This window comes from Myodes glareolus, chromosome 21 (genome assembly GCF_982192425.1).
Source record: "Myodes glareolus chromosome 21, mMyoGla1.1, whole genome shotgun sequence".
NCBI classification, from domain to species: domain Eukaryota; kingdom Metazoa; phylum Chordata; class Mammalia; order Rodentia; family Cricetidae; genus Myodes; species Myodes glareolus.
The window spans coordinates 20,356,462-20,572,474 of NC_142046.1; the positions used below are offsets into that span (position 1 = coordinate 20,356,462).

The 216,013-nt window shown below is 52.6% G+C and overlaps 18 protein-coding genes, 2 long non-coding RNA genes and 2 pseudogenes across 37 annotated transcripts; 14 read left to right on the top strand and 8 right to left on the bottom strand.

Moving 5' to 3' along the window:
* Nucleotides 1-361: 361 nt before the first annotated feature.
* LOC148118691 (uncharacterized) lies at nt 362-5,632 on the bottom strand. Its single transcript, XR_015735849.1, has 2 exons — nt 5,499-5,632; nt 362-4,141 (listed from the first exon to the last, which is right to left on the bottom strand). It is a non-coding gene; the product is annotated as an uncharacterized LOC148118691 (long non-coding RNA).
* On the top strand, nt 2,616-6,227 carry LOC125395004 (ficolin-1-like). Of its 2 annotated transcripts, none has more exons than XM_087899879.1 (10): nt 2,616-2,750; nt 3,042-3,155; nt 3,263-3,316; nt 3,621-3,656; nt 3,941-3,976; nt 4,609-4,644; nt 4,785-4,945; nt 5,338-5,467; nt 5,553-5,687; nt 5,815-6,227. In XM_087899879.1, the coding sequence occupies exons 1-10, from the start codon at nt 2,663-2,665 to the stop codon at nt 6,063-6,065; spliced, it is 1,041 nt and encodes a 346-aa protein (XP_087756005.1). In that variant the 5' UTR covers nt 2,616-2,662; the 3' UTR covers nt 6,066-6,227. The 2 variants fall into 2 exon arrangements, with proteins under 2 accessions (XP_087756005.1, XP_087756006.1); XM_087899880.1 differs by having other exon boundaries at nt 4,785-4,912.
* A 3,743-nt stretch (nt 6,228-9,970) lies between these two features.
* Tmem141 (transmembrane protein 141) lies at nt 9,971-12,271 on the top strand. Its single transcript, XM_048426210.3, has 5 exons — nt 9,971-10,126; nt 10,383-10,449; nt 10,637-10,720; nt 10,950-11,057; nt 11,783-12,271. The coding sequence occupies exons 1-5, from the start codon at nt 10,073-10,075 to the stop codon at nt 11,794-11,796; spliced, it is 327 nt and encodes a 108-aa protein (XP_048282167.1). The 5' UTR covers nt 9,971-10,072; the 3' UTR covers nt 11,797-12,271.
* Nucleotides 12,272-15,282: 3,011 nt separating this feature from the next.
* On the top strand, nt 15,283-24,226 carry Ccdc183 (coiled-coil domain containing 183). Of its 2 annotated transcripts, none has more exons than XM_048426314.3 (14): nt 15,283-15,436; nt 15,885-16,006; nt 16,408-16,485; nt 16,693-16,860; nt 17,568-17,672; nt 19,259-19,381; nt 20,952-21,077; nt 21,179-21,233; nt 21,682-21,782; nt 22,651-22,811; nt 23,027-23,195; nt 23,278-23,388; nt 23,462-23,558; nt 24,045-24,226. In XM_048426314.3, exons 1-14 carry the CDS (start codon nt 15,367-15,369, stop codon nt 24,161-24,163), a joined length of 1,605 nt encoding a protein of 534 aa, XP_048282271.2. In that variant the 5' UTR covers nt 15,283-15,366; the 3' UTR covers nt 24,164-24,226. The 2 variants fall into 2 exon arrangements, with proteins under 2 accessions (XP_048282271.2, XP_048282272.2); XM_048426315.3 differs by having other exon boundaries at nt 23,462-23,473.
* Nucleotides 24,227-24,360: 134 nt separating this feature from the next.
* On the top strand, nt 24,361-50,446 carry Rabl6 (RAB, member RAS oncogene family like 6). 4 transcript variants are annotated; one of them, XM_087899882.1, is made up of 15 exons: nt 24,361-24,745; nt 30,139-30,273; nt 31,275-31,322; nt 35,733-35,785; nt 37,354-37,445; nt 40,419-40,559; nt 40,954-41,059; nt 44,881-44,984; nt 45,929-46,257; nt 46,524-46,677; nt 47,498-47,707; nt 47,797-48,064; nt 48,546-48,717; nt 49,303-49,361; nt 49,480-50,446. In XM_087899882.1, the coding sequence occupies exons 1-15, from the start codon at nt 24,616-24,618 to the stop codon at nt 49,675-49,677; spliced, it is 2,199 nt and encodes a 732-aa protein (XP_087756008.1). In that variant the 5' UTR covers nt 24,361-24,615; the 3' UTR covers nt 49,678-50,446. The 4 variants fall into 4 exon arrangements, with proteins under 4 accessions (XP_087756008.1, XP_087756009.1, XP_085537380.1 ...); XM_087899883.1 differs by having other exon boundaries at nt 24,606-24,745; nt 30,144-30,273; XM_085681254.2 differs by lacking the exon at nt 24,361-24,745 and adding an exon at nt 29,137-30,047.
* A 497-nt stretch (nt 50,447-50,943) lies between these two features.
* Ajm1 (apical junction component 1 homolog) lies at nt 50,944-58,110 on the top strand. The gene is made up of 3 exons (XM_048425648.3): nt 50,944-51,872; nt 53,322-53,435; nt 53,521-58,110. The coding sequence occupies exon 3, from the start codon at nt 53,579-53,581 to the stop codon at nt 56,501-56,503; it is 2,925 nt and encodes a 974-aa protein (XP_048281605.1). The 5' UTR covers nt 50,944-51,872; nt 53,322-53,435; nt 53,521-53,578; the 3' UTR covers nt 56,504-58,110.
* Nucleotides 58,111-58,558: 448 nt separating this feature from the next.
* Nucleotides 58,559-60,009, top strand: Phpt1 (phosphohistidine phosphatase 1). Its single transcript, XM_048425649.3, has 3 exons — nt 58,559-58,775; nt 59,158-59,282; nt 59,750-60,009. The coding sequence occupies exons 1-3, from the start codon at nt 58,619-58,621 to the stop codon at nt 59,840-59,842; spliced, it is 375 nt and encodes a 124-aa protein (XP_048281606.1). The 5' UTR covers nt 58,559-58,618; the 3' UTR covers nt 59,843-60,009.
* A 2,718-nt stretch (nt 60,010-62,727) lies between these two features.
* On the top strand, nt 62,728-69,743 carry Mamdc4 (MAM domain containing 4). Its single transcript, XM_048425644.3, has 28 exons — nt 62,728-62,857; nt 62,929-63,102; nt 63,200-63,325; nt 63,501-63,631; nt 63,716-63,800; nt 63,891-64,016; nt 64,244-64,381; nt 64,468-64,556; nt 64,658-64,831; nt 65,061-65,180; nt 65,266-65,395; nt 65,496-65,621; nt 65,712-65,843; nt 65,929-66,053; nt 66,132-66,243; nt 66,350-66,466; nt 66,553-66,687; nt 66,792-66,928; nt 67,000-67,219; nt 67,296-67,433; nt 67,515-67,633; nt 67,717-67,807; nt 67,924-68,070; nt 68,176-68,310; nt 68,412-68,539; nt 68,619-68,727; nt 69,174-69,349; nt 69,512-69,743. The coding sequence occupies exons 1-28, from the start codon at nt 62,728-62,730 to the stop codon at nt 69,611-69,613; spliced, it is 3,672 nt and encodes a 1,223-aa protein (XP_048281601.3). The 3' UTR covers nt 69,614-69,743.
* A 1,006-nt stretch (nt 69,744-70,749) lies between these two features.
* Edf1 (endothelial differentiation related factor 1) lies at nt 70,750-75,178 on the bottom strand. The gene is made up of 5 exons (XM_087899884.1): nt 74,951-75,178; nt 72,517-72,568; nt 72,075-72,235; nt 71,710-71,803; nt 70,750-70,981 (listed from the first exon to the last, which is right to left on the bottom strand). The coding sequence occupies exons 1-5, from the start codon at nt 75,161-75,163 to the stop codon at nt 70,920-70,922; spliced, it is 582 nt and encodes a 193-aa protein (XP_087756010.1). The 5' UTR covers nt 75,164-75,178; the 3' UTR covers nt 70,750-70,919.
* An 8,966-nt stretch (nt 75,179-84,144) lies between these two features.
* LOC125394997 (charged multivesicular body protein 1a pseudogene) lies at nt 84,145-87,889 on the top strand (annotated as a pseudogene). The gene is made up of 2 exons (XR_015735850.1): nt 84,145-84,280; nt 85,366-87,889. The product of XR_015735850.1 is annotated as a charged multivesicular body protein 1a pseudogene (transcript).
* Nucleotides 87,890-89,412: 1,523 nt separating this feature from the next.
* Traf2 (TNF receptor associated factor 2) lies at nt 89,413-116,056 on the top strand. 4 transcript variants are annotated; one of them, XM_048426278.3, is made up of 11 exons: nt 89,413-89,488; nt 95,804-96,022; nt 97,544-97,622; nt 97,925-98,023; nt 103,667-103,828; nt 106,051-106,125; nt 107,916-107,990; nt 110,326-110,607; nt 110,995-111,172; nt 114,525-114,673; nt 115,306-116,056. In XM_048426278.3, the coding sequence occupies exons 2-11, from the start codon at nt 95,835-95,837 to the stop codon at nt 115,522-115,524; spliced, it is 1,506 nt and encodes a 501-aa protein (XP_048282235.1). In that variant the 5' UTR covers nt 89,413-89,488; nt 95,804-95,834; the 3' UTR covers nt 115,525-116,056. The 4 variants fall into 4 exon arrangements, with proteins under 4 accessions (XP_048282235.1, XP_048282232.1, XP_048282234.1 ...); XM_048426275.3 differs by having other exon boundaries at nt 89,474-89,517; XM_048426277.3 differs by lacking the exon at nt 89,413-89,488 and adding an exon at nt 89,509-89,543.
* Nucleotides 116,057-119,808: 3,752 nt separating this feature from the next.
* On the bottom strand, nt 119,809-121,249 carry LOC148118692 (eukaryotic peptide chain release factor GTP-binding subunit ERF3A pseudogene; annotated as a pseudogene).
* Nucleotides 121,250-126,348: 5,099 nt separating this feature from the next.
* On the bottom strand, nt 126,349-130,922 carry Fbxw5 (F-box and WD repeat domain containing 5). 4 transcript variants are annotated; one of them, XM_048425806.3, is made up of 9 exons: nt 130,783-130,922; nt 129,554-129,769; nt 129,240-129,397; nt 128,758-128,932; nt 128,526-128,674; nt 127,915-128,344; nt 127,452-127,599; nt 127,156-127,368; nt 126,349-127,075 (listed from the first exon to the last, which is right to left on the bottom strand). In XM_048425806.3, the coding sequence occupies exons 2-9, from the start codon at nt 129,744-129,746 to the stop codon at nt 126,832-126,834; spliced, it is 1,710 nt and encodes a 569-aa protein (XP_048281763.2). In that variant the 5' UTR covers nt 129,747-129,769; nt 130,783-130,922; the 3' UTR covers nt 126,349-126,831. The 4 variants fall into 4 exon arrangements, with proteins under 4 accessions (XP_048281763.2, XP_048281765.2, XP_048281762.2 ...); XM_048425808.3 differs by lacking the exon at nt 130,783-130,922 and adding an exon at nt 130,643-130,777; XM_048425805.3 differs by lacking the exon at nt 130,783-130,922 and adding an exon at nt 130,092-130,614.
* Nucleotides 130,923-131,323: 401 nt separating this feature from the next.
* On the top strand, nt 131,324-133,318 carry C8g (complement C8 gamma chain). 2 transcript variants are annotated; one of them, XM_048425811.3, is made up of 7 exons: nt 131,324-131,551; nt 131,657-131,793; nt 131,980-132,050; nt 132,144-132,245; nt 132,494-132,595; nt 133,020-133,058; nt 133,153-133,318. In XM_048425811.3, exons 1-7 carry the CDS (start codon nt 131,414-131,416, stop codon nt 133,164-133,166), a joined length of 603 nt encoding a protein of 200 aa, XP_048281768.1. In that variant the 5' UTR covers nt 131,324-131,413; the 3' UTR covers nt 133,167-133,318. The 2 variants fall into 2 exon arrangements, with proteins under 2 accessions (XP_048281768.1, XP_085537375.1); XM_085681249.2 differs by having other exon boundaries at nt 131,328-131,551; nt 133,136-133,318.
* A 51-nt stretch (nt 133,319-133,369) lies between these two features.
* Nucleotides 133,370-140,589, top strand: Lcn12 (lipocalin 12). The gene is made up of 5 exons (XM_087899885.1): nt 133,370-137,728; nt 138,098-138,234; nt 138,935-139,011; nt 139,080-139,196; nt 139,318-140,589. Exons 1-5 carry the CDS (start codon nt 137,615-137,617, stop codon nt 139,443-139,445), a joined length of 573 nt encoding a protein of 190 aa, XP_087756011.1. The 5' UTR covers nt 133,370-137,614; the 3' UTR covers nt 139,446-140,589.
* Nucleotides 140,590-151,460: 10,871 nt separating this feature from the next.
* On the top strand, nt 151,461-154,128 carry LOC146890466 (uncharacterized). Its single transcript, XM_085681247.2, has 3 exons — nt 151,461-151,859; nt 152,608-152,674; nt 153,982-154,128. The coding sequence occupies exons 1-3, from the start codon at nt 151,587-151,589 to the stop codon at nt 154,008-154,010; spliced, it is 369 nt and encodes a 122-aa protein (XP_085537373.1). The 5' UTR covers nt 151,461-151,586; the 3' UTR covers nt 154,011-154,128.
* Nucleotides 154,129-154,282: 154 nt separating this feature from the next.
* Nucleotides 154,283-154,730, bottom strand: LOC148118693 (uncharacterized). The gene is made up of 2 exons (XR_015735887.1): nt 154,658-154,730; nt 154,283-154,519 (listed from the first exon to the last, which is right to left on the bottom strand). It is a non-coding gene; the product is annotated as an uncharacterized LOC148118693 (long non-coding RNA).
* A 5,021-nt stretch (nt 154,731-159,751) lies between these two features.
* Ptgds (prostaglandin D2 synthase) lies at nt 159,752-163,229 on the top strand. The gene is made up of 7 exons (XM_048426235.3): nt 159,752-159,962; nt 160,699-160,838; nt 160,946-161,022; nt 161,705-161,821; nt 162,009-162,110; nt 162,596-162,656; nt 163,110-163,229. Exons 1-6 carry the CDS (start codon nt 159,843-159,845, stop codon nt 162,613-162,615), a joined length of 576 nt encoding a protein of 191 aa, XP_048282192.1. The 5' UTR covers nt 159,752-159,842; the 3' UTR covers nt 162,616-162,656; nt 163,110-163,229.
* A 6,850-nt stretch (nt 163,230-170,079) lies between these two features.
* On the top strand, nt 170,080-171,680 carry Paxx (PAXX non-homologous end joining factor). 4 transcript variants are annotated; one of them, XM_048426072.3, is made up of 7 exons: nt 170,080-170,373; nt 170,446-170,506; nt 170,669-170,718; nt 170,810-171,000; nt 171,100-171,156; nt 171,311-171,395; nt 171,471-171,680. In XM_048426072.3, exons 1-7 carry the CDS (start codon nt 170,249-170,251, stop codon nt 171,487-171,489), a joined length of 588 nt encoding a protein of 195 aa, XP_048282029.3. In that variant the 5' UTR covers nt 170,080-170,248; the 3' UTR covers nt 171,490-171,680. The 4 variants fall into 4 exon arrangements, with proteins under 4 accessions (XP_048282029.3, XP_087756013.1, XP_048282027.3 ...); XM_087899887.1 differs by having other exon boundaries at nt 170,086-170,373; nt 171,100-171,155; nt 171,307-171,395; XM_048426070.3 differs by having other exon boundaries at nt 170,089-170,373; nt 171,467-171,680.
* Nucleotides 171,681-171,988: 308 nt separating this feature from the next.
* Nucleotides 171,989-174,404, bottom strand: Clic3 (CLIC family member 3). The gene is made up of 6 exons (XM_048426067.3): nt 174,280-174,404; nt 173,423-173,532; nt 173,219-173,344; nt 172,982-173,088; nt 172,726-172,901; nt 171,989-172,646 (listed from the first exon to the last, which is right to left on the bottom strand). The coding sequence occupies exons 1-6, from the start codon at nt 174,313-174,315 to the stop codon at nt 172,488-172,490; spliced, it is 714 nt and encodes a 237-aa protein (XP_048282024.2). The 5' UTR covers nt 174,316-174,404; the 3' UTR covers nt 171,989-172,487.
* A 7,951-nt stretch (nt 174,405-182,355) lies between these two features.
* Abca2 (ATP binding cassette subfamily A member 2) lies at nt 182,356-202,516 on the bottom strand. Of its 2 annotated transcripts, none has more exons than XM_085681245.2 (48): nt 202,363-202,516; nt 199,001-199,094; nt 197,880-197,991; nt 197,631-197,794; nt 197,272-197,399; nt 197,020-197,130; nt 196,488-196,706; nt 195,776-196,143; nt 195,364-195,523; nt 194,535-194,663; nt 194,269-194,436; nt 194,094-194,190; nt 193,596-193,769; nt 193,416-193,518; nt 193,221-193,335; nt 192,932-193,122; nt 192,647-192,797; nt 192,366-192,570; nt 192,065-192,229; nt 191,782-191,962; nt 191,477-191,689; nt 190,968-191,164; nt 190,694-190,876; nt 190,291-190,475; nt 189,715-189,835; nt 189,276-189,455; nt 188,933-189,139; nt 188,590-188,692; nt 188,188-188,507; nt 187,900-188,113; nt 187,707-187,812; nt 187,503-187,614; nt 187,349-187,409; nt 187,092-187,266; nt 186,896-187,011; nt 186,669-186,816; nt 186,475-186,598; nt 186,203-186,335; nt 186,001-186,118; nt 185,725-185,903; nt 185,305-185,446; nt 184,563-184,697; nt 184,299-184,402; nt 184,133-184,225; nt 183,950-184,052; nt 183,733-183,870; nt 183,455-183,655; nt 182,356-183,093 (listed from the first exon to the last, which is right to left on the bottom strand). In XM_085681245.2, the coding sequence occupies exons 1-48, from the start codon at nt 202,426-202,428 to the stop codon at nt 183,058-183,060; spliced, it is 7,248 nt and encodes a 2,415-aa protein (XP_085537371.2). In that variant the 5' UTR covers nt 202,429-202,516; the 3' UTR covers nt 182,356-183,057. The 2 variants fall into 2 exon arrangements, with proteins under 2 accessions (XP_085537371.2, XP_085537370.2); XM_085681244.2 differs by having other exon boundaries at nt 189,219-189,455.
* A 2,619-nt stretch (nt 202,517-205,135) lies between these two features.
* Fut7 (fucosyltransferase 7) lies at nt 205,136-208,307 on the bottom strand. The gene is made up of 3 exons (XM_085681243.2): nt 208,104-208,307; nt 206,800-206,886; nt 205,136-206,676 (listed from the first exon to the last, which is right to left on the bottom strand). Exons 2-3 carry the CDS (start codon nt 206,810-206,812, stop codon nt 205,661-205,663), a joined length of 1,029 nt encoding a protein of 342 aa, XP_085537369.1. The 5' UTR covers nt 206,813-206,886; nt 208,104-208,307; the 3' UTR covers nt 205,136-205,660.
* Between the last annotated feature and the right edge of the window lie 7,706 nt (nt 208,308-216,013).

The window sequence follows — 216,013 nt, forward strand, 5'->3', positions numbered from 1 at the left end:
CTCTCTCTCTCTCTCTCTCTCTCTCTCTCTCCTCTTCCACCACTCCTATCCCCAGAGGCAGCCGGTCTCTTCCCTTCCCTTCCCCCTTCTTTCAATAAACTCTCCACTTAAGTTTCGTCTGCATGGCATTATTTGTCTCCCTCCAGGGTCCCTCTCTCGCAGAAACATTACAACAACCATCAATAACTCCAGTTCTAAGGGATCTAACATCCTCTTCTGGACACCAGACATGCAGTGGTATACAGATACAACATGCAGGCAAAACATCCATATGCATAAAATAACTTTTAAACAGAAATAAAATCTAAAAAAAAAATTGATTGAGGTGTGAAGTTGGCTAAAAAGAGGTAACTCTGGGAAATGTTTTCCATGTTAACTTTTATTTTTAAAATATCCAGGGGCTGGACTGTGCCAAACCAGAGCCTCAGCTTGCTGGAGGTGGGGACCCAGGGGAAGCTACTGCTATGCTACAAAGTTTCCAGTTCTGATGATGCTCAGGGGTCAAGCTGGAGACAGGAAAGAACACATTTAGCAAGAATTGGCGCCAGGGAGGACAGAGAAGAGGGAAGTCAGTGGCCTGAAAGAAGGGTGGGAAGGAATGAGACAGAGCATAGCTGGCCTAATCTGTCCTGCAGGCAGGGAGACCCAGGAAGCTGCACACGGACCACTCAGGGAAAGAAGAAAGGGCTCCCTAGGCAAAAAGGAGCCTCGGAGCCTCCACCTTTCTCTGTAATACAAAATAGCTTCTGTGCTTTGATGTATCTTCTAACTCATCCACATGGGTATGTCTTGCTCTTGAGAAAACAACTTCTTTTATAAAGTAACGGTGTTTGAAAGGAACTTGAAGTTGGTGCAAGGCACCCCAAGATCAAGTTCTTAGCACAAAAGAGATTTATTTGCCCCAGAGGGACAAAGGACAGGAAATAAGAGACAAAGACCAGAGATAGAGGACCTGGGAGAAGGGGGAAAAGGCAAGGGAGAGGGGGAAAGGGGTGTTTGCCCCAGAGGAACAAAGCACTGCTTCTGGATAGAGGAGACAGAAGTGGCCCATATGCAAATGGCTGTTTATAAAGTGAAATGGGGAATCCAGCATTAGAATGAGCTGGCTTGATTGGGTATGTTAGTTAATGGAGCCAAAAGGGGGCTTTTGATTACGGACTTTAATACTTTGACAGCTGGACCTTGGTGGTCAGTCTCAGGAAAAGGCATATTAGGCCATATTAGGGACCAGACCTTGGCGGCTAGCTTTAGGAATATAATCTAACAGTTTAGCAAGACAGAGGAAACAAAGGAAGGGCAAGGCCTCTCCGAGCCATGTTTGTCATGCTGGGGCCTACCAGAGCTCTTCAGTGTTGGACATGGGAACTCTGCCCAGGACTCTGAGTTAGTCCACAGATGATGGGCAGGGAAAATGCACGGACAAGCGGTGAGTCCAGGGCCAGCAGTTTTTGTTGCTTTCTTTAGTGGATACAGAAGCAAGATACAGACAGGCAGAGGCATCTGGACACTGGACATCACACAGCTAGAGAGGTATGTGAAAGACCATGAGAGGCCAAGACTCAGCCTGACTGGTTCTAACCGGGTGACAAACAAATGGCTGTGGAGACCAGTGCTCTCACTAACCTTCAGGCTCCTCCCTAGGTAGTAATAGCAAACAGATTCCTCTGGTGGCTGGGACACAGAGACAGAGACAGAAACAGAGGAGCCCCGAGTCGCCAGATGTTAACACAGGGCTTCCTAGAGACCTCTGGACATGCATCTGCACAGAGACCAAGAGAAGAAAGGCCAACTGGAGGTCAGAACAACCAGAGCAGCCCCAGAGAGTACTCTGCACCAGAGCTGTCTCCTTCAGTCCCCAGCTCCTGGCCACTCCAGCCACCCAGGTCCCTGTGGGCACCCTGCTCACTGGCTGCAACGACTCTGGTTTGCTATACCCAGCCCTAGCCAGGCCAATGCCAGACTTGGCAGTAGATCGGCATTAAGGTGCACAGGGCAGTCAGAATTAGGGTTCTGCTGGCCTGGAGGGGCCAAGCCCAGCTCCCTCCAGGCCCAGTTGCCAGCTAGTGCCTCACACCCTGTCTCAGCAAGTCTACTTCTGTCTGCTGTGCACATGAATGGGAGGCTGAGGAGCGCTCTGTGCAGCGTGCGGCTCTTAGGGGGCTCAGCAGCAGCCACACCATCAAGTTGCCTCTCGAGCTTCCAAGGAGCCTGTTGTCCGACCTTGTCTTTCAGAGCTAGTTTTTTTCAGGAATCTTCTCACCAATTGTCTCCAAGTTTGTTAAGGACTATTGTCTTCACTAATGATGAAAAACAGAAGAGGGAGGTGGAGAAGGACGAGAAGGAGGCAGTGGCGGTGTCCTCACACCCACAAATCCCCAGTGCTGGCCAGGCAAATGTGCTGAGCACAGCACCATCTGCATGTGATTCCTGGAAAGCTGAGTTTATGAGTAACACACTCATGCGCTACAGGGTACCCCTGGGTGTGGAGCTGGTCATCTGGCGACACACAGGAAGTGTGCCTGCCTTTAAGTTGGGCTCCCTGTCAGGAAAAAAGCTGAGCTCCGAGAAACCCAGGCAGGGAAGGCCTTCACCTCGTCCGTCATTCACTGGTGTCTCAGCTCTGGAGTCAGGGAGCCAAGGAGCGCCTACTGGACCCAGAGAAATGGGGTGGCCTACCCTGTGGACTCTCTGGACACTACTCTGTCTTGGCCCTTCCCGAGCCCTGGGCCAGGGGGAAGGTGCCTGTCCAGGTGAGAGGCGTCTGCTCTGCCATGTGGGGACACCCATACTTGTATATGCCTGCATGTGTGGCAGCAGGAAATGGGATGTATTAGAAGGGCATCTTGGGAACACATCCAGGGGCAGGCTGTCACTCAGCCTCCTGGGGGGTACGGTGGGTACAGAAAGCGGTGACTCTTCAATGCTGCACTAAAGCGACCCTCACAGAAATCCGCCTGCCTCTGCCTCCCGAGTGCTGGGATTAAAGGCGTGCACCATCACCGCTCGGCCGCGACCCTTCTTTTATCTTTTATTCTGTGCAGAGGTCAGCATTGTAGGTCTGGGGGCCCAGGACAAGATGGCTATCATCCGAGGTTGCCCTGGTTTTCCTGGCCCACCGGGGCCCAAAGGGGATCGTGGCAGCCCTGCTGAGAAAGGTAGGTAGAGACCTGGAGAGGGAGAGTCCCCTATCATCTCCGCCCTGGCCAATCCTTCTCCAGTCCCACCTAGAGCATGGGATCCAGCTTAGTCCTTGTGTTTCCAGGAGAGAGAGGCTTCCAAGGCAGTCCAGGGAAGATGGGGCCCGCTGGCAGCAAAGGTAAGAAGGAACTCTCCTGTGGGTCGATATGCCCAAGATCCCGACAGGACTTGGGAACAGTATCAGTAGCATCTTGGCCCCACACCCCCCTCCTCCCCTATGCCCTACCCAGCTGCAGGATGTCTATCCTCTTCCTAACAAGCTGGGTATTCAAGTCTCCCACCTACAAGCTCTGCTCACATGGACACCTAGATGTACACACACACACACACACACACACACACACACACACACACACTACAATGAAGAGGAGCCTCTTCCCTTGTGGAGGCCAACACTGTAAGAACGCCCCTTCTGTCTACAGGAGAGCCAGGATCCACAGGGGCCCCGGGAGTCAAAGGTAAGCCTGCTAACCAAAGTTTCTCAGGAAGGGACCAAGAAGGGCAGTTCTACATGAAGTAATCTGGGGTTAGGGTCTTGTTGGTTTAAGGGAGGCCTTGAAGAGGGGAGGATGCTCCAGTGGCAGCATTCCAGGACTCCCCAAAGTCTCCCTGGCTCATTCTGCATACTGGAATGTTGGGCCTCACAGGCCCGAGGAGGGGCTGGATGCTGGGGGCGGTGCAGGACAGAGGATCTGGCAGGATTCCAGCTCTGGGACCAGGCTGCTATGCTGTATTCCTCCAGGGCAGAAAGGCGACACCGGAGCGGCACTATTGCTGGGTGAGTACATCCTGAAGTCTCTTAAAATTTCCAGCATTGGGGGCTGGAGAGATGGCTCAGTGGTTAAGAGCATTGCCTGCTCTTCCAAAGGTCCTGAGTTCAATTCCCGGCAACCACATGGTGGCTCACAACCATCTGTAATGAGGTCTGTTGCCCTCTTCTGGCCTGCAGACATAGACACAGACAGAATATTGCACACATAATAAATAAATAAATAAAAATTTCCAGCATTGTTACCCTGTGGTTGTGAGTAAAGGAGAGCAAGCCCTGGCCGGGGACCAAGGAATCCTGAAGGATACCAAAGGAGCAGCGGAAAGGCATGGAGGCCCAAGGACACAGGAGGAAGGACTCAGCACCCAACATCAGGGGTTGATGCAGCCTGAAGCATCACTAGGCACAGCCAGCCTCCCAGCCAGCCCTCCGCCCTACCCCAACTCTAGACATAATCACAGAGGGCAGCCAAACACATAAAGAAGCCTGTGGCCAGCAGAGGCCAGTCAGGAAAGGTGTGCGGGGCTCTTCAGCAAGAGGGGTCCAGCACCAGTTATGCCAAGTAGAATATGGGCACTGGGGGATATGTCTGTGCTGGAAAGGGACCAAGGAAGAGAATGACATTCATGTCTCCTGCCCAGGTGAGAAGGGGCTAGGAGACGCCCTGTGCCAGAGAGGTAAGTGACCTCCCAGCGGGCCCCTCCCACCTCCTGCCAGCAAGAATACAGTGCAGGAACCCACATTACTGGATCCTTTTGCTTGACCCCGGAGCACACCCCAGGTACAGGTCAATGCTGCCTGCTTCCCCATGGTACAGGGCCCCGGAGCTGCAAAGACATGCTGGCACGGGGGACCTTCCTGACTGGCTGGTACACCATCTATCTTCCTGACTGCCGGCCACTGACCGTGCTCTGTGACATGGATGTGGATGGTGGGGGCTGGACTGTGAGTAAGAAGGCTCAAGGTGGAGCATACGAGGTTAGCACACAGCAGCCACGCTCAGGAGAGCCAAAGGCAGAAGCCAGAGATGGCAAAGTAACCACAAAAATAAAAAATAAAAAAAAAGTAGTGCATTACAAAGGAGACCCCAAGCACTGATGGACCAGAATCTAGAATTCTGTGGAGTGAGTTAAATGGGCAATAGGACCCCAGGCATGACAGATGCATCAAAACATCTGACAACCCCGCCTTTTGCACTGGGCCACTGGAGTCCGCCAATCACATTTTTGTTCACCTGTACCACCTGCTTTCTGAAAACTTGTCCTCATCCGCTTCCTGAAGAGGGCACAGGAAAAGGGGTGGCCCAGATGTATCCCTCGTCCCTACTCCTCAGAGCCCCACACCCACAGGCTACCCCGCCCACCCCACAGGTTTTTCAACGACGAGTGGACGGCTCCGTCGACTTCTTCCGAGACTGGGACTCCTACAAAAGAGGCTTCGGCAACCTGGGCACGGAGTTCTGGTTGGGCAATGACTACTTGCACCTGCTCACAGCCAATGGTGAGGAAGCAGCCCCTCAGCCCGCACTTGCCTTCCCAGGCTCTGCCTTGGCTCAGTCTTCTTCTTCCTTCTGCCCACGTCATAGGGAGCCAAGACCTCCGGGTCGACTTCCGAGATTTCCAAGGTCAAACTTCCTATGCCAAGTATAGCTCCTTCCGGGTGTCTGGAGAACAGGAGAAATACAAGCTGACACTAGGGCAGTTTCTTGGGGGCACTGCAGGTAAATCACGCAGAAAACTTGAGGCTGTTGTGATGGGGGGCATGGAAGGGGACCTGTAAGCTGCCCCTGCCCATCTGGGATGGGCTCTGCCTTGACCCTGAGGGCGAATGGGTGTGAATCTTTCCAGGAGACTCCCTGACAAGCCACAGCAGCATGCCATTCACAACCCATGACCAGGATAACGATGATGCAAGCAGCCTGAATTGTGCAACTTTGTACCATGGGGCCTGGTGGTACAATAACTGCCACAACTCCAACCTCAATGGCCGTTACTTGCACGGCTCCCACGCGAGCTACGCGGATGGCATCAACTGGATGACAGGCCAAGGCTACTACTACTCCTACAAGGTCGCTGAGATGAAGATCCGGGCATCCTAAGGCACTCCTGCTTCCGGCCCTATAGCTATGTCCAGGCCAGGTGTGGACCCTGAAGCAAGGGATCATGAGAAGATGGTGTCTGTTGTGTGCTCTCTACACTCCCCTCTGGACAGTGTCCAGCATGTGACCAGTGAGCACAAATAAAAGTCAAAGAAGCCGAAATGACAGCTTGAAGTCTGGGAGGGTCTGCAGTGGTTAAGAGGAGCGGGCAAGGGAGACCCCCAAACGTCCATGGCCACCTTGAGACTGAGACCCAGAGAGTCACCGAGACGACAGCACTGGGGAGGTGGTCAGCGCAGCCTTCCGAGACCCACTTTCAGAAACGAACCCGTTAATGAGTGGACAGGGCAAAGGGAGCCAACTCTGACACTGCTGCAGCACTAAGCTGAGAGGTGCAGCAAGGGTCTCATGGGGCTTGGGAGTCCTTTCCACAGTCTCTGTCACCATAGCAACTCCATGGCCACTCTAGTTACAGGGGACATAGATCAAAGTGACCAATGCTGAGTATAGCCCCAAAACAAGAATGCCATGCCAGTGTGGCTTGGATGCCGAGACGGGGTGGGGGGGGGGGATACAGGACTGAGACACGGAGGCTTCGATGCAGGAGGAAGAACAGCCTTTATTTTCCCCAAACTTAAGCCTTTTATATCTTTAGGCAGCCCTAGCCACGCTGAGCAGCCAGAACCTGAGGTCAAGGTCAGGGCATCGCGTAGGAAGAAACTTCTGCAAAACACCACACACCAGAAAGAACACAAACATCCTTGTCAAATACAGGGTACAAAGAAGTTCAACTGTCCATCAGGGGGAGTGAGGGCGGCCAAGACATCTGGGTGCAGCCAGATCACAACACAAAAAGGCAGATAGACGGGGGATGGTGACCTCAGGACTTCTGGGAAGACAGCTGGGTGAACAGAGCCCTGATGGTGGGCACAAGGAAGCTTTAGATGTCTGAGACTCAGCCAGAAGGAGCCCAGAGGCCACTGGGCAGACGTTTATGCTAAGAGCAAACTGAGGCCCAAAGGACTGAGTAGTGCTGAGAGCCATCCCTGGTTCATTCTCAAGAGGCAAGTCAGATTGAGGCAAGTCTGAATCTTCTCTCGGAAGATTCAGAGGGTGTGGCCTACAGTGCAGCCCCATAGCAATGGAGCAAGAGGTTACAGTTCTATGACCAGGACCAGGTCTGCCCCAGGAGTACAAAGCCAGGACCCACCATGGGGAAAAATGCTACATGTAGCCGATCAGGTTAGGAACTCCCTGACCATTGATGATCACATACTGGCCTTGCCAAGGCTTCAGGATCTTGAAGCTCATTCAGCAGAGAAAAGTGGGGAGCAAGTACAGGAGGCAGGGGTAGAAGCTTAAGTGAGACCTACTGGCCTGTGCCCTAGAAAGAAGAGCACCAAAACATTCAAGCTGTAGAGAAGGGGCAGGATGGGTGCCAGTATCAGGGGGATGCAAACGGTACTTTCATCCAAACAGACACACAAAGTCATAACAACAACCTAAAGTGACTGTGTTGGGGCAGATCTGGGGACACCAGGGATAGCCATCGTTACCATGATAGGGAAGCTGCATCTTGTCCCTCAGCCGGGAATACAAACCCAATCATTGTCCTCCAAAGAGGAGCAGGAGCAAGGGACAGGTGCGGAACCTGATGGGAGGAGGGAGGCGACAGAGGTCTGAGTGAGAGGCTGGGGGTGGGGATGTGAAGACAGAGGGAACCCCACTCAGGGGCCTACTTCTGGATATGCAAGGGCCCCCAGGAGTGCTGAAGGGAAGAGGTTCTCCAGTCTTCATTCTCCTTCATTGTTAGGTACTAGCTAACGCCAGTTGGTGGGACTTGGGGTGCATTTTTATTCTTAGGAGCATCTGCATTTCTCCAGACTCCATACAAAATATTACTTTAATTAGTAACCAATAATCAATTTTTTTAAAAAAACTTTCCATTTTATGTATATGCATGTTTTGCCTGTATATATGTCTGTGTAACACATGTGTGCCTGGTACCTATGGAAGCCATGAGGACACTGAATTCCCATGAACTGAAATCACAGATGGTTGAGAGCTGCCATGGAAGTGCTGGGAATGGAATCCAGGTTCTCTGCAGGAACAGCCAGTGCGCTTGACTGCTGAGTCTTCTCTCTAGCACCCGATTATCAATCTTTTGCTGGACGGTGGTGGCACACACCTTTAATCCCAGCATTTGGGAGGCAGAGGCAGGGAGATCTCGTTTGAGACCAGTCTGATCTACAAGAGCAAGTTCCAGAACAGCCAGGGCTACACAGAGACCCTTGTCTTGGGGGGAAAAAAGCAAAAACAAAAACCAGAAGAGGAGGAGAAAGAGATGAGGAGAAAGAAAGGGGGGGTTGCTGAAGAGATGGCTCAGTAGCTAAGAGCATTTACTACTCTTATAGAGGACTGGAATTCAATTCCCAGCACCCATCTCAGACCTCTCCTAGATGCTTGTAACTTGGATTCAGGGGATCCAATGCTCTCTTCTGACCTATGCAGGCACCTACATACATGCACATACACACAGAGAGACATATTACCTACATACATGCATGCACATCCACACAGAGACATATCACCTACATACGTGCACGCACACCCACACACAGACACACAGAGCTGAGTCTTTAAAGTGCATGCCATGCAACCACAAAGACGTGAATCCAGCCCCCCTCCCCTCCTGTCTCCCTGAAACAGACCCACAAGTTTAGCCCAGGCTGACCTCGAACTCACAATCATCCTGCCTTCACCTCCTCCACGCTAGGATGACTTGGGTACACACCACAGCCAGATCCTCAACACACTTTTCACCCAGGCATAAACACCTGGCAAATCCCAACCCCACCCAAACCTGCTGTCCACAGTCTCTGAGCCCAACCCATACTGATGCACGATTAATAAAAACTCAGAGGAACTGAGGTTCAATCTGAAGATCTGGAAAGCAAATTAGCTGGCCACTGGCTCTTACCTTAACCTCAGTCCAAAATGGCCATCCTGCCTCCAGAAATTTCAGAATGAGACTGTGTCTGAGAGCTGTCTCTCTCATTGTATAATCCGCTCTATTTCTGGGATTAAAGGCATGCACCGCCTGGCTTCTATGGCAAACTAGTGTGGCTACTGGGATTAAAGGTGTGTGCTACCACTGCCTGGTCTGTAAGGCTGGCCAGCGGGGCTGTTTTACTCTCTGATCTTCAGCAGGCTTTATTTATTAAAATACAAATGAAATGCCACTACACCATACCGCTGAGTCCTGCCACAGAGAATCAGGCTCTGCCACCGACTGGGCTTCTAATCCGGGGTGAGGGATCTGCGGGGACACTCCACGGTAAGTCACACAACCCGCTGCCTCCCCTGAAATGTACTTACTGCCCCTCTCTGTCCTGAGCTCTGCCCCTAGTCCTTGGTTGGCAAGGTCAGTGTTCCCAAAGTTCTTTCTCCCGTCCCTTCCGACCGCCCTCTACTGCTGGCTCTACTTTCCAGGAGGCTCAGCCCACCAGCTCCTCTCTGGGAGCCTCCTGGATGTCCTGACCTCTCCTTGTCCAGCCAGTACCTTCTGACCTGTGGGCAACCAGCCTAGGTCTATGGACACCTCCGTAGGACTCCAGACCCTGACACAGAACAGGCGCCAAAAATGGGCTCAACTGGATTTCTGGAATTCCAAAAGTCTCTACTCCATTGTTACTTTAACCCTTAATTGTAGCCTTAAAGCAAAGCCTCGGCTCATGTAATTAAAACTACCACTGAGCTCTTGAAGGAGTGACAAAAACCAGGACTGCTTTCAGGGTCACAAAACCCCAAGCTCAACTCCAAGACCAGTACCAGCCCAGGCGCGACCTAGTCCCTCCCCGTTCCGCCCACGTAAACTCATTTGGTTCCTCCCCTTAGACCGGGAATTCGGGGACCTAACCTTCTCTGCTACGTTCTGCGCAGGCCCGAGTCTTAGGCTCCACCCCGCCCCCAGTCTGACTGTCCTCTCTGGCGGAACCTGACCAACCATGGTGAATTTGGGCCTGTCCCGAGTGGATGACGCAGTGGCCGCCAAGCACCCGGTGAGAAGGCTGGCCTGGGGTGCCGGATCTAGTTCTCAGAAGCTGACCTGAAGCCGACTACAGGCAGGGGGAGCTTCTTCATGGAGTGGCGGAGCGGGGACCCTCCTGCCTTAGGGATAGAGACGCTGAAGGAGTTTAGGGGAGGGTGGCGTATCTCCGGTCCCCAGTGTCCCTCTCCAAACCAGGTCATGCCCAAAGAAGGAGCAGGAGGGGAGGAAAGGGAACTGAGCCATAAACACCACCACCTCCATCCCAGGGACTCGAGGAATATGCCGCGTGCCAGTCGACCGCCTTCATGAAGGGCGTTTTCACCTTTGTCACAGGTAGGCTGGTTCCAGGGATCTTGGAACACAAAGAGAAACACACCTTAAAGGGAAAAAAACTGTAACCTACTGTCCCGCCCTGTCTGTCCAGAAGGTGGCGCCACGTCATCTTGCTTGCACTGCAGGTGAGGTAGGCACTAAGACCATCACCTTGCAGGCTGACCAATGGTTCCTTGGCTCTTGGCAGGCACTGGTGTGACTTTCGGCCTGCAGCTGTTCATTAAGCGGAAGTTTGCATACCCTGTGCAGTGGAGCTTGCTGGTGTCTGCTAGTGAGTACTCCATAGTGGGTACCATCCTAGGCCCTGAAATGCATCCATTGCCAGGGACTCTTCAATGTTAGTGTGTTTCCGATTAAGACCCAACTGTGATCCAGCTCCAGTTTTGGCTGGAGCCCTACCCACCCTGTCTGCCCAGAAGTAGCTTGTGCCAGGTTCCCTTGTAAAAAGTGCAGGGGCTAAGGTCCCCCAACTCACCACCCTCCTGCTTCCCGCTCTCCAGTTGTAGGATCTGTGGCCAGCTACAAAGTGACCAGAACGGAGTCTCAGAAATGCAGAGATCTCTGGCTCTTCCTGGAGACAGGTCAACTCCCCAAAGACATGAATACAGGTGAGAGGGTCCCAAAGGGGCAGCAAGACGTTCCCGGAAGACAAGCACACGGGACTCAAGAGATAGACTGGTCCCCTTCCTTCCAGCCAATCTTGCTTCCCCCTTAAGGGGCTGAGGCTAGAAGAAAGAACAACAAAGACCGAGCAGTGCCTTCCCTGGAGGAGGAGCCAGGAAACTAGGGTGACCCTGAGACAGGGAAGGGCCTTGTAAGGTGTGGGACAGGGCACAGCAGTTATACCAACAACTCAGAAGAGTATCTATGACTGAGACTCTGAATCTGATACCAAGTTGGTGGGCCTCAGGCCTGCCTGTCCTTGTTACAGAACTCGGGTGGTTTTTTGTTTTTGCTCTTCTAAGAAAGGGTTCATAGCCCAGGCTGGCTTTGAATTCCTGCTTCCACCTCCTAGGCTTGAGATTATAAGTCTGTTTAGCCACGTCTGACAGGAGCTCTGTTTTTGTCATGCTAGAACAGGATCAGGACCCCTCAAAAATCAGACATAGGCCGGGCGGTGGTGGCGCACGCTTTTAATCCCAGCACTTGGGAGGCAGAGGCAGGTGGATCTCTGTGAGTTCGAGGCCAGCCTGGTCTACAGAGTGAGTTCCAGGACAGCTAGGACTGTTACGGACTGTTACACAGAGAAACCCTGTCTCAAAAAATCAAAAATGAAACAAAAACAGAAAAACCCACAGACGTGAATCCAGCTGTCTCCCTTTGCTTCCTACAGATCATCACAACTAGAAGAGCCCTGACTGCTTAGGGTGTGGAGGATCTGAAGAGGGGAATCCTGGAACACAGATTGCAACACTGACTCCAGGCTGGTCCTTCCTACCTCACCAAACACACACACATACACACGCCCTTGAGTATCACCTGTCCCCCCACACGTGTGTTTAGGCAGGCCGGCCTGACACGCTGTGTTGACCATTGCTGTCCCAAATCTAGGACTCACCCACGAGTTCAGCTCAGAAAAGGGCTTGGAAGACAAGGGGTGGGGGTGGGGTGGGGATGTATCCTCCAGAGCAGCAAGAAGTCAGGGTCTCAGGGTTGTATCCTGTTGCTCACAGCTGTGGGGGCAGCAGCCTGCAAGTAGCGAGAGAGACTTCTCTATTTTCTCTGGTGCTTTGGGGTCCCTCTTCTGACGTCTATGCCCTGAGTCCAAGGAGAATTGCGGGGGGGTTGTAACTAATAAATGGTTTGTCCTTTTCCTACCTGAGCTCTGAAGCAATTAAACGAGTTGGTGAGGTTGTTCTGTGGGTAGAGTGCCTGCTGCTAAGCCTGCTGACTGAGTTTAATCCCCAAGAACCACGTGGTGGGAAGAGTAACAACTGCCACGTGCTGCCCTCTAATCTCTACTGTGGTGTGTGGGTTCCCGTTCCACATGCATGGCACACACAAAAGAAATACAGGTGTAATATTAAAAAGAAAGCCTGGGCAGTGGTGGCGCACGCCTTTAATCCCAGAACTGGGGAGGCAGACGCAGGCAGATCTCTGAGTTTGAGGCTAGCCTGATCTACAGAGTGAGTTCTAGGATAGCCAGGGCTACACAGAGAAACCCTGTCTCAAGAAAAAACAAACAGGCAGATTTCTGTGAGTTCGAGGCCAGCCTGGTTTACAGAGCGAGTTCCAGGACAGCTAAAGCTACAGAGAAACCCTGTCTCCAGAAAACAGAAACAAACAGAATGTAGGGGGCAAGAAGATGTGATTATGCCCCTTTGTGGCTGTACGGCTGATCTTGGAGGATCCAAGAACTGGATGTTCCTTCCAGCCATCTGGGCCTCGTAGTTATCCTCCTGGAAATCTGCCAGAGGAGCAGAACAGAGGTAGGAGTAGTCAGAGCCCAGGCAGGGGCATGAGTCGTGCCCACCTGCTTGGCATCAGCAAAGCCCCTTCTCCAAGAAGGAACAAGCAGCAGAGCTCCCAAGGAAATGTCTGGGGGAGGAAGGAGACCACCCACACCAACCAGCCCCGTTTAAAAAACAAAACAAAACAAAAAAACACAGAGATTGTCCCAACCTTGATATCCCAGGAGCACAAAGACTTGGCCTTGGCCAGCTCCTCCACCTCTACTGAGCTTGTCAATTGGACGTCTGTGGGAACAAATCAGTGGGCAGAGTGGCAGCAGGCCTCACATAGTTGAAGCTTGAGCCAAGTTAGTTTTCTTATAGAAACCGAGGTACATGGTCTATCAATGTCTGTGCTGTTGCCAACAGCATACCACAGACTTGGGCAGATTATAATTAAAAAAAAAAAAAAGTTTTGTTTTGTTGTTTTGTTTTGTTTTTCCAGACCGGGTTTCTCTGTGTAACGGTCCTAGCTGTCCTGGAACTCATTTTGTAGACCAGGCTGGCCTCAAACTCACAAAGATCTGCCAGCCTCTGCCTGCCCGACTAAAAAAACAAAAACAAAAACTTGTTTTAACCCATTGTTCTGGAGGCCAAAGGTCCAACAACCATCTAGTGGTGGCTGTCATTGTGGCAGAGTCCAGAAGCATCACAGGTCATCACACAGTCAGAAACAGCGCAAACGTGTCGCTTCCTATTCCTATAAAGCCATCAAGGTTTGACCATGGTGGCTCTACCCTGGTAACTTAAATTCTAACAATCTCTCAAAAGCCCTACCTGAAGGAAACAGTGGGAGTGGGGGTATAAACTCCAGCATGAGCGTTAGCTTCGGAGGACGAGCCGTCGTCAGCCCCCGGCAGTGTTTTAAGAGCTCTTCTGGGGGTCAGGGGCCCGGGCGTCCTTCAGTCTCTTTCCTGTTGTAATGGCTCCCACTTCTCAGTCTAGCTCATTGTGCTGGGTGGCTCCGCCAGCTCCAGATACTGCGTCATCATCCCATTTAACAGAAGGATCAAAGGAGGGGGGAGAGGACAGTTGTTCTGCCATGTCTGTATACACACCCCTGGCCAGAACTAAGTCACATGGTACATCAACCGGAAGGAAACCCAGGAAGGCAGCCTTACTCTGGACAGCCATTTATTTGCTCCACTAAAATTCAGGAGTTCTGTATCTGAGGGAAAAGAAGGAGCCAATCCTAGGGACTATTATTTGACTCTGCCTCAGCTGGACACCAAGCTGGGCCACCAAAAACTAGGGAGGTAAAGTGTGCGGCCATGGCCATATCAGGTCCTTCCAGTCCTCTTGAGGATGAGGCGTAGACCAGAAGGGAGGCAAGGGGTGACCGCAGAGTTTAGACTGGAAAATGGCTGGAAGGTACAGGATCCATGTGAGAGGACATGGGGAGATAACACTGATGTGTCCTGTGTTAGACACATGTTCTGACCCCATAGCCCCCAAAATCCATACACTGAAGTCCTAACCCACAGGACCCCTGAAGGCAGCCATTGGAGGTGAGCCCTTTAATGAAGTGATTAGGGCCAACTGATGCCGTGGGGGACCAATCCAGTCTCTCTGGCATCCTTATACGAGGAGATTAGGACGCAGACTGGCACAGAAGGCAACCACATGAGATCACAGGCGCAGAAAGCGTCTACAGCCGAGGGGAGACACAGCAGAAGCAGCAGCCCTGCAACACCGTGACCCGGCCTTATATTCCCAGACTGAAGGACAAACACCTGAAGAAGAGGAAGCTCTCCACTGGTACTGAGATATGCAGCCCCATGCAGACCAGGTTGCAGAAAGTGTCTGTCTCACAGCCCCCACGGTGTGCTGGGCTGCCGCTGACTGCTAGCACACTGCTCTAAGGGAAGGGGTATGGTGTCGATGTGTGGACTTGTCCCTGCCAATAATTGGGGACCCAAGGTCCAGGGGGCTGAGGGAAGCAGGAGTCAAGCAGGGTGGCACCAGACAGGGCCAGCACAGGTCTGGAAAAGTTGGAAGAGATGGAACAGTGCTGGGCAGAAGCTGGGGTGGGGCGCTAGGTCACCCAGTGCCTGGGTTTTGAACTAGGAGTATGGGTTGGAGAGAGAGGTCTTGACATTGCGGGTAGATGTAGGAGGTAAAGTCAAGCCGCTCTGTGGCCCCGAGAGCAGGGGAGAGAACAAGACGGTGGGGTGCTGGGTGAGGTGTTGTACTAACACAGATTGCTCACAACCAAGAGGTCTCTGGTGTCCGTCCAATGGAACCCCTGAAGCGGCAGCCTCAGGACTCATTTCCCTTAGGGCAAAGCACCCAGAGGTGACCTTGAGGATGAAATTCTGAGAATGGAATTTCAGGATTCCCTGGGCATTGAGAACCTTAGTTCCATCACAATGACCTGAAATTCCAAGGACAATCTCAACTTAGGCTCAGTTTTGAGCAGGGAGGCTGAGAGGCACACGGGACCCTTGGAGGCCCTTTAGGGCCCACCATGAGGATTCACAATGAAGCAGCTGTAGAAGCGCAAATACAGGAGCTAAGGACCATCACTCGGCTCCAGGGTGAGCCACAATGGGGACTGCCACTCGGGCCTGCTGTTAGGCAGCTTGTCATCCTACTACCCACCCAGGCCCCCTCGGGCAAAAGTTCCAGAAGGGCCTGCCTTGTGAGGGGAACTTCGAGGAGATTTGTGCATTTACCACAATATTGTTCCAAAGTTGGAGGGACGGAGGAGGGATCGGCCTGACTCTAGGCACAGGAGCTGTGAAAGGGACAAGGGTTTCCCCATCCCTGGTCTTTGCCTCACCCTCTTTACTGCCCAGCCTCCATCCCTGGAGAGCCTTGTAGATTTCCATTTGAGCAGGGAAGCCTGTGTCTTCCAGGGAAGGGGAAAGAAAGGGTCCTAGAGGCAATGCCGCATTCCACTAGCCTCTCTGGATGCTTTGCTGAAATTCTCAGCCAGTCCTTTAGCCTACCGTCTGGTAATCTTGTTCCCTCCATCACCTACAGAACAATGTCGGGCACTCCAGATCCAGGGTGTGAAGGAGAAGACGACACAGAACAAGGCTACACTAGGCCTCCTGCGCAGCAACCTCCGTCGAGGGGCCCAGGAGTGGGCTTTGGCTAAGAAGGTGCAAAAGCCCCACCCCCTTCGCAGTATGGGGATAAGAGGTGGCGGTTCACTTAACACGTGCACACGCCCTACCCCTTTCTCTGGCCCAGAAGGCCTGCAGGGATGGGTACTTTTGTGACTGGTTCCCCCAATACCCACCAGGAGTGCTTAGTACCTGCAGGTACTCCATAGTACCCCGGGACTCCTGGGGCTCTCTGACCTCCTTTCCGGACCCCATCACACAGGAGCAGGGATGGCCCTGGAGGGGTCCTGTGCGCTCTGCTCAGGGGTCCCAGGACCAACGGTCTCCTTGCTGGATTAGCGGCAAGTAAGAGGCGCTGGGGGATATATCTGAGTACATCAGTGCCCAGGGGAATGCAAAAGGGCCAGGCTCCCGGCTCAGCCACCGCCGCTCCACAGTATGATCAGTGGACCATCTCCAAGGCCTGCGGGAAGGACGTGTCTATGAGGCTGGCACACCGCCGTAGTTCTATGGAGGTAACGAGGCAGAAAGGATCCCTTGCCCCTTTCAGTCCCAGTCCCCGAGGCCCGCCTACAGTAAATGTAATGAGGTCGGCGGGAAGGCGTAGCGCATTCCCACCTCCTGCTCCCCGTGGGGCAGCCGCGTGTCCCTGACTCGCAGCCTTCTTGGGTCCCCGCGGCGCTCCCTCTCGCACCCACGCGCGGGCGCCCTCCCTGACCCAGGTGGCTCGGGAGAAGCTGCGCAAGTACGTCTTCGACCGTGTGAATGCACACAACGTACTGATCCATCTGGCTCGGCGACGAGGACAGAAGCTGGAGAGCTTGCAGCTGGAACTGGCGAGTCTGCGGAACCAGCCTGATGCCACTAAAGACGAGCTAAAGCTGCTGCAGGTGCCAGGGGACCGGGCGGGGGCAGCGGAGAGCATCCGACTTTGCCCTGGAGCTTTCAAGGAGAGGCGAGACTCAGCGAGCTTTATTCCGAAAGGGTGGTTCTATGCCAGAGGTTGTGGAGATGTCCATAAAGGGGACGAAGTCCCGCCTTCAGACGGGGCCTCTGTATCAGGGCTGGATCGCTAATTAGGCAGGGTTCTACGGGAAGGGCGGCTCCTTTGGTGAGGGTCTTTGTAAAAGAGAGAGAGGAAAAAAACTTTTAACAGGTGAGATTGGCCTCCAACAGAAGGGTGGGACTACATCAGAAGGGTGGGATCTGAGGATGGGCAGGACCTTTTGGTTAGTTTGCGCCCTTACATGGCTGTGTACAAACAGGAAAATTTACTAACAAGGAGCAGGAAACCGATGCCTTGAGGTAATGTTTTATCACACAGCTGTAAACATGAAGTGGGAATCAAAGCCATTTTATACATGGTGACTGGGTGGATAAGATGTACAATAATAACTTCACCTGCAGGACCCTGGCGCCAGGGGCAGAACTAAGGGAGCCCCGACACCCTTGTGTGAAAGCCCAGCCCCCCACTCCCATCCCCCAGCCGGTGCCCTCCTGATCAGGGTTCTGCCCCTTCACACCTGATCTGGGGTTGTGGGGAGGTGGGTCTTGTCACCAAGCCTTTTTAGTGATCCAGCTCCACCACTGCCATCAGATTATCCGCCAGCTGGAGAACAATATTGAAAAGACCACGCTCAAGATCACCACCAGCCGGAACATCCACATGCTGTACTCAGACCTGCTGGACTACCTTAAGAGGGTGAGCCCCGCCCCCAGGGAGCCCCGCCTCCAAGCTCTTCCAGGCAGCCTGCAAAGAGGCTCGGAAAAAGTGTGGGAGCTTTCTTTAGAGAACTTCGTTTCTGTTGTTCCACACAAACATATTGTGGGGTGCGCCTATTATTTGGGCTTAAGCCTGGGCATGGTGCCACAGGTCTGTGATCTCAGAACTCAAGAAGCTAAAACGGGAAGATTACATATTCCGGGACAGTCTGGGCTACACAGCGAGTCCCTGTCTCAAAAACAGATGCAAATCATCACACACATACACACACACATCACACCACAAAAACCACAGAATTCTTTCACATACTAACTTTAGTTAGTATGTTTAGTTTGGGTCTTTGAGGGTCAGAGATGAATGATACTCCCTTCCCAGGGAGTCCCTTAACATGACTCAGTACAGATTCCTTTTCCACCTCCAAAAATATGCTGAACGCACATCTCCCTCTTTGGATCTGGCTACCCTGCTTTCTGTATTGGAAGCCAGGAGGAAGCAGATTCTGGCCTGTACATCCCAGGGAACCATGACCGTGAATCTCACTGAGCACACCCCCACAATGGCTCCCATAGAGCAGAGCATCTGCAGTGGAAATCGGGGAGAAAGGGCTTCGGAGCAGCAGGGTATGGAAAGCAGCATGGTGGACAGGCCTGAAAAGGTGGCCAGGAGGAATCCCTAATGCTTTAGCCCTTAGAAAGGGAGGTAAATGAGTGGCGTGGCTCGCTGGAGAAAGGGTTGGAATGTGGGCAAATGCTGAAGCTTTTCCCTGCTGGGGTCAAGTCCCTGAGCCAAGATCTCAGCATCATGCTCTGGTCTGTCCCTCTTACCTGACCCTAGTGCCAAAGGCTCAACTGGAGGCCCTGCCCCCCTTTCCTTCCTGTGTCCAGCCCTCCCCCACACTCCTTTACCTGGGTATTCTTTGTAGGACTTTCGCTCCAAAACAAACACACCTGAAACAAATCCCAATATCCACATTTTCTCTAAAATCAGCAAAGATTCGGCATGTACAGGTTTTACAGCAAAATATCAAAAGCTAAGCTTCCTTGGCCATCGATGCACCTAGCCTTGTGCTAAATATGCTACCTTACTTCTCCATCCACTTTAACAGAAGAAACCTTTCGAAAAAGTCAGGATCACCCTAGAAAGGCTAGATGTGATCCCAAGATCACATGGCTAGCTGGTCAGAAGTGAACTTCACTTTGAGCGCATCTTTCAAGTCCCCATGTTCCACTTCAGACCAGAGATGCCCCCAAGCAAACCCTCCTGGGTTTCAGGGTACCTTTGCTGGGGTACAGCATTGAGTTATCACGTCCTCTTGTTCTGGGTAGTGAGCGTCCATAGGCCACCAATGACGTTCCACACTAGAACACTTCTTTCTCCTGATTGCTCTGTGCCTTGTCCAGAGGCTAGGTCACAGACAGAACCCCTATCCTGTCTCCAGGGCTCACACAGTCTGGTAATGAAGGATGGAAGGGAATCAGAAGGCTCAGGAAAGCCAGCAATAGAGTATGATGGCACCAAATGGATCCATGGCTTCATGACTACACTTCCTTTGCCCATCCTGATAGGTGCTGGCGGGCTACCCCATGGAGCTAAACAAGCTTCAGAACCTGGTAACCAACTACTGCTCGGAGCTGTCAGATATGACAGTCATGTCCCAAGATGCCATGATGATTACTGATGAGGTCAAGGTGAGTCCAAGGTTTGGGGAACCATCAGTAGCTGCTCACCTGATCCTGTCTTGTTTGGGACCTATCTGGACATCCTATGTCTACACTACCCATCATCACTGGAGAAATCCATTGTTAGCCCTACCAACTGTCTGCTTACCCATGGGACAGAGAAAGCCAGTTTGGGCACAGAGGCTATACTTGAGGTGGCCAGGAAAGTGGGCATTATTCACCTTGTCACTACCAAGATTCTTGTCTCATGGCTGGAGAGATGGCTTAGCGGCTAAGAACACTGGCTGCTCTTCCAGAGAGGTCCTGAGTTCAATTCTCAGCAACCATATGGTGGCTCACAACCATCTGTAATGAGATCTGGTGCCCTCTTCTGGCTCGCAGGCAGACATGCAGACATAAACTATACATAATAAATAAATCTTTTTAAAAAAAAAAAAAAAAAAGTACTGTTTCTAGGGAGACAGGACTAGGGAAGCCAGCAGCCCCCATCTTCCTGAAGTGGGCAGTTCTTCTAGTAGTTACATCTAGGTCAGTATAGCAGACAGAGGCAAAGGATTTAAGAAGTCTCCAGGGCGGCTTTCCAAGGAAGTATGCTTGAATGGGCTCTGAAGGACCAGCAAAGTCCAGGGGTAATCAGAGCTCAAAAGGAGAAAGGACAGAAAAGCCAAGGCTGTTGCCACATATTAGTGCACAGAAATCTACGTAACTTCCCTGCGGGAATCACTGGAGGCTATAGGGTCTTTAGGCTTACAGCCTCAGAGAAGATAAAAGGACACATGATCAGATTGTGTTTTATGCTGAGTGTGGTGCCACAGGCCTTTGATCCCAATACTTGGGAGGCAGAGTCGGGTCCATCTGTGAGTTTGAGGATAGCCTGGTCTACCAAATGAGTCCCAGGATAGCTAGAGGCTACACAAAGAAACCCTGTCTTGGAAAACAAACAAACAAAAAGGCATCACAGATTGTATTTTATAATGGCACACATTAACTGCAGGTGCCAGAAGGTGCTAGAGCAGAGCTACTGGCTGTGTGGCCAGGCCAGCAGTAGAGTGGGGGTGGCCAGAAGCAGACAGGGCATGGGAATCTCTAAGGGGTGACCACAGTGAACTTTGGTGATAGGAGCGGTGTGAGAGCAGAAGGGAGGGAGGGAGCGGGGGTGGCAGTTTTCAGCCTCAAAAGCAGAATGGAAGAGAGACTAGGGTTGAGAATTAAGGGGATGAATTACTTTTAGATATGTTAAATCCAGTTTAATGGGTTCCAAGTGGAACAGGCCAGGAAGCAACTAAAGAAAGGTAAGGGCCTAGGAGAAATGGGAGAGAGAGAGAGAGAGAGAGAGAGAGAGAGAGAGAGAGAGCAAGCATCTGGGCTAGAGGGAAAAGTCAGTAGGCATGTGTTCACCATGAGTGTCTGCACTACAGAGGCAAAGGGGCACCCAAGAGGACAGTGGGAGCCAGTAAGAAGAATGGCCAGCTTTCTTCCATAGTCCAATAATATGAAGACTAAAATCTGGCCACTGGCTTTAAAGCCCTGGGGGGACCCTTGGTGAGACAGTATCCCCACTGACTCTCTATGTCCCCAGAGGAACATGAGACAAGGGGAGGCGACCTTCATCGAGGAGCGAAGGGCACGGGAAAACCGGCTGAACCAGCAAAAGAAGCTTATTGACAAGATCCACACCAAGGAGACCAGCGAGAAGTACCGCCGTGTACATCTTGAGCCACACCCCCGTGGCGCCCACCACTCCTTGGGGGAAGAGCCGGGAGGACCCTTCATGTCTCGTTCTCACCTGGTTCTTTCTCCCATCAGGGCCGAAGGGACTTGGATTTCCCCTCCAATCTGATGAGTATGGATACCATGAAGGGTGAGCTTCAGCTCCTTGCCTTGTCCAGCCAAGGTCTCCAGTAGCCAGCAATGACTGGGACTGCCCAGCCATGTCATCATGAGACCAATGGTCACTAGGGTGAGGAAGACAGACAGCCCCTGCCTCTCCCTGACTGTCCCTGAAGAATCTGAGAGCCTGTGGCACAAGGTGGGCTGCAGAGATGCCATCTCTAGCAACTAGAACTCAGGTGCCCAGTGACATCAGAACTGCTTCCCAAAGCCACATGATGCCATGTTGCTTCTGGTCCTTGTCTGTCCTTGAGTTTCCCAAGGTACTCTGAAGGGTGAGGCTGAGGAGGGCAGGTACAGGTACAGGTCACACGAGGGCGTCTAACATCCTGGGTGTCTTCTCCGAAGCCAGAGTGTCTAAAGCCACCAGGTAGCCATTCCTGCATGCTGACTAGGTCCTCCTCTTCTGCTCTGCCCAGTGAGGAAAAGAGAAACTTCCATGGCAGATATGGAATACCAGACAGAAGTGACCACTTTGGTAGAGAGGGTCAAATCCGCTGTACAGTGCTCCCACCTCTGGGTAAGTCTCCCTGACCCCTGAAGGGTGACTAAGCTAGGCCAGGGCCTGGGGTGCTCTGCAGAAAGTTCACAAAGCCTAACCTCCTCTTGGAGGCCCCCAAGCGCGATGCTCCCAAGCCTGAACAAGTCTGGGCTTTTCTGAGGCATATGGATGGCATGTCCTCACCATATTCTAGGCACGCGACAGAAATGGAAGAGAAATGAATGAAATGTGTGCCCTGGCAATGCTGAAGCAGGCACGGGCAGCCCGTATATGGCGGTTCTGTTGAACTTGTCCATATTGGGTTTCATGGTCTAAGTTGATGAAGACGACTAACCAGGTCTCTTCCTCAAAAGTGCACCAGATTTTATTACAGGCGTTGTGAGTCACCATGTGGTTGCTGGGAATTGAACTCAGGGCCTTTGGAAGAGCAGGCAGTGCTCTTAGCCTCTGAGTCATCTCTCCAGCCCCATGTATGGGACAGAGTCTGCTAGAATTTGAAAGTTCAAATGCGAAGAATATGAACCCCTTCCCAACTTGACAGCCACAGTGAACTGGCCTCCTTTTGTCATAGACCTACCTGAGTTACCATTGTCAGGCCTTGAGGTCCCAGCCACAGCATCTTGACTGAAGGCGATACATGGTCTCTTCATGATAGATGGAGTTACCCTCTGCCTATCATGAGAGCTATGTATAAGGGCATGTACATGTTACCCTTCTACCCAGCCCATCATAAACCTTAACACCCAAAAGTATTCAGTGTCATAACTGAGCCCCAAGTACCACAAAGCTGCACTATCCGTTGGGAGGGGCCCAGGAGAAACCAGGGCTATGAGGCCCTACTCCCTTTCAGACCCACACCCATTTCTCCCTGCCCTGGACTGGTTAGGACATAGCGGGCCGCTTCCTGGCTCAGAAGAATACAGAGGAGAACCTGGAGCTGCAGATGGAGGATTGTGAGGAGCGGCGGATGCAGTTGGAAGCCCTGATGAAGAAGCTGGAACTGGAAGAGGCACTGCTCAAATTCCACCAGACACCCAGCTCTGTTGGGTACGTTCCAGGGCTGCTGGGTGGCCCCACAGGTACAAGTTAGTAGCTGCACATACCTACAACCAATAAACCTGGGCATCCGCAGACAAGCTAAGGACCCACCTGCTTGAAGATGAATTTATGAGCCCCTGAAGTTGACACACCTGGCTCAGGACCCCTGTGGGCCCTGAGTACTGTCTGTCCCACCCTTACTGCTATGCCTATCTCTTCCCCAGCTTTAATTTGATTGAAAAAAAGATGAAGAACATGCTAGAAGAGGAAGAAGCAAGGCTCCAGCTGGCCCACAACAACATGACCAAGAGCCAGCAGCTGCTGCTGGCCATCCAGACAGGTATTGACAACCTCTACATCCGGCTCATCGGTATCATCTTGCCAGCCACCCAGGTACCAGCCCTAGCGGGGAGCTGTTTGCATAGGGTCCTCATGTGGGGATACTAGAAAAACAAGCTGCCCCTCTGGCCTACAGAAAGAAGTAACAATATCTGATACCCTTGATGTGTATGGCAAGCTGGAGTATTGTGAGGGGAAGCTCATATACCTGGCTGAACGCGTGCAAATGCTGACCAGAAATGAAGAGGTAGCCCTGGGCCATGGAAGGGTACCCACAAAGCCCATGTCCTATCCGAGCTGATAAGGGTGCTGCCCTGCAGGTCGACACAAAGGTGAGGGATGCCCTGGAATCATCAACTCTAAAGGAGAAACATAATACCAGGATTACCTTTGAGGACCAAGAGGAGGACATGATAGGTGAGGCCCTAGATGGGGGAAGAGGAATCATAGCCCAAACTAGATAGGGCCTGACTCAAGGCAAGAGATGGCACACCTCGGTCTGACTGGAACATACTGGCAGACTGCGTGCTAAAGGATTTAATTGAGGTGACAGAGGTTAACCTTTATGATATTTTTTTTTCTTTTCTGAGACTAAGGGGCATATCATGGAATGGGTCATAAGGGAGCCCAGATCAGACTATTAGTGGGATTCCTGTCGCAAAGACAGGATAGGGTGAATGGCGAAGGACGGTTAGTATGGGTAATCGTGGCAAATCCTGGTTCCTTGGCACCTAGCCTTGGGTGACTTAGGGCAGGGGTCAGATCAGAGTCTTCAGGCATTGGTCCATCTCTGAGATGAGCTGCAGACACAGAAGGCCTATGGCAGCAAAAGCAAACGGGTAAAGAGGGGTGAGGAGGGTCTCTGGAAAGAGGAGATCAGTCACTCCTTTTTTGCCTGTGCAGAAACCTTCCAGTTTGCCGACGTGGACCATAGCTATGTCCCTTCGCGGGCCGAGATAAAGAAACAGGGCCAGCGGTTGATCGAGGGGAAGCTCAAGGCGTCCAAAAAGAAGAAAAAGTAGCCCTGTCCGGGCTTTAGTACACAAATAAACATTTTTCCATAACTACTCTAGAGAAATTAGAAACTGCCCCGTACTTTCAGGGCGGGGAAGCGGGGCTTGGACGGGGAGAAAAGGGGAGGGGCTGCTCGAAAGGGGCGGGATCTAGGGCGCTCACTGCGCAAGCGGTGTCTACGTGTCCCTCTTGGTGCTCCGTAGCCGCGCCGGCGCCAAGATGGCGGCACTGACGGGTGCTTGGCCGCCGCGCCGAGGGCCGCGGGAGCCGGAGCAGACCCACAGAGGCTGAGGCCTCAGAGCCTCGCTCGGGGCCGCTCCCAACGCGCGCCTGCTCCGGCCTCGGGGGAAGCCTGGGCCGGCCGGACATGGTGCGAGGCGCGCTGCGCTGCTGCTGCTGCTGCTACCACTGCTGCCGTTGAGCTCGCGGGCCGCGCCCGGCTTGCACGTCCAGCAGGAAGATGTTCTCGGCGTTGAAGAAGCTGGTGGGATCGGAGCAGGCCCCGGGCCGGGACAAAAACATCCCCGCTGGGCTGCAGTCCATGAACCAGGCGCTGCAGAGGCGCTTCGCTAAGGGGGTTCAGTACAACAGTGAGTGCGGGCCGCGCCGTCGGGCAGGCCGGGGCGGCTGGCGGTGCCTGGGGCCGAGAGGGTCTGCGAGAACCCGAGGATCGGGGTGGACGGGGTCCCGGGGTTCTGCACAGGGGTCACTCCTGGAGGGCCGTCACCTGACAGGAGATCTCCAGAGAAGAGCTGTGCAGCGACACTGGCGGAGCAGCGGTGGAGGACCCCGATTGGCGCGGGGACCCTGCCGAAAGAGACCATTACATAACGCGAGGGTGCGTGCGCGGGGCTGGCTAGTGGCAGCGTGTCGCCTGCCTCCCACGCGGACCCCCGCTCGTGCTCACACAAGAGGCTCCTGATCGGTCAGCTCTGGCCTTGAGCCGTGGGATTTTTTTTTGTTGTTCACTGCGAAGCTAATTGGCAAACAATATCCACCACGCCACACATTCTCGCCCCCTTTTTTTAAAAACAAGGCTTTCATCAGGAAATATATTTTTAAAAGTTCAAAAGGCACTACCTGTATCCCTGGCCCCACAGGAAGAAAGGCCAGCCTTGGTTATAAATAATGTATGCAGGTAGAAGCAGACCGTCCTCTCGACCTCTTTAGAGTTTTCCATTTGCAGGCTCTTTTTTATGCAGTCCCCTGGTCTGATATCGTTTACTTCTCAACTATTTGTATACTGCCTGGTTTTTGACGGACAGCCCCAAACACACAAACCGTTCACTTTAAGGAATATCTTACAGGGTCAGTGATATTTGAGTGATAATGTAACATTATGAAATGTATTAGGATTTCGAACACGTTTAGAAGCAAGCACTTGATAGGTGTTAACTTGAAAGTTTGTAGTTCTCTTGAATGCACAGAAGAAAATATCAAGTCGAAATATTCAGAGATCTGTGTTCTTTGGAATCTACATTTGGATTCCTTATTTATTAGACCTGAACTGGAAGTTTCTCACTTTCTAAACCTGCTCCCTACTGGACCAGCCCCCTGGTGGTCCTGATAGGAGGGACCTAAAGGAGCTGGTCTTCCATAGTTTCCGAAGTATCTTACGTAGAGAAACGAACCAGCCGTATAATAAATACAGATTCACAATTCATGTCAGAGGCACAGTTAACTTGACGCTTACCAGGCTTTGAATTGTCTGTTACAGAATGCTGTCCTCCAAGGGCACAGCAATCTTTTTTTCTTTTAAATGTGTCAGAATAATAAATAACTCGATCTGGGTGTAGTGGCACACGCCTTTAATCCCATCACTTGGGAAGCAGGGACAGGTGCATTTCTGTAAATGTAAAGATGGCCTTCCTGGTGTACCTATCAAGTTCCAGGACAGCATGGACTACGCAGTAAGACCTTGTCACAAAAAAAGCAATAGAAAAAGGAACAACTCCAAGAAACCCACAGACCACCACATCATTGTGAGTTGTCTGAATTTTAAAGCAAAAAGAGGAAACTGCAACCAGAGTAAAGAGACCATATTTTAAGAAACAACACTGAACTGATGACCCACCTGGGAGTCCATGCACTTAAGCCAGAATGCTGCTCAGCTCACGCTCAGTGCAATTGACAACTTGCTGAGCAAAAATCCTTGCAAAAGTAAATACTAAAGGGTATTCTTTAGATAAATGGAACTTAAGCTGAAAAGATAGCATGAGATTTAAAAAACAACAACAACAAAGGAATGGGTCCATAAGTCGTGAGGCCTAAATAAGCAGTGATTGTATTAGTCACCAGTAGTAATGGTTTTTATGGGCAACTGTGGGTTTGGTTTTTTGTTTTGTTTTGTTTACAATACTCAAATAGCTGGAGTCAGCGCCTAATGCAGAATGGAGTTGATCAAACTTAGTGCATTCACATTTGGTGGGAAAAGGGTCCGAGACAGGATATTACTCTGTAGCTTTGGCTGTCCTGGAACTCACTTTGTAGACCAGGCTGGTCTTGAACTTGTGGAGACCCACCTACCTTTGCCTCCCAAATGCTAATATTAAAGGGATGCACTACTCCAGCTGGCGTGGCATTCAGAAAGTTGTTATCTTTAAACTGTATTACAGTGTTAGTGGCAAAACACAGGTTACAACTCTTCCAACTATATGCCAGGCAAAATGAGGAAAAGCTTTGCCAACTTAACGAAAGGCAAAGATGGCTAATAGGAAACCACAATAATAACTAAAAGAAAATACTATTTTAAAATATATTTACTGGGGTGACATGCACGCCTTGGTGCACATGTGGCAGTCAGAGGACAGCTTGCAGAAGTGATTCTCTCCTGTCACCACTGTTGAGTCCTGGGGATCACACTAGAGTTGTCAGGCTTGGTGGCGAGTGCCTCTGCCTGCTAGCCATCCCACTAGTCTTTCTTCCCCCTCCCCCCTCTTCTGTTGTCAGAGAGTGAACCTAGGTTCCTGCTAAGCTAGTACACTACTATTGCACTACATCCCCGGCTCCTAAAAAATTACTGAGTAACTCCACTTCCATTCGCATTCACAGTGCAATGAAGACATTTGGGGGGAAATCCCCTCTAATTGGGCCATATGGTCTTTGAAAAATACATTTAGATTATAAGAGTAAAGATTTGGAATAAGAAGTTGGAAAAGGCTATTGGGTACCTCTGATTATAGGAAGACTACCCAACTATGGCCTGGTCAGCTGTGGCTGCAGTAATGTCATGTAATGCACACTTTGAGGTGAAGAGAATGGGTTGCAGGAAGGACGGTGAGGGTCTGTATTCTATGTTTTTGTTTTGAAATAGAGCCTTACTATTCTGCTCACACTGTTGAACTTGAACGCTCAACTGGTCTTCCTATATCAGTATTCTGAGTAGCTGAGACTACAGGCATATACTTCTACACCCAACTCTTGGCTTCTTTTTGAAGCTTTTTAAAAGCGGTTCTTTTTCTTTTGCTATACATGGGACAATCAGCTTATAACCAGTAAAGGTTTAACACTCAGGCTGCAGAGGCAGGCAGAACTCTGCCTGGTCTACTGTAGCTCTGCCAAGAGGGGAGGGGCATGTAGAGATTTCTCACGGCCAGTTGCTTTGAACCTGTGGCAGCACATCACTGTAGGAATTCATGGTGAAGCAAGCCCCCTCAGCTTGTGGCAATGAATATGTGCCGTAGGGAGAGAACCCAAGTCCCACTATTGCCTTCAAGGGCATTGCTTCACATCCCACATCTCTTTTTAATTTTTTTTTTAAACCTGTATGATATGTGGTTTGCATGTATGTATGTCTGGGCACCACATACCACTTTTAATGCCTACAGAAGCCTGAAAAAGGACATCAGATCCCCTAGAACTGGAATTACAGGAATTGAAGCTGGGTCTTCTGGAAGAGGCTTTTATCATCTCTCCAGCCCCAGGTCTCATCATTTAACACATTGGCTGAAGTTGGGGGGAATTTGAGATCCAGATGGCAACAGTTTCCAGATAGTTTATGAGTCTGTGAAGAAATGACTTGGAAATCAGAAAGTACTCCCAGTGGGTATGGTGCAGGCCTTTGATCCCAGCACTTGAAAGGCAGAGGCAGGTCTGGTCTACATAGCTAATTCCAGACCAACCAAGACTACTAGAGAGACTGTCTCAAGAGAAAGAGGTGTGGGTCTGGACAGAGCTTGGTGGTTAAGACTGTTTTCCCAGAGAACCCAGGTTCAATACCACATGGCAGCTCATAATTGTTTATAACTCCAGTTCTACGGGATCCAACACCTTCTTCTCCTTAGGATCCTGCACACACTTGAGGCACATGAACTTGCACAACCACACATACATACTCATCAAAGTAAAAGATTTTGTTTTTAAAGCAAAATACATAAAGAATCTTTATCTAGGGCTGGAAAGATGCCCAGTGGTTAAGAGTGCTTGTTGCTTTTCAGTTGGACCCAAGAGAGACTTTATTGGAGCTTACAGTGGCAGCAGGCAGGTGAGCGTGGCTCTGAGAGCTTATATTGTATCCACAAGCAGCAGGCAGACTGGACCTCCCACAGGCTTTTGAAACCTTAAAGGCCAACCCCATTGACATGCCTCCTAATCCCCTAATCAGTCCACCAACTGTTGGACGGCTCAGATATGTGCGCCTGTGGGGGCCATTCTCATTCAAATCACCACAAAGTGTGAGGTTTGTGAGGGTAACCAAGTGGGGTCAGGCACGTCCCCAGGAGTCCAGCTGAGCTATGGGGCCAAGGTGGCCTTGGTTTCTGTAGAACGGTTTGGAAATGGGAAGGGACTTGACTCTGCAGGCAGACCAGACAGCCTAGGAAAATGAAGCGGGTTGGCAGAGGAACCCACAGCTTCCCCTTGCCCTGCCTCTTAAGCTTCCACATCTTTTTCTTTCCTTTTTTTTTTTTTGAGACAGAGTTTCTCTGTCCTGGAACTCCCTCTGTACGCCAGCCTGGCCTTGAACGCAGAGATCCACCTGCCTCTGCCTCTTAAGTGCTGGGATTAAAGACGTGCACCACCGCCCTTCACTTCCATGTCTTTCTAGACTCTTTCCTGGCCTGCTGCTGGAAGTCTCACGGATACTCTGGAACTCCTGCCCTTAAAGGTGTTTTTGGTGGCATTATCAGCCCTCTCCATGTCCCATGGGCTGCCCAGGAAGCGCCAGCCTAACACCTGTACCTCCCCTTCCCATCTCAGCATTGAGTCATTCATGACTCTTGTCCCCACCCACCTAAGGTGTCAGTCTTCCCAGACAAATGTCAAGCCTGTCCCACTCTCCTTTGTTTCTGTTTCTCCAGGCTTTGTTGACAGTTTGGGTTCCAAATTGCTCTTCATTACCTTTTCAAAAGACCCAGTGGTGAGCCTCTAAAAAGTATAGGACTTAAGGACAGCACCTTATCCCATTCACACCATCGCCCGATTTGTGGAGTCCATGCCTATCCCTGCCCAAAGCCAGAAGACCTTTCTGAATTCAGGCCTGGCACACAGTGGGATGAGTGAAGTAGGACACAGAAGTAGACAAAACTACATTGGAAACATCAGTACTATGAGAAAAGCAAGTCAATGGAAAACCAAGTGCCAGGTTACTGCCACGGCCCTGCTCTTCATTGGTCAGGTCAAGTCTCTGGACAGCCCAGCCCTGATCTAAGGGTCCCTAGGAGTTTCTCAGAGTATATGACTTTAGGAGAAAGTCAGGCCTGGAGAGGTCTTCTGGTGCTATCTCCTGCCATCAGCCCTGGCTTTGTTCTTGGTGCTACTTTGCCCACTGCCAGGCACCCTTGTACTTCGGGAGAATCTGTCCTGACAAGTCAGAACTGACCTATTAGGACGCTGCCTACATCCTCACCTATTCTTCCCCTGCATGCCAGTCACCTGAGAAAATACGAATTCAAGGTGAGATGGAACAGATTTGATACTTTAAAAGTTTTTAAGTATGACTGATTAATCTTCCTTTCTCTTTTCTCTTTGCCCATCCTTGCCCCAGTGAAGATTGTGATCCGGGGTGACAGAAACACTGGCAAGACTGCTCTGTGGCATCGACTGCAGGGCAAGAAATTTGTAGAAGAGTACATCCCCACACAGGAAATCCAAGTCACCAGCATCCACTGGAACTACAAAAGTGAGCTCGGCATCCCTTTTCTCCCTGTACAATAGAGCATCCTACCTTACACCCTGGCTCCTGGAAGTGAAAATAATACCCATGTGGGAGGCCCCACTAATTAAAATTGCATGTGAATCACTCCATCGTCGTTTTGAATCTGTGAAGTTCCTCCTTGCTCATGTCTCAGGCCCAGGATATTCACGGATGCAAGTAAAAAAGCAAGGGTAAACCTTCAAAGACTAGAATTCCCTGAACACCTACCTCTAGAAGCAGATCCACCCATGCAGCACATCAGCAGCACACATACGGCTTTGCTCTGTAGGGGTTCATGCTATAAGCCCTGGCAAGTGCTCATCCCTAGAGAACAGCGTGACAGTTTTATCCATGCTTTCCCCTTCTGGGTCCTGGAATCTCCATTATCCTTTCTGCTCCCTTAGCCCCTAGGTTAGGCTTCCCAGAATGGAGAATTGCTGCTGAGAAGGGTTGAGGCAATAAAAGGAACTTGGAAAGCAGTTTCTGTTCTCATGAGGCAACTCAGGACTAGCAGTATCAGAGAAAGCCTTAGGAGACTGTAGAACAAATGGCCAGGTAGGTGGAGCGCTATGGTGCAGGTGGCAGGGCTGCGTCCAGCCTGGGCCTGCTCTGATGGCCCAGCATCGGCACTCTAGCCTCTAGCACTGACATGCATTCTTACATTCTGCTCAACCCTCACTGAATATTGACCAGTCAGATGAAGAAGTGAGGTTGGGGGAGAAGTGACTTGGACAGCTGCATTGTATTTTCATCTGTCTAGGGTGTGAGCATCCACTCAGGTACCTGGAGTGACCCGGGATACACAGGCTACTGAGTGCAATGGCTTTTTCTGTGGGCCAGGACCTGGAGGAACAGCCTTGCACACTCTGCAGTGTGTATTGCAGAGGCCTCAGGAAGCTAGTGGTACCAGAATGTCCCTGACCCCATTTGGGAACCCAGAGGGGCTGTGATGCTAGGCACTAATCTGACAGTTTTCCTTGTTTCAGCCACTGACGATGTAGTGAAAGTTGAAGTCTGGGATGTAGTTGACAAAGGTAAGGTACATTTTCTCCTTAATGTTTGGATAGACTCTAAAAGGTCCCCTCCCTCTCCACATAGGCACCTCATTTGTGTGTCCTCAGGCCCATTACCTCTGGACTGGTTATTCCCTTGGGTCCATGTCCTACGTAGCCCTGTAATACAGAGCACTGTATATGTTCAGAGACATGTCACAGGCACCAGCTATATCTACTCAAGAGTATGGGAGATTTGAATTTGCTACCAAGTATCACTGTCTTAAGTTTCAGCAGAGTCCCTGTCTGACTTCTTCCCTATGTGATCTAGGTTTGGGTCCTGGTCACCTTCCCCGTGTCTGGTAGGCACGGTGGACGTGCAGCAGTGGGCCTGTCGCATGCACTCTGCTGTTTTGAGCATCGTTTAGTCACTCAACAGCTGACCATTGGGAGAATGGGTGTGTTTAAAACTCTGACCTATAGACGCGATTCCCAAACACCTATGTGTTTCCCTTTGTGACCCCTAGTCCCACTGGTCCCTAGAGCCTTAGTAGTTTGGCAGCCATGCTCTGAGAGACAGAAGGTGCTCTGGAAACTCACAGGATACCACCTGTCAGATATTCTTTTATTATGTGATGGCTTAATGCCAGCCATGTTGTTTGACCATGATTAATGATCCCTCTAATGAGAACTTGTTTTCACGCCCACAAGTCTCTTGTCTGACTCTGGTCCAGTTTATACAACCTATTCTACTTCTGGCACTGGAGCAGCCCTAATTATTGAGATGAACAGTGTAAGTGCAGTGCACCAGAACAGTAGAAGTGTGCAAGGCTGCACCTTGAATCAGGAAGGCCGCAAGAGGCAGGCACAGAGTCAGGTGGAGTGAGAGCACGTCTTGGGCCAGCACCTTGGTTTGGTCCAAGACGTCATTCAAACAGATCTCCCACAAGGAATGTGTTGGTTTATTTGTTTGTTTTTCCCACGACGAGTTTTAAATTCGACTTCGAGAGAAGACAAGCTGAAGTTGCCTATTGTTACTTCAGTCTATCTTTGTCATCCATGTGATGGAGGTTAGGGACCTGTACATATAGCATTTCTTACAGAACGGGTCACCAAGTCCAAGTACCTAGGTAGACCCAGCCACGTGGAGACCTATTCTCTTCTAAACCTGCAGAGGGCATCAACAGAATGGCCTCAGAGTGCCTTCATGACAGCATCTGATCTCATTCTTATCTTCTGTTAGGTCCTAAGTTCCTCTGTGATCCTAGAGTGAGAGCTCATCATCTTCCCTGGTGCTGACTCTCTGTGTGTGTGTGCGTGTGTGCGTGCGTGTGTGCGTGCGTGCGTGCGTGCGTGCACATGCAGGTGGTTCTGAGCACTGTGACACCTTAGCCTCTGACCAAACAGGCACAGCATCACCTGTTTAGCTTCTAACATAACAGACATGAACTCTGACTTCTCACAACCCCTGACTTTGTAGGCACCGCCTTTGACCTGACCCTTGGCCTCATCAGCATGGCTGTACTGCATGTCCTTCAGTTCCAGGACTTTCTAGAAAGATGTGTCTCCAGGGCTCTGGTTTCTGGCCCAGGGTGTGCTTTCTCCTCCCTCCTCAGCGTTCCTTTTGAGTATGAGTTTGGGTCAAGTTTTGAAGAACAGTTGAAGCCACTTTTTTTTCTGTGGTTCCAGCAGTAACACGGCCTAGTTGGACCCCATTCATTGAACCTCTGTTGATCTTGGTATGTCTGTACACTTCTGCATGCTTGTGTGTGCATCTTTGGAGCATTGATGGGTAACCTGCTATCTGAAGTCCATCACTGAGTACATTGTGAGAGCAAGGGTCACATCCACGTGAAGCCATCAGATAGCTTAAGTCAGCTGTCTTCCACAAACCATGAACCCATCAAGTCATGGGATATTTGCTACTGCGCCACAGGGGGGCCACCACTTTGGAAACAAAGTGCCTTCATTGACTCTTGCCTCAGCTCTTGTCTCCATGTTTGTACCTGCTGCGGTGGGATGCACTGTCCTAGAGAGAAAGTTCTAGAGAGAGGGGTCAGGACTGGGGGCTAGACATCAGATGGGACCATAATCCAGCAGCCTCAGCCCCTCTGTCAGGACCCTTCAAAGTGGCATGCTATGCCTTCAGCTGGCCCAAGAGCCCATGAAGCAGAGGTTGACACCTCCACTGCCCAGGAGCCATGGAACACTTTTTTTTCTGTGTGGTTCAAACATCCTCTATCCTCCCACTCTGAGGTATCTACTCAGATCCTTGCTCTGATAAAATCAGACTGGATCCCAGCGGGGAGAGGTCCTCACTCAGGGAGTTCCTGTGTGCTTATGGCTGGTGTCACCCATTTACCATAGGGGCAGGAAGAAAGGCCCTTCTGTTCCCTACCCCCATACCACAGTCTGAGTAGGGTCAACAGTCTGCGTAGTTTCTACAGTAGTGGAGGACCTTCAGATGTGACAGACAGACATTAAAGCAGCTAAGAGCTCAAGGGCAGTGGGTAAGTTCTCCAGAAGACAGGGCAAGCTCAGCAGTGCTCACAGTACTTGTTCAGAAGCTTTAAAAGGAAAGGTTGATGTAAAGTAGCTCAGCAAGTTTTGGTTACTCTGGCCTCCCAGGCCTACCAGCTCCTGTCCAAGAGTGGTTCCTACAAACACTTTATTTTTTATTTCATTTTATTTTATTTTATTTTGAACTTTGGACTTTTTGGTTTTTCGAGACAGGGTTTCTCTGTAGCTTTGGAGCCTGTCCTGGAACTAGCTCTTGTAGACCAGGCTGGCCTCAAACTCACAGAGATCCGCCTGCCTCTGCCTCCCGAGTGCTGGGATTAAAGGCATAGACATGAGCAACCACTACCCAGCTGGACTTATTCTTTTATTGATATTTATTGAGCTCTACATTTTTCACCGCTCCCCTCAATGCCTTTCCCTTCCCCCTTTCAGCCCTCCCCCAAGGTCCCCATGCTTCCAATTTACTCAGGAGATCTTATCTTTTTCTGCTTTCTACTTCTCATGTAGATTAGATCTATGTAAGTCTCTCTTAGTGTCCTCATTGTTGTCTAAATTCTCTGGGATTGTGGTTTGTAGACTGGCTTTCTTTGCTTTATGTTTAAAAACCACATATGAGTGAGTACATGTGATAATTGTCTTTCTGTGTCTGGGTCACCTCACTCAAAATAATGTTCTCTAGCTCCATCTATTTGCCTGCAAAATTCAAGCTGTCGTTATTTTTTTCTGCTCTGTAGTACTCCATTGTGTAAATGTACCACATTTTTTTTATCCATTCTTCAATCGAGGGGCATTTAGGTTGTTCCAGGTTCTGGCTATGACAAACAAAGCTGCTATGAACACAGTTGAGCACATGTCCTTGTTTCACGATTGAGCATCCTTTGGATATATACCCAAAAGTAGTATTACTGGGTCTTGAGGAAGGTTATTTCCTAATTTTCTGAGAAATTGTCACACTGACATCCAAAGGGGCTTGTACCAGCTTGCATTCCCACCAGCAATGTGGAAGTGTTCCCTTTTCCCCACAACCTCTCCAGCATAAGTTGTCATGAGTGTTTTTGATTTCCTACAAACACTTTATAGCATCTTGTGGGAAGTTGCTGGTTGCATTAGGCTCCTGACCTAAGTCTGGCACACCCTGTCTGGCCCACCTGCCATTCAGCCCATGAGGATCAGGCTGAACCATCTACTGCACCTGAGAGGGAGAGAGGCTGACTCCCTGGAAGGCTGACCTGAGTGTAACAGGTGTTCACATAGGACTTGGAGACTGATATGGAGGTTTATGTTTTAAGCAAATGAACATGAGTTTGTTGTTGGGGAATATTTGTTTGCTGTAGAATTCCCAAGGTTGTGGGCAGCCCAGTTGGACATTTAGATGTGAAAAGAGGGAGGGACAGTGATGGGTCTTGTTGTCTATAGAGTTCAGTGTCAGATTCCAGGAGGGCCCGTGGCTGTCTGTCACATCAAACATTTTGATAGCCATGACAGAGTTCGACTGTGCTGCGCTGGCCTTCCTCTCTTCTCCCAGTGTGGCAGTGCCATAGTGACACAGGAGGACTGCTGAGGGAATTCCAGATGCTCTCTCTCAGCTTTGCCACACTGTCTCCTATGCCTCATGGGAACTGGGCTGTCATGAGGGACCCTTTCCTTAAGGCAGATCTGAACTGGGCAGCTTACTTTCTGGCCTGTTTGTCAGCTGCTGAGCCCTGCACTTCTATCCACTACTGACCTAGCTGTTTCCCACTCCCGAGGCTGAGTGAGGGGCATCTGAGTCTGCTGGGAGGTTCCCTTAGGTTCAGAGGCTGAGTGGAGCACAACCTCACATGGCCCTGTAGCAGGTAGGATGGGTCCCCATCCTACTCCCCCACTTAGACAAATCCTGGGCCCAGCAATTCCATTCCTAATTTTTGGTTCATTTGTTTATTTTTTAATAAGGAAAATGTAAAAAGCGAGGTGATGGCCTGAAGACGGAGAATGACCCCCAGGAGGTGAGCCACATTGTCAGGTGGGTCTGTGTCAGTGTCCTGAGCAGGGTGTCTCTGGTCACTCAGGGTGGTCTCCAACCCTTTAGACTGGGCCTCCTGCCTATCCTGAGATCCTGAACATTCCAGTTCTGCTATAGATGCAGTAGTCAGTGCTGTCCTTAGCTACTTCTGATGCCCTGTGCTGTGCTGCCAGTGTTAGATTGTAGGGTCACTGCTTACTTAGGCTGCGTGCCCTGCTTCACTCCAGACATCGCGGGGAACTGAATGGTGGCCATACTTTACATCTCTGCCACAGTGACTTTGTCCTTAAAAGTTCTGCATATCTTGGATGTGACCCTGGCACCACAGGTGGGGCCAGATGATGTGTGTTTGCTCCCTGGAAGCTATGGCACAGTACACGTTTGTGTGGTCCTTGAACACACTTCCTGCCAGTTGTCTTAAAGAACCCTGTCCTGTCTTCTCTCTCAGTGAATAGAAGGCCTCCTTCCTCTTGAAGGCTAGAAGCTTAAGTGATACATAACACCCTCCCTGGCCTTTTCCATGTAATATATATTCTGGAACTCTTCTTAATTGATTTTTTTTTACCATTTGCATAGTATTTTGTTTTAGTTTTTTGTTTTTGTACATTTGTTGACAGTTTTATACACATAGCTAATACAGTCTGTTTCCTTTCTACTCTACTCTCTTAACTCCCTCCTACCCATCATCCACTCCTCCTTCCCACAAATCCCTTTCCGTCATTTTGTTTTTGTTGTAACTCAATGATTTTCAACCAAGGCCCTGCCTGACCAGGTTTGGAATTATTCACCTGCACTTGGTGCACTCACAGTTGGGTGCACAGCTGAAGATAATACCTGCCCTCCCCAGCATCCATTAGTAGCCAGTAGTTTAGCAGATAGAGCCCCGTGAGAACTAACTTCCTCTAACCTGTGATTGGCTGTTGACAGCTGTGGTCTTGTGCAGGCCACTGCAGCTGCTGATAGCATCTTGCAGTCCTCTCAGTCTTCAAGCTTAGTCCTTTCTGCTCCCATTATTTCATGATGCTCCCTGAATCTGCTTTAGGGTTGTGCATTCAGTTGTCATTTATTCCCAGTACCTTGAGCAGCCAAAAAGAAAAGATTTTTCTGATTAAGGATAAGAGTAGCATTTATCTCTGATATACACATGTTTAGAATGCAGTTTGGCTCCATGCCAGTTTAGCTACAAAACATCTGTGAACCCACCCACCCCCCACCCAGGGCTTACGACTTCCCAGCTATGGGATTTGACTAGGTTTACAGCACCATTGTCTTGTTTTTGTTTTTCCTCTCGAAGCCATCTCAAGGGGCAACTGGCAACTCCAGCACTTGTTTTAGGAGTCCTAGGGCAGGCCTCCCCTGTAGAAATGGAACTTGCTGCCCCATTTCCTACAGCTAACTTGCACACACCCACAAAGTGTTTCCTCATTTTCCAAAACAGAATGATTTTTTTAGGTCAGAAAAGGACCTTTGCATTTTGGGGGTGTCTCAAGGTCCATGGCTGTGGGAATTGGCCAGGGGCACAGTCTTACCCTTTCTTCCTCCTATTTCTAGGCGGAGTCTGAAATGGCTCTGGATGCTGAGTTCCTGGACGTGTACAAGAACTGTAATGGGGTAGTCATGATGTTTGACATCACTAAGCAGTGGTAAGAGGGGCAGGTTAGCTGGCAGTGACTGCATGCCTTCACATAATACTATGTGATTCCTCTGTTGGTGTGGAACTTCCTACTGTGCCAGCTGTGGGCAGAACCCTTAATCTAGGGGACTGAGGCATCTAAACCACAAGATAGGTATATATTCATATCTCTGCAGAGGGTGGGGCAGGGGCAGACTGCTGGCCAACAGTGGTAGAGATTAGGTGCCACCTTCTACAACCCTGCTGTCCTGAAGATACCGTATAAGATTTGTAAGAATCAAGTGACTTGTTGGGAGTGGGGGGCTTCCCAGAAACAGGTTCATACGCGCGCGTGCACACACACACACACACAGAGTCTCTCAGTGACTCACCGAGAAGACATGACAACAAAGGACAAAGAGCAAAATGAGCAGTGGGTCCAGAGGTGCAGGTCCATGAGAAATGTGATTGGGAGACTGTATTACATATCATCTGGAGACTGGGAGCCTTCCTGTCACCAACAACAGGAAAACACCCAAGAGACTCCCCAGTGCCCAAAAGGCTTGCTTGCTCTGTATACACTGAAAAACAATCTGTTAAAAAACACTGTAGTATGCTGGGCGGTGGTGATGCATGTCCTTAATCCCAGCACTTAGGAGGCAGAGGCAGGTGGATCTCAGTGAGTATGAGGCCAGCCTGGTCTACAAAGCAAGTTCCAGGACAGCTACGACTGTCGTACAGAGAAACACTGCCTCAGAAAAAACAAAAAACAGAAAAACAAAACAAAAAAACCTGTAGTAGGCTGAGCAGTGGTGGTTCACACCTTTAATCCCAGCACTTCAGAGGCAGGCAGATCTCTGTGAGTTCAAGGCCAGCTTGGTCTACAAAGCAAATTTCAGGACAATTTCCAAAGCTACATAGACCCTGTCTCAAAACAAAACAAAACAAACAAACAAAAACAAAACCCACTGTAGTAGCCAGACATGATGGCTACATACCTACCTATAACCCCAGCACTTGGGAAGCTGAGGCAGGCAGATCTTGTGAGTTCAAAGCCAGTATGGTCTGGAGAGTTCTAGGGCAGCCAGGGCTGTATAATGTGTGACCTTGCTTTAAAAGCAGTCAAAAAAAAAAAGACCTGCATTAGGAGAAGGAAAGAGACCCCAACAACCAGCAACAGCCTATTTTAGAAGTAGCCTTGCCTTTTACTCTGCTTCTACAGTTCTATTATTAGTATTATGTGTATAATCTGTGTTCGGATTGGAAAAGACAGAAAGGCATTCTGTTCCATTTTTCTAAGGCTATTGTTGCTGACAGCTGGAGCAGACCAGCAAGATTTCCTGGTACCACACATGTACAATGGGACCTTATCTGCTTAGGTTTTGCATTTCTGTTAAAGACAAGTCACACGCTCATAGACCAGCCTCCAGCATGTGCCTTGCAGTGAAGTTAGCACTGTGTGTTCCACTGATTCTGATTTGAGATCCCTGGTAGCCACAGTCTACACTAACATCTTTCCTATAGCCTTCGCTTAGATCCAACCCTCCCAACCTTTGGGGACCTGTATGCTTGCCTGACAGCCTAGCCACAGGCAGTGCCCCTAAGAGCAATGAGGACCCAACAGCTTGAGTGGATAGGAGGCTAGGCCTGCTCAGGAAGGTTGTACAGATGCTTATTTGGGAGCCATGAGGCTTTGTAGGCCCTTGTGCTCATAAAGCAAGCATCATTTGTCAGACCACAAGGATCACAGTCATTTCATTTCTCGGTTTCTGAGATCCCTGGACACCCGCGTGTTAGGTTCAGCTAGTGCCTGGGAGACAATAGACACTAAGAGCCTGGGCACTGAATGTGAAGGATGAAAACACCAAGTTCACACAGCTGCCATTATAGGCCAGAGAGTGTCTTATAGGTTAGGAGATATGGGAGACACCTCAAGAGATACACCAGTGTCAGGAGAGACTGCCATAGTTACAGGCATGTTACATTTTCATTGCTTTCTCTTGGCAGGGAAGCTGGGTCATACTCATTTTACTGGTTGTGGGAGGTGTTTGTCAGTGGATCTCTGTAGCTTAGGCTAACTTAACTATGTAGCCAGACTGGCCACAAACTCATAATCATCTTATCTCAGCTTTCTGAGAACCAGGGTTTTTAGTATATGTCATTTCTGGTTTGGTGTTTTGGGGGAATAACTGTGGGGAGCAGAGGGCGGATAGTGGAGATTGAACCCAGGTCTCTGCACGTGCTAAGAAGTCCTCAGCACTGAACTACATCCTCAGCCCTTGTTGTCTTTACAAGTCATTTGGAGACATTGGGCTGACTTGTAAAGTTGAGCTCCCACATTAAGTCAATCTGGGAGAGACCAGCAGGTTTGGTAGGGGTTATGGTTCACTGCAGAATAAGTAAGGCCCTGGAAATAGACACTTTGTTAAGGATACTTCAGTGATGGTATCTCTGAGGCAAGAGCCAATAAGCAGGGAGACGTAGATGAACCCAGCCTCAGTGTGCAGCAGAACTGAGGGACAGGTTACCCCAGGATACGTTCTGTTCAGAATGATGCTACAAACAGGTGAGGCTCCAAGCAGTTCTTTTTTGCTTGTTTTTTTAATTTGGGGATGGAAGTTGTGTAATAGAGATCCCAGAGGACAGACATCAGTGCTCTCATTCTACCATGTGGCCCCAAAGATCAAACTCAGGTCAACAAGCCCAGTGAGAAACACTTCCATCTACTGAGCCACCCCATCAGCCCTTGAAGCAGTTTCATGGAGACATAGACAGGTGGCACTCCAATTAAAAGCAGAAGAATGGAGCACCTTGATTTGAATGCAGGGGAACTGTGGTGTTGGGGGAGTCAGCGGCCAGGGATGCATGCTGAGGTTATAGTACTGTTCATCTCTGAACCCTGCCTGATGTTTTAAGTGTTCTGGGGAGTTAGACCAAGAAGGCAATACACACAGCATTCTGAGGGTCACATAGCTAAGACAAAACACTCCCTCCCTTTTTGAAGGACCTTCAATTATGTTCTCCGGGAGCTTCCCAAAGTGCCAACCCATGTGCCGGTGTGCGTGTTGGGCAACTACCGTGACATGGGCGAGCATCGAGTCATTCTGCCAGACGATGTGCGTGACTTCATTGACCACCTGGACAGGTGGGTGCTACCAGCTTTGCTCCTGTAAGGAGGTCCTGTGTTGTACTCTGATAGTGTTGGGGAAAGCTTGTAGACACTTGGGTAGCAAAGGCAGTGTCTCATCCTGTGTCGGAGATAAAATGTCACCATCCTGGCCCAGGAAAGGGATTATGGCCAGAGGGTAAGGCATTCCAGGTCTTTGGTAATGCTTTAGAAGTTGTGAGTACTGTGGGGCCTACGTGGCCCCTGTCTAGTTCTCCCAAGCACCCCAGAGGAGTCAGCTGCAGAGTGTCCTTAGGAACCTGCTGCCAGAAAGAAGCTAGGTAGACAGGACAGCTTAGAGTCAGGTGTGGCCCTTGATATAGGAGTCAAGCCACACTGCCCACTAAGTTCCTTTATCTTTCTTTGAAAACAGACCTCCAGGTTCCTCCTATTTCCGCTATGCTGAGTCTTCCATGAAGAACAGCTTTGGCCTAAAGTACCTGCATAAGTTCTTCAACATCCCATTTTTGCAGTTACAGGTAAGTGCTTACTGGTAGGGCAGACAAGTGGGTAGCCAACACTTTTGTGACTCTGCACAAAGATTGGCCTTCTTCCTAAGCCTGACAACACTGTAAGGCACCTTCTTCTTGGAAGCTGGCTATCAACATGTATCCAGTGGGCTGGAGATCACACACACAGCACTCAAAGCAGCAGGCCAAAAGTGGGGTAGCATGTCTTGCTCCTAAGAGCATCCGGAAGTTTCAGTCCAACATGTAGAGCCCTTATGCCTCTCTGGGTCACTGACTAAAGTGCAGACCCCTTTACCAGATGAACATAAAGCTGTGGAGGATGCAGTTACACAGAGCTGTCTGTCGTCAAGAGGCAGGTTTCGAGACATGCACCTGTGACTCTACATCCAAATGCGGGGCTGGCTGTACTCTGAACCATAGCCCTCTGGCCATCTCATGAAGAACAGAAAACTTGCGCCCATGTCTGAAGCATCTAGCATTCCTGATGCAGATGAGGCAAGTAGGGTGGCCTACCAGGGTAAAGAGCTGCACCTACTCTACTTTTCATTAAGTGCTCCTCTTGGAATCTTTTAGATAAATACAAGTGGCATTGGCTGAACATGGTGGCACATACCTGTAATTCCAGCATTCAGAAGACTGAGTCAGGAAGACTACTTCAGGTTTAAGGCTACATAGTGAGGCTCAGTAAGTGGGAAACCTCATCTCAAAATAATTAGAGTGCTAGGTATGGTAGTACACACCTGTAATCCCAGTTCTTGGGAAATAAAAGTAGGAGGATCAGAGGTTCAAGGTCATCCCTAGCTATATTAACAAGTTCAAAACCAGCCTGGGCTACATGAGACCCTTTCTCAAACACAAAAAAAAAACAAGCCAGACAAGGGTGGTGCACACCTTTGATTACAGCACTCGGGAGGTAGGGGCAGGAGGATCTCTGAGTTTGAGGCCAGCCTGGTCTACAGTTGAAGTTGCAGCACAGCCAGGTAAGCTGTGGTCATTTTCTCTGGTCCCGAGATATGTTGTAGCTTCTCAGACCTAGGAGAGCAGCAGAGGAGGCAGAAAGCAGAACAAGGCTCTGGATTCTAAGCATAAGGACAGAGGACCAGTATTTTTTGGAACCAAGAGCTGAAATAGCTTGGTGTGGGTTCTCTGGTGAACAAGAAGGCCAAACAGGCTTGGCCACCTCTCTGGACCTGGAGACCTATAATGAGTATCGGGACCCTTCATACTTTATCTAGGACACCAAAGTCAGGAAAGTAAAGCCTTCCTTTTCTCCATCTCTATGTCCTTTTGAGAAAAAATGAGATTCCTGCAGGTGGGGTTATGATGAGGAGCTGTGGGTTAGGAAGAAGGATCATAAGGAGCCTCTCTTAAAGGCCTTTCTCCTGAAGATCCTGTTGTAGACAGAACACACACATCTACTCACCCCAGATGGGGATCCTAACAGACCAAAGTATGGATACCTCCAAAGTCCAGCTTGGCGAACCAATGATTTTTATTGGGGTTACTTACGAGAGCAAAAACGACACAAAGACAGTTGTATCACCAAAGCCCACCCCAGTACAGGGCAACAGCTCATACAAGCTGGGAACCTGTAGGATTCTGCACAGCCTGCAGACAGCTCAGAAAGTCAGAGAGGTCTTTCCAAGTGACTGGTTAAAACTTCTTTGTAGCTGGTTTGGTCTGAGTCTTTGTAACCTTTCTCTTCTGAGAGTCATCTTTTCATCTCAGCTTCCTTCTAGGGGGCTTCTCAGCTTTTATTGCTTACTCAGGCAGGTAGGACCTAGTGAATCTGGTCAGTTTCAGGGACTTCCTAAAGCAATTTTAAGTTGTTTATCTTTCTATTTAAAGCGCCTGCAAGGGGCTGGAGAGATGGCTCAGAGGTTAAGAGCACTGACTGCTCTTCCTGAGGTCCTGAGTTCAATTTTCAGAAACCACATGGTGGCTCACAACCATCTATAATGAGATCTGGTGCCCTCTTCAGGTCTGCAAACATACATACAGACAGAGCACTGTATACATAAAAAATAAATAAATCTAAAAAAAATAAAAAGCGCCTGCAATATGGAATGCTTCAATCTTGGAGGAAACTGTTATGAAACAACTCACACTGCTCTCCCTTCCAAAGGAGACAGAGATGCCAGGATAGTCACTGGTACTAGAAGCCTGTGCTGAGATCCAGACCGACATAGCTTTCTTTCCTCTGTGGTTATTTGCATGGAGTCTGATGGCCACTATCTGCTGGCAGGGTGGTGGGTACAAGATGGATGGATTGAACCATCTTGGAGGAGCTGGCTGCTCTTCTAGAAGATGGCAGTTAAATTCCCAACAGCCACATGGTGCTTACAACTGTCTGCAACTCCATTCTGATGGGATCCAAAATGCCTTTCTGGCTCTAATGGTACCAGACATGTACATGGCATGCAGACTAAAGATCTATATACATTAAATAATAATTTTTAAAACATGACTTTTTGGGTTTGGGATGTAACTCAGTTATTAGATTACTTTCCTACTAAGTACAACACTCTGGGTTCAGTCCTTAGTGCTATAAAGCCAGGTGTTCACATGCCTGTAATCGCAGCAGTGGGGAGGCGGAGACAAAGAGGAAAATAAATTCAACACCATCCTTAGTCATATAGCAAGTTCAAGGCTAGACCCAGATACAAGAGGCAACCATATGGCTGGAGAGATGATTCAATGGTTAATAAAACCCAAGTTCAGTTCCCAAAATCCTCACTGGGTACCCCACAGCTGTCATAATACTAGCTTCAAGGGATCCAGTGTAGTCTACTAGCTCTGGGCACTCAAACGTGGCTATCATTCAGACACACACATATGAACATAAAAGTAACAAAAACAAGTCTTAAAGAGCAACTTCAGGCCAGGTGGTGGTGGGACACACCTTTAATCCCAGCACTCAGGAGGCAAAGGCAAGCGGATCTCTGGGTTTGAGGTCACCTTGGTCTACAAAGTCAGTCTCAGGGCAGCCAGGGATACACAGAGAAGCTCTGTCTCTGTTTAAACAAACTATAATTCCAGAATTATTTAAATCACTAGTTATTGGTCAAAATGCAGTGTGAAGTCTAAATAGACCTATATAATGTATTTGATGTGGCTGTTTTTGTTGGTATATCACATGTTTAGTTTTAAATAGGGCCCTCATCTGTCTGTGATATGCCTTGCCCTGAGTGCTGAGCCACGTCATTCTCATGTATTTCTTTTCAGGATATAAACAGCCCCCAGGTCTCTTGGTCTGTAGTTATTCCTACTTTTTCTATTTGTTTTGTTTCCACTGTGCTGAAAAACCCTCCTGGTATAAGCCAGGGGCATGCCCTGTGCCAGGGTAATGTTTCTTATGATAGCGGTATCTGACCAGCAGGGCCTTTTCCAGCTAAAAACACAGTCCTGTTTGATCTGTCCCCTCACACAGCTTGAAAGCTGCTGTATTTTAGGATTAAACCTAAATGCAAGAAGACATGACATCTGGACTCAGAGGCTTGGTCATCAGGCTAGAAGTGTGTGGTTTGCCCAGTCTGTACCGGGTGGAGTTTATTATTCAGAGTTGCTCCTGGGACTCTCCACATGTCTTAAGCACCTGCTGCCATGGTTTTGTGGCCTGAGAGGCTATTGTAGCCAGTAGAGTTATTAGTGACAACCAAAGGTATGACGTGGAAACAGAAGGCTGCTCTTTCTGATGTGGCTCCACATGACTGGCCTGTATCTTCCAAGCCACAGAAGCTGACTTTGCAGCCAGCCAGATGTCATGCGTCACAGGAGGAGGCTGTACCGTGGGGAAGAGGCATACTCAGCTATGTCCACTTCCTCTACAGAGGGAGACACTGCTGAGGCAGCTGGAGACAAACCAACTAGACATTGATGCCACCCTGGAGGAGCTGTCAGTGCAGCAGGAAACTGAGGACCAGAACTACAGCATGTACGTGAGCCAGCATCTACAGAGATGCAGGCCCTGACCACACTAAGTGGGAAGGGTGGGTACTACACTGTATTCCCAGTGGGCCTAGTGTCCACAGAGAGGAGCCAGGTGCCAAGCTTTGGCCTGTACCTGTGAGGCAGTGGAGAAAGCACCATATACATGGGTGATAGATCAGTCAACCTGAACATTTATTCTTCAGCTATGACCTTAGTACTCAGTGTGGAGCAATATGGGGAATAGCTGAGTAGCATGGCTCGGTAGCTCATCTCAGCCTCTTAGGACAGATACTCCATGCTTTTCCTGTTCATCTATTGAGGTTTTTAATAAAGTAGTTAGTCAGATCAACACTTGTTTAGAAAAAGTACATTAATACTGTGAATTGATCTATCCTACTCTGGGGAACTCTTTGAATTTCTTTACAGCCCCTTGAGTTCTTGTACAAAGTATGGGCAGATATTGATGAGGGTGGGCTTTGCTGACTCTGGCACTCTGTACTCCCAAATACTTGTAGCCAGTGGAACCTACAGAGCTTAGACATCGAATATGGTTCCTATGTGTGGGATCAGCACAAACCTGTGATTAGTGCAACTACACATGTATGATTAGTAGCTCTACCCCACTGGCCATAACCAGCCACACCTCCCTCTTGGTCACTGGTTGAGTACTGTTGACAGCCACTGACCTACCCAAATTCTATAAGAATAGTTGGTCCTGGGAAGATTGGTCATGTATCTCTGCTGTGAGACTCAGTTCCCAGGATGGTACTAGTATAAAGGGACAGAGTAAGCAAGGCCATTAGGCTGGATACCAAAGACTGTGGGGCAGCTGATTAGTAGACAGGCCCTGTCCTCTGCTTAGTATAAATTCAAAAGGGACACTGATGACCTTGGAGAAAAAATCCAAGAGGAAGCCAGCTCTTCACTATATCCTTTTGCCCCTCCTAGCTTCCTTGAAATGATGGAGGCTCGAAGTCGAGGCCATGCATCCCCTCTGGCGGCCAATGGGCAGAGCCCATCCTCAGGCTCCCAGTCGCCAGTTGTGCCTCCAAGTGCTGTATCCACAGGGAGCTCCAGCCCCAGCACTCCCCAACCTGCCCCCCAGCTGTCCCTCAGTGTCTCCTCCACCTGTCCCCAAGCACCATCTCCTGTACCCCCTTTGGAGGCCACGCCCTCCTCTGTACACCCTTCAGCTCCAGCTCCAGCCCAGCGTCGCAGTATCATCTCTCGGCTGTTTGGGACCTCACCAGCTGCTGACGTGACCCCTTCACCTCCAGGTAGGCCTGGGAGCAGCCCTCCAAGTGTATTTTGGGCTATCTTCTGGCATCTTGAGCCTCATATCCCTCAAGAGACTAGAATGTGGTCCCTGTGCCCCTGACAAGCTTTTCCCTCTTGGGCCAGCCACTACTTGGCCAGGTTCTAAAGTAACCTCTGGCCTTGAACCAGGGTGCATGAACTGTCAAGTCCCAGCCCTATAGGCTCAGTTTTGGTTCCTAACATGGGGGCAGGGACCACATGAGGAAGAAACATCATTTCTCCACAGAGCCAGCTCCAGCTCTAGAGGTCCCAGCAAGAGTCCAGAATGTTGAGGATTTTGTTCCTGAAGATGGCCTTGACCGAAGCTTCCTGGAAGATACAACCCTACCTAAAGACAAGAATAAAATTGGAGCCAAAGGCCCACAGCAGGACAGTGACAGGTAAGGACAGATTGGCAGAGCTGAGCACAGGGTCCACCTCAAGGGCAAGCTTCCCCATCCCATTCACACCTGAATCTCCCAAGACACCACTGGGATTGTGAGCACAACCTTTCATGTGCTTGCTGGATTGGCAGTGAGCGTTGAAAACAAAAACTGAGGGAAGGAAGGGCTCAGGCCATGTGTCGAAGGCCTACTTAGACTAATCACTACCACCGTGGGTGGGGCAGTTTATGCCTACAGTGAACTAGAGAACACTGAGCTAGAATCTTCCTAGGACAGCAGGAACCTTCGCAGATGGTCTAACAAAGACGGAGCACTCTGAATACATGCTAGCCCAGTCTGTGTAAGGAATAGTGAAGGCCGCCTGGATCTCTCCATATGGAACCAGACAAACAGGCCTTGGCCAGGTTTGACTTTCTACAGCTAGCCTTTCCCACAACCCTGTCTTTTCTTAACAACAACCTAAAATCTGTCTACAACTGAGCTCTGAGATCATTCCCTCTAGTAAATCAAATGTTGAATGACTGTTAGCGTCTCCAGCATCACCGTGTACAATGGGGCCAAGGGTTTCCCTTCCAGAAACAGATTCGAGGCTTCTAACTGGGCTCTTCTCCTACTGATTACCCCATTGGCTAGCAACAAGGCAGTGTTGCCCTTACTCTTACTCCTACCTAGACTCAGCAGCCCCTGTGATAGCCCAGAAGGTCTTGCCACTAGAATATGGTACTACAGACAGGGCAGCTCTAAGGCAATGGGTGAGGAAATCAACAACAGCACATACCCCCATCCCCCTCAGAACTTGACTTCCTCCTCTTTGCAGTGACGATGGGGAAGCCATCGGAGGGAACCCAATGGTGGCAGGTTTCCAGGATGACGTGGACATAGAAGATCAGCCGCATAGCAAATCCATGCTGTCCTCAGACCCCGTCCCCAGTAAGAATATCAGTCTTTCCAGTGAGGAGGAAGCTGAAGGACCGGCAGGCCACCCTGGAGTGACTCCTCAGCAATGCTCAGAGCCTGAGACAAAATGGTATGGGATGGGGTCCCCAGGGTATGGCTAGCTGAGGCAGTGGCAACCTAGAGTGGCCTCAGAACTCAGACATTTCTTCTTATGTGAAGGTCCTCCACCAAGGCCTCACATTCACGAAAGAAGGGAGCTCCCACACGAGCCATACCCTCATGGTCAGATGGTCTAACCACTGGCTCAGGGCCTGACCACAGCAGTACCAAGCCACCCACTGATGGCACTCACAGACCCCAGGAAGGGAAAGACAAGCAAGTGTCGTCAGAAAGTGATCCTGAGGGTCCCATTGCTGCCCAGATGCTGTCCTTCGTCATGGATGACCCTGACTTTGAAAGTGATGAATCAGACACACAGAGGAGAGTGGTAAGTACAGGCTGCTGGCTGAGAAGCTGAGAATCCCCATTCTTACAGAGATAGAGGACAGTCAAGAAGGTCTGTTTCAGCCGGGCAGTGGTGGCACACACCTTTAGTCCCAGCACTCAGGGAGGCAGAGGCAGGCAGATCTCTGAGTTCAAAGCCAGCCTGGTCTATAGAGATACACAGAGGAAAAACTGTCTCGAAAGAAAAAGGGTTGTTTCTCAGAGCAAGGTCTGAAGAGAGGAGAGTGCTCCTGGCTCCAGTGCCCCAGAGACACTTTCCTGCTGGAGAAAGTAGACAGGAGTCTTTGGGAGGGGTCCATTGTGCATATGAAGGCCCTACTGATCTTTCTAAGTCTGGGTCAGGTTAACCCCTTCCATTCTACCCAACCCCAGCCCCTGGATTCCCAAAGGGACTTGCTACCTTGCTTCCAAAGGTCCATGGCAGTAGTCAGAAACAATAGGCCTACCAGCTACTCTCTTTACAGGGGGGATTCCCAGTAAGAGAAGACCTCTCTGATGTGACCGATGAGGACACTGGCTCTGTCCAACCACCCCCACCCTCCAAACCCCCAGTCTCTGCTTTCAGACTGAAGAATGACTCAGATCTCTTTGGTCTGGGCCTGGAGGACACAGGACCTAAGGAAAGCAGTGATGAAGGTAGGATGGCCTGGAGCTTGTCTGTCTCCTTGGAACCTGATAGGACTTGGAGGTCCTCATCCTGTGATCCCTCCTCCAGGGACCTGTGATAAGAAATCCTAGCCTGCCTATGGTTTTTCTTTATCATAGCTATTAGCTATGAGATTCTATAGAATAGGAGGAACAGTGTCACACCAGGCAAACATGTGTCCAAACCTACCATCTGCATTGTGACCCAGAATTGCCATCCAAGACTGTCACCCTGTTCGTGGTTCCTTTTGGGTCCTCTGTGCCAGCTGCTCTGCCAACATTCCAGGCTTTCAGGTGTCCCAGGCCTTTGGGGCAGAATTAGTTTGAAAAGAAAAAAAAAAAATAGCTGCCTAGCAGATGTGCTTGAAACTACAGCCTAAGGGCAGGCTTGAACCAGCTCAGCCCCAAAAGGAAGGGAAAAAATTTCATCCCAGGCCGGTTCAAGGCTCACCAGCACAAAATGCACCTAGACTGCCAGTGGGACCAGGCTGTGTTGGGAATGGGGTATCTGCAGCAGCCTCTGCCTGACCATGCAGAGTGGTTGTAGGTAGGAGCTCAGCTGTCTTTCTTGTGCAGATAAAGACGGCAAACTTCCCTCTAAAGAGAAGAAGAAAAAGAAGAAGAAAGGCAAAGAGGTACATGCCCTGCCCACCACTGGTCTCACAGCTAGCCAGGACAGTCTGGGTGCTGGAAGGTGGGATGTAGCCTTGTGGGTTGCCCATTGACTCTAGATCTGCTCTTCATAACCTTCAGGAAGAAGAAAAGGCTACAAAAAAGAAAAGCAAACACAAGAAGAACAAGGATAAGGAGGAAGGCAAGGAGGATCGGAGGAAGAAGAGGAAGCCCCCTCGGAGCAAGGAACAGAAGGCTGCAGATGAGCTGGAAGCCTTCCTGGGGGGCGGGGCTCCTGGCAGCCGCCACCCTGGAGGTGGAGACTATGAGGAGCTCTAGGCTGCCAGAGGCAGTTGGTTTTCCTGGGAAGAGGGGAACTGCGAGTGACTGACTGGGGGAGGCTGCTGCCTATGCACCCACATTCCCAGGACCACCCTGCCACCTGTGTTCCCCAGCCATTGTGTCTGCCCTCATTTGGTCTGGCCCACTCTACATTAATTTTGTGCTGAAGACCTTGGTGGTGGTCAGGCCTTGGGCCAGGCGCTGCAGGTGCTGGCCTCAACCCAGTAGAAGCCTGCTCTGCAGGGAGGGAGGGGACAGAACAGAGTTGCAGCTGGCTTGGTGGACCACCTGGCCCTCCCCAGATAGAGCTGCAGCCAGTCCCCGGTGTTTCTCAGGGATGTGCCTGGGGCCGAGAAGGGACCCACCAGGGTCTGTTTACAGAGGCAGGGTGTGGGACTGCTTGGCTTCTCAAATGTCCACCACCCAGCCCCACTTCCTGCTTGCCTTCCTGAGCTCTCCCAGGGCCATAGCATGGCTTGGGTTGTGGACCTTCTTCCCCATGGATCCAGAGTAGAGCAGGGTCGTACCCTGAGCACAGATGTGTACTCGGGAGGGTGTGGCAGCATCTGCTACGGCAAAGTGGCCCAGACCCCGCACTGGTTAAGGCTGGCAAGAGAACACAATGTACCACCTCTCCTGTGGGAGAGGCACTAACAGCTTGCCACTGTGTGCCAGCTGTGCCTCTACCCATTGAGCGCCTGCGCAGGTGAGCCTAGAGGGCGCCTTCTTAGACACTCCGCCCAGACTATAAAGCTCTCCGATTTTACTGTTGTGTGTGGCTGTTTTCTGGTTCCCTAAGGTGTTAAAGATGAAACCACCCTATCTATGGGCCAGATCCCTGGCATCAACCTGAAGAGCAGTTTTGGAGAGGTAGCCGCTCTAAGGGGACCGCTCCACAATGCTAACCCCAAAGTGGTCTGGACTTTGTAATGCTTAGCCATAGCATGTCAGCCGGAGGACCTGCCTGGCCAGCGCAAAGGGTTTACCCCACAACCTGATGCAGGGTTACTGCAGGGAAAATACCTGGGAAACTCGGGCCCTAGGAAGGCGGTGTATCCCACTCTGCTCCACTTCCCTGCCAGCTCCTGGGGGCGCCTGCAACCCAGTATTCTGCCCCCGCTGGCAGCTCTCCACCCTCGCCCACTGCGGACACGTTGCCATGAGAATCCTCCAGAGGCTGGCTGGCGTTTAGCACTGTTAGTGACGTTGGAGGCGGAGCAGTACGCTCCGCCTACTGGGGTGGGGGCAAGGCTGAGTGCTTTCCCGGGCCTGGGAGGGGGAATTCCCTTACTTTTCTGCTAAGGGGCTGTATACACAAGACAATTGGTAGGCGCTATGGGGCAAGCATTACCTGGCCCTTTTACCCCCAACTTTTGGACCCCTGGTGTGGAGAAATGGTCTACAAAGAGTCCTAGCACCGAGATCTTGTCAGTTCTGGCGCCCTTTTCAATGCAGGTGTCAACTCAGACCTGACGTCCTCTGCCCATCATCTACCAAGGTAGAATGCTAGAAAGCCCAGGGCCTCCGGCAAGGGACAGGCAGGGTTAGAATGAGGAACGGACCACATGAAGACCTTTCCCCAAAGGAAGCAGGCAGTGGCAGCCCAGGCTGTCCTGGACACAGAAGGTTGCAGCTACACTTGAGGCTGAGCAAGCCATATGGCTCCCAGATACCTGCTGAGATTTTGGCGTCTTCAGAGCCAAAGAGGATAATTCCTGGTGAGAGGCCAATAGGGCTCATCTGCTCCCACCTGGGTCCAACCACAGACGTTCATTCTGGAATCACCCCAAACCCAGATTCTCTGCTGCCAAGCCGAGATTTCAGGCTCCTTGTAAGCCCCTGTCTGGAGTCCTACTGGCAAGCTTTTCTTAGTGCAAGGAACCCATGTTCAGACCCAAAGACTTGTGCTTTGAGGATGCTGCCATTCGTGACCCTTCACTCTACATAGCCCAAATGAGAGCTAGGGAGATCACTCGCATCTGGACCACACTAGACCGCTCCCTTCCAGCACGGCCCCTTTAAGTACCACCCTACTGATTACCACTGGGGGCAGCACTGAGCAGCCAGGCCAGGATCAGAGCTGCTGCCTCCAAGCTTCTGCCGGTACCGGCTACATAGCCGGGTCAGGTACACACCGGAACCGATTTGGGTTATGCAGCCTACCTGGGCTCAGCTCATGGAGAAATAACCAGGTAAGAGGTCAAGCCAAACCGTCCAGCATGTGGAGCTGTTGGCACGGGAGGGGGCTGCACGGAAGGATGAGTCCCCGCCCCCAAGCAACGCAGACTAGGTCCTAGCGATGGCTGCTCCGGGACAGGCCAGGAAAGGGTTGCTGTGTGGGAAGGGTCTTCAAAATACCTAGGATACAAAAGCAGACCCTACCCCCATCCCACAGGGAGCCGGTATCACAGCGCCCAGCTCCTGACAGCTGCAGCCAGCAAAGCGTGCTGTCACCTTCCTGGGGCGGAGCCTCAGACCCTGTCATCTAGCCCAAACTCTGACCTGGCATGGAGTTTAGAATGAAAGGGGTCCGAATAGGGTCGGCATGAACCTGAGTTTGGAACTAGCCTTGGTACTTAATGAGCCCTGGCTCCAAAAAAGCAGCCCCTCTATCAGAAAGCCCCTTATATACCTGGGACTAGAGATTGACCCTGAAAGGCCCATCCACATACAAGTCTTGCCAGGCCCCAACACACTCTCAGCTTACTCTGGAGCAGATGTCCTGCGAGTAGGTGCCTTATGGGGGGAGGGGGTGTCATCACCTTCTGAAACCCTCTTTCTCCAGCCAGTTCCAGGCCCTAGGGACCACAAACACTGGTGGCCCACATCTGAACATTAGCCTAGATCCTTTCCAGTCCATAGCTCCAGGGATGAACAACCACACGTTTCCATGGAGCTTTCCAAAGCCAGAGTGGGGAGGACTCTGTCCTGGGGAGGGACTCCCCCCCTCCTTTCCTCTGCTTTCCCACCCTCTCCTCTGCCTCCTCCTAGCTGGCAGCCTCCTTCCTTTGGTACACTAGTGGTAGTTTGCAGCTCAGGGAAATGACACTATGAGCTTGTGGCTCACATGGCCCCCACGTGGTTCTGCAGCCTAGACCTGGCTTCAGGGATGCCAAGCACCCACTAGGGGTGGGGAGGGGGTCATTGCAATTATGCAAAACAGGAGGGGCTCGCTCTGCAGCCTTCTCTGCCCTAACAAGCTTGGTGGGTTTCATCCAAGGAATTGGCATCAGAGATTTATGCAAAAGGAAAAGATATTTGAGATCCAAGAAAAACTCTTTGGGGTTATTCTTCTGCCTAGGACCTCATTAAGTTGAGGGGACACAGGCTTAGGTAAAAAGAACTGTCCCAAGTGCAAGATCACTTCCAGTGCTAGGAGAAGAGACCCACTGTCTCACCTGGGACTCTGCACTATCAGAGGGGTATCTCTGCAGTGCTGGTGGGAGGGGGCTTAAGGAAATCTAAAAGCCCATCATTCCAGCTGTAGGCACCAGAGGGCAGTAATACTGTCACACATTCCCCCATTGATGTACCCAAGCCTAGCTAGCCGACTCTAATATAGGGAGAGACTCGGGAGTTCCCGCTGCGCGGACAACGGTGGGTTCACTGTAAACTAAATTCATGGCATATCTGCTCCACAGGCTGAATGGCCTGCGAGGTTTCTCCTGCAAGTACTTCTAATATGGGTATGGAGCCAGCACCAGAAGCCCTGACCAAGACCTGCAGCCAGGGCTGCTCCATCCCTTATGCCCCAGGTAAGCCGGCCCAGCACGTGGGGTGGGGTGGGGGTAAAGGGTCTGGGGTGCAGAGGAGGCTGCCCTGACCGGTATTTCCTCCCAGGGCAAAATCCCCGAAAGGCCGAGTGACTGGAGCTGCTAGCCTGGGGACGTCTTTTAAGATGACCCGCACGGACCCGCCGGACTTGCTTGTGTCGACCGTGTACCAGGACATCAAGGTGGTGGCCCCAGGGCTCACGTCCAAAAGCCAGCCATGTGAGCGATCCGTGCCCCGGCCAGCTGCGCCCGCGCCTTTCAACAAGCGCCACTGCCGTAGTTTCGACTTCTTAGAGGCACTGGACGAGCCCACCATGGAGACACACCCAGAGCCGCCACCTCCCGAGCCCGCGCCACCGCGTGCCCGGCCCCGAGACAGCGAGCCTCGGCGCCGCACTCGTTCCAAGAGCGCGCCCCGTGGGCCCCATGGCCTGGCGCCTGCTCCGGCTTCACCGCCAGTACTGCAGCGCAGAGGCCGGGAGGCCCAGCGTTCGGTGCGGTTGGAGGGGTCGCCGCACAAGGAGCCCTCGTACCCTGCACTACGGGCTCTCGCCAATGAGCTACACCCCATCAAGCTCCAGCCACAGCGTGGCGGCCCCGGACGCATCGCACCTCTATGCGCCACCCCAGGCCGCTGTGCACCACCCGAACCACCCACAGGACCCGTCCCCCATGTCCGCTGCCGTTTGGACATCAAGCCTGACGAGGCAGTGCTGCAGCACGCCGCCCGAAGCTCGCGATCTTGCGCGCCCAGCGAGGGGGCGCCCTGGGCTCGCACCGTCCCACAGTTCCATGGCCTCACAATTCCAGGCCCCCGCCATGTGGCCCTGTCACGCACTCCCACCCCTAGTGACTTGTACTGTACTGACCCCAGAGCAGTGTACTGCGACGGGCCGTTGCCTGGGTCCCGGGACTATTTGGAGCACCGCAGTCAACCCTTTGCAACACCCCCAGGTCCCACCCAATTTTTCTACACCGAGGAACCTGAGGGCTACACAGGCAGTTTTACCACAAGCCCAGGTCTTCCCTTTGATGGCTACTGCTCCAGGCCCTATTTGGCCGAAGAAGCCCCCAGACCCAGTCCAAGGCGTGGGGGCGGCTACTATGCTGGGGAAGTACGTACCTTCCCGATCCAGGAGCCCCCCTCCCGTTCCTACTACGGGGAGGCATCTCGAGCCTACGGAATGCCTTTCGTCCCCCGGTATGTCCCAGAAGAGTCCCGGGCACACCCCAGTGCCCGCACCTTCTACACAGAGGACTATGGGAGGTTCCGTGAACGCGAAGTAATGGCTCGCACTTACCCGCATCCCCGCAGCAGTCCAGCCTGGGCTGATTGGGGTCCGAGGCCTTACCGCACCCTTCAGGTGGTGCCTCCTCCCGCCCCTGGACCTCTGTTGGCCTCGTGGCACGGTGGCACCGGCACAAGCCCGCCCCGGCTGGTGACCGACAGCCGCCACTACTCTCGATCCTGGGACAACATCCTGGCTCCTGGTCCTCGTCGTGAAGACCCTCTAGGACGCGGCCGCAGCTATGAGAACCTGCTGGGACGCGAGGTTCGGGATACACGGGGTTCATCCCCGGAAGGCCGGCGTCCACCAGTCGTAGTGAACCTATCCACCTCACCCAGACGCTATGCAGCACTGTCGCTGTCCGAGACGTCACTTACGGAAAAGGGCCGTGGTGGGGAAAGCCTGGGCCGCAACTGGTACATCACGCCGGAGATCACCATCACTGACAATGACCTGCGCTCAGTAGAGCGCCCGACAGCCAGGGGCTGGGAACTGCCTGGAGGCCGACCGCGGCAGCCGACACCCAAGGTCCCTGAGGGACCTGCCTCCAGCCGCCAGCGCAGCCTCGAGCAGCTGGACGAGCTCATCACCGACCTGGTCATCGACTCACGGCCACCAGGCCAGGCCCCAGAACCTGCCGCCGAAGGTTTAGGCCGCCAACTGCGCCGCCTACTGGACTCACGGTCTGCGGGCCCTGGAGGAGCAACCGCGCTGGCTCCGTCGCGCTCACCCCCGGCCTCGGCTGGCAGCACCGAGGAGCCCACCGGCTCGGGGGAGGCAGCCGACGCTTCCCCGGAACCCAGCGCCGACGAGGATGACTTGATGACCTGCTCCAACGCGCGCTGCCGGCGGACAGAGACCATGTTCAACGCCTGCCTCTACTTCAAGTCATGCCATAGCTGCTATACCTACTACTGCTCGCGGCTGTGCCGCCGAGAGGACTGGGATGCGCACAAAGCGCGTTGTGTGTATGGCCGCGTGGGCAGCGTGTGCCGCCACGTGCTGCAGTTCTGCCGCGACAGCAGCCCAGTGCATCGCGCCTTCTCCCGGATAGCGCGCGTCGGATTCCTGTCGCGCGGCCGTGGCGTGCTGTTCTTGGGCTTCCCAAGCCCGGGCTCTGCCGACAACTTCCTCCGCTTCGGCCTCGAAGGGCTACTGCTATCGCCCACCTACTTATCATTGCGTGAGCTGGCTACACATGCGGCACCCCTGGGTAGCTATGCACGAGAGTTGGCGGCGGCCGGGAGGCTCTATGAGCCCGCGGAGTGCTTCCTGCTTAGTGTGTCGGTGGCCGTGGGCCCTGGAGCTGCACCCCCCGGAGCCGCTGCCCGTCCAGCGCCACGCAGCCCTGGCCCCACGGTGCGCAAGTTTGCCAAGGTGGCTCTGGCCGCCGGCAGTCCGACGCGGCCTCCTCCTGCGCGTGGTGGAGAGCCAGATATGGAAACGCTGATCCTAACGCCACCTCCAGGCACTGCGGGCCTGGACCAGGAGGGTGAGGCGGGCCGGCGCGCACGTGAAGTGGCCTTCATCCACATCCAGCGTGAACTGCGTCTGCGCGGCGTCTTCCTCCGCCATGAGTTCCCACGCGTCTACGAGCAGCTCTGCGAATTCGTCGAGGCGAACCGGCGCTTCACACCCACCACCATCTATCCCATCGATCGGCGCACTGGCCGCCCCTTCATGTGCATGATCATGGCTGCTTCCGAGCCGCGTGCACTCGACTGGGTAGCCAGCGCCAATCTGCTAGATGACATCATGTGAGCTTTGGGACTATTAGGCCCAGGCTCTGACCAGAGCCCTGCCTATTCTACTCAGGCCCGGCCTGATCCATCAAGACCGCCCCCAGAATCTGGACCAACTGGTTCAGCGCCCCGCCAAGTTTCCCCCCACCCCACCCCCGCCTAACTTAGTCTTCTACAAATTCTCTGCCCTGAGCTCCACCCACTCAAACTTTGCCTAGGAGCCCACCCCCGCCACACCACCGCCGACCTGTTTCCCATCAGCTGCTTCTCTTCCTTCCTGTTTTCAACCAGACCACCCAGATCCTACCTACATCCTGGGCTCTCCCCAAGTCAGCCAGGGAGAGGGGGCTCCCCAAGAGCCCGGTCCTCGCCCTCGGTGCTCCCCGCTGGGAGGTGGGGTGGGCCTGAGGACCACTGGGCTCTGCCTTCTAGTGGAAGGTTACTACTACACACATCCCATGGGGACAAACTTGATATACTTTGTGGGTGCTTGCTATAGCTCGCCAATCCTAGATCCATTCCCTCTCCTCCTAGTCCAGAAGTTCATGTTGACCAAAGCCTAATGTCCTTACTGTAAGCAAGCACTCCGCTAACCCTCCTCCTGTGTCTGGGGTGTGTCAGGTTTCAGAGGCCTTGCTCCCGTGCATCCCTACGATGTTGAGGCAATGGGCAGGGCTCTCACCTCTGGTCACCTTGGTCTTTAGGCCAAGGCCAAGGCACAAGCCATCCAGCCAGAGGAGAACCTGGGAATGGGGAAGCAGAGTGTGGATGGTGTGCTGGCCAGAGTTAAAATCTAGCTGGGTGAGGGTTTGAGCTCACCCACACCTACTCAACAAGATGGCCCTAAAATATCCACCTTCCAGAGAAGACGGAAGCTCAGGCCTTAATCTCCCAAGGAGGTGGGAAGTGGGTGCTGATGAATTAGAAGGGGACCCTACAAAGAGCAACACTTAACCTGCCGACTGACTTGGGAATAAGGAACAGGGGCTGTTCCTAATTAGGGACTGGTTGGGGTGCAGAGTAGTGAGCCACCCGGTGTGGGATCCGATAGGGAGCCGGTGCTGAGGCTTAACCTGAGTCCAACCTATGCACAAAAGTGCCGCACACTCGCCCTGGCTGAACTCCAAGCTGGGAGCAGAAGCCAAAGCCTGGTGTGTAATGGAGACCATAAGCCTGGGCAGCCCTGGGTCCCTTGTCGAACCTCTGCGAACTAACTGCACCCGGATCTGAGCCCAGGGCTCCGTGGAGGGTGTGACCCAGAGAGGCTTGAGACCAGAAGCTGGACAAGTACTCTCTGGAACCCCGAAGCCCCTTCATAGGTAAGGGAGGTCCAGCGCGAGAGCCTGGGACAACTCCCTGTGTGGGCAGTGTGCGCATGCGTCACTACCCCCCCACCCCCGTACCCGGCTGTGTGTCCCCGGAACAGCCCAGAGCTCCCACCTTCGCCTGTGTCTTAGCACCTGCCCCATGCCGCTCTTGCAACACTTGCTGCCGCACCGCCTGCCGCCCTCCCCAGGGGCTCCACATTCCTTCCTGCGGCAGGTTGATAAGAACGCCCCTGGCAAGAATTCGCCCATTTCCAAAGGGCGAATGCTTTCGAACCAAGTAAAATAGAACTTGAATGTAGCTGCTGCTAACTCTGTGGTGTTGGTGGTGGTGGTGGTGGTGGGGAGCGTCTGGGGCGTAGAAGCTTGGCAACCGGAAACCTTGGACGTGAGGTTATTGTGGAAGGGGAAGCCGGACGGGAGAGAGGTCCTCCGGCTTACGGATGTTGGGGAAATGAAGACTTCTGATTTAATGGTTTATGCTAGGGAGCTGAAGCCCTAGGACCCAGGAGTGGAGCCGGGGTGCGTCACTGCATCCTCTTTTGCTGCCCCACCTCCAGCAACTTGACTTACAGCATCACTGATATCCCTTGATCACAGTTCCTTTAACTGCGACTCAAGATCGCAAAGCTGCAAAGAGCTGGGTTGCAATTGGCTAGTCCGTGCCTCAGATCAGAAGTACAACTGGCTGAGGCTCTTGGCCTCGGGAAACATCCCCTCACAGGATTGGCCGGGGCTGCCAAAGGGCCCGCCTCCCGCACGCTAAGGCCTCGGTCAGGTTGGTCCTGAGGCCAAGCGCTCCGGGGAACATGGCGGCGGACCTCGCTCAGATTCCTGATGTGGACATCGACTCAGATGGCGTCTTCAAGTACGTGCTGATTCGAGTCCACTTAGCATCGCCCTCCGAGGATCCGACGAAGGAGTGCAAGGAAATCGTGCGTGGATACAAATGGGCTGAGTATCACGGTGAGGGCGGGGCCTTTGCTCCTGTGGGGTGGAACGAAGGTTAGGGGCGGGGCCTGAACCTTGCAGTTGCTGGTGGCGGAGCTGTGGCGGAGCTGTGAATGCTAATGTACTGTGCCTTACACTAACACTTAGCCAGCTGACCTAGAAAAGTCGGGGTTTGGGACAGAAAGGAATGCGAGACCGGACCCATTTTAGTCCCCTCTCCCTCTTCGAAAGTATCTTCTTCCATTCATTCTTGTGCCTGCGGGGGAGGGGCTCATCTCCACTGGGAAAAAGACCACCAAGACCTGGAGCTTCAAACCCCTATATCCAGCCCTAGAATCCATTATGGGGCCAATAAGGGTGACTAGGGCATATCCTGAGGCCATTCTCCCCACCCTAGCGGATATCTATGACAAAGTGTCAGGCGAGCTGCAAAAGAATGGCTATGATTGTGAGTGCCTAGGCGGCGGACGCATCTCCCATCAAAGCCAGGACAGGAAGATACACGTGTATGGCTACTCTATGGTGAGCTCTGGTCCCCAGTCCCTAGGCCAGACTGACCTTGTGAGCACGACTCCCCGACCTGCTACTCAGACCACCTCTGGGACTCATAAGGTTGAAGCTACAGAACCCTTAAGGCTGTGACTTCCTTTCCCCCACATTTCTCATATGACATCAGGGTGGTTGGAAGCCACCTGCCTTGGGCTGTACTCCCTCATCCTAGAGCCTTATGGATCTGTGTCCTGGCTCTTTGGGGGCGGGGAGGCTTGGGGCAGTCAGTGCTGGGGTCAAACTCAAAGCCCTGGCCATCTCCATCTCTTTCCATAAAAACCACCCTGAAGCCTCAGGCATCACCTATCCAGCCCATTCAGTTCCCAGCATGGTTAGGATGGTAGGGTTTGGTTACTTTTCCCCTCCCTGCTAGTACTGTGGCTGCTGGGTGGACTCAGAAAGCAAAAGACCAGGCAGACTAGTGGTCATCTTCTCTCTAGGGTTATGGTCGTGCCCAGCACTCGGTTTCAACTGAGAAGATCAAAGCCAAGTATCCTGATTATGAGGTCACCTGGGCTGACGATGGCTACTGAGGCCCTGCTCCCCAGCAACTAAGTCAGGACTCTGCTCTTGCTGTACCATCTCTTGAAGGACTGGCCCCGTGCTTTCCTTTTGTACTTTTGGCAACACGCCACCTGCCAGGCCTCGGAAGCCGGAACAATCTGGTCCATAGGAATTAAAAGCTTTGATATGCCTGCTAGTCCCTGACTTGTGTCTTGGCTTTGCTACCTTTGGGTTGCCCCGGGATATACCTACTTAGCTTCAGGAGGCCCTAGGGACTGTTGGTGCATACTCAGCCCTTTGGGTTCAGATAAGGGGCCCCTGAATTGCTGCCATTTATGGCCTGATTGCTCCTCCGTGAAGCTGCTATCCCCAAGGACATCTGGGAGGAGGCCCCACAAGATCTTGCTCAAGAAGTCAGTTCCTGACCACCCAAGGCCTGGGGTGCCCACAGGTGCCCCCTTCATGTAGTTCTAGGAATGCCAGCAGGAAAAGATCCTGGTACCACTCTGCTGGCTAGCTGATAGGCTGGCTGCATTGTCCATCTGTTCTCAGTCCCAGCCTGATATCTCTCAGTGGTCAGCCAACAAGGAAGGATCATGTTACCCACAACCCTTAAGACCCTGTGGCTGCACACTAACTGCCTGTGTCTTATTCACTCAGGATCTCTGACCTCATATGTGTCTTAGTCCCTGGGCCATTCACACCCCCTGAGCCTAAGTCTCTGTACCAATACAATCTCACTGAACAGAACAGTGGGTAGGGACAAGCTTAATCCCTGCTCTAAGAAGTCGCAATGCACAGTGTGCCATTATAGTGGGTACTAGGGAAACTCAGGGCTGGGGAATCCCTTACCACATACTTGGGCCAGCCTTTATTAGCTCATGACGTCCCTGTAGACTGCGAGTAGACATTACTGCGATACCCTTGTAGAGGCCAGCAGACAGGCTCAGGTGAGACAAGCCCCAAGGTCACACTAAAATGAGTCATACGCAGAGCCTAGCTCCATGTGACAAGCTCTTCAAAACTCCAACATCCCTCCTGCCTCAGCTGTGGGAAAATGAGCTTGTGTGTTCATCCAGACTTTCCTATCGTGGACCACCTAGCACATGTCTGCTCAGGACAGGTTTTGAAGGCGAACAGGAGGCTAAAGATGGAGCTCGGTTGGTTGGAGTGCTTGCCTAGTATACACAAAATCCCCATGTCCAATCTGGAGTACTGCATGAACTAAGTGTGGCAAAGACATCTTTAATCTTAGTACTTGAGAGGTGGAGGCAGGAGGATCAGAAGTTATCCCCATAGTAAGTTCAGGGCAACCACATGAGACCTTGTCACATACGCACACGCGTGTGCACACACACACCAGAATATTGGCAGGATGACACAGCTTGAGTTGCAGGTGGTATCCTGATGTGGGACTCGTTCTGGTCCACAGAGGCAGGCTGTTGATGCTGAACTTGTCCTGCTCTGATCCCCTGAGCACAGAGTGGAGGAAGCCATGTGCAGCCACTGAGTTGACTGCCCTGACATCCTTGGCCTGTACCAGGGCGGGGCCGAAGGCCCAATCCAAGAATCTTAGAGCCTTGCAAGTGGGGTCCCCAGCCTCTTCACATTCCAATAGAAACTTGCAGTGGGAAGGGCAGGGCAGGGCTGGGTGGATGCACAGGATGCCCATGACCTGACCTTTGGTCAGAAAGAGCCAAGCAGGGGCCCCCTTCTAGAGATACTTTTACAGCCGGATGCTCGGCCTGTCATCATTGGATGGGACCCAGCCGAGGGGCTGCAGGTATAAAGGAACTGAGCCCTTTCCAGTGAGAGCTAAGTCAGCCTGTGAGGCCACTGTAGACTGAAAACTGAGTAAAGGCTCCTCTAGGCTACATAGCCTCACTACCACTGGGACATCCTCCCTCCAGCCTGGCCATGCACCTGCCTCGCCACCTCCTTTCAACCTTGGCCCTGTTTATGGGTAAGTAAACTGCTGCCTGGACACCAGTTGGTGTCACGGCAGATACAGGAACTTGTCAGAAGCAGTTGTCTACAATGGGGGCATCCAAGACAAGCCAGCTGGGCTGGACATTGCCCCTGTAAGTCTTATCTCCTTGTCCTAGAGGAGAGGCCACGGGCCATCATAGGTGACCATCTACCCAGCTCTCTGAGAGCCTTTGCCTGCCACTTTCCCATTGTGGAACATGTGGAAGTTCCTTGGCCATCTTCAGTGTGTCTTTGTTTTGGTTTGGTTTGTTTTTGTTTTTTGAGACAGGGTTTCTCTGTGTTACAGTCCTAGCTATTCTGGAACAAACTCTTGTAGACCAGGCCTGCCTCTGCCTCCCAAGTGCTGAGATTAAAGGCATGCGCCACCACCACCCAGCTCGGTATATCTTCTTGGGGAGCGGGGGAGACCCTACTTACTGGAAGCACTTCCAATTCCTAGTCATGTGGGCTCCTGTGCCTTCCATATGGGGTGTTTCTTGTTAAGAGCCCTTCCCCCTCCCTGGCATACAGGGGCTCTGTGGGACTTGGAAGGGGAATGCATTTTGTTTGCTTTTGATGTAGAGACACAGTGACAGTTCTTGGTAGATGCCAGGTTCTTCTCTATGTGATCTCATAGGGCTTAACCCTGAAGTCAGTCAGGTCTGGGGTTTCTCTGTACATAGAATTTATACTGCTCAAAATGGCCACTCATGACTGGCAAGATGGCTCAGAAGGTAAAGGCATTTGCTGTCAAGCCTGATGGCGTTTGTTCAGTCCCTGGGCCCCACATGGTAGAAGGAAATAAATGGCTCCCACCTCAGTTGTCCTCTGACCTCCACACCTGTTGCACAGCACATATATGTACACACATACATACATATGTGTGTGTGTGTGTGTGTGTGTGTTTAAAAACTAAAAGCAGCCAGTCCCCTTGCCCTCCCCTCACATGGCTCTTACTCTGCCAGCTGCACAGTCCTTAGGCAAGTCCTGGGTCCCCAGCCACTGCAGAAGTCCCATCGAAGCTGTATGCAACTTTGTGTGTGACTGTGGAGACTGTTCAGACGAAGCCCAATGTGGTGAGCTGGTCAGGTGGGAGGGGCAGGGAGTGGCGGTGTAAAGGCAGACCCCTGAGCACTCATTCTCGTAGGTTTCCACGGTGCCTCGACCTCCCCGAGTACCCCTTTCGCCTGCAGCTTCGAGCAGGACCCCTGTGGCTGGCAGGATATCAGCACCTCTGGCTACAGCTGGCTTCGAGACCGGGCAGGGGCAGTGCTGGATGGTCCCGGGCCTCATTCTGACCACACACATGGCACTGACTTGGGTAACGCCTAGGGAATCCCTGTGCATGCATCCTGTTCTCCCATCACCCTCCTGGCTTGTCTTCCTGTCTGGCTGCCTAACCTCTCACCTTGGGCCAGGCTGGTACATGGCTGTGGGAACCCACCATGGGAAGGAGGCGGCCACTGCCACTCTGCGCTCCCCTGTCATGCGTGAGGCAGCCCCTACCTGTGAACTGAGGCTCTGGTACCACACAGCTTCTCAAGGTGCGTGCTGTGGATCCCTAAGGTTCGGGGCCAGGTGGCTCTGGGGGTAGGCTGGGCAAGGAAAGGGGTCTATAGAAACAGGAGGATACTCCAGGATGAGGGCTAGGGTACAGCTGGTGGACGGGAGGGAGGCACCGGGGGTTGAAGACGCCCCAGGACCACTCAAACACTGCAGATGCTGCTGAGCTGCGACTGGAGCTGATTCATGGTGTGGAGACACTGACCCTGTGGCAGAGCTCGGGACCCTGGGGTCCTGGTTGGCAGCGGCTGGTAGTGAACACTGGTCGTATCCAGGGTGACTTCAAAGTAAGCTGGGTGGTCTTCCAGGCTGGGGACCATGGGAAGGTTCTGGGCACTGGCCTAGATCCTAAGGACCCTTCCTTTTTCCAGGTGACATTTTCTGCCACCCGAAATGCGACACACAGGGGTGCCGTGGCCTTGGATGATGTGGAGTTCCGGGACTGTGGGCTGCCTGGTAAGACTGTACCTCACCCTGCCCAAAGCTGGGAGACCCTCACTGCTCACCTCCCTGAGTCCACAGTGCCCTAACTATTTCCCACCCCAGTCCCTCAGGCCAGCTGCCCCCTGGGACAGCACCACTGCCAGAACAAGGCTTGTGTGGAGCCCCACCAGCTCTGTGACGGCGAAGACAACTGTGGGGACAGATCTGACGAAGACCTGCTCATCTGCAGTGAGGCTGGGGCCATCCAGGGCTGGGCAGGGTGAGGGACTACAGAATGAGACCGGGAGGCTGGACCTTGATCTCTGGGTCCTTCAAAAAACACTGGGGCTAGTCCAGGAAAGCAGACATGGGCATAGCCATTCCGGATGGGACAGCCAGTGTCTCCCCCAGGGCCATCTGACTACATGAAGTCCTGCTCAGTGGCCCTGATAACGCCTCGACCCCACTCTCCTTAGGCCACCACATGGCCACTGACTTTGAGACGGGCCTGGGACCATGGAACCAGTTGGAGAGCTGGACCCGGAACTGCAGTGCTGGCAGCAGGGTGAGCCCTGCCTGGCCCCACCGAGATCACAGCCGGAACAGTGCATATGGTGAGGTCTCCAAGGGACCCTGGACATGGCCCTGTCCATCCATCTGTCTCCCAATGACCCTGGCCCACATTTGCCCTCTCTCACAGGGTTCTTCCTAGTCTCTGTGGCCAAGCCTGGCACCACTGCTGTCCTCTTTAGCCCTGAGTTCCAAGCCTCAGTCCCCTACAACTGCTCGGTAAGATGGGTATGCGAAACAATAAGAGACACATGGGGTTGCCCTTCCTGATTGTTTAGATGTCAGAGGGCCCTGGTAGCCAGAGATGTCTTCTGTTTCAGCTCACCTTCTATTACTACCTGCATGGGTCTGAGGCCAGCCGCTTCCAGCTGTTCCTGCAGGCACAGGGGCTCAACACCACCCAGACTCCTGTCCTCCTGCGGAGCCATCATGGAGAGCTGGGGACAGCCTGGGTCAGAGACCGGGTTGACATTCAGAGTGCCCACCCATTCCGAGTGAGGCTGGGATCTGGGGTTGGGATCCAGGGAACCCTGCTAGAGCATGCACAGGAGAACATGGCATGCTTTATCGTCACTCTTGAGGGCTGCTCAGTGGGAGAGGTTGAGAGTGTCTGGCAATTTATGAAGTACAGCAGTGAACCATGCAGGGGGGGCAGGGGCTAGTATCAGAAAGATGACGGGACAGAATAATGCTTGGCCCTCCCTGAGCCCTTCCTGTCCTCAGATCCTTCTAGCTGGGGAGACTGGTCCAGGAGGCATTGTGGGTCTGGATGACCTCATCATGTCCAACTACTGCAGACTTGCTCCCAGTGATATGCCCAAGGCCCTCCCCTGGCCTGCCCAGGTAAAGCCAGGTCCTCACCCACTCCATCCCGGCCCCAGTCCTGCTCCAGTTGTTCCACTCTGCAGTCATCATGTTCTGTCCCCAGGCATCCATCAGGCTGCCCCAGAAAGCCTGCGAGCCAGGGCATCTCTCCTGTGGAGAGCTGTGTGTGCCCCCGGAGCAGCTCTGTGATTTCCAGCAGCAGTGCGCCGAGGGCGAGGATGAGCAGGAGTGTGGTGAGGACAGGCAGAGCCTGGGTTCCGCGTATGCAGGGGGCCTGAGCAGGCCAGAGATCTGGGCTTTGCTGCCTTCCAGAGCAGGCTACTCTTGTTGCAGGCACCACAGACTTTGAGTCCGCCTCTGCCGGGGGCTGGAAGGACATCAGTGTAGGAAAGCTGCAGTGGCAACGGGTTGAAGTCCAGAACAGAAAGCCTGCCAGGGATGCCAGCTGGGATGTTCCTGGTGAGACCACTTTCCCACGGGAGCTCCCTTTTAGAGAGTGTGTAAATTAGGGATGCCAGAGCAGTGAGGGGTACCTTGCTTTTCCCATAGGGCACTTCCTGTCTCTGCAGAAGGCCTGGGGGCAGCTAAGATCTGAGGCCCGGGCTCTCACACCTGCCCTGGGCCCCTCTGGTCCTCGCTGTGAACTCCACATGGCTTACCGTTTTCACAGTCATCCCCAAGGTACTGCATGCCTTTCGGCCCCAGGAGCCACCTGCATGTGGACGGGGTCTGAGGGTGACCCGCCCGTACAAACTCCCTTGGTCAGGTTTCTTGGCACTGGTTGTGGTAGAAAATGGCTTCCGGGAGCTGGTGTGGCAGGCCCCAAGCAGCAGCAGCGGGGGATGGACGGTGGAGAAGGTTCTTCTTGGGGCACGCCATCGACCATTCCAGGTGAGGATAGCAGTCCAGAATGGGGATCTGTAATGAGCCTGCCCCTGCTTACGGTCCTTTCCCTCTACCTGCTCTAAGCTGGAGTTCGTCGGTCTGGTGGACTTGGATGGCCCTGGCCAGCAGAGGGCTGGGGTGGATAATGTGACCCTGAGAGACTGCGACCCCACGGTGACCACTGAGAGTGACCAAGGTTTCTCCTGCCCACCTCCCATCTCCACCCAGTCAATCTAATTCTTATCACAGCTGGGAATGGGGGGGGCGAGTGCTGACATCACCCAACCCCACCCCACTCCCAGAGGTCTCCTGTAACTTTGAACGGGACTCGTGCAGCTGGCACACGGGCCACCTCACAGATGCTCACTGGCACCGTGTAAAAAGCCATGGCTCTGAGTATGACCACACCACTGGCCAAGGTAGGGGAGTTCCCGTGGTCTCTGAGGCCTGGGAGGGGAGCGCAAACTGAGAGCATTCCTGCAGCTCAGCCTTTTATCCCTTGTAGGCTTCTTCATGTTCCTGGATCCCACAGACCCACCTGCTCGTGGACAAGGCGCTCTCTTGCTTACAAGACCCCAGGTGCCGCTTGCCCCCAAGGAATGTCTCAGCTTCTGGTACCATCTGTATGGGCCCCAGATTGGTGAGTCTCAGAGCTGTTAGACCATCTGGATGGATCTGGTGCCCACTGCAGCCTGAGGCACCACGAGTTGGGGCTGTTCCCCTTTGAACTCCACTCCTCTTCAGGGACACTGCGCCTGGCCATGAGGAAGGATGGGGAGGAAGACACACTACTGTGGTCCAGGTTGGGCACCCATGGCAACCGCTGGCACCAGGCTTGGGTCACTCTTCACCACCAGCTAGAGGCCAGAACCAAGTACCAGGTGAGGGTGAGCTTGGCACTTGGTAGATGGTGTAGGGTTGGCCCCCGCCAATTACCACTCTCTACCCTCAGCTGCTGTTTGAAGGCCTCCGGGACGGGTACCGTGGCACAATGGCCCTGGATGACATAGCTGTGCGGCCAGGCCCCTGCTGGGCCCCCAAGAGCTGTTCCTTTGAAGACTCTGACTGCGGCTTCTCTCCAGAGGGTTTAGGGCTGTGGAAGCGCCAGAGTAATGCCTCAGGCCATGCTCCTTGGGGTCCTTGGATAGATCATACCACAGAAACAGCCCAAGGTACTACTCTGACTGGGGTGGGGGTACAAAGAACTGGCCAGGGGAAAGCAAGCTGATGCTGGTCTCCTTCCCCCAGGGAACTACATGGTGGTGGACACCAGCCCAAATGTACTGCCCAAGGGTCATGTGGCCTCTCTGACCTCAGAGGAGCACCAGCCCCTGACCCAGCCTGCCTGCCTGACCTTCTGGTACCATTTTAGCCTTCATAACCCAGGTGAGGGGCTATAGGAAAGAGAAGGGCCCCTGTCCACAACTGGGGAACCCCCAGCTAATCTGGCTGGTTCTCGTTGGGTAGGCACCCTGAAGGTCCACGTGGAAGAGGGCACAAGGCGTCAGGAGCTCAGCATCAGTGCCCATGGTGGATTTGCCTGGCGTCTGGGCAGTGTGAATGTGCAGGCTGAGCGGGCCTGGAGGGTGAGTGTCTGGGTGGGAGGGAACCTGTCATCCTCAAGAGTTGCTAGACCAGCCTGCATGATCTATGGCTCGGCACCCTGTAGGTAGTGTTTGAGGCTGTTGCCGCAGGTGTGGAGCATTCCTACATGGCTCTGGATGACCTTCTCCTCCGAGATGGACCCTGTGCTCAGTCAGGTGAGCAGCTTGCATATCTATGCCAAAAGCAATTCTCTGGTTTTTGCCCCATCTGGCCCTGCCAGGCACAGTGATGCTTACTGGGGCAGCTCTGCTCACCTGTTAGTTCCTTGCAGGATCCTGTGACTTTGAATCTGGCCTGTGTGGGTGGAGTCACCTGGCTTGGCCCAGCCTAGGTGGGTACAGCTGGGACTGGAGCAGTGGAGCCACCCCATCGCGCTACCCCAGACCCACAGTGGACCATACCCTGGGTACAAAGGCAGGTGCGCACTGGCTGTAGTGGGACCTGGGCTGTGTTCACCCAACTTTCCTCAAGTTAGAGCCCATCACTTCAAGCGAGCCTGCACATCCCACCCTCTCATTTCCAGGCCACTTTTCTTTCTTTGAAACCAGCGTGCTAGGTCCTGGGGGCCAAGCAGCCTGGCTGCGCAGTGAGCCACTGCCAGCAACCACAGCCTCCTGCCTCCACTTCTGGTACTACATGGGCTTTCCTGAGCATTTCTGTGAGTGGCTGGGTCCTGGGTGTAGGGGAACTGGGGCTCAGGTTAGGCACAAAGGTATCCTCCAGGACCCTGAGCTGACCTGCCCTGGTCCCTGCTCTCAGATAAGGGCGAGTTGAGAGTGCTTCTGAGCAGTGCCCGAGGCCAGCTAGCTGTGTGGAGGCAGGGAGGGCACTTGCGGCACCAGTGGATACGAGCCCAGATCCAAGTGTCCAGCTCGGAGGAGTTCCAGGTGAGTTCCCAGGGCAGCTGTCCTCCCTTCCCTCTCTTCTGTCCCTGCAGATACTCATTAGCTTTCCCTTCCCCATCAGATTGTTTTTGAAGCCACTCTGGGTGGCCAGCCAGCTCTGGGGCCCATTGCCCTGGATGATGTGGAGTACTTGGCAGGACAGCACTGCCAGCAGCCTGCGCCTAGCCAGGGTAAGCACTGGGCCCCAGGATGGCCACACTTGTCCAGAACCTGCTAAGCTTAGACTGGTGGCTCAGATGGCTGCAAGTACTGTGCCCAGCTCAGGAAACCAGCTGGACCAGGACTGTTTATGCCTCACAGAACCATACCCACGTAGGGTAGGGTGGGCTGTACATAGGGGCTGCACCAGCTTTCACTGTCTTTTGTGCAAGAACTGTCTTGAAGGAGCTGCCAGGCTAAGCTGGAGACCACAATGGGGCCTGTGTTCGGCAGTCACTGGCTGCCGTCATGCTGGGAGGAAGAGGTGGAGCAGCTCTGCAGTATTGTGCTGACAGAGGAACAAGGGCTGGAGGCATTAGGCAGCCCAGGCTCATTCCTTGCCAGTAGTCCTGGAAACAGAACCCTGACACAGGACTGGGAGCTGTTTGGAGAACCCAAGTGCCCTCTCTGCCCTCAGGTGAAATGGCAGCAGCTGTGTCTGTACCCGTTGCTGTTGGAGGGGCCCTTCTCTTCTTCGTGTTCCTGGTGCTCCTGGGCCTTGGGGGTTGGCGCTGGCTACAGAAGCAGCGCTCCTCCTTTCAGAGGAGTACGGATACAGCAAATTCTGGTTTTGACAATATCCTCTTCAATGCGGTAGGAACCCCCCAGATGTGGGCAAGTGGGAGATTCTGCCTCCATGCTTGATGATGGGAAAGCAAGCAGTGGTGGGCTGGACTCGGAAAGAGGCACCTTGCCCTACCTGTCCAGGTCCAGGATGCCTTTCAATGGCAGTTGTCCAATATTCCTCCTTCCTAGGATCAAGTTACCCTCCCAGAATCCATCACCAGCAGCTCACCAATCAGACAAGGCCTGGCTCCTCGTGCCAACTCCCACAGCATTCAGCCCTCAGATGCCTGACCTCCTCCATTTGGGCCTGGATGTAGGGATTGGGTCATACTTAGCTTCTACAGCTCTTCCTCTGGTGTGGTCAGGGTAGACGGATCCTAGGACTGTGAATAAATGTTCTTCACCAGTGAGGGCAACCCAAGCTTTCAGACTGCATTTCATACACACTGTACTTGGCAGGATATGTCCCCTCCCAGGGCTCAAGACCCGAGACAACATTCAGAGAGTGATTGTGGAGCCCCCGCATTGCCTTTGGTGCAGCTCAGAAATTACAGGACTCACCACTTTAGCCAGCAAGGAATGGGCTCTGCTTCTAATTTACCAGGTGATTTTGTACCCACTGAGGATGTGATCACCCCACAGATGCAGGAAAATGGGGGTGTAAAAGCAACTGGACACGGTACCATGAAACTGGTGTGGTGAGGAGAAATGCCACCTCAGATAAAAGCCTGAACAGCCCTAGGGCTGCAGGTGGTGGCGCTGAGGTCAGTGGATATGACCATCATGTCTCAAGGCAGGATTGTACTAAAGATCTGTGAGAACAGATCTGGGGCTGCCACCCTGAACCAGGATCCTGGTGATGTGCTGATGCCACACCTGTTCCAGGAACGGTCTCTGAAGTGCTATCTTCCACATAAGCCTCCACTGTGGCCTCACTGAGGACTAAGGGCCCTCAGGGAAGGGGCATGGACACCCACACCTCAGCAATCAGGAGCTCCTTTCCTGTCCAAGGAAACCTGTCCTTGCCATAGATACCGTATGTTCCAAGCTAGGCTTCTGTCTGTCCAAAACCCAGCTCCATGGGAAAAGTGGTGGGACATGGTACCACCCTGTATCTTCAGGTGTCACAGGGCTGACTGATGCCCACTTCTCTGAGAAGACAGGGAAAGAACTTTCAAATTCCTCAGGTCCCTGTGAGGTATCTACCGTGAAGGATGCGTGCTTTTGTCCCCCACAACCGTGTCTACAGTGAAGAGAGAACTGGACTGCAGAATGCTAGGCTCTGCTTCTCTCCAGCAGAACTCCAGGGAGTTCTTTAACTTCCCAGAACTGAACTCCCCACTGCAGCCAGCTGTCCAAGGGACAGAAGGTGCAAGTCCGCGCCCCTGCTGAGGTCAGAAGGCAGGGAGGAAAAAGCCAAGAGGCTATCACTTTGCAAGGTTTTGCTTTGTTTGACAGCAGGTATGGGTTGAGGGGGCACACAGGCCTGACCCCCGTGTTCCGTTTGACCATGTGAGGAGACCCACGGCAGTGCTGGTGGTCCTGGGGGACCAGCCAGAAGAGCTCAGCCGGAACCACTGGCTTCGAGGCTTTGTGTTCATTTCGCCTTCGGCCCCTTCTCGATAGGCTTCCCGATGTCCTTCCCCCGGAGCTTGAGGCCTGAAACGAGCCAGCAAGATGCTGACCACTCTGCAGCGTCCTGCACCTTCCCAACCTCCCTGCTCTGCTCGAGCTGCCCGTCATCCACTCGCCTCACAAAGCCTCCACACAGAGGGCGGCTTTCACATCTGACAGCACATCTGAGTGTGGGCCAGGCTGGCCATGGTGGCCCACACCAGCAATCCCAGAGCTCAGGAGACTGAGGTAGGGGGACTGGTGTGAGTTTGAGGCCAGCCTGAGCTACAGAGAGACTCTACATAAAAAATAAAATCTAAGCCAGACGTGGTGGTGCACGCCTTTAATGCGCATAGGAGGCAAAGGCAGGCAGATCTCTGTGAGTTCAAGGCCAGCCTTGTCTACATAGTTCCAGGACAGACAGAAAAAATAAATAAATAAAAATAACAAAATCTAAAAAGATGAGAAGACAAACATCTTGATGTATTGTTCCAGAAGAACTGGACACTGCATTGGGCCTCATGGAGGTGCACTGCAGAGGTAAGCCATGTGCCATGTAGGCACCCTGAGAACAATGTGTGCTGGCTGGATGTCAGCAATAGAAGGACCCAAGTCCCCATTTCCTCAGGGTTCTGGAGTCCCACCAAGTCTCAAACCTTTAGGCAGGATTCTAGTAGTTTGGCCTCAAGAAGACAGGGTTCTGCCATCTCAGCCCTCGCCACCCCTTACAGAAGGGCAATGCCTTGTCCAAGACTGCTAGGGAAGACACTCACCGATGGCTCTCTCAATTTTGCCCAAAACCTGGTTATTCGGAATGGCCCGTCCACTTTCATAGTCTGCGATGACTTGCGGCTTTTCATTGATTTTCTGAAGAAAAGATGCACCTTAGCCATACTAGTTCAGTAAGATGTGCTGCAGAATCCAGGCGAGGTACCCACAGGCAGCCATCTTTGGGGTCCCTGGTACCCCCATACAAACGAGTCTTGTACAAAAAGAGCTACAGCTTCTCTGGCCTGGCTTTCCCAGAGGATTTGGGGTGTGCTAGGGTAAGGTCCCAAAGCTGTACAGTGAGCCCACCTTCCCTATACTGTCTAAGCACCTGTCGCCTGTCCCCACTCCACAGCTGTAAGAGCCTCACCGTGGCCAGGTCCTTCTGCGTCAGGCCCTTGCTCTGCCGGCCCCGCTGAATCACTTTGCCCACCTCCAGGGTCACCCTGTCGTGATGCAGCTCCTCTGTCTCCCGGTCTAGCTTGGCCGTGTTCTTAGTGATGGAATGCTGCTTGTTCTGGCCAGCAGCCCCTGGAGGCAATGCGAGCAGAGCAGAGCAGAGTCAGTTTGCGCTGAGCACAGGAGAAACCAGACTGACAGGGTCCCAGGCCCAGCTGACCTGGACTTCACGGACCTCAGAGCCCTCAATCTCAATCTTCCCACAGCAGTGAGAAGTTAACAGTCCCTGCGGAGCTCACACCACCCAGAGCTACACTCACTGACAGGTCCCCAGGGCACTGCCCAACCATACCATCAGGCAAGCCATCCCACAGCACATCCTGGCTCTGCGGGTGGAAACTTTGAGTACCTACATTTCTTGGATGTCTCCACATCTTCTCCTCGTCTCTGAGCTGCTAAGATGGCCTAGAAAACCAGAAAGTGGTTTTCAATCAAAATGAGCTTTGGGGGAGTGTGGGGCACAATTCGGGCAGCTGTTTGCCAACTGCATGCTGCTCACTTTTAAAGGACTGATACATACTGCTGGCTGAAACAACCCAACCTCATCCCAGAGTGTCCTCTGCCCCCACCCCACTCTAGTTTTACTTTCCATGTTTGCTTGATCCACAGTCAGCTTTAGTTCCAAAACATTAAATTCCATATAACAAATAATTCATAATTTTAAAATGTTATATGTTCTGAAAAATGTGTTGGTTTCATACCAGCCCCACTCCATGACTCTGTCCACGTACGTACATGCTATGCATGCTAGCTGCCTCTTACTCCTCTACCTGACAACCTCTTTGTGTTTTTTTTTAAGGACTTATTTATTTATTATGTATACAACATTCTGCTTCCATATATACTCACACACCAGAAGAGGGCACCAGATCTCATTACAGATGGTTGTGAGCCATCATGTGGTTGCTGGGAATTGAACTCATGACCTCTGGAAGAGCAGTCACTGCTCTTAACCACTGAGCCATCTCTCCAGTACCCCCCCCCCAACAACCTCTTTGGTTAGCAGATAACCGCCAAGGCATCAAAACAGACTTTATGGTCAAGAAATCATGATGTAGGAGCCTAATGCTACCTTAACAATAGCTATATGACTGACATCACTCTAGGGCATTATTTAGATACTATATCATTTCACACCATCCCTAAAAGAGGGGTGAGTGCAGGACCCTAAGAAAGAAACCACATTTGCACAACTCTGACTACAGTGCACTGTTTTTCCCAACCATTAGTTACAACTGGCTTTTTAAAAATGTATTTATCTTTATTTTATATGTATGAGTGTTTGCCTGTAAATATGTCTATCTATGTACCACATGCACACAGTGCCCCCAGAGACCAGAAGAGGATGCTGGGTCCCTAGAACTGAACTTACTGACAGATGTGAACTGCCATGTCGATGCCTGGACACGAACCCAAGTCCTCTGCACAAGCAGCAAGCACTCTTAACCACTCCCAGCCACCTCTCCACCTTAGGACTATTCTTCCCTGTGCCCAATTTATAAACTCTATCACGGTTATATATGAGTAGGAAAAACACAGTATATACAGGATCCAGTACAACTCAGTTCCAGGCAGCCACTGAGCAGCCTCAGAATGTATCCCCAAAGAAAGAGGGACACTGTACACAAAACCCTCACTACCCAAATAATGTACATTAAACCACTCTAAAAGAACCAACTCACTTCTACACTAGACAGGCTTGAGCTGGGTATGGTGGCACACGACAGTGATCCTAGCACTCAGGAGGCTCAGATGGGAATCCAGGCCAGTGTCAGATACAGGGCAAGACTTGTTTAGTACTAAATACACAAGGTCCTGGATTCGATATCAGCACCACAATAAATAAGTTATGTATGTGTGTGTATGGATACATGTTTATACACATCTATACAAACATACATAAAGGCTAACAGGTTCTTTATCGAAAATAGAGCTATTCCTTTTCCAAACTCTGCTACAAAGCAGGAAAGAATGGAATGCTGGTCTGGCTTCCTCGGCTAGTAGGGCTCCTAGTGAGAGATGACATACCCCGCAGAACCCTGCAGTCTCCCTGGAGACAGGACCACTAACTGTAACATAATGTTTCGGCAAAGTGGCTTGTAAGCCATTCTCTGTGTAATATGTTCAGACTTTCTACACACTTGTGATGACTCCACGTTCCCTTGAAAAGGCTTGTGAATTTGGCTTTGACTATGCAGCAACTAAACCAAAGCTGGTCAGTACTTACTTCTCAAGGTACCACAGCACTCAGGGCTAAGGAAAGCAAAGTGGAGAGGGCACTAGGCCACAGGAGACCACCATTGCCTCAGACAGTACTCTTTATAGGCTGAGATCACCTGGGCACCAAGCCACCAGCGATGCCAGCACAAGCTGATATCAGGTACGGACAAAACCTTCAGCAAGAAGACTGCCCCTGCCCCGGCTCCCAAGACTCCTGTGCCTAATGCCCCTGCTCCTCACCCTACATTTCGTGACTAGCCAGGTTCTCTGACCTACTCTTGTACCTGTCCTGAACTCTGTTTCCATCTTCATCCAGGTCCCCACCCAGGCCTGTCCCAGTCCAGAGCTCAGGTCACATCCCATCCCCCAACCCCTGACCCTTGTCCCAGTCTCGCCCAGATCAGCTGCCCTCTGCCCCAGTCTTTTTCCCTACTCCGTCCCCACCTGTTGTCCCACAAGGTCCCCACCCTTGTCCGTTCCGTTCGGGTCCCCACCCACTGCCGGATTCCCCCGGCTCGGCCACCGCGCGGTCCAGCAGCTTCCCGCCGCCCCCCACTGGCTGGGCACCTGCTTAGACTTGGCCTGTGCGGCCGTGGGGCCCTTCTTGCGCAGCACCGTCACGGTGTCCCAGTCGCTCTCGGCCATGGCGCGGCGGGGGCGGCGGTCCGTCCGGCGGCTCTGGCTCTGGCAGCTGCTCGAGACCCGGCGCGGCGACGCGACGTGCCTTCGTCGCCTCCCCGCTTCCGGCGCTTGCGCCGCGGTCCCGCCCCTGGCTCCCATTGGTCAATGGTCCCAGGGGCTGCTGCTCCCCGAGCTCTGCGGCCAATCGGAGCTCTGCTAGTCCAGGGACCCGCCGGGTCCGCCCACGGGCGGCCCATGGAGGGCGACGTCTGATCTTCGCTGATGATCTAGTCCTGTGTCTGTGGGGATGCGAAGGACAGAGCACCAGGGCCGGAGAAACGTGGGGGTCGAAGAGAGCGGAGAGGGACCTTAGAGAAGAGAAGAGCAGAGGGGACCTGAAGAGGAGAGTGGGCACCTGGACAGGAGAGGGAAGGACCTAAGAAAGTGGGGGGCCCCGAACTGGAGAGGAGAGTGGGGCACCTGGACAGGAAAGGAAAGGGAAAGGAGGGGAGAACCTGAGAAAACAGTAGGGACCTGTTGGGGTACTGGGGGGCGGAGGGAAGGAGCGGAGCACGCGAATCTGAGAAGAGTTGGGGACTGGGCGGAGAGGGGCGCTGGCGACGCCCGCCCCCTCGTGCTAGCACAGGTGCTGTTCTAGTGGAGAGAGGGAGTACAGAACCTACTGATCCCAGCGGGTCTCCCCTACATCCGAGCAACCTGTGCCAGTGTCCCCCACATTGGTCGGTACCCTGGTAACACGTGTCTTTCCGTCCACGCCTTGGGACTGAGTCCTGAGATAGAATTCAGGTTCGGGTTCTGTTGTGCTATAGCTTTGGACTTGTACCTGCAGTTTGAAGTTCCGTTCCTTTGGAGGTGTTCTGGGGACAGGGGGTTAGGGGAGGACAGCAGTTGGCAAATTTCGTGAGGCCTGACCGTGTACTTTGGAGTACAGGAAAATAAAATTAGTTTGAAAGTAAAAGCTCATCATGGCGGTTGTTGTGCGCTCCTTTAATCCCAGCACTCGGCAAGCAGAAGCAGACGGGTTTCTATGAGTTCAGGGCCAGTCTGGTCTACAGAGCAGTTAGAGGACAGCCAAGACTATGAAGAGGAATCCTGCCTCGAGATAAAGATCAAAATAAACAGCTCACCTTTGTAACACCAGTACTTGGAGGTGGAGACAGGAGGATCAAAAGTTCAAGGTTCTCCTTAGCAAGTTTGAGGCCACCAGGGCTACATGAAACCCTGCTTGGGGGAGACAAAAATGGTTATAGAGGGGCTTAAGTGGTTAAGAGCATTTGCTGCTTTGCTGAGGACCCAAGAACACCCACATCAGGTTGTAACTCCAACTCCAGAGGGATCGATACCCTCTTCTGGCCTCCGGAGGGCACCAGGCACACGTGGTATACAGACACGTGTAAAGGCAAAATGCCTATACACATGAAACACACACACACATTGGTGGGGTGATGTTTTGTCTTTTTTAAGATGGGCTCTCACGATGTACTGGCCTGGAGCTCACTGTGTTGACTAGGCTGGCCTGGAATTTATATGCCTTCTTCTGCCTCCCAATTGCTGGGGTTAAAGGCATGTGTCATCACTCTGGGTACAAAAACAAACAAACAACAACAACAAAAAAACACTTTTAAATTTTAAAAATGAGGAGATGGCTTGGCAGATAAGAGCACTGACTACTCTTCCAGAAGACTTGGATTCAATTCTCAGCACCCACAAGGTGGCTCAGGCATCTGCAACTTATTCCAAGGGATCTGATGCCTTCTGGACACCACAGACACCGCACACATGTGCTGCATAGACATTCATGTGGACAAGATAAAAATATGAAAGACTTTAAAATTGTGGGGTTTTTTGAGACAGGGTCTCACTATATAACTTTGGCTGGCTTGGAACGTGATATGTAGACCAGGCTGGCCTCAAAAATCACATATCCATGTCTGTGGAGACCAAAAGAGAGCATCAGATCCCCTGGAAAGTGGAGTCTGATTTGAAAGAGTTGTAAGAGGCTGGGGATGGTACCACACACCTTCAATTCCAGCACTTGGGAGGTAAATGGATTTCTGGGAGTTCCAGGTTAGCCAGGGATACACAGTGAGAGCCTATCTCAAAAAATAAATTATGATAATAGAAATATAAATTGTACATATTTCTTTGTTTTTGCTTGCTGTTTTCAGCTGTGTTCTCTCTGATTGCCTTGTCACATTTTATGTGGGATTGTTTTCGAAAAAGAATAGAGGGGGCTGGAGAGATGGCTCAGAGGTTAAGAGCACTGGCTGCTCTTCCATGAGGCCCTGAGTTCAATTCCCGGCAGCCACATGGTAGCTCACAACCATCTATAATGAGGTTTGGTGCCCTCTTCTGGTATGTAGGTATACATGCCAGAACACTGTATACATAATAAATAAATATTTTTTTTAAAAAGGATAGACAACTCAGTCCTTTTTCTAGTGTTTAACCACATTTCTCCATCGGTATCAGCGTTAGCTTGAGAAAGCTCAAGACTTCTCACTGATGAACTCACTGGTAGCAGATCCAGCAGATTTGGTCCCTGACTTAGGGTTTCTACTGCTGTACCAAAACATGACCAAAAAGCAAGATGGAGAGGAAAGGGTTTATTTCCAGATCACAGACCATCTCAAAGGAGGTCAGAACAGGAACTCAAGCAGGGCTGAAACCTGGAGGCAGGAGCTGATGCAGAGGCCATGGAGGGGAGCTGCTTACTAGCTTACTTCTTGTGGCTTGCTTAACTCAGCCCACCTTCTGGTAGAACCCAGGAACACCTGCCCAGAGATGGCATCACTTGCCATGGTCTGGGCCCTCCGCATTGATCCTTAACTGAGAAAACGCCTTACAGCTGGGGGCACTTCCTCAAATGAGGCTCCTTCTCTGATGACTTTAGCCGATACCAAGTTGATACACAAAACTAGCCAGCACGGTTCCTGAAACTAGAATTTTGATAAGTACAAGTCCATTCATGAGTGAAAAACATCCACAGCACCGTAAGTTGGACTTGCATCTTTTGATGTGAGATCTTTGTCTGCTTTGTGTTTGGGGGACAGGGCCTCACTATGTAGTTCAGTCCGGCCTCCTCCTCTCTCAGCCTCCTGAGAGATGGGAACACAGGTGAGTGCCTAGCTGGTGAGAGTGGTTTTCTTTTACATTTTTCAATGTGTTTTGTGTGTGCAGTCGTGTGTGGGTGGAGGGCCACGCACGAGTAATGTGACCCACTTCCAACAACAGCTCTGGAGAGTCGGTTCTCTTCCACCGCGTGGATTCTGGAGCTAGAACTCAGATCATCAGGCTTGGCAGCAGGCATTTTAACCTGAGCCAGCTCACCAGCCTGAGAGTGTTAATTCTATTCCATTGGGGGCGGTATCAATTCTGTTGACATCTTGCAACCTGCATGATTGATTGGGAAAGACTCACCACTGGCCTGGCAGGTGCAAAGCCCTTTCTCCTTCACTTCGAGCTGACTTAAGTGTCCAAGAATCCTCAGAAGACATTCCTGTCCATAAACATCTTAACCCATTCCTCTTATTTGTGGGCTACAAATGCACAGTCGTTCCAACCTGTTTGACTCTCAGAGTGAAACGAGAGAGGGGTCCATCTAGATGCCTGACACGGGCCGTAATCTAAGGCATTGTCAGCACCCTATCTGGGTTTGACTTGCATGAACTTGTTAGGAGGCATCCCAGACCGTGGGTGAGCTCTGCAGGAACAGCTGAGCCAGTCCCACAGTGTATCCGCTCCGGCTAGCTTGGACTTGAAGAGGGACCCCTCCATCGCCTGCCATTGTCCCACATCAGGAATCCAGCCCTGATGTCTCCTGCCCAGTCCTTGCCCCCGCCCCCCGCTACCCTCTGGGCTCAGACAGATGCCATGAGGCTGCCCTCCTTTTCTCTCTAATAATCCTAGCTCAGGGTCTTCCAGCGTGTTCCAGGCTCAGAGGTTGCTGCTTTGAAGAGAAGCCTCAGCAGCTAGCATGGGAAACTACCTCCAGGGACAGTGAATCCTCTGTTCGCGTATCTAACAGGCGTGGCTTGCCAGCATTAGCCACTTCGTCATCACACATTTCTGTAGCCTGCAGGAACACAAATTAAAAATGGTGGTTTATTTCTTCCTTTCAGGATCCGAGTCCTCTCCAACCTCATCTCTTCAGCCCGAACACCCACCCTCTCTTCCTTCCTGTTTTCTGCTTTGTTTTGTTTCAAGTCAGGCAAACACTGGAGGTCTTCCTCAGTTGCTCCTTCCGTACTGTTTGATACGCAGTCTCTGACTGAACCCGGAGCTCCATTGGAGCTCTAGGGATCTCCCTGTCTCCCCCTCCCCGGAACTGGGGTTGTAAGCGCCCAGCGCCTACATGGCTGCTAGGGATCCGAACTCAGGTCCTCAGACTTACATGGCAGCCACTTTACGGAATGACCATCTCTCCAGTCCGCCGTCCCTCTTTCCTTCCTTTCTTCCCACTCCCTACTATTAAGCCAAACCCTAGGACAACATGTATATTTCATGTTAATATGTAAGATTTTTGTGTTATGTGAATTATATAGTATCTTAAAATAATCTTGTGTGGGAAAAGTCAGTATACTAAAAAAAAAAGATATCAAAGCATTACAAAATGTAGAAAGATAATTGTATGAATAGGAGTGAGATACAGCTCGGTAAACTGGAAGCCCATTTTTTTAAAAAAAATCTATAAAGATTTTTATTTTTTTATTTTTTCAGGTTATTATTATTGTTGTTGTTGTTGTTGTTAAAAAATTTTTACCTCCTCCATTTACTTTGAGACAGAGATCACTATGTATGTCTGGATGTCCTGGAATTCACAGTGGTTCACCTGCCTCTGTGGCAGGCTTTGTCTTTTGGGCCACCAGCCAGCTCCCAAATCACAACATGGAGATGTATTATTAGTTTTGAATGCTTGGCTTAGCTTAAGCTCATTTCTGGCTAACTCTTTTTAACTTAAATTAACCTGTTTATCTACTTTTTGCCTTGGGGCTTTTCACTTTGCTGTCCTTCTGTGTGTCTTACTTTCACTTCTCGTCTCTGGCGGGCAGCTGCCTGGCTGACCCCAGGCATCCCGCTTGTTCTCCCGTCTCTTGTCTGTCCGTTCCTCTTGAGCCTAGATTTCTCCTATCCATTCTCTCTTCCTGCCAGCCCTGACTATTCCTCTCCTGCTTAGCTACTGGCATCCAACTTTTTACTAGCCCAATCACGTGCCTTCGGCAGGCAAGGTGAGACAAATGCAACACATCTTTTCATACTTGAACACATCTTTACATCATTAAACAAATGCAGCATAAACAATGCAGCACACCTTTGCATAGTTCAAGTAGCATTCCAGAGCATGAACAAGTGCAACACATCTATACCTAGTTAAATATTCCACAACATGCCTCTGCCTCTCAAGATATTTTATTTTTAATTTTGTGTATATGGGATAGTGCTGCTGGTGGTGGTAGGGTCTGTATGTGAGTGCAGTACCTCTAGAGACCAGAAGGGGGTGTCAGATTCCCTGGACCTGGAGTTACAGGCAGCATCAAATTCTGTCGCTGCAGCTGCTCCTGTTACCCTGGGCCCTGCCTTTGACTTCCTCAGCACAGCAAAATCCCCACACTGTGCTCGCTCTCCACCCCCCTGTGAGACTATTGGAGAAGCGTCCTGAACAGAAAGCCAGAGAGAACATAGGCAACTGAGGATCTGTCGTGTCCCCCACCCCCACCCCCACCTCCACCTCACCCCCCTCTCAGGTCTGCACTGCCGGTTGCCCAATGCTTACAGACAGTGGCTTCCAGATTCTATCAGTTCTCTACAGTTGTGGGCAGTCAGGGGCCTGACACTGTGTTGTGTAACAGTTTCCTCTGGGTTCCCCATGACCACTAACCATCTTGAAGCACAGAAGCTGTGGTCACCCATAGGAGACCCCCGGGAGAGCAGAACTGTCACCATTCCCTCGTGTAGAGACGATGCTCACAGACCCCTTCTTGATGCATAAGCAGCAAACAGCTGCTGGGAAGGAGATTACTGGTGGTATAACTGCTGGTGAGTTGCACAGGGCCTTTCTGGTAATGGAGTTGCCTAGACTTCTGTAAATGACCCTAATAAACTCATTGTGCACCAAAATGGACTGGGACAGAATTTTTCCTTTGGTCTGCCATTGCTCTCTACCTCTCTATCGAGAATGAAAATAGCATCCCCAGAAAAAGTCATAATAAAACGGCTTTCTAGAACTTTAGTCTTCAACTGTCCCTTGGTTTCTAGATTTAGGAAAACAGTTCTTAAAAAATATTTATTTTTAGCTGGGCATTGGTGTCAAATGCCATTAATCCCAGCACTTGGAAGGTCAAAGCAGGATGATCTCTGAGTTTGAGGCCAGTCTGGCCTAGAGAGTGAGTCCAAGACAGCCAAGGCAACACAGAGAAATCCTGTCTCAAAAACACAAAAACAAATATTATTTTTAACCACGTGTGTATGTGGGGGTGCACACATGTGGAGCAGGTGCCCTCTGAGTCCAGAAGTGGGCACCAGATCCCTTGGAGCTGCACTCAAAGACAGTTGTGAGTCACAGTTTATAGCATGCACTGTGATGGGGAAGGTTCAGGAATCCTTACTGAGTACCATATTTGAGGTTCATTTCTGAATTTCTTGCCATATATTCGTGACTGCAGAAGAAAACTTTTAAATTTTACTTTGACAAAAGGTGTTCTGATCCATTAAAAGGAAATACAGATGGGTAGATTTGGCTGGACTGTCTGCCGTGCCTGACAACAAGAAGATAACAATGTTTCCTCTTTTTATTACACAGGGTCTAACTGTGTACTCCAGGCTGGTCTAGAGTTCTTCTGTCTTAGTCTCTTGAATACTGGAATTACATGTGATTACATCTGTGCATTACTGCACTTGGTTAAAAGATCAGTTTTGATAAAAATTAAAGTCAAATTTGCAAACATTACAGTTCAAAAGAGATACAAGTCTATACTGTTATCTCAAAAGTTGTTACACTTGGTTTAAGTGCTGCTTTTTTGTTTGTTTGTTTTGTTTTTGTTTTTCAAGACAGGGCTTCTCTGTGGCTTTGCAGCCTGCCCTGGAGCTAGCTCTTGTAGACCAGGCTGGTCTCAAACTCACAGACATCCGCCTGCCTCTGCCTCCCAAGTTCTGGGATTAAAGACGTGCACCAACACCGCCTGGCTCTAAGTGCTGCCTTTGAGTCAAGGTGCTCCCGCGTAGGTCAAGCTACTGTCAAGCTTGCCTGCCTCCTGAGTTCTGGGGTTCCAGGCATGCACTGCTGTGCCTGGCTGAATGAGTGTTTAATCCTCCATAAAGTTTACTTTGTGCCCTTTTCACCAGCATGACGGCGTAGATGAGGTTCAAGGACGGTGATGGAGCTGGTCAAGTACTACCAGGCCAGTCCTCACCACCAGCAGCTGTGAGCCTCTGCCAGCTGCACAATGTGGGCAGGGAAGGCAGGGGCAGGTGTGAGCGGATGAACAGACGTGGCAAGAGTTGTGCGATATGGAAAAGTGGGCCAGAGAACCTAAAACCTAAGGAAGTGGCAGACTGTGTCCAAATTCCAGAGCAAGGGACAGAATCTCCATTTGGTCTGTTCTCTGGACCAGGGAAAAAGAGCTGAAAGAATGTTGGTGTTGTGTGAACTTTTCCTGGAAGACACATACAGGCACCTACTCACACCAAATAAGGCGCCAGCAAGAGATGAAGGTGCAATTCTGCTAAAGTCCAACTCAGCAAACCATTGAGTTTATTGGGTACTTCCAAAGCATGGGTGAGTAGTGGCTTAGATGGGCAAACCCCAAAGCTGTAAAAGTCTCACCCAGCACAGATGATGACTTCCTATGGCCGCATAGGTGGCGTCTCCCTTCATTTAACCTCCACATTATATACTCTAGCACCTCCTGAGAACAAAAGACTACGTATATCTGGGAGCAGAACTGCATATATCTGGCAGGGAGTGAAGGAAAGAGGGGCTGAGATCTCAGGTCTGTGACCATCCCCACCCAATTCTTCTATGAGGGGATATCAAGTCCCAATCTTGAGGATCACCTGGGAATGGTCACAGCTGCCAGTGTAGGCGGCAAAGGCTGCTACACTCGGAGGATAGCATCCTACCACGGCAGGAGCCCCTGTGGAGAATGTGTTAGGGAGGGGCAGGGACACCCGGCTGCCGCAGGTGGAAAGGGCCCCCTGGGATCTCGAGTGTTGAGATTACAGCTGTACATCACCACAGACATGTGACTGCATGGCCTTGGAGGCTCCACTTGCTAGGTCTGAGTGGGAGCAGTGCTGGTACAGATGTGTGAGTAACAGCGAGGCTACCCAGTCAGATGCCAAGAAGGTCCCGCTCACAGCCCTTTCCCTCTCTGGACGGCAGGTGGCATACTCGCTGTTCTCTGAGAAGCTAGAAGCCCTGGGCCCTGCCCTGACAGCAAGCCAGTGTGGACGATGGAACTGGGCCCTAGACCACAGAGGTCACAGTTCAGAAATGCTACCATTATATCTTGTACAGATGACGTGTTTGTGGTCAGGAGAACCCAGGGTTACCAGGACAGACAGCTGCTTTAACCTGAGGCTATAAGGCCCGGAGAAGGCCCAAGCCAAGCACAGGGAGGGTGGTACCGCCTGGTACGAAGGATTGTGGTCAAGCTGGACCTTGGCAGGAGAGCCTGATCCCCAGGGCTCATGCAAAGCCAGATTCAGCAGCTCACTTCCCTAGTCACAGTATGCTTGCCTATGGCAAGACAGAAGGCAGAGACGAGAAGTGTTGGAAACTTGCAAGCCAGCTAGCCCAGTCTAAGTCAGCAATGTCAAATGAGAGACCCTGACTCACGGGGGAGAGGTGAGGAAAGACACCCGAGGTTGCGTCCTGACTTCCACACACATGTGGTACAACTGTCTTGTCCAATCACCACAGCCCACCCCAACCAACTCTGTCAGCACTTGAGGTTCCAACCTGTTTCAGTGTGTCACCTCAGCCATCTTCAGGACAAATGCCACGGCACATGCCCATGCAGAGTCAAAGGCTCTACCGAAGAGGGGGTTGTGGTTGATCCCAGGACTCAGGGAGGGAGCAGGTGCTGTGTGGATCCTCTTTCGTCTGCCCACGGGACACCCCCAACGTCTGCCTGGCCCTCTGGTTGTCTTGCTGGGTAACTTTTGCTTTCTTTTTAGCAGAAAGGAATGCACGTGGGAAACCCCTGAGTAGTCCGACGATACGGTGACTCACCCATTTCCCAGTCAGCGAGTGAGGTGAGTCCCCGGGGTGTCATGCAGTTCTGTGCTGGTGGGTGGGGCAGTAGTGAGGCCACTTCCCATTCAGGACACCTCCCATCTGTTGACCTGGTCTAAGTCTGTACACACTCTGCACACCAGTACCCCCCCCAAAAAAAAGTGCACACAAAATCTCAAAAGTAGAGAAGTCTAAAGGGCACATTTGTGGAGGCAGCATTGAGCCAGCAGGCTACGGTTAAGGTGGCTAGGGTAATGTCACTCTCTGGCTCAGCTACCGTTCATGGCAGGGGGTAGTGTCTTTACGGTAAATCTTTGGTGGATGTGGGTGAGGTGATATCTGGAGGATGGAGCAGACACACATTTTCCCCTAGGGGAGTAGATGCTCTGCTGTGGATTGAGTCTTTCTCCCAGGCTAGGCTGCTAGTGTCTCAGCACACACTCAGGCCTCTCAGGCACAGCCTGAAAGGCCTCCTTACACTGGTAGAGCTGAGTGAGTTCCTGCAGGTGGGGACTCACTATTGCTTGGGTCTAACACGCTCTAGCAAGATCATTGACCCAGTGGCTGCCTGAGTTTTGTCAGAAGACGACAACCTTGCTGTCACATTGGTGGAATTCTTGATTCGGTTAGGGGAATTCCACCTCCTGACGAAGCAAGAGTGTAGTCAGGACGGCCGGATCAGCAGCCCCAGCTTTAAACAGTTTTCATCCCAGAACCGTTTTCACGGTTGCAGGGTATCTCCTCGTGACCAGGATCTCACCTGGACTCCCCTCAGCTCCCTAGTCCTTGCAATCCTCGTGAGATTGCTACTGTAGTTATTAGGGTCAGAGCCCATTCTGGCATCCCTAGCAAGCCACGCTCAGGCACTTGTCCTCAATAAGCCAATTAAAGAGAAAACTCACAAGTGAAAAGCAAGAAAGATTTACTCACTGTGGCCAAATTAGAAAGAAAAAGAGATCCAGTGACACAGTCACCCCCACTGTCACCTTTAGGGTCCTGCATGAAGTTTAACTTCAAGTAGGGGCCAGAGTTATGCATCACTAAGTAGACCGGGTTAAAGTGTGGTCCTGCCCATCACTAACCCAACTCATTGTCTCATCTCCAGGCTACCCTGCAAGATGGACTGAGGTTGCAGATCTCTTCCCAGGACACAAGTTTCTCCTTTGGTTGGCCTGGGCTTCGGCCTTTTCCTTTCTCCTGCATGAGATTCCTGGAGAGTATTTCAGTTTCTTGGAGTCCATTATTCCAGGAGCCTAATAGCCAGAGAGAAAGGCTATTGTAGAATAGTTTTAAGATGTGTCACATTTGCCAGATGGTCCGTAAGATCTCGTCCCCTTCACTGCCCTGACGGGTGCACTACCTGACTGGCCATGGATGATACCCTGTTCCAGTTGAAATTCACAACAAAGCAGCTAGAGAGACTGGCCAAGCAGGCAGAAAAGGACTCCAAAGCTGAGCAGGCCAAAGTGAAGAAGGCCCTTCAGCAGGAACATGTGAAGTGTGCCTGCGGGTATGCTGAAAACGCCATCCGCAAGAAGAATGAAGGTGTAAACTGGCTCTGGATGGCATCCCGTGAGAATGCAGTAGCCTCCAAGGTGCAGACAGCTGTGACCATGAAGGAGGTGATTAAGAATATGGCACCAGTGACCAAAGCTCTGGACAAGGCGCTGAGTGCCATGGATCTTCAGAAGGTGTCTGCGGTGATGGACAGGTCTGAGCAGCAGGTGCAGAGCCGGCATGTGCACACATCGGGAACAGAGGGTTCCAGGAACTCTCCCACCATGCTGACCACACCTCAGGAGCAGGTCGACAGTCTCATTGTGCTGATTGCTGGGGAAAATGGCCTGGAGGTCTTAGACCAGCTCAGCCAGCTTTTAGAGGGTGACTCTGCTGTGGGTGAAAGCCACCTCTGGGTATGCAGCCCGGAGGACCAGCTGTCTCGGAGGTTGGCTGCCCTGAGAAATTAGCATGCCCTGGGCAGGTGTTGCCTCCCTTCTGTGATGTACTGGAGGCTTGTGCCCACACTCTGCGCTCAACTTTCTCCAACCCTTCATAGCTGCCTTGACTCTTTTCCAACCTGCCAGGCTGGGCGCCTTAAACTGAGTCTTAGGTTGGGCAGTGGTTCTCTGTCCTGATAGTGAATTTGCACAAGTGTGTGGGTGACTCATGTGACTTGTGGCCACAGCTGGAAGACAGCAAGCTCTGTGTTGTCATCTGCCTATGTGGAGTTGGCAGGGTTTGACCAGATGTGTGGACTTCAGCCCAGTGCTGCAGGGCCTTCAGTTTCCAGTGAACACACACCTGCCGCTTGCTGTGACCAGTGAGGATCAGAGCCACACCTTTGCCAGGCAGCTCCTGGGAGCCTCTCCCCAACTTCTACAGACAGGAAATCCTGTTGTGTGACAGCCCTGAGTAGGTTCCTGTGGACTTTTGTGTACCAGAGATGTCCAGTGCCACTAACACTGGTTGTGGCCTTAACAGGTGGTTCCTCTTCTCCATCTTCCCAGGGCTGAGTTTGTTCCTTGGAGGTCCAGTGCCACCAACACTGGCTGGGGCCTTTGCAGGTGGTTCTTCTCCTCCATCTTCCCAGGGCTGAGTTTGTTCCTTAGAGGTCCAGTGCCACCAACACTGACTGAGGCCTTTGCAGGTGGTTCTTCTCCTCCATCTTCCCAGGGCTGAGTTTATTCCTGGGCTGACACTCCCAGCCAGCTGGGTTGGCCTGGGCTTTCTGTCCCTCAGCTCCCTTCCCCAGCCCACAAAACTGGCATCCAATCTCAAGTCCAGGTGTCCCCTCCTGAGAGATGCTTACCCTTCCTCAGCAGCTGCCTCTGGAAGGGCTTGGGGCCACTTGGGCTGTGCGGTCTGTCTGATGGCGCCAGGCCTTTTAAAGCTTCTCACTCTTGAATGTGAGGTCCCCGGACTCTTCTGTCCTTTTAGATACAGGCTGCCGCCCTTCTGCCTTCTCCAGGGGAAAGTCAGGGTGGCTGACAAAGAAAACTGGGACAGTCACCTTTGGTTGCGGTCAGCTCTTTGGCTGTGGGAAGCTGGCAGGGAGCAGGCAATGAGACTGCCTGGGGCAGCCTGAAGGTTGTGTGTACAGACTGCTGTTGTACTTTCAGTCTCCTGAACTTTACTCATGTTCTTAAAACTCCTGGTGATTTTGTTCTTTTGCCAAAGTGGAAAGCACACAGCAGAAGGGGTATGTTTGTCCAGCCCTCCTCACAGGCTGCGCAGTACCTCAAGCTTGGGTACTTCACCTGGACTTGCTGTTCGGTTCTTTATTAGGCCACTCAGGTGTTTTCGACAGGCACAGTAACAGCTTCTCGGAGTTAAACTGTTTTTGTTCTGCACTTTGGGGCCCCTCGGTGTTCCACATTACATAATTGATGTTGGGGGCGGGGACCAAGGTACAGTCTAACCATGGGCCCCTCAGGCTTCCTGAAATCAACCTGCGTGACAGGTGTTGAGAGTAGCTGCAGTCTCTCGGGACAACTTGTGAGCTCTCTGGGTCCTGGAGGGTGCAGGATTTGTGGAACACTAGTAGATTTGGGGGTGTGGGGTTGGGTTCATCAAAATGGGCATATCTGCCTTTAAAATGCTGTTGTAAATAAATTGATTGTTGGAGAATTAAAAAAAATGTGTTACATTTGTTGATGCTATGGAACATTTTTTTAATGATGCAAAGATGCTTATGTTTTATGTTGCATTTGTTTAACTCCATGAAGCTGTTACTGTGCCTGTCTAAACAGCAAGGCAGGAGAAAGGACAGGTGGCATTGTTAGGCAGAGAGAACAAATAGACGGAGAGGACTGGAGAGATGGCTCAGAGGTTAAGAGCACTGGCTGCTCTTTCAGAGGTCCTGAGTTCAATTCCAAGCAACCACATGGTGGCTCACAACCATCTGTAATGAGATCTGGTGCCCTCTTCTGACGTGTGGGCATACATGGAGGCAGAATGGTGTATACACCATAAATAGATAGACAGATAGATAGATAGATAGATAGATAGATAGATAGATAGATAGATAGATAGATCTTTAAAAAAACAACAACAACAACAACAAATAGATGGAGAAATGTGGAAGAAAGGGTAGGAGGAGCAAGAAATCAAGGAGCCAGAAAAGAAGGGGCCTGTCACCCAGCTACACAGTCAGCCATGGAGTAAGAGTGAAAGTAAGACATGCAGAAGTAAGGAAAGAAAAACGCACAGAGGCAAAATATAGACAGGATAATTTAAGTTAAGAAAAGCTGGCGAGAAATAAGCCAAGCTAAGGCCAGGCATTTATAATTAAGAATAAGCCACTGTGTGTGATTTATTTGAGAGATGGGTGGCGGGCTCCTCAAAGGGCAAAGAAATATGTGTCAAAAGAGTAAAAAGAACCAACAGCAAAGGGCACACATGTCTCTCAAAGCCAACTACAGAACGAAAGCAGAAGAGACTCAGGGTATAGTGCAGAGGTGTCCATCCTTTTGATATCGTGATATAACATTTACAAGTGTTGGGATGCATTCAAGGCCATCCTGGGATACATGCTGCAGACTGGACATAGCTGGTGTAGAATATTGGTGAGATCTTGAGCTGGATGGTGGTAGTGCACGCCTTTAATCTCAGCACTCGGGAGGCAAAGGCAGGTGGATTGCTGAGTTCTGGTCTACAGAACACGTTACAGTAAAGGCTCCAAAGCTACGAGAAATCCTGTCTCGAAGAACAAAACAAAAAATAGATTGGTGAGATCTAATTATTTTGTGTGTGTGTGTGTGTGTGTATGGTGTTATCTATACATGGTATGTGATGTGTGTGTGATTAAATAACGCATAAATTCCTGCTCTTCTTCCATATCATGGATCATTGAACTAGGGTCATCAGGCTTTGTGGCAAGTGACTTTACCCACTGACTTCCAGAGCGCCAGGTTTGTGCTAGGAGCGCGATTGTCCAAGGAGGACCTACGCCAACCCGCAGCAGCTCACGTCAGCCCCTCATAGACTTTGCTAGGAAGCGGGGAAACAAGCTCGGTACCACGCCGCGCGGCGCCGGCCAATCGCCGCTCGCTGCGGCTCCCTGATCGCTCCTGGTAGGTTCCTGCTGCCGTCCGTCAGAGGAGAGGGCCCAGGGAGGCCTATTTGACAAATCGACGCCCGCTGCCGCTCCCTGGGAGCTCCTGGTAGGCTCGTGAGTCTGTCCGTCAGGCGGGACGGGCCGCAGCAGCGGGGGTGGTTCCCGGCGGACGGTGAGTTCCGGGCGCGCGGAGACCGTTGGGTGAGGCGGCGCGGATCTGAGCCGGGGTCGGCGCTCACGGCCGGTGTGGCCGGGGTCAGGCGCGGGGTGGGAGTGGCGGTTGGGGGTCAGATGCGGGGCTGCCGCCGTCGGGGTGGGGGTGGGGTTCGGAGCCGCGGGGCCGGAAACTGAAAGTCGGCGGGAGGGGGGCCGGAAAAGTTCGCGACGTCGGCAGCGGTGCGTGGCTGCGCGCGCGGTCCTGGGCGCTGTGGTTCGGGGTCACGGCCTTACGGTCCCTTACCCCGATCTCGGTCCGGCGCCCTGTCTGTGGGACCCCCAAGCCCCACTTGCGCTTGGGCGAACGCCTGGTCTCCCGGGCCACTTTCACAACCCATCTCCCCACCTGCATCAGCTTTTGAACCTAGGGAGTCAAATTAGGTCTGACACCCCCAGTACTCAGGCGTCGTCCTTTCAGACTCTGACACCCGGCTCCACAACCCACGGACACCCCCTCCCCCTAAAACCTTTCCCTGGTGTCCTTTATATTTTCTGATCTCGCCTTTCTGACCCTCAGGACCTCTGTTTCTCTGGGAGCTATCTTGATGGGATGCCTAAGTGTCAGAGGTTTGGTCTGATCCCAGGGCCCCTTTCTCCTTGAAGCTTGCTTAGTGGATGTTGGGCTTGGTGGACACTCTTTAAGATGGACATGTAACCCCAAGCAGGTAGTGAGGGCATGAGATTGGTTAGAAACCAAAGGCGTGCTCCCTGCAGGCCCTAAATTTGGAGAAGCACAGAGTTGGGGGACTCAGGAAACCTTCAGCCCCATGGACACAGTGCAAGGTCATCTTGCGAGCAGTTCACTAGTTGGAAGTCCTCTGTATCTGGCTACCAGTTGGTTCAGAGAGGTCACACTTGGTCTTTCCACAGTGCCCCATGCCTGTGTGACTAGCTGAGAAAGGGTCTTTAGTGACCCAGAATTAGTGTTACCGGGTAGAGACCCACAACCAATCCTAAATTGGTGTTTAAGTCTTTTAAAAATTAGCTTTATGGCTGTATTCGTGTGTACCACAGCATTTTAAAGCATTGACAAAAGCTTAAGGATTTTTTTTTTCATTATTTGCTTTTTTTTTTTTTTTTGAGACAAGGTTTCTCTATGTAACCCTTACAACTAGTTCTATAGACCAGGCTGGCTTCCCACTCACAGAGATCCTCCTGCCTCTACCTCCCAAAAGCTGGGATTAAAAGTGTGCACCACCACCACCGACTCAAGGATAGTTCGTGTGCACAACTGGAAGGCTGAGCGCTTCCAGCTGTAGTGTCTCCCTGACACGTCTGTGAGATGTTGATGTATTCGCTGTTTTTTTTTTTCCTCCTCTGGGGACCCTCCCCCAATTACTCCTGTAACTGGACAGACTAGCCTCTGACAATGCAGGCTGCCGGGAACCCTATTACTCTTTCCTGTTTGCCGGTCATCATGGGGCAGACTTGGTCCTCAGCACCTCTGCACACCTGATGGCTGATGAGAGCCTGGAAAAGTCTGGGCAGCGACTGGAGTGAGGCCGTGCGCGTGCACGTCCAGTCTCACTGGCTCCTGGGCTGCAGCACATGGGGCGCTTTCCGACAGAGCCCTCCAGGAACCTCTGGACTGTGATTCCTCCTGCACATAAAGGAGTCGCAGCCTGGGCTGCACCGCGCGCAGAACGGCAGCAGTCAGCTTGGAGAAGGCCCTCTTCCAGGAAGGAAGTGTGCTTCCAGGAAGGAAGTCCGTCATCTCATTGCTGTTTCAGGGGTTGGCTTGGGGTTTCCTTCTTGACAGTGGGATGCCCATGTGTTGTTACGTAAATTGTGAGTCTGCCGTGGCAGGTGGATCCCATAGGAAGTTGTGAACTTGTACAGGCATGGACAAGATAACCTGGAGAAGAAAAAAAATCTAGAAAAAACCTGCCATAGGTCCTGCCGATTACGCCAAAGATGGGGTGTGCAGCTTCAAGGCTTATGTTGGAAAATTTCCCCTGTTTACTGGCCCTGCCCCTTTCTAGAGATGGTGGAGGCTCCACCTGGATGCCACACTGGGCATCCGTCACACTACTGTACTGTGCTTGTCCTGCTGCTAGCCTAGAGAAGGAGACCAGTGAATGCGCTCCGCACCGAGAACCTGGGACCCGGGTGGGCAGTGTCGTTGATGTCTGGGGGCAGGTTGTAATTTATGTGGATGGGAAATGGAAATCTGAGCACAGAAAATCAAGGATTTGGAATTTAGACAGCAGGCACATGACCCAGAGTTGGGGTGCTCTGTTTAGAGCAGAGGGCATGGGTTGGGGATGAAGTGAGTTTGTGACAGACTGGGCCAGTTGTCATAGAAAGGGATTTTGTGCTGTGTGCCACTGGGTGCCAGAGTTAGCTGCTGACTGTCTAGTTATTGATGTGACTACAGCCATCAGTGGAAGGCGACTTCCCTAGTAGCAGCCAGGAGGGGAGAGCTGTAGAAGCTGGCTCCCCTCCTTCCTCTTTTAGCTCTGTACTTGCCTACTGACAGCCAGTCCTGGGAGTAAGGTGCTAGCAGAATGGGCATGGTGCAGACCTGAAAGAACTGGTGGAAGCTGGGGTGGGCAGACAGGTGGAGTTGGGGCAGCTTTACCTTTCGTGACCAGAACTGGGAAGCCATTGAGGTTCTGAGCTGAGTAGAGGCTCAGACTTCATGCTGTGATAAAGGTCCCTCTGGCTCCCAGGAGGCCACAGTGGCAGCAGGAAGCTATGAAGTCAGGGCTGGAGCTATCCATTTGTTGTTTGAGTGTTGAGGTCCTAACAGAACTCAGGCGCTCCATTCACAGGTGAGCGAGAGAAAGAGACAGACAGACAGACATTTAAACCTAGATCTGGAGCTGGGTAGTCGTGGCACACCTCTTTAATCCCAGCATTCAGGAGGCAGAGGCAGGCACATCTCAGTGAGTTCAAGGCCAGTCTGGTTTACAGAGTAAGTGCCAGGATAGGCTCCAAAGCTACAGAGAAACCCTGTCTCAAAGCAGGAGAAAGGCTTGCTGAGGGGCATATCTGGGAGAAGTGATAGACAGGGAGGTTAGAGCCCAACTGTGTGTCGTGGCCTTTTTTTAAATGAAAACATTTTCTTACTTGGCCAGGTGGTGGTGCCCGCTTTTAGTCCCATCACTTGGGAGGCAGAGACAGGTAGATCTCAGTGAGATTGAGGCCAGCCTGGTCTACAAAGAGAGTTTCAGGTCAGCCAGTACTGTTGTTACACAAAGAAACTCTGCCTCAAAAAACAAAAAATAAAATACAGTTAAACCTGCCCTACATTCCTATCTTTCTGGTTGTTTAGTGCCAGCTGGGGCTTTTGTTTATTTGTTTTGTGATGTGGTGTCTCACTGAGCTCAGGCGCTAGTGAGTTTCCTCCCACAGCGCAGATGCACGCGTGAGGCTAGGAGACACAACCACCCCGAGAGTGAGGCAGAGTCAGGTTTGCCCTCCTGCTCAGGGCCATCCACCCTGGTGGGCGCTTAGATGTCGGTTATACATATGCTTTATGAACTTGGATGTAGGCATCATTAAGTTGTATATGCAGAAGAATTGAGTGAATGTGGGCGCGTGTGAGCAGTGTCCTGCGGGTTAGGGACGCCCAGCAGCCTTGTCTTGGTGTCCGTACAGGAGCTCTGTCAGGTCCCCTTCAGGAGTCTCAGCCTTAGACATCAGTGTGCCTCTTTTGTAAAGGCTACTCCGTGAGTGTGTGGGGTCATTGTGTTGCTTACTGGTTCCCCAGTGTGGCCAGGGGGAGATGACCTGCTGTTTGTAATGCTGTAGTTGTGTATACTTGAAGATCTCAAGGTGTTCTGAGTTAAAATTCTTTCTGCTTGGGCTCTCTGTTAACTACTCCTGTCTAGGTGCAGGTGAGAGACTTCTTTCCTCTTAGAGATGTACAGATAGAACAGAGTTCTCTTGCTTTCAGACTCAACACCCTCAGCCAAGGGTTGGTTCACAGAAACCGGTCATGCTGGTGCCTGGCATCTGAAAAACAGTTGTTGAATGAGAAGAAGGTGACAGATGGCAGCTGTCACTGGTGCATTGTGAATGACGTGGGATTGTTTTAGTATGTGTAATCAGAATCGAGGTACACAGTACAAGTAAGCTGCTTGTAAGTAGCAGTCATCTTTTAATGACTGCTGCGATGAAAGCCACACTGGTGTGTATCCCCGCATGTCCTGTTGGTGCCTGGGGCTCTAGCACCCGACTACCAGCAGAGGCCAGTGACATTGTGTTTGAAGAAGGGCCTAGGGCTGGAGTGGTTGGGAGCAGTCGGAAGCAGTGGGGTCAGGGCATGGCCAGTGGAGTGGTTTACAGTTGTCTCACTTCTGAGTGTGGCTCGACACTGTGGTGGTGGGGTGTTTGGGATCGGTGTGAAGGAGAACAGGGCAGGGTGTCCACCAGACGAGGCAGGATTGGCCAAGGGTTGGGCAAGGAGTGGGCTTAATGTGTCCCTGGTGAGCAGCAAGTAACCCTGAGTGCAGTGGGCAGGGACGGGGGGCGGGGGGTGTCTTGGCAGACTGGCCAGTAGACCTAGAACCAAGTGACTCAGGCTGTGGAACTAGACCCACACTCTGTTTCTCTCACTGTAGCCTTCCACCAGTTCTTTGACTGCTAGATAGGGCCGTGTGCATGCCAGGATGTGAGTGCCGAAGGCTTGGAGGGCAGGCAAGTCAGTGGGGCCAGTGCTGCCGTTGTTCCTGGAGCCTGGGAATTGCCTCTGGTATTTAAATGTGGGAATGATTCTGAGAGGCAATTTGTTAAATGAAACATGACTGGGATTTTGCTGGGAAGAGAGGACTCTGGAAATGCTGCTGCTCCTGCTGCTATGGCCTCCCTGCCTTCAGCACATCTCTGATACCACACACTTCCTAGTCTGCATCCCAGGGCACGTAACCCACTTCTTCCTTAAGCTCAGCTTCTGAAACTGAACCCGATCTTGGCAGCTAAGACCCTGGAGGTCCGTGTCCTCCCACCCCATACCCCAGACTTCTTTGCCCTCATTGGGACTGGCCTGCTCTTCTGAGTGAGAGCCAGCGGTCTTCCCACACTCTTCTCAGAGGCTGAGGAACCCTGTTTGGCAGAAAGTATGGTTAGCAGCTACCCTCAACGTTTAGGCTGCTTTGGACATGGAGATACGCAAGGAGGTTGTCACTGGAAAATGGTGTACTCCAGGTACGAGAGGCCGCTGGAAGACGTAGAGGTAGCAGGTTGCTACTTCAGGTAGTCCAGGCCTCTTCACACCTGCCTCAGCCTGGGTAGGCCTCTTTTCCGGGGCTCCTGAGTGTGAGGGCTCCCAGAGTGCTACCTGAGAAAATGGGGAAGCAGAAGGCCTGACTTTACTCTGGGAGTTGAGAGGGAACCCAGTGGAGGCTGCTGTGCTGGAGGATGAGGGAGGAGCCTGGGGCTGGAGAAGAGGAAAACAGGGTGGGGCAGGCAGGGGTAGTTCTTCTGGTATGGCGGGTGATGCTTAGAGGAGGGAAGAGAAATGGGCTCTAGTTGGCTGTGAGTGAAGTGTCTTGGCGAGGATGGCAGGTGACATGAAGAGGGAGGGGCTCTGCAGGTTGTGGGCTCAGTGCAGTGCGTGGAGAACTGATATCAAACAGGGAACAGTGATTAATGCAGACTGACCGTGTCTCACGCCCAGGTGAACGCCTCCAGGGCACTGTTTGGGACCTAAGGACTGCCAGCCTATGGTATGCTTCAGAAGCCATCTGCCATCTTAGAACATGCTCATTGTAGGGACCATGGTTGTAGGGTGGAGGATGCTGATTGGTTTCTGCAGGAAGTGCTCCAACCAGGATCGATTTGATGCCAGAAAGTAGGAAGCTCATGAATTGGATAGTTACTGTGGGTGACATCAAGTCTCTTGTCACCTTATTGTCATCTCTTCCCATATTTGTAGAAGATTTGTTTGGCTTATCTTCAAGGCTTCCCAGAACTCTAAAATCTTGTTTCTTAGATCCTCTTTCAAGATCAGTGTAGTGACCCAGGCACCTCACCATGTGCCTCCCTGGTGTAGACGCCACCACCTTCCTTTTCCCTCTGAAGTGGTAGTTCTTGTAACTGTGGGTTGTGACCTCTTTGAGGGTGGAAGACTCACAGGGTTGCCTGAGACTATTGGGAAACAGATATTTGCAATTCATAACAGTAACAAAATTACTATTATGAAGTAGCAACAAAAATAATTTTATGGTGTGAGGAACTATATTAAAGGGTTAAAGCACTAGGAAGGTTGAGAACCACTGCTCTAGAGGATTCTGAATTGAGGTGTGATGTGGTCTGTTTTCTTTAGGGCTTTGTGGTGTGTGGGGGTTAAAACTCACATGGCTGCAGCCAGTGTGACTCCCCCTGGCTCCCTAAACCTGCTGCAGCCTGGCTTCTCCAAGACCCTCCTGGGGACCAAGTTAGAAGCCAAGTACCTGTGTTCAGCGTGCAGAAACATCCTACGGAGGCCCTTCCAGGCCCAGTGTGGTCACCGCTATTGCTCCTTCTGCCTGAACAGCATCCTCAGGTGTGCATGGCATGCTGCCCGAGTGGGCAGGGGCAGGTGGGTGGGTCTGATGTTAGACTGCGCTATCTAGTATGGTGGTTGTTAGTACAAATTCTCCTTGGATTCTGGAGGCTTAGCCCAAACTAAGAAGGTAAAATTTACCACTTAAAGCCATTGATTGTAGCTGGGTATAGTGAAACAGAATCCCAGCACTTAGGAGGCAGAAGCAGGAGGATCTCTGAGCTCAAGGCCATCCTAGTCTACAAGTGAGTTCTAGGGCTACATAGACTTTGCCTCAAAAAAAAGAAGTAAGAATTTAGAATTGATCTTAGAAAGGTATGATAGTGTGTTCTTGTTTCCAGCTCTTGAGAGGTGGAGACTGGAAGCAGATGTTTGAGGTCATTCTTGGCTACATAGTAAGTTCAGAATCAACCTCAGAAGTCAGAGAGATGTCTCAGTGGGTGAAGGCACTTGCTGCCAAGCCTGATCCCCTGAGTTTGAGCCCAGTGATCCACACACAGTGAAAGGAGGGAATTCCCACATTGGCCTCTGACCTCTCCCTGAATGCCTTGGTACATGTTTACATATACAATACATTTTTAAAATGTAATTAAAAAATTAAAAATGTAACAGTGGGGCTGAGTAGAGAGATGGTGAAGTGCTTGCTGTGCAGTATGGCTTGGGTTTGATCCCCTCCACCCATGTGAAAACTTGGGCATGGTAATATGTGTGTATAGTGACATCATATGCCTGGAGACAGCGATAGGAGGATTCTTGAGGCTCACTGTTTAGCCTAGCCTAATCTGCGCGCTCTAGGTCCTGGTGAGAGTTCTATCTGAAAAAAGGTGAATGGTACCTGAGAAGGAGCACCTGATATTTGACCTCGGCTTACACATACACATATATGCACCTGTATTCACACGTGCATACATTCTTGCACACAAATGAAAACATAGGTTATATATTATTTTTGGACATGTGAATTTAAGTATAATCCATTATTGTTGGTTTCACAGGCACAAGAAAGTTCACTGTGAGGATTATAGCTCCCTTAGGCTGCTCTGGTGGATGCATTGAATGTCATGTGGGTGGGTGGCAACGGTATGGAAGGCAGCAGTGCATGTGGGGAAGACAAACACACCCACGGTTTCTGCCATGTGTTTGGAGTGTCAGCTTCACCAGAGAGCCAATGCCTTGTTCACAAGTGAAAGAAATGGAGACTGGAGTTGAGGCTCAGCGATAAAGCACTTAACTTACCTTGCGTTCCCAAATGCTTTGGTCCCTGAAGTCACAAATTCAAAAAGAAAAAAGGAAGAAATGAGTTGGACTTGCAAGTTCAAGCCACGATACCCTTTTCTGCATTTGAATCTTCTCATTTGTAGTTTTTAAAATATCGTGCAGTTGACATACTTGTTTGATCAAAGATGAGAAAAATTAAGAATCAGTGGTGTGGAGCTGGATTGCGGGCTGAGCCAACAGTGCTCAGTTAATTTCTGCAGCAAATTTTGCAGTGGGATTTTCTGTTTCCTTTGTTACCACTAGCTCTGGGCCTCAGAATTGTGCTGCCTGTGTCCATGAAGGCCTGTATGAAGAAGGCATTTCTATTTTAGAGAGTAGTTCGGTAAGTACACTGTATTGAGTTAAACAAGTCAAAATGAACAGAAAATATTTAGGAATTTTGTTTAGTAACATTGGTAACAGAATGAGAAGTTGGGAGCGAGGAGTGGCCTCTCATGATTGGTTCGGGGTGGAAAGATTGGGAAGCAGAAGCATGGCTTAGCTGGTCCTTTGTTATATTCTGCTCCGTGTGCTGGCTCAGGAGGATGGCCCAGGTTGTTTTGGGTAGGGTCTCTGATCTAGATGTTGCTTCATAGGCAGTAGGGTGCTGGGAGAAGGTATAACCCAAGAATGTTTCTGTTCCAGGCCTTTCCAGATAATGCTGCCCGCAGGGAGGTGGAGAGTCTACCAGCTGTTTGTCCCAATGATGGATGCACCTGGAAGGGAACCTTGAAAGAATATGAGGTAGAAAGGCATTTCTGTTTTGGCCTGGTGGCTGAAATTTGCTGGCATGTGTGTCTGTGTGAGAGTATTGACTACTGGAGCTGCAGACAGTTGTGAGCTGCCTGCCATCTGCGTGCCGGGCATTGCAACTGGGTCCTCTGGAAGAGCAGTCAGTGCTCTTAACTTTTGAGCCATCTCTCCAGCCCCTACAAAATAGTTCTTACAGAAGCCGTTCTCTACTCCTGCTGGAACTGGCCTGGCTAATGTATGTGAAAAAAGCGTTGCTCCTTAGAAGTGTCCCTTTCTGTGAGTGAGCTGCCACATGACTGCAGTCCCAACACTTTGGAAGCTGAGGCAGGAGAATCAGGATTTACCTGGCCTACCTAGTGAACCTTTGTGGTTTTTTGCTTTTGTTTGTTTGTTTTGGTTTGGTTTTTGAGATGGTTTCTCTGTAGCTTTGGAGCCTGTCCTGGAACTAGCTCTTGTAGACCAGGCTGGCCTCGAACTCACAGAGATTCGCCTACCTCTGCCTCCCGAGTGCTAGGATTAAAGGCGTGCGCCACCACTGCCCGGCTTTTGTTTTATCTCTTTGTTTTATTTTATTTTGTAAGAGTACCTTTTCTGAAACCCAAATAGTGCAGCTTAGGCCTATGCCATAGAGCTTGTCTCTTCTTTCCATGTCTCAGGTTCCAGCTCTACCCCAGAGGTACAGCAGGTTTGGAGGTACCTTATGTAAGGAGCTAGTGCCATGTTAGCCTTGGTAACATCACATTTGCTTAGGTTGCAGATCTCCTTTGTTGGAAACTGCAGCTTCTAAGGTCAGTGAGATCCTGTGTTTTATATCATACCCACAAGATTTTCTTTTTGTTAGTTGTTTTCTGGGTTTGTTGGTTTTTGTTTTGTTTTTGTTTTTTTGAGACAGAATCTTTCTCTGTAGCCCTGGTTGTCCTGGAATTCACAAAGATCTGCCTGCCTCCTGAGTACTAGGATTAAAGGCATGCACTATCATGGCTAACTCATAAGGGTTCTCTTGTTTTGATTTGTGTTGACACTGGAAATTGTTCAAGTACTGGGTATATTTGTTATGTGGTCACGGAAAGACATCTAACAGGTAGTTGCAGAGGAGGTATACAGATAGTGTGGTGTAGTGGGATGTTAGTGTGAGCCCCGCATCACCTTTACGCATCTTCAGTTAACCCTGCATCACAGAGACCAGGTGATTAGGTAGGCCACTGGGGTCCGTCAAGTTACTCACTCTTCTTTGTTGGCCAGTCAACAACCTTCAAAAAGGTTTTGTCTCAGCTAGACATGGTGAGATACACCTATAATCCCAGTTCTTGGGAGGCTGAGACAGGAGGACCATATGAGTTCAAGGGAAGCCTGGGCTGCTTAGTGAGACCCTGTCTCTTCTGCGCTCTGCCATGTGTGTATGGCTACATGTCCCATGTCCTGTTGATTGATGACACTTTGTGATCCCGGGCTTTGGGTTTCATTTTTCTAGCTGAACAGTTTGGACTTCACTTGGATGAACAAGAAACTGTAGTCTTATTTTCTAGCAGGGTGTCAGGGCCTGGTCAGGCCATAGCCACAGTATATTCTTAAAGTGAAATGCCTAGTGCTATCTCGGAAAGAGATGGCCCCGAGGAAAGTAGGGTGGATGCAGGAGAATTTGGTGTAGGGAACGGGGACCCTATGTAACATTTTGCCCTCGAGGATGTTTGAGAGACCCCCTGGGGCAGGTGAAAAATAGTTCCCAGTTCTATTAGACTCTAGATTCCTCTGGGATTTCTGTGGCCCCAGGCCTGTGGTAATAGAGGTCAGTGGCTGTGTGGGCCTCTGACTGATGGTTAGGGACTGCAGCCAGGCTATGGGCTTGGTGCCATGTGGCTTTGCAGGCATGCAGGCTGGAAAGTCCCTGGCTGCACCCTTCGAGAGGTCTGGAAAGTCCCTGAGATGAGCTGGGTTTGGTCACGTGGGAGTGCAGGCACAGTTTTGCCTTAGCTGATTTTATTGATAAAAACTTCTCACTGGTGGCAAATGTCACAGACCAGGACAGAAATTATCTACTGTGTGTAGTCATTACCACCTTTGCAGATAATCCTGTCTCTTGCTTGTCACACATCTGTTTATTTCTTGATTTTTTTACTGGAAACTAAGATTGTGACTACAACATTTGTCTTATGGTTTGAATTATTTAAAATGTCTGGAAAGTTGGAGAAAAATCCTGTTTAGCCTTAGCTTTGTTTTTCCTTTATGGTGAGGCCTGTTGTTCTGAAAACGGATTGACAGCGCTGTTAAAATCTGCTGTCTCAAAGGCAAGGCGTGCACTGCATACCTGTTTTCCCGCACAAGGGACGACAAAGTCTAGGCAAGCCTGGTGTCTGCGTCATAAGTTCCAGACCAACCAGGACTACAAATACTCAGGAGCACCTGGCACTGGGAGGCAGGTCTCCTAGTGTCCATGGCCATTGTATTTTCTTTTTTTAATCTTTTTATGTGTTTTATCTGCATGTGTGTATGTACACCACATGTGTGCCTTGTGCCCAAAGAGGAACCAAAAGGTGGCACTGGATCTCCTAGAACTGGAGTTAAGATTGGTTGTGAGCCCCCGTGTGTATTCTGGGGGTTGAACCTGAGTCCTCTGTAAGAGCAGCAAGTGCTCCTAACTGCTGGAGTTATCTCTCCAGCCCCACAATTATGTGTTCTTAAGAAATTCAGTTATAGCCAGATGGTGGTGGCACACTCCTTTAATCCCAGCATTCAGGAGGCAGAGGCAGGCGGATCTTCTGTGAGGTCGAGGCCAGCCTGGTCTACAGAATAAGTCCCAGGACGGCCAGGGCTACACAGAGAAACCCTGTCTTAAAAAACAGCAAAACAAACAAAAACCTGGAGAAAAAAAAATCAGTTATGTCAACTGTATTTGTTTAAGATGTTCAATTTAAATTCTGGTTGAGTAATTGGATTGTGTCTGCCAGAACTGGTGGGGAAACGGAGCTTTGTCTTTGTTGCCTGAGTGTGTTGGTGCCACGTGTGTCTTCTGCCTGTGACTGTTTGAGCTCAGGACCCGAGGACCGGCATCTGGTCTGCCCCAGAACCCATCTGAAAAAGTCAGGATGGCAGCATACTCCCGTCATCTCAGTGTTGGGGAAGTAGAGACAGTAGGGTCCCTGGGTTTGGGGACTGACCAGCGTAGACTAGTCAGTGAGCTCCAACTCAGGTCATTCTCAGGACCTGAATTCAGCTGGAAATTGAAGCACTCATGCGGGCATTGAACCCAGGGCCATGAACATACTGGGCTGGGCGGTGGTGGCACATGACTTTCATCCCAACACTCAGAGGCAGAGGTAGGCGGGTCTTTGTAGTCTTCAGAGTGAGTTTCAGGACAGCCAGGGCTGTTAAGACAGAGAAGACAGAGAAACCCTGTCTCGAAAAAGAAAAAAAAAAAACAAAACACAGCACATACTCTACTATTGAGCCATTCCCACATTCCCAGCCCAGGATTACAGGTTCAAGGCCATCCTCAGCTACATAGAAAGTTTGTGGTCAAGAACAAATTGCTTAAGATCCTATCTCAAAAACATAGGGCAACTTTGAGGCAAGTCATTGCTGGGCTCCCTGGTGCCCACCAGGCTGTCAGCTGGCTCGTCACCCTTGTTTCCCATGGGGATTGTGTCAAAGCAAGTCTAAGCTACCTTTTCATTTTTTTATTTCTTTTCTAGTATAGAGGGTTGAATCCAGGACTGTGCATTCTAGGCTTTTTACTCCCATATGTACAGCTTTGAGTATTTTATTTGTGTGTGAATGGGTGTGTATGTACATGTGGAGGCCAGCCAGAGGTCAGCCTTGGGTGTTGTTCCTCAGGAGCCGCCTTCTTTATTGAGAAAGGGTTTCTTACTGACCTGGAGCTCACCAGTCAGGCTAGGCTGGCTAGCCATCTTACCTTAGCTTTGTTTTCCCAACATTGGGGTTGCAGAGTACGCTGCTCTATTCAACTGAGCCATCTCCGCAGCCCTAAGTCGTATAGAGCCTCTTAGCTAAATTGTAATTATTTGTGCTTTAGTTTTTATGCTCTGTAAACTGTTACAGCATAGTAACTCCTCCCGAGGCCCCTCTTTTTGCTTTTTATAACCAGGAGTTATGGGAGCGTGGCACATAGCACATCTGTGTTCCTGTGTGTCCTGTTGTGGGGGTGCCCAGCTTTCAGACCTAGCATGCCTTTCCTTGTCTAGAATCCCGCCTCTTCCTGGGGGTTGAATGAGGGCTCCTCGCCCCGTCCTCTCAGAACAGACTCTGAGCTGCAGCCTACATCTTGATGGCCTGGCTGATGGTCCTCCTGCCCTGCTCTGGACTTGCCTTCAGCCTCAGGAACTTAACCTCTTGCCTATTAACCTTCTCCTGGCAGTTTTCCTCTTGTTTCTTCTGTGAGCTCAGTGAGATGAGCCAGGTCCAGGGGGGCGAGTCCATAGCAGGGGCAGTGGGGTAAAAGTTTCCAGAGGCGGAGGTATCTATTAATGGAGAGGGAGTTAGTGTTTAGAAAGGTGAGAGTTTTATGAATGAACAGTGGAGGCTGCATAGTGTTGAGTGTGCTTCCTGTACTGACCTATGTGCTCAACGTAGGGTTGACGCACATCTTTAATCCCAACTCTTGGGAGGCAGAGGCAGGCGAATCTCTTGAATTTGAGGTCAGCCTGGTCTAAAGAGACAGTTCTAGGACAGCCAAGGCTACACAGAGAAACCCTGTCTCAACCTGCATCCTCCCTGAAAAAAATATATATTCAGGAAGGGAAAACAAAAAGATAGCTTAGACAACCTCTATGCTATGTTTCTCTGGTAACTGTGTGTCTTAGTGTCTTATTGTTGCGAGGAGACAGCATGACCAAGGGAACTCATATAAAGAAAAGCATTTAACCGGGGACTTGCTCATTGCCCTGTCTCTCCTGGTTTATAGGTAGGATGTCCCTGTATTACTGCTCTTTGGTCGACTGGGAGGCACAGTGCATCTATGTCATGGTTTGCTCCTGTTCAGTGTGCTGGGCTGGGGTCCAGGGTAGTCTCTTGTGGATCAGTCTGGCCCTTCACAGCATAGATCTCAGATGTACATCCTGTACATTGATAACAGCTGGCTCTAGGCTGGCCTTCCAACATCTTGGCCTGGCTATTTATGTGGTACGTTAGGCCTTCGCTAGGTAGCCATGCCCAGAGCTGCAGGTGTTGGGAGCCATGTAGCTACTTTCACACGATCTCTGTCTCTCTTCTATGTCTTTCGTCTCCCACCTCCACTGTAACAGTGACGAGGTCAGAACTGGCAAGATCTGCAGCATGGCCCCGCTGTGTGTTTGTCTATATACTGGAGAACAATGTACTTACTTAGTTGGGAGCTGACACAGGGAGGGGTAGGTGTCATGGGTGCATAGTTGAAGAAGAAAGTATCCTTGGGGTACCACCCACACAGAGACCAGCTGCAATGGAGCAGCTCAGTCTAGTACAGCTAGGAGTCAGCATCCCTGGTTTCTGAAAGTGGGAAGAGGGTATACTGACCTGCGTCTGCATAGTGAGCAATCTTGAGGAGGTGGGCAGGATTACATGGAACTCCAAGCAACTTGCACGTGCAGCAGCTACCCGCAGGGTCTGCATACTATCTTCATATACCTCCTTTTGTTGCAGAGCTGCCATGAAGGACAATGCCCATTCCTGCTTACCGAGTGTCCTGCATGTAAAGGCCTGATCCGCCTCAGCGAGAAGGAGCGTCACACTGAGCAGGAATGCCCCAAAAGGAGCCTAAGCTGCCAGCACTGCAAGGCACCCTGTAGCCGTGAAGACCTGGAGGTGCGCTGGCGGGTACAGCCTGGGTGGCAGTGTCTATAACCTGGGCATTCAGCTAGAGTTTGCTGCCATAGGTGGAGTTTGCTTAGCTTCTTCTTTATACGGGTTTCCATGGTGCCATGGGGGTTAGAAGGTCCTTGGTGGGACTTGGCTTCGGTATGTGATTACAGTAAAGAGTACTTGTTGCTCTTCTAAAGGAACTGGGTTCAGTTCACAGCACCCACATGATGACTCAGTAATCCATAACGCCAGTTCCAGGGATCCAGTGCCCTTTTCTGACTTATGTGGGCACCAGGCAAGCATATGGTTTACCAGACAAAACACTCATACATATAAAATAAATAAATCTGGAAATATATACATGTATGTTTTGAGACAGGTTCTCATCTGTAGCCTTGGTTGGACTGGAATCTGCTGTGTAGACCAGGTTCAAACTCGCAGATCCTCCTGACTCTGTCTCTCAGGTGCTGGGATTAGTGGCTTGTCCTACCATACAGGACTGAAAAAAAATTTCAAGTACTTTTCTTGTTTTGTTTGTTTTTCAGGACAGGGTTTCTCTGTGTAACCCTGGATGTTCTAGAACTCGCTCTATGAACCAGGCTGGCCCCGAACTCAGAGATCCGCCTGCCTCTGCCTCCCAAGTGCTGAAATTAAAGGCATGAGCCACCACCGCCTGGCTAGTTTCAAGTGTTTACAATTGCGTGAGTTAACTCATAATCCCAGTACTCAGGACCCCACCTCCCCCAAACAAGAAAAATGTGTCTTTCAAGAAAATTTGAAGCACAGCAGGTAGAGGAAGCAGCACTGTGACTAACCAGCTGTGTGTCACTCCTCCATCAGCAAGTCTTGACTGTGTCATTTCGTCTGTGGGGGTTTGGGATTATCAGTAACAGTTTGCCACGGCCTTCACAAGGGCCTGAGATAATCTCTTTCCAAAGAGAGAAGGTTTATCTTGATTTTAGAGTACGTGATAGGCGCCAGGTGGTGGTGGCACACGCCTTTAATCCCAGCACTCAGAAGGCAGAGGCAGGGGGATCTCTGTGAGTTCGAAGCCAGCTTGGTCTATAAGAGCTAGTTCCAGGGGCTGGAGAAATGGCTCAGAGGTTAAGAGCACTGACTGCTCTTCCAGAGGACCCGGGTTCAATTCCCAGCACCCACATGGCAGCTCACAACTGTCTGAAAATCCAGTTCCAGGGGATCTGACACCTTCACACCAATGCACATAAAAATAAAAAGATAAATAAATCATAAAAATATTAAAAAAAAAAAAGAGAGCTAGTTCCAGGACAGGCATCAAAGCTACACAAAGAAACCCTGTCTCGAAAAACCAAAAGAAAAAAGAAAAAAAGAAAGAGTAAGGGACTCAGAGTTTAAGGCCAGTCTGGTCTACAAGAACTAGTTCCAGGACAGACTCCAAAGCTGCAGAGAAACCCTGTCTTGAAAAACCAAACAAAAGAGAAAAAAAAAAGAAAGAAAGAGTAAGGGACTCCGTTTCCCCTTTGAGGGCATGTTCCCAGTGGCCCTAGAATCTTCATTTGGCCACACCTTTTGGATTATATCACATGCACACCTATGCTAGGGACTAAGCCTTTAGTGTGGAGATCTCTGGGGGACATGTCCAAGGCAGAACATATCTATAATTTAACAGTATTTGCTCTGTCACTTTCTGGCTTGTCCGCATTCTCGCTGTGAGACTGTTCACTTCTGTTGGAGTCAGGGTCATCAGTATCTCTTTTTCCAGTCCTTTCTCAGTTGCCTGCTGTGTTTGCTCTCCACATCCTGGTGTTGGCACTGTGTTCCTCTGTTGTATGATCAGGCCAGACAGTCATCTGATGTTGGGCACTCTGTAGTAGCATATCAGGGTCTCTCTAAAAGGTAATCTGGCTGTGCTGTGGGGCCACGTGAGGATAATCTAGTCTGGTTCTGTGGAAGTCCTGCACAGTCATTCTGTCTCTACGTAGACCCTTTGTTCTCTTCTTTCTTGTGTTCTCTGGAGGCTGTAGAGGAAGAAGAAAGTCCTGCAGTCTGATTTTGTAAGGGTGCCTACAGAATCTCATTCAGTGTTAAACACGGCTTCAGAGAGGATCTGAGGAGCCATGTGTACATCAGTATCCTCCTAGATGCTGGCTGTTGTCTTGAGCAGTTCATGTGTCCCCGCCTCCTTCTCCTTCACTGCCCTGTCCTGGTGTTGGCATCCCCATCTAATGTGTCTGTTTTTCTTTTAGGTGCACTATGAGGTCTGCCCTAAGTTCCCCTTAACCTGTGATGGCTGTGGCAAGAAGAAGATCTCTCGGGAGAAGGTAAAGCAATCCCTTCCATTTTCTGAAGTCCATGGGTGCTAGACCTGATGGCCAGTGGTGAAGGTCTGTCATTCGGGATAGTTTGTGACCTGCTTCCCAAAGGGAGAATAGCCACAAAGTGAGACTTACTTGCTATCACCTTAATGGGCATATTCTGGGGCATAGTGACTAATCCTTCAATGTTCATTTGGATTTTTTTTTTTTTGTCATTCATTTATTTTGAGACAGGGTCTCATTATATATCCCTGGGTGCCTAGAATTTGCTATGTAGACTAGGTTGGCCTTAAAGTCATGGATTTGCCTTCAAGGCACGTTTCACCCTGTCTGGCATTCCCCTACCCCCATCCCTACCAGGGTTTCCTGTGGCCCTGGCTGACCTGGAACTTAATGTGTAACAAAGGATAACGTTGAACTCCTGATCCTCCTGCCTCCAACTCCCAAGTACTAGGATTGTAGGTATACACACACAGTCATGGTTTGTGTTGTTACGATTGGCAAGTTCCTTTTTTGGGAGTGGGGGGGGGCATGTAGTGTTGGGATTGGATTCAGGGCTTCATGCTTACCAAGCAAACTTTCTACCGTTGAGCTGGGCTTCCTTCTTGTTGACAAAAAAATATACCTCTCACCACCAGGAAATAAGTAGTTTATATTTTAGTTAAATACAAATGACCATGGGGACTCCAAATAGTAAAATTTTTGGTGTATAGCCCTAGCTGGAACTCATTCTGTAACCAAGCTGGTCTAGAACTCACAGATCCACCTGCCTCTGCCTCCCAAGTGGTGGGATTAAAGGTGTGCTCCACCATGCCTGGCTTATTATTTTTAAATGATGTATTTATTTTTATTTCATATGCATTGGTGTTTTACCTGCATGTATATATGTGTGAGGGCTTCAGATCCCCTGAAACTGGAGTTAGAAACAGTTATGAGTCGCCATGTGGTTGCTGGGAATTGAACCCAGGTTCTCTGGAAAGTCAGCCAGTGCTCTCAGCCTCTGAGCCATCTCCAGCCGCCTTCACTCTCTTTTTTTTTATGTTGAGTTTTTCACAGGGCAAGCCTGACCATGCTTGCTGCCTAGAATGGTAGGTGAAAAAAAATAACTCCTTACCCTCACTGGATCTCAAAGAGGTGGTCTTTCTCCTTCCCTTGCCAGACATGTGGCCTTGGTTGTGTGTGAAATGTTTGTGTTCAGTGGAGTGTGTGCTTAGGTTTCATGTGTTCATCAGTAGTCCTTTTGCCCTGTCCTGTCCCTCCATAACACAAAGGACTGGCCTGTTTTTACGCTCTATGCTTATGAATCTGAATGTTCTACCTGAGGCCCAGGTATTCAATATTGTCTACTTTCAAGACTGACAGAAGTGCTGGGCAGTGGTGGCGTACACCTTTAATCCCAGCACTCAAGAGGCAGAGGCAGGTGGATCTCTGTGAGATCTACAAGAACTAGTTCCAGGACAGCTAGGATTGTTACACAGAGAAACCCTGTCTCAAAAAAGCAAAAAAAAAAAAAAAAAAAGAAAAAAGGCCTGACAGACATAACAGCTGGCTTTTTTTCTGTGTGGCATGGATTTCACCCAAAACCAGGAGCTAGACTTTTCCACAGCAGTCCTGAAATATCTGCTTCCCAGTGACTAACAGTGGAAGAGGCTTGTTTTAGGCCCGTAGGGTGCCACTAGTGGTTTCTTTTGTTAATTCTGAATTGATCAGTACATTAAGCAAATGGCCCAAGTGAGGTAGGGGGAGACCCTTAGTAATGACAATGACGCTGGTAACTTTATCTCCTGATCCTTCAGTTTCAGGACCATGTTAGAGCATGCAACAAGTGTCGGGTTCCCTGCAGATTCCACACCGTGGGCTGTTCTGAGATGGTAAGTCTGCTGTTAGGGGCTAGGGACCTGGCTGGGTCTTTCTGTTATGCTAACCTGTCTCCAGCCTTGGCATCTCCTAGGTTCCTCAGCCTCTCTGGTATCTCCCCTGACTATCTCTCAGTAATCCTTCTTCCTGCCCTCAGGTGTCCAGGCTTACTCCATGAAAATCTCTAGGTGGCTTTGATCACTACCTATCTCTGAGAGTACCTAAATATATATGCTTCTGACATGAGCCTCCCTTCTGACATGATATCTGATGGACACCTTAGAAGTACACTTTGAAGGGGGAGGGAAAAGGGAGGCGGGGAAGAGGTGGAAATTTTTAATAAATAAATAAATAAATAAAATTTAAAAAAAAAAAAAGAAGTACACCTTGACCTTCTAGTTCCTTGTTCTCCACCCTCTTCCCATCTTTCCCAAGGGAAAAAAAGCACATTGATTGCTCAGTTGTCTGGCTAAAGCCCCAGTGCCTCGTGGTCTGCAAGATCCTTTTCTTGTCTCATATTCACATAAATAATAATAAATCCTCGGCTGTTGGCAGATGGCTCCTGTCCCTTCAACTCCTGTCTTGTTGCTTCATCATCTGCTGGAGACAGGCTTCCTGTGTTGGTTGGGCACCTTCTGACCGCTCTGCTGCTCTGATCTGTTAAAGCAAGATATGACTTGACCAGATCCTCCTGTGGCCCCTCAAAATTTAATTCACAGTTACCATAGTCTCTCTCTCCCAAGACGGCTGGCCTCTGCCCTGGTCACTGACCTGGCTATCCTTGAAGAAGCTGACTTCTCCCCACCCTAACCCTTTGCCTTGCTATGCTTCTGAGGACTCCTTCTGGCCTCCACAGGTCCCTGTCCACATGTGCCCCTCTGTTCGTGCAGACCTGCCCCTCCCTCACTTTCATCCTGCACAAGCTATTTCTCCATTTATTGTCCCTCTTTATCTGTACAGTGGGAGCCCCTGGACATTGTTTCCCACCGTGACTCATGACCATGTGCTGGTCCAAAGGGCCTGTAGGGTGTGTACATTAAGGGTAAGAGAAGGCAAGCTGAGGATATGGTGTCTGGTGACACAGCATCTCTCTCCTCTTCTGTTGGAGGTGGGGATAGTTGCTACCTCCATTTCAAAACAACTGAGTTCCCTGCAGAAGGTAGTAGCCGAGTTGCTGTCACCTTGGTCCTGGGCCTTTTCAGTTCACAAAGCTCTAGCTTTGTGGTGACCATGCTGGCCCCTGCAGGAGAAGCCACTGAGCAGATGGCATGTCCTTTTGTGTTCATCTTAGTTCCAGCTGCCTCCTGCCCTGTGAGGTGTTTCCTGCTGGGCCTCCTGTCATCCAGGTGCCTGTGCCTCCAACTGGGACTCAGGTGTCTTGGTGTTTTTTTACTTATGTTTTGTAAATGTTTTTATTACATTCATTTTGTGTGTTTGTGTGTGTAAGTCCTGGAATCCATATGAAACCAATGGACAGCTTTCAGAGTTGGTTCTGTCCTTCCAGCATATGAGTCCCAGGGGTTAAATTCAGGTTATCAGGCTTGGTGACAGCACATTTACATGCTAAGCCATCTTGCCAACCTTGGTTTTATTTTAGGTTGGGCTTGAGTTTTGATTTTTGATGTTTTGTTTTTGTTTTTGAAACAGATTCTTACTATGTAGTCCAGGCTGTTCTTAAATTTAGTATGTACACCAGGCTGGCCTTGCGCTCATAGAAATCCATCTGTCTCTGCCTTTTGAATGCTGGAATTGAAAGCATTTGCCACTGTGCCTTTTTATTTTTCTTAATTAGCATACAGTGTAATGATATTATTGTAATTTTGAAGTCTAACTTCTTAAAATTGTTTACACAAAGGGCTAGAGAGATGGTTCAGCGGTTAAGAACACTAGCTGCTCTTCCAGAGGACCTAGGTTCAGTTCCTGGCACCTATATGGCAGCTCACAACTGTTGTAACTTCAATTGCAGGGGATCAGACACCATCACACAGACATACATGCAGACAAAACACTAATGTGCACAAAATAAAAATAAGTACACCACTTTAAAAAATTGTGTGCACAAGTTTGAAAATACTTAGTTGTATCTTAGTTACTTTTTATAATTGTTGTGTAATGACACCATGACTAAGGCAACTTTTAGAAGAAAGAGTTTATTTGGGACTTAACAGTTTCAGAAGGGTGAAGTCCATGACAACCATGGTGGGCAGCTTGGCAGCAGGCAGGCATGGTGCTGGAGCAGTAGCTGAGAGCGTCTGTCTGGAGATAACAACCACATGTCCCTCAGCGCAGTGTGGCCACGGTGCCGCACCGCCTGGGCTGGTTCTGTACAAACGCTGTCCTGTCCCACAGGTAGAGACTGAAGAGCTGCAGGCCCATGAGGTGCAGAGGCTGCGGGAACACCTGGCCATGCTGCTGAACTCATTCCTGGAGTCCCCAGCCTCACAGGGAAGCCAAAGCCAGGTGGGGCCGGAGCTGCTGCAGCGGTGCCACACTTTGGAACAGAAGACGGCCACCTTCGAGAACATTGTCTGCGTCCTGAACCGGGAGGTAGAGAGGGTGGCAGTGACTGCAGAGGCGTGTAGCCGGCAGCACCGGCTAGACCAGGACAAGATAGAGGCCCTGAGTAACAAGGTTTGTGCCTAGCGGGGATAGCAAGTTCTGGATCTCTGGAGCCTGTACAGCATAGAGCTCCTACACTCCATGACTTGGACTTTGGCCTCTTGCTTTCTGATTCTTATGTTCTGAGAGACTCAGCCATAGGATTTGATGGGCTAGCGAGGCCTAGGAGGACAACATCAGTCATGTGATGTGCTGGGTTGCTGAAGCTCCTGGGTACATGGAGGCCCAGAGCCTTCTAAGTGAACTGGAACATGTACCTCATATTTAGGGTGTAGCTCCTGACAGAAAAGACTCCAGAGACTTCCAAAGGCTAGCAGTGTGGGAATGGGAGCTCAGGGTGCATGGAATATAGCAATTAGGTCCCTGCCTTATCAAAGTTAAGTGGTCTCTGCTCTGCAGGTGCAGCAACTAGAGAGGAGCATTGGCCTCAAGGACCTGGCCATGGCCGACCTGGAGCAGAAGGTCTCAGAGTTGGAAGCATCCACCTATGATGGAGTCTTCATCTGGAAGATCTCAGACTTTGCCAGAAAGCGCCAGGAAGCTGTAGCTGGCCGTACACCCGCCATCTTCTCCCCAGGTGCCATTTGTGGTCTTCCCGTCTGCTTCAGAGGCTGTGTGGAATGGTTCTCTGGCTGGGGCAGGGCACATACTCAGCTGGCACCAGGAGTGTCTGCATCTTCTTGAGAAGCAAATTGGGCAACATACCCTACTCAGTTGGGAGTCTATAGGTATGAGGAGCTGTTGGGTGCCAGGCTATATGTGTATAGAGTATGCCCCTTGTCACCTGCAGATGAGTCTGGTGACTTTTGGGTGAATAAGGAAAGACAGACCTTTCCAAGCAGGGCCATGGCTCCAAACTTGCCTGACTCCCAGTTTCCGTTTTGGTATTTGCTGCAAGCAGGGAGCCTGTGAGGATGTTCCTCACTCTCCTTTCTCATATCCACCTGCAGGGTCTTGGTAGGGGTGCTCTTAAGCTTCTCGTTAGGGTACCACTGGGAGCTGAAGAGGAGAGTGTGTGTTCCTGCAGGGTACAGTTTGCTTCCCTTGTGCTCCTTTCTTTGCACTCTAACCATGCCACTGTGCCTACCTTGCTGTGTTCTTCACAGTTCCCCTGTGTGTCTGTAGATGTGCCCATAGACCGTGTGATGGCCCAGGCCTTTGTCTTTGTCCCTTAGTATCTTCTCCCTGCTCAGCCACTTCATAATGTCATCACCTGTCAGAAAGGGCTTACTTTTTGGGGCTGGAGAGATGGCTCAGTGGTTAAGAGCATTGCCTGCTCTTCCAAAGGTCCTGAGTTCAATTCCCAGCAACCACATGGTGGCTCACAACCATCTAAAATGAGATCTGATGCCCTCTTCTGGCCTGCAGGCAGACACACAGACAGAATATTGTATACATTAAAAAAAAGAAAAAGAAAGAAAGAAAGAAAGAAAGAAAGAAAGAAAGAAAGAAAGAAAGAAAGAAAGAAAGGGCTTACTTTACAAAACTGCTACTGCAGTAGAGGTTCTGAGACCCTCTCCTACCGGATTAGCCTTGACACTCGCGGTTCCTCCCTTGCTATGGAAGACTGAGCACTCCACTCAGCTCTGTAGCATGTCCTCACAGCGGCGTCAGCAAGGGCTAGAAGTAAACAAGCCTAGAGACCCTGTCTTCTCTGTTTTAGGGAAGAGCTCAAGGGACACGTGGGCAGCCTGGAGTGCCCGATACTATTTCTAGACTTGGGTAGTCTATGTTGGCAGTGCCTCTGCTTGCAGGTGATTTAGTAGGTGGTAGCCGGTGGAGTGTGCAGGCTCAGGTTACAGGAATTCCACAGGGTTCCATAGTGAGCGTGGTAAGGGAGCCTGAGGAGCCCATATCCTTTGCAGCAGTCTTCATGGGGCCGTAGACAGGGAAAGCTTTCTGTGTGAAAGCGCTGCTTTGGATATGGTTGGTCACCCATGTAGCAGGCAAAGGCTACAAGGAACAGGGGAGGCAGTTTTAGCACTGCATTTGGAGCCTTGCTGCAGAGGCTTAGCTCTGGTGGGTCAGCGGAGCATGGACAGTCTTGTTGCCATGAGGGTCACTGTAGCAGGCAGCCTTTTGGGAGCAAAACCACCTGAATACTGTGCTGTTGAGCTCTCCCTTGAGAGGATACACTTTGACTCACAGCTCCAGAGGTTCCAGTTCAGGGTTGCTCAGCCACTTTGCTTTGATTGCAGCACATCACGGCTGCTGTCTCCTTCAAGGGCACGCCCTCAGGGACTGAACACCCTCTCCAGGCAGCAATAGACATTTAATGCTCCATGGGGTGGAGCATTGCAGACCCACCTATAACTCTGGCACATGTAGCTGCTGAGTTCTACAGTAGGCCAGCTTCATGTGGAAACTGAAAAGCTGGATGTCTGACTTCATAGACGGGTCCTACCCCCAGGGCAGGGAGACCAGTTTGATTTTCCTTATTTTTGTTGAGAGTCTCGGTTGATAGGTCCACCTCTCCCGGGGGCCCTCTCTCTCACGTGGTCCACCTCTCCCAAGGGCCCTCTCTCTCACATGGTCCTCCACTCATCTCAGTCTCTTAGAAACAGCCCTCACAGACACTGGGGTTAGTGCTGCCCCAGCCCTCTAGCTGTTCCCTGACCCAGTCAGCCTGACACTGAAATTAATCTTCACAGTCAGCCATTTACATGTTTTGCTTGCACTCAGCAGTATGTTGCGTGTCTTTTACTGGGTTTCACACTATATCCCACAGCCAAGGTGGCCTTAGATTTATTGTGTTGCCTAGGCTGAACTTGTACTCGTGTTGGGAAGCTTGTCTTACACAGCCTTAACCGTGTTCTGACTGTTTATTACCTGTAGAGCAGTGGTTCTCAATCTTCTTAATGCTGTGACCCTTTATGTGTTCCTCATATTCTGGTGACCCCAAACCATAAAATTAATCTTGTTACTACTTCCTAACTGTAATTTTGCTATTATGACTCATGTGTAGGATATCTGATACACTATCCCCAAAGTGGTCACGTCCCACAGGTTGAGAACCACTACTGTAGGGGCTGAGGGACATTGACTGCTCATGTGCATTCCTGCTCCTCAGTTGCTTGTGCTGAGGCAGGCTTGGGTTCCTGTGGCCTGCACTCCCTTTATAGCTTGCTGAGGACCTCAGCTACCATCTTTTTGCCACCGTAGTTTATCATTGTTAATTCTAAGGGGAGGTTGCAGCAAGACGGCTCACTGGATTTGTGAAACTGGTCTCTGGAATCCACATTAAAAGTTGTAGGAGAGGCCAGGCGGTAGTAACAGAAACACATGTCCTTTATCCCAGCACTGGGAGGCAGAGGCAGGTGGATCTCTGAGTTCAAGGTCAGCCTGGTTTACAAGAGCCAGTTCCAGGACAGCTAGGACTGTTAAACAGAAAAACCCTGTCTTGAGGGGCGGGGAAAGAATAGGAGAAGTCGAGCATTGGTGGCACAGGACCACACAAAGAAAGTGGTAGGAGAGAGCCAGATGACACGGGCCTTTAATCCCAACTCTTGGGAGGCAGAAGCAGGTAGATGAGTTTGAGGTTAGCCTGATCTATATAGTGAGTCGTAGGAGTTCCAGACTACCTAGAAAGACCTTATCTCAAAAAACTGGAAGAAGAAAAGTGCCTCTACACAGCTGTCCTCTGGCTTCTACATACATGTCATGGCTCACCTGCTCCTTCTGGAGTATTGCATGTGAGCATACATACTAGGAACTTTTCTGAAGAGACAGAGTAGTAGGATTTGGAGTTGGGGCCTTTCCTGAGCTGCATGGCAAAATTGTCTGGGGGCTGGGAGGTTTCTTCTGAGAGGAAGATCTTCCCTTGGTATTTCCCAAAAGCTGAAAGATTACGTTTTCATGTCGCTGAGGGTGGACTGCAAGTGAATGAGCTGTGTCCTGCCCTGTCCTCACTGGCCTTTTCCATACTTCAGCCTTCTACACAAGCAGGTATGGCTACAAGATGTGTCTGCGTGTCTACCTGAATGGCGATGGCACTGGACGGGGAACTCACCTGTCTCTCTTCTTCGTGGTGATGAAAGGTCCCAATGATGCCCTCCTGCGGTGGCCTTTTAACCAAAAGGTATGAAAGCCAGCTCCAGGATCCTCAGGGGAATCTGTGAATAAGGTTGGGTACAACTTCCAAATAGCCAGGTAGTCCAAGACAAAGTCTGTCCAGCCTGGGCCTGTTGGGTGGTGGGCTCCAGTGGTTTCTTGCAGCTGGTGTGACACACACACCTGGCTTCATGACTGACGTGTGTGTGAAAGTCTTCTGGGGAAGTATGCTTCAGCGGAAGGAGTGAGGGTGTGACTGTTTAAAACCAGAGTCTGCCTTAATTAAGGAGCTAAACTTCCATAGACCAAGATGGACTGAGGACAGTCCCTTCACTCAGAGCAGGCGGTGAGGTCTAGACCATTCCGTGGCCTGCAGTCAGACCCCACTCTAATTGTGAAGTGCTTCCAGCAAACTTCAGGATCTCGGCAAGAAAATGTCTGTAGATGAACGCTAGAAAGGAGCAACACCCGGGAACACGGTGTGTAGTACTAAGCTTTAGCCTCGATTTCCAGATGCTACCAGCATGGGCATGTGCTGTTCCCAGGCGAGAAGCTGGACGCACTGTGGCCAGTATCTAGTCCCACTGCTGTGGGAGGCAGGATAGGACTGATGTGGGGTTTTCAGGTGACTCACGGGCACATGGTTTCTTTCCTTCTCAGGTAACATTGATGTTGCTGGACCAGAACAACCGGGAGCATGTCATCGACGCATTCAGGCCTGATGTTACCTCATCCTCCTTCCAGAGGCCTGTCAGTGACATGAATATCGCCAGTGGCTGCCCCCTCTTCTGTCCTGTGTCCAAGATGGAGGCCAAGAATTCCTATGTGCGGGACGATGCTATCTTCATCAAAGCTATTGTGGACCTAACAGGACTCTAGCCACCCCTACTATAGCAGCTCAGTGAGGAGCTGCCACACTGGGCCAGGGCCCTGCCACACATGGGTGGGCAGGCTTGGTGCGAGTGCTGGGAAGGGCCTCAGCCTAAAGCCAGTCACCAGCACATGGAAAGGCAGGAAGGAGCCTCCAGTTGGTCCTCAACTGGTAGACTGAGTGGACGGTCCATTTAGCTCAGGGTCCTTGTGGAACCAGCTGGTGGGGTCTTGTCGGCTTTCCAGTAGAAAAGCTCTTGCTTTTCTGTGTGGGGAAGGGAGAGGCCCTTGGCTGGGGTACGCAGAAAGAGCCTCTCGAGAGCTTCAGAGCTACACCAGCGGCAAGAGTTGACCTTGCCCACTCTGACTTGTGGAAAGGAGGTAGGGGCTGCGCAGGAGAAGGGCATCCACCCACAAATCATAGCCCAGGAAAGAAGCCCTCTGAGACGTAGGCACACTGGAGAGGAGCCTGCCTGGGCTGCACAGCCCTGCCAGGTGGCCTGTATTGAGGAGAAGTGATTAAACTATTCGGCGTCTGTGACGAGTGGTGTTTATCTGACTCTAGGTTGCCTGCTGGCTCCAGCCCAGGTAGTGGTGACCCTGTGGGGCCTCTGCTTTTCTCTCCACATTGGCTGTCTCTGTTCCTTATACCCTTTGAGCTCCCAAGGCTCCATGTGATCACTGCATCATGGGTCTGCCTGGGTAGAGGTAAAGGGCTGACATTTGGTCTGGTCCATGTACAGGGTTTTTTCCTCAGGTTCTGGACTGGTTCGCTCTTTGGACTGGGGTTGGAGTGGAGACACTATGGTCTGGGTCCTGGGCATCTTTGTTAGTCAGAAGGGATATCCAGTCTCCCTCAGTTCATTTTCCAGTCACCACAGTAGGAAATGGGGAGGCACCAGCTCAGTGAGCACGCTGCCCTCCCGACCTGTTGGTGTTCTCTTCTGTCTGAGTTTCTGCACCAAACAGAAGCAGCATGGGATGGTATCATGGCAGAGAACTGGCCTCACCTGACGCCCTGTGGCTTGCTGGTGGAGGACACAGCTTGTCCTTTTCTCCTGCGTTCCTAAGCTGCCTGTCACCTGTAGCCCCAGGAGAGGTGGGGTTGTATGGTTATCCCTTAGGTATTTTGTACTTGCTCCGAGAGAACTGCATCAAGGCCTTACAGCATATAGCATGTGGGCAGTGCCTCTCCCTACAGCTTTTCACGAGGGCTGTGTGTGACCTGTGTGTCTTATGACTTGTACTTCTCTGAAGACTCTGGGCATCTTTACCAGATTATTGCTCTGGGATTTCTCCATAGGAATAGGCCATTTCTGTCCATTTTTTAACTTACTTTTTTCTTGCTTAGTAAAAGTTTCTGATCTTTCTAGTCCAGCATGGTGGTGCACGCCTTTAATCCCAGCACTTGGGAGGCAGAAACAGGAGGATCTCTGAGTTCAAGACCAGCCTGGTCTACAGAGCGAGTGCCAGGACAGGCTCCAAAGCCACACAGAAAAACCATGTCTGGAAGAAAAAAAGAAAAAAAGAAATTTCTAATCTTCTATCATTGATCCTTCATTGTGTTTGATCTTTTTTCTCTGAGACAAGGTTTCTCTGTATAGCTGTTATAGCTGTCCTGGAACTCGCTTTGTAGATCAGGCTGGTCTTGAATTCAGAGATCCGCCTGCCTCTGCCTCCCAATGTTTGAACTTTCTTGACGTAGAAAAATTCAAAGTTGAGACGATCAGTTAAATAATGGTTTTAAAGTCTGTTTCAAACAGTTGGTTTCTATGTTTAGCAGTTCATTTGTTTATAATGTGTGTGAGGTTTTTTCTCTAGAAATGTGTCCATTTTAAAACTAGAATTAATTAGGGAATTCACACTGAGGCTGGTATTTTGGCTTTTGGAGGCTGGGTTTTTTCTATGTAGTCCTGACTGTTCTGGAGCTCTCCATGTACACCATACTAGCTTTGAACTCACAGAGATCTGCTTGCTTCTGCCTCCTAAGTGAGATTAAAGGTGTCCACCACCATGCCCCGCTGGTAATTTTTTTGTTTCATTTTGTTTTTCAAGACAGGGTTTGGAGCCTGTCCTGGACCTCGCTCTGTAAACCAGACTGCCTCAAATTCACAGAGATCCACCTGTTTCTGCCTCCTGAGTGCTGATATTAAAGGCGTGTGGTGTGCCAGCACCACTCAGTGTGGTAATTTTTTTTTTTTTAGGCAGTCTCTAGTCTGAGCTGACCTCTAACTCTCCAAGTAGCCAAGGATAACTTTGAACTTCTGATCTTTCTGTCTCTGCTTCCCAAGTGCTGGCATTCAAGTGTCTGCCATTGTCTCTGGCTTATGTGGTATTGGAGACTGAACTCCAGGCCTCCTGCAAGCTCTCTACCAATCTCAGCCAAACTGGTAGATCGTTCCACCGGAGTTAAAGAGAAGTAGAGGGGCTGCGGGTGTAGTATGTGGTAGAACCCACTTGTCATGCACAAGGCCCTGGGTTCCTTCCTACTGTGTGTGATTTCAACACATAGAAGATGGAATTGTGGTTGGCAAGAATAGAAAGGTATCCACAGAGGGCTGGGCATGGTAGGCATGCACCTTCAGTCCCAGCACTCAAGAGGCAGAGGCAGGTTGGATCTCAGTGAGTTTGAGGCCAGCCTGGTCTACAGAGTGAGTTCCAAGACAGCCAGGGCTACACTGAAAAACCCTATCTCAGGAAAAAAAGAAAAAGAAAAATTTAATACCTAGATAATGTTTTCGTAGATGAATGGAACACATTTATTTTTTCCGAATTGAATATTTTATTAGCATGGTAGTTGTCTTTTTAACATGTGCACACACACTCACACACTCAGAATGATCTGCCAGGGGGGGGAAAAAAGGACTAACTATGCCTAACGGGAAAATGAAAAATAAAAAAATTCCTGTAGGTTTTCATTATTGTAGGCAATTATGTCCACATCACTTACAAAGCTGTTGCCAAATCTGTCCAAGGAAGCAATTTGAAAGGGGGACAAAATCTTGGGGAAAATTCAACAGTGGCTTAGCAGAGCTCTCAATATGAGAAAGCTGACATAATGTGGACTTTTGCTGTGAATTTTCTTTGCAAAATATGGGGAGAGGTTTGTCAATGGGCAGAAAATAAGAGAAGGTGGTGTGGTGGTGTGAATAGGCTTTTGCAGTCCATATTGTGCAGGGTCATCAGGAAAATGCTTAGTCTTCCTCTGGAACCAGTTTCAGAGCTTTTCCAGTTGCAGTGGTTGCAATGGTCTTTCTGTCACTGTGTCTTTCACACCCTGAATGCTTGGCTCCTGAGTACATCCTCTCCGTGAGCTGTGAGATGGCCAGTGATGGATTCTTTAGGACTGTTATGTGTGCCGTCTTTAGTAAAGGGAAACCTATATTTGAAGTCAACAAGCAGGATGTTTACAAGAGCTTCAGTAGACAGTTGGATCAGTTGAGCCGTTTAGGATCTAGTTCACTTACAAGTATATCTGAGGAAGTTCGTGAGCATGTCAGACTCTTGCTGAATGTGATCCCAACTGTAAGACCTGACGCGGATCAGATGACAAAAATTCCCTTCTTCGATGATGTTGGTGCAGTCACACTTCAATTTTTTGATAGCTTATTCCAAAGAGAGAATCCTCAGAAATCCCAGTTCTTCAGAGGATTGCCGAAGGTTCTGTCGAAGCTGCCCAAGCCTGTCATTGCGCAGAGAACTCTGCCTTGTTAGACTGCAGAATTTGTAAATCCTGATATGGTACCGTTTGTTTTGCCCGATGTTTTACTGATTGCTGAGGAGTGCACCAAAGAAGAATATGTCAGACTAATTCTGCCTGAACGTGGTCCTGTGTTCAGGTCCTGGCAGGAGCCAGTCCAGATTTTGTTAATTTTTCTACAAAAAATGGATTTGCTTCTAACCAAAACCTCCTGACGAGATAAAGAACAGTGTGCTGCCCATGGTCTACAGAGCTCTGGAGGCACCTTCCATTCAGATCCAGGAGCTCCTTCTGAACATCATCCCGACTTTTGCAAATCTCATAGACTTCATCCATGAAAAATGCTTTGATTCTAAGAATTAAAAATGCCTGTTTACAAGCATCTTCCCTTGCTGTTCGTATGAATTAATTAGTCTGTTTAGGCAAGATTTTGGAGAACTTGGGATAAGTGGTTTGTACTTGATGATATCCTACCCTTTTTACAGCAGATTCCCTCCGAGGAGCCTGCGGTCCTCACGGGGATTCTAGGTATCTGTAAGTGTACTTTCACTCATAAAAAACTGGGAATCACCAAAGAGCAGCTGGCTGGAAAAGTACTGCCTCATCTCATTCTTCTCAGTATCAAAAACAGTCTTAACCGCAATCAGTTCAGCTCTTTCATTGCCGTCATAAAGGAGATGCTGAGCAGATGGGAGTCTGAGCACAGAACTAAGCTGGAGGAGCAGAGGTCTTTGGAGATAGGAAATCAAATGCTGCTTCCCAGGAGACGAGTGTTACACATGCCGGAAGTCAGATAGACAAGGTCTTCAACAACATTGGAGCAGACCTAATGGGGTGAATCAGAAAATAAAGATGGGCCTCATCTCGTAAGGAGGGATGAGGGAAGTCTTTAAAGGTCTCCAGACAGATGGTCCCTGCTGTCCTCAAACGCCCAATGCATACTTGATCTTGTTTGACAAAACGAGGTTGAGTCTTACTTTTTTCTCCTGATTTTTTTGTCTGCCAAGCAGATTAAGGCTGTTATTTCGACCTCCTCGATACAGGTATGAATATGCAGCACTGCATTGTACCCTGGGTAGATGATGATGGATTTGTACTCTGATCACTATCTGGGCATCAAATGTATGTCCAGAATGAGAAAGATTATTAAGATCACAAAGCATGTGTCCTGGAAGAATCTCTTCAATCCCTTTCAGTCTGATTTTGAGGTTTTTCACCTGGAGCTACAGAATCTGTTTCTACATCATCAGGAAGTCTTCCAAGAACTTCCACGTTGTGCTTGTTGGGAATCCTCACTAGCTGCTGGCCTTCACAGGTAGATCCAGATTCCAGCTTTCCCAGGACCACAGTCCCCATATCATGTACCAAGGACAGAAATCTGATTGCTCTTTGAGATTTGCTCCCTTCAGTCCTGAGCAGGGCATAAAATGAATGTCCTTTTTGGGACTGAAGCCAACTTTTTTCAAAAATGGCACTAGTTCTTTCCATTCTTCAGACCTCGCTGCTCCAGCTCACTGCTGGATCGTCCATCTTATCAATCAGCAGTTGAGTGTTTGACACCCACTGTCACTGCCAGCATTGATGTTCTCTTGTCTGTCCTTCAAATCCAGTTTCAAACTCTCCTTTCCTGGCTGAGATTACCAGTACAGCCAAGTCAGCCTGAGAGGCACCACCAATCATACTTGGGACAAAACTTCTTATGGCCAGAAGCATCTAGAATTGTAAAATGCTTCTTTTCGGTTTCAAAATAGGCATGACCCACTTCTACTGTTTTCCCCATGTCTCGTTCTTCCTGGTTTGTGTCTAAGGCCCAAGACAAGTACCAAGTTTCTCTTTTTTTCTTTAGCCTCTCGTTCGTATTTCTCAAGTGTCCTTTTGTCGATCATTCCGGTCACATACGTTTCTTGTCCTCCAGTGGTTGACTTGTCTGCATCAGCATGCCCAGTGAACACGTCATTTACATGTTCTTTCTTAGGAGCACCTGGTGGTGCCACCACCGACTTAGGTTTTGGTATTTCTTCCTCCTCCATCATTTCTGACAGTTTGTTTTCTTTTTTAAAAAATAAATGTGAGTCATCACTGTGTGAAGGTTCAAATTCAGCTGTTAGCATGGAAACCTTTCAGAAACTGTTGTAGAAAATGGAGAGACAGAAATGTCCCCAGAGGAATCATGGGAGCACAAAGAGGAAACGATTGAAGCAGAGGCAGGGGTGGCTCCTCAGGAGATGGAAGGCCACCAGGGGAAAGTGCCCAAGAAATGACGGCTGGCTACAGATACCTTTTTTGTTTGTTTGTTTTTGTTTTGTTTTGTTTTCATGACAGGGTTTCTCTGTAGCTTTGGAGCCTGTCCTGGAACTAGCTCTTGTAGACTAGGCTGGCCTCGAACTCACAGAGATCCGCCTGTCTCTGCCTCCCAAGTGCTGTGATTAAAGGTGTGCGCCACCACCACCCAGCTTACAGATGCCTTTTAAAAATTGCTTTTAATATGTGTTTGGTGTGTATGGATGGAAGTGACTTTGAAATGGGGTAATGGGTGGAGCTGGGAGGACTAGAAAAGGCCTGAATTTCCATCAGGTGTCCAGGGAGACTGGCCATGGGAATATTTGCAGTGTGTCAGGGCTGCCTCCTGGCCACCGTGTTGCAGGTGCATCTCATGCAGCAGCTGAGCCATAGGGACTCCAGCTAGCCAGGAATGTTGCAGAGGTAGAGGGCCCTGGACATTATAGGGGCAAAACCACTGCAGACTGACCATCAGGACAGCACCCAGAGCAACGCCTGCCCAGGAGAACTGCAGTCAGCAGTCCTGCTATGAGCTCCTAGAAGGCAAATGTAGAACAACTCTCCAGTACTAGAATTTCACAGGGTTTGCCCTGTTGGGTTTTGGGTATTCTGGGGCCTGGTTCTTGCTGTGTCTCCAATGTTTCTCCCTTCTGGAATAAACAGCCTATATGATGTCTGCCCCACAGTGGTACCTTGGAGATGTTTCTTTTATTTGTCTCAAATTTTCTAGGTGGCGGGGTATTTACATCCTGTGAACGTACCTTACCCAAATTTGTTTCAGACAAGACTCTTGACTGGATCCACAACTTGTGAGCTGGTATTAAGAATTAAGATTTGGGGCTGGGCAGTGGTGGCACACCCCTTTTAATCCCAACACTCAGTACGCAGAGACAGGCGGATCTCTGTGAGTTCGAGGCCAGCCTGGTCTACAAGAGCTAGTTCCAGGACAAGCCCCAAAGTTACAGAGGACATTCTGTCTTGAAAAACCAAAAAGAAAGAAAGGAAAGAAGAAAGGAAGGAAGGAAGGAAAGAAAGAAAGAAGGAAGGAAAGAAGAAAAAGAAAAAGTAGAGACTTTAGGGGCACGGAGAGATGGCTCAGTTGTTAAGTGACTGCTTTTCCAGAGGACCTACGTTTGAGGACCACTACCATATGGTGGGTCAGAGCTCTCTAACTCCTGTACCCTGGGATCTGATGCCCTCTTCTGGCCTTCTCAGGCACTGCATACGCCTGATACACCAACATGCATACACCCATACATATAAATAATTTTGTTTTCAGAGACAGAATTTCTCTGTGTAGCCCTGACTGTCCTGGAACTAATTCTGTAGACCACGCGGGCCTCGAACTCAGAGATCCGCCTGGCTCTGACTCCAGAATGCTGAGATTAAGGTTGTGTGTCTCCCAGCAAAGTAATTTTTTAAAAATAAAAGATTTGTGAACTTTTTGGATAGAAGGAATGTTTTTGTTGTTGCTTGTTTTTCAAGACAGGGCCTTGGCTGCCCTGGAACTTACTTTGTAGGAAGAAGGTTGTCCTCAAACCACAGAGATCTACCTGTTTCTGCCTCCCAAGTGCTGAGATTAAAGGGTATGTGCAACCTAGCCCAGTTAAGATTGATTTATTTTATCTATGAGTGCTCTACCTGCATGCACATCTTTATTCCAGAAGAGGGCATCAGATCCCACTAGAGATTATTGGGAGCCACCTTGTGGTTTCCAGGAATTGAACTCAGAACAAGAGCAGCCAGTGCTCTTAACTGCTGAGCCATCTCTCCAGCCTCTGATGTTGAAATTTAATGATCATTGTAACAGTATTTAGCGAAAACAAGGGAGTAAAGGCCCCACCTTCATGGTGCCATTATAGAAAGGTGAGTTCCAGCCCCTCTGGTTCTCTCTCCTACCAAACAATGATGTGCTGCAGCTCTTACCTCATGTTGGCTCCTTCCTCCTGGACTTCCTGGCCCCCAGAGCTGCAAACCAGTGACACTGTGGGTCACATGTTAGCTAGTCTCAGGTATCCTTTGATAGCAGCAAGAATAGACTAAGACAAGACTAAATATTTTGTTTCACCCAAATTCATATGTTGAAACGTCTCCAATGAGACAATATTTGGAGGTGCTTTAAAGGTGGATCGTGAAGATAGAACCGTTGTGGGTCTGGGAAAGTGCTCATGACTCCACCATGTGAGATCTGTCAGAAGATAGCCTTTCTTAGCCAGGACAGTGCTCACAGGGCACTGATTCTGCAGTACCCTGACGCTCACAGGGCACTGATTCTGCAGTGCCCTGACCTTAGACTTGCAGCCTCCAGAACTGCGAGAGATAAACTATTGTCCAGGAGCCTCTGGGGCTGTGGGGTTGTTAAAGCACGGAGTGGATGGAGACACAGGACTACTCGGTCTTTAAAAAAGCCTGGAGGTGCTGGGATTTGCTTGGTGACCCAGGCTGTGGTCTGACATAGTAGGTTTTCTCTGGACGCTGTAGGAGGAGTATGTCCTGCTAATGGGTTGGGCATTCTGCAGAGACCTGTTACATGCAGTTAGTTCCTTGTCAGAGGCTGAATTCTAACAACCTACATCAAAGTGGTTCCTGATCTGCTCATGGCCCAATGTCTATAAAAACAGGAGCTTCTGACATGCACATAGCAAAGGTGACAGGTTATGGGAGAGGATAGAAGACAGGAGGACTCCTGCCACAAACCAAGGTTGGTTCAAGTCACCAGGCAGTGGTGGCACACACCTTTAATCTCAGCACTCAGGAGGCAGGCAGATCTCTGAAAATTGAAGGCCAGCCTGGTCTACAAGAGCTAGTTTCAGGATAGCTAGAGCTGTTAACACAGAGAAACCCTGTCTCAAAATACAAAAAGAGATTGGTTCAAGTCACCAGGAGCCAAGAAAGGCAAGGGACATCCTCTTGGCCCTGTTGATGTCCAGAGCCAAGGACCCTATTGTTTGTGCCTTCTGGAACCCTCTGTCCATCAGCAACAGCTCTGTCTGGGGCACCTGCTGTCACTAGGCTGCCCCACAGCTCTGGGTTGCTTTATTTTTTTCTTCATCTGAGGCTCTTGTTAAAGGTCCCTTCTCCACAGCAGAGTTGGGTGAAAGCTTTTATTCAGTATGTGGTGTACACACCTACCATCCCATCTCTCAGAAGGCCTCAGCAGAAGGGTCTAAAGTTTGAGGCCAGCCTGGACTTCATAGTGAATCCTTGTTTTTGCTTTAAGTTCTTTTTTAATATCATTTCTGGCATGCCTGTCTCTTGTGTTCCACTGGTTTGCCTGGTTGAACACTCTGAGTTCTGCTAATTATAACTATCTCTTTGTATAGCAGTTTCGGTGTTCTAAAGAAAGAATACACATTAGAGCCAGTGAGAAGGCTCATTCAGCAAGGTGCTTGTTGCCAAGCCTGAGAACCTGAGTCTAACCCCAGAATCCACGTGGTGGAAGAAAACCCAGTCCTGCAAGGTGTCCTCTGGCCCCCAAAAGTGCTGTCTGGTACCCCCAAAGTCAAGAAAATTTTAGATATGCACCTAAATTTTCAGTGATCTGCTTGGGGTTGTTACTTTGAACTTTAATTCAAAATGTAGAAATCTCACAGTGTGTCATTGTGTCTGTACTTAAAGTCTGCCAGCATATGTTAAAGTTTCTTCTTTTTGCTTTCCTGAGCTTCTCCTTTAGGCCCCCCATTTGACCATTTAGCCAGATATTTGGGGTTCTAGTCACCTAGCTGCCCTGCCCTTCCACGGCTGAACCACAGTAGGGTCTCTGTGTCTGGACAGCAGATGGAGAATAGTCACACAGTGCCCCACCTTCTTGGAACTGTCTCCCACCACCAGAGTGCCCAAAAGAGACCCGGCAGACGCGGGGCGCTCCGTGCAGCTCACTCCCTCAGTGCGTAGATCTGCCCGGTGAGTCCTGGTGCTCATTCCAGGCTCTAGCTGCGTGGAGTCAGGTCCTGCATGCCAACGGTTGTTGTTCAGAGTGCACACTGCCTGCTGACAGGCTGCCTCCTGCCCCTTGGCGCTGCTGCTCAGGCTGGTGGACACTTGCTGCATCTTGCCCTCCAGCATCGGCCACAGACGAGGCCTGGCTTCCCGGTGCCGTCTGCACCTTGTGTCCTGCCCCAGTCCCCGTGGTGCAGCCAGTGTGTCTTCCCACCAGACAGATGGGAAGCAGTCCCTGCTCCCCTGCTGGCTTGGACCTCAGAGGACACTTGCCCTGTTCACTCAGTCCCCTGGATAAGTTTTCTCTGTTCTTTGTAGCAGGGCAGCTTTCAAATGAGATCCCTGCTTAACAGGCTACTCACCCAGCTCTTATTTGGCTCACTCTGGAAGCTGCCCTGTCACAGCCCCAAGTCTTCCCAACTGCCACCATCACACACAGAACCCTTAACTGGAAAGGGGGATGATGGGAGCTCCCAGGATGGCCTAGGACGACCCTTCTGCACCTTGGGTCCTCACATATTCTAGGAGTTTGTGTTTTTGGGGATTGAACCCATGACAGACAAGCACTATCACCACTAACCCCAACCCACAGCTTTCTTTTACTTTTCTAAGCCAGGGACTAACCAAGTTGCCTAGATCAACCCTGAACTTGTTCTGTAGCCCAGACAGACTTTTAACTCCTATGCTCCTGCCTCAGTCCCCTGAGGAGCCAGGACCACATGCCTGGACCACTCTGCCCGCTCTCTGATGGTACTGGTGGTTACAGCCCACCGTCTCCCAAGCACTACCGCACTCAACCCAGTCACAGACGGGCATCAGACGGGTATCCCTCAAGTCCAGAGATACAAACCTGAACCAGCACTTCCTCTTCCCAGAGCCTGGGGCCCCTCCCTATAAACAGACTAGATGGCAGGTGCTGTTGCCAACTGTTTATTCATCAACCCAAACAGTTAATAAGTGTGACATGCAGTGTCCATGGTCACTGCAGGCCACTCAATCAGTAGCACAAGCCAAATTATCAGAGGCCAGAGCCTATGGCCTGTCACCCAGGGTACACCAGGATATCCAAGGGTGTGGGTTTTGCTGAGTGTGAAAGGTACCCAGGCAGTGGTCAGCCTGGAGCTGTGTGGAGCTGCCAGCCCAGGGAAGAGGGCAAGTGAAAAGCAGGACTTGCACTGGCCCAGAGGCTGACATGGGCTCTCTGGTGTCGCCAACAAGGGCTACTACCCAAGTGCCGAGCCCGACAGCTAAGTGAGCAGGTTGCGTGTGAGTGTGTTGGGGTCAGGCTGTCCCCTCCTAAGGCATGACTGCTATGAGCTACTCTGCCCCAGTGCAGTAAAGAACCACAGGGTATCATTTTCCCCAGTGGGTCCCAATGGCTCAAGTCACTGAAGTCCTCAGCGCCTATGGCTGGCAAACCAGGAGAAGAAGGGGCGTGGGCGCGGGCGTGGGGCTTGGAGGACACGAACAGTGCGTGGTGAGCGCCAGGCTTTGATGGTGGCATCATCGCTGGCTGTCAACAAAAGCTCCTGCTCCTGGGGGCTAAAGGCCACCGAGTTGACCACGTCTTCATGCCGCAGCTTGGCTAGGCAGATGTTGTAGTGGCGGTCCCAGATATAGCCATGCCGATCTTCAGCCCCACTGTAGGATAGCATCTGGATGAGCCCACACCCACCAGCAGAAGCCCGTACCCAAGCCCTGGGGCCCACCTGAGCCCACACCTGGCCACAAAATCCCTGCTGACGTCCAAGAAGATGAAGAAGCACTCGTCGTTGGGCGTGTAGGCGCGGTGTGCTCGCAGAGCCCGCTTCACCTCCCGCATGGTCTTGAGGTCAAACACCAGCAGGTCAATCTCCTCTGCAATGGGCGGTGGCTGCATAGGGTCAGCTACCACTGAGCCAGGAGGCCAGGCACGGCTATTCACATATAGGTACCTGAGCAAGGGACACATGTTAGGAACAAGCATGCTATTAGATCTGGGCCGTCTGTGGTGTCCCACCCAGCACACCAGGCCCACCTGTTATCGGGAGACAGGCCCATGCCAATGATGTGCCCGTGCACGTCAATGACATGGTCCAGTGCATCAAAGAAGGCATCGGAGCCCCGGCCCTCACCCAGCACAGGCCCTGCTGTAGTCATCTGGTGTGGCAGGATCTGTTTGATGCCTGCATGGAGACCAGGGCGAGGGGTCATCCAGAGCCTGGAGGGCCATCACCACAAGGGCACTCCCAATCTGAGAACAGCCCTCGTGGTCCACACACACTGCTGACACTTAACACTCAAGCACAGTTGCCCACCTGTTCTCTTGCCAACCAATCCCCTGCCTGGGTTTTCACCACTCTTACACAGGATCAAGTGTGTCAAAGCCAGGGTTGGATCCCAATGCATGATCCAAGCTGTGCTTATGGACTTGCTGGTCTGGGGAGCACCACTGTGGTTGCTGACCCTCCCAGGCCCAGCTCTACCCTGCCCACCATTACCGATCTGATGGGGTGAGTAGGTGAGGCAGCCAGTGGTGAAGATGAGGTACTTGTTCCTGGTGTCAGCATCGCTACACTCTGGGGGCTTGGTGTGGCCCTGGGCCAGCAGCTCAGCCACCTTGGCCTCCAGTGCACAGTCTGATAGCTGTGTGTGTCCATCCAACACGCTATCCAACATGCGCCGCAAGCCTTCCTTGACGCGGCCAGAACCAGAGGTGTGCAAACCCGGGTCAGGGGCCTCTTCTTCACTGTCCCCACCTAGGTCGAAGACTCGGCAGGGGAGCCCAGCCTGGTCCCCAGCATCCAGCAGGAGGTCCGGGCTATCAAAGCGGCTGCAGTCTGCCACCATCACCGTGCGGATGGTGCTAGCATTGAGGTTCTGGATCTTAAAGAGACGCTTTACCACGTTGACATTCTCCGACTCCACATCCTACAGGGACACAAGCCAAGGCCCGCAACAGGTGGGTGCTGGCCAGAGAGCTAGGCCTGGAGAGCAGCCTACCCTGGGCCCTGAGCCTGCCCTTCCACATCCAGCCCTGCCCGCACCTTCCTCTCTATTTCCCTGCCCTACCCCATCTGTCTGCCCAGCCTGTCCCTGCCCCAGTCTGAACCTGGAAGGCATTGTTGAGCCACAGCACTGAACAGGAGGTGATATCTCCAATGCGGTGCAGGTTCCCCGAAATGAGGCTGGTTTCTGTGAGCCAGCAGCCAAACACATCATAGGGCTTGTTTCGCACACGGGACAGCAGGGCGAAGGAGTCTGGGAGGAAGGCCACAACTGGGCATGCTGCCAGCAGGCAGGGCACGATGGGGTAGGCAGCCCAACCCAATGGCCACACACACCTAGGCTGATGACAGCTATCTCGCCTGAGGAGGAGTTGTGCGGCCCCAGGAACACCCCTGAGGCCAGCAGCAGCGAGTCATCTTGGTTGAACTGGGAGAACTGGGTGTAGCTCCAGTTGTACGGCCTCATATCTGCGCTGTGCAGCAGAGAGATACTCAGGTCGTTGTTCCAGATCTGCACCAGAGGGGCTGCGTGGTAATTACCTGGCCAGTCCATGCTGGCAGTACCAGAAGGCCTGACTCTTCTGTGGGTGTTGAGTCCTCCTGGGGCAAGAATCTCGTCCTAGCCCCTTACCACCCCCCCTCTTACCATACCCTGTCAATGCAGAGGGCTGGCCCTGGAGCTAGAGGTTAGAGCTGTTATTAACTGGGGGTCTTGTGTGTCCAGATCAGGCCTCCAGGTCCCATCTGGCCCTCTCTGCTTGTCTCAGCACTGGCTTCTCTTCCCACTGAGTTCTGCTGCCTGAGAGAGGTGCTCTCACCTTCACCGTGCAGTCCTTGGAGCAGGAAGCAAACTGGTACCCCGAGTGGGAGAAGCTGAGGTGCAGGACCTGGTCAGTGTGCTCCTTCAGTGTCTGCACCTCCACACAGGGTACCATGTCGTAGAGCCGTCGGAACTCCTCATACCAGGACGTGGCCGCTGTGGGCAATGCAGTGTCAGTCCTACATGCAAGCCTCCCTTGCTAGTACAGACCAAGGGCGGACAGCATGGCCTCCCCACAACGCGGCCCAGGGGTGCAGTCCCTGAGCCCCGAGCCCTTGCTCTCAGGCTAGCAGGTTGTGTGCAGGTACTGACCTGGGTGGCGGGGCACATCTCGAGCCACCTGGTAGTATCGGTAGAACTGCTCCCTCCATAAGAACTCATCCCGGGATACAGCCTGCCATTGGCGGCATACCAGCCCAGCGGCCAGCACATCTGCAGGGCCCAGGCTCAGGAAGATCTGGTAGATAAGGCTGTCGGGGAGCAGGGGCATGCCCCCCTCATCCATCGTGACATTCTGCCCAGACGGTCCTGAAAGCCACCAGTGGCCGCTCTGAGCCCAGGCCTCCTCACTCCCAACCCTAGGGAGAGACTGATGGCCTGGGGCTTCAGACATGGCATTCCTGGCTGTTCCTCCGGCCCCACCAACTGCCCATCCGAGAATTCCACTGCACTGGGCATGTGCAGGGGAAGAGGAGCGCTTGGCAGCACTGTTCCACCCCACACTTCTTGAAGCAGCCAGCCTCACATCCTTCAGGGGCACCAAAGGACTGGCTGGACCAGATGGTGAACATCTCAGTACCAGTAGGCCTAGTGCACCCTCAAGAGTGGGAGGTGTCCCCCATCTTCATACCTTCCAGGTGGGGGTCTTTGACACCTTCCCCATACTCCTGAGCCCAGGAAGACATCTGAGTGCCAAGGCAGGCAAACAGGTCTGGGCTGCCCAAACTGGCAGGTCCAAGTTCTAGCAGTCAAGACCAAGTGACGGACACCCGACCCCTGTCTTTGACCTTGATGCCCCAAGACTTCAAGCTAGGGCTGACTTTCTTCTGAGAAGGGGCACCTCCTGACCAGGGGTCTCTGCTTTGTGGGCCCAGGAGAGAGCCTGGCCAGGAGGGTGGTAAGGGTGGGTAGGGGTTCTGACTGTCAGAGCAGACGGAAGGGATCTGTCTCGCTGCCTAGCTAGACTGGGCAGCGGGTCCTTCATTCGCCTTCTGACACTGCCGGGCGGACTGGGATGGTGACAGCCTGCCAAGACCATCCCTGGCCAGATAAGGTGACCAAAGGCTGTACACATGTAGCCATTGCCAGGAAAAAGTTGGTGATAGTGGACAAGGCCAGTGGAGGTAGGGCAAGGCAGGGCGAGGCCCATGACCGGGACAAGGCCTGAGAAAACAAACTCACGCCAGTGCCGGGGGTAAGGGACACCGAAAGTGGCACAAGGCTGACGACGGCAGGATTGGGTGTAATGGGGCACAAGGCCGGTGTCGAGGGGCAGGGCAGATGACACAGGTGAGCACTGCAGGGCCAAAGCCGAGACTCACCGCGGCGCCTCCGCCCGCTGCGCTGCGCCCCGCTTCCGCCGCTCTAACCCCCGCCTCCGCGTCTTTCCCGAGGAGCCAGACTCGACGCCGCGAGCCCCGAGGCATCGATGGCCGCCTCTCTTGCGCCTGCGCCTTGGGCTCCGAGTCGGGGCCGGCGTTTCTCTATGCGCCTGCGCGCGCTCGTGCTCCCGTGCTCTTTCTGATAGAACAGTACTTGCTCCTGGCTGCTCGAAAGGGCGGCAGTAACGAGCCCGGCCCAGCTGAACGGGTTCGAGACTCGGCCCGGGCTCTCTCTGCTGCTAAGGCTTTGAACAAGTAACTTTATGAGCACGTTGTTGTTGGCTGTGGGGATAAGAGCAGTTACTGGCGTGCAGAGTGTTGAGCCCTGACCTCAAGTGGAAATCGGGGTGCAGAAGTCAATGCAGACTTTGCACTTGGGGCGCAATGCGAAGCCCCTGTGCAGGCCAGGTTCTAGGATAACCCTAGCTTGGGGTAGGGGTTCAGTAAACGGAAGACAGATGTGAACTTCCTGGGCTGGACTTCCTGTGGCCCTGGACAGTGGACTCTGACCTGGGACAGTGCATTCCTCCACCTCCCTGTCCTGTCGCCTACTGTCCCTGACAGGGCCGCCATGCTGTCCCCTAGGGCTGTGTTGTTCTTCACCCTGCTCTTGACAGCCATTTCTCTGGGCCAAAGGGCTCGGAAGCCCTCTAGGGCTCCATCCCCTATCAGCACCATCCAGGCCCAGGCAAATTTCAATGTTGAGCAGGTAAAAGCTGGGAGTGAGTGGGAGCAGGTAAAGGAACAGACGGCAGGATTGACTCAGGGTGCCCATTCCTTCCGTCAGTCCTGAGCCCTCCAAATTCACTCCCAGTTTGCAGGGACATGGCTCCTTGTGGCTGTGGGCTCCGCATGCCGATATCTTCAGGAGCAGGGCCACCGGGCTGAGGCCACCACATTGCACACAGCTCCCCAAGGTGCAGCTATGGCTGTCAGCACCTTCCGAAAGCTGTGAGTCCCAGTGTAGCCTCCACCTTCATTCCAGTTCCTGAGCCCCCCTTACTCTGTCATCTTGACCCTAAACCTCACTCCTAACTCCTCTATGGCCTGGGTAGGTATCCCCATACAGCCCCACCTGGGTTGGAGTTCCTAGAGCCTTGGATACTTCTTTATATCATACCTTCTTCCCCTCCCTAGAGATGGAATCTGTTGGCAGGTACGCCAACGCTTTGGAGACACTGGGGTCCCTGGCCGCTTCTTGCTCCAAGGTGAGGCAAGGTCATCAAGCAAAGGGGTACAGAGCTGGAGGCGGGGGCTGAGGAGCTGATGGTGCTGTTGCTATGGTTCTGCCTCTGCCCCAGGGGCCCGTGGGCCAGTGCATGTGGTTGTCGCTGAGACTGACTACCAGAACTTCGCCGTCTTGTATCTGGAGCAGGCGAGGAGGCTGTCTGTGAAACTGTATGGTGCGTGCTAGTTCAGCATCCACAGGGAACCTCGAAGGGCCATCCTGGTGGGCTGGGTGACTCCAGATGGCCACACAGATCCCCATTCCCTTTCTATCCCAATACTCTCAGTAGCAGGCACCCCGGGAGGAGCAGCTACACACAGGCTGGTATGGAGATTAGAAGGGGCAGCAGGGACAGGCAGCTGACCTGGCTGTGTCCTGGGTACCCTGCCCCCTTAAACCACGGGAACTCTGTGTGTCCCACAGTCCGCTCACTCCCGGTGAGTGATTCTGCCCTGAATGTGTTTGAGCAGCGAGTCAGAGGAGCCAACTTGACCGAACACCAGGTCTTTTTCTTCCCCAAGTACGGTGAGTGTCCCCAGCCCAGTCACACTCCAAGTACAGTGAGTGTCTCCAGCCCAGTCACCCTCCCAAGTATGTGAGTGTCCCCAGCCCAGTCACCCTCCCAAGTACAGTGAGTGTCCCAGCCCAGTCACCCTCCCAAGTGTGTGAGTGTCCCCAGCCCAGTCACCCTCCCAAGTACAGTGAGTGTCCCCAGCCCAGTCACCCTCCCAAGTACAGTGAGTGTCCCCAGCCCAGTCACCCTCCCAAGTACAGTGAGTGTCCCCAGCACAGTCACCCTCCCAAGTACAGTGAGTGTCCCAGCCCAGTCACCCTCCCAAGTGTGTGAGTGTCCCCAGCCCAGTCACCCTCCCAAGTACAGTGAGTGTCCCAGCCCAGTCACCCTCCTGGCTCACACCCTGCCCTCCGTGACTACTGCCTGCGCCCCTAGGTTTCTGCGAAACTGCGGACCAGTTCCACACCCTGAACGGTGAGTGGTGTGCCAGCAGGGCAGAGCAGGGAGGGGGGAGGAGGGGCTGAGGTCAGTGTCTTTTCTGCCCCGCTAAGCCCTGTGTCTGCTGCAGAGGTACGGAGATGAGGCCAGATGGTGGAGAAGCTGTGGACAGTGGACTGCTCTCAGAGAGTTCTGAGCACCCTGAACGCGCTCCCGGAGTCTTCTGTCTGTCCCCAGAAGCATGCCTTCACGCAGCTCTGTTGTCCTGGGGGCTTCTCAGTAAATGTCAGACTTGGCCCTGGGTCTTTTCTGTCAACTTGGACTGGAGTTCTACCAGGCTGAGGTGGGAAGGGAAGGCAACTTGCCCCCTGGCTATTGGATGATTCTGCCCTGAAGACCAGGTTGGGCTGGAAACTGTCCTTCTGTCTAGAAGCAAGAGTCCCTGCTCTCTCCCTGGGTCTGCTTCCCTTCTACAAAGAAGGCTTCCTCTGCTGTGCGGCGCTTTCCTTCCCTTACTCCCCCATTCCAGCCCACCTTGCTGGCTTAGTGCCCATGGTGTATGGGGAGAGGCAGACTCAAGGCCCTGCCTAAGGTACCTTCTCTGGAGAGGGACACAGGCTTCCCAACAAATCCTCTGGGCCCCTCCTGACCCTTGACCCTGGAGGCTAAAGAGCTATAGGTGCAGGGATACTTGCCAGGAAGAATCCAGGGTGGGTTTAAGGGAGCAGTTGGAGCACATAGAGTAGAAAAGCTGTACCCCAGGAACAAGGAACAGACAGCCTACTTCATATGGGACCAGTTAGGGGTGAGCATGGGGCTCTCAACATGTGGGTCGAACCCCTGATACAGCTGTCCCCACAGCAGCCCCTACTGTCGTCAAGGTTACCAGCCACAGGCAGCTAAGTTGTGCGTATCCCCATAAGGAAGGGGTTAGGCTTTTCTAGACAGGAGCATTGTTCTTTCCAGACATGGGATGTTTGCTTGGCTCTGAAGGCCAGGGCTGGAGTTTGGGAACTGGGCATCATCCCAGACACTGCTAGGCTTGCATCTGCTCTTGCCTCAGACCTTGCCTTGCTGGTGGTAGTCTGACCACTTTGAGCGCTCATTTGGTAAACGTTTCTCAGGTGCCCCAGGCCCTGGGGACACAAAGTAGGCAAGTCCTTGCTCCTGGGAGCAAGACTCAGCCATCTACTAATGACAGGAAGACAAAGGTGGGCTAGCCCCTTGGCTCCCCAGCTGGCCATGTCCTCCCCTCTAGCCCCAGACATCCCAAGTGAGCAATAGTATTAGCAAGACTGCTGTGTGATTCCTAGAGCAAAGTCAGGTGAAGTCTTGTCTGCTGGCCCATTTTGGAGAAATGGGAACTATAGTTATAGGGGTGACTCTTGGGGCCACAGTTGCCCCAGAGGAAGTTCTGACCACCTGGTCTCGGCAGGGCAGGAAAATAAATGGAAGGAGAGTGGACCACCAGGGGCCTTGGAAGGAGGAATTTCGGGGGACTGTCCTATCCACAAAAAACAGAGTTCACAGGAGCATGCTGGCCTTGTGAGGCCTGGCATTGGCCTCACCGCCCTGGCCCCAGGAACACTTTTTCCTTCTTGCCTTGCGTTCCCTCAGAGAAAGTGATGAAAGGGTTGAGCTCCCATAGCCAAGGCCCAGCCCTCTGATCTCTGCCTTGTTGTCCTGTGGGGCTGAATGGGCTGAGTCTGGACCATGCAGCCATTAACTTTTGTGCCAACCTGAGGAGATGGCTCTAGAATTGGCACATATTTTAGTTTCATAAATGTTTTAAAAGCTCCAGTTAAATTTGAAAATTTTAGGTAAAATTATGGTAACTATATCTCTCTCACACACACACATGTGGTGGTCACATGTGGTGGTCAGAGGGCAACTGGCAGGAGTTAGTTCTCTCCTTCTGGGGACCAAACTCAGAATGTCAGGCCTAAAGACAAGTATCTTTACCTGCTGAAATGCATCACTGGCCCATGCATATCTTTTTCATTTTAAACTGTTTTTCTTTTTTTTAACGATTTATTTATTATGTACACAGTGTTCTGCCTGCACATATGGCTGCAGGCCAGAGGAGGGCACCAGATCCCATTATAGACAGTTGTGAGTCACTGTGTGGTTGCTGGGAATTGAACTCAGGACCTCTGGAAGAGCAGCCAGGGCTCTTAACCTCTGAGCCATCTCTCCAGCCCTAAAATATTTCTTACAGGGGCTGGAGAGATGGCTTGGTCAGTAAGAATGCTTGCTGCACAATCATGCATTTGTGCGTTTGGATCTGCAGAAATACTGTAACAATTTCTAGCATGGCCAGTCCTATCGTTAAGCCCAGCACCGGAGGGTGGGGACACAGACAAGAGGATTAGGAAGCTTGCTGCATTCCAGCATAGCTCCATGTTCAGTGAGAACCCTGTCTCAATGGAATAAGACAGAAAGGACACCCAGTGTCCTCTTGCTCTGCATGCTTGCACACCCACGTGCAAGCGTGCACATATATGATACATACACATATTCATACACAAGTGTTATAATGTGTAGATAACCTTTGAATTCTAATAGGTAATGTATAATAGCTAAGCAAAAATAACTTTAAAAATCTGTAGACACCAATGTAACAATATGTAACTGGCCATCTTGCCTGAGACCACAGGATTAGAGGCCTTGACCTAGAGGGCCTACAGAACAGGTGACCTGTCTTTGCCTTGCCTGGAGGTGAGGGGCTATACCCCTTCTCAACAGGCAGGAGCAAGCAGTAGTATGCCTGCCCTTCCTGTCCACCCAGATGCCCTATGGACAGGTGGTCCACTGCATATGAAGACGGTTTACACTCGGGGGCCTCTTGCCACTCACGACAGTGTCCTGGGAAAGAATTCTGGGGCGAGGGAAGTGAGCAGAGGACAGCACTCGGGAGTCTTCCCAGAGAGGAAACGCAGGGCAGACAGAAGGTGGTTTGCCCTGACTGTCCCTGTCGGAAGGAAAAATGGAGGTGGCTGAACAGCACAACCAGGGGGGTGGAGAGGTAGAAGACTACAAGGGAGCCAGGGAGGGGTCCTGGATGGGGAGGAGGCACAGGGCAGAAGGAGCAGGAGGGCCCTGCGTCCAGGGTGGCAGGGCTTGTGAGTGGGATGGTCTCCACTCTGAGCTGTCTGCTTCTCCAAGCTTTGCGTGGTGCTCTGGGTCGTCACCTGCCCCCTCCCTCCAATCCTGGTTTTGTAGAAGGCCATAGTCAGTTTCAGAAGACTACACAGGATCCCAGATCCGCTTCAGTTCCAGGATGACAGGACAGTTTCGTTTCTGTGGCTGTAAATCTAGTGTGGCACACTGGGCATTGGTTGGAGGTTCCACCAATCACATCAAAGGTGGGAGGAGCTGCCCGGCCTTCATTTCAGCATATGCTTGAATGGGGAATAGCGTGAAAGAGCCTCCAAAACCTAGAAAAGAGCCACTTCTTGGGGCCCTGTGTCCAGGGCTGTCTCCTGAGGACAAGTCCCCTCTGTGAAGTTTCAGCAGACCTGGGAAGGCCTGGTCCACCAAGGGCCCTGCTTGGGCTCACCCTGGAGACCTGGTCTGTCTTTGCTCTGTTTCCCAAGTCTTCTCAGTGTCCTGCCCTGCAGAAAAGACAGCCCAGGGAACAGGCTGAGATGGCTCTGTACCTCCTTCAGCAGGGAACAGGCTGCACCTCCTTCGGGAAGCTCAGTCAGGAACCACCTACACCAAGTTTGTACAACTCCTGGGTCAGCAGCCTGTGACCAGGGAGAGCACGCACCTACCTCTCACAGCCTCGAGCAGGATCCTACCCAGGTTCCTGCTCCGTAGCACCTTGCAGCTATGGGACCCCACTTCCTTAGGGACCCGCGCCCCCAGAGCTCCATTCCCATGAGACCTCACTCCCATGGGTCTCTACTATAGGTTCCTCCTCTCAGAGAAGGAGCCTCCGTAAGGCCCTGTCCCCACTGTGCCTGCTCTCATCAGAGCCCCGCTCCCACGTGGTCTTTCTCCCAGCTCCTCCCCTCTGCATGGAAGGTTCCTTTGGAATTCCCCCAGCATGTCCTACCTGGCCCCGGTGTTCTGAGGCCTTTCCTTCTCCCTTTGACCAGCTCTTGTTCTAACGGTGCACAGTGTTTATGCTACACTGCTTTCAGCACATGAGGGGGCTATGGAGCTGCCTGGGGGCTCTCGGGCCAGACCATAGGTAAGAAGCTGTGGAAACCAGGACCAGACATGACCCCTGCCTAGAACAAGGTGTCCTTTGGCATGAATGACAGATTACAGTGGACGTGGGCAGTTTTCTGACCCGCTTGTGGGGACACTGAAGCAGGTGTCTGGAGTCACAAGATGTCCCCAGCTGGACCCAGCAGGCTTTCTTTTCCTTGGCTGGGACCCAGGAGACCCTGGCAGGTCATTAGGGTCTGAGGACTATAATACCCTAGGTCAGCCCTGCCCTCCCTCCACACCCACCTGGCCTGCCGCACTTCCCGGGTAGGAGCATTGGCCAGGTGGGCGTGAAGAAACGGGTTTCTGTGCAAGTTTCACCAATATCATTCCTCAGTCAGGCCTTGTCCCTCTGGAGCCTGGTCACTGCTGGGATGGGCCCTTGGTGGGCTCTGTGGCTGACCCTCACCCTTCCCCAAATCCTGGAGGGCCAAATTCCAAGCAAGCTTCAAGGCTTTCCCGAGCTGACAAGCTTCCACAATGACCAGGTACAGGGCTTTCAAAGGAAAAGACGCAGGTTGCAGCTGGCTAGGGTCCCGGCTTTTGGAGGGAGGGTGTATGCAGGACCATAGGCACTGCACTGGGAGGCCAGGGCAGAGCCTGAACCCGGAGTTCCTGAGTGAGCCCATGACCTCGCCCAGAATAAGGTCTTGCACCATCTTATTGTCTGTGTTGGCACTAATCAGTCCCTCTATGAAGAAATGGAGATTTGGGAAGGCCACCTGGCTACTGACGAAGGTCACCCTCTACCTGCTAGATTAAAAGCAGCCGCAGGGTTCTCCCAGTGTTGTTGATGAGGAGAGTCCTGGCAGGGTAGGGCAGGAAAGGGCTAGCTGTACCTATCGCCAGCCATGCAGTTTCAGGGGGAATGGTTTGTCCTCGGCTTGGCGGGCAACACCTACAGGAGAGAGCACCAGACCCTGCTCAGTCCCTACATCACATTGTTCGAGCTGAAAAACAACAGCCGTTTTCAGGTGACCAACACCATGACTCGGTGAGTGGGGTGTCTTTCCTGTCCCAGCAGTCAAGGACTTGGGGCTGTGTCCCAGGAACCTTGCATGGCCCAGCCACACTGTGGGGTGAGGAAACACATCTAGCGACCATGTCTAGCACAGCCTGCTTAATGACCATTGCTAAAGGCCAACCCAGTGAAGGCCTGGCTGTGAGAGGAGAGGCATCGGGGTGAGTCACTCTGGTTTTCAGTACTCTTGTGTGGTCAGGGACCTCTCTCTCTCCCTGTCTGGATTCTCTCTGTCCTGTCTTGCTCTCCTGGGTAGGCTCTGCTTCTAAAGTCTTAACAGTGGCAAGCAGCCCCTACTTGAAGTCTGTTCGTGGCCCTTTCTGGAGATGGTTGGATTGGGTGCCAGAGCTAGCGCCTGATCCCCAGAAGCTTTCTTTTTGGCATGGCGAACCCCTGCGGATTTGAGGACCAGTGCTGGGTGGAACCGGAGTTGCTCTTATGGCACCGAGCCAGGCTTCTCTGAACGGAAGAGCAACCGAAAGGACTCCAGAGCTGAGGCCTGGGGAGTCGGAAGGGCTCCCCGGATACAGCTCTCTGCATCCTTCTGGGTTGTAGGCCTCTCTAAATAAATAGCTGACTTTTGTGTGTGTGTGTGGTCCACCAGGGTGGGACTGGCTGGCTCCCTTAGCCCTCTGCCCATCCCCGCTCCTACCCTTGCCTACCCCTCCCACAGGGGCAAGCGCTGTGACACTTGGTCCTATGCTCTGATCCCAACAACCAAGCCTGGGCAGTTCACCATGGAAAACAAAGGTGAGCGTGGCATGAGCGGGAGGGCACAGATGCCTTGGAGGCCTTACATGTGTGTCCCTCGGGGTCAGGGACTGGAGCAGACAGAGAAGACATACAGGTCATCGAGACAGACTACACCAAATTCGCCCTGGTGCTGTCCCTCAGACAAACAAGCATCCTGACCATCATCAGGGTCAGCCTTCTGGGTGAGCCCCTGCTTGCGGAAGCCTGGTCAGGGTGGTGCTTCCTGGGTTGGGGGATGGCTTGGGGGCAAATGCCTTACCACCACCAAGTGCTGAGAGCCACACTGTGCTCCTCTGGCTACAGGTAGAAACTGGAGGCTCCCTCGTAGGATGATAGACAAGTTTGTCTGCCTGACCAGAACCCAGAACCTCACGAAGAATAACTTCATCTTCCCCGATGTGACCGGTAATGGGTTTGCAGGCAGTGGATGATGGGAAGGGGGATGGGATCTGGGGACGATGGTGGCACCTTCCCCAGCCTTCACAAGTCCAGTGCATATCTTCAGGGGGCACGTATGGGGCACGTATGGGGCATTGTAGTCCCAGAGTCTTTAACCCAAGTGCTTGTTACAGAGTTCAGCCTGAATCAGCAGGGAGGTGCTCATGGCTCACGCTCTTATCTGAGTCCCGGGCCACTTCCTCCCAACCCTGTGTCACTATCCCAGGCTGCCCCCTCCTGGCCCTGGTTCTGTCCTGGGAGGATAGTTCCCTGCTCACAGGAGACTGGAATTCATCCAGGGAAGTCCTTGAATTTGGTCAGCCTCTTTCTGGCAGGAAAGTCTCGGAGAGGCCAAGGCCAAGGGGCTTCAGGGCTCAGCCCTGTCTTCAGCTTCACTCCTCTCATGGATGGATCAGGATCCCCCCCAACTCCCGCCCTGTCCAAGGACCTTCCCCATCATGCCTCTCCATGCATACCTGCCCAGTCACATTTGCACACCAAGCACGTGCCCGCAAGCATGCAGACAGGCACAGACTCACACACACATACCCTTGTCATTTTGAGATAGGGTCTTAAGGTGTAGCCCAGGCTGGTCTGGCAATCACGATTCTCTTGCTTTAGTCTCCTGGGTGCTGGTATTTCAGGCCTGTGGCACCACACTTGGGTCACAATCCATACTGCATGCATATGGGATCACATACGTGTTTGCATTAACCTTAACACTCACTGTACCGTACCAGCAGATCTGCCACAAGTCTAGGACCCTGTGGGGTCAGGCAGGGCCACACAGGGGCTTCTGGGGGATCCCAGACTGATGACAGAGGTGTACTCTCAGGAGCATGCCTCCCAGCCCTTTCCCTGGAACCTCTCCTGGTCTCATATCCCGGCCCAACTCCAATCTGCCTGCCTTCTGTCCCTCCCAAGTCTCTCCCCTGCTCCTCTTCCTTATCCACCATCCCAACACTGTCTGTCCCCACCCTGTCAGGCTGGACACCTAATCCAAAGGTCTGCTGAAGAAGGCAAGGGTTCCTGCCGTAGAGCCTCTCTCCCTGCTTCTGCTCTCAACACAAATAAAACACGGTGCCTATGACTCCAGGATGTGACCACTGTGACCATGGGGTGGGTGAGAAGCAAGAACAGGAGCTCTGACCCTGCAGGGCCATGATGGTCATGCTCTGAGCCATCCCAAACTGCCTTCTCAGCCCCCACAACTAGACTCCTCCCACTCCTCCCTTGCCGGTCTGCTGTACGAGATCACAGGCCATAGCTCTACCTAGCAGAGCCCTGGGGCCAACATGGTGGGCTGTGGTAGGCTCAGGGCATGCCCCTGGAGCACTGGGTCTAATGGCAGGCAGGAACAGTCAGAGCCCCAGAGCAGAAGGAAGCCGATGCCCCAGGCTGGAGAAGGAACAGGGTACGCCTTCTTCCTCTGGGATACGGAGACAAACATTTCTAGACCTGACGGCCATTCTAAAAAAGCTGTTCAGAAATAGAGACGCACACAGGGTCCAAAGCAGTGGGTCCAGAACCTAAGCTCCAAATGCACCCCTGAAAGAGGTTGTCAGCACAATGGGCACCTTCCCTGGTCCACATCAGCAGGCCACTGTGTGGCCCCACCCTCATCTAAGCCTATCTCAGCCCCAGTAGACAAACAGAGCAGGCAATGGCCCAAGGCCCAGAGCCATCCATGGAGACGGCTGCTTAATCTGTGGCCTTGATAGAGAGCAAATAGCACACAGAGATAGTCCACCAGACTTAACCTTTACACTGCTCGGGAGGGTGGCGCGAGGCTTGTGGGGTGGCAGTGTGTAGAATCCCCTGGGCAGGGGTGTATGGCCTCATGCCCATTTCCTTCCTATTGAGCAAGTTGTACGGAAACCAAGCACATTCTGGAACAGGGGTGGGCCATGGCAGATACAGACCTGAAGCCTTTCTTGATAATATCTATAAGACCAACCCCCATTCTAGTCTCAAGGAATACCACATGTAGAACCTGAGGTCACAATTCAGCATTCAGTTGTGCATATGACCCCCCCCACCCCGATCAAACTCTACACAAGGGAGACAAGGTCTCTTTTATCTGAAATTGTATCCCAGATATATCCAAGATGGCACCCTCCACGGAGAAAGTGACAGACATCTGTCCTACTGTGTGATTGATGGTCGACCGGTGACTGCAGGATGGTAGATGGGTAGATGAAGGGGTGTGTAGGTGGATAGGTGGGTGAATGGATGGCTGGGATCTCGGACGAGACAGGAAGGAGGGAGTCAGCTGAACACAGCCATCCACCACCCCAGGCCATGCTGCTGTGAATACAGTGTGACCAGCTGCCTCAGGCTCCTGCTGCGGTTCTTTCTCACTATTATGGATGTGCTCCCTGAGCGGGGAGCTGAGGTGCCCTCTGCTCAGTTAAGCTGCGTCATGTCAGAGACTCTGTCACCGAGATGAGAAAGGCACGCCAAATGCTAGAGCAGGCTTCGCCCCCATTTCTATCAACCAAGCTCTCCTCGTAGGGAAGGGAGTCTGACCATCATGTGACATCAGGGACAGGTGTCAGAAGAGCCACCCATGTGTCCATGCTGGGTTCCAACCCAGCCACGACCACCAGAGCCTGACCTCGCTGGGATGCAGTGGCAGAGGGTGCTGAGTCCAGACGTAAGAGCAGCGTGGGCGCTTATGTTCTCATCCTAGAACCGAGTCCACGGGATACATGGCTGCAGAGCTCCAAGATGGCTCTGTCTCCTGACACAGAGAACTCCCCTTTGTGGCTACACATCCTTGAAGCTGCGGTGAGGCTGCTCTTTCCATATTAGGAACCGAGGCACCAGCACCTTCTCCAACGCATGTACTAACAGAAGGTCTGACCCTCCAAAGACCTGACTCCCTTGCAATACCGTTTGCATCCGTGGTTTTCACACTTCCTTTTGTAGGAATCAGGCAGAGAAAATGCCCTAAAGAGAGATAGATTCCACCATGATGTGTTAGGAAAACAGCCACTTACAACAATATGCTACCCACCTCAGAAGTATTAAAAACAAACAGACAAATAAAACCAAACTTTAAAATCCACACGCAGGCTCCGCTAGGCAGCTCTCATCTCCTGGCGGCAGCAGCCCAGTCCAGGCCTCTTTGGAATGTCTGCTTAAAAAAAAATCCTTTGGTGTAAACTAAAGAATGAGGGTCTGGCATAGCAGGTGGACCACAGAGGAAGAAGCCCCTGAGCAGCCGAATGAGGAAGTGACAGAACTTAGATGCAATGAGGATGGGAATCTGGTGAAGTAGGGAAGTGAAGAAAGATGGGGTAAGATGGAGGAAGGAGAGAAGAAGAAGGGTGGTCACAACAACAGCCTGTCTGTCACTGAGGGCCACAGCCTGGCACCACTGCCACAGAGCCCTGAGCGGTGTGTGTGTGTGTTGCACAGCTCTCTAACCACGTCTCTCTGAGGCACACATTTGAACAGCCACAGACCTTCAACTGCAGAGAGAGGCAGTGATCCCTCACACAGTTGGGGGGTTCACGCATTGGCCTGTATCCCCAGCTGATTCCACATCAGGAGACAATGCGTAAGGCCGGGCACAGCAGATGGCAGCGGAGGCCACAGGAACTGCTCAGCCCTGTCTTTGTAACCTGCATTTTACATTCCTTTCCTCTCAAACTCAGCTCCACTCAGCATTTTGGGGTGAAGGGAGGCTACAGGCCAGTCTCTAAGTTAGTTCGCAAGTCCCCTGGCCCAGCTGGAGCCCAGTGGCACTGCTTTGTGCTTAGTGATGCTGAGGCTGGAGCCAGGGCATCAGGGCCTCACACGTGCTAGGTGTGTGCTCGGAACCGAGTTACTCCTTAACCCCTTGTAAGGTCCTCATTTCCAGAAGACCTCACCTTCCCTGACCTTAAATTTGGGTTGCTGGTGTCCCATAACCTTCACTAGTAGGTATGGAAGTACAAAAAGTGTTCCGGGGACCCCCAGTTACCAGGGAGCACCCTCTCCTATTCTGAAGCAGAAACCCAATTTCCTCTTGGAGATGAGAGATGATGCCCTCTAGCCAAGACAGTAACCCCTCTTTCTGCTGGTCAAACAGTCACATGGGGTCTTCACACCCCTGGGTACTCAGGGAAAGCTGGCTGACCAGAGAGGAAACAAAGTCTCATGAGTGGGTGATTGAGTGGGGAGGTCTTTCCACACCATTTGGCTCCCCAACTCCTGGAATCCAGCATTTTGGGAGACAACATTTAACCATCCCCCTGCTCTAAAAACAGAGCAGCCAGGCTCTCCATAACTACCATTAGGGAACTGCCTCATGCATCTCCAGCCTCTGGTAAGATGGGGGTGTCACGGCCAGAGCCCCCTGCACTTGTTAGTGCAGTCTTGGAAGATTGGAGCAATGCTGTGCAGAGTGCAGAGACCGCTTTACAGAGGCCCCCCCCTGAGCAGGAGTGTTGGTTTGATGCCTCAGCCTGCTTGCTCCTTCCCACAGGGCCCACCACACCCTTCCTAATCATGGCTATGGGGACACAGGCAAAACAGAGGCCCACTCCCATCCCAGTATGAAAGAGCCCATGTTTATGAGATGCAAGAGGGAAACCCCACCCTCTTCTGTTCCTCTCAGACTTCCAGGGGTCAGTATAGGTGAGCGTGCAGGGGCTAGGATGCAGCCAACGTCATGCGGGGGTCAGTGTGCAAGAGGCGGGGTGTACCAGATGGCAAGTAGTTGTCAGAGGGCAGGGGGTACTGCAAGATCGGCATGGGAGTCAGAGGTTAACACACATGGGTCAGGGTGGGTATTGGGATGTTTTAGTTTCCTCTGGAATCCTTGGCTAGATGTGGGGTGGGAATGGGGCTTGTGCGCTGCTCCCCAAATGAGGGTGGGCTCCTTCTAGGCTTCACTTCTAGACCCTGCAACACATACAGCTCTAGTTCTCCCTGGGAAACACACTCAGCCCTTAAGCCCTGCCGAGTGACCAGATAAGTCTCTTTACTTTGGCCGCTGAGCAGCACCTCCCATCACCACCTGGGCCTGCTGGGCCTGGACCAGCCTGCTGGGCTTCAGAGCTGAGCCTGCGGTTTGCTGGAAGGGGAATGGGGTCAGCTGGACGAGGACCAGGCCTGTGAGCGGCCCCTCCCATTGCCACCTGGACCTGCTGGGCTCCAGGGCTGAGTCTGCAGGTTTCTGGAGGTGGAAGTGAGCAGCAAGTCAGGAGACCCAGCATGTGAGAGACCTGGCCCAGCACTACAGAGCGGCCCTCCCTGAGCACGCTTCTACATTATTGCTCCCTGCTGGGTCCTAAGACCTCCAGGCCCTCCAGATCTTACAGCTACCCCTTCCCCGGGGGACATTGCTTTTCCCAGGACTACCCTTGTCCTGCCCCCACCACATTCCTCTTAGAGTTACCACACGTGTCACACCCCGTGAAGCTTCCTGGGGACACCCACAGGATCAGGACACATGTGCTGCTGGCACGAGCTAAGGGTCCCTCTGCCCTTCTTGGTCTGTAGGGAAGGATAAAGAGTTGTAAGCCATTTCGCACCCAGGCCTCTGTGTATAGGAGACATATCTCCACCATGCTTAAAATGGGTGGCTTGGTATTCTAATCCTAGCCCTTCGGGCTGTTCATTTATGGGGTGAGAGCCAGTGGAGGAAGTAGGGAAGTAGGTCCCTAACTCCAACCAACGACGGGGACAGACAGCCCTTCCTCCCGCTAGACTGGGCAGGAGTCCTTCAGCAGGCACCAGATAGGAAACGCTGGGAAGCTGGAAGTTTGGGTAGAGAAGCAGAGGAGGGGGCTCAGGCTTGGAAGAGCATGGGGCCAGGCAGGCGGAAGCAGGCCAGAGAGGAGGGTTGGAAGGATGGGGACAGGACCTACCCATGGGACGAGCCTCCATTCTGAGGGGGGAATGGGGCAGCGACATTAGCAGCGCCTCCTGGGAAGACAATCTAGTCCCTAGCTGAGGGTTTCCCCTTGGCGCCTTGGGTCTGTCTTCAGCTCTTGGGTTGGGGCCAGAGCCAGGCCTGCCATTATCCGAGTGGGTAGGTGCAAAGTGCTAGGTCCTGGTCCCCTGGCATGCCCAGTCACCGGGGACTCTCAGGATCAGACAATGTGTTCCATCAGCTTGGCTAAGGGCTTGCCTGTGCTCAGAGGGCTGATCAGGGAGGATCTCTCTGATGCATTTCAACCCCTGCCTGGTCGCCACGACTGGGGTCTGGAGGAACTTCAGGTCAGATGACTCAAAGTTAAGACTGATCCTGGGCTACCAGATGAGAGGACTTCTGAGCCAGAGCCTGGCCTGGGGAAACTTGGCGCTCAGCTGGAACCAAGCCTGGGGACCAGGGAGGATGACTTCATGGAGGGAACTGACCTTGAGGTCCTCCAGGCTCATAGCCCAGGGCCGCCTACCTGTGGCTTGTCACCACCCTGACTGAAACGGCTACTCCTCAGAGGAACTGCCCCACTGTCTGACACTTGTCACCCTCAGGACTGGGTTAAGAGACTGGGCAGGGAATGAGGAGAGGTTGGCTTCTGGGTTCAGAGAGATGGCACAGCCGCCGTCAGGGCCTAGGAAACAGGGGAGTGAGAAGGGGGTTGGCTTCTGGGCTCAAATAGAGGATGCATCACCATCATCAGGGTCTAGGTGTGTGTTTCTTTCAGCGCCCATAGGCGCCTCTAGGTGAGTAAGAGAATGACCAGGTGGGGGCGCCAGAGGTGTGCAGGCTGTCATGGGAGCTGAGATTTCAGTCGCATAATCCCATGGTAGGTCTGGGGGCTCCTCCGCAGAAGCCTGATCCGGACCCAGATCCTCCCACCTCCTGGGGCAGACCCATCAGGTGCCACTGAGACCTGGAACCCGAGCTGGGAAATGGAGCACTGGGCTATTCAGGGAGATAGTGAGGATGATCCAGAAGTGGCTGCTCTTGGGGGAGAGAGCAAAAAGAGCTACTTGGGTCCCCCAAAGTCAGGCCATGGTGGGGAATTCCAGCTGCCTCTGCTCTGATTTGAAGACAGCCCCTAGACGTCATCTCAACTAGCTGTGGCCTCCTGGACAGTGAGAAGGGCATGAGGTTCACACCCCTTAAGGGTGGCTCAGAGGGGTGGTCCCGTCTTAAGATGTGGGCCTTCAGCATGGGCCTGGATCCGCATCAGATGGGAGATCCCCAAGCTGTGACAACTTCACCTAAATCTTCACAGTAGACAGAATGATCTGAGTCTATTGTGGGCTCCAGTGCCCTTCCTGTGGTCTGGGTTGGACCAGGAACCCAACCATGCCTCTCCACTTCTCCACTGGGTTTCCCAACGTCTGAAGTAAACATGTGGCCCTTCAAAGACATGGGCTTCAACGTTCCTGACAGCTTGATATTGGTGGCCCCAAACCGCAAATAATACCCACGGCCGTTGGTAGATGAGAGGCGGTCAGCTGCAGAAGGCGGCACATGGCCAGATGCAGTGAACTGCTGGCACTTTAGTTCACGGAGCTGAGTGTAAGCAGCAAGCTAATCGGAATGTGTAGCGTGACTCCTCTTATGGAGAGCGCCAACTGGTCTGCAGGGACTAAAAACTCTTGTGGGGGGCAGCAGAAGGAGGTGGGAGGGAGGAATCCACAAGAGAGCCTAAGGAATCTTTAAAAAATTATGTGTATAGGTGTTTGGCTTGCATGTATATCTGTGCACTACTTGCATGCCTTGTGTCTTCAGAAGCCAGAAAAGGGATTGGATTCCCCGGGACGGGAGTTCTAGTGAATTGTGAGCTGCTCTGTGGGTGCTGGTAATTAAACAGGGGTCCTCTGGATGTGCAGCCTGTGTGTGTTCTTCATTGCTTAGTCATCTCTCCAACCCCAAGGAATCTTTTTAAATACTATTTATTTTTATATTTTATTTAAATTGTATGGGGATAGAGGGACGTCCGCAGAGGCCCTGTTAGACCTCCTGGATCTATAGTTACAGGCAGTCATGTGCCGCCTGACATGGTGCTGGGGATCAAATTCAGGTCCCCTAGAAGAACAACAAATTCTATTAACTACTGAGTCATCTCAACTGCCCAAGCCCAAGAATTTGTTTTGAGACAGGGATTCTCTATAGCTTTGGAGCCTGTCCTGGAACTCACTTTGTAGACCAGGCTAGCCTCGAACTCACGGAGATCCACCTGACTCTGCCTCCTGATAAGGAATTCTTCATGGAATGGTAATCCACCCACTATCTGAGTTATTGCTGTGAACAGACGCCATGACCACAGCAGCTCTTGTAAATGAAAACATTTAATTGGGGCTGACTCACAGTTTCAGAGGTTTAGTCCGTTGTGGTCATGGCAGGAAGCATGGTGGCATGCAGGCAGACATACATAATGCTGGAGAAGCAGCTGAGAATTCTACATCCAGAGCAGCAGGCAGCAGGAGGAGAGAATGACACTGGGCCTGGCTTGAGCTTCTGAAACCTCAAAGTACACCCCCTGTGGCACACTTCCTCCAACAAGGCCACATCTGCTTCAACAGGGCCCCACCTCCAATATTGGCACTCCCCATGAATCTATGGGGGCTATTTTCATTCAAACCATCAAACTCACTCTCTCAGTATTGTGGTGATGGTTTCCTGGATGCACACATGTGTTATAACTTATCAAAAATTTAAAAAATCCTACAAAGCCCAATCCCACGAAGATGGAGTTGGGTCACAGGAACTGCCTTCAAGCCAGAGCAGAGACAGCAGTCTGAATTCTCCCCTGTGCTTTGGGCCACTTGCACGTCTTGTCTTTCTGCTCTCTTCCCCAATGGCGGTCAGCAAGGCATTCCCTCTGGCCGATATTGAAACAGTTTAAGCAACACAATGAATGAGGACGTGCAAAGTCACAGCCCAAAGAACAAATACCGTCCTTGAGTCCACCCTGATATAGATAAGTGAGCGACGTGGAAGAGGCGACACCATGGAGAGGCTGGCATCCAGTAAGGCTGTGCCAGCCTCATTCGAAACTCAGGCTGCCTGCATCGAAGGCCTTCCAGAGGACAGTGAGAAACGAGAGTGACCTTACATGGGAGGATCCAGCGTGCGTTCATTGAGTAGGTGAGACACTGCCGTGGCTGTTCCGAGAAGGCCACTTCGCCTCTGCGGAAAGAATTCTCACCAGGAATCGGAGTAGGGGGAGACCAAGCAGCAACTGCCCCCTAAGGTCCCAATGACAAGTCATCATTCCTGGTTCCCTCACCCCACTTCACCTCTGGGGAACCAATGAGTTTATTGGGCTTACTGGCGGAGCCGGAGTGAGGGTTACTGACAGGAGTGTGAATCCAAAGCAGCCAAACTGGAAAGTCTGCACGCAGCATGAAATATAGTTTCTCCTAGCTGCTCAGATGTGTTTCCCTTCCCCCAGTCTCACCCTGCTCAGAGACCTGGGAACCATGGACAGTTAGAGAAGAATTGTATACAGCTAGTTAGGAGGGGTGCTTGACACTTAAGTTAGGGTCTAATGACCCTCTCCATCCCCTCTTCGCTGATGAAAAGCCAACCATTAACAAGGCCAGCTGTGACAATCTGAGAGCAGGGGAGCTGCAGGTAGGCCCAGAGGACAGTCCTGGGCAACAAGCTCCAAGGCCTCCCTACCAAACCACCACCCAGCCACTGGGAAAGCATCAACAATCCCCAGTAGAGGGACTTCTGCAAAATCCCTGACCAGCACTGCCCAGTACCATCAAGGTGAGAAAGAAGAAATAATTGAAAGAGTTGCCCCAGCCCAGAGGAGCCCAAGGACCATAAAGCCAAATGTACTGTGGGGCCTGGATCAGACCCTGAGCAGGACAAGCCCTTTAAGTGGGCTAGGAAATTTTGCTTTTGGTTCTTGTTCTGGATGGACTCCAGGGCCACATGCCAGCCAAGCGCTCCACCAAGCGAGGTAGAATTTTGATTAAGACACGAACTTGACGTGACTCAGCATCTTGATAGTCGGCGTTGCTTGGCTCAGCCTCCCTAATTATGCCAGCGCTGCACCGGCACTGCGTGCTGCAACAGGCGCGAACCTGACACTGTCTGAAAATCAGAATGTCTATGCATTTGTACCCAGCGTCGGCATTGTGTGCGCAGACACACACGCAGTCCAAGGGCCGCCGCAGGAGCTATCCACCTGTGGTTGTGTCTGTGGGTTTGTTGCTGCTGTTGTTACTGGAGTTTGATGAGAAGGCTGAAGTACCTGTCTCCACCTCCCCGGCACTGGGACTGGAAGCGCATCGCTGCTCCCACGCCAGAACCTCTACTGTCTCAGCTATCTTCCTAGCCCTGATATAGTTATTCTTAGACGTGTGTGTGTGTCTCTTTGTGTGTGTGTCTGTGTGTGTGTGTGTCTGTGTGTGTGTGTGTCTGTGTGTGTGTACACTGTGTAGCCTAGGCTGGCCTTGGCTTTAAGATCCTCCTACCTCAGCTTTCTGAGGGCTGGGATTACAAGCCTGTGCCAGGACTCCTGGCTTGATCATTCCCCTTGAAAGACCTTCTCCAGCCAGCACATGGGTTATTGTGTGTCCATTTTCACTTCAGCAAGCCTCAGGGCTTCCTAGTCTCTGGGCATCCCACAGCAGAGTCTTCGCGCTTCGTATGTGTGTGTCTTCCTTTTCCTTTGACTGGCTACAGAAGTTTTATAGTTCATGCTGTCCATCTGTGTTGAGTCTTGTTTTGCCCTTTCATGTGCCCAGGGTTGATTTGCCAAGATTCCTCTCGATGCCTGCTCTCCCATGCTTTCACAGGGGTGAATACAGCAGGGAGACAGGCACCTCTCTGAAGCCTGCTTCCAGGGCCCATTCTTGAAACAAGGGACACCTGAGGGACCTTCTTTCCAGGTTACCCTGTGGGTGGCCACCTCTTTCCCTGGGTTTCCAGTGTAGCTTCCTGGATTACATATGGGAGTCTATGCAGAACCTTAGCCACGTGAGAAAGAGATTTGTGGAATATATTGTAAGAAAGGAGAGCCAGCCCTTCTCCCGCTGGAAGGAGAGCCAGCCCTTCTCCTGCTCTATTCAGCTATGTTGCTTGCTAGGTACCAGACCAGTACATGATGGGCAGAGCAGAAGCCTCCAGCTTGAGTCGGTGACCCAGGCCTCCTGAAATGATCCCAGGGCCCTTGAGTAAAGGTTCTGGGAAGTGAGGAGACTGGGGCATCCAGATGCAAAGATGAGGCCTGTACACCAGAAAGTCACTCAACCCTGGTAGAGACAGGAAAAGGAACAGAAGTGACCTAGGTGCCCGATGAGGAGAGCAGCACCTAGGTCCCCCCACGTGTGTCCTGTCTCTACTATGAGCATCACTAGCGAGGACTTTGGGCCTCCAGGATCTGTGCCACCAAATTTGCGTGGTCCCAGAGTGCTGAGACCTGGAGCACCGCACCGAGGTCCCTAGGAAGCACCTAAGCTGGTCAGCAAGCCCTCCCGTGGTACTGCCCATTTCCAGGGTGATGGCGGAATTCTAGCAACTACCTCTCTTCCCGAAAATGGTGAAGTAGTCAAGAGGAGGCTACTGTGGTCCTCAGGTAGCCACCACAGCCGGAGGCTGGTGGTGTCAGCGCCAGCGGAGGGCTCCACCCAAGGATGAGGTCAGGGGTGGGTGAAATGCTGCAGAAGAGGCAGCAGCCCCGCGAATGGCCATGGCCCAGAACGGCCCCTGTGGCCTGAGTAGGTGGCCCTGGGCCAGCGCTGGCACAGCACGCTCTGTCCCTCTTTGCCCAGCCCAAAGAACAGCTCAATCTGCTCCCAGGCAGGGGGTGGGAGTCGATTCAGAGCCTGTGCCCAACAGAGCAAGAAAGCGTGGGTGGATTCTGGGGCGGCCACTTATGCTGGGCACACAGTGGATCCCGACAGGTATCTGCTGTCATCCTGCCTGGATTTGAGCTCTGCGCTAGTTTTCATGTGCGGTGCAGGGCACCAAGAGCGTAGGAAGTGGGCAATGGGGCAGGAAGCGCTAGGGAGGTGTTTGTGGGCTAGAGCGCTGCCTTGGAGCTCGCCTGTCAGGAAGCCAAAGGGGCGTATTCTTTCCCCTCTTGGATGTAGAGATGAGCTCCCCGCTTTGAGACAGGACCAGTGCACGCTCAGTGACAGCCCGAACCCAACACTTCACCCCTCCTGAACCCGCCAGGCCACTGCTACCCAGGACTCCACTGCCTAGGATCAGCCTCCGCATGGGGATCCTGTGGATAGTTCTCACCTTGCTGGGGATGATGCAGACCCAGGCCCAAGGCCCAGGAAGGCATGGGGGGCTCCCTCGAGTCCCAGGCCCCAACTTGCCTTTCCACAAGATCTGTTTCCTGCCCAGCCTGGGGAAGGAGAGGGTGACTGGGAACCCAGGCCAGGCAGGCCCAGTTCGCATGGGTAGGAGCAAGGAATGGGGAGCTCAGCCCAATGCCAACCCTACACAGACTTCACATTCTCCTGTGGCCCTTGGGACCCTCCAGGTGGGGACAACTCTCTCTGTGCAGGTGGGGAAGCCAAGGCTTTGAGAGTCAAGCGGTCTCTGCTAGATCCAGCATCGCTGGTGCAGACATAGCTTGGGACCACATCTGATGGGAGAGGGCTGGCCCTGTCTGTCACTAGTCCCACAGTTCCAAGGAAAGTGGTCCACCTCAGCTTGGTGGATCACCTTCAGGAGGGAAGATGGGGCCCCATTCCAGATATGGGTGACAACCTCCGAGGTCAGGGACAGCCACTTTGTCATTATGTCTTTTGCACTCAGGTGAGGCTAAGATCCCTGCCACATGAGGAAACTGTTGTAACTGGTGATGACATAGACAATTGAGTGGGGAAGACCCCCACAGTGATGGGGACTGTGCCTGCCTTCAGGGAACTCGTGGATAACTTCCAAATACATGCACCTGCTTTGTCCTGTGACTTGTGGTTTAGAGAAAGAGTCAGTAGGGGACCGAGGAGGTCAAGGGGACAGTGAAGGCTTGAATCCAGGAAGATGCCCTAGCCTAAGATGGGGCAGAGGGCAGGACCAGATGGCACAGTGACTTCAACTGAGGTACCAGTGGGAGCTCTGGGAAGTTCAGGCTGCCATGAAGGGTGGCCTGTCTTGGAAAGTGTGCAGAGCAGGACCCTTCTAGAAAAACCTCAAAGCCCCCTCCTTCCGAACACATCCCACATCCCCCTCAAAGTCCAGCTCCACCAAAGGACCCCTCCTCTCTCTTTTTCCATTCTCCCCAGGATCCCACCCTATGGACCACTGTCTCTGAGGGTCAGCCAAGCCAGGGCCTTGTCAGAGTCTGGGAAGGTGAGTACTTCCTATGTGGAGCCCCAGGCAAGGCCCCAAGCAGCCCAGAGTCAACCGGGGCATTCTGGTGTCACACCGAGAGGGACTGTTAGCAGCCAACAGCAGAATCCTCGTTCTTCCTGCCCCCACCCCCAAATTACGGCCAGAAAATTATAAGGTGGACCTGGTAGAGGGCCCCAAGAGTGTTGCCATGGTCCTCCACATAAGGACCACAGGCCAGGGGGAGATTCCAGGCCATGTTGCTGGTTAAGGCCCTGGGTAGAAAATGGTTCAGCAGAGGGGTCCTACTGGGTGAGGCATCATCCCCTTAGTGGGAGGAAGGGTCCAGGGAGTTGATTGGAAACAGAGGGTCCTCCCTGGTGCTCGCCTCTCATCCTGACGCAGGGAGGAAGGAGCTGGATTCTGATGGGGGGGGGCAGTCATTAGGTCTGCTGGGACAGTGGGTATCCGCCAGGACCATGCTAGATTCTTGCCTGAAACCGAGCCTAGAATGATGGGACGGGCACCAGGCTGCACAGACGATTGGGAGGTGGGCGAGGGAGGTCCACAGTGCTGATGGAGGAAATGCTTCTGTCTTATTATGAAGCCAGGGAAAGCTCAGGGATAGATGATCCAGGCCTTCACAGGTACAACACCTGGCAGGTGGAGCTTAGGGGGATCTGGGGAAGTCTTGGGGGATCTGGAAGGGGGAGTATACTAGACAGACCCGCCTCCAAGTCTGACACTGGCAACTACTCAGTAGGTTACACTGTATTGTGGAAGAATTGAGAAGAATGTTCTAGAAGAGACATTATAGTAAAGGTGAAGCCAAAGTCTTGGCTTCATAGCCGTGCCAGAATCAGGGTGCATGACAATGTGGGGGGCCCATGCCAGACGCTGTTGCCTGAAATGTGCCTCCTGTCAAGTTTCCGGGTTCCCTGGTCTAGGTTGCCCTTCTTCCTCCATCTGAAGGCACTAAACCAAGCCTGGGCTGAGTAGGAAAGGGGATCTGGAAGTCAGAGGTCATGCAAATGTGTCCTTAGGACCCTGGGCTCCCTAACCAACATGGTTTCCATAGAGGAATATGACCCAGAGTCCTGAGTAAACTGTGAGCACAGCTGGTAGAGACAGAGGGGCCATGGAGGGGGGTGGCGGCCGTTGAGACCTACGCTTTGTCCTCTTGTCCTTCCTGTGACCCTAGCTAGCTTCTCTCCCTGATCCCTAGCTCCTCTGAGACCCGCCTTGCTGGGGTCTGTCGCTGTCCAGGTCCCATTGGCTCCACTTTCTCTCCCACTTCCCTGCTTCTCTTTCTTCCCTCTCTCCCTTAGGCCAGAAGACCACCTCCAGGACTGGCTGACCATGGCAGACTCAGACTTCACCGCGTCCCAGCCGCGTCCCAGCTAGACTTGTGCACCTCCTCACAGGCATTCTGTCTCATCTGCCCCCAGCACAAATAAACACCTGTCACAAAGGAATGGGCCGGCTGTCCATGATTGCTGACAGGAGAAATGTGAGCCAGGCTGGCTGGGCTGCCTGCGCTACTACCTCCGTGTACCAGGCTGTGGAAAAGCTTGAGTCTCTGTCCCACGCTACCGTCTCGCCAGCAAGAACCACGCGGTACACATAGGATACTTCTGCAGTAAAGCTTTAATGCCCCTTGGGAGAGCGGGCATCAGCCAACATGGCGGAGACCCAGATAAGATGGAACCCAACCCTTATAAAGGAAACAGTCCTCGCTTCTGACGTGTCACTCTTGGATGGGTCCACTGCCCATTATCCCAGATGATGCCTCGGGAGTAGGCAGGGACGCAGCGGTAGAGAGTTACCAAGCACGTGCGCTGGGATTAAAGGCGTGTGCTACATCACCTTGAACTCACAGAGATCTGCTTGTCTCTGCCTCCCAGGCATTGGGACCAAAGGCGTACACTACCACGCCTTGAGGTCACAGAGGTCAATCTGCCTCTGCCGCCCAGGCATCAGGACTAAAGGCGTGTACCGCCACACCTTGGGGTCACAGAGGTCAATCTCTACCTTTGTTCCTAGAAGCAATGGAGAATGTGGTCCGGCCCTCCACAAGTCTCTGATTTGGGGGCTGTGATGTCCCTGTTTGCTGTCCTTCATTGACCTGTCTCCTTTTTTTGGTCTCAGAGGGACAGACAGGCTTGTACTTACATAGCACCTAACTCCAGCCTGGGGAGCAGGCACACGGTGTGACCCTAGGGTCCTTCTGGGGTGCTGAAGCCCAGATTCCAGCTGGGGCTGCGAACCAATCGCAATGCCTCAGAGATGGTAATCAGACCCTCATTTCTAAGTACCACTATGGCCTTGTTCAGAGGCTGTGGACCAGTTTCCTGGGTCATCTTAGATCCCAGAGTGAAAGGCAGAATTCTGCCTCGGGGCTGCACTTCGATTAAGATCCAGGTACTCCTTTGGTTCTAGTACTCAGGAGGTAGCTATCTGTGAGTTCAAGGTCAGTCTGATCTACAAAGAAAGTTTCAGATCAGCTGAGGGTATACAGTGAGATCCTGTCTCAAAGTGAAAAAAAAAATAATCCAGGTCCTGTAGCTTTTGTGAACTCACAGATAGGAGCCAGGAGATGCTGGAGGCCCTGCCAGCCAGCCTGGCCCGGGAGACCCAGCCTGGCTCTGAAGGCATTCTCCACTCTGCCTGGCCCTACAGGGACACAAGGCCCCTCCATGAACACCGCTGACGATACTGTAACCTTCCTAGACTTGCCTCGTTTAGCCTGTCCTCTCTCTGATCTTCAATCCCTGACTGACGTCTGCTGGCTGCTTCTGGAAGCCAGAGCAGGCCTTGGATATCTGTAGCACCATCCTCTCCATTACCTCAACACTGATAGTTGGAGCGTACGGGCATGGAGCTGCTAAGACCAGGCCAGGCCCTCTGGCAGCTCAACTGCTCTCTGGGCACCCCCTTGCAAGAGTAGAGCGGATAGAGGTGGCCGCAACAGAGTCTTTGGCTTCCAGCGGCTGCCTGCCCAGACCCAATTTTCTGAGCAGCGGTTGGCCTATCCATCCTGGGGCCTTTCTGGGACCTGGCTGACATGCACAAGAGACTCAAATCCAGAGGCTGATCTCATCCCAACCCTCCTGCCTGCTTTCTCTTTGATCCTGTTCCTCCACCCTACGGAGCTGGGCAAGCATAGCAACCCTAGAAGTGTGGGCAGGGAGATGCAGCCGTGTCCAACATCAACAGAGGTGAACCCAACAGCTACGGAAACCAGCCAGGAGAAGAGCAGGTGGTGGCCTTGGATGGAAACTCAGAGACAGCCCGGCGAGCTGCCTGCATAGCTCCGTTAACGGGCATGGCCCGTTACATGGAGTGCCCGAGCCGGACTGTAACCTCCACATTGGCTCTAGTTTGCTCACATCACAGACTAGGGTGCTACACCAAGGTCCACATTCAGAGTCCAGAATATTCCACCCAGAATCTTCTCAGTGGCCTAGGGCAATGGCGCCCTTCATTACAGCCCCTTGAGGGGCCTTTCTGGGAAGGGCTGTGAGACCCAGCAGGCCTGAGAAGGTGGAGGTAGGAGTCATGTGACCCTGGTGATTCCCACGCTAAAGCTGGGGACGCAGGGACTCCTTCCACCATGCTGTCACTCAGCCAAGTCACTCAGCCAGCTCAGGTCCACCAGGCCTTGACGATAAGCTATCTCTGCAGATGTCAGGGAGCTGGCCTCCCACGTAGGGTTCTGATTGCCTGCAGAGAGGCTGGGACTCTCCCTCCGGCCTTTCAAGGCAAAGTCTATGAGACCCCCCTGGCTCAGAGCCAGGCCTCACCCCTCCCTGGCCAGCAGGCCCATCTGCACTTCATGTGCTGGTTCAGGGGCTCACCGGTGACTCGGGGCGGCCTGAGTGTTGCAATAGGCCTGGAGAAGGGAGGGGGAGGCTAGAGACCAGGCGGGGAAGGGGCTTTCAGGCCAGTCCACTTCGATCCCTCCATAGCTCAGAGTCCTCCTGCAGCCCAGTTTCTATGATGCTAGGTAAGGATGAGAGGAAAGTTTGGGCCAGAGCCGGACTGTGGAGAGGCAGCAGGTCCAAAGCCCCACCTCAGCCCAACAGAGGCTCTTACTTACGGCAAACAAGTACCCATGATCCGGTAGGCCCACATTTAACAAACTTCCCAAGATCTCCTGCAAGGTAAGAATACCTCTACTCCTTTTGCACAGATGAGGAAACTGAGGTACATTGACCCGGGAGACCGTGTCTTTGTCAGACCCAGGAAGGCCTCTGTGTCCTGTTCATTCATCTTCTCCTGGCTCTGAGCCACCCGAGGAGACAGCATGTTCGGAAGGAGGGGATGCTGGGTGACCCTAAGCTCTACACTCAGTTACCCTCCAGTTCATGGGAAGTAGGATGCCCTCAAACTGATAAGAACTTAGAAGAAGGAGGCTGGAGAGATGGCTCAGTGGTTTAGAGCACTGGCTGCTTTTCCAGAGGACTCAGGTTCAATTCCCAGCAGCTTCCAGGCATCTGTAACTCCAGTTCCAGGGAATCTGATACCTTCACACCAATGCACATAAAATAAAGTTAAATAAATTATTCTTAAAACAGAACTTGAAGAAAAGACCTCGGTGACAGGGCTGGCACCTGGTAGCAGGTTGAGGCTAAAGCTGGGGGAGTCGGGGACTCCTCCACAGTGCTGGCTGAATTCTGGAACACTGGGCATTCGTGTGCAGTTTCTGTTTCCTAGACCCTCACGAGACACTAATGAAAATGGACACAATGGTCCTCAAAATTGGATGGTGAGAGCAGGGAGAAGGGACCCCAGTACTTTCAAAACCACGCTAAGGTTTCTGGAAGGCTCCCTGAAGGTATGGTCAGGCTTTTCCTGAGAGGGTAGTACAGGGGAGAGGCGGTGATGTGGGCACACCCTGGGAGATGAGGCCAGGAATTCACAGACAGGAGACAGGGCCTGAAGAGGACTTGAAAGGGCCATAGGTATCCCACTCCTTGTGACTCTGGGCAGACTGGAACAAGGCACTTCAGGAACAAGAAGCTAGGTAGGGAAGAGGCTTCCTACTGTGGTGGGGGTTGGTAAGGCTGTGGGCATCAGAATCTTGTCCCCTTCAGAGGTGGCCCAGGACCATACCTGGTGCGACCCGGGCACAGAGCCTGGTGCTGTCCCATCTCACACACTTTCAATCCCTGTTCCGCTGGGATCGGCACTGTGTCCCAGTTTCCAGTGGATCAGTCCAGCCGAGCAGCACTGTGGATGGCTGCAGAGCACGGGGGGTCCTGGGGCTGGCCCAGGAAGCGGCCCACAGGAGCGCTTGGTCAGAGAGAGGCCCTTACTGGCTTGGAAGTGGGGCAGCTCCTACCTCACCAGGCAGGGCTGACTTTGTAGGTAGAACCGCCTCACCCGTGTCAACCCGAGTGCCATGGTGTCCTTCCAAGAGGCCTGTGTTGTAGTTACTTTGTTATCACTAAGACCACAGTGTCTGGGCAGGAAAAAGGTTTATTTTGAGGCATGGCACCAGAAAAGACAGAGAGGAGAAACAGCAGGAGCAGGGACCTTCAAAGTTCCTTCTCCTGTGACCCACTTCCACCAGCTCAACCACACCTCCTGAGGGCCTACAGATCCCCAAATAGCACCTGCCACCAGCAGAGGAATAAACCTTTAAAACATGAGCCTGTTGGGGGCATTTCAGATTCAAACCATAAGAAGGTCTCACCCTTGGAAATACTTCAAGATTACTCTGCTTTGGGGGGCCTTTGTTCCATCTACAGGTACACACAGGCTAATGCACCCAGGCCTTCTACCCGAGTTCTTCATGTCCCCATCCTCAGCCCCTCTGGAGAGAACTCCCAGATCTGCGGTCGGGCCAAGCCGGGGCCTGGGGACTGTATGGTGCAGATCCTTTCTCCTTAGGCCCAGGGCAGGGATGGACCTAAGTGATATATGGGCTATCCTGGGCAAGCGTTGATGTGGGGCTGAGTGGAAAGGTGAACTCTTGGGCTGTCTGGGTGGTTCTGGGATCCACCCCACTTCCTCACCTGGAGCTCTGTTGGGCCACTTCTGGGAGCCCCGATGTTAGTGGGAGAGCAAGAGTCCCTCCTTGCATAGGCCACTCGGATGTTTTTGTTTGTTTAGTTGTTGTTGTTTGTTTGTTTTTTGGTTTTTCAAGGCAGGGTTTCTCTGTGTAGCTTTGGAGCCTGTCCTTGAACTCGCTCTGTAGACTAGGCTGGCCTCGAACTTACAGAGATCCGCCTGCTTCTGCCTCTCGAGTGCTGGGATTAAAGGCGTGCACCACCATCGCCCGACTGCCCACTCAGATGTGAATGCTAAATAATCCTGTACCTCAGAACCCAAACTTCTGGGCCACAGGGAAGGGGAGAAGGGCAATACATGCCAGCCTTCTCTTCCACAGCCATTGGCTTCCCATCCAGGGACAAGGCTATGGAAACCAGGAAGAAGACAGACTGCAACCACCCTGTTCTCGCAGCAGCTCGAAGCCCACCGCTCCACCCGCCCCTACTGCTTCCTCACCCTAAAGGAAAAGATCACCAGGTGAATCCCAACAGGCTGGCCATGGCGGAGGCTGTATTCCTGGCTGCTTAAATTCGCTGCAGGGTAGATTGAGTTTCTTTACTTGGTGAGGGTTTCTCATGGCCACCTGCCTTTCAGGACCAAAAGTTCAAGGCACAAACAGTGCTTTGTGTTCCCTGCTGGGGTCATGGGACTTGGAGAAGATGATATAGGTAGGGCTTGTGAGGGGCAGGTCTCGGCCCCAGGTGGGAAGCGACTAGGTTCCCAGCAGCAGGGCAGCGCCAAGGTAACCTCCAGGGCCATCCACTGCTGAGGTTTGTGGGCCTTGACAGGAGTGGGGCCAGGTCTGGGCCAGTTCTATCTCTGGGACTAGGGTGGGGAGTGGGGGCATGCAGAGTCCCCTCTCTGTCATGACCTGCCCTTTCTCCACTGAGGTGTGGGGCTCAGCTGGAATCGCTTACATAACCAGCCCTGTTGCTGATGAGGCTGCAGCTGGGGCAGCCTCCCTCCCTCACACCAGAATCACGAGCCTCCAGTGGGTTGGCCTTGGGTGGAGGCCAAGCCTGGCTCATAAATAGGGGTCTCCACAGTGCCCTCTGCTCCTTCTGCTCACGGTCTTCCTTGCTCTGCCCACATTGCTGGCCTCAGGCCCAGACACCTTCTCCACTCCAGGCAAATGGCTGCTCTTCACATGCTGTGGATGGGGCTGGTCCTGCTGGGGCTCTTGGGATTCCCACAGACTCAAGCTGAGGGTGAGAACCATGACTCGGTGCAGCCCAACTTTCAACAAGACAAGGTGAGGTTCCCCTACCCCATCCCAAGACAGCAGAACCCTCGGGTCAATGAGCACTTTCCGAGACAAGCTTTGTCCCGCAAAACAACGTGATTGTTCTTCCACGCTCTCAGACGCGCTGAGGCGTGAGCCATCTGAGAGAGAAGAGGGGCTGACCTGGAAAGAAACCCTCCTAAGCCACAGCATCCCATCCAATCTCTCCTCCGAGGACACTAGCGCACATGAGCCACACGGTGTTTGTGGTTTCCAAACACAATCCCCCTATAAACCCAAGACACCCGGGACATGCCCAAACACAGGTCAACACATCCGAGTCCCAGAACGACTGCGCACTGGCTAGCACTGACTGTCCAGTGAGCCCCTGGACGTGCTGGGCACTGCTAGCTATGTATGCTCGTGCACTGGAGCTGGCTGGGACCCTGCTGGCACTCCGCCTGGTTGGTCCACCTGACTCCTCCAGGAATGTGGCATGCTCCGATACCCACTCCACCCCCTAGGGGACTAGGATGAGGACATCAACATCCTGGGGAAGAGGGGAGGGTCTTTGCTACCCACCTCCTCAATGGGACAATGGACCAGGCCTGCTAGAGAGGGAGCGGTGCGGATGGGCATAGTCCAGGGTAGGTATGCTGCTAGAACCAGTGTAGGGGGCGAGTCAGAGGAGGAAGACCCAGAAGCCCAGAGGGTCTACTCATGAAGGGCATGGAGCGTTGCCAACCTAGGCACCCACTGATTGCAGTTCCTCGGGCGCTGGTACAGTGCAGGGCTGGCCTCCAACTCAAGCTGGTTCCGGGAGAAGAAAACAGTACTGTTTATGTGCAAGACGGTGGTAGCTCCCTCCACAGACAGCGGCCTCAACCTCACCTCTACCTTCCTCAGGTGAGAGAAGGGGGTGTGGCAAGTTTCTGGGGCCCCGAAGCCCCCACATCATTGTCTGGGGACATCCTGGGGCTTGTTTCCTTCCTTCAACGGTGATCTGCCCACAGGAAGAACCAGTGTGAGACCAAGATCATGGTGCTGCAACCTTCAGCGGTTCCCGGACAATACACCTACATCAGCCCCCGTGAGTGAGCCGCTTCCTGACCTCGGTCAATTCTGAGGTCCTTGTCAGCAGGCTGGACAACCCCCTATCCGAAAACTGTGGGGATAATGGTCACACCACCAGGGTCAGTCATCCAAGGACAGACCTGGTTGTGAATCTGCCTTAGGCACACGGGGCGGGCGTAGGCGTAGGTGTTGGGGACACACAGACCTCTCTCTGGGGACTATGTCCTCCCTGAAGCCCATCCATGTTCTCCCAGGCCTCTTTTCTACCCAAATGGAATTTTCCAGTTCTCTGTGCCCAAGTGGCAGCAAATCCTACCCACACTTCAATGGTCCCTACCCAAGGCCCTCTCTTCAGCCCTCACCTGAGATATGGCTCCCGGCAAGAACCCTATTTCCTTCTCCTTCTGGCTGTATTGTAACCCAGCCTGAGATTTTCTGAACCTAAGTGTTTTCTGCCTTGTCCCCAAGGCTTGTAGTTTGGGGACAGTGTTCCTAGGCTGGGCAGGCACGCAGCCAGAAACTGGCAGGCGGCCACCTAGAGAGGGACAAGGAAAGCAGTCCAAGTGACAGATGTGTCCTGGGAGCCACGGGCCTGAGACCCTTCCTACAGTGAAGCCTTCAGAGGTCACCCCTTCCAAGTAGAGGACAGAGTTGTGGGAGACATGTATCCCAACCAGGGTCTTCTCTTGGGTTCCCAGACTGGGGCAGCGTACACTCCGTCTCCGTGGTCGAAACCAACTACAATGAATACGCACTGCTGTTCAGCAGGGGCACCAAGGGCCCAGGCCAGGACTTCCGCATGACCACCCTCTACAGTAGGTATCACACCCCAGCAGGCCCCCACACAGGGGAGACCCCTTAGAGGCTGGGCATGAGGCCAGAGGAAGACCAAGACCTGATCCTAGGAGAGCGTACCAAAGGGGTGGTCCCCACGACACTGCTGTGGGGGGCAGAATGGAGGCTTTGCTGTCTCCTGAGGCTGGTCCCTTCTTTATCTCCCAGGCCGAACCCAGACTGTGAAGGACAAGGTGAAGGAGAAATTCACCGCCTTTAGCAAGGCCCTGGGCCTCACAGAGGAGGACATTGTTTTCCTACCCCCACCGGGTGAGTGAGGCCAAGATGCGGGGGGGGGGGGGACTATAGTCGGATTAGAGCTAGAGGTCCTCTGATTGCCACAGGGTGAGGGGAGACTGGGCAGAGCGTGGCCTTGCCCTACCACCTACTAGCCTAGGGGACTGCAAGGAAATAAGTGGGTGTCAGTCTGTCCCAACATCATTACCTCTGCCTGCAGCCCCCTTTACTGGGAACCCCCTTCCTGGTGGATACCTAGCACCACTGTCTGCCAGCCCCCTGGATAGAGGTTTAGGGGTGCTACTGGAAAGAGCCGAGGGTGAAAGATCATCCCTCGTGTTTTGAAGAGCAGACTGTGGAGCCGGGATGGGATGGAGTCTGAAGTTTGGGGGCTCAGCAAAAACTAACTCTCCATAACCTTGGGGGAGGCTTCTTTGAGTCAAGGGAGAAACACAAAGCCCTGGTGACAATGGGTCTAAGCCTGACCCTGACTGCTTCCCGGGCTTCTTTCTTGGCAGATAAGTGCATCCAAGAGTAAAAACAGGCGAGAGAAGCCAGTCAGTGGGCAGGCTCCACTTGGTAAGTGCCGCTCTTGTTCGTTTACCGACATAACACATAACCACAGGGCGGTGGGGACACGGCTCTCCAGGCAGAACAAGGTCCAGGTGAGACAGAAGAAATGACAGTTCCAGTACCAATGGCTAGAGTGGGGCTGATGGCCAAAGACTCATGGGGAAAGGGGAAAGGGGAAAGGTGCCTAGTTCCAAACAGAATGAGGAGGAACTTCCCCTCTGAAGTTCATCCTACAGCAGGGGCCTCCAAGGAACCAGAATGGGCAAGATCAGGAAAGGGAATGGCCAGGGATGAAAATGCCAAGTCAGAGGGTTCTTCACTTGTGCCAAAACTGAGGTTTTGGGACCATAGACTCTGGAGGAATCCTCCAAAAGGAGGCCGTTGCCAGAAGTACAGTTTGGGCCCCATGAGGACAAGGATGTTGCCTGTGTCCCTGATGGATTCTGTTCTTCTGTCCAGGTGATCTGGCCCTCAGGACTCCTTTGCTCTGTCACTCTTGAGATCCCAGCCCTGGCTCCCCAAGTGCCTCTACACCTTCCAGCTTTGTCTTGACTGGGAAATAAAGTCTAAAGCAAATCAGATCTTGGCTCTCGTCTGTGTGTCCTCCAGGTCCCCGGGCTGCCCCAGGTCCCTCCTATAAATATCTCAATACGATAACCAGCAGGGTGTCTGCTTCTGCTGCAGCTCTGATAAGGGATATGCTGGACTCAATCCCTGCCCTGCTACAACCTCACCACCTCACCACATACCCCAACCCCTCTGGCCACAGCCCCTTTGAGCTGCCAGCCACAGTCAAGCCTGGGCTGGGGGAGATCAGTCACTTAATAGCTAATCCCTTAGACATGTGTCCACCCCTGCCTTGACAGTAGCCACTCGAACAGGAAAAGACTCCATAGAGCCTCAGATCCCATAAACTTTCAAGGTGTAAGCTTAGAAGCTTTGGATTGGGCAATAAAGCTGGAGGAACAAAAAGGAGCCATTTGTTTGCTAGGGACTAGATGAGCATCCGGGCTTCCCATGGATAGAGCTGGCTGAGGACAGGCTGCCTGACCTCTGCCTACTCTGGCCCTCTGAGGTAGGGAGTGTAGAGTCAGGAGCAAGTCAATCAGTGGTCTATTCCAATGTCCTAGGACAGACCAGCTTCCTCAGGGCATCTTGGGGACACAAAAGCCACTCAGAGGAAGTCCCCCTTAGCTCTTCTGCCCCGAGGATCCTCCACAGTGCTGTAGGCTCTGCTGTTAGCTTGCTCCTTGACCTCCTTGAAGTGTCCCTAGCCTGAGCTCAGGTCACCTGTGGAGGTTAAAATTAATAAAAAGGAATTGTGGAGACCGAAAAATGCAGGCCCGTTTCCACCTTGTCTGGTGGTTGAAGAGTTTGGAGATTTAACAAGCATAGTTGCACGTTCTAGCTCAGGAGGTGATTGTTTGGTTCTTTTGAAGTTAAGATAGCTCAATGCCATCCTGACAGGTGATCAGGAAGTGCAGATGTGGTGGTTGGGATGTGCAGATGTGGTGGTTGGGATGTGCAGATGTGGTGGTCGGGATGTGCAGATGTGATGGTCAGGATGTGCAGATGTGGTCAGGATGTGCAGATGTGATCAGGATGTGCAGATGTGGTGGTTAGGATGTGCAGATGTGGTAGTCAGAATGTGCAGATGTGGTAGTCAGGATGTGCAGATGTGGTAGTCGGGATGTGCAGATGTGGCAGTCGGGATGTGAGGATGTGGTGGTCGAGATGTGCAGATGTGGTGGTCGGGATGTGCAGATGTGGTAGTCGGGATGTGCAGATGTGGTGGTCAGGATGTGCAGATGTGATCAGGATGTGCAGATGTGATCAGGATGTGCAGATGTGGTGGTTAGGATGTGCAGATGTGGTAGTCAGGATGTGCAGATGTGGTAGTCAGGATGTGCAGATGTGATAGTCAGGATGTGCAGATGTGGTAGTCGGGATATGCAGATGTGGCAGTCGGGATGTGCAGATGTGGCGGTCGGGATGTGAGGATGTGGTGGTCAGGATGTGCAGATGTGGTGGTCAGGATGTGCAGATGTGGTGGTCAGGATGTGCGGATGTGGTCAGGATGTGCAGATGTGGTAGTCAGGATGTGCAGATGTGGTGGTCGGGATGTGAGGATGTGATGGTCAGGATGTGCAGATGTGGTCAGGATATGCAGATGTGACATTCGGGATGTGCGGATGTGGTATGATGTGCAGATGTGGTCAGGATGTGCAGATGTGGTAGTCAGGATGTGCAGATGTGGTGGTCAGGATGTGCAGATGTGGCAGTCGGGATGTGCAGATGTGGTAGTTGGGATGTGCAGATGTGGTAGTCAGGATGTGCAGATGTGGGGTCAGGATATGCAGATGTGCTTCTGCTTTTTCTTTGTAACTATGAGGTCACCTAGAGAAGGGCGGTCTTCAGCATACATGACCTAGAGTACGTGACTTGGGGCACCTCACTACCTAGACAACAACCCTACCCATCTTTGTCCCTGCCCATCTACGTTCAAGACCTTCCTTGCCTACCCTCAGTCCGCACCCCACAGATGTTTTCTGAAGGTTCACAAAAGACACTGGCAACCCAAGTAGGCCTGCACCAACATCAGGTGAACGCTGCCTCCAACCCCGCTCAGGGCTGCAGGAGCCAGGACACTGAAGACCCAGACTGGTCGCATAAGCCAGAGTTACCCTACAGATGACAGACCCAGACAGACGTGCCAGAGGCCATCCTTTGGCTGTCTAGGCCAGGTGACAGGGAAACACATAGGAGACTATTAGTAGCTGCGGTGGAGGGTTTAGAGACCTTCTTTCTCAACAGATCAGTGTGTTGGTGCATTGACATAGGTGAGTGCCCCCGGAGATCCCTCCCCAAACCCCACCCCAGCCTAGAACTGCATTGGGGGTGGTCTCTGGCATGGAGAAGGCGGAAGGCCTGGTCACCATAGCTTCAGGCAGTTCCCCTAGCCCACTACACCCTCACCCTCACTGTCAGTCATGCTTGGGGGGCGGTGGCTACACCTGCTGCTTCTGCAGCCAGAGATCCAGACACCCAGGAGGCCCATTGCTGTAATGCCTATGAGCTGGGCCGTTTCCCAAAGAGCTCCTGGTCTCTCTCTATAATTCCCAAGCACAGTAAATGTCTGATGAAGCTGGCAGGAGCAGCGTTTCACAGGGGAAGGCAGAGAGTGGGTGATGAAAGGCAAGGATTCATCTGAGGCTCCCAACCGCATGAGCTGGCTCCCTCAGGGCAGTACCTGCAGGGTTGGGTGCAGGGAAAGGGTGGAGCCCTGGTTCTGCAGGAGGAAGACCCAAGCAGGCCTGAGGGTCCTTGGATCCTGTAGTCTCCAGCATGCAACCTTAGGGCAGTACTGTTGGCTTAGCTGCCCAGAAGCTCTTGGCCTGGGACTGCAATTACATGCGGCAAACCATACCCACCCTGCCCCATGTGTGTCCTGGGAGCCATTGCAGACAGATTCAACCTTCAAGCATCTCAAATACAAGGCTGTTGAGATGTCTCAGATGGTAACAGTATTTGCTGACTTGTCTCACGACCTGACTTTGATTCCTGGGACCCAAGGATGGAAGAAGAGAACCAGCTTCCGCAAGTTGCCTCTGCCCTCCACATGCACACCACACATGATAAAATAGATAAACATGGAAAACAATAATTATAAGGGCAATGATTGAGGAAGGCACCCAGCATTGATCTCTAGTCTCTGCTTACATGTGTACAAATATGCATTTACACATACATGTGTTCACTTGAACACATACAACATACACGAAAAGGTAAGAGTACCACTGCTGTGCTTATATAGGACAATGTCGTCCTGTTTATTTAATCTTTCATGAGTATGCTAGGGCCCTGTTGTCTGTCTGAGCTGAGCAGGTCCCTGAGGTCCTCTGGCTTTGGCCTTTCTCACTAGGTTTACTAGTGTGTACCACTGTGCCCTGCAGCACCATTATTATGAAAAGACAAAATTGTCCTGGAAAATTTGAGGGCTGTCTGTAATGTACATGTTCTTCAACATTTAATAAAATCAAATTTTAGAAATGATGATTGTAAATTTGTCAAAATGTTGATAATTCTCCCATCTGGGGATCATTATGCTATTACTTCTGCTTTTTAGTTGGTTTGAAATTTTTTAGTCAAAAAAAAAATTCCTGTCTTTCCAGACTATTTTTCTTTTTTTAAAAAAAGATTTACTTATTTATTATGTATACAACATTCCTTCCACGTATGCTTGCATGCCAGAAGAGGGCACCTGATCTCATTATAGATGGCCGTGAGTCACCATGTGGTTGCTGGGAATTGAACTCAGGACCTCTGGAAGAGTAGTCAGTGTTCTTGACCTCTGAGCCATCTCTCCAGCTCTCAGACTATTTTTCTTAATTGGTGCTGGGGCTGGCTGGGAAGAGAGGTCACAGAGAAAATAAGCGCGTGCACGTGCGCGCACACACACACATGCACATGTGCACACACACACTCTCACACGCACTCTCATACACGTGCACACACAAACCCATACCCATACACACACGCTCACGTGTATGCACTCCAGTGGTCAGCCCCTTTAACGCCCTAGTACCCTCTGGTCTCCAGGTCTTGGCCAGTGGTGAGCCCTGTCACTAATATGTAGGCTTGGGGTCTGGACAGTGGGGAAGGGCCTACTAAGTTAGAAACCCTGCTCCCATCTGCTTCCATGGCCACAGCACCTGCAAGGCTTGGGCAAGGTTCAGTCAGCCCACCAAAACCCTGAGTTCCAACCCCAGAGGTATTTACTGAGAAATGCCTTCTGAGCTGGGGCTGTCACTTGATCGATGTTCTATCTGTGGTCATTCAGCCTTGCCATAGACCAATAGGAGAGACAGAAGGTCTCATAGGCCATGTGGCAACAGAGACAAGTCAGGTCTTCCTCCATTCTTTGGCTTCACCTCCATGGGCTCCCAAAAGGTCTACAGTGAGGGAAAGCAGGATAACCTCTGTAGCCTCCAGGACACCATACCCTTCCTCTGGGGTTAGGAGCCCTGGTTCCTGGGAGTCCAGCAGATCGTTTCTGCTGTGGGCAGTTAGTTCACTCGTCATATACTGCACCACCCTAGTATGGCCACAAGGGGCAACCCTCAGCCAGTTCTCCAGCCAGAAATAAAGTATGTCAAATTACATATAACAGTAATACAAGTTATGTAAAAATCTTGCCCTTAATGCTTTAAAATCCCTGGATGCCAATGGGTCCCACCCTAACCAGCTGGGATGCCAATGGGTCCCACCTTACCCAGAGTGGTCTTGACAAGTTGGGTCTTGGTATGCTGCTGCTGGAGTTTGTCTCAAATTCCTTGGTTCAATGGGATAGAGGTAGTTTCAATACTTATGAGTGGTTGTTACTCTTCCAAAGGACTGGGGTTCAATTCCCAACACCCATATGATAACTCACAACTGCCTGTAATTTCAGCTCCAGGGAATCTGACATCCTCTTTTGGATTCTACGAGTACCTGCATTCACATGTACACAGGCGCGCGCGCACACACACACACACACACACACACATACATATAATTTAAAAATTAAAGTACATAAAATATTCCTTGGTTCAAACAGTGACCTGCCTTCACCCCCAGCGTGGTCAGGGCCACTGCCATGCGCTGCTGTACCTGGCTCACTGCCTAAGCACTGAAGACACAAAATTGGTAAACAAACAAACAAACAAAACCACAACCACCACCACAAAACCCCAGCGGCTCCAGAGGAGACTGAGGATCAAATCACTGCAGAATTTAGCTGTTTAGGACAATAAACTGTCTTATCTCTGGGTCTGATGCAGGCCCTCTAGTGGAAGGGGATGCAGTGCGCTGTCTCCCGGACCGGTGGCCTGGACAGGGCTCTGCATGGCTCTGCCGTCTAACTCCCTCCCTAGCACTGCACTGGCCGGCCTCATCCTTTGCTAGTCAAAGGCGTCCCTTGTGTTGTGGTGAGCAACACAATAGGGTTGGGAGAAATGACAGCCATCACTTCTGCCATTTTCCTGTGAGCAGAAGCAAGACTTTAGGTGCAGCTTCTGGGAGGGGGTCATTCGAGGGAGGAAATGCAAGCCGACATCAGGGCTGTCCTAGAGAATCCTAAAACCACAGGGACAAGCAGGGAAGGTAAGTAATGACGTGGGAGAGACAGAGAGAGACCTGGGCAGAGCTGAAATGTTCTACGAAGCGCCTCAAGAGGACTCTTTCAGAAGATGCTGCTTCAGCAAAGAGCTAAGGGTAGTTAGTACATAGTTAGGGAAAATAAACAGCCCACACAAGGGCTCTGAGACAGGAGTCTCTGCAGGCTGAGCAGAACTAGAAAACAGTGGGAACTGGGGTGTGTTTGGCTGACTGTACCCTTCAAATACGTTAGCACAGTTCACAAAGTCACTAACTGCTCTCATGGGGCTCTCATACAGTCATGACAGCCCTCTTGCACAGCCTTGGGAAGGCTTCCAGCATTCCGCCATTCAGGCCTCCTCCTGAGCAGGCCCTTTGCTGGGCTCCATCCTCTACTCATAGCAGCTCAAACAACGTCAACTCATATCCTGCAGCCCCTGTTGTGGATTCTGACCAGCACTCTGCGGCAACCCGAGTGTTGCCCTGTTGATTATCCATCTCTTCCAACAGATCTCAAGTCCAGAGGCCTTGTGTTGATCAAAGTGTCCTCAAGGCTAAGGCACCAGGTAGCACGGGATGGGTGATGGGGTGGGGAGTTCAGATGATGGGAAGGTATCCCATGGAGTAGGGGGGCTTCACTGTTTGCACTGTCTGCCAGACGTACTGCACTCACTCTTGCATTTTGGTTTGTTGCAATTCAGCGTGGAAAGAGGTGTGTTTGTATCTAAAGTGACATGAAGGGACAAGCGGCTAACAGTCCGGAGTCCTCCGGGATCAGTACACGGGGAATGTTTAGGAAAGAGGACTAGCATTGAAGAGTGGCAGATGTGAGCAGGGTCACAAGGAGGCACAAGAAGTGAGGCCCTGCAGGGCGGTGGTGGCTCATGCCTTTAATATTGGCACTCAGGAGGCAGACGCAGGCAGATCTCTGTGAGTTCGATGCCAGACTGGTTTACAGAGCGAATTCCAGAACAGGCTCCAAAGCTACACAGAAAAGCAGCTCTGTCTCGAAAAACAACCAAACCAAAGCAAAAAAAAAAAAAAAAAAAAAAAAAAAAAAAAAAAAAAAAAAAAGGTGTAGCCCTAATAGATTTCCGCTAGGGTGCAAGGTTGCCAAAGGGCGGAACCCGGTATAGCACTAAGGAGCCTACTAGAGTTCTAAGTCCCGCCCTCTAGTCCGGCCCCGTTCTAAGCCCCGCCCTCCAGGTGCCTCCAGCCCCGCCCCACGCCTTAAGCCCCGCCCTTTAGCTCGGGCCTGCGCGCCGGGCCTGATCTGCAGCAACACCGGCCGCCCTAGGTACCGCCCCGCCCCGCTGCCTCGTCCTTCCGTCTCCCCCGACACCAGAAGTTCCGCCCCGAGCCGAGCGGACTCTGGAGCTTGCGAATCACCGAGTCCGTACTACTGCGCAGGCGCCCTCAACCCACAGCTGTCTAGGTTCCTGCGGCGAAACCGCTTTGCGGCCATGGCCCCTCCGCCGCTGTCGCCGCCGCTGTGCGTTCTGCCGCCAGGCTCGGGCCCTCCCCGCTTTGTGTGCTACTGTGAATCGGAGGACAGCGGAGACGGGGACGGCGGCGGCTTCAACCTCTAGTGAGTGGGGTCTAGGGATGTGGGGTGCGGGAGCGCAGCGGGCCCCGAGCCTTGACAGCCCCTCCCGCCCAGTGTGACGGACGCCGCGGAGCTCTGGAGCACCTGCTTCTCGCCTGACAGCCTGGCGACACTCGTGCGTACCCGCGCTGGGGGTGGGAGACATCTGGGAGCCTAGCACCCCTACTCCCCTCCCCTTTGCCTGTGGCCCTAATAGTATTCCAGGGTTGGGCAGTTTGGAGCGTCTTGTGGGTCCAGGGTCCCGGGCAGTTAATGACAATTCCCGTGTTCCCAGTAGAAAACCCGATTTGGCCTAAGTGGGACCGAGGACATCCCTTCCCGGTTCAGGTGAGTCCCAGTTAGAGAGGCCATGTGGGTGAGGAACTTGAGGTAGGGTTAACACACGTCCTGTCCATAACACACATCTCTCTCTACTTAGGGCAGCTTGCCAGCAACAAGCAGTGACCGTAAGCCTGCAAGACGATAGGGCCTCGATGACCCTTTCAGGGGACACCTCCGCACTAGCCTTTGACCTCTCCAAGGTGCCCAGCCCAGAGGCAGCCCCTAAGCTCCAGGCTTTGACTCTCAGCCTGGCAGAGCGTGTATACAACCTAGAGAAGCAACTGGCAGGTAGGATATACGTGGGCACCTGAACCCTCACTCGGGGACCTGCTTTCGCATACCTTCGTGGCACTGAGTGGGGTGCCCATGGCTTTCTCCCGGCTGCAGAAGAGACGAGTCCCAGAAAGAACACCCATCCAGCGGGCCCTCACTTCTTCCTACCAGGTAAGAGGCGGGCCTGGCAGGTAGGTTGACTGGGCTTTCTCTGGAGCTGCCTTCCCCTGATGCCCCATGTTCTAGAGAGAATCTTTCAGAGTGGACAGAGTTCTGCTCAGGGTTCTTTTGGGTTCAAGATTTCCCTGATCTGATTTTCCGGCAGAACCTGAGCAACAGAGAGGCAGCTCTGGACTTGGGGTCAGGAGACGGTGTCCGGGGGAGTCTCTCATCAACCCTGGCTTCAAAAGGTACTTCCCTCATGTCTTTCCTACCCTGGTCCCCTCCCTTTCCTCTGTGCATTACATACATTATCTTCTAGTAAGAAGCCAGCTGGCGGTGTAGACTTCGATGAGACCTGAAGATACAACAGAACCCGTGGCCTTGCCAGAAGCCTGTCTACATCGAAAGGGGTAGATCCAAGACCCCCACCAACCAGAGAAAGCCACTGCTTAACTTCCAATGACTGGTCTTACTGTTGGGCAGGAGTGCCTCTCATCCCTTCCTGGTTAATAAACTGCTCTCTTGGGTAGAAATGCTAGGCCAGACTCGACTGGTGAGGAACCGCCTTGCGGGGGAAGCCAGAGAAGAGCCTTTTGATGTGGAGCCCCAGGGTGCAAACAGATGCATCCGGCTGTGTGCACCCAGGAGGCGCTCCTGGCTTGGTCTAGGGTAGAGCTTTCTTAGACTGTCTATGTTGTTTCTGCATGGCCAGCCCAGAAGCTGAAAAGGTCCCTGCCTGGTAGGGCTAGGACTCCATAGGCTTGGAATGCTGCCCCACACTTCTAAGCTCCACCCACGCAGGGCAGGTCACACCTGTCCCGTACAAAGATGCACAGATGGCTTGTCTTGGGGAAGATGCATGTTTGGAAGGCGCCCACAGAGCATCAGATGGTGGAAGCCCCTCATAGGAGGAGATGGGGCTGACCCGCAGTCCGTGGTGGGGCTAAGGAATGTAGGCCTGCCCCCACCCACCTGGCTGAGATCCCGGAGGTTGAACCCATGGAGCTCTTCTCCCCACCCTTCTTGGCCATCCAGGGCACCCCGCCCAGCTCTGGCCTGACTGGTTTGGGAGACTAATCCAGTCCCCTAGATCTCTGCCTCTGTGCCAGGCAGCTGTAGGGGGCCCCAGGCCTTTGAGCCAGCCCCGGAGGATAAGCTGGGCCTTGCCTGCCGGACTCTCCTGCCCCTGTCATTTTAGGCTGTCATTTTGAACTATGCTTCTCACCGTGGGGTTGGGCTGGCGTAATTGTGGGCCTCTGGCCACTTGGATGTTCAGGACACGCTTACTTGGGGGCAGAGATGCCTTTATAGGCCGCAGAGGAGTGTGTGGAGTTGGGGGGCTAACGGGGGTGCACAGCGGGCCGGTAAGCTGCCAGGATCTCTGCACTGTGGGGACATGTGTACTTGAACTCCTTCTCCTGCAACGCGCTGTCCAGGTAACGGCGGACAGCACCCAGGTCCTCGGGGATGGGCATCTGGCGGAAGTGTGCACACACGGTCTGTAGGTACGGACAGAGTGTGAGGAGGGCCTCACACAGAGCCCTTCTCCCCACACCTACCAGCTGGCGCCCCACTCACATCCACGATGTGCAGCTTGGGCAGCAGGCTGCAGTCAGCCAGTGTGAACTGGTCACCATCCAGGAATCGGCGCCGGGACTCGCGAAGCCGTGGTTCCTGTGCCAGTTCATGGTCTAGTGGAGTGCGCAGGTAGCTGTCCAGCCTGGTCAGGGCCCGGAGCAGCTGCTGACACAGGGCTTGGGAGCAATGGCATAGTAAGGACTCAAGTTTGGCCTTGGGTAACCCTCCTGCCTGTCAGGGCTGGGCTGGGTCTCACCATTGTCCTGTGTAGGCACGGGATTCTTGATGAAGGCAGAAAACTTGTGGAAGATGTCGTTTCCTGCTGTGTTGGACTCCCGGTACCTAGGTGCCAGGCTAGGGAAGCTGTAGGTGGCAGTGGTTTGAGACCTCCAGTCAGATCCTCACACCATGTCTCAACACACCCTTCCTAAGCATTCTCCCAAGCGTCCCCCAGGGAGTCCCATCCGTGCTTTGCCGCCCCTCGGGTGCTCACTCAGGTGGCCTCAGCGTCGCCTCCAGAAACTCTTCGATCTGCAGCGTGTCCGTCTTGACATCCCCATCATAGAGCAAGATGGGCAGCTGCGAGCCTGGCGCGAAGTCCTTCAGCACATCCAGTGCCCTGTGGACACCAGGCAGAAGGGAGGTGGCTGGCCCGAGGTGGGCAGAAGCCAGGGAGGGGTCCAGGGCTGTGTCTCACCTTCGTGTGTCCACTGTGGTGAGTGTGAAGGGCACACCCTTGAGGAGTAGGACCATGAAGAGCCGCTGACAGGAAGGGCAGTGTCCTACACTCTCGCCGTCTTCGCTGGCCTGGGTGGGTGGAGCGGGGTGTTGGGCTGGGAGCAGACCCAGGAATCCTGACACCTGACTGGGTGGGAACCTGCCTCCCACTGCTGTTGACTCTGGAGGCATGCTAGGACTCTGGCCTGGTTGGGCCTGGCATCTACAAGAGTGTAGTGAGGGCCCTTGACCTGATCCCTGGTATGGGGAAAGCAGGGGAAGCCGGGAACTTGGAGGCAGGTAGGGACGGGGCCTGAAGTTAGGGTCCTGCCACAACCTTTTCTTCCAGCACCAGAGAGTTCTAGTCACAGAGACTGGCTGCAGGGTGGGGTAGGCCAGAGAGTCTTCTAGGTGATTAACCCACACAACTGGGTATTGAGGCTAACAGCTCAGGGAAGTGGCCAAAGAGGAGCTCAGGACCTGCCTGCACTCAGATCTGAGCTCTGGCCTGAGAGCCAATGGAGCTATCCGGCAAGCCCCGTCCTGGCACATGAACTTGAATCCTAGATAAATGTGTGGTGTAAGCTACCAGATTGACAGCTCCCCACCATGGGGCTTTCTCCCAGGGCTGTGCCAGGTCCAGGAGCCAAGGTTTAGAGACCCAGGCTATCTGATCCCCCTCCCATATGGAAACTCCTCCCCCAGGCTGCCTGACTCTGTTCAGCCCTGTGTGGGGCAGCTTCAGCCCAACATGGTGGGGGGGCACCCTTAGGAAGACCCACCCCTTAGCCTACACAAGAACACAGAACACCCCGTCCAACCCAGCCTGCCCAGAACCTTCACAAACAGCTGAAGCTTGGTGGTTTCGGCCATGGTAGGAGTTGAGGCATCCGGCAGCAACACAGGGCACAGGGTGTGCCTTGGGAGCTCTTTAAGTCTCCCTGGATGCTCCACCCTCCACAGTCAGTGGGCCCGCCCCACAGAGCCACCTAGGCAGCAGATAGGTTGTCAGGGCAGAGCCAGCTGTCTGTATAAGACCAGGGTGTCCGTGCTTAACAGTGACCACAGAGAACCTGAGTCTCAGGACTGGCGGTGAGTATAGGAAGCTGACTCACAGCAGAAGCCTCAGTGTGATTGTGATGGGGCCAGCGAGGTGAATACAGACGGGAGAGGAGAGACAGGGGCATTGGGGACTACTAGCCTGGGAAGGTTCTGCCCTACACTGACCTCAGTCCTCTGCAGTACATCTCCATTGTCCAGTTCTTATCCCAGGAAGCCAGGAAGTAGGGATGAGTGGGAAATGCCTCAGTTTCCCCATCTGTGTGATAAGCCGTTCAGGAAGAGATGCCCCCTCCCTCCGACAAAGCCCAGTTAGGTAGAGCCCTCTGCCCTCAGGGCGGGCCCACATTCCTCACATGTTCAGGGCTGGCCAGCTGATAAACCTGGTTTTGGTGTTTAACCCAGCTGGCAGAGGACTCCATGCCACCATCCTGTCCACACAGGCTCAGAGTAGACTTCCTGCTCTTAACCTTCAGATGGCATCAGCAAGGGTTAGCTACCTGCTGAATGAGGAGCTGGGGATGTGGTCCTCAGTGGGAAGGAAAAGGAGAGGGTGATCTGACCCCACCAGGCACACACCTGCCGCTCCCTCAGGCTTTCCGAGCCCACTAGGGTCCACAGCGCGAGCTGCCTTGCATTCCTTGTGTCTCTGCCTGCGTTTGCTAGCAGGCAGCCAGCCCTCCAGACTTGGCCTTCAGAACGTGTGCTCAGAGGACTGGCTCTGCCCACGGCTAAGACCAGGACCTGGTGATTGTTTCTTCCTCTCTGGTAGGTTGGTGCCATCCAGGCTGGGTAGTGTAGCCAAGGTGGCTCCATACCTGCCCACTCACCTGCTCTCATGCCTGCCTCTGGCCAGTGCCTCGGCTGTCCCAGGCGTCCCCCTTCCTTAGCTCTGTCTGGTCACTTCCCAGGCCTCAGTGGAGGAGCTTCCAGACAGGTAGAATGCAGCTCTGACATCCGTGGGGCTTGAATCTGTGCCAATTTCTCCTCTGTCTCTCGCCTTAATTCCTAGAGCCATATTTTGGCTTCTCACTGACATGGCCAGCTTTTTGCTTTGTGGTTTTCTATCAGTGCAGACAGATCAGCACTGTAGCCCCTGAAGCCTTTCCCAGCTGCCAGTGGTCACCGGACATGCCCAGAGTTTATCTATTTCTGCAAAGCTGTCCTTTATAAATGCACAAGAAAAGGTGAAGTGGACAGACAACATGGACAGTGATGTGGAGAAAAAGAAACAAACACATCTCAAGAAACAAGGCAGAGTGATGCAGGCTCTACTGTGACGAGCAGAGCTATGGACGTGCTGCGTCAGTCGTGGGTGGGAGGAGTCATCAGGGTTCTGCTGTCATGTTCACAGATACAGGGGTCGTCGCTACACCACTGAACTGTGCCCCTCACAGGGAATGGGATAGGAGATGGCCCACATGTGCATGTCAACAGAGTCTGGTATTACAGGTTTGTCGTGTTCCCCCCAAAGCTTCATGTATTGGAATCTTAATCCCCATGACCTATAACTTTATTGGAGGATAGTGTCCTTAATGAGACAATCAAATTGAGAATGAGACCATCCAGTAGGCTCTAATTCAATGTGACTATGTCCTTTCAAAAGGAGAAATTGTAGCTCAGGTATTTTCCAGTGGTAGAGAGCCTGCCTGGGGTTTGATTTTCAGCACCGGAAAGGGGCAGGGGAGATTTGAACACAGAGACGGGCTCACAGAACATCCTGTGAACATGATGGCAGAGGAGGGCAAGATGACACACCTATGCTCCAAGGATGACGGAAGACCACCCAGCAAAGTCCAGGAGTCACAGAAGGCCTGAAGCACATCTTTCCTCTGGCATTTAGTGGAGCCAGCCTGCCCTAACCGCAGTCTCTCTTCTCGTTGTATGGCAACCACAGCAAACCAACAGGAAAACACAGAGAACTGACAAAAAGCATAATTAGCACGCGAGCTTGTGAGCTGCTGCTGGCCCACTCTGAGCTGGAGACATCTGTCGGCAACTTCCAACAAGTACACACCAACTTTTGCTCTGTCCAGACATCACGTGCACTTGTGTGGCTTGTAAATAGTTTATTGGTTTGTTTTGTTTTAAGATATCTGTTTGTTTGGTTTTTTGAGATAGGGATTCTTTGTGTACCTCTGGCTGTCCTGGAACTCTCTTTGTAGACCAGGTTGGCCTCGAACCCAGGTAGATCCACCTGCCTCTGCCTCCTGAGTGATGGGAATAAAGGCGTGAGCCACCACGCCCAATAGTTGTACACATTTTAAAGGAATGAGAAGAGCAGCCAGGCCTGGTGATGCAGGTCTGCCATTCCATCTACTTAGGAGGCTGAGGCAGGAGGATGATAAATTCAAAGCCTGCCAGAGGGACTGTGTGAGGCTTTGCCTCAAACAGAGAAACAAAGTAAAAGGGTTGGATACAGCTAGCTCAGAGGTAGAGCAATTCCTTAATGTGTGGGACCCTTCAATCCCAACTCCACCAGTACCCTACCTTCCAAAAAATGTAATGCCAACCACCTTAACTGACCTCATGACTTAACCAGACCATAGAACCTTGCCCAGAAATCACTACTATATACAAAACACCTTCTAGGTGCTGCTAGACCCAAGACTGGCTCATGTCTCCCTGCTGTACCTGACTCCCTGATGCAATCAAGATTGTCTCTTATAAAAATCCTGTTGCTGTACAAAGTTTCAATCTTTTTTTTTTTTTAAGATATGATCTCATGTAACCCAGGCTGGCCTTGAACTCCTGATCCTCCTCCCTTCAGTTTTGAAGAGCTGAGATTATAGGTGTGTGGCACCATACCTGGCGCCCATCAGCTCTGTTCTGAAGGGAGACACAAACTTGCTAGGGGTTAGGGGGAGGGGGGAGGGGGACTAGAGCACATTTAGTATCGGTAGGGATATGCTCAGATACTTTTGAGTTCTGCCTGTAGAAAATATCTAGGTGTGGTACCAAGATTCTTGATCTCCCCAAAGGGTTCTACCATGCCATGTCTCCCCAGAATTCATGTATTGAAACCCTCTTAGTCATGGTAAAGGGTTAGGAGGTGGGGCTTATCAGAGCCAACTTGAGTATAAGGGTGGAGCCTTCATGAGTAGGATCTGTAATCTTACCAAGGAGACCCGCCAGGATCCCACATAGAGACTTCTGGTCTTAGACTCCTAGTCTCCAGAACTATGAAGAATTCATGTATCATTCATGGCCCCCCAGCCGTCTGAGCAGCTAGAGAAGCCCAGAGGGGAAGAGAGGAAGGGCTGATCTGTGTGTATATGGTCCAGAAAGCAGAGGCAGCTCAGAGCAGAACAAAGTGACACAGGCCAAGCCAAGCCAGGCACGGTGGTGCCTGCCTATAATCCCAGAATTTAGGAAACAGGCAGCCTGGGCTACCCACAAAGATCCTGTCTCAAAAACAAACAACAACAAAATGTAATGGCCACCAAGCGATGAATTAGTGGTCAAAAGCACTTGCATTCAAACACAACCCTAACAACTCTTCTTTGACCACTGGAGCCAATGGTTGAAGGAGAACCAACTCTGAAATTATGGCAAGTGCAGGCCCAGACACACACTCACACTCATATTCTCCCTCTCTCAACTCCAAAATCATGGCACATACATCCCTAAACACACACACATATTCTCTCTCTCTGGCATGTACAGGCCTAAACACACACACATTCATATTCTCTCTTCTCTCTGTCTCAGTCTCTATCTCTCTCTCACACACACACACATACACAAATAATAAGGAAAAATTGTAAGTGCATAAGTCCACAATTTTTAAAGCAGAGGGCACTCTGAGAATGCCAACTAACACGTAGAAAATGTGTTAACAGGCTGTTACCTCATTGTCTCACTGCTAGAGGTGAGACATTGGCCAGGCGGTGGTGGTGCACCTTTAATCCCAGCACTTGGGAGGCAAAGGCAGGCAGATCTCTGTGAGTTCGAGGCCAGACTGGTCTACAAAAAGTTTCAGGACAGCCAGGGCTATACAGAGACACCCTGTCTCGAAAAAAAAAATTATAGAACTTTTAGGGCTGGAGAGATAGCTCAATGGTTAAGAGCACTGACTACTCTTCTGGAGGACCGGGTTCAATTCCCAGGACCCACATGGCAACTCACAACTGTTTATAATTACAGTTCCAGGGGACCCAATACCCATGGCAAAACACCTATACACATGAAAATAAAAATTAAAACAGAGAGATAGAGAGAGGGGGGAGGAGGGAGGGAGGGAGGGAGGGAGAGAGACAGAGAGGGAGGGAATGAGGGAAGGAGGAAAGGAGGGAGAGAGGGAGAGAGAGAGAGACAGAGAGGGAGAGAGAGAGAGAGAGAGGGGTCCCTCCCCCAGTGGGATGCTCCAGAATAGGCTGTCATCTGCCAGCGCCACCAGGACTCCTGGCTGTGGGTGTGTCACAGCCCACACTATTCCTCCCAAAGATATCCAGCTGCAGCTGACCCAGGAAATGATCAGACCCACCCAGATCTTAGCACTGACCAAACCTGTCCTGGCGGAGGGGCAGGAAGAAAAGGGTGAGGGACTGTGTCAGAGATGCCTGTAGCATAAGAAACTCCAGCTCTAGCTGAGCGGCCGTGGTGCACCTTTAACCCCAGGAGGATCTCTACGAGTTCGAGACCAGCCTGGTCTACAGAGCAAGCTCCAGGACAGACTCCAAAGCTACAGAGAACCCTGTCTCGAAAACCAAGAAAAACTAAGAAAAAGGAAAAGGAAAGAAAAAGACGACTCTAACTGGTCCTAGAGGCAGGAGATTTTCTTTTTTCTTTCTTTCCTGTTTTTGATTTTAGACAGGCTCTTCTGCAGCCCACAGCCTCCTTGAACCCCCATCCTCCTCTGAGTACTGGGGCTACAGGTATTACCACCGAGCCTAATGTGCTAGTTAGTGACAAACGCCAGGGTCGTCTAGGGAGAGGGAGCCTCAGTTCAGAAAACACCTCCACTAGACTGGCCTGTAGGCAAATTTATGGGACATTTTCTTGATTCCTGGTTGATGTAAGAGGGGGTGCCCAGCCCACTGTGGGTGGTGCTATCCCTGGGCAGGTGGTCCTGGATCGTATAAAAAAGCAGGCTGAGCAAATCATGGAAAGAAAGCCAGGAAGCAGTGTCCCTCGATGGTCTCTGCTTCAGTTCCTGCCTGCAGGAATTTGGCTTCCCCAAATGATAGTTAGATAAAATAAATCTTTTAGTCCCTAAGTTCTTTTTGGTCACGGTGCTTACCACAGCCACAGGAAGCAAACTAGGCCACCTCGCTGCTCTTTCCTGTTTGGCACTGCATCCTACGAAGCTCATTTATTCACCATGGTGTTTTGCTAATACCAGACTGAAAATGGCAGAAAGCGAGTCCCTTAGTATCCTGACTGCAGGCCAGGCCACCTCCAGTGACCATGGAGTTGGCGGGCGCTGGGTCACTGTTTGGCTGGATTGTTGCAGGCCCTGGCTGGTTAATGGGTGATTTGGGACAAAGTGGGGGTCAGGGCAATAGTGATGGCCTTGTAGCCCTGCAGGATGCACACATGGCTGCCCTGTCTGGGCTCCAGCCTGAGGCTGCGGCTGTTCTTACAGAAGCTTCCGGTCACTGGCCACCCAGACACTTCTGTTCCTTCGAGGCCTGCTCAACTCCTCAGCCTACTGGGCTTGAGGTGGGGAAGGTGGTAGCCTCACAGCTCCTGTGTCCTGGAGCGTTTTTTAATAGCTACATAGGAAATGCCTCAGACTGGGGTGTCAGCACTGCGTCCTTGTCCCCAGAGAGAAGTTCTTGCACTCGCGGGAGGGGGCAGCTGCGAGTTTCTGAGATGCTACTTACTTTCTGATGGGCTAGCACAAGAACGGTGTTTACAGATTGAGCCAACAACCACAGGTTAGGCATGGCTTTTAATCCCAGCACTCAGGAGGCAGAGGCAGGCAGGTGGATCTCTGTGAGTTCGAGGCCAGCCGGGCCTACAGATCAAGTCCCAGGAAAGTCAAGCTACACAGGGAAACCCTGTCTTGAAAAAACAACAAAAAAAGTGTTCCAAATCACGAGCTTGTGCAGAGGACCCAGGGTGCACACTGTTTTTTTCTAGCAACTGTTTTGGAAGCTTCGAAAATAAAATGGTAGGGTATACCTTAGGGCTGTCGCAAATTCAGAAGCTTAAAGCAGTCTTTAGGACAGGAATTAGTGCACTTCATTGACTCCTGGGGACCAGGCTCTGGAAATTCAGGATCTCTCTCTCTCTCTCTCTCTCTCTCTCTCTCTCTCTCTCTCTCTCTCTCTCTGAGTGTGTGTGTGTGTGTGTGTGTGTGTGTGTGTGGTCATCCTCAGGTGCCTGCCACATTTGCTGTTGTGTTGACGGGATTGCAGATTGAACCTAGAACCTCAAGCATCCTAGGCAGGTGTTTGACCACTGAACCATGTCCCCAACCCCCTTTTTTCTTGTTTATTTTGAGATAGGGTCTCACTATGTAGCTCTGGCTGGTCTGAACTTCTTATGTAGACCAGGCTAGCCTCAAACTCATAGAGCTCTCCCTGCCTCTGACTCCTGAGTACTGGAATTAAATCTCTCTCTCTCTCTCTCTCTCTCTCTCTCTCTCTCTCTCTCTCTCTCTCTCTCAAACTCATAGAGCTCTCCCTGCCTCTGACTGAGTACTGGAATTAAATCTCTCTCTCTCTCTCTCTCTCTCTCTCTCTCTCTCTCTCTCTCTCTCTCTCCCTCCCTCCCTCCCTCCCTCCCTCCTTATCTATCTGTCCTCTATCTATTTGGTTTTTCAAGGCAGGGTTTCTCTGTGTATGGCGTGTATGGCTGTCCTGGAACTCACTCTGTAGACCAGGCTGGCCTAAAACTCAAGAGATCTGCCTGCCTTTACCTCCTCAGTGCTGGAATCAAAGGCATGTGTCACCACTGCCCAGCTTAAAATTCATTTTTAAGTGTGTGTGTGATATGTACATGTGTCTGAGGAGGCCAAAAGAGAACACAGGATCCTCTAGAGCTGGAGCTATAGGCGGTTGTAGCCCACCCTCCCTCTCCTGCCTGGCCTCTGAGGCCAGGGAAACCTCCACCCACGAGGTACCATCTCTGGGCCCAGTCTCTGGGGACTGCGGTGGGCCTGCAGTTTTCGTAGCTCACAGGACACAGCACCTTGGCCCCCTGGTCACTCCCACCCTTTCTCCTTCACTCCTTCCTACCCCCTCACGGTGCCAGTCAGCCTTCTATCCCTAATCCATGGGCGCTTGAAGAGTCTGAGGTGGGACCCTGAACAAGACAGAAGTGTGAGTCTGAGAACCCTTCACCCTGGTGCCCTGACTCCCGCCTGGCACACAGAGCCTCGTCATCAGTTAACCTGAGAGTTCCCAGGCCCCGTTTCTCCTGGGTTCTGTTCTCCAGGATCTTGTGTCTTTAGGGCCTTTCTGTACACTGACCGACTTTACCACCTGGCAGGACCAATGTGAGGTATGGACCACCTTATCAGACACCCACTAGCACAGGCCCACCACCTTTGGGAAATTCTTCTTATGCACCCAGACTCCTGGAGATCTGGAAACCCCCTCCACTTTTCAGAAGTGGAGCTAGGCCAGAACAAACAGGCTCACTGTGGGTACTAGGCCTTGTGGGGGAAGCTAAGATGGCTGAGACAGAGCCAGTGCTGGGTGAACAGCCCTGCTTTCCATAAGCCCACTGAGGACCCACCCACCCAGCAGGCGGCTAGGCTGTGTGGAGAGCTGGGGAATAAAGATGGATCTCCCTGTTTGCAGCAGCCCCTCCCTTCACACCTAGTGCAGTCAGACTAGGTGGCTTTACCCTCCCATGGGCCTCCCTTCCCCCCAACTCCCACATGCACAGGCGGCCACAGGCTTTTTTTTTTTTTTTTTTGCTTATTTATTGAAAACAAACATCTGTGCGCTATATACAAGGTCCCGCTCCCAGGTGGGTGGCGGGAAGGGCCAAGCTGGATGAGAGAGCAAAGGCAGCTTGAGGGGACAGGGAGGGAACAGTGGCCCCTCACCTGGCCAGCAAGCCCAGCTTCTCCATTCCTGCTCTTCCACCAGGCCTGAGACAACCACACGCATGGCTTCCCGTGGGTAGCCTACCTTCTTCACAACAACAGAGCGAGGGAGGCTCTTAAAGCAAAGTAAGTAGGCGAGCTGCCCAGCCCCCTCCTGCAGTCAGGGATGTCCATGAAAAGACATCTGTACAAGATGCTGGCCTGGGTAGACTCGGGGCCGCTGCAGAGAAGGGTCACAGGATGCCTGGGGCAGCCCATGTCACCCCGGGAAGGTGGATGGTGCCGGGTAGGGTAAGGGGCTGGGCCAAGACCCAAGGCTTTAAGGCAAAGCAGGGTGAGGGGATGTGCAGCCCAGGGCCAGGCCAGCCTTTGGCACAATTCGGGGAGGGCGGCCATAGTGACCGCAGGATGAGGCAAGGATGGTGGTAGCTGGGAGGAGGGCGGGAGCCCTTTGGTCCTGAACCTGCCTTTCCAGGGCCTGGCGTGTGTGACAACAGCCACCGCCTGACTTCTGCCCCCCACAGGTGCATCCCTGACTTGGTTCTTGATGGTCAGCAGAGCGTGTCCGTGTTGAAGGAGAGCTGGGCCTGGTGAAGAGCAGACAGTGGGGGCTGAGGATGTTCACACCTAACCTTACCACTGGCTGGTATCGGCGCTCCCGAGTACTCTCTCCCCACTAAGCACGCTTCAGTGTCTGGCCACAGTCTAGATCGCTCCCTAGTCTCCGGTTTCTTTAATCCCCACCTCTGATCTGGGGTCTTTGAAGCTGCCAGTGTGTTCTGGGTTCCGCCCACCCCAGTTTCCCCATGTCCACTCAACCCCTCGGCATACACGAGTCCCTGTCTGTTCTGACTCTAAGCTGCGGCCTGTTCCCTGACTTAGATCCTTCAGCCTCAGTCTCTGGGCAGTGTGAGCAGGCATGCGGCTGGGAGGATGCTGACCACTCACCCGCTCTTCCTCAAAGCTGATGAGGCCCTCATCCTCTGTGTCCAGGTCCTCGGGCTCATCAGCCACCAGTGCCCGGAGCTCCGTGGGTGTAGAGCGGGGCCTCAGCAGGCTGAGGAGTCCAAGGGGGGACGGCAAGGTTGAGGGCTCAGCCTCTTGCTGCTCCACATTGTCACTCTGCTTCTTGGCAAAGTTCACAAACACCTGTGGACAGGTGGTGGTGGGCCACATGGTACGGGCAAATCCAGGAAGACACACCCCACCCCACGCGGCGCACTCACATTGTCCAGCGTGGTCTGGCTGACCGAGTAGTCCTCGATGCCCAGCACACCCACTACCTGCTCCATCTTGCTGAACACCTGAGCCAGGGAGATGTGCTCTGACTTGAGCTGGTACTGCACCTTCGTGTGATGCCGTTCCTGGGGATCAGCGGGCCGCGGAGGTCAGCAGCTGTCGGAACGGGCATGCCCCCACCTCCCCTCCCCTGAACACACCCACCTTGAGCATGGCCTCTGGGAAGTTCCGGTTGAAGAACCGCACCACGTCCTTCACATTCTGGCTGCTTTTGGTCCTCACAGTGATCATGTAGCCATCCCCAAACCTGGTGGGACACAGGGGTGGCCAGGAGCCCTGTGTGCCCGGCAGAGCTCGCCCTGTCTCCTGCAGCCCCGGCTGACTCACCTATTCTTGAGGTGCTGGATGCTGCCCAGGCAGCGTAGTCGTCCGTTCACCATGATGGCCAGCCGCGTGCACAGAGCCTCACACTCCTCCATGCTGTGGGCAGACAGCACAGGCTGGCACCAGAGGGACTGCCAGAGGACCGCGGAGGGGTCGGGGAGAGGCACACCTGTGTGACGTCAGCACCACTGAGCGTCCCGTCTTGATGAGGTCCAGAATGAGGTTCCACAGGAAGCGCCTGGCCTTAGGGTCCATGCCAGTGGTGGGCTCATCCTAGGGCAGGGGTCAGTTCATCTAGAGATGCAGCCCACCCAGACTGGTTCTACCCGTCTCTTCCTGGCTCACCAGGAAGCAGAGGAAGGTGGGGCACCTTCCCCTCAAACTCACGGAAAGACCAAACGGGGTAGCTGTCTCCCAAACCCCCCAGACTCACCAGGAAGATGAAGGCTGGGTACCCGATGAGTGCGATGGCCGTGGACAGCTTCCGCTTGTTGCCACCACTGTAGGTGCCAGCTGGCTTGTCTGCATACTTTGTCAGTTCCAGCTTCTCCAGGGCCCACTTCACCACCTAGCGGGGCCAATATGAGATATGGACTTCACCTTACCCACCAGCACAGGCCTACCAGCTACACATACTCACCAGCTACACATACCCACCACGGACACGCCACTGCACCCATCACCCACACATACCAACCATGGACACACCACAACACCTACCAACTACACATACCCACTACGGACACGCCACTGCAACCACCAGCTACACATACACACCATGGACACGCCACTGCACCCACCAGTGACACCCCCCCCCACGGACACGCCACTGCACCCACCACCCACACATACCAACCATGGACACACCACGACACCTACCAACTACACATACCCACCATGGACACGCCACTGTACCCACCAGCACAGGCCCGTCACAGACACCACCACTGCACCCACCAGCTACACATACCCACACGGACATGCCACTGCACCCACCAGCGACACACACCCACACGGACACGCCATTGCACCCACCAGCGACACACACCCACACGGACACGCCACTGCACCCACCAGCGACACACACCCACACAGACACGCCACTGCACCCACGAGTGACACACACCTACACAGACACGCCACTGCACCCACCAGCGACTTTTCTCCCATCCTACCTTTGCTTCATCCTTCCAGGGGATGCCACGCAGCCGTGTGTACAGCTGTAGGTGTTCCCGAGCTGTGAGCTCGTCAAACAGGGCATCGAACTGCGGGCAGTAGCCGAGGCTCTGCTGAACCTGAAGCAGGTCCTTGAGCACACTGGGGAGAGAGGGCGATTAATACCCAGGAGAGACATATTCATCCCACACCTGCCCTCCCATACTGTGGAGACACGGGCATCCCACTCCTACATCTACACACACACACACACGCCTTTGCACCAAGGGGCAGGGTCACCCATGTAACCCCCTGGCTGTGCACCTATGGGTGGCCACTCAACCCCTAACCCTGCAGCTGTGTACCTGGAAGCAGTTACACAGACACACACACACATCCAGGCCTCCCTACAGTGTGTCCGAGGGGCACAGCGACCCCACCTGTGTCCATTGACAAAGGCCTCGCCCCCTGTCGTGCTCTCGTCACCAGTCAGCATCTTGAAGGTACTGGTCTTCCCTGCTCCATTGACACCGAGGAGCCCAAAGCACTCTCCGGGGCGCACACCCAGGCACAGGCGGTCCACTGCCAGGATACGGCCAATCTTCCGAGACTTGTACACCTGCCCAAAGAGCCTTACCCCTCAGCAAAGGACGGGGCTCCTGCCTGGCCCGGCCCCGCCCCATTCCCCATCTACTTCCCCACAGCCCGGAGCCTACCTTGGTCAGGTTCTCAATCTTGACCATGTCATTGTCAGCGTCCCCACGGAGCACTCTCTGCCGCTCACTGGCCACATCCACGTCATCCTCCACAGGTTTAGTAGACACAGGCAGGCGTCTAGGGCAGTACAGTGGGCAGGGCCTGGCCAATCTGCCCACCCCTACCAAGGGTCCCTGCCATCGCCCAACACTCCCCACTCACTGTGGCTGCCGCAGAAAGTTATACTGGCACATGATCGTAAGGAAGAATCCCACGAAGCCCTCAACTGTCATGGCCACCAGTCCACGTGTGACAATGTCCCATTCAAATGGGGACTTCATCTTGTCAAACTGGCCTGTGGAACAGGCTGGTTCAGGGCCTGAGAGCCTCAGGAAGAGCCCAGTCACCCCAGCATTGGGACTCGCTGGTCTAGGACTAGGCATGTCACCCTGTGGCCCCCTGAAGGCCTCCGCTGTCCCCAGTGCCAGACTCACCGATCTTGGCATAGTATTCGTTAATGTACTCGTTGTAGGCCATCTCCATGAGTCCATGACCCAGGTTGTAGTTGGGGAAGATGAGGAAACAACTTTTCAGGTAGCTGTTGACAACCTTCAGATCCTGGGGGCCAGACAACAGCTCAGTATCACCGCCCCAGGCCACGCCTTGCGGCTCAGCCACCCACACTTACCTTGTCATGCTCAAAGAGCTGCAGAAGGAAGGTAGCCACGGTGGCTGTGATGCCGATGAAAAGGTTGATGACGATGAGGAACACATAGGCTGAGCTGGGGACCTCAAACCAGAAGGAGGCTGGGTACATGATGGGTGTGATGGACCACCTGTGGGCAAACAAACAGCAGTAGTCACAGGGTACCCCCAGCCACACCCATGCCTGCTCCACACCCTTCCCCAGCTTACCCATAGAGCAGGAACAGGGAGAGCACCGCTGGGAAGTTGGTGGGCGACGTGTAGGCCGGGAGGTCAAACACAAACAGGATGATGACGCAGCAGGTGGCCGGGACCAGGTAATTGAGCTGCAAAGGCAAAGGCAGATGGTGAGAACTGGGTACGGGGACAGGTGACCGGGGCGGGAAGGGACCATGCGGGGGCACACCATGTCCCACACGTAGTTGGCAAGCCAGTAGATGACAGGGTTGCACCCGCTGACGAACTGCAGGTGCTTGGCCTTAGTGGATTTCTCTGCCACCAGGAAGACCACGAAACTGGCTGGCACGAAGGACATGGCCACGATGATAAAGATGGCGATGACCACGTCTGTGCCCTGCAGACTAGAAGAGGACGGTAATTCTAAGGGGTGGTCAGGACCCCAGTGGGCCCTGCCCCTCCCCCAGCTCTGTCTGCCTCGCTTACAGGTAATCCAGGGAGAGGCTAGCACTGGTCTTGTTCATGGGGTGGTTGGTGACGGTGATGCCTGCACACAGGAAGGGAGGGCAGCATTAGCCCATGCCGCCGTTCTGGCTCAGCTGCACCCCCTCCCCATCCCCTCAACCCTGACTCTCCTTACCATAGGCTGCTGGGTTACCCTTGTTCTTGGGCAAGTTTGCACGCAGGATGGCATTGTTGAGGCTGTTGAGGTAGGTGGGCATGCTGTGGTAGCCCTTGTTATTGTAGAGCACCTGCAGAATGGCAAGGGACTCAGAGAGGCTCACAAGCCTGAGAGTCCCCGTGCATAGGGCCAGGTGCCATAGAACCCAGGGCAGCAAGTTACCTGGGCCACCCTTCGCACTGCGATCTTCCGCACCATAGGTGGGGCCCGGGCACCAAAGGAGGCTGGGATGGACTTCTGGACATTACCAAAGGTAATGGCTCCATATCTGGACAAGACAAGTAGGAGGGACAATGAGACTAGGCGGCCATCAGCCAGCCACCCCCTCGTTTATAGTCACTCCAGGCCAACTCACCGGTGTAGCCGGAAACGGTCAGACGTGAAGAGCAGGTACTCAGAGACATTGTGGCCGGTGATGTCGGTCAGGATGTCGCCTGTGACTACTCTCATCTGGGGCGGATGCCCACCCACACTGCTGGGGCAAGAGAAGCCTGTGCCCTGTGTAGAGCAGGTACAGCGGACGGGCTCACGCACTAGGCGAGGCAGAGAAGGGGCCGACGTCCATGTCTCTGTGGGCACAGCGCAGCACAGTGAGATGGGTTCCTCATGGCCATGACCCCAGCAGCCTTCCACAAGATACTACCTGGTCCGCTAGTAGGCGGCAGGGAGGTGTTCCAGGCCCGCAGAGAGTCCTCATCCGGGGATACAGGTGAGTCAGAAGGGGCGGGTGACGGTGGGGGTGGCACGAAGTTGGAGAGTGGCAGTCCCTGTGTGAAGGACTCCAGGCACATGCTGTCGAAGAACCGTGCGGCCAGCAGGCGGGACTCTCCACTGCTAAGGTTCAGCATGGGCCCCAGGGAGCCATTGGCAGGAGACTTCAGCACACAAGTGGCACCCACACCGGAGGGTAGCCGGAACGTGCTCACCAACTGCTGGGGGCTGGCATCAGGTGACAGTCGCAATCTAAGGGCACAACGGTGTGTTAGAGGCACTGTGTCTCAACTCTTGTTCTCCCTTGTGCTACAGCCTCAGCCCATGGCCTCACCGGTACTCCCTGCGTTCCTCATTAGCATAGGGGATGAAGTTGCCGCGGGGCTGGGTGTAGTTGTGGTACTGAGAAGGTGACAGGACCAGTGGAGGCAGGTCGCCTGGTGGGTGAACATGAGACTTGAGCAGGCTCCCACTACCTGATGGAGCCCCCAGATTTTCATTTCCCCTTCCCAACATGGAGAGGGCCAAGCTTTGCAGGCATGACTCCCCTGGAGGCAGAACCCTCCCATGAGCCCCTGAATAAGGAGAGGGATGAAGAAGGGTTCCCCAGGAGGCTGGGAAGAACCCAAGGGCCAGATGGTAACCTTGCCCCACACCATGAGGTCAGGCAGCCATACCGATCTCAGGGACAGACAATGCTACGGTCATGGCCACACAGACAAAGAAGGCAGGCAGCAGAATCTGAGAGCAGAGGGCTTTCGAGTTTCGGCGAGCACAGTGGAAGCGTTTCACCAGGAGCCCATGGAACTGCCGCATCTTCAGCCACCAGCCCTCCAGCTTGCGGCTGCCCTGGCCTACCCGAGCCAGGGCCTCCATGTCGGCCTCTGTGCAGAGAGGCAGGAGTGAGCAGCCAGCACCATGTCCCCCTTCTGGACCTTCCCCCATCTCCCCGGCTGCTTCCACCTTGTAAGCTGACATTGTCTGGGTCCTGCAAGTTGTCAAAGAGGGGACGGTAGTCACCGTAGACATCGGCGTAGCCAGTGCCCTCATCACCACGCGTAGAGCCCACAGAGGATGCGGATAGCAGCGAAGCCTGTGACTGGGCTAGCTCTGAGCACCGAGCCAGGTTGCCAGCTTGACCCTCCACAGATGTCAGGCCCTCTGCCCCAGGCAACACATCCTTCCGGGACTCCTTCACATCTGCAAAGGACAGAGGCAGGGAGGGAGCGCTTGGAGCCATGGTACCCCAGAACAACTTAGGATCTCAGTCCCTAGTGCCCACGCAGGACCCCAGGCCCTGACTTGATCCCAGCTTCCAGTTATACAGCTATTCAAGACCTGTGGCTACCACCATTCACCATGAGCCTATATTGATTCTGGGGAATCCCACTTTCAGACACTGTCCCCAGGGGCCCTATGTGGGTTGATCAGGCTGATCATTAGTCTTGGGCATTCTTACCAGCCTCACTGTTCTCCAGTGACTGGTCCTCCTCAGACACCTTGAGGAACACCTCCTCCAGGGTTGTATCCATGAGCCCGAAACTGCTCAGATGCAATGCATCCAGGCTGTGCTCCAATTGCTGTAAAGAAGCTGGGTGAGGCTGATGCCCTGGAATGCAGGCAGGGGTGCGCTCATCTTTTCTATGGGCACTTCCTGTCCCCAGCCATCATGCTTAGCCCTGGAATGCAGGCAGGGGTGTGCTCATCTTTTCTATGGGCACTTCCTGTCCCCAGCCACCATGCTTAGCCCTGGAAGGCTGGCAGGGGTGCGCTCACCTTTTCTATGGGCACTTCCTATCCCTAACTGCCATGCTTAGCCCTGGAATGCAGGCAGGGGTGCGCTCATCTTTTCTATGGGCACTTCCTGTTCCCAGCCACCATGCTTAGCCCTGGAATGCTGGCAGGGGTGCGCTCATCTTTTCTATGGGCACTTCCTGTTCCCAGCCGCCATGCTTAGCCCTGGAATGCAGGCAGGGATGTACTTATCTTTTCTATGGGCACACCCTGTCCCCACAACCATGTTCAGCCCTCTCACCTGGAAGAGGCGCTCGAAGGCCCCCTTCTTGACAGCCTCACTGGGCAGGATGTAGGAGAGCTCTGTGCTCGTGTCTGAGACCAGCAGGGAAGAGGCCACATGCTTGCGGATGAACTGGGACACCTGGGGCTCCGAGCAGCTGCTCAGCTGAGCACGACCTGGGGGGCTGGAGACCATCCCTGGCTCTAGGAAAGAAGGAGGAGGAGTAGAAGGGATTCACTGGGGGGCATGGCTGAGGAAGGAGGAACTTCAGTGGGAACCTAGCAGGCAAGCCAAGATGGGGTTTGGAGGTATTCGAGTCTACCAGGTCCTGATGGAGGGAAGGTAAGGAGGCACCTCTGCTAGGCTGGGAGTCGTGGGGCAGGGAGGACCACAGGCTAGCTCAAGTCGTCTCGGCACAGACCTTGGGAGGTGCCAGGCTCTGCAGGCCGCTTGACCAACGTGAGGCGGTACCCATCACCGTAGGCACCCTTGAGAAAGAGGGGAGAGCCGCAGCACTTGAGCTTGCCGTGGGAGATGATGGCAATTCGGTCCCCCAGCAGGTCAGCCTCATCCATGTGGTGGGTGGACAGGAGGATAGTGCGGCCTGGGGGAGGTCCAGATCCGAGGTAAGGGGAGCATACGAGGACAGGTAAAGACACCCACACCGGGGACGGCAAGCCTTGCGTCCCGCTCACCTGGCTTGTACTTCAGGATGAGGTCCCAGATGGCACGGCGAGCATAGGGGTCCACGCCGGCGGTGGGCTCGTCCAAGATAATGGCTCTGGAGCCACCCACAAAGGCAATGGCCACGGAGAGCTTGCGCTTCATGCCTCCAGACAGCGTCTGCACCAGGGAGTGCCGTTTATTGGAGAGCTCCAAGTCCTCAATCATCCTGTGGGTCCAACAGGAGGACGGTGGACAGATGGGAGGGTGACAGGCGGGTAGGAGGGGGATGGGCAGACGTGATGGAGTTATGGGAGGGGGTGGACAGGAGAACGAGCATGCAGCAGGATGACCAGCAGAGAGGAGGGCAGTGGTGGGAGGGTGGTATCAACGGGCTGTCGACAGGAACATGAAAAGCTCCCATCTCACCTCATCCCCACCCCTTCCCAACTTCCACATCCGAGTGTCCACAGCCCCTGCCTCTGCTCACATCCCATAACCAACACACTGTTCCCTGTCTGCCCTCCTCCGCTGCACCCACTTGTCCATCTCTTTGCGGATCTCCTCTTGCGCCATGCTCTTGAGGCGTGAGTAGAACCAGAGGTGTTCCTCCACAGTGAGTCGGTCAAAGAGCACATTGTGCTGCGGGCACATGCCCAGGTTCTTGCGGATCTCATCCATCTCTGTGCGGATGTCGTGCCCGTAGATAGTGGCTGAGCCCGACGTGGGTGGGAACAGTCCAGTCAGGATAGACCTGGAGCAGGGGCAAGCGGGGTCACAACCCACCATACCCTGAGGGAACCATATCCTCCTGTGAGCTAAGCTCTCCTGTCCCTAGACACTCACATGGTAGTGGTCTTGCCAGCCCCGTTGTGGCCTAGGAAAGAGACCACCTGGTTCTCATAGAGATTGAGGCTCAGCTTGTTTAAGGCCAGCTTCTTGTCGTTCTTGTAGACCTTGGTGAGCTTGTCCACACAGACGACCAAGGGCAGGTGGGTGGGCTCCTCCTCCATACCGCGCGTCTCCTCTGTACCAGGGTTGGGTCAGCAGGACGGGGTGCAGCACTAACGCCACCCCAGGCCCCCAAACCCAGCGCCCACCCCATTCCACATTCTGACCCCGGCCTCACCAAAGTGGCGGCTCTCCATGGCACAGGCTTGGTCTTCCTCCATAACGCTGAGGCGTGGTGTGTGCGCCCATGGCCAGTTCCACTCCCAGGTCTCTGTCCGCCCACTGCCCAGCCAATAGGACTTCTGCAGTGGGAAGTACCAGGGCCGGGGCAGCCCATACATGCCTGGGGGTCCAGGATGGGAGAGCTGGCTGAGGGCCTGGAGGTGGACTATCTACTGCAAAGGCCAAATGCCCCCAAGAGGAAGGCAGAAGCCCAGTGACCTTTCCCACCCCTGGTCTGTCCATTGATGGGCATGTACCTGGGTGCACAGCCTCAATGTACCAAGTGAGGACACCGTAGACCACTGTATCCACCATAAGCATGGTGACAGCAAGGAGCAGGTTGAAGTCGTCACCTTCCACGGGGGACTGGCTGAATGTATGCCACTGGATACCCACGCCTGCCACCTCATACAGCGCAAAGTACTTGGAGCCCAGGCCAAAGGCTGTTGTGGACATCAGGGACTAAAGAAAGAGGGGTGTCAGTAGCCGAGCAGGGGATGGACACCCCACCCTGTCCCTGCCTGGCCACACTCCTCACCGCAATGCACTTCTCGAAGGCAGTAATTTTATCGTGGGCCACTTCCTCACGGATCGCTACATACATGTAGGGAACATAGCTCAGGAAGTAGATGATGCCGCCGCAGGCTGACGCCAGCTTAGCCTTGGAGTACAGCACAGACACCAGGAAGCTGGAGTGGGAGCCCACAACGGCTGTCAGTCCCGAGATGGCTGGCTCCGGGCTGCCCCTCCCGGGGGGGCCCAGAGAAGCCCCAAGAGAAGTCTGCCTACCCTTGGGGGTGTCTCGGCTCCCCGCAGCACTCACCAGAACATGATCGTGGCCACAGCATAGACAGCAAGGAAGAGCCAGATAATAAGCACGTGGCTGTGCATGAGCACCTGGCCATACTTGAGGATGGCCGTCAAAGCCGTCACGGAGATGGACAGCTGCACAAAGCCTGTGATGAACCAGGCCACCCAGTGCACGGCGTTGTTCAGGCCCATCGTCTTCATCACCTGTGGTGGGCAGCCAATGAGGGCCCTTGGGGCACTGCCTCCCCCACTGCACACACACAGCCTGCTGGAAGGGAGTGCCTACAGCCATGCAGACCCACCTCCTTGAGCCGGTGCTCTTTCTCTGCCACGATATGCTGGATGGTCATGGCCACGGAGTAGACCCAAGAGATCACCATGCAGAGTGGCATCATGTGCTCGATGACAAACAGGAAGCTGAGGGGAATCAGGGGTTAGGGGGCACTTGGGCCTGAGAAACCCCGCTCCCCCCCAAACCTCTGTAGGCCGGCACTCACTCATCACGCGTGTAGCAGGGGTACGGGAACATCTGCACGTAGTTGCCAGGCTCCACCACGTCGTGCCCCACGAATGTGTTGATGATGGCACGCTCCATCATGTCTGTGGGTAGAAGTCGTATCAGGGCAAGGCCAGGCTCCCTACCCGCCCCCATATCCCACCTGGGCTCAGTCCCTCACCCTGGATCCAGACGAAGCCATAGAGGAAGTAGAAGCGGCCACCAGTGTTGGGTCCTGGGCGCCAATAAGCCCGTCGGATCTCATTGGTTTTCTCGGTGAAGCTTGAGTTCTGTCGGATCTTGTAATGTACGTGCGGAGGGAGGGAGCCATCCTTCCGGGTCTGGAAGATCACGCCTGGGAACAGGAGGCTGGAGGAGTATGTGGCCAGAGGGCATGGAAGGGGTGGGACAGACTGCGAAGTGAGTGTTCCAGGAGAGATAAGGGGACAGACGAGGTGTCTCAGAAAGAGGGGGAGCAGGGGGGATGAGGCAGAGCCACCCAAGTGAGCCAGGCTAGCGAGAAAGGGAGAGATGTGGGAGGGCATGGAGGTGGTAAAGAGGTCTGGGCCAAGGAGCAAGAAGGTAACATGGAAGATGGTAGGGATAGGGTGGGACCGAGCTGGTGAGAAAGTAGGTCTGTAGGAGACACAGGACCTTTGTGGGAGGGGGAGGAACTCACTGGCAAACACTGTGACGTTATCCTGGTAGGCCTGGTTGAGCGTGTAATTGACAATGCTCTCCTCATCAGGAAAACCCTTGAAGATGTCCACACTCACCTGGAAAGGGGCCATCGTTGGAGCTAGCCCTGAAAATGCACAGGGGAAGGGGGCGGTCATAGTGCTCACCCACCGCACCTTGGACATGAACTGGATCCAGCCACAGGCTGCGTTGTCAATTGTGTCTAGCTGCTGCAGGAGAGCTGTGCCATTGGGCAGTGAAAAGTTGTCCTGGCGCAGGGCAGGCGGCAGCTCCTCCAGGGACAGGTTCATCGCTTCAGGGTGCAGGCGCAGATCGGCCACATACTGAAGTAGAGAGGTGAGTTCAGGGTGCGGCTTGTACCCTTCAGCTCTAGGCAGAAGAGCCCACCGCAGGTGCCCACCCACCTTTGTACCCTCAGCACCTGCTGCAGCCAATGTAGATGCTGCTGCAGCCTGCCTTGCTCTAGGAAGCTTCGGATCTCCGCGGAGATGTTAAGCCAGACCTGGGCGTAGTGTGTCACGTTGCCCACAAAGGCAAAGGTCTCATTGGCCTGCAGAGAACGGAAGCTTGAGGCATGGGGCTCCAGAGGAACCCAAGTCAGTCTGAGAGTCCTCTGTTCTCTCTCACGTTCAAGGGACCGGCCTAGCCAGTACCCCTACTCAGCCAGACTTCTACCTCACCTTCCTATCGTAGCCACATGGCTTCCCTGAATCCCGCCTCAGCATCCATGCATGCTTTTCTCGCTCCTTCCTTCCTTCCACACGCCCCTTGAGCACTTAAGTCTAACCCTCATTTCTCCTCCTACCCCACCCCCCAAAAAAACTCTTCCAAGGTCAAGTTCTTGCCACGCCCACTTCCACTCCTGGCTTACAATTCCCAGGCTTCAATGTTCCTTACACCCTGCTCATTTGATGCTACTAGTGTGCGAGTGTGTGGGGGTGCCTCTGAACACACCACCCTGGCCCAGTCAGCATGGGGACGGGTGGGGGACACTCTAGCCAGAGCAGCCAGCCTTTCCAGTGCATCTCATCTGCAGGAACTCTGGGGAGTTCTCAATAGAGAGGCTGAAAGTACCACTGCCCCTCTAGCTCCGAAACTGGCCGTGCTAGGCACACCACTACCCAGGTTTCATGGGTCAACGCTAGCTCTCATCAGTCCTACATAGAGTCCCGGAGCTACAGAGCCCTCATTCGGGCTCCTGCCAGGGAGACGGGCACAGCTCGTGACCCAGTTGTGCAAGACCCACACACCTTGAGGATAACACGGTCAGCTTCAGAGCCTGCTGGTGCATACAGGATTTTGGGGTTGCTGGTCATGAGGTGCACAAGAAGGCCCAGGTTCCGCTGCTCTTTGCTTGTGAACCCCAAGGAGCTCATGTTGCCCCTCCGAAGTGCTTCAGGCTCAATGGTGCTGGCAGAGACAAAGCAGCAGGAACAGGGCAGAGATGTCAGGACCAATGGGACGGGGCACTCGGGATGGCTCCACAAAGGCCAAGGGACAGGGCTTAGGAACAGAACTTCAGGCATGCGGTGGGCTTAAACGTATGAACACATAGAAAACGGGACTTCCAGAATGGAGTCCGTGCACAAGGGCCAGGCAATGGGTCAACTCCCCACCACCCCACGACTCTCCCTGTCTCGCCATCCCTCTGTTGTGACCTACCGGTTGTTGCCACACAAGATGGGCTGCAAGCCAGCCCAGAGCTGCACAAAGGCGGAGCACTGGCCTTGCAGAGTGTCGGGGGAGGCTGGGGTTACAGGTGACTGGGTGCCCTCCTCGGCGGTGCTGTTGGGACCTGTGCTTGCCCCCGTCACAGTGCCGTTGGCCACTCCGGTCAGGCCACTAGCTTGGGGTGCAGGGGCCCTACCAGCACAGGCGCCCTGGGGCAGCAGCAGGGCAAGGGCCGACAGGACATCCACATCCTGCAGAACTTTCTGGGCATCCAGCAGGTCCCCTAAGAGTGCCTGCAGGCTCCGTGGGGATGGTGCCTGCTGCTGGGGGTCTGAGCCGTTGGGGACATCCAAGCCCAGCTGAGGGGGGAGACCAGGGGAAAAAAGCAGGCTAGGAGACAGAGTAAATTCGGTTGGAGGGGACTAAGGACGGAACAGGAAGGCTATCAACCGGGGACAGTGCTTGGGGAAGATGAGGGAGGGTCTACGGCTTAGGAAGTCCTGGCCATGGCTAGAACTATAGTTTGGGGTGAGAGACGGGAAGGAGCTGAGGTCTGAAATTGAGTAGAGGGTATTGAATGCTCAATTACAACCCATACCACGGCCCAGGAGTAGGAGCCCCCCACCCTCAGGCTCCAAGTAGCCCCAGAACTCCTCCAGGCCAGTCAGCAGGTCTGCTGGCCAGCTGGCAGGCAGGAACTCACCTGCTGGGCAATCTTGGCCATGTCCAGCTGGTTCCGGAGCTCAGTGGCCAGATCACTGAAGCGCTGGGCACGAGCCGTAGCCGGCCCACTGCAGACAGCATCCTGGTAGCCCTGCAGGTCTACCTGATGACCCTCGGGCATGGTAAGAATCCGACCCAGCTCCCCAGAGCCTGGTGCACATGTGAGCTGCTCTAGGAGGGCAGGAGCCAGCAGCAGTTCCTGGTGGCAAGGCAGAGGGGACTGGTAATGCCTGCACTCCAGCCAAGACACGATCCAGGGCCTACTGAAGGTGGCACAAAATTTTGCCCTGCCCGTCCACTGTGTTGGCTCTGTGCCAGGGTTCCACAGTGCTGTGGGAGCTCTCAAGTTACCACCCTGCCTCCACTTCCTCATGAACACCACAGATCCCCAGAAGTTTATGTGTAACTAAGGGAGAAAACCCTTCCCCATGAACACCACAGATCCCCAGAAGTTACACATAACTAAGGGAGAACCTCTTCTTCCACTCCTCTCCCGGGGACAGGCCCCTCACCTCCATTTGGAACAGAGGATTGCTACCCAGGCGGCTCCATGGCTCCTGCTTCCTGAGGAAACCCAGCTTCCCATCCAGGGCAGGCAAAGGACCAAAAAGCAAGTGATAGACCTGCATTGTGAGGGGTCTGGCTCAGTAGGGGCTCCAGAGTGCTGAGAGATACACTTGCAGCATCCCCCCCTCGCTGCGGTAACCAGGGGCAGTGGCGAGAGGAGAGGGACATGGCTACCATGGATACATGCCCCACCTCACCTCGGAAGGATCCACACGGGCGGCCAGGAGGGCCTGGGCCGTGCTGTTGGGCAGTGACAGGTTCTGCATCAGGAAACGCCAAAGCTCCCTCTGGTCCCTGGCCACCGAGTCCAGAGGGAAGGACGAAACTGGACAGGCAGGAGGATGGGACTGAGGGGCCGGCTCTAGCTGGGGCTACGGTGTCCCAGATAGGCTGTGAGCAGAGCTACCAGCACTGCACCGGGCCTGCCTCAAGCACACAGGTCAGGGACAATGGAGTGCAGACACAGGGACCCAGGGCCAGAGGCAAGCAGGCTCCCAGTGACAGCGGTGCTTGGGCCCTCTCCCAAGTCCCCAAGCCATCCCCACACAGGGCACACCTGCAGGTCTGGCCGAGTGGCTCTCCCAGGTGCTAGGGCCTGAGCTGAGGGCCTCCAGATGTTGGCGCAGGGCCTCAAGCTCTGAGCCAAGGCTGGGTCGCACTGGGTCAAACAAGTTGCCCTCTTCTACAACACGGTTGAGGCGTTCCAGGAGCTGGGTGACCCTGCAACACCATAAGACATCTGCCGTTTGCTATGGTGTCGGGGTAGGAGTAGCCGGCTCCCAAGCCACGGGGCGGGGGCACTTACGTGGAGTTGGCATATTGCAGGAAGCCAAACTCATCACGTTGGCCATCCGGGCAAAGCGACTGCATGACAGGCAGGATGCCGGCAGATGTCAGGGGTGCTGCCGTGTAGAAAGCTGGTGGGATCAAGAATGGGGGAGACGGAGGCCAAGAGAGATATTTGAAGACAGTTGGGAAGGAAAACAGCTTCAGGCAGACTAGGATTGGGGCACAGAGCACCTGACCCCCAGCTGCGCTAAGGCAAATGGCTCTGTAGGTCAGAGGTCGGAAGGCCACCTGCCATCCCTTCTCCTGTAACTCCCAGCATACCACACCTTAGCCTGGCATTGCCCACATGCCCCAACAATCCCCTTTCCCACCGACACCAGGTTAACACATGAGGCACCCTTGGCAGTGACCTCTGACCTCTCAGGCCAACTGGTTAGCAGAGTGAGCGCAACAGCCCTAAGGAGTTTGAAGGGAAAGTTGCAGGCTACCCCAGCCTCACCTCAGGCTAGCCCAGGCTCAACCCAGGAACCCTGCCCTTAGAAAGCACTGCCAGGCGGACTCGCAGACCCCCTGCCAAGAAGATACTCCAACGGCTTGACCAGGGTACCAGTTATGGCCCAGGTGGCCTGGCCCTTCACTGCCCCCCATCCCCCATATCACAGCCCACCGCCCTGACTGATAAGCCAGCCTTTCCTGATCACAGGCAGGGGCTTCTACAGGACCCAGCTGCTAGGAGGCTGTTAATGCAAGCAGTACGGGTGCTTAAGCTGCAGCAGGAGGACCGGCCAGGACATCCATGGCTGCCACCTGAGCCAGCAAGAAGGAATGGCTGCTCACTTACAGACTGCATGCAGGCCGGGCCGAGGAGGACAAGAGACCATGCAGGGTGGGGGGCAGGTCAAAACAGAACAGAGGAGACTAGTGAATGCCGGAACCCTCCAGAAACAGGCAGCGTCGTCACTTGTGGCCACAATGGCCAGCCCTGACCACCACAGCCTAGCCAAGACACGTGGCCAGGACCACATGGGGAGCAGGGAGTCTTGGGAATGGGGCCACACTCGGGTTGACACGTGCACACAGGACTCTCGTGCCTTCCTCCCTGCCCACCCACGTGCCCAGGCTATGCCTGCGCCTCACCTTCCTTCACGGAGATGGTGGGCTTCTTCTGTCGCAACCCCAACAGGATGAAGAAGAGGACCAGTGGGATGAAGATCTCAAAAGCCAGGACCCACTAAAAAAGGGTGAGCCACATGAAGCTATACGCAGTCTGTCCACTGCCTGCTCAGGGCTAGACATGATGGACAGGTGCTGGCCGAGGCTCTCGTGACCTCCTTGAAGGACCAGCCCAGCCATGTGTACCCAGTGGCCACGAAGGCCAGCAGGTTTCTCAGGTCCAGCCAGGGCTCTAGTCCTTCCCAGGATACCATGATGCTGAACGCAGTGTGGTACCACCAAGCTGAGTCTCTCGTCCTGCAGCCTACATTGGACCTGACAAACCATGGACCATCTACCCTCTGAAGAGGCCCAAGGCCAACAGGGACAACCTAGTCAGTTTGTGGTCAACTCTGACCCATTCATTTACCCAACTCCTCTTCTCCCTGCCAACCTGCTGAGCCCCCTGGGTGGGATCCTAAAGGGCGTCTGCGCCAAGTGTGGTCTCTGACTGGAGCGACATGCACCTCCCCTCTCCTTTCCTGCAGCACCCGTATAACTTTGTGCTGGACTCAGAGAGATGAGGCCTAGTGTGACTAAGGCCCAGACTGTGACCAGGGCCCCAAGCCTCTAGCAAACACAGTCCCTGAGGCAAAGCTTCTTTTCCTGGTTTAACCTCTAGGGGCCAGGCTGCAAGGTAGGCCAGAAGTGCCAAAACCTTGGGGCTCAGACTCTCACCTCCCAGTGTGTCTCGGTTGTTTACCGAGAGCTTCCTCAATTCCTGCCCCCCACCTCAGCTCAGAGATGAAGGCTAGGCAATATATCAGGAAGTTCCTGCCTCTGAGGCCACACGAAAGAGAGGCCCACCCACCACCACCAGAGGTCATCCTTCTCCAGGGCTCTGCAATATCGGAGATCTCCTTCACCCTCATCACCATCTGAAGCGGACTTTGAAGCGCCACCCTGCCCCACCCCCGCCCAGGAGCGGTGTGGGGCCATGCCCAGCCTGTCCCTGGCTGTGCCTACTGTGCTCTGACAATAGCTCTCTGTGATCCAGAACACCCTGCTGTGTGTCCACACCCCACACCCCGCCTCAGCCGGTGCCAGCCTCCACCTCCTCCCCAGCCAGGATCGAGTCCAGGGCCAGCTGAGGAGGTGATGTGTGCACCCGGGGCCGCAGGACAAATGTGTTTCACACATACAGAGTGGCTGGTGACAGGGGCCACAGTTCAAGAGGCAGCCCTACCCATACCAGGCCCTACCCTGGGCACCTCCGCCCTGCCCTGGGCACCTCCGAGTAACTGCAGCACAGGCCAGGCCGGCTCCCCTATCGCTATAGCAACGGCTGCGCATGAGCTGCTAGGAGGAAGAGTCCTAGCTGGCAGGTGGCGGGCACCACAGGGGAATCTGGTTACAGGCAGGCGGCACAGGTTCAGCAATACCTAGGTGTTCTACCTGGGTGACAGACAGTGACCTAGGGACCCTGTCCCTCAAGACAAGCCCAGTCCTTCCTCACTGCCCCAGTATCTCCATGCCAATCCTGGGTCTGAGTTGCCCTCCCTGAAGCCTAGTATTTGCTGTGGTGGGAGGGTGGAGAGAGCAGGGGACACCCAAATGTGATGCTGGGGCCTTCCACCACAACTACTCAATACTAGGGTGCCTCCGACGGACGCCCGGGTAGACCCGTGTCCCGTGTGCAGCCAGCTCAAGAACAGGGCAATTGAGGCACGGTACTTGGGAGATGGAAGCAGGAAGGGCAGAGGTCCTGGAATCCCTTCCAGATCATTACCTTTGCACGGGTGTGTCCCCGGCCCCAGCAAAGACTGTCTTCCTGTAGCCATAGGCTAAGGATCCCCCCCACTGTGGTCTAACTGGTCGAATGGGAACCTGGGAAGGTTCACAGATCAACCCAGCCTAGCGGGCAGGGGGTCAGTCCTAAGAAAAGGCTAAGAGCACCACCAGCTGTCTGTCAAATCACTGGACTCTTCTTCAAGCCTGGTGTGAGGCTCCCATTAGATGCAGGAACCGTGTTTGTCTCTGCTCCTGAGCCCTGAAGGGGCCTTCCTGTCAAGCAACTTGGGGCTAACACTAAGGCAGGCCTACATCCTGTCTCCACATCTTCCCCCTGGGGACGTAAAAGCTAGAGTAACAACAAGACTGCTCCTTCAGACCCCACACCAGGAGGCCCCAGACAACCAGGACAGGGGACGTACCTAGTCTTTGCTTCAGCCAGGGCCAGGTGCCCTCAGGAATCCTGCCAGACCATGGTGATGACTACTACCCACTCTGCCTATAGCCCAGAGTTTCTTATTATGCACTTGAATACCCAAAGTGGAACACAGGAGGAGTGTGGCTACCCAAGGAGTCCCTGGGAATGGTCTGGTCCCTTCTTTAGGCACCCATCCTCTCTGGTCTCAGGTACTCTTGTTGGCCCAGGACTCTCTGGGTGCCCTTGCCCTTCCAGGGATTGGAATAAAACCCAACAAGGCCCATGCCATTCATGCACCCACAACCTGCTCCTCATCCAATACTCTTTTGTCCTGGCTGCCCTAGACAGGTACTGAGAAGCCTGGTGTTGAGCTCTGCCCAGCAGGCCCCAGCCCCCAGAGAGGCCCGAGGCAGGAGAAATCAGAGGAGCTGCCTTGGGGAAAACTGGCCCTAAAGGACAAACGGGTGCTGGGGTTTGAAGGCTCGGGCTGGCACAACAAGGACATTCCCAGGAATGAAAAAGCAGGAGTGAGGGCTGTGGACATGCCAGGATGGGCTAGGAAAGGAGAAGGGAGGAGGAGAAGATGAAGAAGGAGGAGGAGAAGGGGGAGGAGGGGGAGGAGGAGACGGTGGCGGAGGAGGAGGAAGAGGGCGGCGGCAGGGCTACTTGGTACCATCCTCAGCCTAAGGTGCCTGCCCAAGGGCAGAGAAGCGGTAAAGGGAATGAAGAGACGGGTCCCTATGGGGGTTCCAGAGGCGGTGGGCCCAGGGCTCGGAGCCCCTACGCTGAATGGTGCGCCCCAGCCAGCACTCTGTCCCAGGAACCTGGGCCTCGCCAGAGCTGAAGTCCAGGGACCACCCGCCCCCACCCCTGCCTGCCAGAGAGCAGCGAAGGGCGCCGGCCCGTGACTCAGCCGAGCGAACGAGCGAGCGTAGAGAGTGTCAGCGGGAGAGGGCACAGCCGAAGCCGCTACCCGGGGCCGGGAAGCCCGCGGAAGCAGCGGGCCCGGGACAGGGTCCCCGGTGGCGCCCTCCCAGGGTCTGCGCGCGCCCGGGCACTGCACGTGCACGCTGGGAGCGCTCCGGCAAATCGGGCGCGCGGCCTGCGGGCCCCGGAGGATGGGGTGCGGGTCGCTCACCGGGCTCCGGCGCTTCAGCGTCACGTTCTTCCAGAGCAGCAGCTGCAGCTGGTGCAGGAAGCCCATGGCCGGGCCGCGCTCCGCCGCCTCAGCGCCGCGGCCCGCTCCTCTGCACGCCCCGCCGGGCCCCGCTGCCCGCCGCGCCGCTCGGCATCGCCCGCGCGGGGGCGGGGCGCTCGAGAGTCCGGGACCTGCTCGACGCAGGCTCCGCCCTGGCGGCCGCAGCTCCCGAGACTCACTGATCGCGCCCGCGCCCGCCGCCCCCGCTAAAAGGCGACTCGGCGCCCGGGTGTCCGCCAGGGGGCGCCCAGGTCCGCCGAGCCCGGGCCCTGCTGCACCTGCGCATAGCACTAGGCCTCTGTGCTCACCCGGTAATGCAGTGTCCCCCAGGTCTGTCACAGCCAAGATCTAGGTTCACACCTTCCCGAGGCCTGGGGAGAACTTGCGCACCCTATACTTCTCCCAAGGGACTCCAGATATGTGCCCCCCAACTGATAGATTTGCGCAGGAGTCCCCAAGGTGTTCCACTGTCCCTCCTGGAATACTGAAGGAGGCTTGGTCCCCATCAGGTCACCACTAGGTTGGTCCTCCTCCCATGTAGAGATGGGAAGCAGAGTCAGTTACTCATTTAGAGAAGAGGCACTACTCCATTAGCAGAATCCCGTCTGTGTAGGGTGGGCAATGACCTCAAGGCTCCAAGATGCAAAAAATGCAGCCTGACAGTATTAACTTGACTTAGATTTGTTGGTTTGTTTGTTTGCAAGACAGGGTTTCTCTGTGACTTTGGAGCCTGTCCTGGAACTAGCTCTTGTAGACTAGGCTGGCCTCGAACTCACAGAGATCTGCCTGCCTCTGCCTCCTGAGTGCTGGGATTAAAGGCATGTGCCACCACCACCTGGCCTTGGCTTAGAGATTTTAAAGAGCAGCCTAGTGCTGGCTCAGGCCTTTAATACCAACACTTGGGAAGCAGAGGCAGGAGGAACTCCGTGAGTCTGAGGCCAGCCTGGCCTACAGAGTGAGTTCCAGGCCATCCAGAGCTACATAGAGAGACTTTGTCTCCATAAAATACTAGAGAGCAACCACACACACATAATCCCTGTAATGCGAAAGGCAGAGGCAGGAGGAAAAGGAATTCAAGGTCATCTATGGTGATATAGTGAATTCAGAGCCAGCCTGGGCTACATGAAGACCCTGCCTGAAACATAGACAAACAGAAATGTTGGGCACCTTCAGTGGTTGGGTAAGACAAACGGTGAAAGCGAAGACTGCATTTTGCTTTACAGAGCCTGGGAATGACATACCCACATACACACAGCATGGGAGGGGAGAGCTATGAACCCAGCTTTTGGGGGTCCCAGGGTGTCATCCAAACAGATTCCTCACAGACTTTCAGTTGCGTTTGGAACGAGCAAGCTGAGGTTGCGTGGGCTCTGAGGGAGGCTCATGGCAACCTCTGTGCTTTCCACGCGGGCAAAATGCCTGCGCAGGAGTGCTTACCAGGCACAAATAGATGCCCCACGTGAAGGACTGGAAACTGCTGAGGGTGAGAGCACCCTAATTCTGGCCCGAGAAAGTTAGGCTTCTAGTCACACTGGTGCTGAGATAGCTTAATTGTGAAGAATTTACTACAGTCATGCATTGTGGCTGCCAGCTCAGGCCTCACCGCCCTTCCCAGACTGCTGAGGAGACCCAAAAGGACCTTAAGAGCTACTCCTTGTTGGCAGGGGTGATTGGGAAGACAGGCTGTCCCTTCTATATATGGTTTACTTGTTACCCGCTCCCCCATATGCACGTAAGCCTGGTTTCTTCCAGCTTACAGAGCCTGGGGTTTGGTGGGTCTTCAGAGGTGTTTGAGCTTGGGCCTATTGATAGTGTTGCAGGACTGATTTCTCCGTGTGGCCAGCAGGGGACAGCAGAGGTCCACTTAGCGCCAGCAATCAGGCGACGTCCTGAGGGTGACATGTGATGGCTGTTTACCAGCTTGGGTTTCCCACCTGTGAATGGGACAGCGGAGATTGTGGGACACAATCAGGTTGCTCTTAAAATGGATGAAAACCTTGGACAGCTAAAGCTTCCCACCACTCCTCAGCGCCTTGGTTGAGGGGCGGTCCCCCCCCCAGGGCTGATGGGAGAGGACCCAAAGCTCCTCCCAGGCCCAGCCCCCAGCCCCAGGACACTTCCTTCTCCCCAGTTAGCCCAAGGGGCTGGGTCAGGGCAGGAAGCCACGGGCAGGCCTTTCTCACAAACCATGGGGGAAGGGGGGCTTCCTGCAGGCACTGCCACCCCACCCCCAAGGCACCGACAAACCCAAATCCAGACCTATCCCAAGGGCTCAACCTGTCACATACTCATAGGTTCACCCCATATGTCCTCCCCTCACTCCCAGCCCAACACAAGGGGCTCCTTCTGCAGTGGGGTCTTCACTGAATCCCCTCACGGATACCCTTACCAGCCATCGTAAATCAAGCCCTGTCACACAAGACACCCCTCCAACCTGAGGCCTATGACATGTGACACCTCCAGCCCCAGCTTAGTTTGACCTCAGTTCTCCAATCTGTACCTGCCACGGGCTGTGGAGACCAGGGGTGTGGGGTAGGGTGTTAAGAGTTCCTGACAAGGTGTCACTTAAGCAAGGCAGAAACCCAGTGGCTGACTGAGGGGAATGAGCAAGTGGAGGCGGGGGAGGGGGGCACACAAACACAGACGGATGGATGGGAGACAGACGGGGGACTGGACGGTGCTGGTCTCACGGCCTCACACCTGACCCGGGAGATTTGTGTCAGTGTCTTTATTAGTGGCACCTCTTTCCCCGAGAGGACTGTGGGGTCAGAAGCCCAGAATCAGTTACACTGTCCGTCTGTCATTCACACACCCCTGGACCCAGCATGTAGTCTGCACTCAGAATCCTAGGATATGCTCCTGCTAGGATATGCTAGCACCTTGGTTGTGAAGGTTCAGGAGCCTAAGGTTTTGTGTCCAGCTCCAGAAACACTGCTTCCCTGCTTCATCTGAGCCGTGGGCGTGTTCAAGATAAGTCAGGGAGCTTCACCCACTTTTCTTGTTTGATTAGCTTGGGCGATATGCTGTCTAATTCCCTCCATTCCATTGCTTCTTTCCCGGGATCCCTAAGGTCCATCAGCTTCCTCATTCAGATGGCTTCTCCTGCCCACACTGCTCTACTCCTAGCCTGGCTTCCTGTGCATCGACCCGAGCCTCAGATAAGCCCCAAAGTGACCCAAGAGGCTGAACGCCTAGTGCTTCGGTGTCTTCCACCCACACAGCCTCTCCCAGCCACAGTTCAAGCCCGGAACCAGCTTTCGAGGTCTTCGTAGACCTGGCCGCGGGGCAAGTAAGGGTAGCGGGCACAGATGGTGCAGAACCGTTCCCTCCAGTCACCCAGGAGCCGCACACGGAGCCGGTCTCGCCAAGCGAAGAAGCGCTGGTAGCGGCTCTCATTCATGCTGACAAGGAAGACAGCCAGCTCGCGGGCTGAGCTGAAGTCATCCACGTGCACAAAGGCATCTGGAGGCACAAAAGCCTCGTAGGTGGCCCGAGGAGGTCCCAGCACCACAGGCACAGCACCAGCTGCCAGCGCATTGCGCCAAAACTTCTCAGTGATGTAGTCCCGATGCTGTGAATTCTCGAAGGACAGGTAAAAGCGGTACCGGGCCACAGTGGGCAGCAGGCAGTTAGCGCACAGGGGCCGTCCGCTGGCACGACCAAACACATCCACCTGCAGGTGAGGGGCCAGCTGCCGGTACAGCCGTGCACGCTGCTGCCGTTCCTGGAAATTGCTGACCACCCAGGCAGCCATCTTGCTTTTGGCTGGTAGTGGGGGTGTAGGCCCTGAGTAGGGCTCCAATCGACCATAGGGTACAAAGATATCTGAATCACGCCGATAGCTCAGCACCCAGTTGAAGATGCCTCGGAAATGATGGAGACCACGGCTATTGCTGGGCGATTCCAAGGAGGCCCAGACCCAAGGCTGTCCTTGCGGCCTCTGGTCCAGGGGCAGGCGAGACTGCAGGGTCTGCAGCTCCCGGTGATGGAAAACCACAGCATCTGCACTGGCTAGCAGGCTCCGGTTAGAACTCAGGCGGCAGCTAGCCATGCCATAGTGAGTGCAGGTGTCACCAGGCAGCTCTGGGGGCCGGTTGGTGAAAGGCCAGTGCCAGATAAGGATGGTGACTGTGGACTGAGGCGCCGGGGCGCTCGCAGGAACTGATTCCAGCAGCCAGAGGAGCCAGAGGGCCATGAGTGCTGCACCTCCAGCCAGAGCCCCCCAGGCTCGCAGCCTCCAGGTGGGGTTGCACCCTGAAGCAAGATTTAAAAAAAAAAAAAAGAGAGAGAGAGAGAGGGGTCCTGTCACCCTGGGCCCAGGGCTTCCCACAAATCCCCACCATCCCCATCTGAGATGTCTCAGGGCCAGGTACTCACCAGCGCAAGTCATCCACAGCCTTCAGGAATCAGTCACCCAAGGAAACGAGGTTTTCAAATCACAGCAGCCTCCCCAATAGAGGCACCCTAAAAATCACAGCTGTACCTCAACTCAGCCCCTGGTGTCTTCCTTTCATCTACCCAAGGTGAGGGAAGCCAGGGGCCTTCCCACTTCTGCCCCGCCCTACCCCTTTGGGTTTGGCATCAGTCACCCTCTCACCCCCCACCCCACCCCCATCCTCTGCGGGAAGAGGGAATTGAGACAGGAAGAAGGCCAAGCCAGGGCCCCCTGCCCAACCCTGCAGGTCCCCAGAGATGACCAGCTAGGCATATGGAGGAGGAGCCTGCCTGCTCTCAGGAAAAGGAAATCCCCTTTGTGAGTATACCAAGCCGAAGTGGCCCTCCTCTCCAGACGAACACCCCCATCCATGGTCCACCACCCAACCCCAGGGCACCCGAAGAAAGCAACTGCACATCCCCAGGAGGCCACGGAGGCCCCTCCCTGTAGTGACACCCACTTCCCCTAGCCCCCCACTGAGCTGACCCTGTTCTTTACAGGCCCTCAGGCACCACAAATTACTGCTCTCAGAGGCCACCCCACCCCACCTCTGCCACCTCTAGGAACCGCCTCGTTCACAGAATTATAGTCCTTAGAAGAGGGCCCCATTACAGCCCGGTGGGACCTTAGCACATGCCCTCTAGGGCAGACTCGGCTGCCTTGGATGCCAGGGAGGACTGAGATGCACATTTCTCCCTAGAGACCTGTGGGCACACAAAGCTTGAGCTGTAGGCTCAGCCCAAGGTTCTTGGATGGACTAGGAAGAGCTGCAGGTCACTTCCTCTCTTCCTGCTATCCCAGGAGGGGGCTTTCCAGTGTGGAAAGGAAGGAGTCTGTATGTCCCTGACGTGGACAGGCAGACTGGTGGGCAGGGGGTTGGCATCCACGCTAGAAACAGGAAGGCTGGTCCCACCCTCAGGTCCAGGCTCGTTTGGCTTCCCTCCAGCTGACCCTGGTGGGCTAACCTTTCCTTCTCACCCAGGCCCCTAATCTGGAGCTGCAATGATCCAGTGCAGGGTAGGGTGGCCTGGCAGGATCACCCAGAGCTGCTTCAGCCTATGCAAGGCTCCTAGCCAAGGTGCTTCCCTTTCTTCATCCCCACTCTGCTGCCCAGGACACGGTGGGGGTCTCATATGGGCAACAACAAGCTTGTCTGGTCCACGTCCCAGACTTCTGCAGAACAAACACTGCAAGGTCTGCTGCCCCAGCGTCCTTTTTAGGGACTGTCTCTAACACTTGGCCCTACCCTGCCATTTCGCCGCTGGGCTTCCAGGACTCCTGGCCTCCCCCAGCCATAGTCTCACGTGACACGCTGCACTGCGCTGCTGTTGAGACAGGAACCAAGTAACTGACAGCAGACCCGTGGTGGCGGCAGAGGCGAGTGCGGGAGAAGGTGGTTGTTTGGCACCTCGGTGGTGCCCCATCCCCCCAGTGCAGGCTATAACCTCCAAACTGTGGTGGGGAGTTTGCGCAACACCCAAAGGGGAAGAGAGGGTGTGGGTGCCTCCAGAAGCCATTTAACTGGCTGGAGACACAACCGAAAGTGCCCATGGAGTGGGCAGCTGTGCCCTTGCCCTTGCCCTTCTAATCACAGTGAGATGACCGTAGTGATAACTGCCCTTTCGGCCCCGCCCCTGGCATCTTCCCTCCATCTCTCCCCAAGCAGGGTGACCCCAGGAGAGCCACATCCTGGCTTCAGACTTTCACTTCACCCCCACCCCACCTCTTCTCCTTGTGGTAGGAACTCAGAAGGCAGTGTGGGACCTGCAGGAAGGGGGCCATCCTGCCAGCTTGGGACCACAGGCTTCTGGCTGTCAGAACCTGCTGTCCTTCCTGTTTGTGCCACCAGGCTGGCTGGGGCTCTTGCCCCAGTCTCACCCACACCCAGAGTCTGTTCCCTTCCTGGGTGGATTTGAAGGAACCTCCCCCACAGCTGTCTTCTTACTGTCTCTCCCTCCCATCCAGCCCAGGTTGGTAGCTGTCGGGGCCCCTGATCGTGGGAACATACTAACTGGGGAGTAGATTCAGAAGTTTTACCCAGAAATGGGTCAGAATGAAAACGGAAAAGAGAGAGGGCTGAGAGAACGTGAGTCAAAGGGAAAGCCGGGGGCCTCGGCATACCCCTTTTCCCTGCCAGGCCTCCCCAACTCACGGGGCTGTCTGGGAAACAGGGGCACCCAACCCCAGCTCTGCAGCTTGGAGGGAACAGGATCAAGATCACTCACTCTACCCAGCCTAAGAGACCCTGTGCCCCCTCCTCCAGCTAGGGTAGGGCACAGCCTTATAGACCGCTGCACCAGGGTACACAGAGACTTGGGGCAGCAGGCCGGTGAGAAACGCGCTACCTCTAGCCTGCTTGCCCACCTGCCTGATCCTCACCCAAACTCCAAGTCTGGGCAGATGTGTGCCTAGAGGGCCCCCTGGTGGCCATTCTCTGAAGTCACCTGATCTTGCTGAAGAGGGAGCGGACCTGCTTAACCTACTGGGGTCAGAGCTTGCCTTTGGGGAAGCATAGAGATGGGAGCTTGTAGGGGAAGGCAGTAAAGGGGACATACAGGTGAAGGGGCATGCTGCTGAGGGTAACACGAAGGTGGTAATCAGAGCCAGCTGGGCTGGGCAGCAGGCAGACAGCCCTAAAGGGCGTCGGAGAAGTGTGGTCTCTTGCACTCCAGCTTCTCCTTTCCCCTTCTTTCTCATTATGCCTGTGGGAAGGAGCGTGCCCCTATATCTGTCCAGATGAGCTACAGATCTGCCGAGAGCTGGTTCTCTAGGAACCCATGTACCGCACCCCAAGTTTTGCATATCTTTTCCTGTTTCACACCAGGACACACCCCTCTGGGCTGCACAGCTGTTGGGAGGCTGATGCTAGGGTACCCAGAAGCAGGGGCCACTCCCTGGCCCCCCACGCTGGCAGGGACTGAAGGATATCACCTCCTAGGGGATGAAGCTGGGAGGACTTATTTGTGCTTGTGTGTGTCTCTGTGTGTGTGCCTGTGTATGTGTGCTTGTGTGTGCCTGTGTGTGTGCCTGTGTGTGCCTCTGTGTATATCTGTGTGTGTGTGCCTTTGTGTGTGTGTGTGTGCCCATGTGTGTGCCCATGTGTGTGCCTGTGTGTGTGCCTGTGTGTGTACCTGTGTGTGGCTCTGTGTGTGTGTGCCTGTGTGTGTGTGCCTGTGTGTGTACCTGTGTGTGCCTGTGTGTGTACCTGTGTGTGCCTCTGTGTGTGTGCCTGTGTGTGTGTGCCCATGTGTGTGCCTATATGTGTGCCTGTGTGTGTACCTGTGTGTGGCTCTGTGTGTGTGTGCCTTTGTGTGTGTGTGTGTGTGTGTGTGCCCATGTGTAGGCCTCTGTGTGTGTGCCCATGTGTGTGCCTATGTGTGTGTCTGTGTGTGTGCCCATGTGTGTGCCTATGTGTGTGTATTCCTGTGTGTTTGTGCATGTGTGTGTGTAGAAGATATGTATCACCTTATTTTTTTGAGATCGGGTGTTTCACTGAACATGGAACTCACCAATTGACTAGATGCCTAGCCAGCAAGACACTGGGATCCTTGGTCTTTGGGGCTACAGACACACGCCAGCACACCTATTACACTTTTTGTAAAACTTACATTGGTGGAGGTTAGAGAGATGGCTCAATGGTTAAGAATACCAGCTGCACTCAGCACTTGGGAGGCAGAGGTAGGAGGATCTTTGTGAGTTCAAGGCCAGCCTGGTCTACAGAGTAAGTTCCAGGACAGCCAGGGTTACACAGAAAAACCTGTCTCGAAAAACAAAAACAAAAAAACAAAACAAAACCAAAAAAAAACCATCAACAGCTCTTCCAGAGATTTCCAGCACAGGCTTGACTCCCAGCAGTCACATGGTAGCTCACTGGTAGCTGTAACACAGTCCCAGGGGGATCCACACATTTTTCTAACCCCCAGGGGCACTGTACACATGTGGTCGACAGACATGTATGCATGCAAAACACCCATAAACACAAAAAATTGTAAATTAATGTCATTTGGGGATGGAATGATGGCTCAGAGGTTAAGAGCACATACTGCTCTTGCAAAGAACCTGAGTTCAGTTTCTAGCATCTATTTTGGGGTGGCTTACAACTATCCGTAACCCCAGCTCCAGGGGATCTGACCCCCCTCTTCCCACCTCTGTGCACACACACACGCACACATATCCACACAGAGACGCACATACATATACATACACTTTGATTTAAGAATAAAAGTCGTTTAAAATGGCATTTATTTATTTAGGGGGTGTGTATGCACACACACACCTGTGCCACGGAGCACTTGTGGAGGTCAGATGACAACCTGCCGGGTCAGTTCTCTCCTTCCATCATGTGGGGTCTGGGAACTAATTCAGTTCATCAGGCTTGGTAGTAAGCACATTTACCTGCTGACCTTTCTCGTCAGCCAAAATCTTTTAAATGATGTGTGACTTATTTGTGTTCATGCGTGGATGCGGGTGTGGGTGTGCATGTATGGAGGCCAAGTGACAATTGTGGGAATCTGCTCTTTCCTCTATTACGTGGGTGTCGAACTCAAATCATCAGGCTTGACAGCAGGGCCTTTACCCACTTCAGTCATCTTCTGAACGCTCATGTGAATGCTGAGTCCCAGGTCCTCATGCGTGCACGGCAAACGCTCTACAAAACGAGCCGTCTCTCCAGGCCCTGAAGCTAGAAGACCCTGGTTCCTAGGATCACTGACTACGCATTCTGTCCCATACATGGTCTTCCCCCAGAGTCTTACTGGTTAGGGAGCGCCATCCAAGTGGATGGGTGTCACCCCAGGTTTGTGCTGGGGTAGAGATGGTCACCTTTTGGCGTCTGTGCTGAGTGGCATCTGGAGGTTTTGCTAAGAAGACAAAGCGGCTGAAACAGATGCATCCCACCAGGCTTCCTCTCACAAGAAGCAGGTAGAGGGGCTGGGATCCTAGGAGCCAGACCTGCAGAAGGCTCAGGTAGGCACAGGCCTCCAGCAAGTCCGAGCCAGTGCTGCAGTGAGACTGGCTTCGTGTTGGAGCCAAACAAAGTACCCTTCAGCAGGAGCCCTGGGGCAGAGAAGGGAAAGCCACACCATCAGCACAGGGAATAGGATAACATGGCTCTGGGAAAGACCCTGCTACACTCCTTGTCTAAGAACTGAATCACCAAGTTCCTGTAGACCTCAGAATTGCCCTCATATACTGCAGAGTAGGAGCAAAGACCCTAGGAAAGCACTGAGGATGTCTAAAATGTCATGAAGGTGGACCTCTAGAACAAACCAGCAGGGACAGCATTGGGAACAATCATGGACCCTTCCCTACCCAGACTGAGTCTGGAACTCTGGGAAGCCCCCAGCTTGGCTGCAGCCCCACCACTGAGACAGATGTGCTGAGCATCAGGTTCTTCTTCCCGCTAGATGAGACCACATCTCTTTACCTCCCAGTCCTCTGTGGTCTGCCTGAAGGCCAATAAGAGTGAACATCCCCGAGCTATACCCGGTGCTCGGCTTTCTCCTCAATCTTCTCCCACACCAAACCCCAGAAGAAAGCAGGCTAATGATAAAGGCCAGTCCAGGGTCACAGTGAGTGACAGAGGGGTTTCTTCTGTGGGGAACTCTGGCTCCCAAAATATACTGCTTTGGATAAACCAGTACCTTCAAGCAGTGTTGACCCCAGTTTCTAACTAGTCTTCCCCACCACTCTTCAGGGACCTCCTGGTGCCTAAAGTGCCTCCTGGTGCTTTGTCTTCCCTATTGCAGGATTGTCCAGCACCTGCACCCTCTCCACCCCAACATATACTCCAGAGTTTTGAATACAGCCTTTGCCCCCCTTCCTGTTTGACTAACTAACCTTGTTTTTCAGGCCGATCTACTGATGGCCTGATTTCAGCACCTTTGATCTGACCACAGTATCTCACACACACCCACACCCACCCACACACACACACACACGCTTTACTCCAAGTGTGTAATGTATTGACTAACTGCCATGTGTTGCTTGAGTTCCCCTGAGAAGCTGGCTCTGGAAGTGGGGTTGCCATCCCCGCATTTTAGACCCAGGCATATTCGTCTCAAAGCGTCCTTTGAGACCCCTCGTCTCGGGATGCTCTCCCCAGCTCTGTGATAGGAAGGGAAGAGAACAAAAAAAAGAAGAAGTAAAATATATTCTAGCCAGGCAGTGGTGTTGCACTCCTTTAATCCCAGCACTAGGGAGGTAGAGGGAGGTAGGTCTCTGTGAGTTTGAGGCCAGCCTGGTCTGCAAGAGCAAGCAAGTTCCAGGATAGCCTCCAAAGCAACACAGAGAAACCCTGTCTCGAAAAACCAATAATAATAATAATAATAATAATAATAATAATAATAATAATGTATTCTTGAGAACAGCTAGAAAGCCAAGCATTTCCAACAGAGGCACTGTGGTTTATCCTGTGATAGAAATTGCCTACAGAAGGAAGGAGCTGGAGGTTTGGCCATGAGAAGCTCAGTCACGGAGAGAAAGCTCAGTTGGGAACTCCAGCTGACGGCCACCACTTCCCTAGTTGGTTTCTGCTGGATGTTTGCAAGCCGAGATGTGAGGTTGTCTTTCTGCTGTGATTTATTCTTTTATTTGGATTCTTTCTGCTCTGCTCAGAATTTTGTCAAACTCCAACCCAGGGCCTCAACAGGACTTCCCCAGAAAATCTGCACTGGACGGTTTGATTTGTTCTGTTTTCCGAGACAGGATTTCTCTATGTAGCCCTGGCTGTCCTGGAACTCACTCTGTAGACCAGGCTAGCCTCGAACTCAGAGATCCACCTGCCTCTTCCTCCTGAGTGCTGAGATTAAAGCCATCACCACCTGGTTAGGCATGTACTGGATGTTTTGAGCACTCAATTTGATGACGTTTTGTAATCTATCTCCCTGGTACTTGTCATTCATTCTTTTATTTAGCCTTTGTTGTATTTTTAATACTCACCCATTCAAATCATAAAGTATGGTTATGATAGATCATTATTCCGATTGTACAAAATAGAATTAGCATAGTCAGGGGGCTGGGGAGATGGCTCAGTGGTTAAGAGCACTGACTGCTCTTCCAGAGGACCCGGGTTCAATTCCCAGCCACCACATGGCAGCTCACAACTGTCTGTAATTCTACTTCCAGGAGACCCAACACTCATGGCAAAACACCAACGTACATAAAAAATTAATATTTAAAAAAAGAATTAGCATAGTCAGCAGGATGCCATTTCTGTTTTTAGGAGGTGACTTCTATAGAAAGTACAAAGGGAAAGGTGACAAAAGGGTTGTAAGACGCTGATGCTCCCAGGGTGCTCAGCCCTCCACGCATCCGCACTAGAACCAAAGGACTAGCAGTCACCCATGCCTAAAACAGGGTGAAAGTAGATAGAGTTCTCTGTATCTTCTCTCTTCCTGCCTTTCTTTGCTTACAAAGAAAGTTTAAGACCTTAGTCGGCCCCCAGACCTTAGCACAACTCATTCCCTGAAGTACTTTTCAGGCAGGAAAACTCGACATGTAGAGAGGACCTCCTGCTAAAACTAAGACATGACATACTCCATCAAAGTCCATAGTTAGGTGTTTCTGTCAGTTTTGTTTCCCTGTATTGACCAATGACTTTCTCTGGTGTGAGACCCTCCCCTCACCTGGCTAAGACCTGTCCCCACTCCTGTTGGGAACCTGGATCCTCTTGGCTTTGCCAAGTTGCCCAGAGAAACAAAAACAAAATGAAAACAAACAAATAAACCAAACCAAAGCCTTCAGCCCATCCCAGTTCAGGAGCAGAAGCAATTGCTTGCTTTTCTTGCTGCTCGACTCCTGCTCATTGACAGGGCTGGTCCTGTGTAGAGGTGAGGAAGGCCAGGCTGTTCATCCAGGACCCCCGTCATCGAAGAGGAACGCACACAGGGAGGGGACATAGTTCCCGATGTGAGCAATCCCTCTGCGCCTTGTCTGAACTAACCAGCCCTGGGGGAGGGAACAATTCCCCTGGACTGAGCCTGAAGGAAAATAGAGAGTGTCACTCCTTTCTCTTTCGTGATTTATGTCACTTTTGAAACCAATGATCCATGTAATTGGAAAATTCAAAGCTCACCATTCTCGGGGAAAAAAAAAATTATAAAGTAACAAAACTACTATTGGCTGGGCGGAGAAATCGCTGCCAAGCAAAGCGACAGTGAACAGAGATTTTAAACAATTTTCACCAGGCATTTCTTAGAAAGATGAAAGACAGCAGCTAAAAAGATTTCCTTTGACACCCAGTTGGCCACAGATTTCAGGGGAAAAAAAAGTTATAAATGTTTACAAAATTAAAGATAAATGTAAGCCGGGCGGTGGTGGCGCACGCCTTTAATCCCAGCACTTGGGAGGCAGAGACAGGCGGATCTTTGTGAGTTTGAGGCCAGCCTGGTCTACAAGAGCTAGTTCCAGGATAGGCTCCAAAGCTACAGAGAAACCCTGTTTCGAAAATTCCCAAAAAAAAAATAAATAAATAAAAAATAAAAAATAAAGATAAACGTAGGTCCTTCAGATCTCAGCTCCAAAGACTAAGATACATCCTAAATACATCCTAAATATTATTTAAGATAATATCCTAAATACAGCTGGATATTGCTGCCTCTGGATACCAGGGCTTGTGAAAATAGCAAGGTATCCGGATACTAGCACAAAGCGGGGTACTAAGTCCCCAATCTGAACTGAGACTAAATAAGAGATTTGAGGCTTTAAAACAGCTCTGACTTCATCCCTAGAACATCTAGATGTCTCAAAACCTTTTCATCTGTTTGTTCACGAAACAAAAGACAAGAAGCATTTTACCCCAGACTTTGACACCACAGATATGCACCGTGACATTCCTGTCCCAGTGACCGAGCCCTGTAGCCACAGGGTGGCCCACTTGTCTAAGATCTGTGACTGATACTGCTAGTTTCTGTTTGGTTGGTTTTGGTTTTTTTCCTTTTTAAATATTTATTTATTATGTGTACAATAATTCTTTATGCGTGTATGCCTACAGACCAGGAGAGGGCACCAGACCTCATTACAAATGGTTGTGAGCCAACATGTGGTTGCCAGGAATTGCACTCAGGACCTTTGGAAGAACAGGCAATGCTCTTAACCACTGAGCCATCTCTCCAGCCCGTTTTTGGGTTTTCAAGACAGGGTTTTTCTGTGTAACAG

What these genes read in the sequence shown, in the direction of transcription:
- Rabl6 (XM_087899882.1), top strand. Translation starts at nt 24,616, where the DNA reads ATGTTCTCGGCGTTGAAGAAGCTGGTGGGATCGGAGCAGGCCCCGGGC. An exon ending in TAAGGGGGTTCAGTACAACA is followed by an intron (nt 24,746 to 30,138) that starts GTGAGTGCGGGC and finishes TCCTTGCCCCAG; the next exon opens with TGAAGATTGTGATCCGGGGT. An exon ending in TAAGGAAAGCAGTGATGAAG is followed by an intron (nt 48,718 to 49,302) that starts GTAGGATGGCCT and finishes TTTCTTGTGCAG; the next exon opens with ATAAAGACGGCAAACTTCCC.
- Mamdc4 (XM_048425644.3), top strand. Translation starts at nt 62,728, where the DNA reads ATGGCTCTTACTCTGCCAGCTGCACAGTCCTTAGGCAAGTCCTGGGTC. An exon ending in GTACCACACAGCTTCTCAAG is followed by an intron (nt 63,326 to 63,500) that starts GTGCGTGCTGTG and finishes CAAACACTGCAG; the next exon opens with ATGCTGCTGAGCTGCGACTG. An exon ending in GGGCTTTCCTGAGCATTTCT is followed by an intron (nt 68,311 to 68,411) that starts GTGAGTGGCTGG and finishes CCCTGCTCTCAG; the next exon opens with ATAAGGGCGAGTTGAGAGTG.
- LOC125395004 (XM_087899879.1), top strand. Translation starts at nt 2,663, where the DNA reads ATGGGGTGGCCTACCCTGTGGACTCTCTGGACACTACTCTGTCTTGGC. An exon ending in GGGGCCCGCTGGCAGCAAAG is followed by an intron (nt 3,317 to 3,620) that starts GTAAGAAGGAAC and finishes TTCTGTCTACAG; the next exon opens with GAGAGCCAGGATCCACAGGG. An exon ending in AGGGGCCCCGGGAGTCAAAG is followed by an intron (nt 3,657 to 3,940) that starts GTAAGCCTGCTA and finishes GTATTCCTCCAG; the next exon opens with GGCAGAAAGGCGACACCGGA.
- Tmem141 (XM_048426210.3), top strand. Translation starts at nt 10,073, where the DNA reads ATGGTGAATTTGGGCCTGTCCCGAGTGGATGACGCAGTGGCCGCCAAG. An exon ending in CAGTGGCCGCCAAGCACCCG is followed by an intron (nt 10,127 to 10,382) that starts GTGAGAAGGCTG and finishes CCTCCATCCCAG; the next exon opens with GGACTCGAGGAATATGCCGC. An exon ending in CGTTTTCACCTTTGTCACAG is followed by an intron (nt 10,450 to 10,636) that starts GTAGGCTGGTTC and finishes GGCTCTTGGCAG; the next exon opens with GCACTGGTGTGACTTTCGGC.
- Fbxw5 (XM_048425805.3), bottom strand. Translation starts at nt 130,146, where the DNA reads ATGTCTTCCTGGGCTCAGGAGTATGGGGAAGGTGTCAAAGACCCCCAC. An exon ending in CCAAGGACTGCACGGTGAAG is followed by an intron (nt 128,933 to 129,239) that starts GTGAGAGCACCT and finishes CCTCTGGTGCAG; the next exon opens with ATCTGGAACAACGACCTGAG. An exon ending in CTACTCACCCCATCAGATCG is followed by an intron (nt 127,600 to 127,914) that starts GTAATGGTGGGC and finishes GTCTCCATGCAG; the next exon opens with GCATCAAACAGATCCTGCCA.
- Traf2 (XM_048426278.3), top strand. Translation starts at nt 95,835, where the DNA reads ATGGCTGCAGCCAGTGTGACTCCCCCTGGCTCCCTAAACCTGCTGCAG. An exon ending in GTAGCCGTGAAGACCTGGAG is followed by an intron (nt 103,829 to 106,050) that starts GTGCGCTGGCGG and finishes TTTTTCTTTTAG; the next exon opens with GTGCACTATGAGGTCTGCCC. An exon ending in AGAAGATCTCTCGGGAGAAG is followed by an intron (nt 106,126 to 107,915) that starts GTAAAGCAATCC and finishes CTGATCCTTCAG; the next exon opens with TTTCAGGACCATGTTAGAGC.
- Phpt1 (XM_048425649.3), top strand. Translation starts at nt 58,619, where the DNA reads ATGGCGGCGGACCTCGCTCAGATTCCTGATGTGGACATCGACTCAGAT. An exon ending in CAAATGGGCTGAGTATCACG is followed by an intron (nt 58,776 to 59,157) that starts GTGAGGGCGGGG and finishes TCCCCACCCTAG; the next exon opens with CGGATATCTATGACAAAGTG. An exon ending in ACGTGTATGGCTACTCTATG is followed by an intron (nt 59,283 to 59,749) that starts GTGAGCTCTGGT and finishes TCTTCTCTCTAG; the next exon opens with GGTTATGGTCGTGCCCAGCA.
- Paxx (XM_087899886.1), top strand. Translation starts at nt 170,249, where the DNA reads ATGGCCCCTCCGCCGCTGTCGCCGCCGCTGTGCGTTCTGCCGCCAGGC. An exon ending in GACATCCCTTCCCGGTTCAG is followed by an intron (nt 170,719 to 170,809) that starts GTGAGTCCCAGT and finishes CTCTCTACTTAG; the next exon opens with GGCAGCTTGCCAGCAACAAG. An exon ending in GCCCTCACTTCTTCCTACCA is followed by an intron (nt 171,156 to 171,306) that starts GGTAAGAGGCGG and finishes TCTGATTTTCCG; the next exon opens with GCAGAACCTGAGCAACAGAG.
- Ajm1 (XM_048425648.3), top strand. Translation starts at nt 53,579, where the DNA reads ATGACCCGCACGGACCCGCCGGACTTGCTTGTGTCGACCGTGTACCAG.
- Lcn12 (XM_087899885.1), top strand. Translation starts at nt 137,615, where the DNA reads ATGGGCCCTTGGTGGGCTCTGTGGCTGACCCTCACCCTTCCCCAAATC. An exon ending in GTGACCAACACCATGACTCG is followed by an intron (nt 138,235 to 138,934) that starts GTGAGTGGGGTG and finishes CCCCTCCCACAG; the next exon opens with GGGCAAGCGCTGTGACACTT. An exon ending in GTTCACCATGGAAAACAAAG is followed by an intron (nt 139,012 to 139,079) that starts GTGAGCGTGGCA and finishes CCTCGGGGTCAG; the next exon opens with GGACTGGAGCAGACAGAGAA.
- Abca2 (XM_085681244.2), bottom strand. Translation starts at nt 202,428, where the DNA reads ATGGGCTTCCTGCACCAGCTGCAGCTGCTGCTCTGGAAGAACGTGACG. An exon ending in GCTGGCAAGACCACTACCAT is followed by an intron (nt 191,690 to 191,781) that starts GTGAGTGTCTAG and finishes CCCCTGCTCCAG; the next exon opens with GTCTATCCTGACTGGACTGT. An exon ending in AGATTGAGAACCTGACCAAG is followed by an intron (nt 185,904 to 186,000) that starts GTAGGCTCCGGG and finishes CTCTTTGGGCAG; the next exon opens with GTGTACAAGTCTCGGAAGAT.
- LOC146890466 (XM_085681247.2), top strand. Translation starts at nt 151,587, where the DNA reads ATGGGGATCCTGTGGATAGTTCTCACCTTGCTGGGGATGATGCAGACC. An exon ending in TGGCCCTTGGGACCCTCCAG is followed by an intron (nt 151,860 to 152,607) that starts GTGGGGACAACT and finishes CATTCTCCCCAG; the next exon opens with GATCCCACCCTATGGACCAC. An exon ending in CCTTGTCAGAGTCTGGGAAG is followed by an intron (nt 152,675 to 153,981) that starts GTGAGTACTTCC and finishes TCTCTCCCTTAG; the next exon opens with GCCAGAAGACCACCTCCAGG.
- Edf1 (XM_087899884.1), bottom strand. Translation starts at nt 75,163, where the DNA reads ATGGGAGCCAGGGGCGGGACCGCGGCGCAAGCGCCGGAAGCGGGGAGG. An exon ending in CACAGGCCAAGTCTAAGCAG is followed by an intron (nt 72,569 to 74,950) that starts GTGCCCAGCCAG and finishes CTGGTTTTCTAG; the next exon opens with GCCATCTTAGCAGCTCAGAG. An exon ending in CGCAGAAGGACCTGGCCACG is followed by an intron (nt 71,804 to 72,074) that starts GTGAGGCTCTTA and finishes TCTTTTCTTCAG; the next exon opens with AAAATCAATGAAAAGCCGCA.
- Clic3 (XM_048426067.3), bottom strand. Translation starts at nt 174,315, where the DNA reads ATGGCCGAAACCACCAAGCTTCAGCTGTTTGTGAAG. An exon ending in AGCTTCAGCTGTTTGTGAAG is followed by an intron (nt 173,533 to 174,279) that starts GTTCTGGGCAGG and finishes CCACCCACCCAG; the next exon opens with GCCAGCGAAGACGGCGAGAG. An exon ending in CGTGCCTACACAGGACAATG is followed by an intron (nt 172,902 to 172,981) that starts GTGAGACCCAGC and finishes ATTGCTCCCAAG; the next exon opens with CCCTGTGTCAGCAGCTGCTC.
- Ptgds (XM_048426235.3), top strand. Translation starts at nt 159,843, where the DNA reads ATGGCTGCTCTTCACATGCTGTGGATGGGGCTGGTCCTGCTGGGGCTC. An exon ending in CCAACTTTCAACAAGACAAG is followed by an intron (nt 159,963 to 160,698) that starts GTGAGGTTCCCC and finishes CACTGATTGCAG; the next exon opens with TTCCTCGGGCGCTGGTACAG. An exon ending in CCGCATGACCACCCTCTACA is followed by an intron (nt 161,822 to 162,008) that starts GTAGGTATCACA and finishes TTTATCTCCCAG; the next exon opens with GCCGAACCCAGACTGTGAAG.
- Ccdc183 (XM_048426314.3), top strand. Translation starts at nt 15,367, where the DNA reads ATGAGGATTCACAATGAAGCAGCTGTAGAAGCGCAAATACAGGAGCTA. An exon ending in TACAGTGCTCCCACCTCTGG is followed by an intron (nt 21,783 to 22,650) that starts GTAAGTCTCCCT and finishes TGGACTGGTTAG; the next exon opens with GACATAGCGGGCCGCTTCCT. An exon ending in TGCTGACCAGAAATGAAGAG is followed by an intron (nt 23,389 to 23,461) that starts GTAGCCCTGGGC and finishes GCTGCCCTGCAG; the next exon opens with GTCGACACAAAGGTGAGGGA.
- C8g (XM_085681249.2), top strand. Translation starts at nt 131,414, where the DNA reads ATGCTGTCCCCTAGGGCTGTGTTGTTCTTCACCCTGCTCTTGACAGCC. An exon ending in TGGCCGCTTCTTGCTCCAAG is followed by an intron (nt 132,051 to 132,143) that starts GTGAGGCAAGGT and finishes CCTCTGCCCCAG; the next exon opens with GGGCCCGTGGGCCAGTGCAT. An exon ending in CTTTTTCTTCCCCAAGTACG is followed by an intron (nt 132,596 to 133,019) that starts GTGAGTGTCCCC and finishes CTGCGCCCCTAG; the next exon opens with GTTTCTGCGAAACTGCGGAC.